The 288,358-nt window shown below is 40.1% G+C and overlaps 6 protein-coding genes and 1 long non-coding RNA gene across 12 annotated transcripts in view; 4 read left to right on the top strand and 3 right to left on the bottom strand.

Annotated features, from left to right (window-relative positions):
- bcas3 (BCAS3 microtubule associated cell migration factor) overlaps positions 1-90,476 on the top strand; it is a 372,855-nt gene extending 282,379 nt beyond the window's left edge. For both annotated transcript variants that reach the window (XM_084350099.1, XM_084350098.1), the window contains 2 exons: positions 52,831-53,007; positions 88,791-90,476. In XM_084350099.1, coding sequence (XP_084206225.1) covers positions 52,831-53,007; positions 88,791-88,939 — 326 coding nt within the window. In that variant the 3' untranslated portion in view covers positions 88,940-90,476. The remainder of the gene's footprint in view (positions 1-52,830; positions 53,008-88,790) is intronic.
- A 9,543-nt stretch (positions 90,477-100,019) lies between these two features.
- Positions 100,020-109,026, top strand: tbx2b (T-box transcription factor 2b). The gene is made up of 7 exons (XM_084350117.1): positions 100,020-100,840; positions 101,642-101,909; positions 103,489-103,635; positions 104,851-104,927; positions 105,280-105,449; positions 106,593-107,176; positions 107,692-109,026. The coding sequence occupies exons 1-7, from the start codon at positions 100,482-100,484 to the stop codon at positions 108,139-108,141; spliced, it is 2,055 nt and encodes a 684-aa protein (XP_084206243.1). The 5' UTR covers positions 100,020-100,481; the 3' UTR covers positions 108,142-109,026.
- A 24,706-nt stretch (positions 109,027-133,732) lies between these two features.
- Positions 133,733-136,145, bottom strand: LOC311255547. Its single transcript, XR_014622382.1, has 2 exons — positions 136,057-136,145; positions 133,733-133,985 (listed from the first exon to the last, which is right to left on the bottom strand). It is a non-coding gene; the product is annotated as an uncharacterized lncRNA (long non-coding RNA).
- On the top strand, positions 136,063-156,939 carry tbx4 (T-box transcription factor 4; the record flags this gene model as incomplete). Its single annotated transcript, XM_084350118.1, has 8 exons — positions 136,063-136,240; positions 136,710-136,804; positions 145,796-145,915; positions 148,138-148,285; positions 154,756-154,908; positions 155,691-155,779; positions 155,957-156,192; positions 156,284-156,939. The coding sequence occupies exons 1-8, from the start codon at positions 136,097-136,099 to the stop codon at positions 156,937-156,939; spliced, it is 1,641 nt and encodes a 546-aa protein (XP_084206244.1). The 5' UTR covers positions 136,063-136,096.
- A 3,937-nt stretch (positions 156,940-160,876) lies between these two features.
- On the bottom strand, positions 160,877-255,318 carry brip1 (BRCA1 interacting helicase 1). Of its 5 annotated transcripts, XM_084351704.1 has the most exons (27): positions 255,071-255,318; positions 254,960-254,991; positions 254,749-254,853; positions 253,827-253,938; positions 252,774-252,983; positions 251,638-251,762; positions 249,731-249,868; positions 240,183-240,455; positions 235,697-235,918; positions 235,367-235,566; positions 235,144-235,276; positions 234,020-234,174; positions 233,720-233,897; positions 233,040-233,180; positions 232,511-232,672; positions 218,034-218,193; positions 217,636-217,757; positions 206,936-207,048; positions 206,772-206,854; positions 206,305-206,622; positions 203,561-204,274; positions 198,469-198,963; positions 196,703-196,770; positions 196,102-196,180; positions 195,760-195,972; positions 195,224-195,366; positions 160,877-161,092 (listed from the first exon to the last, which is right to left on the bottom strand). In XM_084351704.1, the coding sequence occupies exons 3-27, from the start codon at positions 254,839-254,841 to the stop codon at positions 161,030-161,032; spliced, it is 4,713 nt and encodes a 1,570-aa protein (XP_084207830.1). In that variant the 5' UTR covers positions 254,842-254,853; positions 254,960-254,991; positions 255,071-255,318; the 3' UTR covers positions 160,877-161,029. The 5 variants fall into 5 exon arrangements, with proteins under 5 accessions (XP_084207830.1, XP_084207829.1, XP_084207833.1 ...); XM_084351703.1 differs by lacking the exon at positions 254,960-254,991; XM_084351707.1 differs by lacking the exon at positions 254,960-254,991 and having other exon boundaries at positions 195,760-195,918.
- A 1,849-nt stretch (positions 255,319-257,167) lies between these two features.
- Positions 257,168-263,971, bottom strand: LOC311256013 (protein phosphatase 1D-like). The gene is made up of 6 exons (XM_084350747.1): positions 263,320-263,971; positions 262,151-262,379; positions 261,300-261,424; positions 260,587-260,768; positions 260,127-260,351; positions 257,168-259,660 (listed from the first exon to the last, which is right to left on the bottom strand). Exons 1-6 carry the CDS (start codon positions 263,843-263,845, stop codon positions 259,274-259,276), a joined length of 1,674 nt encoding a protein of 557 aa, XP_084206873.1. The 5' UTR covers positions 263,846-263,971; the 3' UTR covers positions 257,168-259,273.
- A 1,141-nt stretch (positions 263,972-265,112) lies between these two features.
- On the top strand, positions 265,113-283,105 carry appbp2 (amyloid beta precursor protein (cytoplasmic tail) binding protein 2). Its single transcript, XM_084351355.1, has 13 exons — positions 265,113-266,394; positions 271,132-271,220; positions 273,632-273,783; positions 274,751-274,874; positions 277,121-277,289; positions 277,460-277,549; positions 277,705-277,772; positions 277,857-277,962; positions 278,073-278,197; positions 278,635-278,720; positions 279,257-279,447; positions 280,351-280,516; positions 282,466-283,105. Exons 1-13 carry the CDS (start codon positions 266,257-266,259, stop codon positions 282,726-282,728), a joined length of 1,767 nt encoding a protein of 588 aa, XP_084207481.1. The 5' UTR covers positions 265,113-266,256; the 3' UTR covers positions 282,729-283,105.
- The last annotated feature ends 5,253 nt before the right edge of the window (positions 283,106-288,358 follow it).

Here is a 288,358-nt window from a genome sequence, read left to right as displayed (position 1 = left end):
AGTTTTAAAGGATAAATTCACCCTAAAATGAAAGTTCAGTCATTAAGGTAGAAGGTAAATTTGTTGTAATTTTTTCAACAAAGTGTTTAAAACATGATAACGTTTGAAGTCCTTTGAGTCCTGCTACATTTTTTTGGCACTGGAATGTTGAGGATGAGTTCAGGAGTCTCACAGCCTGGGGAATTAAGCTGCTCTGTAGTCTGGTGGTACGGCAGTAGATACTGATATATCTGTTGTCAGATGGCAGCAGGGTGAACAGACTGGGGCTGGGTCGGTGTTGTCTTTTAGTGTCTTTTGGGCTCTTTGCAGACATCTCACTTCACTGATATCACTGATGCTCTGTAGATGGTACCAGTGATGTTCTTGGTGGTTTTAATCACCCACTGTAGAGCCTTGTCCTGTCCTGGGCCGTGTATGAACCATGCCAGTTTGTGATGTTTCCAGTCAGGATGCTTTCTATTGCTCCTCTGTAAAAGTTGACCTGGATCTTTAGCCTTCCTAAGTTTCTGTAGGAAGTAGAGCCTTTTCTGTGCTCTATTTAACCAGGGTGGTGATGTGTGATGACGATGAAGATAGGTTCTCAGTGATGTTGGTTTCCAGGAACCTAAAACTGTTGCTCCACCTCAGCTCCACTGATGTAGACAGGGGTGTGTGTATTTGCCTTCTTCTTTCTAAAATCAACAATCAGCTGCTTGGTTTTGCTGATGTTGAACAGTAGATTGTTCTCTGTGCACCACTCTGCAAGTAGGTGATTTCCTCCTGATATGAACTCTCATCATTGTTTATAATACGGCCGATGTTGATGGTGTCATCCACATATGTCACAGTTCTTCTGATGTCTTGGAGTGCAGTCATGGGTGTACAGTGTGAACAGAAGGGGGTTGAACACACAACCCTGGGGGGCTCCGCTGTTGAGCACTAACGTAGAGGAGGTGTGACTGCTTATCTGAATTCTCTGGGGTCTGCTTTTGAGGAAGTCCAATATCCAGTTGCAAATTGTGGTACTCAAGCCCAGAGTGTTCAGTTTTCCAATCAGTGTCATGGGTGAGATTGTGTTAAATGCTGAGCTGAAGTCAACAAACAGTATCCTGATGTAGCTGTTTTTATTCTCCATGTGTGTGAAGACTGAGGGAAGGGCAGTAGATATGGCAACCTCCGTCGAGCTGCACACCAAAACAGCGTTTCAGCATTCTCCTAAGCAACTGAAGAAGCTGGGGACTTGTTTATAAATTTGAAAAAAAAAACTACAGAAAAAGAACAAATATAAAATGTTTCCATGCAGCTTGTCTGGTGTAATCCAAGTGTCTGGAGGCACCAGAGATCCCAGATTTATTTGAATCTTCATGAAGATGAAGATGAAGAAGATGATTTACACCTTCAACGTGTGGTAGAGTTTGGGTAACCACTTTAGAGGGGGTGCACCCTAACACTTTTAGCTTAGCAGCTACAGTGAAGATTTGGTTTAATCTTTAAACTTTTTTTTGTGTATTAAAAAAAGTCCCCAGCTACTTACATTTTTTGGGAGAATGATGCAACACTGTTTTGCTGTGAAGCTCCAGAAATGTTTTGTGGACAAGTAATCTTCCAACTTTCCATCAGCATGGTAGTGAGTATGACTAAATTTTCATTTTTGGGTGAACTGTTCCTTTAATATTTGTACAGCTTCTGTGTTCTGTTCTGTTTTTCTGATCTAACAATCCAACTTTTGAAGGGGTTGATCAAATATTATCTAACTTAAATAGTTTCTTGGTGTAGATCTATTCTCTCTTCTACTCTACTCTGACAGCATGCAGTCACTTAAATGCCTTTTGTTTCTGGATCTGGTGTTCATTTGGTTAAGCAACGGGCCCATGTGGTTTGGTTGCGTGCACTACTGTGCAACTGAGACGATCCCTGTCCCTGCGAGTATGTTAATGTGTCTATGTGCATGGCTGTTTCTGTGTTAAGTGTGTGTGTATGAGTGTGCATGTGTGTGTGTGTGGAGACTGGCTGTCTCCAGTGGAGGAGGCCCAGTGTGTCAGTGTGGAGGTGGAAGGGGAGAGCAGGGCTAGTTTCTATAAATCAGGCCAGATTACAGAGGCAGAGAGACCTGCAACTCCCTTCCACTACCCAGCCTCTTCTGCTTTATGTCACTGACACACACACCGTTAACACCACATGGTTTGGTAGACATTGTAGGCCTTCAATGTAAAGTACAGTAGGCCTTTTCCTACTGCAGTTAACTAAACTTTTAAATCTCTCCTAGCACAGTCCTACTTGATATTATGTACACATTTACACCACAGCTAAATTTGGGTTTGGTAGAAGTTTGTCAAGTTTCTTAAAGTTAATCAGCTGCTTTTTGGAGCTTTCTGAGGCAATTTTTAATCATCATAAAGGGTAACATACCAATTGCTTCACTGACAGTAGCCCGCAGTAGTGGGCTGAATGCAGCCACAAGATGTGGTGTTTTGATTAATGGCTGAAGCCACAATCACAGACATTTCCCAATGTTCATGACTTAGTTTAACTGGCTACAGTATATTTATATTTCCTTGCTTCCAGCTGTAATTGAAAGCAACAAGTTGCTAACAGTGACTCTGAGGCAAGTTAAAACACATCACATCACAAAATATCCTGAGCTAAACACATTAATGTTATTTGATTGTGACTGTATTTGAGTTTAAGCAAACATGAAATAAAGCAACCCAGTGGTTCGGGACTAATGGGTTTGTACGTCTGATATGAACTATATACAGTGCACGTAATATTTGTGCACTAGTTATAATCTAACTCAACGTACTGGCTAAGACTTGTGGTGAGAGCATATGGGCCATTTTCGAGATTCCATTTATCAGATTTGCAAATAATAATTTATGAGATTAATGATACCACTGGGAAGAAGAATCCGTGGGAAAGAAATTGTATATTGACTTTTATTGAATTTTAATGACTAGTATCAATACTTCATAATTGCTGGTCACTTACTATTTTTATGAAATCATAGTGGGTTAAAATTCACGTCGTCTAAATACACTGTAATCCTTTTATACCACATTATAATCACTATTGTAATGTATTATAATGTGATTATAAATTACTGTAAGTGGCCATTAGGTGCTTTAAGTAAAATAATGAAATCCCTGTGTTACATGCAGTTGTAATACATGACAAGCTGCTAATAAATCACAAGGGGTCATTGCTTGCTTTAAGTAAAGGGGGTTGACCAGAGGCTGCGTTAGACTTTCTCATTTCTTATTTTGATGGAGAGTGTCGATTCCGTCATAATCTACTTCAACCCGTCATTTTAATTTTTGTGTGTTTGTTTGGAGACATAGCTTGTTCAATGGTATTTAATTTTTAAAAAGCAACTTGACCATCACAATACCATTTAATATACAGAATGAAAACTTTTGCTGCAGAGGCGATTGTCATTATCGCTTCTTTGCCTCGGACAGGCAACTTCTTGTGGCCATGATAATTTAGTGCTGCTACCACACTGCAGACTGAAATTACCAGAGTGTAATGGGACAGCAAGCTCAAATAGTGGCAGCGGCAAGTCAGTGGCAGATGCCCCAAACAGCTCAGTCAGTGGTTGCTGAGAGTGTTACGTCTAAATTACTAACCTTGCAGTAGATCGCCTTCAGTTTTCTAGTCTGTCAAAATTGAGGTCTCTGGAGAGACAGCCTGCAGATTTTCCGATACAAAAAGAAATATATACATTCAGTTAACGCGACCTCTAGCTTTGTATCTTGCAAGCCTGACTGTTGTGCAGTCACGAGTCAATTTCCCATGATGGCGTCACTGCTGCTGTCTGACTCGTCACTAGTCGCCCTGATATCCCAGAAAATGGAGTAGAAGCTTGTCCTGGCTATGTCTGTTTCTCCTGAGCTTTATTAGACGGAAACTCTCATAACAAGAGACAAAAACAATCCATGTGTAGCGGCAGATTGTCTGTATGCTCAATGTCGCTATTGAGTGTTGTGCTATCACCCTACACTTTGTAAGCTTGTTATTAGCTGTGTTCAGCCTGAAAAAACATTGGACTGGGAAAAACTATTTTCCCAGTCCAAGAGCCTACATGAAAACCCTGATGCTAGCTCCTGACACAAAGAATGAGACGTTTATTCATCATGAATATCTCTATTCTGCTCTAATAATTTGTCTTTGTAGCCACTTTGTGGTCATGACTTTATTTGAAGTTTTCCTAAATCAAGGCTCTCACAGGATCTTGGCTTTTGATCCTTAGATAGGGCTTTTAATGTGTTCATTCTTCATCTCTGACACCAAGAGTGATTATTTGTTATGTTTTCAGTAGCCCTATCGTTTGGGCAGTTCAGATCACCCGTCTATATAATCCCCCTCCAAAACCTTCCAATGCAAAATAATGGTTTTCATGTTTTTCTTTCCTATTTTTGGGCAAGCAAAGCCGGCAATACGATGTTATGGCCATCCTGCACTTTCCCTCTGTTCTCTCTCACCATAGTTTGGAATTTAATTGTGTTTTGACAACTCTTTTCCATGGCTGGCCCAATTATAGCCTCCAGTTGGGCTGGTAATGATAGTTGTTAATGGGGTGAAAAATGGACGTGCATCTCTGACAGAAACCATAAGCAGATCCTTTGAAAGGAGAGGAGGGAGCCAAGGAAAGCACAGGCAGGGATGACCTCTCAGTGCTCCCGTCCTCTGAAGGCCTTTATATAGCATACATGGCTCCCAGCGTCTCCTCCAGAACCTTTACTATCCTATTATGTGTGCATGTCGGCCATTTTGTCACTGTTAAAACATCAGAGCAGTTGGTAGCAGCGTCAGGGCTACTGTATGAGGCCATGGGAATGACTCCGAGCGACCCGTCACACACTCACACATACACACTCATTTCTAAATGTCGTCAAATTTCTCACGCTTTTTTCCTTCCCTTCCGCTTGCTTCTCCTCCTCCTCCTCCACAACCTCCTTTTTTCCCTTGATTCTCTTGTCACAGGGAACGTATTGATCGGCCTCTTCCCAAAGTTATTTTTAATCCAAGATAAACAAGGAATCCACATTTCCTTGGGAGATGTGGGGTTGCCCGAAGTGTCTTGCTCTTTCTTACAGTTTTCTTTATGCTCGAGGGAGGTTGAATGGGAGAGACAAGGCAAGAGATGTGAGCATGACGGCTGTATTGCATAAGGGGGGGTTGGACGGTGGGTGTTTAGAGAATAACACAAGTGCCACCAGCGAGTGGGAGACGTGGGAAGTCCGGCTTTAGTCTCAGTTAGTTGTAGCACATCCTATTATTATCCCCCGGACTGTGCGACAACGCTGACCAGAAGAGACCCTAAACACACACACACTCTCTCAGTCAGAGTTCTCCCCTCTCTCACACAGGCACAGGCCAGGTCATTCCCAAGTCTTATTTCTTCTGGACTTTATGGGAACACTTAAATTTAGCCCTGGCAGGGAGTGCAGGCATAATAATCAAAGCTCTTGTCACCAGGCTCCCAGTGCTAGGTGGTCTGGCTGCTCTAGAGGGAAACTCTCACCCAGTGGAAGACATGTTTCCTTCTCTTTACACTGGCACATTTGGGACCTATAACTCTTTTTCCTGGTATCTTCAGCCCACACCTTTGCAAGCTATTATAATTGATGCCTCTGTAATTAACCTATAAAAGCACAGGAATAGGACTTAACTAGTGAAGAGTTTGTGCTGGGATATTTATAGACTGGGGTCAAATCTGTCCTTACTATGTTTGTAGAGATTCCACATCTAGTCCGAAGAAATATTTCGGAATTAGTAGTGAAGGTGACTATGTGTATCAGCTCATCAAATCTGCTGCTGGTTAGCAGGGATACAGAAGTATCAGCTGCCGTAGCACCAAACTATGAAGCAGCTGATTTTCTCAGGCTCAGGCTGAACTCATCCTCAAAACTCCACCAATAAAATTTTTGTCTTTGGTTGCATAAGGGGACTACAACTTTTATTTAATTGTACAACCCTGTTTTAGAATGACAATTAAATTAACATTAAACCTTGAACCATCAACATTTTGTTTGGTGATGGAACCAATGAGACTTAAGGTTTTCCCACCACGTGTGTTTCCTGTGTGGCTTCAAGTGGCTGAGATTAATTAAACCGGTGATGTTGGATATGGATGGCTTTTGTTTACTTTTAATAAAAGTGTCTTCTACAACATTACACTAAAATGAATATGAACACAACATCAAAAACAGACAAAAGAAACAGCTTGTCAAAAGTTAAAATGTTGGTATTGACGACTCACCAATCGTTGGGTATACTTTAGAGCAGGGTTAGCCACCACGGTGCTCGTGAGTATCTGGTAGCCCACAGTGAGAATTTGAGTCTACTGTCAACCATGCATGCCTGTGTCCTGTTGGCTCTGAACAAGATCCGGAATGTTAGGGGTTAAGCACGTCTCGGTGAAGATGTGGCAAGGTGTGATCAATCTCTGATTGCCCGTTGCTGAGACGCCTGAGTTTCACCTCATCCACTTTATTTTCCTGCGACCGGACATTAGCCAGAAGAAGGTTTGGTAGAGGAACAGCTCTTGGTCCAAGTCAGGTCAGCTTAGCTCTGATGCCAGCTTTCTTCCTCTTTTCTTGGGGCAGTCGCATCGCTTTTGGTGACGTTTTGTCCTGCTGGTCTGGCTGGCTGCTCGGCAGATGCTCTTGCAGTCTGCTGAACTTAATCTAAACCCCACATTTCCTTTTCCAATGTTAATGAGTGCATCTCCATCGCCAGCAAAGCCTGCTTCAGTAGAAGGGGGCATGAAGGCAAAGAAGTAGAGATTATACCAAAAATGTAGCAAAGATTAAAGGAGCTGATGGCCACCACATCTACATGCACTGCCTTTGTCATAGCAAGTCAAAATTTAGCCAGATATTTGCACTATTTAACAATGGTACCAATTCTTTATTGCTTCACTCATCAACATCAAATTGTGTCTATGTATCTATACGGTATAATCCAAGTTGAGTGGCAGCAGGCAGCAAAGTACAACTGAGAACACACGTGACAACAACTTGTAAAGTTGAACTATTGCACTTGTAAACTTAGTCCTCATACTCTACCATAGTACATCTGCGTGTCTATGTGTGTTCACACAATACAATGTAAATGTTATTCACAGCATGAAAGCCCCCAAGAGGTCAAAGGTGATGAGGTGCTAAGGAGGTCTTTGACACTTGACACACACACAGTGGCTGCCGTGGCTCCCCACAGAGTGAAACTGTCACCACCTGGAGTGGAGGACTAATTAACCTATGATTTGTGTAATACACTCCTGTGTTAGTGTGAGTGTGTGTATATGTGTGTCCTGCATGCTGAAGATTTGTTTGGCCAACTGTCCTCTAACCAGTCTGGTTTCTCTTCATCTTTTCCATGTTGTCCATGCGGTGTCATCCAATGGATCCCAACAGGTCAGTTGTTTTTTTGTTTCTCTCTGTCTTCAGTATACCAGCTTTGTAATCTCTTAACATTATATCACAACACATTTTTCCAGTATAGTGCTGTCAAGGCTTAAAGAGTGGAGTCACCTAGCTAGTTCACCCAGCAAAGACCAGTTTCCCCTCTTACACCTAATGCAGTCTCATAATGTAGATAGTTTTGGCTCCATTTGCGGAGGATTTGTTAATTCTGCTGCCACCCTGACAAGAGAAATACATCGAATTTGGTGCTCAAACCACCAAACAGGATTGGTATAGGATAGGTATTACATTTCATAGCTTGTTTTCAATATGTATATTTATCTAAATAAGTCAAGTTTGCCTGAAATTAATCATTGTGTTACCAGACATTTCCCCTATTGACTCCTCATATGGTTTAATTTAAATACTTTTGTTGTATTGCTACTTTGACTTGAGTAAAAGATTGTAATACTTCTTCCACCACTGGGTATTTGTGAGGGAGTTCCTACATGGCATGACCCTCCTGAAGCTCACCAAAGTATAATACATTTCATTTTTAGTTTTGTCAGGTGTTTTGCTTATTGGTCAAATACGGGTTTATAATGGTTTCTTTCTATAAACCTTGCATTGGGTTAGTGACTCAGTTCATTCTCTTGCACTTTGTTCCCACCCTGCCTATTTGAATTATCTTGTATTGATAAGGAGTTACCACAAACTAAGACTAGTTGTGCTAACCTCCTCTAACTTAGCTACTAGCTAAGCCAGTAGCTATTAGCTACAGCCAGTCAAACGATAGCATGGTGTTACACCATTCCTGTTCGGCTCCCGGACTGTGGTCGGGAAGCACAGGGGAGGTGATTTCCTCCAGGGCCGAAGTTTATGTTTACCTTCGGGGTGAACCCCCTTTCACGTGTTAAGCTGGTCAGGAAATAATACCAGGGAGCTTTGCTGTATCTTGAGGAGCCGTCGCCTTTATTCACAGCCAAACTGCAGCCTATATTGGACACTTTATTGCTGTCGCTACTACTGCTACTCCTTTCGCTTCTCCTTCCTCTCCCATTCATTCACTCTCTCGCTCGCCCACTCACACCTTACGCACCTTGTATATGTCCAACTGTTCGGAAAAAGTTTGTTAAGACACTTAATTGTTCAGAGAAGACTATGGACATGGCTGTTTTATTTGTTTGTTTGTTTTGTTGTGAACTTGAATTTGAGAATCTCGATTTGGAGAATCGTGACACCCCTAATTGAAAGGGTCTTGAAAGATATTAAATTTAACTTTAGGATTCCTGCATATACCCTGAAGGAGCAAGCAAACCCGCCTGACATTAGGCTCACTCCTCTTGATGTAATGTTAGCTTGCTGTTTTATGTTAACTAGCTAGTTAACTAGTGTTATGCTATCCTAAGTAGTGACTATATTATGTAAGTATTGCTTTTACAGGTCTCCCAGTAACATATGTTAACCATCTTCTTAACTTGTTTTTCTTTTCAGTGTAGATTAACCTAGCACATAGCACATATGAGTTTAACAGGAACGAAACAGAAACAGAAAGTTTATAGCATGAAAATACAGTTGTGGTCATCATGGCTGTAGCCAGGATTTTAAAAACATACTGAGCTTCTGAAAACAAGCCCCCAGCGCAAGCCTTCCCCTCTGTGTACATTTTTATTGACAAAAATATTTATTAAGGAAAAATACAGTAGATTTGGCTTCAGTAGTAGCTATGGCCCTGCTGCACACAATGTTTGTTTTCAATAGTGCAGTAACCATCTAATAACTATATCGAATTACCATGATCAAAATTAAGATTTTAAATTGTTGCTTCTTGCACCTTTGGTCAAACTGATGTCATAGTAGTAGGTCGACAGGTATATTCACCAGTGCGGATGAAGTCATTTCTGCATAACTTCCCACAACATGAGCAGGGTTGCGTGTTCTGCCGGCCCATATAGCTTTATTGCTCTATTTGTCACTGCCAGCATTTTGGGTTTTTTTCACACTCCCAAGGTGAAGAGGGATGAATGATGGCCGACAAGACTCCGCTTTCTTCATTTTTCCTCTTCTCCCTCTGTTCCGTGAGAAAGTCAGGGAGGATGGAGGGGAGTCAGGCTGCTCATCAATCCTTCCACAGAGAGAGAGAGATGGAGTTCTGAGGAAGTGGAGGTGTAGGAGGCTTGGTTTAGCCAAGGGGAGTCCCAGCAGGAATACGCATACACACACACACAGAGGAAGAATAACACTCATATATCTGGCGCGTCAACAACTGGCCTCTGTTTGCTCAGTGCTGACACCAGTGCAGCCAAGCTGCTACTGGAGTTTCTCATCTCTCTCGTTTTGCTGTTTGTTTGTGCATGTGTGTGTGCACGCGTGCATGTGCATGTGTGTGTCTTTAGGTGCACAAATGGCTGTTTAAAGTCTCTGTGTTTTGGTCTGTATTTGTATTTGTTTAGCATGAGTGCACATGTTGGGGGGTCCCCTAAGATGTACTATAAGTATATGTGTGTGTGTTTGCTATTAGTCAGACTAATTCAGGCTGAGCTATTTTTGACAGACAAACTTTCTGAGCTACTGTCATGTTTCTAGGCATGCTGGTAGCATGGCTTCAGAGTTGGTAAGTCAGTTAGTCCAAAACTTTGGTCCAGACCGAAATATCTCAGCAACCATTGTATGGATTGCTCTGCAATTTTGCACATATATTATTGGTTCTATGTGGATGAATCCTAATGACTTTCGTTACCCTCCGACTTTCCCTTGTCGCACAGGGGCTTGGGTTGCCTTATGGGGTTGAAAGATAAAAGTAAAAATTAAAAAATACATGTTTCTGCCTTTACTGAGATTGGCTATGGTTTTGCTCATCAAGCTTCTAAAGTGATTCAATTAAAACCAATCTGACAAGCAACATCACTCTTTGGTTGCACTGTTCACAACTCTGTATGCAATCTTTGACAAGAGGTGACAAGTAGCTCCATAAAAGTTTTTTGTTTTATTTTCCTGTTGGAATGGAGAGAATATTATTGTTGCAGACCTCAGAACTGTTTTTCCCATCAGTCTCAGCTGCACTTTGTGTACAGCATGTTAACATTGTCATTGTGAACATGTTAGCGTGACAACCACTACCATTTTACATTTACTTCACCACCATTATTAAGCATAAATTTTAAACTTTGGGCCTTAACTTTTATCCATCCTCTGATTTGACTTTAATTTTTAAAGAATATTACAACCTCATAGAGCTGCTAACAAGGCTACAGGCTCCGAAGTCCTGTTTCTGTCTGTGTGTGAAGAGAGATCATCATTGCAAGTAATCCTCCTCTTCTGTCTCTTTTTCTAACTGGACTCGTGCCGACCTCTCCTCTGTGTGGATTTTGCACACTTCAGATCCACAGATTGTAGTTACATGAGTGTATGTAGAGGAGTCAAGATTTCCTTTATGAAATATGAGGTGGAAATGCCAGATAAATTCTTCTACCTGTGAAGTACTGTATCTGGTATGTTTTGTGTACTTTGCACAAAAAGACTTTGGCTCTAGATTGTGAAGCTACTCGTCCTTCTTTTTTGTGCAATGAATAGCTGAGTTTGAGGTCTTGCAAAGTCATCCCCTCCATGGCCGTTAAGGAGCTCCACAAAAAGTTATTGCCCTCAGAAAAAGAAATCACTTAGCTGCGTGTTTGATCTTCCTTATGAAATATGCCGTCAGACAGCGTTTCATATAATCCCATACTGTTCGTAGCCGACGGCGGGCCTTATGACAGCCGTAAATTACAAAATGGCCGACCTAAGCAGAGGATCGAAAAAGGGAAGAAAAGGGAGGGGAGGGATGGCAAAAACACACTTTGGTAACCTAGCATCGCCCCTACTTCTGCTCCAGCTCCCCATGGGATCAAACAAGAGGGAGGATTTGGACAAGTAAATCATTTCCTTCAAGTGGTGAACTCTCAGGGCCGGCAGAATGACTCAGACCTGTGTGTTCATACCGACTGGAGGCATCACAGCAACACTTTGCCAGAAAACCCGACTGCTTTTCTCTTACACTCTTCCTAAAATGCTGGAAAATGTTGGACTTTGAAGTCCTGATAAGGCAAATTCATCACATTCTCTCTGGCTGCTGTTGCTGCTGAAGCTGAATAACACCATTAACTCTGCTGATGTTCAATTTAAGGTGCTGCAAATCGGATGGAGAAAAAAACCCTTTCATCCTATAAAAAAATGTATTAGTTATACATTTACAAGCATTAACAGAGTGATTTTATTAGTTCACATTAAGAGATTCGCTAATGTTTTCTATGAAATGTGAAAGAACAAAATGTCCCAAAAGTGTTCCCTGTCTGTTGATGCTGTCAAGCTAGAGCACTTACTATCCATTATCTAACAAATGTATTATGTTTATATAATTATTTACAAGACCAATCACATGATGTAGCACCAGCTTTCATCCCTTACATTTCAACTGCTTTCATGGCTTAGACATGAACTGACATTTAAGCTGCTTCCCTCTCTGACTTTTCAGCTGACAGTTCAACTACTTTCAGTTCTCACATACAAACTGACCATCCAACAGAGCTAAAAATCTATAACCTATAATAAAGTATCAACTCAACTCAACAATGAGCTTTTAGAGTTGAGTAGATACTTCAGACCCTGTTAGTGCTTCCACATCACCTGACACTTCTATTATTTTAAGAGATTCAACTTAAAACTGCAAATCCTGTGCAATATTTCCAACACGTTCTCACTCCCAACTCATCAAATACAGCAGCTTGGTCAGTGGCCTTGAGCTTTTAGAATAGGTGCTCTACACCTCTAGTGTCAGTTTTGCACATGAATGGCTCTGCGGTCAAGTTAGCAATAATTCACGTACAGTATGAAACATCCGGTTAGACCTTGAAAAATAAAGCTGCTGACACAATTCACATATTATGACATATTATGATTTTTGCACTGTAATTAACATTGTCAAAAGGTCATGGTTTGGTTATGTTTAGGTTAAAAAATACATGGTTAGGCTTAGGAAAAGATCATACTTTGGATTGAAATAAATATATTCAATCTCGCAATTTACGTAACTCATGTAAAGTAACACGAGAGATGTAAGAACGTAACTCACATAATGTGAGTGATGTCATGAAAGTGAAATCATTTACATACTTAGACATACTTGCATAACACAACTTAAACCAGACATCTCATGGGCACAAATGGTGCCACCTGACCAGGCTTGGACTTTCAGAACCCTTTGGTTCAGTAGCATCAAACATGGTCCAAAATGAGCCTTCATGCCATTTTTTAAATTTTTTCTAGTAATATAATAATAATATAATTTATGATAATATTTATGAGGTCATTCCTACTCTGAAAATGTGAGGTTGCTCCCCCGCCCCCCCACCCCCACCGCCCACCTGTGGAGTCTGGCTTTAAGACACCATCACAGAAACATTTTCACCAAAGCAGAAGTGTTGATTCATGACCTCGCTCTAACATTTTACAGAGATTCCCCTCCCCAGTCTGCGATTCACTACAGCTAATATTACCGCCTGCCCCATGTTCTTTTCTCAGAGTGAAAATTGAACTTGTGACATTTATAGCCATGCTCTGATATTATTGTACCAGTGTGTTCAGAGCTACATTCTTTGAAAAAAAAAAAAAAAAAACCCTGTTTTTCTTTTACAGCCTCACCTAGCACTCCTGCCGATCTTATGAAATTCCTACGTGTGAGTGTTTGCGTGTCAGACGTGGGAATGTTTTGTCTTTCCTGAGTTATCCTTCTTCACTTAATGACTATTCCTCTGGACAGCACAGCCAGACGCTGTGTTAAAAGTGAGGTTTCCTCTGAGGTGTAACGCAATCTAACCCTGGTCAAAGAGCCTGAAGGGGTTGGAGACACTAGTGTGTGTGTGTGTGTGTGTGTGTGTGTGTGTGTGTGTGTGTGTGTGTGTGTGTGTGTGTGTGTGTGTGTGTGTGAGTCAGCAAGTAGGACTATTCCCTATCCCTATGTGTGATTGAACACAGTACTGTGTGTGTCAGTTAGTCCGTGTGTGTGTGTCTCTGGTTTGAAGATGTTGTGAGCGCTGGGTGAGAAGAAGCAGAGCCTGGATCTGCTTTCCATCACACTGAGCTGCCCAGACCTGACTTCACACACACACACAAACTCACACACCTATTCATACACAGTGGATTAAACCAGGCAACAGCAAAACAGCAGCACACTTCACAAGAAAGCCAAACATGACTGAAGCTCACAGTGGTGCACATGTAGAACACAAAAGCACAAACAGCACCAAACTAAAAATAGATCTCATGTTATGTTGCTTTGTAATCCGCAATAATCCTCGAACTTTTCATACTAGTTCATGTCTGCCACTGTCACACAGCAGCGAGTCGATGTATAGGCAGCTCATGAAGAGAATGGAGAGAAGTCTACCTTTGTTTAAATGCAAATGAAAATTGGCTGGTTGAAGTTTCTGTTTTTCTTTAGAAATAAAAACAAGGGACAAGTACTTGTGTACAGTATACCTGATTACAATTTTCAGCACTGTTACTGTAAATACACGTGTTTCACCACTGTGACACCTAGTACTGGATTTTTCTCCCTCCCATTTATCTGCAGGCTGTAGGGACTCATGACATCACAAATGATTTCGTGTGGAAAACATGTTGTGAGCTCATTAAATATATTTTTAAACATTATAGTACCAAACAGGGCAACACATAATTAGAAGCGCTGTACATTATGCTAACATAACAGTTGTAACTATGTCATAAAAACTGACGGAAACGTTGAGGCTGTTCATAAACCTAATGAAGTCACATGCAATACAGAACTGCTTTACACATTTCTGTCATGACGACTTGTATCAGCCAGGGGCACAAAGCCTATAATAAACATGTCATGACAGGCTTTATATACTACTCCACATACCGCAGACAGTATGTGGAGTAGTCAGACCAGCCATAATACTAAAAAACTTCTTAAATCTTAAAGCCATGATCACATAATAAGCAGTTTGCTCCTGCTCCAATGTAAGGCAAACATATGAACATCACTTGTAGCACGGACAGTTCAGCGGAGCTCCATGATCTATGCATTTGTATTTGCCATGACGTTTGGTTAAGCTTAGATAAAAGAGCTGTAATAACAGGGCAAATTAAAAGCAACTCATATAGATTAGAAAGGTCCTGTTTTACATATGGCCACACCCAAGGCAGTGTTCTCTTAGCAGGAGTTTTTTTGTCACACGTTTAAGGCAAAACCATTTCAGTGACAATTAAGGTTGAGAGGTTTTCACCCAAAGAAAGAACTGCAGCACTGTTTAGTTTCTCTTTTATTATTGAGTTTACATTAAACATAAACATTAACAATTTAACAAAAAAAGTATGTAAATTACCCCATCCCAGCATCATAATAATAATAATGATAATAATAGATTGATAAATAAATAGATCAATAACAAAAGCAGAGACGAACTGGTAACTAACTGGTCAATTATTAAGGAAAAAGAAAACACAAAATGCCGTGAAACACAAGAAGTGCTTTCAATGTAATCGCTCAACTGACTCAATGAGCTCCAGCACAGCGCGTCAGCCCCCGGTGAGGCTGTCTGACATGATGGAGAGGCTCTGAGTGAGGAGCATTCTGGTCTCTCATAACTTGACTTATTTCCACACTTCAGAACACAGAACTGATGAAGTTACAGGTCTTTGTGAACCTTTGTTGGGAGCGCCTGCCTATCCAGGCTATCTTGACTTTTAGCTCATCCTCCATCTGTGCTTGTGCTTTTCCATGTGTTTAGTCACAGTCAAAATAATGCGTTAATTTTGATTAATTAATAACAGAAAAAAACGTGTTATAAATTACTAATCGTGCTCTATAACCTTGACCTTTTTGTCTTCTGCTCTAGTCCATTCCATTTTAGCAACAGCTTATTTTTTTTAAGTTTAAATTATAAAACATTGACAGAAAAGATTTTAAATAAAAATACCAAATCACACTGGAGTGGTAAAAAATCGCTTTCGGTTGGAACTGTTGACAGGAGCCCCATTTTGTGCATTTCAAGGTATTTTCGTACCATTGGAGTACTACAAGCTTAAAATACCTACACCTACTTTTAAAGTTTAGAATGTCCATTTATTATAAATGCTTACAGCAAATATTGGCATATGTGATTCATTTATGCTAATTAACCTATACTGACATGCGTAACCGGTCAATAATATTGTCAGTGGTTACCCGATTAACAGTTAACACTGAGATTTTTGATGAATAATCTTCAGTAAGGTGGATAGGATAACTAAGTTGGTAAAGGCAAGTATAAAAACAAGTAGAACAGTCTGGTGAGTTTAGAAAATGACATCATTTTACTGTAATGCAGCCTTTAAAACCAAGAAAAAACACTTACATCACCATATACAGTAACTATATTCAACATCTAAGACAATATTTAGTCTCATACCACAATAATAATATAATATTGATTAATTACCCAGCTGTACATCATATATCAGCAATAATAACAATTCTAGTAAATAATAGCAATATTACAAATCTTAAAGAGTACGAGAACCTTCACTCTGAGAACATTTTGAGTGCAGAACTGAACTTTTTAAATCATAGAATATTCCAATATAGTGGTCTTGATGTATCTCACTTTTCCACCTCTGTTAAATATTGCCTGAACACACTACTGTATACACACCCGTGGCAGTGATGGTCAGAGTGTACAGTATATGATTCTGGTGTAAGCATGTAGTAGCTCAGTCTATAGTAGGCAGATGAAGATGCATGGACTGTGTGTGTGTGTGTGTGTGTGTGTGTGTGTGTGTGTGTGTGTGTGTGTGTGTGTGTGTGTGTGTGTGCAGGAAATATAGTCATCAAATGGGTGGAAGGCAGGGTGCTGAGAGCTGAGTGCTGCCCTGTCTCACCAGAATGAGCCTCTGAAATGTGTGTGTGTGTGTGTGTGTGTGTGTGTGTGTGTGTGTGTGTGTGTGTGTGTGTGTGTGTGTATGTTCCCTTGCCAATATTTCAGTATATTTGTTCATGCTGGGTTGCAGTTGAGGGCGTAAAATTGTCAGACCCTTTTCACCCTCATGTGTTATAAGTCCCATTAATAGCATGCTGATCCCTTACCCTGTCCACCCCCCATGTTCTCATTTTAATTTGTCTCACATTAATTTGTTTTAGGGGGTATATCCCTGCATCTTTCTGGAACCACCCCTAGTCCTCATTCCCACCCCTAGTTGCCCCCCAGTTGCCCCCAGCATGCCCGTGCTATCCTGCTGAACTCTTCAGCTCAGCCCAGCACTGCTCTGGGGCAGGAGCACAGGGTCCCAGAGGAAGACTGGACTCTGCTCATCCACCCAGCTTAGGAGGGCAGGGATTGGGTTTAGGCGACAGGTGCCAGAGGGACCGTCCAGTCCCTTCGCAACAACACACACACTAACACACACAGAAATACATACACGCTGAATCTGGCCCTGCCTTAATCCTCAGCCAGCTGTTGCAGTTGCTAGCCCAATCAGTCTAAAGTGTCGAGCGCTGGGGAAGCTTGTCGATGTGTGTGTGTGGGTGTGTGTGTGTGTGTGTGTGTGTGTGTGTGTGTATCTGTGTTTGTGTGTGTCAGCATGGAGGGAAGTGTGTATGGGGGTCAGGTAGCTGCCAAGCAAGCATGCCGGTCATCCTAGCAGTCCGGAGCGCTTGGAACCGGACCCCCGTCCACCCGATGACGGCCCAGGCGCCCAGCCTGATAGATTCATAACACATGTTCCTCTGGCACTGTCAGCTCATACACACACACACACACACACACACACACACATACATACACACATAAGGACTACACCCTCATTCATTATCTTTCCCCTGGCTCAGATAGGCCCAATCCTATCAGAGTCCACCCCAAAGGCCAGTAGAGGTGAGATGGGGCAGACACTCCTCTGTCCTCACAGCCCCCTCCTCGCCTTTGAGCCCATCCCTGTGTGACCCTATGGACATGGGTAATCCATCAGGAGCATGGGACGGGGGTGTTTTGGTAAGGGTTATGGAGGGCGCTGTGTCTGCTGTCAGGGTGTATCGCTGCCAGATCATGGCTCATGTCATCGCTAGGGTTTCTCAACATCCAAGAGATTATTGCTGGATGGTGCTGAGGTTATCCCCAAACACTCACACTGCCAAAAGTAAAACATTATAAATGCCCAGGGCAGTGTGATGCATACAGGCTAATACTGTTATTTGCTTGGATTTATAATCCTTACAATTTTCATCATATAAAATTCCATCTGTGGTACTATTCATGTCAGGAGTTTTTTCAGCAATAGCCGTTAGCTTCATTCTGTAGTAGTTAGTAGTTTATAGTAGTTTACACTGTATCTAACAGAGTGCACATTCCCCTCATCAAAAGCTGGTGCAGGTACATCAGTTCAAAGGCCCAAGCCTCAATATATGTCAGCTGATTTGTAGTTAATGTTTTCATAAAGCTCAGTATCAAGTAAAATCTTCAAGGCAGGCCTTGCATTATCTCAAAAGTAGTTATGTTACCTCAACCATTTTATTTCAATTGTGTTTAACTTGTGCATATTTAAAATTAATTAGCATTTAATTAGATTTCAAAACAATTGGCACAATAGTACTATAGAGGGCCTGGAAGTGTTCCTGGACAGGAGGACTGGTTTACATCTTAGGCTCAACGAAAAACATGTGACGGGTGTTCTGTGTGCATTACACTTAAAGGATACTTGTGTACATTAATGCACTAACACAGTGTCCTAACTGCATTTGAGCTTCTAATGCAATGTAGTGTCGGATGCTTGCTGTCCACACTGAGTCCATTTAACATCATGTAAACAAACCATGTACAGATTGAACAATTAACCACCGAAGTAAGAGATGGCTTTGCTACACGTGCACATTTCAAAGAGATGTTTTATGCTGTGATATGTAGATGTTTCTCTACTGGAAATTTCATACAATATAGCCAACAGCAAGGCAGTGTTGCATTGCACTGCATATTCTGTCCAACAGGATTCAGTGAAATCAAGCTGATTTTGTCACTGACACTTGCTTCGCATGAAGTTAGCACACAGTATAAGTGCTTGATTCCTCTGGGTATGTCTCTGTGGACACAGATACACTGAAGACATAGTTTGTCTAGGAGAAGGAGTCTAACCATTAGTTTTTGAATTAATGCATTAATATGATAATTATTCTCTCAGAATCTGTACTTCCAGTTTGGTATATGCTATGTGGGGCATGTCTTTGCCAAGGTAGCTTTTTAAATGGAAGTGATTCATTTTACATGTTCGGTTTGTTTGAAATAAACAGATTTGGATACTTAGCATGAGCAACCTAGCCACATAAAATCCAAAAAGAAATATCACAGCACTGGACACACTGTTTGACTGACAAGTTGTCAGATATACGTGAATTCAGAAACACCACAGTAATGAGCTGGGTAACAGCACAGATGGAGACAAACATAAACACCAAAGCAGCACCAAAGATGGAGAAGAGAAACGCAAAATCAAGGATCTAGCAGATTACCAGAAGAAGCTGATAACCCACCTAAACTAATTTCATCAGCTGAGCTCTCAGGGGAGACTTTGAGTGTAATCTAAATGTTGTTTGGAAGGCTTTCTCTTCGTGACAAGACCACAGCCTGTATGTGCAGACTGAGGCTGTTTATAGTTAACTACTATGGGTGTCTGTAAAGCAAATGCAAGTCTTATGATGACTCATGTAATGCATTAATTTCATGTCATACATAATCACAAGATGAAAAGCTGTGGCACTTGAAACTATTTACATACACCATGTCCAAAGTGGGTGCTATTTTTATAAAAAAAAGTGCAGTATTTATCTTAGAGGTGCAGACACTGCTCTTATGTTAGTGTAAAGTGAGCTGCCTGAGGTGAATCCATCTGATTTGTTTTGCTTCCCAGGGAAAGCCAACCGCCAATTGGCCCTTTCTGTGTGGGTGTCAGTGAAAAGCAAATGCAAGTCTTATGAGGATGATTCACATAATACGATGATTTCATAATGTCATTAGTCTATTATATGATCACAAGATGAAACTCTGAGCTACATCACCAGTTCATATGGACCATTTCCACACATCATGCTGTGTATGAATATGATATCTATTAAAAGCCACATCAATAAGATGTGTTAATATGATCCACTCTGCAGTCACGGTCTATGCATTATCTGGACCATCCTTTCTCTGTCGATACCACAGCTCTCCATGCTCCCCTGATAGTGTTTGCTATAAAAGAGCCTAGTAAGCTCATGTCAATATTGGAAAAAAAGAGGAAAAAATCATATACTCAAATGGAGTTGTTCAAATTTCACATTGACTTTTTCTGGATGTAGCCAGGGGAATGGTAGTGACTTAACTAGCCCCCTTCAGAAACAAAAGTAGATCCAGTATCAGAGCTTTTAGCCCATATGGCCAGTCTCCACATAATCAATGCAGTTTGACAATCAAAAGCAATTAGCCCAAGAATATTAGGTATAATGACTATAGTATGTTTGTCCTGGGAGTTAATAATTGTTACAGTAGAAAATCCTCTGAAATCACCACTGTGGCCAGCACAGGACAGTAAAACTATATTAATGCCCAGAGTAATTAAATAATACGGCAACTTTCATCGTTTTAGGAACTGAGCAGCCAAATTATCTCCTCACTTTTTTCATAACAGCATTGTTGAATATCAGTTGGCTGACGTTAAGTTTTTTTGAAACACCACTATTTGTCTTATATCCCAGCAAATACACAGGTCTAATCCCAGGGCTGAGTCTTTTTACTGTGTTTAAAACAACATGAACACAAGAGCAAGATGAAGTGGTTCAAGAAGTCCATGAAATGTGGAGGCAAATAACTAAATTTGGTTAGGGTGAGGGTAATTTAGTCAGTAACTGAAACCTTTTCATACAGTGTTAAAGTGGCTGTGATTGGTTGGCATCAGATCACAATGGCCTTTTGAACCTTTGACATTGCCAGACTTAAGCTAGCTGCCTCATTACATTTTCTGATTAGAGCTTTGAATGTGTAATGGATCCTGATGAGAATATCTGCCATGGCTGTATAATGTATGTTGTCTGCACTTCGGTTTTAGTTATGGAGTCTGTGAGGTACAAAAGGAAAGATAAACGTTTAGTTCATACCATGAAAATATGCAGGAGATTTCCAGTATTGTGGAAGGTTGAAGGTCCTTGGCCAAACTTGTAGTCACTCTGCTGCTACTATGCTTGTTGCTACACTGGATAATTACCTCTTCAATTAAGTAACCAAGTATATTTTATCAGCTATACTCAATTCTTTATGTACAGTTTTGAGGTATGATTTAACTACACATCATTTTAGAGGGAAATATTGTCATTTTTACTGCACTACAGTTATTGTACAACTACATTAATAGTTACTTTGCAGGTTAAGAATTTACATAAAATAAACATATGACAACATTATAAAATGTCGCCCATTTTTATAGATTAAACCAGCTGAGAGAATACGAAGTCACAGATACATCTCGACCTCTACCCGCTACACCGATGAAATGCTGCTTACATTACTTTATCAGTGATAATCTATGAATAGGGTCATTTTTCATACTAATCACTTTTATGTGTTTATTCTGAGACTACGACTTCAGATTTTTCAAAAAGGGTAATTTTACATTAAAACTGCGCTTTTTGATTAAATAAATAACACTGTATGTACACTCACCTTATCATACTATCAATTGAATGTGGTCCCAGTCTGTATTTTGTCAGTGGTCAGTCCATATGTATTCTTCTATATCTTCTTAATCATCTCTTAAAATATGACATTTTAGATGAAAACCACCCAAATGTCCAGTAAATTAAAGTTCACACCACATTCAATTTTAACTAAAGCTAAATAAGAAATAGCCATTCTGCAAGCTAGTAGAAAACAAAATGATTTTTTTTCTAACTTTATCTGATACTACAAAAACTGACAAAATAATTTCAACTCAAATTCCACTGACTAACTTTTTTCAAGGCTAAGATTATTTTGTGAAACTACAATTCCTCACTTCAAGAAAGAATTTTCATGTTAAACGTTAACTAAAATTGTAGTTTTATGTAGAACAATTAACATAGGACTTTTTTCTATGTGGTATTTATATTTAACTCTGCCAAGGAAGTCATGTTGTCACCCGTGTCCATTTGTTTGTTGGTTGGTTGGCAGGATTTCACAAAACCTATTGAATGAATTTCACACAAAACCTAGATGGAGGGATGGGTTCAGGACCAGAACAGAACCCATTAACTTTTGGTGTGGATCTGGATAAAGGGACATTTTCAACATTTTTTTCTCACTTCCTCTTACATCGTGAGATGGGGTGTTTTGTGTTTTTTTTATTAATTTAGCAAGGAGTAATGCATGGATCTTGGTGTAATAAAATCTGACATATGTAGGTGGCAGGTATCTAGTTGAATGTGTACATTTTGATGTAGATCCAAGTAAAAATCCAGAACTAGTGGATTTAAATATGTTTTCATAGAGGGTAGTATTTTTTCAGCCACTCTATGTTAACAAATAAGACTAGAAACTACCACCAATGTGCATCTGAGATAATGGGGATTCAGAAATGTATTAATGGGGATTAGGCTTGATTGAATTAAAGGGGACTGTTGGGCTTTGGTTAAGGTATGCACTTTACTCAGTGCCATTCTAATTTAAGTCTAAAATCTATGTACTTCATCTATCGCTTATCCCTCCAATCCACATCATTTGTGGAATAACTTGTCTTGTTAGTGTACACCTGTATGCTGTATAACCTTCCATCCAGTTTTGAGTTCTGACAGGCCAGTGTCCTTGGCCTTCTGAAGAAGTGTTTTGGTGGTGTGGGAGGAAGTTAGATGAGGTATCGGTATTAAATCAGGGAATGGATCCTAGCAGGATGTGGCTTTGTTGGATAGCTAGTGGCGTCAATGCTTGATTTTGATCTCCAATTGAAAGCTGCTGGTTGTATTTTACAGTCGAACACACTCTCTCTATCCATGTGTTGTCTATAGAGCCTGCTGTGGTTATTGGCCTGTACAGAAAAGGGTGTGTGTGTGTGTGTGTGTGTGTGTGTGTGTGTGTGTGTGTGTGTGTGTGTGTGTGTGTGTGTGTGTGTGTGTGTGAACTAGAGAGCCCCTGAGTGCTCTTTGTGCTAATAAAACAGCAGCTCTATGGGACACTGGACACCCTGGATCAAACTCCATCACATTACTGAAATATTACACTTCCCAGAGCCAAGAGCCTGCACCCAGTTGATGCGTCTGCATGTCAGAGGTGTGTGTGAGTGGGTACATTCGTGTGTGCGTATTCATATGCACATGTAAGTGTGTGACAGTGCAGCTGTGAATAGTCCTATGTGTGTTTACCCAAGGTGTTGTCAGTGGCTTGACAGTCCCTTCACAATACACTGTCTGTGTCTGCTCTCTAAGTGCTGGCGTTCTCATCGATCTCCGTCCTGTAGGGAGGATATTGGAATATGTGAAGGCTTGATGCCTCTTTGTCAGACCACCATAGAACGCATCCAGACACTACTGAATGAAAATGTTCATAAACTGTCACGGTAAAGGAAGGGAAATTAAGACCAGTTTCTTGTGAATTTTGATAATTTGCTTTTCTTTATCTAATATCTAATGTGGTTGTCTCTTAAATGGAACCTTCTGAATCCGGCTTGTGAGGACGGTCAATATCAAACTGTTTAGCAATTTTCAATATTTTTAAAGACTTTAGATAATTTTTAAAAATTATTACAATTTACTGCATCATTACATCATTGTATGATACAATCGGATATCAGCACATACTGTTTGTTTTATATGCTGTATATGTGTCAATTTGGTCGATTCTGTAGTGGCTGGATTATTTTTATATAGACAATTTTTGGAAATCAGTTGCATACATTTTTTTTGCATTAAAATGGTCAGATATTAATAGAAAAAATACCAGCTATTAACAGTTGTATCCCCCCAAAGGTTGGTGTCAGCTTTTATTTGTCAAGCCCCTTTGGAAGCATAGTGCCAAAAACAGCGGCAGGGAGCCAAATACAGAGATTATGACTCCTTAGCAGAGGGTGAGGACAGCGAGCTGTTGTTGTGAATCAGTAATGATCCAGATTTGCGTCTCAATCCCACCCAGCACAGATTAGGTCAGGGCCGGTCCTGCCATCACAACATACACGACACAACCAAATTACACAAAATTACACTTATCCTGTGACAGGTACTTAACATAAGAAGGGATAAGATGAAACTTTAATGAATCTCGCAGTGAAATCACCACATGGTGAGACAAAATAGGATTTAAAACACAAGAATAATAACTAGTATTGTGCAAATATTTGTTCAGACAAAACAACCATCTGTTAACAGTGAAGTGGAATATAATAACTAAATTTGGTGATTGGTAGCCAAAATCTTTTGAAATAACATTAAGAGTTTATGGAAATATACAGCTGTATCATCAACATAAAAGTGCAGTTGCTGAAGTTTGGATGGTCCATGTTGAATGCAGGTCATATAGTTTAAACCATAATGACACTAGTCTCACATTGCCAGACCTGTCTCCACAATGCTGTGTCAGCGCTGGAGAAAAGTCTGGCTGCAGCCATTAGCATTCGGTTTATCTGAGTCACCAGGATATAATGTTAGCAGTGAACGTTTCTGCAAACCACCGATATGTCCAAGGTTGACATATGTAGCAAACATGACTTATCACGTTCACTTTAAATGCCTATTAGCCGACTTTCACATCAGGAAGGACAGTGGTGGCATTAATGCAGCCAACGAAGCCGCCAAACAGACGAACGCAGTTCAAGTAACACCAGTGGATTTTTTCAATGACACCTGGGGATATTTCCATCCATTTTAGTCGCATCATAGGCAGGTGTTTTTTTAAGGAGACATTTCCAGCGGTTTTTGTGGTGACCAAAACCAGTCAGACAATCGTCATCGGTGTTGGTAAGCCCAGGGTGCAGCGACGGTGCCCTGCTTGCTTATTTAGGTTTGTACTGTTAGCAACCGGGTTAGTTTTAAGGTAATTTACCATTTTAATTGTGTAGGTTGCTAGCTCAGGTTGTTGTTGTTGTTTTCTCATAACAACAGCGCTTTTGCCGAATGCCTGACTGCAATAGTCGATCAATGGCAGGCTTATACCTACAGTCATCATCTGGTGTGTCAGACTATAATGGTACTAATGGAGCAATGCAGAACTTTACACCAGTCATGGACCATGAGTCATCATACTGTAGGTCATAAACACCACCTAAATTGGTATTGGCTTTCATTTTATGGACTGTAGATTGATGGCTGAAGACCCAAGTCTTCTGTCATTCGGGACATCATTTATGACTCAACAGGACAAAATATGATCTAAAGTCACCCAATTGTACCATGTTACAGCTAGCAGTGTGGGGACATTTTCCAAAAAATATTATTTTTCTAAAAAGCAAGGAAATTTACTGTACAGGTAGCTGACAGCATCACCAGCATCAACATTTTTCAGTTTTTAGCTGAAGTCAGAATGTTTTAACAAGCGTTCTTGTTGAGGACTGTATTACTGCTTTGGCAAACAATATCTGATACATTAAGGCAAAGATAGGGGGCAAAGACTGTGGTCATGGTTAAAAGACACCAACACTGAATGTTGACGCAAACTGGTGTCAGTCAGAGGTTTTACCACAGCATAAATATGTCATGCTACTTCTTGCCTTTGCTACTTTCATTATTGTGACGACAATCAGACAGCAAGAAGTCACATGTCACTTGTTTTCTTTCTCCTCCTGACATTTCCCCTATTCTTAAACTAAGTGGAAATACCAATGGTACATTATATACCTAAACCAGACATTAGACATCTGCACACACAAACAGTTTAGGAAGGAACAGCATATACTGTATGTTCAAATTTGCTACACCTCTGGTTACAATCTAACACTGGCAGGAAGAGTGATTTTCTGCCATGTAAGGTGTATTAATACTAAGGCATTTTTGAGGAGAAAAAATATGAACCTGCTTCCTGAAAATCTACTGTTAACAAGAACTTATTTATTGTCTGACTGAACTGCTTCTTTTCCCATTATGTAATGAGTTCAACTACCCAAGCTGAAAAGTCAAAAATCCAGACCTAGGAGGTATGATTGATTATGCAGTGGAAAATGAAACTCATGTGAGTGTTTTTGCGTCAACATTCAGGGACATTTTGGATTCCCAGTGGCGCCAGGGGAGGTTAGGCGGGTTAAGAATCTTAGCGGGCCAGCTAAAGCCTTTTGGAGCGGGTCCTTATTAATCTCTCCCACACCCCCACCAAGACATTAGCACCAGGTTTAGGCCGATTTACCTCGCCTGATAACGCCCCCGCCAGATCTGTCAAATCACACACATAAACACATACACAAACACGCACACAGCAAACCATTTTCCCTCTCCAGACAGATTCAGATAGAGAGTTCCCATCTATCTTTTCTTTTTCACTGTTCTGTTTTTTCTTTTGAACTTTTTGACCTGTTCTGGAAAAATCTGACTAATAAGAGTTAAGAGTAAGACTTTTTCTTACTGTTAACCAATCCTTCCTCCCTCCTTCTCTGCTTTTCTTTGCTGTTTGTATAGATGTACATTCTTTCCAACCTTCCTCCTTTTTGCTCTCTTCCCCTTCTTAATTCATGTTCCTTTTTGGTTCAAACCACCTTTTTCATCTCCCTTTTTCATTTTCTCACTTTCACTTCCTTTCTATGTTTCTTTCATTTGCTGCCTCTCTGCTTCCCTCTGTTTCTCCTTCCTATGACCACTCCCTCTTAGATCATTAAGCCATTTCCCACTGTCTTCCTTTAGTTTGATTTCTGTAACCTCCATACTCCATAACCACATACATATAATCAACACAACTACACGCAAATATCTACCTCATCAGTCATCTCTGATTTTGACACCCTCCTATTTGTTATATACGGTTTTACATTCATACCTTGGTCCTGCAGCACATTGGACTAAGATAGACCAAGAGAGATTTTGGACTCCATTTCACACCTCCGCCTGCCCACCTCCCACCCTGTGACACCCTGTGTGTTGGAGGGGTGAGTTAAGACCCCCTGGCTATCCTGGATTATCCTCCATATAAGAGCCTTAACCCTGGCCACCGCCACAGGACTACTGTCTGCATCCACATCAACACACATACACACACATTCACACACACACATACAAAATGCAATCATACGCTGACCTCAGAGGAAGGGGCATGGCAACAAGCAAGCAGCTTGTGAGAAGAAACAGACAATATAGGTGCATGCTCGCATGGTTTCAGTTCAAACTGTAGAGTAGTTCAAACTTCAGTGTTTTATACAGATTCTTGTGCATGTAAAAGATCTTGAAAGTTAAAAAGGTAAGTCCGCACCAACAGATGCTCCTTTTGAGCACTAAACCATGGGAATATATTCTAGTAGTAACCCAAAACAAGATTAGGAACCTGAAAATTTGCCTAATATGTCTCCTTTAAAAATTTCTCTTCTTGGGCATTCAGTTGCTTTCTTCTGATTGTAAATCTGGAAATTAAACTGCTGAACCAATGTATAGAGAGTGAAAGTGAAACCAGAACTTCCAGGTTCTGTTGTAGAGGTAAGAAAACCTGATTTAAAATCCCATTGACATTTGTAACTACGCTCATAACCAAACATAAAGCCTTGGAACAGAGCCTTTCTCAACAGCAAAATATTTATATATATTAATATATATATATTATATTATATATATATGTTATATTATATTTATATATATATATATATATATATATATATATATATATATATATATATATATATATATATATATTATATATAAATAAATATAATATATATATATACATTTAAATATTTATGTTCTTTAATGCAGCCATGGAGTGTACAATTTCAGTGTTTCTCCCCAAATTTCCCAAAACACAACTGAATTTTAAAACTTCTCAATTTTGCTCCGTTTGTTAATTCGATCTTTTCTTTGGCATGAGGCCTTCATGGTCAGTCTATTTTTTAACAGCTCTAGCACAATGTACAACCTGGATGTCACAGTGTCATCTTGATGTTTAAAAGTTGGTTTGCACTTGAGGTTGTGTATATTTCTTCGTTTGACAAGTTGCTTTTATGTCAATTTTAATCAATATTTTACGACCTTGTACACCTGGTTGTTACATCCAGTGTGACAATTTGTAGATCTGAACTGTTGTATGACTCTGCAATGTTTTTGCTTTTTGGCACCAAAGTGAAAATCACATGAACAAGAAAAGTGCCTGTTAGATACAGTGGCTTGCCTGTAGGCAACTACAGTTTAGTTATGATGATGCTGAACCCAGAATTACCATTAAAGTGACTTTTGTACTAGTGTTTAGAGTGTTGGAAAGTCAGTCTTAGTCTATCACTACCCACTCATTTAAGGACCTGCTTTATTGCGACAACACCCAAAACAGCCAGTTCACTAGAGGTCACAAAGCATGCATCAGGAGTTAACCTGTGAAAATTATAGCTAGTTATATTTTTTTTAGTGACTCTCTTCTGTGTATACAGTAATTACCACAACTTAATTGTTTACAATTACAAGAAAAAGCAGAAGAATTCCCTCATTCAAATCCTGAGAGTGACCTTACTACCCTTGCTCTGACTGTTCCTATTCCAGATCACCTGCAGATCGTCAACAGTTTGGTTCTTTTAAACAGTGTAACTGCATCCCATAATCATCTTGACTTGGGACTTAATTTCATCTGCCTTTTTTCGTTAATTGGTGTTTTAATTGAACATTTCCAGTTTTCCAAATATTTTTGTGCATGTATGTAAGTACAGTAATTAGGCCTTTTCATTTTGAATTTTGCCACCTACTGTTTTACTCATTTTGTGTGTTGACCTTCTCCACTGTGAAGTCTTTAAAATGCTGTCGTAGTATAGCTTATTTACGAAATACTTCACTATGACTATTTGGGGTGTTGTCAATGCAGATTCTATTATATAATTATTCAACACTATCATAATCATACTAGTATTGGGTGATACTTACTGGAACAGATGTCTTTTTTTTATATATACATGCAGCGGATGTAATTTATCTGTGGCTCTAATAATGTTTTATTCAGAATTTAAGACTGTCATTACTTTTCAGTGTTGTGATTAAGACATGTGTTTGAGAATGAACTTGTCATCCGATTTTGGTGTGTTCACAACAGCCAACTGATAATTTGCTGCCAGAGAGGAGAGCGAAGTGTACAACTTCATTTGGGAAAACATCTTGGTCAGTCCAGAGTATCACTGGGGAGGGTTTTCTCTCTCTCTCTATCCCAGGGTGTCAATTTATTGTCCATGTGTGTCAGAGTATGTGTGTTTGGGTGGAGAAGGCAGAGATTAAAGGGGCGGGCTAGCTGTAGTATTATGGCTAGAGCTTTATGGAGGCTGGCCCTATAAAGCACTGTGGCCGTGAAATGCATTTTATTGTTGCTTAATCCTCACACTGTGGCAGAGCCCCATTTCACACTGGATTCTGGGGGCCTGTGTGTGTGTGTGTGTGTGTGTGTGTGTGTGTGTGTGTGTGTGTGTGTGTGAGTGTGAGTGCTCACACTCCCCGGGGGCCGTAGCTAATTGGACAAATTTGCACAGCAGGGGTGGAGGCACATGCACGGCAGGAGATTTGATTTATGCGTACTGGGGCTGGAGACACACACATACATACACGAAGATGGCACACACATATATAAATAAATATTCAATGCATGTTGTCTACATTTGTTAAGAAATAATTTTATAATAATTATAAATATTATAAATAATTAAATACTTATAAGACATAATATCATACGAACGTTTACCGTCAAATATATTCTCATACACACTCCTGTGGGCAAGAATTTTTGAATCTTACATTCTGAAACAGGGTTATTATAAGTCTCATTTATGTTCACCGCACTGCCACCCAACACACCTCTGTCTAGCCCCTCACACCACAGTCCCCCATTTAACTGAGATAAATACCTAGAGGAGGCTTACCAATCTAAGGATGCAGTAAAGTACGGCGTGACATGCTGTCACTCACAGGAAGATACTTTTTAAAATTTTACAAGACAAGTCAACATTTGGCTGCAGGATGAAACCCCACACAAACTGTCCAAAGAATGAGTTACATGAGTGAATGTTTAAATCTCTTGGTTCATTTGTAGTCGCTTACTTTGTAAAATTTGCTGTGAACACACAACGAACAGCAAGCCCTCTAAATTTAAGTGCAAAATATGTCATTGGTGCATTTCCTTTACAACACATAGAAACCTTTTCTGATCTGATGCCACAATCAACAGGACAACATTGCCGTTTCAAAACTAAATATGTTTTCTGATTTTACACCACTGTGGTTCAGTTTGCTTGTTTCAGGCACCATACAGCCTTGGTTAAATTTAGGTAAACATTGTGGTTTTGGTAAAACTATGACTATGTTAAGGTTAGGGGACTTTTGCTCTCAGTGATAACCATTTGGTCACGGTTAGGGAATGACCACGGTCATGGTTTAAAGAAAACAACATTGACAGTTGGTGGTTTCCGCACGTTGGGGCATTTGTTGAAATATAGTCTGAAAGGTGGAAAATAGGCTTAAAGGGTCAGTACAATGCCTGTAAAAAAGTGAACTTTCTTGGCTTTTCTGGATTAAAAAAATGCAATTCTTAGAGAACATGGTGTTTCCTTTTCATCTAATAGCTGTTTTTTTGTTCAAAATTGTAGTTGGTAGCCATCAGTATTGGTCTTTATAAAAGATAGCATCCCAATAGGAAGCTTTTTGTTCCTGTAGCTGGACCAGTAGTTAAGAATACACAAGACAAATTGCCTAACATCCTCAACCCATCATTCCTGCTTAAATACAAACATAACATGCTACACACTCAGCCCCATGACCCCCCAGTGCAGTGAACTGGTTGGCGGAGTGTATAACTGTGTTTTGGACTGGTGTGAGCTGCCTTGTTGACTGGTTTTTCTCTGCTCTCTCATTACACTGCTTTGATGCTTCTACTGACACTTTGGTCAGAGTTTCCAACACCACAGCCATGTTGTTCAAGGACAACACTGCGTATGTGCATGTATCTGTGTGTGTGTGTGTGTGTGTGTGTGTGTGTGTGTGTGTGTGTGTGTGTGTGTGTGTGTGTATCTGTGTGTGTGTGTGTGTGTGTGTGTGTGTGTGTGTGTGTGTGTGTGTGTGTGTGTGTGTGTGTGTGTGTGTGTGTGGGTGGGTGGGTGGGTGGGTGGGTGTGTGTGTGTGTGTGTGTGTGTGTCATAGTAGGTCGGGACAGTGAACCAAACAACGTAGCGGCCACACCAGCATCTGGGCCCCAGCCTGTGGAGTCATGGTGTCAGGCCGATAAACACACATGCACACGCTCACACACACACGCGCACACACACTACAGAAAATCAGTGTCACATTTAGCTTGGCTCTCTCCCAGTCCTTCCCTGTCATTTACTGTATTAGCTGTGGTCTTGGTGCTGAAATGGCCCATTATGTGGGCTGTGTGAGTGTGTATGTATGTGTGTGTGCGCGAATGTGTATGCGTGTGTCTGTTTGTATGTATGAATGTGACTGATTATACTGTATATGTGTGTTAGCGTGTGTCTGCGACAGTGAGTCAGAGAATCGTGTGAGAGTGTGTGTATGTCTGTGTCTTAGTATGTGTGTGTGTGATGCTGTTGTTGTTTGCCTCCCCACACCGCCACAGTGCTGGAACGGCACTGGCCACACACTCTTTGATGTGTGTGTGTGTGTGTGTGTGTGCCTGTGCCTGTGCCTGTGTCTGTGTGCGTGCATGAGTGTGTCTTGATGTTGGGGCCACAGTGGATGACAAGACGTCCTGCTCTTTCTCCACAGGATCCTTCCTGCAGCTGCCTGCCTACACACACACACACACACACACACACACACACACACACACACAGGGTCCATCTGCACATGGTTACCTCACCCTGCTGGGCTTTTTCATCTTCACTTGTCTCCCCATTCTCTCTTTCTATCCAGCGCTTTCTGTCAGGAAGTGACATCACTCTTTATGATTTCTTTGTCTTAACCTTACAACACAAGTGTCATTGAAGTGGTTCTTAAAGTAAGACATATGCTGTAAACTTCTCTCTCCCTTGGGAACATTTTGTACTAATTTTCAGTATATTAAATATGATTCCTTCACATTAAACCATTACAATACCATCAAAAATTCCAAGTATCCACAGTTTTTCCCCACAAATTGTATTCTCGTCAGGGTGGAAAAGCCCTCTGAACACATTCAGACCACCATGGGACACAGAAAACCATGAAACCCAGACTAGTGACTAATGAGTTCATTGAAACCCAGACTAAATGAAATCTGTCTGCATACACAGCTCTTTAAGGCAAGGTGACCCTGCAGCACCTACGGTGTTCAGTAGGAGGGAGAAAAACAGAAGCACATGTGCATTTTTTTTTTCATTCATACTACAGTACAACATTTTACATGTGCTATCCAGACCAGTTCACAACAAACACTCTTCAACAACTGCAGTATTCAAGTTAAGTTGATTTTGTATCTGTGCCTAAATGCTCCATTTCTTGTGTCTAATGGGCAGTCAGTGGTGGGCTGGCTGTAGCCATCAAGATAAGTCTGGCTGCCAGGGAGCAGAGACTAGAGGTACCTAGAATTAGATTTTTTGCCTGATTTCTTTTCTTCATGTAGCATCCTATTCTTATGACTTTTGTTGTTATGGCCTGCCCTTGTCCTAATCCTGATTACTTTTACTCCTTATCTTATTTCAGACAGGAGTCATGATTAGCCTTGTTGAGTATTACAGTCATTGCATACAAAACCTTTGTGGGTATGGATAGTATATGTATAGGTTTTTTGTATTCCAAACAAATAATCATATATCATACTTGGACCTGAATGCAAAAGCTGCAGATGATTGCGTTGAGGTTTTTCTGGTATACATTATTTATTGTGGGCATGTCTGCGTGGTTAGGTATTTGTGGGCCTAAAGATGATGCTGGTCGCCTCAGAGCAGGGACTAGAAGCCCTGGAAATTAGATTTCCTTCCTGTTGCGTCGGATCCTAGTTTACATCAATGTTCCCTGTCCAGTTTTTGTCTTCCTGGTGTCCCAATCCTGGTTAATGGAGTCATGTGTTGAGTTTTACAACCTAAACAGGCATAGATAGGATAGATAATATGGATGTGACAATTCTTCAAATTCACAATTCCATTTGACTTTAATTTTAAGGTCACATTTGTATTAATCGACAGCTATGCCATTGCTACACTATCGCATATTTTCAGATTTCTAAACATGCCCTGACAAATTCTTCAATAACATCTTGACTTTATCCTGGTGTTTTTTTGCAGGTTAGGGATACACAAGATCATAAAATGTTAACCAAAAATAAAGATTCCAGAGTTCGACAAATAATACCAGCCATGACTAAATTTTACATTCAATTTCTTCATTCAACAATAAACAGCAAAAGACAGACATTCAGTTTCTGTTCGGTTTCTCAAATCTGTCCCAAGTAAACCCTATACCCAAACAGATCAATAAATGATCTCTGAAAAAGAAAATAAACCCTACATCTCTGACAATGTGTCAGTTGATCGTCTACATGTACGCAGGATGTGTGGAAGTGCAGCCGAAGGCTCACTGTGTTGTCTTTGAATTATTGTATTCTTTCTTCAGATGGGCTCAAGTAGGCAGGGATGGACAACCCGAATGCTTTCGAGGCCTCTGGCCTGAGATATGTAGGACAGTATACATTCAATATTTTATTAATTATTGTATGAGGACTTTCTTATTATGATGATTTAAATGCAGCACTTACAGATGATTGTGTTGAGATTTTGAGATGGATATTATCTGTTGTCAATTCAGTATGTCTGATGAGTGTGGTCAGAGATGAGCTGTTGGTATCTGTCAAGGTGAGGCTGGGCACAGACGAGAGGTCTCTACAAAAATATAGGATCTGTTTTTTTAAACTAATTAATTTAATCCTTTTTGATTTAACCAAGTCTAACAATAACCTTGCTTGTGCAATCTGAATATCCTAAAACATCTCATTAGAATCAGTCACGTTCTGTTTATAATCAATGTACTGTATTGATCAGCTCCAAGTTTAATTAAAGTGTCCTGTACCATTTTACAGGTGGACAACACTGACCAGACCAGGTTTTATGTTTGATTAAAAAACACACATAAATCAGTCTCCACCTGGTATTAATTAAGCTTGAGGTTATAAACAACACACACACACACTCACAACACTCACACTCACTGGCGTGTGCACTCACACACACACCACAGTAAGTTTTCACTCTATATAGTGTCTTAGTATCTATGAAGGGAAGTAAATATCATGAATCTGCAGCAAACTGCTTATGTTTGCCAGCCAGCTTCACAGCTCTGTCACAGCCACTGACTTTCCCTCTGATGCCTATAGTGATAGGATGGGTGTGTGTCTGTTTTGTGTGTGCGAGTGTACAGTATGTGTGTGTGTTTCAGTCTCAGGGGAGGCACAGCTCGTTGGTTTTCTCAATGGAGGCTGTCTCCTGCACTTGGCAGTCATGTGTGTGTGAGTGCACACATCAGTGAGTGTGTGTGCATGTGCGTGTGTGTGTGTACGCACTGTGAAAACAACCTGTTGGTGGGTTGCATTATATCTTGGCTTTCAAGTATATGCACTTACCTATCAGCTCAATCTATCTAGTTTCCTTTTCCAGATCACTACACATGCACATGAACAAATATACTCACACGTGTGTGTGTGTGTGTGTGTGTGTGTGTGTGTGTGTGTGTGTGTGTGTGTGTGTGTGTGTGTGTGTGTGTGTGTGTGTGTGTGTGTGTGTGTGTGTGTGTGTGTGTGTGTGCGCGTGTGTGCGCCTGCTGCCCCTCCAGGATTTATTGTTGTTCACCACTGTGGCCCAAAGTAAATGGATGACGTATCAGTCCTGTTTTCTCTCCCTCTATTGTCTGAGGATCATCTGGAAGTGTTTTAGACACTGATGGCTCCTCAGTGCGGGATGCACTGAGGAGCACAGACTCCCCATAACAATATTTCTATTGTTTATTTGTTTGCTCTGTTTTCCCCACGTCTGGTTGGAGGGGAAAAAAAGGAAATCCAGAAGTGCAGAGGATTAGTTTTCACAAGATTTAAACTGTTGGAGAAACTTTCTTTGCTCTCCACTGGTCAGTGGAATATTATAGATTTGGCTTGTTTTATTTATTTATTTAGGGTTAGGGTTATTTTTTTTGTGAATTTATCAGTTTGAATATTAAATGTATTGTTTTCACTCACTTTTTTATATTTTGGGTATCAACTCTTCCATTGGCTTTCTTCTCATATTTCTATTTACTTCGCTATACTGACAAGTTTACTCAGCTGCAGTCCTTGCAAGAGGCCCTAAATAACAGAAAGAACTTGTGGTGCTGGGTGTCCTGTTGCAGCTGGAAACATTGTGAGGAAACTCAATAAATGCTCTCAGGAAATATCAGAATATTACAGAAATATAATCAAATATATTCTATTATGCAACATGTTTTATATTGTGTATGGTCAAACTGCATGTACATTGATAACACACGTTATTTGTGTGTGTGTGTGTGTGTGTGTGTGTGTGTGTGTGTGTGTGTGTGTGTGTGTGTGTGTGTGTGTGTGTGTGTGTGTGTGTGTGTGAGAGAGAGAGACAGAGAGAGAGAGAGACAGAGAGAGAGAGAGAGAGAGCCCCAGGTTGAAGGACACCTTGCATGTGTGTGGGTTCACATGAGTTTGTCAGTCTTCCTGCTGTGTGTGCACATTTGTATGAATTTAAGTGTAGGTGGATATCACACTGTGTGTGTATCTAGTCATTCTTCTGAGTGAGCGTGTATGTCTTTGTGTGCATGTGCCTAAATGTCATCCCACCATGTGTATGACTGTGTGTGTGTGTGTGTGCGTGCGTGAGTGCTTGTGTGTGTGTGTGTGTGTGTGTGTGTGTGTGTGTGTGTGTGTGTGTGTGTGTGTGTGTGTGTGTGTGTGTGTGTGTGTGTGTGTGTGTGTGTTTGTGTTTGTGTTGGCTGTGGCCAGCGGAGATCGATGGTCTGTAAAGTGGATTCCTTATTGGCCTGTTTGCTTTGGCAGCTCTTGAAAGAAGCCCACTGATTACACTCCCAGATGTGTCATACACACACATATGCACACACACCACTGTTCACTGCTGCTTGCTTTCATGTCTGCGTATGTGTATGTTGAGGAGGAGGGGGAACATACATACTTACCATCCTTTAACCTTTTGTGCTTTGGCAGGTTACATCTTCACAAGGACACACTCTCTGTCTGTATCTCTCTCTCTCTCTCTCTCTCTCTCTCTCTCTCTCTTTCTGTCTCTGTCTCTCTCTCTCTCTCACACACACACACACACACACACACACACACACACACACAGTGAAACACATAAAAGGTTTGATATATCTTACTGGTAAATATTGTGACACTGTTTGGTTCATCTCAGGATTTTTGGTGTTTTTGTGGGGGTGACAATCTGAATTCTAAAAGAATCTCTCTCTCACTTGCTTGCTAGCTCTCTCTCCCTCCAGTCAGTTTGATTGAAGAGTGCATCATTGGCAGGATAAATGGTTACTACAGAGGTCTAGAAAGTCTGGAGATGAAAACTGAGATGAAAACAAATGGTTTCTGGATCTTAATGGATTGCACAAATTGTTTGGAAAAGCCTGGGAAAAACTGTAGTTTTTGGTTTTAGCATGATATTAAAGCTGCTTTAACACATCAACTGGATCTCACAAAACTGGATATACCAACATTTTAATTGTCTTTTTCAGTATGTGTTCTTTTTTTTCTTTTTTTTTTACAATATAGTAAAGAAAGAAAACTTATTACCAACCATTACCAAATCCTAAATCTGTTCATTTAGCCTAAGCTAAAGCAATAGGCTTCATAAATGTCATAACTTCCGAACTTTTATTAAATACTTAACTATCCAGAAATTCACCCCAAACAGCCACAATACTGAGCATTTGTTGTAAGTTAGCGAGATAGATTTGAATTCAAGTCAATCTCTCAGTGAACAAAGCACTCACCAGAGAATCTTCCTTCTCCCCTTTCCTCTCTGTAATGTTAGGTTTATAAAATAAAATATAATTTCCCTCCTTCTCCAGTCGATGGTCAACATTACAGAACATAAATACCCCACAATGGAGGTCACCCCTCCAGATCACTGCTGCAGTCAGGTTGATAAACAGGAGTGAAAATAAATCCACCTTTTAATCCCAAAAGTTAAAAAGTAATCTCTGTGCTCCCATTCCGTCAGTACACGGCTCCGGATCAGAGCAGAATCTGACTTGATTCCGGGTGTTTACTCCTCCAGAAGGTCTGGCTCTGGACCCAACTCTGTACTCCTCCTCCTCCTCTTGATAGAGAGACCCCATAAATGTAGAAATTACAGCTTGTGCCTTTAAGTTGATGTAAACTTACCAAAAAAATGGTCACTTCTTGTGGTGTGTGACATTTTTTTGGAAGCATATGTCAACTTGACTATAGACTGAAATAATAATGAACCCAAAGGTCATTTTTGGAATTTAGGTTAATGCCTTTAAATTCTCAGTCTATCATTGGAAGAAATATTGTCAGGAAAAATCCTTCTGATAAAGATGGTATTCCTGACATTAAATGTATAGTTTTGTGTCCACCTTAAACAGCCTTTTCATTTAATATGTATTTAATTTCATCTTTTCTGTATGTTGGGGGGTGGGGGGTGTAAGGAGAGTGGCTGTGACAGGATCTATTTGGCTAATGTTGTTAGCATGGAGTCGCTACCTCCTACTCGCATGTCATGTCAATATCAATGTAGAGCTGCTCAACTGTTATGGAAGATGGCAAGATGGACAGCGAGTAAAAGGCTTTGGTGTATGTGTTTAGGAAAGCAAGGGTGTGTGTATTTAGTGACTTCTAAGTGAGTTCTGTGTGTGTGTGTGTGTGTGTGTGTGTGTGTGTGTGTGTGTGTGTGTGTGTGTGTGTGTGTGGCCCAATAAAAGCTTTGCTCCTGACATTTTTACTGCAGGTAAGTGGAGGGTGAATTTATAGTGCTTGTTTAGAGGCCTGAGGAGGCTTGGCTGGCCACGAGCTGGTCACACACACATGCACACACACTTTTCACACACACCTTTTTTTTAAGTTGACTTTTCCAGCTCTAGTCAGATTCATATTCATGCAGTCTGACAAGTTCTTACACAGAGCTGAATCCACACTCTCATTTCTCCGTTTCTGCTCCACGGTGTCCAAACTGGTTGAGGGATTCAAGCTGATGACTCACAAGCCACACAACAGACTTTAGTTGTTGAGCCAAACAACTTGTAAACTGTACGATGACACTTAACGTCAAAGTGTTCTCAGGCATAAAGCAAGACTTTGGCTTGAAACTCAACAGCAGAAAAGGGACACACAGAGGTCTGAACAGACAGAAGAAGAGCGAGGCCTGGCCTGCAATAGACAGCGCAGACAAATGGCTGTGGAGAGGCAAAAACAAGGAGATGAGAGGAAAGAGGACAGGAGGGCATTCCCAGGTGGCTGCTTGGCTTCCAATACAATTCTCCCAAAAGTTGACGAGGAAATGAAATGGGCTCCCCCCTCCCTTCCATCCAATACGATTAATTCCCTGTAAGATGCTTGCATTTAGACCCAAGAGAGAGACACGATAATGGAGGATTTATTCGCTTAGAATGAAGAGGCTAGTGGAGTAGGGTTGGCTGTTGTATAATGCGTTTCTCTCCACCTCAGCTGGCTGTTTGTTTGTCTCTCTCTCTCTCTCTCTCTCCCTCTCTCTTTCTCTCTCCCTCTCTCTCTCTCTCCATCTCTCTGTCCACCCCCACTTTCCTGCCTCTGATTCATTCTCATTCTCATCTTGCTGCCTATGGTTACGATGCAGGATCAAGCATGTGAAACATCAGATCTTATTGTACAACGGGGCCAAAAGTTGAGATGCTACAGAAGCTGAAGTACACCCTAACCTGCTAGCAATGCCAATGTACAATGTACATCTCTCAGTCTATCCCCTTTGGCTCTCTCTGTGGTGTGATAAGGCCAGCTTAGGGACACATTAGGCGAGGCAGGGCGTTAAGATCCAATAGGATTGTGGAGGATTTCCAGGAACATGAGGCAGTGGCTTTGGGAATCCTCTTCGTTTACCCCCTGAGAGGAATCTAGGCACGGTACAATATTCATCACCACTGTTCACACAGCATGTCACAGAATGCACTACCTTGTATCTGTTCAGCCTGGCAGCCACGGCAGAAGGAAAGAGATTAAAATGAACAGCATTGTCCCCTATGTCAAAGTTAGGTTATGGTATGAAAATGACTTGGTTGGGGTTAGGCAATGTTGAAAGTCAGGAGAAGGACATCAGTATACTTCATCAGAACTGCTTGTCACATGGTCGAATAGCGTCAGTCACCCCTTGCCCCCCACACATATCCAACATTTGAAGCCATTGCTTGCAATGATTGGCCACACGTGTAGAGGTGAAAAAAGGGGCCACAACTTTTTCTGAAACCGTCATGGTTAGAACTGTTTGCAACACTATGAATGATTTCAAGGAGCGACTGCCTGAAAATGTATTATCCTAATATTTAAATGATTATTGAGTTTTGCCCCATTGGCCAGATTTTCACTCTGCCTTTGAGTGTGGCCATTTGTAACACCTGTGGCAACATTTTTGATTTCTGATGTGGTCGGACAATGTGTCATACGAACCAGGTCTTTCACTCTTTCACTATGCAAGTATAACCGGGCCCAAAGGGGTTAGGGTTAGGGGCAGTGTGTTGGATATGAACAGCATCCTCCTGTGTGAAAGGCATGTTCCTTGCTGAACCAATCATCCACCACGACCCTTTCCAAGAGGTTCACCTTTGCTTCTTGGTTATAATTCATGGAAGTCCTTGTCTGGCAAGGCCCTGTTCAGACAGACAAAAGCACTGCTTGACACAGCCCTCTCATTTGTCTGTCATCTTATTGCCATGTGATTGTCCAGAGAAAAGCAAACTTATACAGTAGATTTTCTATTCAAACTGACCCTCCTAGATCCTCTTGTTGTCCACTGGCACCTTAAACAACACACCGCAAGGGTTGTTGTAGTGGAGGGTTGTTTTCTGTCCTCTAAACATCACCATAGTTCATTTCAGGCATTTGAATGAATGACCAGTGCTGATTTTTTTCTTGTAAGGACAGCCTTGTGACATCACAGGATGCCATGCCACGTCACGCTACCACTGCAATGTTAAGTACTATCAACTGACCCCCTCCCTTCACCACTCAATCCTGGCTTTTACGAGGGATGGGGTTTGGGGGCAGCATTGTATATGAATAGGTCTGTTTTGTAAATAACACTAAGGTATTTATTTGTGCTGTGTTGCAACCCCAGTAAACAGTGGACAGCACCAGTTTAGATTTGGATTGGAGCACTTCCCAGAAAAAATAAGAAGTGAAGGAGTGTGGGGGTTAGATTGAGGCAAGAGACAGACAGCGAGTAAGGAAGTGAGCAAATTCTGTGTGATTGATAAGGGCTTCTAACTCTCTAACACACACAGATGACGAGGCATGCACACACTCCGTCTTTCTCACACACATATATATTCACAGGCGGTGACACACACAAACGCTGTAATTGAATATTCTGCAGAAAGCAAACATTCTCCTGTAAACATATCATCTGTCACCTCTATAGCTTAATCCATATCCTTTATGCCAAATGGAGAAACACACGTGCACACACACACCCCTGCAGCCTGTCAAACAAACAAATGAGGCTGGAGTCCCTGTGAAAGTCATCACCATGACCATCCCAGCTTCATCATCACGTTAGCCTGCTCCATTACACAGCAACATGATCTGGCCTGAAATCAATTAGCTGGCCATGCTAGCACCGTGAAGTGTACACTCCCCAATCTTTGTTTTGGTTTGATGGAAAACAATGTCTAGCGCCCAGAAGGGAGTTTTAGCTGTGTGGGCGCCACGTCTCTGACCAGATGAAAGATGCTTTGTACCCGTTCTATGATGACTCTGGGTGTAGGAAAATTATGACGCTGACTTTGGCTGTTTAACTGAGCTGTAGTTTTCAGAATGTATCAAACATTTCAAAAAACAGTTTAACAAATGGATTATATTCATTATGTTGATATAGTGCCTAGTATGATGTCATATCATCCACAGACAAGAATCAAAAATAGATGTTAGGTAGCCATTGAGCTTTCAATGTTGAACCCTGTAGATTCTAGATTTTTATCCTAAATAAAATAAAAGAGGGGCTGAGAGTCATCTTCAGGAAACACAAAAGAATTTCGCTATGCCACTTTCTGGTGTGACCAGGCAATTACACATGATTGGATCACAGTTATATCAAGCAAATGACAGACATCTCCATCTATTTCATAACTTTAAAGAACTAAAGCCACTGCTTAGTTTTTCAGTCAGATGTCAGCCTGCAGCCCCCTTTTAATTTCTCTGCACACCAGACCTAATCACCCATAGACATATGTTCATGTGATTCTCAAACTGTGGCTAGGAGCAGAGGTCTGCTGTGTGGGGCAGTGTTGAACCAACCAAATATGCATATTTTTACTTGAAAAGAATTCGACTTCATGTGAGCGAAAACACACTACACTCTTCAGGATCATACATACGTCATACATAGTTCAAGTACAAATATAGTTCATACATGAAGGCTGTCAGAGCATGCTTGCTCATTTGTCAGCAAACACACCCTTCCAAGGGTCTGCTTAGTGTTAAATCTATGGCTCTCTTGCAATCAGGGTCCCCTTCAGCTCATTATTAATGCCCTCTGGAAACCAACAACAGGACCAGGGAGAGGTCTTTTCCAAGGCAACTTTAATTTCCCTTTTCACCTCCACACCCTCTTTTCCTGTGACATTCATTGGTGCCGCAGCACCATCAAAAGATATCTAGAGCAAGGGACAATACATGCCAGCATACCTGGCTGTCTGCTGATTTGGTCTAAAATGGCTAAGAAGAACTACCACGTGTTTTATTCCATATGTGCCATTGTAAAAAACCAGCACGTTGATACAGTAAGTTCCCTAATTACTGTCAGCTGTTTTCTATCAGCATACTGAATTACTTTCCCTTCTGCTACTGTGTAAATTTGCAGTCAGCTTGAATGAGTGACAGTCTTTCTTACATACCCTAAACTTTTCACCTTTATCCAGGTGATGACCATATTCATGGAAGTTCCTGAATGCGACTCTGATACATGATTAGAATGTTGCATTTGAAGTGCTGATGTTGATACTTGATGCTTGAACTGTATGACCACACTGTTGCTGCTTGTCAATATTAGAAAAGTCTTCGTCTGAGATGTTGTGTGACCAGACAACACGTTCTCTCTCCCAGCTTGTCAAATACAGCAGCTTGGTCAGTGGCCTTAAGCTTCACATTATGACGCTCTACCAATTCCTCAAGCGTCAATTTTGCTTGCGAATGGCTTTTTGGTCGAGATAGCAATAATATATACATGCAACCTCCAATATAAAGCAGACAGACTGTTCAGATATTATGACATATTATGACTTTTGGACTATTGTTAACGTTGCGCTTAAAATCTGTTGTTGTATATGGTTTGATGTGTTGTTGTGTATGTTCGTGCAAGCCCTCTCAGGATTCATCTTCTCTCAGGTGCCCACATCACTGCATGTTTGCACACCACTTGATCTAACAAACCAGCATAATCAGCCCCCAAGAAAACACATGCAGACACACAGTCCATGTGTGTTTACCTGATCTGTGTGTGCAAACATGAGGATGTATGTGCTGCACCATCAGCACTCGGGTCGTGGCACGCAAGCATATGGCACAAGTATTGCTCTGTGGCAATATACTGTAATGAAGGACATGCATATAGGACACATATGTACATTTCATATACTGTATATAACAGCCTTGCCATTGTCATACACTCATTATTCTTCAACCATTTATACATTGTAAGTGCAGAAATCTCCACTGCTGATGTTAATGTTTTTATGAGTTTTAAAAGGTTTATATTTTCCAGTGAAAAATCTATATACACTATTCTTGAGGAATATTATTCCAAGCCATGGGCATTCATTTGCTGCTTTCATCTAGCCACAACAGCATTAGTGAGGTCCAACACTGATGTTGGGCAGTAAGGTCTGGCTTGCAGTCAGTATTCCAGTTAATTCTAAAATATGTTGAATAAGTCTGAGGTCAGGGCTCTGTGCAGGCCAGACATGTTATTCCACACCAAACTGGAAAACGTCTTCTTTATGAATGTGTTAGAAACAGACTAGTATCAAAAATCATCACTGAATGCTGTTGGATCAAGATTTCCAGAATTACAAAAGAAATGTCACTTTATTGGCATTGTGAGAGAACATATTTTGATAGAGAAAAAATGATTAAAAACAAAACGTATGTGTTAATTGGCTTTAAATAGGAATAAAAACGAGGTATAGGCCTAATACATGTGTTTTGCTATGAGTAACCTGCCCAATAATGTAGGTTAATGAGTGAATGGGTCATTCCATGCCAGAACAACCTTTTCCCAGTTCATGTCATTGATTTTCTTCATGTTGAAACATGGAACTTTGCAAGGTCCTACAGCTGTACTCCAAATACTTTTTAACTTATTTTGTTATTCTTTGTGTGTGTATTTGAAGCCTCACCAATCACTACTTCAAAAACGAGTAACTAAGTATTTGGAGTTAAGCTATAGGATTTTGCAAGGTCTCATGATTTTCATCATGATTTTTTTTAAGAAAATCCATGACATGAACTGGGAGGCCCTCATGAGTTGGCATGGAATGACCCAAATGTAATGTGATTCAGTCTCTTAGATCTATATTCAATCCTCTTGCAACATGTTATGGTAGACACAGTAAATCATCATTTTTTACTATTTTTAGAATTATCATTCTATTGTTTTGTATAATTTAGTTATTTATTTTTATTATTAGGTCATATTTTACCTCAGTTTCTGATGAGTGACGACATCAATGTTGTTCCATCATAGGGCCAACAGTAACTTAAGAAATGTTAGTGGATGTGAGAAAACTGCACTTTTCCTAAACACACTAGTCTAGGAATACATGGCAGTCCATTTAAGAGTTTAGGGTTTGAACAGAAATATTAAGGTTAGGCTGAGGCTTTGAGGAAACCATTGTTTGTGTGCATGTCTGTGAGAGTGTGTCTGTGTGTGTGTGTGTGTGTGTGTGTGTGTGTGTGTGTGTGTGTGTGTGTGTGTGTGTGTCTATGTGAATGCGGGATGACATGGTGCTGAGACAGACACATACAAGCCATAGCTTGCTGTTAAAGCATTAAGCCTAATAGTGCTGTCTAATTTGACATGCCTTGAGTTAGCTTAGTGGGCGGTAAGTGTGTGTGTGTGTGTGTGTGTGTGTGTGTGTGTGTGTGTGTGTGTGTGTGTCAGGGTAGTCTGCAGTCGTCTGCAATTAACTGTGTACAGGTTAATGCGTCTTCATATCTGAATGCCATATGTTTTGGTGTGTGAGTGTATATACATGCACATGTGTTGGTGTGTGTGTGGTAGTGAGTAAAGTGCCTTGAGGCAGACCCTGGTATTGATGGGGATTACTAACACTTAGCCGACACCACTGAGACTGCAAAGGGAGTAAATGATTTAGAAGCACTGGCCTTAATGTAATGAAAGAAAGGCCCGGCCTGTCAAGAACACACACACATACACACATACCTACCTATGGGTGCTAATCCTGTGAGCTTACATCTCCATTAACACTAACACTGCACCACAAACCTACTCCGCCAGCTAGCTAGCACTCTCAGTGTTTCCCTGAGGATATCAGAGACACTCTCTCTCGCTCTCTGTCTCTCTGATACACACATAGAGACACACACAGCCTGAAGGGATGTCAGTATGGGTTCACAGCACAGGCACAGAAGTGTGTGTGCAAGTGAAAGTCTATTAAAAGTCTGTTTTTGTGAAGTTATCTATATAACATGTGAATTGTCTCATTGTAGCACAGTATGAATGAATGAATACTCTGCATTAGCACCATGCTGGGATATATTGTACATACAGTATAGGATTAGAAGGATGTACCAAGCACACACTGACCTTTCAATGGCATCTAACATTGATATGATGGAGGTTCTCCCTGTCCACAGCTGCATAAAAAAAGACTAATGGAAAATAGATGTTTTCTTTGTTGATTTAACCCTTTCATGCATGAATTATTAAATCACAAAATTATATTTTTCATTGTTTTCATATTGTATGCTATTGTAAAGGAGGCACATACATGTCAACTGCAGCAGACTCCATGCATCAGCCATATAAAAAGTGATTCAGGAATAACTGTTAAATCATTTTATTGTTAGAAAAAAAGATAGGAAAAAACAATATTTTTCAAGATGTTGGAATTACTTTTAACCACATTTTAATATTATCTTATACAAATTTTTCAGTGACTGAAAATACATCTGTCCATTCCAGTGGACTTTATGCACCAAGGTTATATTCTCCCTATAGGGCCTATATTTAGATAAAATGCACCGATATTTAGTTGAAATCTGAATACTATTTACTATTGCTTTTTAATAAAGTATAAGTGTAAATTAAATCATAATTAAAAAAAAAAAACATCCCAAAAAGCTGAATCTAAATTGGCGGAATAAACCCTTTGGTGCTTTTAACGTCCACTGGAGGTGACAGATGTTTTTTCAGAAAAATTTTGTGAAAATCTGGATCAATGTATTTTTTCTTATTATTACTATAATTATTTAGTTCAAAAATATTTTTTTACCTGTCTGATTCAGGAGAATAGGAGGATTCGAAAGCAATTCCTGAGGTACTTGCTGCATCTCGTCTTCCCTCCACTGTAGTGGACACCATGCATGAATGGGTCAAAGTGTTTGGATCCAATCCTGTCTGTAAAGAATTAATCTACAGTAGCAAATACACTTGGTAGAAAAAATGCAATCTATTACCTCTACCAACTATCAATCAGGTGAATAACCAACACGAGGATGTAAATCACATTTGCAATAAAGAAGGGTCAAAACATCACTCCATTGCACTGAAAGTGGAGAAAAACTCCACAGGTTATCTTTAACCCAGTAGTTCTCAAACTTTCTTTGTCATGCCTGCCTTGAGAAGCCAAAGTAATGGATTATTCATGAGTTTCAAGGTAGCATCTGTTTGTCACCAACTTGTCATTATGGTCATCACTTTTACCTCTGACTTTCATCAAATACCAAATCATAAAGGTGAGGTAGAGTTGTATTGACAGCTCTCTGATGCAGTCTTAACTTACACTAAACATAAGTATTATCCTGTCACAAATACAGGATTTGTTGCAAAGCTGTTGTATTGGATCACAGATTTTAGAGGTGTGCCTAATAAACTCATAATAGTATTTCCCACCTGACCTACCACCTGATTTACGATCTGTTTGTTAGTAACAGACTGTTCCTGTTTTCCCAGTGCCTGACTTCCCAGTAACACCACTCGGGTACACTCTCTTTCACACACACATACACGCCCCATTACATATTATACAGCACCCATAATAAAGGAATTAGTTCGATCAGGCCCCTCGCACTAAAGCCTAATTGAATTAGCATTAACCAGGCATTAGAGTCCCAACTGCATAGGTAACCCAGAAACAGTGGCATGAGGCCTTAGAGCATTATAGCATCACCTGTGTGTGTATGTGTGTGTGGGTGGGTGTGGGTGTGTGTGGATGTGGATGTGGATGTGGATGTGTTGGCAGTGTGAAATTATTGCGGACATAATTTTGTTTTTTCAAGGGCTAGTCTATCTTTGAACAAGCCTTACAGTTAAAGTTGCCATGTGTGGCATTTCTTAGAGACATTGTACAGTCGCTACATAATGGTGCACAGCAGCCACCAGCTCATATTGGGTGGGAAGTATGCTGGATTGCATAAAAGGTTATTTTACCAAAAGGAAAAAAGGAAATTTAGTCAACCATTGGTAAAAAAAAATTAAGGAAATAAGCTAAATCAAGTCTTGGTCAAAGTTTTGGTCGAGTAGGGGCCCTCAAGGACAGCTTTAATGTTCAATGGCCTTCTCTAACATTTTTTGTTTTTGTTTTTACCCTGAATCTCTCTCTTAGGGACCTGCCAAGAAAATATTCCACCGATTTAGCATTGTACACAACATTGCTGGATTCACAGTTTGCATTTTTTCAGTATCAGCGAGAGAGAATCAGAGATATCATCTTTTTATGTTCCATGCATTGGTGTTCCTTTACAAAACATGATGCCTACATTATATATTAAATCATTAGGGGATTAGAAATAGTTAGAAAATATAATAGATCTGGCAGCGATTTGTCAGTTTGACATGAAGTTATAGCTGAGATACTTACCTGGACAGTGTCTTCTTTGATTCCAATACCCAGCGGCAGCTCTTGAAGGAAAAGCATTTTTTTTAACAACTACTGACCTGTCAAAGTTATCGTGCCAAAATATGCTAATAAGATCTAAACAGACAACTCAAAATCGAAAGACAAGACTGCTGTTGAACCTCTCAGTGGATTGACGTGTTATGATAATGATGATATGGTGAACAGAACATTAATTTACTGTAGGAGTGAAGTTTATTTTACGACTCAATTTTTTTTGATTGCTGCGGTTTCATTTGGAACTTTTATCTACTGAAGAAATGGAGGCTCAGTGAACATCAGCCAATTCAATGACCACAGTGTTTTAGTAAAGCATTTATACTAGTAATGTGTGTGTTTGAGAGGTGATTGTGATGTGCATTTGTGGTGTGTGTTCATGTCCAACTGTGCTATCCTAAGCCCCTGTTGCAAAGGTACACACACACACACACACACACATCCCACTGCAGTGTGATTAAATCTTTAAGGAAAGTAGCACTGGCTGGAGGGATAAGTAGGGCCAGTATGTGGGGACTAACAGCTGGGTGGAGAGTGGCTTTTAATCCCGTCGGGTTTTAACATGATGGAGGGGGGAAAAAAACAATCCAGGGCGTGTGTTCTGATTCTCCATCGTCCTCCTGCCAACATCACATCCTCACATTTCCAAAGATTTACAGGAAGAAATTAAAAAGAAAATAAAGTCAGTAAACACATTTGGATGCCAAGGAGAGATAAATGCTCCATCACACCAATGTGATTTCAATGCAAGAGATGGTGGAGAATATACACAGTACGTATTCTGTGCAGCAACACATTTAAAGATAAGTTCACCTAAATTTAAAAATTCAGTCATTAAAAAATTAATGATGGATGAAAGTTTTGGTGTCACTGTGAAAACATGATCGGCAAAACATGAGGTTGTATTTTTTTAAATATTTTTTTTGAACGTGTTGCAAATTCTGAAGCAAAAAACGGACTTGGTGTGAAAAGGCCTTAATATGTGAATAAAAGGAGAAAATGTAAACTGAACAATAATTGTAAGGTAAAAACTTACAGCCTAACCATGAGCTCAAGATCAATATCAAGTAAAGAGAAGGATCAAACGTAAATATAAATGTATAGACAATGGCAGCAGTGTACTGTACTGAACTGTTTTACTCTATTCAACTGTATTATAGTGTGAGGTGTTTCTGTTTTTTTGTCTAGCCTCATTAATATGAATGGGAGGGACAAGATAAAAGTACCACAAAGTACATCCTTAAAAATGACCATATACAGTTGAATCAGCACCTCTCAAAAACATGGGCACTTTCAGTCTACAGCTATCAGTATCAGCCTTCAAATACCCATATTGGTCAAAGCCTGGTCTGATAAACCTAAAGCTCTTCCTAACCTTCTGCTCAGCTGTTATCATCCAGAAAAGCCACCACTGTCAAAACCTTTGATCTGCCTGGCTCACTGGCTATCAGGGAGCAGACTACTGTGTGTGTACGTGTATGTATGTGTGTGTATGAGTCTTCGTGTGTGTGTATGTATCTTTGAGTGTGTGTGTTGTGTGTGTATACCCTGAGGCCTGGACAATCTCAGCTCCGCTGCAGGCCAGTGACAGGTGCTAATGCTGGGGCGAGAAGCTGCACGGGCCTCCATGCTCCCTACTGTGATAACACTGACCGACCTCCAAAGCATACAAACACACACACGCACTCTCTCAAACACAGTGGCTTAGCTTCTTGATAACTTTGCTGCACTTCAGAATCCAGCAGTGTGTGTACTGGATTGATTTTTCAAAGGATTCCCCTTTAGTGCCAGCAGGCCTTCCATCAAAGCCGGCCATGAGAGCCTGTTAGATGTCTGTCTGTCTGTCTGTGTGTGTGTGTGTCTCTGTCTCTGTGTGTGTGTGTGTGTGTGTGTGTGTGTGTGTGTGTGTGTGTGTGTGTGTGTGTGTGTGTGTGTGTGTGTGTGTGTGTGTGTGTGTGTGTGTGTCAAAAATCAACCTTGTGTTTTGTCTGAGAGGTGATATGATGTTATGATGTCCTGCACGGTGGTTGATTTAATGCTGAATAACTGGGATGTGTGGGTGTATATGTGCCTTTGTGAAGGCTGAATTGAATTGTGTAGCTGTAAAGGCCCATCTGGACACAACAGCTTAGTGTTACAGAGTGAAGTGTGGCTCATTGCTTATAAACATGCTTAAACCTCCAGCTGACCATTTGGCAGAGGTATTACATGCTTACATATTTTAAAATTTCATTAAATCAACCTTTTCAAAGCTATCCACACAAGTCCTAGTGTGTGGGTAAAGTTGTAGGATGGTAGGATTGAAGCACATTCTGCTCGGCCTTCATGACAGTTGTTGCAATAATGTGATATGAATTAGATTTTCTCCAGCACCATTAATTGAATGTAGCACATTGCAACATTGTCAAATGAATAGATAAATGATTATATTTATCTTTGATGTTTTGGAAGAGCCAGAAACTACCTCAGCCCTCATTTTACCAATCACCCTCAATATGTGTCCCTTCATGTATCGTGGACCTCCAGGATGCACGGAGATACACACAGAGACACAGATTGTGCACACAGATGCTGTTCTTTCCAGGAAAAGAGGATGTCTTCTATCCTTGTCCTCACTTTTTTCCTTTGATGTCATCCTGCTGCCTTCTAACTGGGGTTTTGCTGATACCCTCAAGACCACAAGAGCGACATTCCTGAGTCAGTCCACTTGACTGAGATAGAGAAAGAACCTGACAGAAGTGTCTACAAAGACACAGAGTCCTTTCAAGTTTTGTTATACAAGTTTGATGATTCTTAAAATGCTGTTGGCAATTATCATTTAGCTTGGGGTAGAGCCGCTGCACCTTCGCAATGAAAGGGGCCAGCTGAGGTGGTTTGGGCATCTGATTAGGATTTCTTCTGGACGCCTTCCTTTGGAGGTTTTCTAGTCACAACCAACTTTGAGGAGACCCCGGGGCAGACCCAGAACTCACTGGAGGGATTACACATATATCTCCCCTGGACTGGGAATGCCTCTGGATCCCTCAGGAGGAGCTGGAAAGCTTTGCTGGACAGAGCCTCTCTGTCTACAGCAGATGCTGTCAGGTGGACTCAGTGATCATAGGTAAAGAGCATTAGCAACATAGCTAACCTGATGTTTCATAGATTACCAGCCAACTACCCACACATGACTACACCACTAAGAGGACTGGACCTCGACAAATTGCTTCAGGGCATTACTGCTATAGCCACAATGGCTCCTTTTACATTTCTGTTTGTAGACATGTAAGTAAGACAGCTATGGAGTTGTTGAAAGCCATATTATTATTTTAGGGAGCTAGGCTAGCGGTTTCCCCTTCTTCTGCTACGCTAGGCTAAATATGTCCCAGTTACACCTGACTGTGTATTTCTCTGGACCTCAGACCCTAACCACCACATCATAGTTTGAAGGCCACTGATTAAGCTGCCATATTTGACAAGCTGGGAATGAATATTTGTTGGAGAATTGAACTGATGATGATGATGATGATGAGAAAGTGAAGCAGTGAGGTCATATTTTTGTTATTTGTTTACCAGAGTGCTGAGTCAAAGGCACATTTAACTAACATCACCATGAAATCATCCCTTTCAGCCTTTATCACCTCAAGTCAAATGAACACACTAATAGAATAAACCAGTTGTTTCAGTGTGTGCATGCCTGCCTGGCTGGCTTGTCACAAACACACACACACACACACACACACACACACACACACACACACACATCACAGGTTGCAGACTCTCTGGCTCCAACGAGCAAGATCTCTGTGATTGCAGAAATTACAGCAGACAGACAGGGGTAAAGATTAAGGTGCAGTGCAGGTCTGTGTGGATTTGGTTTGACAGGCATGAAGATTGTGTTGTGCTCACAAGTTGTTTGTTACATGTGTGTGTTTGTGACTCTAAACCAGCTGATATAGTGTACTTCAGTGGAACTGGTGTGTAGTAAATTAATTTATGTTGTGATGTGGTGTAAATGTAGATACACTGTATATAATACTGAAAAGGCGAGCCAGTGACATAGACTTTTTAGGCAGAATAAGTTGCACCAAATGTACACAACACTGTTGAAAATGGAGTTCAACTTCCAGTGAAGCTGCTGTGAAAATACGGTATCAGCAGATCAGTAATCTACCATGTCAGCTGCTCTGTGACAGTTACTATCACAGATGCGATGGTTACACAACAAAATCTTAGAATTAAATGTTTGCATTTTCTGCAAATGTGCATTTTTGTTGACATATTTGGAATATTTGAATTTCTGAATGTCCTCTCTGCATTATGTTTTCTCCATGCTGACATCACCCAAGATCTCTTTAATCATACTAATGACCTCCTCATCAATGTTGTACACTAGCGCAGATGGCTACTACTGCGTGCTCAGCCAGCAGTCACTGAGAATGCATTGGTGTCACTGTCTGCACTTGTGTTTTAGAAGAAGTGGTTCTAAAGAAATATATAACTTGGCATACATACACACATACACTACTGCTCAAAAGTCTGGGGTCACCAAACAAAAGTGTCAAACACTCCTCCAGCATCTTTTCATTTGTTTTTTCATTGGCCAGATATGGCTCTTTCTTTGCTGTTCTGCCTAGAAGGCCAGCATCGTGGAGTTGCCTCTTTACTGCTGACGACCTGTTAGGCCTCTGTTTCTCAAACCAGAGAATACTTATTGATGAATATAATGACATGATTTTCCTTTACCCTGCTGAAAGAGCAAGAAAGCCAGAGGGGGAACGAGAAGGAGTGAGGGAGAGGATGTAAAGGTGAAAAGGGAAAGAGAGTGCACAGGAAAGAAAGACATGTATCCTCTTCATGTCTGTGACATATTCTACACATACAGACATTAAAACGTAGTGAAATGCTGATGTGGATATGACTATTTACATAGTAATTTTCAGGTTGATTCTTGCGCACATGTTGCGATAGAAATAGGCAAGACTCCGAATCTCCAGATTAGCGACGCAGCACGCGCGCGAGAAGCACGTCTCATGTATCCAGTGTGAACAGTCTAACCTGTTAATATGGACACTGATGTGAAAAGCGAGAGGTAGCGCTACATAGCAGCACTGCACACACATCCTGTGTGTTCAGCCTGTCAGGAAGGACAATTTATTGTTTATTTAATCAGTACAACAATCTCCAGATGTGGTGACATAGTTGCACTCAGTTTTCTAATGATCAATTAGCATTTTTAAGACAATAAACTTGGATTAGCTAAAATGTGCCACTGGACCACAGCAGTGATGGTTGCTGAAAATGGTCCTCTGTCCTCTGTGGAAATTCCATTGAAATGTTGTAATATCAAGCGACAATGTTCATTTACCATTTAGTAATGTCTGGACTGGACTTTTGATCAATTTGATAATATTTTAATTGAAAAGAAAATTGTGCTTTTCAAAACAATAAGGGAATTTCTAACCCAGACCCTAAACCATGTAATGTACATACATCATTATGTAGTGAGAAAGTTTAAACTGCGCTCCTAATTAGTTTACATTTATATTTTTTGTGAATTTAATTGTTTTTTGTTTTACATACTAGAATAGCCCAATAAAACATTAGCCTCCAGTAAAAATACATTAAAATTGGTACATTTAAAGACAGCTGAGTAACTATGTAGTAAGAAAATATAGCCTGTATCAGCGCTTTGCTTTGATGGTTTACTTAACTATTGGGTTGATGTCCTAAAGTGTATTGTATGATATGTTGTGCTGATGCAGGGAGCTTGGAGGATAGTTAGTACAGCATATCTACATCTCCTGTGTGAATAACATATAACCAACACTGTAAGAGTGTGCTTACCTGTGGAATATTTCTCACATACGATTCATACAAAATAGGAGTTTGCATTTACTCAAAGTTGCTTTTATTGTGTGGTCATTTCATATCATAATGGAAATTAAAATATTATTAATACTGAAGCATCCCTCAATCCATTTTATAATTAAAACTCTGTTTTTTTCCTTGTAGGTGCATTTGACGGGCGTGGTGTTACCCTGCTGGAAGTATGTGGTAGCTGGCCGGAAAGCTTTGGCGTGCCACGGCACAACGTTGGCTCAGCAGATGCCACAGACGAAGGCCTCCGGGAGAGACTCGCCGACGCAATGTCTGAGTCGCCCTCCAGGGATATAGTAGGATCTGCTACAGGTTAGTGGAGAATGGACAACGAACAAATACACTCCACAAATAAACATAGACATGCATGCACACATGCAAACACAGAAACACGTGTCCACTTACCTAAAACTTCTATGCTTCAATTCTTAGTTTATTTTTCCCACTGAAAGCCACTGGAGGAAAAATCTCAAGAAGATTTTTAAAAAGCCTCATGTTAGGTGATTTTTCACAATCCAAATGGAATAAAGAGATGTTGCCGCTGTGGCATGTTCCTGCTGTTTTGAATCCAAGCTGGTGTTGGTGATTTTACAGTGTGGTTTTTTAAAAGTGACCAGTGAGTCAAAAAGCAAAACTGCACAGATGAGAAGATTTCTTTGTTGTTGCATCAATGCCAAAAAAATGATAATGCAAAGTAAATCTTATGTAAAAATGTCTTCCAGTCTGAAGCAACAAATGCATCAAAAAATAACTGACGAGACGAATCCACAGAGTTTTACCTGTCTTGGCACACAGTTGTTACAGTCTTTCAATCCATAAAAAACATTCTCATGTCTTGTCAAGAGTCCTGTCTGAGAGTATGTCAACTATTGTTGCTGAGGACATAATTCAGAAACAGAAACCAGACTTAGAAAAAAATGTATAGCCTTAAAAATGTCTGTAAGTATGAATGTAAAGGAAATGACTTGAAAATGTGGCTTTATATCTACTGTAATGCAAAATATTTCCATCAGATGCTTTATGCGTCTGAGTATGGTAACCTTACATGTAATACGAGTAGATCTTGTAGCAGAGCGTGTCCTGAAGCTTCCACACAGACTACACTCATCATAGGTGATCTGGGTCATTGTTTTTTTGTTATACAGCCCATTATAAATGTGTCCAGTGCAGTGTCTTGTTAGGTAGCCGTACTTCCTCACTGTGGCACTAACCAGCATACAGTGCTGCCAGGTCAAGGTCCAGTGATGGATTAGCCCGCCACTAGAAAGATGCTCTGGTTGTCTCTCTTTGTGTGTGTGTGTGTGTGTGTGTGTGTGCGTGCGTGCGTGCGTGCGTGCGTGCGTGCGTGCGTGCGTGCGTGCGTGTGTGCGTGTGTGTGTGTGCTCGGTTTTGGCATGTCTGCGCATACCTTGCTTTACTTTGAGGCTTCCTGCCTGTGTGTGTGTGTGTGTGTGTGTGTGTGTGTGTGTGTGTGTGTGTGTGTGTGTGTGTGTGTGTGTGTGTGTGTGTGTGTGTGTGCGTGCAGCAGACATGCCGTTGGCCCTGACAGTCCAAATGGTTAACTCGTTTAGGAAGCGGCAGTGCTCTCTCTTTCTCTTTTCCCCCTCCTTAAGTGAACAAGAGTTCCTTTGATTTAAATGTGTGTGTGTGTGTGTGTGTGTGTGTGTGTGTGTGTGTGTGTGTGTGTGTGTGTGTGTGTGTGTGTGTGTGTGTGTGTGTGTGTGTGTGTGTGTTGGGGTGGGGGGATGGGAGGGGAGGGGAGCTCCACAGAGGCAACCACAGGGGTGGGGTGTGGTGGGGACGGTGTTGGGGTAGGGGTAGAGTGGGGGGTCACTAGGCCCTAATGGATTTAGCATCGACTATCACCCCCCCAACCATCCCCAGCTCTATCCAGTCCAGTCCCCCTCTGTCTTTTTCTTTCTCTGTGAGGACTTAACCTCATTTGTAGCCTCTCTTTCTCTCTCTTTCTCTCTCTCTCCTCATCACTCTTTTTTACTGCCCGTACCACCACCACCACCACCCTCTCTCTCTGTGTTTCTTCATTAGATTACATGTTGGAGACTCCCGGACACTAGTAGTCAGTCGCCTCTTATTCTTGCCCCCCCCCCCCCATCGCATCGCATCTTGACCGCCATCAACCCCCCCTTCATGCAACACAAAATTCATTACTGATCACATTACATCAAAATACACCCGTGATACATACACACACACACATGCACACACTTTTTGCTGCGCCTTGAGCTGTGGTGAAGACATCATCCACCGGGAATGTGATGGACTTGTTGGTTCCTCCATCCATTCATAAAGACAGAGAGACTTCAGTCTCTGTAGGCTAATCTAATAGCACAGCACTTGTAACATATAGGAAATGTCCCTGTGTCGGCTGTAAGGAGGAGAGTGCCATTGATGGTAGTTTGATAAAAAAAAAAAAAAAACAGTCTTGGCTGGGTCAGTGTTGTCCATTTTGGTTACATTATGATGGATAGATACAGTTTGTTTGATTACCTGTTTATTAAACAACTACTCAATATCAATACTCGTTCTATTGGAAGAGCTTAAAGGGTTGGTTCACCCAATTTTCTCACTTACAAAGTGGTATTCAGCCATGCAGATTTGCCCACATTTAAAGATCTTCCACCCTCTGTCTGACAACCTTCCATCAAAGAAATGGTGCCTACGAAAACATGTGAAAGTGTATTCTATGGATTATTGACAATAATAGGGACACAGGGTTTTTAAATGTCATTTTGTCAGTACCACAAATAAAATTCCTTTCATCTGCAATGTACTAGGGTGGAGGTGGAATAGACATCCTAGGTTTCAGTGTCCCATGATGGTCTGAATGCTCTTTTAGAGAAAATGATTAAGAACTAGAAAAGAAAAAAACAGAGCTTTTTGATGCCATGCAGGGAAAGTGAAATGTCAGTATGAGCATATGTAAAGGGGTTATTCCATGAAAACTGGCATGGAATTCAGAACATTTCCTAGTTTCTGTCTTGGAATTTCTTGAAACACATTTATGTAAACATTTAAATAGTACATTTATTAAATGTATTAAATCCATTGCAAAAATTATAGCTGTACTTCAATTACTCATTAGTTCTTTTTTTAATTTGACCCTTGGAGCTAAATTTAATCATTTTGTGATTCTCTCTATGTGTCTTCCAAGCCTCACCCTATTTTTCATTGGATTGGGTTGAAATTGTCCTGAACATTCAAGAAACCCCAGGTATACTTTGCAACATGTTGCAACAGGACACATTTCTACAGTGAAACATGGTATTGGCTTAAAATAAACAAAATCAGAAAAGTATAACATTTAGGATTAAACTTCAAATATTCATGAGTTCAGGTTATTTGAGTACAGTTATAGGATTTTGCAAGGTCACATGAACATATTGGAAGTTTATATATTACTTTTTCAAGAAAATCCAAGACATCTGGGAGGTTGGTATAGAGTGACACATTGATAAGTAAAATACATAATACATTTTAAAAATCTACCATATAAAATTTAAATATGAAAAATTAGAATGAATAAGGTAATAAAAACTATATACACCAACATAAATAGTAATAATAGTGTATTTTACATGAATTAGGGATGGTAACATAACTCTAGTAAGACAAATAGTAATTAAATGTTAATGTTGAAAGGCACTTTTTTTTTTTATTGCAAAATTGTAAATTTGCCATACAGGAGAGCACATTGTAAAGATTGCTGGTTGTGTGTCTCCACCAGGAAAAGACTGCAGCAGAAAGGAAAGGGTTGGATGGAAAAAACATTTTGACTTTTGAGTCCTACAGCCACACAGACATGAACTCTGTGCATTTCCAGCAGACACGTCTGTCAGGGAACTTTAAAATTTTAGCATAAGAAACACTGGCAGTCAGCATCTGATTCAAGATGAAATCTGAATGCACCAGAGTAACAGGCCGGCTACATTGAAAACATAACATATGCAGACCATTTCGCAGCACTGTTGCTGCAACACTATGCTTCCACTGTAATCAGTGAATTGGGTGAAACCAGTAAAAAATGAAATTTCACTGCACATCAGCTCCATGAATGGTCAGCATGCATTAAGTGTTTAATGTAGCCAGAACATAAGAACTCAGATTGTTAAATATTACTATTGTTAAAGCTAAATCCAATGTGCGCACAAGAGCTCCATCCACACTCACACGTAAGTCCCAAAAACAATTATAGATGAACTATAATGACACTATAATAGATGAACTATAATGGTACTCAGTAGAACACAGACCTCTGCCAAAGGCCCAACAGTGCCCTTTTGTACTCACTCATAGATAGCCGCCACCTTACTTTCGTCATCAAGATCCATGCATTATTCCCTGAGAAATTAACAAAAATACTGAAAAAGTCCCTATCTCCCAATGTTAAAGAAAGTGCGAAAAAAATCCTGTATGCGTCTCTTTATCTGGACCCACAACAAAAATGAATGTGTTTTTTTCTTGGCTGAGACCCATCATCCATCCAAGTTTTGTGGAAATGTGTTAAGATGTTTTTGTATAAACTTGCTGACAGACCAACCAACCAACAAACAAATGGACATGGTTGAAAACATAACCTCCTTGCCTAGGTAATAAATAAACCAAGTGCTGTAGAGCACCAGGCGTTGCACATATGATTGGTTTATTTTTCATTCTTTGTGGTATTCCTACACAGGACTCACAAATGATGTTAAACACTTCTTCTTGGCCCTGACTCCAAAGATCTGATTTCTTGTGACTTTGTGTTGGAACAAGGCAACATTCGACATGTCGTCCCGTCCACATATGATACACCCCCCCCCACCCCCCACCCCCCATTTTTTTGTGGCATACAATTAATTACTTACAGTTGCTGGAATTTCCATGTTAATATATATGCACTTAGTGTTTCCGTTTTGAATTGAGCTGTATATGGCGTGTATAAAGGCTGTGTGTGTGTGTGTGTGTGTGTGTGTGTGTGTGTGTGTGTGTGTGTGTGTGTGTGTGTGTGTGTGTGTGTGTGTGTGTGTGTGCCTTGGCGTGAGACTTAGATGGGCAGAGGCAGATGGTATCTTGCTCAGTGTCTCCATTTGCTGGGAGCTGTGGCCCCAGTGTTCAGAAAACACAGCACAGTGGAGCTGCTAACATAGACCTTGAACCTGATTGTAACCACGCATGCACACACACACTCTCACCTCACCTATACACATTCCCCTCATTTATTTTCTCTGTCATATGTTTCCATGCAACTGTTGAGTGAATTCTCTGCAAACTTGTATACACAATCTGCTTCAACTGCGTCTCATTAGTTATTTATCTGCTATGTATCACATTTTTTCATCTACAAAACCAATTTGCTTCGTGATAATTTACAAAAATAGATTTGGATGAAAACATAACAACAAACAAGACATTTTTCTCTCTTCGTGTCCACTCGCACACTCAGAGGATCTCTGGACTGGAATGCTTGCTGATGTAACAAATCACCGTCTCTCTGACATTCTCCTCCAGCACACATACACACACACACACACACACATACAGACACACTCTCTCGCAGATTCACAGGGAAAACAAAGCCTCCAGTCAGGGTAATGGGGCTCTCACGCTTAGGCCGAGACCCAGCGTCGCCAGCTCGGAGGGCAGGTGACACTCACATAGAGAGATGGACGGATGGACAGAGCGAGAGAGAGAGAACAGAAGATGAAGAAGAGGAGGGGGAGAGAGAGTCACTGACGACTAAAACACACTGGGGATGAAATTAGATTTGGCTCCAATGATATAATGTTGCTAACAAGATTTGGCTTATTGGTGCCTGCCCAACATAAATTCCATTGAAGCCATATGGAGAGTGGACTAGTGCTCAACACGACCTGGTGTATCTCAGCTGAGAGGCACTCAAGCTGAGGAACAATAACCCTTTTATGTCAGCTACTTGCATCATATCATTTCACAATATGCATTTTTAAAGTGGTAGGGTATTTTTATTTTGTCTCCATCTTTGGTGCTGAGTGCTTCTTGCCATAGTATCAATTAGTTTCAATCCCAATACACTCCTTGCCCCTACCACTGAGCCCTACCCCTCTGTTTTGGGCAAAGTGTTAGGGCTACATGGCCCTCCCAATGGAGATTTTTGGAGGACTCTGTTGTTTCAATGTATCATGGTCCTTTTCTTCATAACAAGCATGAAACAATCACTACTAGTATGCTGATATCACGGTAGCCTACTAGCTAGCTAGCTAATGTTACATTGTTTTGATGCAGTTCAATCTTGCATTCCCCCACTTCATGGCATATGACATCTGAAATCTAACCTCTCTTAGCGTCTCTTGTGGCCAGGTAACAAAGCAGTTCTTTTTTATTTGATGACTTGATGGATCGCGTGGTTGCAAGCATCCGTGTTTTTCTGTCGCCATAAGATAAATGACAAATGGCATTGTGATAATATAAGAATTGCCAGGGTAAAGCAAGAGAAATCCCCACAGGATTGGAAAGGTCTGGTCGTGTCTATTTACATAAATATTATCAACCACAACCAACGGCGTATTAAGGTCCTGGGTTGTCCCATTTTATAGGGAGAGATTTCTACTACTTTTTTCTGAGGGACAGGGGGGAACGCGAACATGAGGGGTAAGGGGAAAACTGGAACTGGGACTGAGCCTTTGTCTCCATCTTTGGTGCTGAGTGCTTATTGCCAAAGTGTCGCTAACTGTGTTTCAGGGGAGTTTTCCAAGGAAAGAGACATGAGATACCATGTGTTTTTTGCAGGAAATGTAAACCATTTCATCAGTCAAATCACTTTGGTGTCATGTTAATCAGTCATAAGTAGCAGTTTAATGAGTCATCTCTGATTTATTTTCTTAGGATTTCCACTTTGTACCTATGACTTACAGGGCTGTCTACATCCTTCACCAACATTTCAACAAAATGGGCTAATGGCTGTTGGTATGAATATTTTCTACAAGTAATAAAGGTTGGGGGGTTTGAACGTATTCCAAACATTCAAACCAATGTCATCATAATAGCATGCGCTGCTCTTTATGATTACATTGAAATGTTTTTGCTTTGATTAATCGCAGTTCAGTTTAGAATAGTGTTGACTGATATGGGTGTTTGCAGCTCAGTGCCAGTGGCTTTTGGTTTAGAAACTGTCATTAGTTGATATTTAAACCCAGCACGCACATTTCCATACCACAAAAGTTACAAAAATGCACAAGTTCAGTTTAGTTCAGAATGGATGCATTTGACTGGCAAATAAAAGCCATGTGTAAATTAAGTCTTTTGTGGGATTGTGTGTTGTGGAAATGAACAGAATACAGACACATCAGAGCCAACTTCCATGTAGACAAGCAGCCAATTTCTAAATTCTGATGTCAGTATATGCTGAATGTTTTGGCAAATTAAGATATCCAGGTTATTCACAGGTGCTTTAATAGTGGGCCATGGAAAATTTGCTAACAGGTCTTGAAGACAATACTTCATTTGACAGAATTAAATAAATGATAATTACATAACCAAGCTGTTTAAGGCTTTTTGTGTGGTTATTACCTTGAACAAAGTGGAGTCTGTGTGTCTTGCATACACCCGGTCAAGCCCACAAGTCCCGTCTGTACACGAGGTAATTGGTACGTCATCCCCACTTAGCTACTCCCTCTTTGTGTGCTTTTGAAACTAGCAAAAATATATTTGGAACATTGTTAATGAACACTGTTGCTGCTGAGTTTTTCCTGATGCTGAATGCTTCAAGCACTGCAAATTAATTGTTATGCCTCTGCGCCGGCCATAGACATCATGTTTTCAGGTTGCTGTCCGTCTGTCCTGTTATTGTGAACGCAATATCTCAGGAACGCCTTGAACAAATTTCTTCAAATTTGGCACAAATGTCCATTTTGACTCAGGGATGAGCTGATTAGATTTTGGTCAAAGGTCAAGGTTACTATGACCTCACAAAACACATTTTTGGCCCTAACTCAATCATTCATACACAAATTATGACAAAATTTCAAACAAATGTCTAGTAGGTTAAAATGATGAAGTGATGACACTTTATATTTATGTTGTACTCTTTTTTTATTGGCCTCAGTACAACATTCAGCATACTTTTTGGATTATTTTACACTCTGTGTGAGTGTTATATTTATCATTCCGTGCCGGCGATAGCAACAAACAGAGGCATAGTGCCTTTTAATAAATAAAGTCTTTACTATACAGGCTATATTATATGACTCTGGACAGACATGGATGTAAACTGCAACTTGACTGGTGTGCGGAAGCATACAACTGCAAGGCAGTAATTCTATGTAAGATATAATATTTAACAGATGAAGGAAGGAGTTCAGCATGCCTCAGCCGCTTCACATGGAGCTGGGAGCCTGCCTGGTGCTCTCAGTGCAAGGCACTTTTGTGACAGGAAATAAAAACCTCAAGAAACAAAGTCCAAGGTAGACTTGAGCACATGGATACAAACATTTCGACACCAGAAATGTTAAATATTTCCTGTATATAATTATATATATATATATATATATGTATATATATATATTTATATATATTTATATATAACGTTTTTGCATTAAAAAGTCAACAACAGCTAGAGCAGTGTGTTGCGTTGTGGTGTGTCTGTCGCCATAACTTCTGGAAGAGAGTCGGAGAGTGACGAAGGAAGTTGGTGAACGTGACTAAACATACGTGACATGACTAAAACTTTGTAGCCTTTAAACTCTATTGATTGACTGAACATGGTTAGAAGTACAATAGGCACCCTGTCAACTTTAACTAAAGAGATTGCTGTTGGCCTTTTTCACATTTAATCTATTCATTGTTTTATTTTCAAAGTGTTTGATTTGGAAAAGGATGTTTTTGACAATTGTTTATTTTGGTTCTCTCATGGCTTTTACTGTAAATTACATTTTAGGTAGCAATATAATGTGATAATAATTTAGATCCCATGTTTAGCTTTGTGAAATCTATGCCTAGTCTGGTATTAATGTGTCTCAGAAATCCTTTTCATTCCTCCTCCTCGTCGTGATATGAGTCTAGACCGACGACCTATGACTCACGGTATCGTCACAACTCAGAGTGAAACTGGGTAATGATTTAGGCCAAATATCCTGTAGTCACGGTGCAAACAGTGCTCCGTTTGTTTTTTGTGTTGCTGTTCTGAGCAGTGGGTGTGTTGGTAAAGTTTGGTTGATTGATGAGTTAAGGGTGCTGGCGACCACCCACACCCACTGGATCATAACCAACTCTGTTTGTTGGATCCCAGCTCAAAGAAACTGGGAGTAATGATAATAATAATAATAATAGTAATAATAGTGAGACTGAACAGCAAGGAACTCAGCTGGCTCTCTCAACGCTCGACTCAAGACAAATATTTAGGGGAGTCTTATCAGCACCAAAAGGTTGAGAGCATTTCCCTCTGTGTGTGTGCATTCGTGTGTGCAGCAAGAGTGTGGATGCATGTGTTGGTTTTGTTAACTCCCCCAAATACTTACATATTTTTGTACAGTACGCATGTGTGTGTCTGTGGATGGACATGAATGCTTATTGGTTTGAAACATATGCACACACACACAATCTGTATACTGTTTGATTTTCAAGCAGCTTTGTATCACTACAGTGTTGGTCGTATATGCAATGTGCCGGAGGTCGAATGCTGATGTATCTACTAGCAGATTGTTGTCCCGCATTTTCTATGCGTGCATCCATGGACATATAGAGTTTAGTTGGATCAAGTGAGGGGTGTCTTACCAATATCCAATCAAACTGTCTAAACTAGGCAGTGCTGATAAACTATAAACCACGATTCGGTAGCTACACTGCCTGTTTCTGCCTAAAATGTTTTCTTCTCTGTTTTCTCTGCTCATGTATTACCAATTTCAAAAATATGTGTGTCTTTCTACTGCGTAGACAGCCCAGGACCAATGGCCATCTTTCCAGCAGTGCAGTCTTTCTTTAAGGTTAGGGTGAGGACGAGGTTAGGGTAAGGGGAAGGGTTTCGATTAAGTCTATGACAAGTCCCCAAAAGAGACACGTATCAACATGTGGATGCATACATTTGTGTATTAACTACCCAATTGCATTTGTTGATATTTGAGCTATATATGCAAACGTATGCTTGTGTGTGTATGTGTGCAGCATGTGTGCACTAAATGTATATGCATGTGTGGGCCTGTATTTTATTAGCTATACCCTTCACTTACACATGTCAGCAGGATATGCATGACGCGGAGTCTATACTTGTGTGTGTATGTACAAGTGTTTGCAATTACTTGTCTTTGTGTGTACGCATGTGTGTATGTGTTTCTATCAACTACCTAATATCTACATGTGGCGGAATATATACTGTGTGTGTATGTGTGTGTGTGTGTATTTCCCAAACAGCCATACCATATGAACGGCCCGCACTCGCAAATGTTATTATTTATGAGCTAGCACACAGTGGTCCAAACAGGGACCCAGACTTAATAAAGGGTAGTTTGCCATCAGAGCCTTCTGACTTGGTGGCTGGATGTAGGCTTTAAGAGGGTTACACTACACTTCTGATGTTATCACTTTAAGGAAAACATTAGCTCTGTGGCCATATGCAGCTCTGTGTGTGTGTGTGTGTGTGTGTGTGTGTGTGTGTGTGTGTGTGTGTGTGTGTGTGTGTGTGTGTGTGTGTGTGTGTGTGTGTCTGTGTGTGTGCGCACGCGCTAAATGTATATAGTATAAAGAAGGTTTGAAATCAAAAATATCTGATGATATCATTTCTTGGCGTAGAATCAGGGTTTCCTCTCTAACACATGCCTAGGTAGTGTGAACAGATGTGTGTATTAGCATGTTAGTATTAGCACTTGGTGAAAATCTTGAAGAAGATGTTGCTTATCTCTCTCACCCCATTTACTAATCAATATAACACTAGACAGCATTGTGCTTTAATAGCATGCTATTTTTCCATTTGGACCAAGTGTTCTTTTTCCATTAGATGAATATACACTGTAAATTGCCATAACCTATCAAATATAATGCTTTATTGTTTTAATGCCACTGGCAACTGCTAAGAGCTTGTAATCTACCGTGTGCATCAAACCGGTTTTGGGCTTCTGACTGGAAAAATGTAAAACATTACTCATTACTGTTACTCATTTCTAAAGCACCGTAATTGCTTTAGTTATTAGTCCCTGTGGGCAGTAATTGGTACATCCACTCATTATCTTTCTGTTGAATATCCAGATCTTGGGCTTGTCTTCAAAAAAATAATAGCAGAATTTCTCTCTATATACTTGAAGTCTTTTTCGACTGATTTGAAAGCTTTAACATTAATGATAAGCTTTTCCATTCCTGAAGGTCAACGTCTTGACCATTTTTCATAATAGCAATACCCACGTTTAGAGAGAGTGCCGTTTCTACGATTTCTTTATGACAGTACAAGGAAAATTCATCCAACAAAAAGCCTGTTCTGGACTTCCATGGGAAGAGACTTTTCTGGTGGTATGACTGACTTTGAATGTTAGATGATTTCTGAGGCTTGTTTCTGGTGTATCTAACTTGCACAGATAAAGGGGTGTGAAAGGTACAGCCATACAGTGCGACACAGTCTCGCCATTCTGCACTCAAAACACATAATGATGCTGGTTGAACATCACACTGGTAGGTGATGGTAACGCTATCTTAGGTGTGGGTAATGCTGTTTATGCTGTGCGTCATACTGTTTTAGGTGTGCATAATGCTGTTGTAATGCCTATATATAGTGCACATACAGCACATATGATTGAATGTTTGAAAATAGAAAATGATATGCACCCATTTGCACCTTTGTTTTAATGTTAATGCAGGTCTGTTTTGTATGTATGTACTGTATTTGTATGAAATTATGCCATTCAATCGAACTTGTGCTAGAATAGTTATGTGTATTGTACTATGATTAAAGTCCATACATAACAATGGTCAAGGCCTTGCACATCAATTTAGCCTAAACCTCACAATAAAATAATGTATGACAGAATAATCATCGGTCAGTATGACGCAAAGTGCATTGTATTTCATAACCACATAGATTAGATTTGAGGTGCAGTATGTAAGAACTGACCACCGATTGAAATTTGCACTCCAAACAATTACGGGGCAGTGTATCACCAGAGTTACCGCTAACCACTGCTAATTATAGCTGCCTTTAGTTAGTCAGTTCAGTCAGTTAGCTGTATAGAGAGTGGTCCTGTTTAGATGACTGGAGTATGCCCAGACTAGGGGTTCAGAGCGATGAAGTAGTGTTGGTGTTAACACTGCCAACCAGGGCTAGCTGGTTAGCATGCTAACGTCAGTAGATGTCTTTGCAACACAATACATAGACATCTTTGACATAACATCAAAACTGATACTCTTCACATTCTATTAATGATGTTAACTTATGTTCTGAATGTTTTCAAGTAAAATTCTTACATATTGCACCTTTAAGTATACTACTTATGCTAGCTACTTGCCAGAAACACCAAAGCATTTTGTATTATATTCGGGTAAATACACACTTTAAATGTAGACTTTATGTTGGCAACAACTTTCTTTGAAACTAACATTAGTCTGCTTCTTCAATGAGCAGGAAACCCCAAAGCCTAATAGTCTTGGAGCTTGGATTATTAATTTAAACCAATGTTGACAACACTACATCAGACATGTGGGCATAATCCACACGTTAAAGCCAAACAAAATTAAGTATTTTATGTGGTCATGGTACAAATACATATACTTTATATTCTTGTTGTAGTTAAAACAAAGAAGTGTACACACACATCGTCCATAGATCGAAATGAATCCATTTGTTATACACAATGCTGAGAGCTAGAAAGCTATTAGCATTTTCCAAAGTAAGACAGTTCAACTTTAACCTATAAGTTAATGTTCTTTTATCAAAATAAATAATTCTTATCGAGATGAGAAGATGTAGTCTGATTGTAGACAATATGACTATTCAGACAATAGCTTGATGTATTCTTTGAACATGGTGTCAACATGCTTCATTTGTCACTTTATAATAAGTTGATTCATGTCCATCAGCTCTCTTGTACCCTTAAGCCGTGCAAACAAGCTATATGGGAAAAATGTAAAATGTTTTCTCTCATATAAAATTGAATAGCCTCTTCAAGTTTTGCTGTTATATAAATCATTCCGTAGAAAACCTCATTAATTGCTCTATTAAGGAAACATGGAAACTAGACTGCACGCCTGTTCAGACAGCTGTGTGATTTAATGGTTGTACAATACATCCTGTATTTGAATTGGCCGTGTACCCCATTCACACAAAGCCAGGTTATTATCCTGCCGACTGACTGGTTTCTTTGCTATTCAGCCTTGTTTTAGTACACTGATACCCATCATAAGAGAAACAACACACGGGACAGATGGAGGGGTGGGGGTGGTGTAAAGACTTGGAGGTCCTTCTTCTCCGATCAATCAGCTCAGACGTCTGCTGGCTTCAGTTCTGCACATACACATAATCACACGCACCAGCAAGAGCAACATGCATGCAAGCTTTATAAACTTGTGTGGGTTGCTGGCTGGCTGGCTGGCTGGCTAGCAGACTCTAATGCTCCAGTTCAAAACTTACAGGCTGGACACACTGGATGCATGTGCAGCGCTGCTGCGTAGCATTACCTCTCGCTTTTTATTTCGGTGTCCGAGTTAACAGGTTAGACTGTTCACATTGGATGCATGAGATGCGCTTGTCAAGCGTGGTTGCTGTGTCGCTTATGTAGAGATTCTGAGGCTTGCCTATTTCTACCACGACACGCGGGCAGTTCTCAGCAAAAATTGAGCAGCAGTAATGCAGCTGCCACGCAGTACATAGGTATCCAGTATGTCCAGCCCGTTACTGTAAGCATACAAACCCCTGACAGTTGATATGCTAAGAAAATTGTAACTAGGGGATATGTACAATATTTGGTAAAACTTTATTAAGGTAGCCTTTTCTTGAAGTTTCGTTCGTCATTTAGTGTCTTTGATGTGTCAACAGGTAGTCTGGAATTTCAAGTAGGGCACAGTATGTTTAGAATGTGTTGCTTCAAATACTGATATGGTAGTTTTCGTACACAATATTTGCATGTACTATATAAATGCTCAGGTAGTTTAGAACAAGGTGGTTGTTTTTGCATGCTTTCACAACCTGCATCTCACCTATTGTTTGGTAAAAATAAAAAGGTGAAACATGTCCCAGTACAAAAGTCAGTATTTCCTTATTCAAAACTCTCTCCAAGACGTTAACAAAGTACTTTGAGTTGGTTAAACACAACTATGAAAATATTAAGTTGCCATGAGTGTATATTTTAGGCAAAGAAAAAAAAGACCATTTTGCGGATACACTCATGGTATGATGGTATGTGAAGCAATTAAGGGCAAAATACTTAAACTTACCATGTCTTTGTCGCCTTCCGAGTTACTGTCTCTGGGAATTCGTATTGAAAAACACAGAGATGTCAACATTATGTTGTGTACCATCACCGATCTGCAGCGCTGGCGTGCTGTATGACTTGACACGGCCTTAAGCCGGAGCTGCTTGGTTCTGTGTGAACAAACAAAGGCAGAGAAATAGTGAGCCTTCACTGTGCTGTGTGGAAGGGCTTATATTTCATTAAAAGAAGAGCGAAGAACCACACTGATTGTCTTGATGGAAAAGATGTTTTCTCTTTCTTTGACTAGCTTCAGTAAGAATTTGATTAACCAACCGACTCCACTGGTGGTAGCGCTCCTACTGTTGATCTGATTGGTCAAAGTTAGCCCCTGATAGACAGTGATAGACATATGGTTTGTCCAACTTCCTGCCAAGGATTGTTTTAAATTGCCTGCTCTTTTCCAAACGGTTTCTAGCAGGGCCTTTCCAGATGGTTCTGTGTAACAGACAATTAGGTGCATCAGGTGTGAAGCCCATGTGTACATGAGATTTGGTCTAGTGTTTGTTATATCACAAATGCTGATTTGATTTGTGCCTCCCTCACACAGACACACTTACACAGAGTTTATATGAACTTGGCTACAGTTCCATCATAATGTCACTGACCTGCTGTGACCTGCCAACAGGGACTGGTAGACATGAATTTACACAACATCAATGAGAAAAGCTGGCCAATGGAAGACAAGGAAAAGACATTGGAGAGCTGAATATGTCTGCTTTTGGTTTCCTCAAGCGAACTGAACGTAATAGTTTAGGTTTTCAGCATGCCAGTCTGATTTATCATGATCTCCAAGTCCTTTCAGTCTGTCCAGAAATCTGGCTGGATATATAATGAATCAGACATGCCTTCTCGAAATGTGGCTCCAACCATCCATTAGAGTCATTCACTTTTCACATTTCAATTGGCGCAAGTATGGCCAGTCTTTAGCTACCGGCTTTCTCGCAGCTTCCATGTATGTATGGGTGTATGGGTATTGTACATGGCATAATTGTGACTATGATCTCAATAGCCGGCCTAATGTACAGACTGAAGTACTCACGCAAAGGACCACACACACACACGCGCGCACACCATTTGGATACTTGACTAACTCAAAACTATTAGTTAATCATTTTGTGACATGCCCAGAGGGCCATGTTGTCCCCTCGCTTTAACCAAGAGAGAGAAGAAAGCGAGAGAGAGCAAATGAGTGCACTCTCTCCCTGAAAGCTACTCAGCGCTGCCGTGACAGACAGAAAGAACAAATGCAGGGAGGAAGAGGGGGGGAAAAAAGACGTCAGGGACTGACTGAAAGAACAGAAAAGGGAATGCGAGGCTGGCTGAGGCCGGAGAGTATGGTGCTGAGAGAAGAGACGACGAGTGTGAAAGCAGAGTGTGGTCTTTATATCTGCCCTTCACTGCCCCCCCCCCTCCTCTTTCGCTCTCTTTCTCTATCTATCTATCTATCTATCTCCCTCCCTCTCTCCTCTCTCTCTCTCTACGTTGCCAGGCGAGAGTTTGAGCATAATGTGCGGTGACAGTGTGAGACGATGAAGAATAATTCCTGTATTCAGAGCTGCTACCGCTCGCCCCTCCTTCTCTTCATCCTCCTCCTCCTCATCCTCTCTCTCAACTCCACTGACAAGTCAGGCCTGGATATCATTGTATCATTTATCCCAGCCTCGCCTCTGCCACTCTGCCTCGTTTGCCCAGAGGGAAGTGTGAAAAGTGTGCGTGTGTGCAAGTGTAAGAGAGTGTGTGCCCACATGTGTGATGATCTCAGTGTGTGAATGTAATTGTGTGTATATGTGTCTATGCGTGTTACTGTCACTCTGCACTTGTGTGTATGTTGTGTGTGTGGGGCTTTAGTTGACTGCAAATGGGCTTTTGTGGAGTTTTTTGGAGACTGCACTTAACAGCTCGCTCAAGGGAGACACACACACACACACACACACACACACAGGGCTATAAGGGTTCACAGAAAAGGAGGGCGAGCGAGAGCAGAGTGAGAGAGAGAATTAGGGCGAGAAAGAGAAAGAGAGAGATGGTGAGAGTGGTGGGAAGCGCTTTTTAAAGCCCTGTTACCGCGTCTGTTTTGGCTCAGTCAAACAAGAAGAGGGCCGGAGACACACTTTGTACAGAGCATCAGAAATGGACTTGTGGCTGAGGGCGATCCACTTCACCCAATCTGCTTAACCACCGTCGGCGGCGTCACACAGCAAAACACTTGTTGTCGCTGCTGCTTCTGTCACTCCACTGACGAGAGCGATGAACTCGCCATGATCTGTGACCCATCACTCAAACTGCATCCAGGCCATTTTCTCCAAACTGTCGCTCCAGCTGATACTAGTGACTTCCATTGCGTGATACTTGAGTGGTCTGGAGTTTGGACAATATGGTGTAAAGTTACAAAACACACACGATGATCTTAACATTGTGTGTTATATACGTAATTCATTTCTTAGATGACGTTGAAATTAGCTTATTGCACAAAAGTTTTTGTCTTTCATCACATTTCCTCTAAAATGACAATTAAATATGTTGATAAGCAATGGATTTTAAATGTAAACGGCAAGCAAGAGATTGTGTTTGACAAAAGAGCGGTTAGTTAACATGAGCCAGTTATAATCCATCTTGAACACCTTGACTGTTGGTTGGTTTTTGGTGTCAAGCAGAATCTCATGCTAATGCTGTGTCTTTGTTCCATGAATTTATTAGTATAACATCAGCCTTCACTCTTATTATACAGTACAAGTCCAAGAATATCCACTTCTGCAAGTAAAAATTGCGAGGTCCAGTTCATGTCCTTCCCTCGAACTCAAGCTTTTACCTTCTGAAAAAAGCCTTAGGGCCTCAATGCACTTCAAACGCAGTCCCTGTCGAAGTGTCTAACAGCATCTGAAACCCCCTCCTATGCCAACAATCTGAGTGAGGTGTGCAGAGTTGTGGAAGTAGGAAGGGCTTGAACTCCTCTCACAAAGTCTTTCGTCATTCCTCACACAACTGCTGAGTGCAACACCATGAATGCCTTAAAGGGGAGACTGTCCAAAACTTTGCACCATCGTCCCCATTTGTACAATTCATTGCTTTGAAACTACAAAGACATGCAAACGACACAGAATTCTTGTAGCGAGATCAAGGAAGCAGCGGGATTCAGTGGACGCTATGATGGCTGGCTTATCACTTGTCCTTTGAGTGTGTCTATTCTGAGGTATAAAGGTACAGGTATAAACACTTAGATGTGGTTAAATGAAAGGTCATATGACCTGATTCATTTCGAGCATACTGACCTCTGTTGGATTCCTCAATGTAAGCTAATCCTCTGTAACCAGTTATTTATAATTATGGCAAACAAGTTGTGGAAACACCAAAAGATATTATGTTGTTGGCTGAGTGGCATAAATTTGTATTCCTCTGATGCCTGAGTAGTGAGTACTGATCGTGCCTACAGGCAGACCCAACTGCACATGTGAAACACATCAGTGTACAGCTATTATAGTATAGACAATATGTATTTACATTTGTTTGAGTATATCAAGGACCAAAAATAACAAGAAAATGCATGTGCATTATAATTAATTGATTGGTTTCCAGCAGAAACAGGTATAACCTTTTCATGCAAACCCATAATGAAACAGTATTTAAACTGACATGGGGCATTCTGTTGGTGTTGCACATTATTTTGGTCAGATCATCTATGGTTCAATGGAACACATGAGAGAACTGTGCCTGATTTATTTAACATTCCTAACCATCCACGCCCGGTCAACTTTGAACCTATGTTAGTATTGACATATATTTTTGTTTTGCTGAAATATTCCCTCATTTGCTACAAGGAATGTACAGCATTAAACATGGTACAGTTCACCTGTTCCACCAAAATGACTCTATTGTACCACACACACTGATTTGGCATCACAGCTGGTGCGATCACATCACAAGAATCTAATCTCACCTCACGTCTTATGAGTGTGTGGGAATTATTACCGTGCCAAAGAGGTTGTGTTTTCACCCATGTCCATTTGTTTGATTGTTGTTTGTCAGCAGGGACGGATCTAGGTATTTGTTCTCACTAGGGCATTTTTTGAGGCTTTTATGAATTTTCCAGGGAATAATTCATGGATCTTGACGAAAAAAATCAGGCGTATTTATGTGGCTGGTATCTATGAGTGAGTACAATTGATGTGGTCAAAGGGGACTATTGGGCCTTGGTCAAGGTTTATGCCTACTGAGTTGAAACAGGGATACAGGGTTTGGCAACTTAAAATTCATGTGAGCCAGGGCTGGAAAGTGGGGGGCCGATGGCCCTTCCCTGGTTTTTACCCCCCTACTGCTGTTTTTTTTTTGTTTTGTTTTCTACAAAAGGTGTATCCAGGACCACATTTTGTTCAACACACTCTCAAAGAAAACATTTTTGAGGGAAAACTGAGTTTTGTGTAGTGGCTCTGTTGATCAGTTGTACAGTAACTGTCTAATCCAGCAAACTGTATAACATCTATCATATAACAGACAGATGCACATACTAGAATGTACATCATTTCATCAGATTGCAGCAAACTCAGGCAACACATACAGGGTAGGCAGTGTACTTGTACACACAGTCACACTTTTAACAGATAGTGTGTTTTTGGGAGTGCATACACTCAGCACACATGTATACACACATTCTGCTCACACCCTGTCACATTGACTCTCATGTATACACTTATATTACACACACACAATCTCTCCTAACATGACCCTGCATGTGGGTGTGTGTGTATCAATAAAATATGGTGGCATGAATAAGTGATAGGATACATAATGGAGAGGCAGCTGAGCTGAGCTGAGCCAGGCTAGCTTTCCACAACACTGGAACTTCCTGTCAACAGAATGTCCTCTCAAAGACATGTCAATGTACATGTATGTACATATATACGCTGTACTCTTTTGAAGAAATGGAGTGAGAGAAAGAAGGAGAGAACTTGCTTTCCAAAACTGGTCCATGTGGCTGCCTATCACTGTAAATGTCTGGCAGCTGAAACTTGAGTGTGAGCTAGTCGACAGCATTCCATTTGCAAGCTGTGCTGTCAGAAAATCACATCTAGAAAACAAATAATAAACCATCGTGAATTTTGTGGAAGTCATCGTGTCAATCTGGTATCATCCTTTATTTCATAAAAATGTTAGTTAAGCAGCTGATTTTCATGCTTCATAGGTCAGAGGTTCCCACAGTACATGTACTGTATGCTCCACACCAAGAGATAAACACTCCCAAAGTAGCCCTCTGCTGCTTGTGATTGTGCAACTTTCAATTCATATGTACATGTAGGTTGTTTAAATGTGGGTGGATCAAGCAAAACAGCAGTATGATCCGAGGTTGTTGTGATTAAAGTTACAAGATTTAAGAGAAAGCAATCAGTGTTGTACTACTGTATGAAGGAGACAGATGCTGTGCCCCATACACCAATCAACCAAAACATTAAAACCACTGACAGGTAAAGTATCCTGTTGTTGTCCTGATGTTCTTCTGGGAAACCATGGGTCCTGGCATTCATATGGATGCCAGTTGAGATGCACCACCCATGAATATGCTGTTAGAAAGCAAGGAGACCCCCTCATGGCAATGGCACTCGCTGATGGCAGTGACCCGCCCCAGCAGGATAATGTAGCCTCCAAAACCACAAATACTGCTCAGGAATGGACAAAGACCTCAAGGTATCGCCCTGGCCTGACACCACAGGACACTACCAGTGGTCCCGTGTCCAAGAACAGTCCCAAACAGAAAGAGCGCCCATGGGATGCACTGTAACAAGTATATATAACAATACATGGAGGCCCAACTGTGGATTGGACTCGGCCTCTTGGGATGTCCTGTGCATGTCCCACAAATGCTTGATCTGATTGGGATATGGGGGATTTGGAGGCCATGTCGATGCCCTGAGCTCTTTGTCATGTTCCTCGTATCATTCCTGAGCAGTCCAGTGTCACAGTGTGTATTGTCCTGCTGGAGGGGCAATAGAGGAGAGTGCTATGAGGGAGTGTACTTGGTCTGGGACGGTGTTTGGAAAGGTGGTGCATGTCAAATGGCATCCATATGAATGCCAGCCCCTGAGGTTCCTCTGCGGAAAATGGTATTGTTACAAGATGATCAATGCTATTCACTTCACCTGTCAGTCCTTTTCAATGTTTTGGCTGATTGGTGATTGTTCATATACACTTGTGCTCATGGCTCAGTAAAAGGTGTTGGTCTTGGACCAAGGTTGTTGCTCCATAATTATTTCTCATAAACGGTAAAAGCACACCTGTTGATTTGACAACAGCCCTGCTCACCCCTGGTCTCAAACAATGTTGGTTATTTAGTTGACTCAATTCAGAGGTTCTTGTGGAATTCCACTGATCTTGAAGCAAGAGAAGATGAAGAAGTAGCTATCATTGGCTCATTGGCTATCTTTATTTGCTTTTCCTCTCTTTAATTATCTTTATCTTTTTTCTTAGTGCTTTCCAAGCCTGTTTCCCAACGTTCTACTCATTTCCCTGTTTCCTTCCATTTATCAGATCAGGTTCACAATATTGGATATATTTAGGATACAATTTTACCTGCCGGCACAGCTGACATTACATTTTTAATGTTTGAACGAACAGGTTAAGGACATGCTACAATGACTTCGGGCTGGAATGGAACCGGGAACGCAATGCTTACATTATATGCACGCATCTGTGGAAAATTCACAGCGTCACTAAATTGACCTTGGCTTTATCTCGCTATATGAGGCAGGATGAGACCGTATCCACACATAAGCATGCTTTACAGACTGCTATTCTTCTGAGGCTTTTGAATACAGTCATATCATCCTCTCCATGAGAGGGAGGTGGGCAGCATTTGTCTTATGTTAAAGCCCAACATTGGGAAACAAAGTGTATCAACCAAATGAGATCTGACCGACTGAAACACAGGCAGAGAATGAACGTGATCCCACACAGACTGATATCATAATCAGACTTACTTTACATTGAGAATCTGTGTAGCCACATGTCCAAGATGAAAGCTCATCCCTGATTATGCCACATTAAAACAATTAGAGCTAATGTATGAAAAGCATCTGCTTCATGTTGATGCTACAGACATAATGTTATCGCCCTTTTCCACTCCGTGTTACTCAAATACAAACAAAAGCAATTAAAGGATGTCTAATTCAGTAATTAGGAAGTGATCAACATAATGATGGGCACAATCATTTTCTGGCGCAGACTTACAATAATATGAGAGGAAGATTACACATGATACCAAAAGCTTCCTTTTACATTGTTAGCTATTTCAAGCCTCTGATTAGTTTGTGTATGCTGTGTTTTCCTGTTAAGAGGTCTGAAGAAATGTTCAATGGTGAAATGATTGCAGTGTACAATTTAAACCGATTCTCCTCCCTGGGCCATTAACTGATAACTACAGTTTGTAATAGTGGAGCTCGGTCTTAAAAATATAGTATCTCTGTGCTGCAACATTAACATGTCTGCTTGAGAAGTAATCATTTGTGTCAGTATTTTGGCATGAGCCAGAATTTTTTTTGTGTGCGTGGAATTTATTCAAAATATCACTCAATGCATATATATGTTAACCCATTCTAACTCCTAATGCCTGACTCCGCTTAACACACTACATTACAGAATTATAATGGCTTATAAATGTAACTTATTATAAATTTAATATAAGTAAAATAAAAGGCAACCTATAATATAATAGGATGCTTGCTACATGGTTGTCTAGTATCTTGATGGCACTTCAAACAGCAATTCATTTTTGCATTTGGTGTTCATGTCAAACCCTGTGTGTGTGTGCATCCTTCCAGGTTGCTCACATTCCTTGAATGTAAACCTTCCGACCTCTGCTCTGTTGACCCGTATCTAACCTTTTCAAAGAAAGTGCATTTGCTTCACATTAAGACAGATAAAGGAAATCGTGCTACTTAAAGGTCAAACCCCAGGTTAAAAGCTGACCTTTTTCTACCCAACAACGAACTTAATGTTTATTCAAACTTAAGTATGATCTATTTGTCCCTTCAGAAACAGCTTTTCTACTGTATATAAAGGCAAACCATATGCAATGGAGGTCCCTCTTTGTATTCCGCTTTTCAAAGGAACATTCTCCTTTATACCGACCAACTGAACTTTTCCCCTTTTGACCCTTTGCTGACTGCTTTGCTTACTGGCCTGTGTTTCTGTGTGTGGACAGTATGTGTTTGTGTGTCTCTCAGGCTCAACCTGTACACAAGTACCCACAGTACATTGGTGTTGCGCCTAATGGAGCCTTGTTCTTGTTCTTACCAGCTCTGTAGTCCTACATGAGTTTGCTTTCATTTGCTGCTGATCTGGTTTCACACTTGTTCCAAGAAAAGCATCATGGGGGCCCGTGTTTGTGTGTAAATGTGTGTGTGTTATGTCTGTGTGTTACTAGACTGACTACATTTAGACAGAAAAATAAACTTCGACTTCTGCAGGGATGACTGTTACATAATTTTTTTATAGTATTGCAGAATAATGTACCATCAGACATCAGAAATGCCTAGCCAACACAGGCTGTCACAGATGTCTGGCCTGATTTACACAGATAGGTCAGATCAACGCATTATGAGAAAGGAACATCAAAATTATGATTCAACAAAAAGAGCCCGGTCCAGTGTCACTTAAAGTTTTTAAACCACCCTTAACTGCTTAACCATAATTTAAGACCGCCAGATCTAGGATCCACATCAAATTGTACTCATTCATAGATACCAGCATCAAATACAACAGATTTTTTTCATCACGATCCATGCAGTATATTTCCTGAGAGATTGAAGAAAATGTGGATAAACGTCCGATCTCGCAATGTTAAAGAAAGTGAGGATAAATTCTTGGATCAGTCCCTTTTTTTCCAGATCCGCACCAAAAGTTATTGGGATCTATTCTGGGCTGAGACCCATCCTCCATTCAAGTTTCATAGAAATCTGTTCTGTAGTTTTTGTGAAGTCTTGCTGACAACCAACCAACAAGCAAACAAATGGACACAGATGAAAACATTACCTCCTTGGCAGAGGTAATAATGAAGGAATAGCCCACATCTGTCCATGAAATAGCTTTTGAGTCAATTGTCCAATTACTTCTTTACATTTTGTCCCATGAGAAAGCTGGGGGTATATATTCAGCTTTAATTCCTAAACCCTTCCTCCAAGTTGGATGTGAATACCTTCAAATTAACACCAATGTCAATGAAGTCCATCTTCATTATGTAACTATAACTTGAATCTGTTCTGATAATCAGCTGAAATAACAAAAATTGGGTCTGTGTCCAAACATATATTGACATAGCTGTAGTTGAAACCAAAAATATGGGATTTGGCTTTCTACAACACCTACTCATACTTAATGAACAGCTCTTCATTTTGAGTCAAGAGTAGGCTTCCATTTCTAAGACGCATGGAGTATTTTTACCACTGTTTTGGAAAAGTATTGTCTCTCTCTCTCTCTCTCTCTCTCTCTTTCACACACACACACACACACACACACACAGACAGTGTTCAGCAGCAGCCTTATCTAGCCCTTACCTTGGTTTGGGTGTGGGGCTTGTCTGATATGTGATGTGATGATGAGCGACAGTCTCCTGACGCTGTGCTGTCCATCAGTTTCCTCAGCGGACACCAACACCGGCAGCCTCTTTCAGCTGAGACTAGCCCTCCTGTCCAAAACCATTGACAAGGGTCTCCAAACATGATTGTCAAAGGACATCAACCGTTATATATGTGTGTGTGTGTGTGTGTGTGTGTGTGTGTGTGTGTGTGTGTGTGTGTGCGTGTGCGTGTGTTTAGGTTAGGATATGTCAATGTTCTACAGAGTGTGATCTGTTCTCCACCATCTGCAGTTTGCTCATGAAGTGCTTACAGAAGGAGAACTATTCGAATGTGCTTACTTTTTTAAATGCTTATGTGAGCCTAAAGCCTTTCTTTGATACAGAAGGAGATGGAATTTCCACTGACTTCACCTTACATCAACAGAGATAGCTAATGCATCACTACACACATCACACACACACATGTTCTGCCTGTTATTATGTGATGTTATGATTAGCAGAGCACAATAATACATACAGCCTCATTTCCAACTTTTAAAAAAAACTTTGATAATAAAATGATCGACTGAGGTCAACATTTTCTAATGTGATATAGAGTAGAATTGTGACTGAAATAGCGTCACATTGATGCAATCAAAATGTATAACTAATTTTATCATCACTGTTTTAAATAACCATTTAGAAAAACCCTCATCTGTCTTTGGCTTCAGATTTGAGGTGCTGTGTGATCACATTGCACTGCTTTTCACTATCCATACAGCAATATCATTTCCTGGAGAAACTATTTCTTTATTTGTCAAGCTGTCGTTAACATTTGTCGCTGTGATTGGCACAGCTGTTTCAGAATGATGAGACCAGTAATATGACTCACAGAGAGCATACTTATTTATTAGCACAGCCCCTGATCTATATCCCTCTTCACCTTTTCCTTCTGGACTTTGCGCTGTTGCACAGAAATAGCAGGTGTGTGCGGACTGACCACTTCGTCCTCATCATTGTGCTTGCACAACTAAGGGCATCTATGGCAAGTGGTATAGATCAGAGTTGAAACAGGGAGTCGTTCCATAAATTGTGATAATGTTTAAAACGGACAGTTTGGGTATAAATTTTACTGTTTGGCTTTCATTTCTTCTAAATCCTCTTCTAGGTCAGCGACTTTATCAAGTGAATACTACTAACACTACTTAGCTAACGCTTGTAAAGCCTTGTAAGTGCAGACGGTGCTTCAGTTATGATGATACTTTATTACTAATGCAAGTTCCGCCAAGCCTCAGCTATGGAAATCAATCCAAAGTTGTACTAAATTGTATTTTTCTTTTAACTGTCTGTGTCCTTGCCTTTCTGAAAGTCCTCACATGATCCAATCTGCAGATGAATTTGTTTTTTGTATACAAAAATTAGCTGTACATACCGAATGCGACATTCTTTTCCATATTTTCTGTTTATAGTACTCATTTGATTGACCAGACAGGGTCTGTTGTTGCTTTCTTTTGGCCCATTTATAAGAGCAGCAGTCAGCCTATAAAAGCCGTCCCACACTGTGTCCAGTGGTGAGGCGGCTGTCAGTCTGCTCTGAGTAAGTAGCCAGTCAAATCCTGGGTCACCACTAGGTTTTCATTAGAGGCCTAATTCAAAGCGGCCCACATAGAGTGTCAGGAGTGTCCCGGCCTGTTGTTGGCACCCCTTATAACACACTCTAATGAGCAGCCGCTGGGAAAGTTGTGGTCAGCTGTGTCTATGGATTTGGTGTAGCTTAGAATATACGGTCAGTGAAGACCAAGAGAAAGTCCCCACTCAAGGGCCTGAATTAGCCCCATGAATCACTTACTTTCTTTTTCATTGTTCCTTAATCACACAACCTGTTGACTATCATGATTTATGGGACTAGCTGCTGGCCGTGGTTTTCCCTGTGGAGTTCAAGTGTAAGGCCTTCATGGATTCTCAGTGGACTTGCCAGTATGTGTGCTGGACACTGTTAGTGTGCTTTGAAAGGTGCATTAAGCATCTCTTTGCCTCTGTGCTTGGTCAGTTAATCGGTTAAGACGTTGATGATTTCAGGACGGCAGCATTCAGCAGCCTTAACACCAGTGCCTTCAGTCAAAATGTTCCCTTTTAACTTCCTATATGAATGAAAACAGTAATGAGCGATTCAGTGAACTTGATCATGGATTGTCCAGAGTATTTGAGCAGTGCATAAAAGGATAGAGGTTTCAGCATCCAGCACGTGTCTCTATTCTAACCCAGCACATGCCATCTATCCTGATACACTGTAAGGGGTGTGTGTGTCTCCAGCCGCATTAATGTGCGATGTCCTTTACACAGGAGGGTGTGTTAAGCCTGGCTTTTCACAGTCCATCAGGATGATCTCCGGTAGATGTTAATGAGCTTTCCCACTAATGTGGCCTCAGTCGTCCAACTGAACAGCTTTCTAAGGATTGTGCAGTGCAATGGCTCACATGGTGATGCTGACATGCTTTCATGTGTAAAACATCTGTAAGTCATTATTAATGGCATTTTATATATATTATTGGTTGAACTCTGTGTCTTAAGTTGTAACATGCCTGTGCTATTGATGAATGATGCGGGTAAAAAGCCATATTTGTTACATGACACCGTTTGTGGTTGTAGATATTTTGAAAGTTGTAGCCTTTGAGGAGTAGTTCTTGGAGTTCATTTCCCTCAGAGCCTTTCACAGACCATTATTAAACATTATTTTTATCTTTAGTTCCTGTGCAGGTAGAAACTCACTCGTGACAATTTATTTAACACTCTTAAAGGGGAATACTGGTATTTTTACACCGGGGCCCTATGTTTCCATGTTTGGGTGTGTAAATAGTTCATACTTACCAAAAATGTCAGAATCAGTGCAGTAGATCGCCTCGGCTGGCAGCCGTGACATGGCTGGAATGGCTGCAACGTAATCCTTTGGGGCAAACTCTTATACATTCATTTACACACCAAAACATGTAAACATAGGGCCCAGGCTTAAAGATACCAGCATTTCCCTATAATCTTCCCCTGCCATCTTAGAATTGAGGTTAAAATAGGCAACATTGGGGAATGGCAATCTAGGTATTTGCTTTTATGCCAGTAAAATATATGTAAATGGTAATGATTTTGGAAATTGGAGGAATATAATGACGTGAGGAAGAGGACTCATAAGCACAGTGTTTCTAAATCCAGGCTACACTCTAGGTACAGTAGAAACCATGGAAGGCAAGTGGAAACATCATCTCTCTAGATTAAAATATGATTTCCACAGGTAGAGATGTCATTGCCACGAGCAGAACTATCATCACTGCAGGTAGAGACAAACCCATCTCATGTAGCACCATCACCACAGAAAGAAATGTTTGAGAAGTTGGTTGACGTGGTCACCAAGCATTCTGCTACTGTGATTACACAATATCCATATCCAATTGAAATCATTCTGATTAGAGATTCCAGTTTAACACTAAAGAAAGTGATCCCATAAGTTGTGTGTTTACATGCCACAAAGCATTTATTCGGACCATACTTTTTTGACACGTACAAAGTGGCTCCGCCCCCTCTAAAGGTTTCATCTGCCGGAATTATAACAGCATTAGAATAGAAAGTGTATTTTCCCATTCATTCATTCATACCTTTTAATACAATTTTCAAGATGGTCTGCTACATGTCCTGGGAAAAAATCTGCATTTGTGGCTTTGTTTATCTTTTTAACACAAACACAAGCGATGTCACCTAATGCTACCCACACTTGTAGCAAGAATATAGTTATTCCAACCAGAGAAACAATCAGATGAATTGTTATTGCTGGTTTTGGTTATTGGGCGCTAATAATAACCTATTAAAGGGATTATCAAAGGCCTCTTCATCTTATTGAAAATTCATTCAGCCGGACTGGATGGGCTACTACTCTGATATTTAACGCAGCTATAGAGGAAGGGCCAATTCAGGGCAAAAGAAAGGGGAGATCGGGCTGCACAATGGCACCTGACAGTTACAGCCCACTTTGCTTTGGCTATGTAAAAATAAAGAAAAGACAAAGACAGTGCAGTTAACCAGACCATGTGCACCTCAAAATAGGACACTTTACAAAATTACCATTTGGCATTGCTCAACACTGAATCCCATATTAATCCCATATATGCCTGGGAAAACACATAAGTTGCTTGTATTTTAATTGAGTTTTTTCCTCATAATAAAGGGTCAAAACCTTGCAGGGATTGGATAGCAGTGACTAAATCAACATATGCTCTGCCTAGTAGAGGGTTCATTTTAAAAATACTGGTACCAGCCAGAAGGAAACCACAACACCAATACGTATGTGAATCGTTTCTCACATAGGCAAGTGTGTGTATGCACTTCTGCATAAGTGTAAGTGTGTGTGTGAGACAGTTGGGGGTTGGAATGTGACGTGAGAGCACTAATCAGAGCCAGCTGGGGCCAACGGTGAGATTAAAGTTAAAACACAAAAACAATCAGCTGGGATAAGTATACTATCGCTATGGGTTACTGCCCCCATCCCAGCCTCTCGAGGGAGAGAGGGACAGAGACGGAGGGAGAGAGGATGGATGATAGACTGATGGATGGGACTCTACCCACCCCGGCTGGCACAGACCCTCTGATTAAGAGCTCCTTTGTATTCTCTTTGATCCCTTCCTCTCAGTGGTGAGTCTAGTCTCACCACAACATGCACATGACACACCGACACACTGCCAGTCAGTGCAGTAGGAAGTGCACTGTATATGTAGCTCTGTGTGTGTGTGTGTGTGTGTGTGTGTGTGTGTGTGTGTGTGTGTGTTTGTGTGTATGTACTAAATGTTCTCATGATGAAAGAAATACAAAATGTGTTTGTCCTAACTACTGGATTAGGGTAAGCATGGGGTTAGGGTTAAGATTAAAGACTAGATTATAGTTATGTTGGGGCAGAGGTCTATTCATAGCATTAAGATCGTGCTATGCCAAAAATAAATAAATACATTTTAACTGACGATCCACCCAGTAGCCTTTTCTGAAGACTTCAACAATGTCTCATGGTCCTCCTCAGCGCACGAGTTTGCTTAGTTTTCAGCACTTAAGGGATGACACTTCTGTCAAGTGACAGATGAGGGCAGCACTAAGGTACATTGTGAAACGTAGCTAAAGAAATTTGAATTTGATTTGAAAAGATGTTTATTTACCCCCTCGACACATGGTCGGGCTCCTGCACCCACTTCATATGGGGGGTGTCGTCATGCTTTTAGCTCAGATGATACAGCGAAGATTTCCTTTTAAAGAAGGGTGTAAATAACGTCTTTTTAACTTGTCCTCACTCTGTACTTAGGTTGTCACAGTACCAGAATTTTACAACACTAGTTTAAAAAATGATACTCGATACCTCTATTGAAAGCATGAAAGCAAAAAAAAAAAAAGGTCGGAAATATCAATATTCTTGACAACACTACTCTGTACTAACTTCGGACTACCTCAAAGTCATTGTCATGTTTGCAAAAACAATTTAGATCATCATTCAACATTCTCAAATCACTATCATTACTATTGTGAGTAACCAAACTGATAGTAATGATGGACAGAACTAGAAAAATAAGAAGTAAAAGAGCATTTTCTTGAAGATTAGAAGTATGTTTATATATAAAATGATGATGACAGGGTGTTATATATTGCAAGTTTTTCAGTTACATATTTTTTAACTTGCATTTGAGATTCAGCCTGTGTGTTTGGATGGAAATGAAAGTGTGTATGCTGCAGTCTGTGTGTGTTTGTGTGAGACTATAAGAGGATTAAGGCCTGTTCACAGCTGAGGGTGCAGACGGGACCATTTCTGATCATTCCCTCTGTATGTCCGATTGGCTGATGAGGTATTAACTTGCTGCTGTGTTGTTATATGTGTCTCTGTCAGATTGTGTGAGGACACCTCTCCAAAAACAGCAAAATTTCTTTCCTTATTTAAAGCTGCCAAGAACCCCCCTCCCTCCCTCCCTCCATCCGCCCAACTCCGGCCTGAAAAACCTCCCCCGTTATCTCCAGCTGTGGCATCTGCTGCTATTTTACTGATAGCTTTTTCGACTCTGTATCTTGCGTTGACTTGCACTTTCTTTTGAAGTCTGGCCAATGGTGTCGTCTCAGAACGCAGCTCCCGTCCTAGCGTCCAGACACAGTCAACACCAGCAACAAAGTGACTTCTAAGATTAGGCTATACACGCGCTGATAACTGGAGTCAAAGCGTTCTACTTATAATGGTCAAAATGCTATTTGAGAGGGTTTTCTCCCGGCAAGGAAGCAGCTCTGGAGGAAACATTGCATACTTCATCCAAACAGTCACATTTAAGATGCAGCTGTCCACTTATTTTAAATACATATGATTTTTGGTATTGAAAATGACATTTTAAAGATAAGCCACTACATATTAGCACAAAATATTTATCAGCCTGCTCAGATCAGCCATCCTTTAAAAAGCCCATATCAGTAGTTTCCATTTCTTCATTGGCCTCCCTCCAGAACAGCACTATCTACACGTCACGTCAGACAAAACCATCTTGTAAATAACCATATTACTTTACCTAGTGACATCAGCCCGAGAGGAAAAGATCCCCAACATTAGAGCGCTGGGGGATTGTGTCAGGGGCGTGAGAGGTTAAGACTTGTTGAATAGCTGGTAGGCGTCACACAATGAGGTGGATTAGGCAGCACTAGAAAAGGCCTTTAGAGCTTTACTGGGCTGTTCAGCAGCTTACAGCGCCTACAATAACACTGCAACAGTGCAGATCCAGCCGGGTGAGCTGGGGATGGCAAAAAGGCCAGCTGGGAGGGCAAGTGGCTGGCAGTGACAGCCTGAAGGGAGCTGTGATGTGCGAAAAGGAGTTAATGAGGAGCCAATGTATCAAATTTTACTGAATGACAGGAAGAATAAAGCTAAGGAGTTACTAATCGGCATAGCAGCATTTTGCTAGAGATCTCCTGAGTCCTCCTGAAGGATCCCTGGGTGTCACATTGGCATTGAGGTGAAGAGTTGGCGAAAAGGAGCAGTGCAGGACTGCAGAGGAGAGGTGAGGTTAAGTCTCAGTGGCTCCAGCACTTGTCTCTGCTTGCCTGGAGCTGTGGCTGGAAAAATGATATCATTACAGATGACCCATATTCTTACAGATAAACCCCGAGCACCATGGTGTGTGCTCTGAAACTGTATATAAATGACTGTCTGTATTAGTGCAGATTTAGAAAGACAGTCTGGGCTGTTTTTCTGTGATTGTTATTTTTTATGTTTGTTTGTTTTAAACATTGTTTATTGCATCTACTACATCCTTAAGGCACACTGGGTACATGCAGCAAGGCACAATAATACAGCCATATATCAACATGTACGGTATAGTGTGTTTCCTCACACTGTACAGCCTGCCCCCAGTCTTCTTTCCCCCCCTCTGCCATGGCAACATTTCATACCCTCCTCACCCCTTCATACTCTTAACTAGACTAAAAAGTCAAACACATTGTTTCTGCAGTAGTCACAAGTGTTTATCAGCTCCAGCAGTGATGGAAACCCAACACCCGGATGGACACGTTAATTTCCCCCCCTTGTCAGGTGCTATGCTTTGACGTGTGTTGAAGTTAAAGATGCTGGCTTGTTAATATTTTTTCAGCTTTCAATCTTCAAGCCACACTAGAGACTGAAGTAAAAATATTAAAGAAATAACCAGTTGAGCTCTCAGTTGATCCTTGTCAGCTGTCTGATCAGTACTGCACATGTACACATGTCAACAGAGATGAGAAAGTCTCACTCTTTAGCTACTTCCATTTTCAGCTCCTGAGAAATGTTTTGTTTTTAATTCAGGATATCATTGATTAAGACTTTTTACAACAAGTTTTAACATCTTCTGGAGGTGGTCTGACAGGTAAATCATTTTCTCCAGTGTATTGTTCTGTTTTTCTGACACGTTGGTGTTATCAAACATGACACACAAGGAAAGAAAAACACAAACTCGACCACTGGCAAAAGCAGTCAATAACCTATTTTAGCAGGTGTGGCAGCTTTTAAAAAAACTCTATATGCGCACTAATGCTGGTGTAAAAATGGTTGTAGGGTATCACCTCAAGTTTTTTTGCAAAACAGATTCAATATCAACTCCAAAAGTCTGCACATTGCTGGTCTCTCGAATTTGGATCAGTGTCCATACAAAGAATGTACAGTTATACAGTTGAAATATGATATGTGTGATACATAATTACTTGTATGTAGCAACAATATTATTATCCTGGTTTTCAGTATGAGCGCTGTGGGCTCAAAATGTAAATGATCTTTTATTAGTTTTTAATCTTGACAGATAAAAATAAAGTACCAGTATTGGCCTCATAAGTCCATCCTCTGTCTGAACCAGCAGTCCTCACCTCGGCCTGGGATTACTGCAGCATTTCTGCTCTGTGTACTGTTGGGGAATTAAACAGGAGGGGGGTGGGACGGCGGGGGGCGGGCTGGGATAACACCGCAGAGTGGCACATTGCGTGTTAGCCCGGATAATAACAGTGTGGTTTGTATTAGGCTTCCTGGGCTAAAGTAAGAAGCTCCCACTTCCTGCATGCCCTCTCCGTGACAAAAGACAGCATCCATACTCACTTCTGAACATCTGCAGGACATATTAAACACATGCTGTGGTTTTATGTCACTGCAGTATGAATTTAAAAAGACTATTCGGCTAATTAGACCCCCTGTTCATCTGAAGGTCACTGATGTGTTCTGCAGGTAGTTTTTGACAGCCGACAGGGTGCAATTCAACATCATCTCAACTGCAGAAAGAATTCGTAGCATTATATTCTGGCGCAGTAAAAACTCCAGCAGTGGAAAGTGATAGCAGAGATAGACTGTAGGTCAGACAGCTACAGAGAGCGTCTCAGCTCTTATTATTGTTCAAATTATTGTTCAAATTATTATCATTAATGATATTTTATTTTAGCTTTTTTGTTTTTTGGGGTTTTTTTTGCACATTCATCCACCATCTGTTGTATCAAGCATTGTCTCTTCACCTACAGTGAAGCCTGTTGTATAAGTTAAAATTGAATAAACAACCAAAGTACACTAAGACCAGAAACAGCCATGCACTAAAACAGCACAAGGCCGGTATACCTGGCCGTCGTCGCGACAAAAGATAACATAACTAGAATGTCACTCAGGAGGGCGCATATCTCTGTACAAGGCACAACAAGGTCCCCTTTTGTACTCACTCATAGAAACCAGCTGCTTAAATACACCTGATTATTAAGATCCATGCATTATTCCCTGAGAAATTAGCAAAAATGTTGAAAAATACAATGTTAAAGAAAGTGAAAAACAATCCTGGATCCATCCCTTTATCTGGAGCCGCACCAAAAGTTAATGGGGTCTATTCTGAGCTAAGACCCATCCTCCATCTAAGTTTTCGTGGAAATCCGTGGAAATCAGTAGTTTTAGTGTAATCCTGCTGACAAACCAACTAACCAACCAACAAACAGACAGACATGGGTAAAAACATAACCTCTTTGGCAGAGGTAATCACCATCTTGATAAGCTTCCACAGTTGTACAATTTTGCTCATAGTTTTATAAAACTGATAAATCACTAAACTGATGGATTTTACCTAAAACATCAGGTCCTGTCAGTTATTTAAATGCAGTCCAGACAGCGTCCCATAAACATCTGCATCTCTTGTTTTACTGTAAGACCTTAGAATCGCAGGGTTTTGAAACACTTCATCAGCGTTTTTTTTAAGGAATCGTGATTTGTCCTTTTTCCCAGTAGCAATGCATCAACTCTCAAGAAAAGAACCATCTTATCACATTCACTCCCTAAGTCAGCTCATCCCAACCACCATACATTGCGTACTTCCTCTGTCTGCAGCACATCTGGTGTGTGCTACAGGTGTCAAATGACATGTGTCATATGATGCAGCGCTACGCAACATGGCCAGTGTGTGTTACACATTAAGCTAGAATGATGATTTTGTGAATATCCCATGGGTAACTGCAGGTCAGAGGCCCTGAGAGGAGCTGACGTACAAACCTTTCCAAACTCAACAGGTCATGCAAAGCTGAACATGAAACGAGCTGATTGGTTGATCCAACTCCTGTTGGGAGGCAGAGAAGAAAGAAATGCATAGTTTGGACACTTGAAAGTATGAAAGAAACAGCCACATGAACAACCCCCTGATCTGGGTGTAGCCCAGAAGAGTATGTTCCATGTAGTAGCAGTAACCATGTGCACTTCAGTTCTCACGTAAGAGAATTATCAAACCTTGCTCTCAGTTTGATGACTCTGTCATGGATGCACTCTGCTTCATGTTCTCAGGGAGTTGACAGTGTCAGCAGAGCAGCCGGGCAGCAGCAGCAGATTTAATACTGTCCAGCTAGATTCCTGATGGACGTCACAATACACTACATGCATCACAGTCTTTATACTGTGCTGCCACTTACATGCATGCTATTCTGTCCATACAGTATAGCGATGGATATGGTTTACAGCTTGTAATAACAGGTAATAGGTTCCTTATGGAGACATTCTCACCGGAGCAGCTTGGCTTGTCCACAGTGAGGGATGCTGAAGGGTTGAAGGGCTTGGAGCAACGTGGCATGTCAGAGAATTGCACTGTGTCACTCAGAGAATGTTGGGAGAAGCAGCCAGGTTGGTGATGGTTAATCCCACAGAATTCCTCTTCTTAGGGAGGAGGCAGGTCCATTGTTTTATCATAGGAAATTCATGGTAAAGTGACAAGAAGGGAAACTCCTGGGACCTCCCTTTTTAGTCCTACTGTCTGTTAAATGGTGTAATGGGGCTGTAAAATGTTTATTATTTGCTATCTTATGTCCTTAAACTGCCATGTACACTTTGTATATCTAAAATCGTCTCATATTTCCTGTTATGTTTTAACAACTCAGTCGGCAGAATAAATGCTGACAGGTTGACATGTTGAAACTTTACATTTAACAGTTGATGTTGCAACTTTATGTTTCTTATGGTTCAGTTTTATGTTGAGACACCACTGGTCAGGTTTAGGAACAAAAACCAGTTGGTTCAGAGATAGCACGAAAAAACATGAGATCAGACAGGTTGTTAACAAACCAACAGTTTATCCAGATTATCTGAATTATTATTTATTTGGAGGCAAGAGTAAGTGAGAGCAAGTGCACCTGAAATGTTGGTAAATAATGATTCATCATTCATTATTAGTAATTATCGTACAGCTCACCTTTGGTTTCCCTTCCAGATAACTTCTAACCTGTGGGTTTATTTACAACCTGCCGGATCACGTGACTGCTCGTAGATATTATTAGCGGTAGGATGGCCCAACGTAGACCAATAAGATCCAAGTTGTAATAGAGCGGAATTGTCCTTTAAGAAAATTCTCTTAAACCTTCAGTTTTTACATTTAACAGTTTTGCTTTATACAATTTCTTTAATGTGACACCAGGTTTTAGGGTTGTTTGTTTGTATTGGGTTTTTTACATGCATTTTACTAAATCCTGTTTTCCATCATTTAACTAAACATGCTTAACTGCTCAAACAGTGTTTACAGTCGGGTCAGAAATTCCTCTGATACTGCCTAAAATTCTGGATTGGGTATTGGCAGGTACACGAGTCGAGGCACTGATCTGATACCACATTATTGATTTATTCATTACAAACAGGACCCTGCTACTCCCCTGCAGCGCCCCGTACACCTGCATGAGACTAACAGATTGTATACTGCTCAAGTTGCCAATATATATAAACAGCAAGGGACTTGTTTAACTTCAAGTAAATCCGTAACAGAACATCCACACAGGGTTCGTTGTATACAGCTGTTGAAATATGCAGTTGATCTACTGGTAGTGGATCGGTACTTGGTATTGGCCAATACACAAAGTTTAGGTGTCGGAATTGGTATCAGGAAGGAAACAGAGTTATCAGGATATCTGTAGTTAAAATATGTCTTAACACAAGAAGCCATGCAATAGACATGCAGAAACAAAACAAAAGTGATCCAATCTGATTAAAGAAGACCTGTCAGAGCAGCAGCAGGTCTGTTGTTTGATTAGCTCAGTTTGTTGTGATTTAAAACAGATCACCTGATGGCTCCCACTCAACTCTCTCTCTCTCTCTGTCTGCACCTGTGTCTCTCTCCCTGCAGAGCTGCAGAGGGAGGGCAGCATTGAGACCCTCAGTAACAGCTCGGGTTCCACCAGCGGCAGCATCCCGCGCAACTTTGAGGGCTACCGCTCCCCTCTGCCCACCAACGAGAGCCAGCCACTCAGCCTCTTCCCCACCAACTTCCCCTAGACTCCCACCTCTCCGCCAGGGACAACAACCACCGTCCAGCCCACCTGCTCCACCTGCCTGCCTCCCCCACATCTGTCCACACAGCATCACACTGACACACCGATGTGTTGAACTGACACCAGATCGTGTCCAGGATTTGTGTTCCTCTGTGCAGTGTGTTTTGTGTTTTTCTCTTCTCATACAGCTGGTCACAGATCAGTGTGATACCAGCTACATACAATGTTACTATTTTATTTCTTGGGTTGGATTTGAAGGCTTATATTTTTTTTAGCTGCAAATCGCTGCAGTTAGTGGAGATTTCCAATTTATTTTTAATTTGACCATTTTAATACCTAAATTACTCCAAAAATGAACATAATTGACTTTTTACCCTCAAACTGCATCGATGTTAGGGTGAAGACACCTAGATCAATTTGTTTTAGTCTTTTGAAAACAAATTCCTTGTAAGGCGAAGTGTTGCGAAGCAATTAACCAAATCTAAAGTGCAGTTTCATCACTGCAGAGTATTTTGATACAGCTGAGGTCAGGGAGGAATTTCCCCTATTTTCAATATCACATTTCTAATAAGAGACCAATATCAGCACAACCATCTAACCCTGCTTGTTACCTTGTCGTTGTGTTAAATCAGAAGACCAGCCGTCCTCTCCTCTCTGCAGCTGATGTCTGCTGTTTCCTCAGCACGCCATCGTTGTCTGAGTGTGTTTGAAGTTTTACGGTGTGCCTGTTGTCTGAATGAGCCATAAGAAAAGGGAGCGCAGACAGAGGAAAAATGTTTATTCCAGCCAGTGACGTGTAGCAGCTCCCTTTCCCTCCGTGTGTGTGTGTGTGTGTGTGTGTGTGTGCCCTCATGGCCTCCTGCTAAATGTTTTTGATTAAATTTGGTCCTCTCATGCCTTTGATTTTCGTGTAATTACATTTGACAAAAGATGCAGTAATGAGATGACACTATTACTACGTTGCTGAAGTCATTTAGATGTTTACAGTATAATTGAGATATGCTTCTGACATCATTAGGATATATTCGCCACTCGGCCTTTCCACAGAGTAAATTTTAATTGAGCGCAGTAATAGAAGCATGTGTAGCTGTCATGCTATATTTTTTACATTAGCCTCCTTTGACCAAATCTTTTTTCTTCCTCTAGCTATAGATCTCTAAAATGTATTTTCCTTAAATGTACTAGCTTTGCCTGTAATAGCAGAGAAGATTTGATAATCAGAAATTCCTTAATTAAACACGCTCTGCCTGATGATTTGTCCTAAGCAGAATGTTTGACTGCACTATTTACAGTCACCTTAGGAAAAGACATGAAATGATAGTAGAAGTGAACAATCCCACATGTGTGAGTGCTGTTGGACAGGCTGCATGTCATGTTGGCCTGTTGTTGCTCGGTCAGTGAATGAGGGCATGAATCTACACGTTTTAATTCAGAGCAAATGCTTGTTGTTGATATTAAAATTTGATTTGTAAAACACTCACTTCTTTTCCCAGCATTCATGCAAGAAAAAAAAAAAACATAATAAAAGTCAAGGAAATGAATCTTTTTTTCTCACTCTGATTGCTCCTAATTGTGCCGTTCGTATTTCAACCACGGCGGTGACCATCAGCACATTGTACCGCTGGTAATTAGTACCATATTTTTTAACAGGCAATGAAGTGTTGTTAAAGGGACTTTTTATGGCCGACTCTGGCTCTTTGTTCTGAAGGACGGGAGAAACGAGAGGGCATGTTTGTTTCTCTGCTAATCAGCACGAAACTTCAAGTCCCAGAACTCTCAGACAAAGATCTTTTTTTTTTTAAAGTGAAGTAAAACATTGGACAGGAACCATTTGAACTAATTTGAATTCAATTAGATTAGCGGTAGATTATTCCTTGTATGCTTTATTTCATCTCATCGTTGTGTTCATAAGCTGCTAGTCGTAAAATTTAAAAGGGGTCCTTGCCCAGCTCAAATGGAACAGATCCAAACTTGAAGAGATGGCCAGAAAATGTTTGCACAGACAATTAAATTAATAATATCTTACCACTCCACTGCCTGAAACATTTTTAAATTAAAAACAGTATGCATGTTATTCCACTCAAATATATTTGAAAATAAAATTGGTTACAGTATAATTTGGACAACAGAATGAATGCATAAAAAACAGAACCATTACAAAATATCTATTTAGGTTTATATGCAAGACTCCCTTATGAATAAAGTAGAAATAAGCTCCAGCTGGCAGGATGTGTCTCTGCCACTTCATCTCAAGGAAAGTTCAGCATTATGCAGCAAGTACAAGAGGAAAACTACAGTTCTTACTTAAAATGTTTTATTTGATTCCAACATGTTATTACAAACCTTTTACAATGTTTGATCTTCACAAAATTACCAATTATAAATGTGAATGAAATCAGAGGCATTTTTAAAAATATGTGATAAATAACTATGGTTTGTATTTAGCAAGGATTCCACACACTAAAAACCTGGAAACTGACCCACATCATGTCAGATTAAAATGAATTTGTATGTGTGATTATTTGTAACAAGAAGAAATTGTCATGGCTGTAAAGCCTGAGCACAGTTAGCCATGTGTTCATTCTGCAAAGAAATTCTAAAGTGCAGAAGTTTGAACTTGGCAGCAATGTGTTCTAGCAGTGACTCAAGGTCGTGTGTCCTCCAGAACAACAGTAAACCTCTACTCACTGATTCAAGACACGCTGAATGAAAGAACTCCTCAGATGTACATCCAAACCTCCTGCTAGGAAATGTGCGTGTGGACCTGTTGGTGCGGAGTCCGAACTTGTGAACTTTGAACAAGAGAAACATGGCAGCAAACTGAAACATTATCAATCACCATCTTAAGACCAATGGAGTTATTAAAATGCAGTCACAATAAGCTGACTGTATGTACTGTATACTTTATACAGTACATACAGTACAGTAACATCCATTCTCCTGAATTTAGCATGGGTTCATTACAAAACAGTAGCATTAGCTTGGTTAGCAAACAGAACTTACATTTTTACCATCATATATTTTTTAAACATCACATATCTGACTTGATAAAGCATGCTAACACTTATTGAATACACTGTGATGCTAGCAGCTTAATGTAAACTATGTTGAATGGTAATAGGCTCCAATCAATTTAACATTCACTATGCTAACACGTTATATTGACAGTTTAGCCTTTGTCATGGTAAGTGACAGCAGGTCGGCAGGCTGTCAGTGTACACAGAGACGTCTGATACTGTCACCATGATGAATATTGTGTTTGAATGGGCTGTAGACTGAAACCAGTTATTAACTCAATATAGCCAGTGACCAGGTTCATTTCTGTACACTGTGTAGCTGTCATCCAGTGGCTCCAGTGTAGTGACTTTATTCGACAGGAGAACTTTCCAGATATCCTGCTAGCTTCATTTGTCAAAAGCAAACAGCAGAAAGATCTCCCAGTGATTCTGGACCATCGTTGTTTCAAGTGCCAACAGTTGATGCTGATGTCTGTAACTGTACTGCCAGCTAATTTTATCCAAACTGAAATCTCATTCACAACATGACCACCCTTTTTTCCTGATGAGGCCAGCAGTGCCACCGTAAATACAGCTCAGTGCAAATTAGGCAGCGCTTCTTGTTTTTCTACAAGAAATTGCTGCTTTTGGTTAAATCAGGCGACAACGCACCCACTGCCAAGACAAGTTCAAAACAACATTTTGTTTCATATGTTCTCACTTACTAAACCTGACATGTAATTAGTGATTAATTTGCCATAAAAAAATCATGCCAGAGGCCAGTTATCAGAGCTCATGCAAATTAAAGAAGAAAAATATCATTTAATTTTTACAATTCAATGTAAAGTGCAATTTAAACATATACTTTGGCATTTATTGTATATATTACGGTAGATTGCTCAGCATGTAACATCAGTTGGTTTGAGCATTCACATTAACAGCTATAATATCTCAGAAATGCAGGTCTACACAGATTTTCACTCTTTCACCATTAGAAATGTTGCTGAAACAATGTGATTATGAACTTCAGCAGCATCCAGAGGGGAAACACACACACACGGCTGCAGAAGAGATTACTTGGTATATATGAAATTTGTTTTAGAAGTTGAAATGTAGAACAATTCTCTTTAGATGGATGAGAGATGAAAGCTAAAATACAATATTTAAGGGCAATTAACATTTACTGTATATTTCTGTGAGGAGGTCAAAAAGTGATTCAAAACGCCTGTAAATTCTTAGAAACTTGTGGAAATTAGAGTCTCCAAATTTAGCGACGTTGCAAAAATTCCCAAAACAGAAAAAACACATGGACAAGCGGCTGAAGTAATAACATGGTAACAGAATGCATGTACTCCTCACTTTACAACTGAACTCTGTCCCACGCACTTTGTGTAATACATTTCTCTGCAGTGTGTGAGACTTACCTTGGATGATTCCTGTATGTTTTATCATCACACCGTCTTCACATTGAGCCCTTAAACACCATGCCGTCTGCCTTGTGGGTCTCAGTTTGGTTCATATGACCTGGAGCTCAAATACATTTCATCAGATTTAAAGGTTTCATTTTGAATATTGAAGTGTCTACATGACATGCACACTGTTGGGGTGTGCTGTGAGAAGGTTTCACATCACATCACACATTCTGTGGTTAAGGCCAGGAAATAGATAATACTGATTTTTCTGACAAACCTGTGTTTGCATGTGAGAACCACATCATTTCAAATAATGACAATCTAATGCAGGGAGGTGAGTCATAAAGAGGTTCTGCTCTGCTCATCAGCTGCTGCAGAAAACCTCCACACAGTCATTGATCCTTAAACCTAAATCCTTCGTTAAACTGCAGATAGCTAAAATTATGACTGTAAAGGAAGATTAACCCTTGATTTATTGTTGAATTGTACAACCATTAAAAATCTCAAATTTGGTAAATTTTCAGACTTTACTGAAAATAATATCTGTCAGATAAAATGATGGTGATATGAATCTTAGGCCCTGTTTTCTACACCTCCTGGAAGCAACTCTGGGCCCCTGCAGGTCCTTGAACCACATTTTGAGTGGCACAGACACAGCTCTGTTACCACTAAAACTCACCATCAGTATGTCAAGACCTGTACAGTGTGCGGTGTCCAAGACAAAGGAGGAGATGTGCTCAGAGATCTGGGCTCAGTGTGCTGCTGTCAGGTCGGATGGAGATTAGATGTGAATCAGGAACACGAGCAGGATTTTTCTGGATCAGCTTCAGTTTCATCCGCCATATTTATCCTTCAAGAAACACATGAGTGAGTGTTCTCTCTCAGAGCTGCTTTAACCTGATGTCATATCACAAAGCAGTTAATAAAACACTAACCTGTATACAGGAGGAGCTGAGCTCAGTTCACTACATATGATATGAGGCTCACCTGTATTTAAATTAGGTCAAATTAATTGGTGGAATGAAACTCCATCAAATAGCCTATATATATAAATGTGTGTGTGTGTACATATATATATATATATATATATATATATATATATATATATATATATATATATATATATATATATATATATATATATATGTATATATATAGTAAAGCCATAATTAGCATCATGATGAGGTCGGACTCCTCTCTTCTCCACACTAAAGTCACTTACTACTAACAAACGGCATCATGAGCCAGCATGAGAACACATTTTCAGGTGTTTTCTTTTTTTTTGTTTGCCGCATTTTGAACCCGCAAAAAATTAAATCGTCATGTAAATCTTTTATATTTCAAGTTTCACGTTTATTTCATTTATCCAGCATATCTATGTATATCTATATCTATATATATATATATATATATATATATATATATACATATATATATATATGTATGTATATATACATAATTTGGAAATAATTTCAGGTGCCAGTGGTTGAAATAACAGCTGTTATTCTGATACTGTTGTGACAAGAACACGAGGAACACTAATTGTGGCATTATAAAGCCACTGATGAAATCGACGCTAACACTTTTTCCTGGTTTTGACTTTGTAGTTTTGATGAGAAGTTGTGTACGTTTTCTTGGACTTGGCTGTGTTGTGTTGCAGTGGGCTGTGTGAGAGCTCTTCTCTCTCAGTTAAAAGCCTCTCCCTCCGGCCTGCAGGTAGCCTCTGCTCCTCCGCTGCGCTCCTAATATGATTCAATGTTCCCGGCGCTGCAGCTGCTAATTCAATTTCTCCACGCTGTCAACACATCTGCAAAACACACAAAAGATTATTTTGCTGGTTTAAAAAAATGTGTCCCAACGAACATAAAGTAGTAATAAAATATTGTCAGCTGGATGATATTAAAAAGCCGGTGCTTTAATGTTTCCTTATTAAGACTGAGCCGAGAGCGTCTCCTGAGCTGAGCAGTGAGTGCGATCATTTACTCCGCACATTAAAACTGCGCGAGGAGTTTTTCACTTAAAGACAGAAGTCTCACGTGCGCACAGAAACCTGCAGAAAAGACACAAGAGCCAATCAAAAGGAGGCACGTTCACTGTTCGATCAGATGGCATTAATATCTTTTCAAATTAAAAGCATTTTTGCGAATCAATATTAAATATTTTTTTTAAGAAATACATGTTCAGAGAGGTGGATGAATACAGAAATAATACAACGATGTATTTTTAAAGAAAGAGGCTCGTGCAGCGGCCTTTCTGTTTCTACAGCTCACCTCATTAATACAAGCCGCGTCCTGTCAACACCGGACAGCTGCTGACAGACAATTGTAAGATTATTCGTTATTCAAAATTGAATGTACACACACAAATATACACACACAATAATATAATATCTATGTTGGTGATTTTAAAAAGACAGGCAAGGACCCGACACTGTGGTGTCTTCGTGCTCAAAGGCACAACGGGAAGGTCACCTTCACCCAGCCAGCACCCCGGCGACAGGGAGGTTCCTGTACTGAGGCTGCAGGGGGAACTGAAACAGGAGTGACAGTGACGTCATTGTGCTGAATTTGGGCGCACGCGTCACATCAGTAATGCCTATTATCACTGAATAGCTAAATACATGCACGCGCGCACACTTCTGCGGCGCGTCATACATTCATGAGCTGTGGCCGCGCTGCTCATCCCTGACATCCAGGGACAGCAGCAGCCCTGCCGGCCCGGCCTGGTGCGACCCGGCCACCGAGCAGAGAGCCGGGGCTCTGAGACCACCGCTGACCACTGCGCGCTGTCAGAGTGCGTGGCGACCAAGTGTCGGCTGCTCTAACGCCTGTGGATGTGACAGCTCTGTCGCTCTCCTCTGACTCCCCTGGGTCACTATAGCGCCCCCACCTGGCGGTCTACCTGTCAGTCAGACGCACCCACACAAGACTGGCTGCAGCTCAGATCCATGACTGGGAGAGTATGAAACAGGCTGCAGGGCTGACAGGTTACTGGATGTGAGCGGTTGTAGTTTATGACTGAGTTTGTCATGAAGCCGTGTCCAGTGCGTATGTTCCTCTGGGTTTGTTCTGAAGCAGAGCTGCGGCGCACCAGGTATTACTCTGGTCCCGAAAAGCATCTTATTTGTTCCAAGTAATATGATATGTATGGGTCAGTGTGTGTGTGTGTGTGTGTGTGTGTGTGTGTGTGTGTGTGTGTGTGTGCGTGCGTGCGCGCGCGCGCGCGCGTGTGTGTTGGGAGGGATAGAGGAAAGATTTGCATTTCCTACAAGTGAGAAGTGATATGTTTCATTTAGCAGAGTGAACTGTAGAGGAAGTGGAGGAGATGAAGGAGAGGAGGAGGAGGAGGAGGAGGGCTGCTGGTAGCTGCACGAGGAGGATGAGGGAGGAGAAGGAAAAGAAAAGAGGAGGAGGAGGAGAGGAGGAGGAGAAGAGGAGGAGGAGGAGGAGGAGAGGGCCGCTGGTCGCCGGGTTTCCATGTGACAAGGGGAAATATGAGGGACTTTGACAGGTCTTAAACGGTCTGGCGCCAAGGCCTCAGTCTAGCCGCTAAATATAGCCGGAGAGATGATGCAGGGAGATGGGAGGAGAAGATGGAGAGATAAAAGGAAGAAAGGAACAATGTCGAAGGGAGGAAGAAAATAACAATACTCGATTATAGACGAATATGGCGCAAAACCGTCCCGTTATGTTGTAATTAGAGCGTGTTTGGCCCGGATCGCTGACACAGGGCCCGAATCACCCGGACGGAAGACGCGTCTGCGCTCATTTTCACATCTGCAGCTGTATTATATTGTATTGAGCGGACGGATCAAGGACACAGAAAAGCTTTAGTCAACTTCCTGTAAGGGAAGCGTCATGCAAGCAGTTAATTCACTTTAAATGCAAAGCCAGCTTACAGGGTGACCGACAACTCCTCGCATCAACTATCTCAAACTGAGCCTCTGAACCTGTTCTATCTTATTTGTGGGCAAAAGAAATTGACAATTGTGTCAGTATCATAAATCATGTAAACTACCTATGTGAGAGAAAACTGGGGTCTAAAACTTGTGAATGTGTCTTTATAGATGTTTCCAAACTTTGTCTCGTGATGTCTCACCCTCCATAATGCTGACACCCGGGACACACACATTCCAAAAAACAAGTCTAAGCGGCAAATGTCCTGTCTGCTTTCGTTAATCTCCAACACGCAGAATATGTTAATCTATGAGCACAGTGCCGCTGCTGTGTGGACCTACCATCAGCTCGGAGCAGTCCTCCCTCGACTTAATGACTTTTAAATCGCGCGTAATGGAGATTTCTGTACGGCACAGAACAAATAAATGGTGACTAATTTGCACAAGCATTGTTGATACAATTATCCAGTTGAGTATTCCGGCAGAAAAACCGTTATCCACCTCCATATGTTGCTAATCTTTTTTTTCCTCCCCACTAAAGCTCCTTGCATGCAGCTCCAAAGGTCTGACAAACCGCCGCCGCTCCCACGGCGCTCCTCCATCTCTGTCATTTCATAAATCTGAAGGTGCAGCATTCCAAACAAGTCAGCTGTCTGTCCAAATTACAGCAGATACACACCACACTGTAACTCTGAGGGGAACTGTGAGGTATGTGCAGGACATTCTTGATGATTTTACGTTCTCCTGTGAGGCTGATGCTCACTGGCATTTATTTCCAACACCTGGCTGACTGAAAATAAACTTTTTCACATTGTCACTGGCTGCTGTTGGGGCCCCGCTGTGAAACAATTGATGCCCTTGGGACTTGTGTCCAGTATAATATGTTTCCTGGGCTTGCTTCAGTCAGGTACAGTGCGCTCTGTGCGCTGCGGCTCCTGTCTGGCCTGCTGACGCACGGTTCTATCAATCTGATGGAAGCCGAGCAACAAGTGTGGAGCACAGCGGAGATGTGCACACATTTCATGCTCTTAAATCACATAACATGCTCTGTGTGACATGCCGGGGCTCTCTGCACTGTCTTATAAGGAAATAGAACAATTTTGTTTTGCACCTTTTGTCTCTTTAATCGGCGTGGCTTCCTGTAGCGGCTGATTAGGAGCTGATTTAAGTGAATTTAATGTACGTGTAACAAGGGTTAGTAAATATTATTCATGACATGTTTATGGCCAGTAAGAGTTGTGTATGGCTGTCAGCGGAAGCCACAGAGACGCGGCTATGTTCCAAGGGTTAATAGGAAATGCGCAGTTGTCTCTGACAGTCTCATTCAGAGGGATTATCACTTTTTGTTTCAGTTTTTGTCGAAGTGGCGGTTGTGGCCCACATCATCGTCCTTCCTGCCCGAGAGAGCAGCTGTTTATCCAAAAAGAAAAAAGAAAAAAAAAATCACATCTGACACCAAGTCATGACCGAGGCAGAAAAGTGGAGCGGAGGCGCAGATGAGGCTGCTGCTGAGGGGCCGGAGGGGCTCGCACATGCAGGACTTCAGGGTAAATATAAAGAGACAAGAGACTGTTCTTATTGTGGCGCATCAGCCGACTGGCGCCGAGCGGCTCTTTAACAAACTGAGTCCAAGTTAATCAGGAGCCGCGGCGCTGGGCTGCTCTACAGCAGCTCAGCAGAGCGGAGTGCAGGAGGCTGGCGGGGGCCCCCGTGGCTCCCGGAGCTCCGCACTGTCCCTGCTTTGACAAAATACAACCTGTCGGAGATTACACGCTACCACGGCCTGCCCTCAGCCCTCAGCCCTCAGACTGAGACTGAGACTGAGCTCTAAATCATCTCATCGCTGCGGCTGTTTGATGTGGAAATACAAACGATTCTCCGCACACAGTCGGCGCGACGTAAAACAGCAGGGAAAGCACAACTGCACCGACACTCACAACATTTCAAAATAACAATGTAAATGTCTGCGTCTCCAAGAACTGACTTCATTTGTAACTTCATCCAAACAAGGAAGAGTTTGTGCCGAAGTGATCACTCACCGCTGTCCTCCTCCCTGATTTTTCTCTCAAAAATTCATTCATCACCATTCATCTGGTTTCCTCTCTTTTCCTCCGCGCAGCATCTGGGTTTGTCTTTTCCAGCCTTGTCTCGTTATTACGCTGCTGCCGCTGCGGCTGCTGCCGCCGCCTCCCCGTCAGCTCGATCAGGACAAACGGGCAGATAAATGGCTCTCGCCTGGGGAAGCCAGCCGGGGCTGTATGAGGCTGAAGTCAGTGTACACACAGCTAACATAGCCTGGGCTAGTGTGAGGCAAATCCAGCCTAAGCGTCAAAACAGCCGATAACATGGAATAATTACAAGTCTGTTATTATAGAGAGCGACCGAGAGAGCAGCAGCCCTTTGAAATAAATCTCTCCGGAATGCAGAGCGTGAGCTGCGAGCCGTGGATTTACTGTAGTGAGTTGTTCTAAAAGACAGTGCTAAACGTGGACAACTGGAGCTGTTCCTCCGTATTAAGGTGAGAATTAAGACAGTGAGTCTGTGGACAGGTTGGCTTCTCCGGAGGCGACATTGTAAAAACGCAAGCCGAGAGAGGTGATGCCTCCACCGGCCAAGAACTGAGGGCTGACCCGGTGTTTGGCTTGGAAATGGGGGTGGGATTTCCCGATCTTTCCTGTCATTGGTTAATATTTTATTCTGTTGACATGTTTTCTTACTGCTAATGCTTCCGACACCTTCTTGTCCCCCCCCTCCTCTTCCAGAGTCTGGCCGGAGCTGTCAGAACCACGCCTATAGGGGCCCACAATTGGTCCAGAAAGCGTAAAATCAGCAATCAAAGGGGCTTGGTTCATTAGTGTTGGGGATGGAGGCAGGAAGGACATGTGAGATAGTCACAGATCTGCAGTGAACGGGGCCACATCTCTCCAGTCAGTGTGGGATGACTGAAGCAGGGAAACTGCTTCTTTCTGTGAGAGGTACACAGCGCAGCCGGGCTCTGCCTTCCCAGCGCCGCTTCTGCTGAAGGACTCGGCGGAGGAACCAAAGGAAAAGCACATCAGCAGCAACTCTGGGCTATTTTCTTCACCCTGATAACGCGCTGTTGTTTGACAGGGCGCTGTACTCTTCTGCGCCGCTTTACACACATTAACTGCTCGCGAAGCGCGGACCTACACTGGCTCTAGTTTGGGGGGAAATACCACTAAAAACATCCATTATTTCACTTCGGTTTTTGTGGATGCACCGATGAGAGATCCAGTTTTTACAGGGACTGCAATGGCTTATCACCCTTTCCACGCACACCGGCCGACCGACTTCCCAATGTCCGCCTTTCTAGCGGCCGCGCAGCCTTCCTTCTTCCCGGCGCTCAGCCTGCCTCCCGGGGCGCTCACCAAGCCTATCGCGGACCACGGCCTGGCCGGGGCGGCAGAGGCTGCGCTCCACCCGGCCCTCAGCCACCATCAGGCGGCTCATCTCCGCAGCATGAAGAGCCTGGAGCCCGAGGAGGAAGTCGACGACGACCCCAAAGTTACACTGGAAGCCAAGGATCTTTGGGACCAGTTTCATAAACTCGGGACGGAGATGGTTATTACCAAGTCTGGAAGGTAAGAGTGGCTCAGAACTACAGTCCTCCTCATGGGTTTACCGACTATATTTTATTTTTAATTTTTAAAAAGCAGTCTGTGTGTAAGCAGAGCCACAGCGGCACGTTTACAGCGACCGAAGGCGTTTTTTGACGTTATTGCAGGGCAGTGGTTTCCTCAGGCCTTCACCGGTCCGTTTTTATTTCCCCGCCGATTGTCAGCCTCTCCCACAATTAATACAAATAAGAAGGAAAACTGCGCAATGTTTACCTCCAAATATACACCACATATTTACACTTTAATTGTGTTTACACGTGGACTTAAACTGTCTGAAATAAATTAATCAAACGTGGAATTATTTTTGGGGGAATATATGATTTTTTTCCCAGCCTGATCGAAGCAGAGCTGCATATGTGGGATGTTTGGGGAACTTTGCTCTCGTTTATCTCAAACTGCAGCTTCTGGATTTTATAAACAGGCTGTCACTTCAAAAAGCAGAGACGTGAAGTGGTGTGCTCATAAATATACTGCTCAGCTTTGTAGTGTAAGGCTTGGACAACACATACACACACACGCGGGCGAACAGACATCACAGACACACACACACACACACACACACACACACACACTATGTTCGTGCTGTGCTGCTGCGTGTAATATCTGACAATTACAATATTTCCTCTTGTCACAGCGGCGTGTTTTCTGCGCGTCGCCCCTCAATGCCCCTTTTGTCAGAGCGGTTCAGGTCCAGCGTGATAATGTGAAGTCGTGTTTTGGTTGAATCACGGCGTGTTGACTTCCCTGTGTGTTTTCTCTCCACAGGAGGATGTTCCCTCCTTTCAAAGTGCGAATAAACGGGCTCGATAAAAAAGCCAAATACATCCTGCTGATGGACATCGTGGCGGCGGACGACTGCCGCTACAAGTTCCACAACTCCCGCTGGATGGTGGCGGGCAAGGCCGACCCGGAGATGCCCAAGAGGATGTATATCCACCCGGACAGCCCGGCCACCGGCGAGCAGTGGATGGCCAAGCCTGTTGCTTTCCATAAACTCAAGCTGACCAACAACATCTCGGACAAACACGGATTTGTAAGTACAGACGGGTTCTCTTCTCTCGCCTGAGCAGAGACATTTTTTTTAGATGTACATGCTGTAGGCTGAGAGGTGTTGGCTGCTGGAGCAGACGGGCCAGGGTGTTTGTTAGGTGTGTTTTTAAAATCACGTGAAATTTTTATGAAGCATAGAAAAGTGGGTCGTTGTAGCAGCACAAAATAATAACAGGAAACAGCCAGGAGAGAAAAAAAAAAGGGAAATAAATAAAAACAGTCCAAAGCCAGCGTGAGCAGAGCTGGAGCCTTTAAACACAGAAACGTATTAAAACGCGAGTCTGGAATATAGAACATGCGCTCTGGATGAGAACACGCATGTTGCTGAGCGTCTTTACGTCCAAAGCTGTTGACACTTTGTCGCCACTTGACTTCCCCCCTGCCGCTGACTCACACAGCTTATGTTTCCCTGAAGCTCTGCAGCAGCAGTCTCTCCTCCCGCATGTATACATCGAGCCCAGGCCCGGCTCCGTGCAGCAGCAGAGCCTGCACACCGTGCTCACCCTGTCTTTCTGACCCAGGTTTTACTGGGAATTTTAAAAAAACACATCATATCTGAGCCGGCTGTTTGCAAGGCTGAGGGATTAAGTGTATCATCAAATCGGGTCAGAGAGAAATGACGTGAAATGAGCTGACTGACGTGTCTGATATCCCCCCAGCCTGTAACCTTATAGTATAGTATAGTGTAGTATAGTGTAGTATAGTATAGTATAGTATAGTGTAGTATAGTGTAGTATAGGTTGTGTATTGAGTGTGTAATGTTGTGTGGCCTGGGTGCTGCGGTGTCTCGCCTACAATATTGTCCCATTTTTTAAACATACATTTCATATTATTTTTCTGCTGCTGTAATAATTCGCACCGAGCCTAAAAATAATGGGAGCAAATGATAAATGTGTGATAGTGTCCATGTGTCCGCAGGCACAGTGCCTCCGACTGGAAACAAATTCAGCATTTACATGTCAGTCTAAATTTGCAATCGGTCCCAGGCAGGATCTGTGTGTAACGCAGGCCTGCTTCACTCATGTTGTCAAATTAATATCACTGACTTTTTATCTGGGATTAATTCTCCCTCCGCGCACTCACAGCGCGTGATTTTGTGTCGCCTGTTTCTATATTTTTTAATTGTAGAAAATATATATTTTTATTTTAAAAATAGGAACTTATTCCAGCTCCTCGCTTGTTTGCTGGGACAGATAATTCCAGGCTCACATCTCGCCCAGTGTCTGAGCTCGGTGGCACATCTGAACACGAGTGAAGGAGCGGAGCTGTGCAGCTCTCCTCCCGACAGCAGCGCGATCAAATCACATATTTCTGCTGCGGCTCGGAGCCCTCATGACAACATGTGTGGCCTGGTCAGGTTTTTCCCTTTGCCCCGCACTAATTACAGACGAGTCTGCTCACACAGTAATTATAACAGCATCAACAACAATGCGCCGGATGATCCGCGTCAACATCTTCTGTCTGCTGTCGAGTTTTAACACGGAGAGAGCATCAGAGAGACGAGACAAATCCTACTGCGATATTCACTGCGAAGCTGTGTGTGTTTGTGTGTGTTGGTCCAGACAATCCTGAACTCCATGCACAAGTACCAGCCCCGGTTCCACATAGTGCGGGCCAACGACATCCTGAAGCTCCCCTACAGCACCTTCAGGACGTACGTCTTCCCCGAGACCGAGTTCGTGGCTGTGACAGCGTATCAGAACGACAAGGTGAGTCACGGTTCACACTCAAGCAGCTGCTCTAATATGAATGCTATACTTTGCATAATAAATGTCCTACATGCGCCCCCTCCCCCCGCCACCAACCCCCGAAGACTTAATCTGATTTTGTAGGTCGCCTAATTTCCCTGCAGAGGACTCCCATGTCCCACTTGATTTTTTTAATTGCTGTTTTGCCCGGACTTGTGGCTGTAGCACAACATTTTCGCTATGAATTCAAATTCGCAGCTAGTGTCGTGTGTTATCTGCAATTCATGCGCTATTACCTTGACCAGAAGTGAATAAATTAGGCGTATAAATGCGGAGAGTGTGTTGTGTTTTGTTGTCATGCAGCATTAAAAATGTCAGCCATGTCCTCTCTATTCATTTATTTTTATCTTCTCAAAAAAATGGCGCCAGCAGCTGCCGGGTTTGGGGATTTAAGAGAATAGTTGACAATATAAAAATCCAGCATATTTGAGTAGAGGTTGTGTATGTGTGCGTGTTTGATGGCACTGTTCTCAGCCCCGGCCGCTGACTCTTTATCCTCCTCCATGAAGATAATTGGAGCTTGTGTCCAGGGGGTTCGGGGTGAAGGGGGGAGAGGGGGGAGAGGGGGGTCTTGTTGTAAAAGTTTATGGCAAAGAGTCACCATCGATTAGAGGGCATTTAAAAGGCTGGTCACCCTGCAGCCACACTGGACAGATGCTGCAAGACACTCTCTCTGCTCAAGTAACAAACGCCTGAAGCGTCCTGTCCGAGGGCCACAGAGGGCCTCCAGGAGCCGGGAAGCTCCTGCATGCGTCTCTGTGGCGGCTGCGTGGCCGTGCGTGGAGCCACACCGATCTCTTCCACATCAGGACACATCGCGAGGCAGCAGTGATCCAAACCGCATTATTAATTATTGATATGATAGTCATCTGTTCCAGTATTGCTCCCTCTGCCTTTTTTCTGGGGGAACGGAGGCTTGTGTGGCCCCATTGAGGAATATTTCGTGGCAGAATCTCCCTCCAGGGGCCTATGAGAATAACGCCCCATCATTACGCTTTTATTAATAATGCAAATCCGAGGCCTACCGTGGCTCCGGTCCAATGCACTGGTTTCTGCCTGTGTTAATCCAAACACGTTGCTGTCCCGAATATTGGCCGGGGAGGACGATGGGCTCTAAGATTGTGGACGTTATGTCTTAATTGTGCTTCCATTAATTATAACTTGTATTTTTGACAGATAACGCAGCTGAAGATCGACAACAACCCATTTGCCAAAGGATTCCGAGACACGGGGAACGGAAGGAGAGAGAAAAGGTATGAGACTGCAGCCTCACACCTGCAGAAAGGACTGCGTGTGTGTGTGTGTGTGTGTGTGTGTGTGTGTGTGTGTGTTTGTTTGCGTGTGCGTGTGTTTGCGTGTGCGTGTGTGCTGTCCTCCCGCTTTTCGTTGCAACGTCATGATGTAGGCTAAGCCTACAACGTCAGGATATCTCAAATCAGCATGAATTATTTTATTATTATTGTTGTTATTATTATTATTATTATTATCACCATCGCCATTATTATTTTCATTATTATTATATACCATCATTATCATTATTATTAATATTATTATTAATAATATTATCATTATTATTAATATAATTATTGTTGTTGTTATTGACAGGAAACAGCTGACTATGCCGTCGCTGCGGATGTATGAGGACCAGTGCAAGGCGGACCGGGAGGGAGCGGACTCGGACGCCTCGTCCAGTGATCCTCCGACCGGCAGGGACGCCGCCCACTCCCCGCTGGGAGCCGGTTCCAGCCCGTTGAGGTTCAGCAGGCCCAGTCGAGGTGAGAAATCATCATCATTTTTATTTTGGGGCCAGTAAGGGCCCAGCGATGGTGTTAAAGCCATTAGCAGTTGTTGTAATCGGTCATATAGCCTAGAACTTTAGAATTTAAATGAATCTTAAAGGGGCTCTATGTAGTTTTGGAGGAGAAATTTTAACTCATATTTTTTTTACAATATTAATGAGAAACTCAGAAATATGTATTTTTTCCATAAGTGAATAAACAAGCTGTTCTCAGAGGAAAATACGGTCCCAGAACACTGTTTGAAGCTAGAAAGGTGGCAGGGTCCGCCACATATAAACAAAGTAAAACAGTATAAATTGTGTTGTCCTTTAAGGTCACTTTGTTTATTCAAAAACAAAAAAGAGAATGTCAGTGAAGATCTTTTTTTTCTGATTTAAAGTTCTTCCCGAAAACTACACAGTGCACCTTTAATGGTTTGAATAGTCTGAATATAGGTGTAATTTGGTGGATGAAAATAACCACAACGTGAGGAAAAAAAATCACCGTGGTGCTGGAATAGATTGTATTGTTCTTATTATCTATTTTACGCTGGTCTGTGTGATAACGTAAAATTAGATACATGTATTGTGCAGGATTATATTAAATTCTCTATAGAACAATTAACTGTGTATGTAAACAGCAACATCAGCCTGACGTGACTAATGACTGTAGTGAATTATATACTCCCCTTTAAATTGAAATGTTCTCATTGACTATATACAGTGTGTAAAACTCTTATTGGTGTTATTGAGTTCCATTTATTTCTACAGTAGAATTGACGTCTCTTAATTTCTCAAGCTAATTAATTTTTACAAAGCCGTAGCAGGATTAGCTTTAAAATTTCAACGTGTGGATTTTTTCTAATGTTTGCATATTCAAAAAATGTACACAGTGTTACAAACAATACAAAGGTTATTATTAACAGTGTAAATATACATTTAAAATGTAGGCCGTATGTTAATTTCTTAATGAGTGAACATATGGTGGGAAATGTGCAGGGTGGATTTTGAGAGTTTGGGCTCCCACCAGGCTTATGTTGCCCTTCTAGTGTGTGTGTGTTTTGGGATGGCTGGAGATGAGAAGGCTCAGGGAACAGTTACACTTACAGCTCTTTTTCCCTGTTTGAATTCTATTTTGTAGATGACAAAACATGCACTGACAGTGAGCAGGAGCTGGAGCATCACGACGAGCTCTGCACCGGCTCCAACAGCCCGGGACCTGAACCCGAGTCCCCCTACAGCTCCAGGTGTGAGGAGCGCGTGAGGGACAGGCCGAGCACAGAAAAGAAGGATGACTCCATATTCAGTATAAGGAACCTTGAGAAGGACAAAGCGGAGAGCAGGCACAGGAAGGACACCGTGGACGTGTTGACAAAGGACTCAGACGCTGGAGGCATCAGTGCCAGTAAGGAAGCCTTCTCCCCTCTCATGGTCCAGACCGAGAGCCCCTCGCACTTCAGCCCGGGCCACTTACAAAGCCTGGCTCTGTCTGGCCTGCACAGTCAGCAGTTCTTTAACCCTCTGAACACCGGATCGCCGTTGTTGTTTCACCCCGGGCAGTTTGCCATGGCCCCCGGAGCCTTTTCTGCTATGGGCATGGGGCATCTATTGGCCTCTGTATCCGGAGCAAGTGCTTTGGAAAACGGCAGCCTCTCTGCCCAGGGCACGGGAGGAACCCCCAACCCATTCCCCTTCCATCTGTCCCAGCACATGCTCGCCTCTCAGGTAAGGAAGGTCATCCAGTCAGAAAATGACGTAGTGTGCCTGTACACCTGTAGCACTGAGCTGACGTCAGTAGGACAGGAAGGTCGGAGCTTCTGGTTGAGAGTGTAGACAGGATTAGGTGTCAAGTTTTACCTTCTTAGGGCCACAACTGGCCATGTAACGCTCACCCTGCAGTCCAGTCAGGGTCTGTTTTATTCAGAGCTGATTAGAACTCAATAATTGGGGATTTAATGATAAATACACTCAGTTCAGATTTTAAACATGTTTTCTGGCTTCTGTGGAGTAAGCTGTGTGAAGCAGAATTTTACACACTAAGAAAGAAACTATTTGTTGTTTGTGTCAGGTCTGTCTTGTATTTTCATAAAAATCTCTTTTAAATAACCTAAGAAACCAAATCATTTGGTTGCTGTTTGTGTGTTAGAAAAATATATCACTAATTTAATTATCTGACCACTTGGTTGGAAATAGTGAGGTGTACAGTTTTGACTTCAAGTCTGTCCCTCTTTATATTCCAGGGCATCCCCATGCCTTCCTTTGGAGGTCTTTTCCCGTACCCCTACACCTACATGGCGGCAGCTGCAGCGGCAGCCTCGGCCTCAGCCCTCCCTGCCACCAGCACCTCCAACCCACTCTCCAGGAACCCGTTCCTGACCTCATCCCGGCCCCGGCTCCGCTTCAACCCCTATCAGCTCCCAGTGTCGCTGCCTCAGAGCTCCAGCCTGCTCAACACCAGCCTGCAGGTCAGCCTCAACCCGGGCTCTGAATCCTCCAAACCGGGCAGCAGGGAGACCAGCCCAGCTCCGGAGCATCACAGCAACCATAAGACGGGAGGGTCGAGCAGGAGGACCGCATCTCCCAAAACCTCCGTGAAAGACTCAGTGAATGAGCTGCAGAGCATCCAGAGACTGGTGAGCGGCCTGGAGGGCCAGAGGGAGTCCTCCCCGACTGCAGACTCTCCTAAGTGATGAAGACTCTGTTTGGGATCAAGACTTACCAGAGGACTATAAGTGCATATGTCCTGTACAGCACATTACAGAGACTGGGATGAGGGTTTGACCGATATGGGTAGGTGAAGGCCGATAACTGGTATTTTTGGAACAAAGCTGCAGATAGTCCATATAATTAAATTGAATCTTGTTAAGTCCTGAAGGTTTCCTCCACAGCTCACCTGTTAGGGAGGGTGGAGAAACACATTTTCAACCATCATCAGACACCAAAACTATCCCCTCAATCCCAGTGGTTAAGGGTGAGCAGCTCCTGAAGGCAGAAACTCTGGGATACATTTCTACATTGATGAAATAAAAAATATACAAAAGAACACTGAAGTAAATATTCAAGGAAAATATACACAATTCAGAGAAAGAAGCACTAAAATAATGATTAAATATTAAAAATAAAAACGTGACCACTTGAGTTCCACTACAAAAATATAATCAATCAAATTTAATCATATCCATTACATCAGAGGTGGCGCACACAAGGCCAGTATCGGCTCCATGTATCGGTCTAACCTGCCGGAGGGCCTGCAGCTCCACAGACCGAGCGGCGCACAGCGGAGTGTGTGTGTTGGGTTCGGTTTAACTTGAAGCACCCAGGCCCGGGTTTAAAGACCGAGCCGAGCCCCGAACAGGAGCCTCATCACGATGACAGGCAGGTCTCAAGCTGCATCCAAAAACTTTGTTTATTCCAGGCCTGATTATTTCAAAGAGGCATGGCAGGTGAACGTTCCGTCTGCGAGAGAGAGAAAGGAAGAGCCGCTTATCATTTCATGCCAGAAAAATTGTTTCTGAACTATTTATGTAATTAAAGATAAAAACAAATTCTGTAAATAAAGCTAAGATCCAAGAATATGCAATTGGTATTAATTTATTCAAGGCTGTATATTAAGCGTGTATATATTTCGAATTTAACTCGTTGCTTTTTTTTCCTCCTCCTCCTCCTCCTCCCCATTTTACATGAACATATACTGTACATGAAAGCTATTTAGCGCTTGTTGGTTTGAAAAACTGTGTATGAAGCATTGCTGATTTTTTGAGGACGTGTGTGCCATGTTTTAGTCTGCATCCACCGAAACTGACAGAGGAACAGAGAGAGACAGAGAGAGCTCCACATGGATTCAAAAACACCTCAGGTTATTTCACTCCAGCCAGGAGACATTCAAAGCAATTCCTCCTATGGGCGCATCATTCATATCTATTCATAAATATATTTAAAGATGAAAGTATCTTGTTTATGCTGGTTGTCCGGGTTTTTTTTTTTTTTTTTTTTTGATTGTCTCACAATTTCAATAAAAAAATCGTTGTGCTGAAATCTCGCAAGCGTTTAATTATTATTATTATTATTATTATTATTATTATTATTATTGTTATTGTTATTACTATTATTATAATTATTATTATTATGGTTGTTATTATTATTATAATAATAATTATTATTATTATTATTATTTACTTTTTATTGTTGTTGGAATCATCTTATGAGAGCAACACAGCTGTAGAAATTTGTAGAGCATTTGTAATGAAGTCATCTATGGTTTTGCACACTACAGCTACACGCACACACGCACACACACACGTGTGACAGGAGCGCCCTCTGTCGGGCACATGTTTGAGAGAAAAAGAGCAGGTTCTGCTCATGATGGGCTGAATTTGATAAGAAAATGTTATTCAGTTTGATTGACGTTATTAAAACTACAACCACCACTTTACATAAGACGGGACGTGTGTGGTAAACATTATCCTCCTCTATAAATGTATCAGGAAAGCTCCAGTTGTGAATATTAAATTGTGTTTCTTTTAGACTTGAATTGGCAGATTGAATCGGTCCTGCTCCTCTTGATATCGTGTTGTGTCTGTGTGTCAGGTGTTCAGCAGCAGCAGCAGCAGTAACACCAGCATTCATCGTTACTTGTGTGAAATCTGCTCCGTCTCCTGCGCACCGCCGCCCGGCTCTATTTTGAGCGGCTCCTCCGTCACCGTCAATCAGCATTTCCTTTAGTATTGTGTACCCGGCTGTATTTTTAGAAAGAGTCGAGTAATGTAAGTATTTATAGGAAGAGCTTTCTCCGCTGCGCTCACACATCCTCTGCAGCCGGAGAGACTGACTGCGGCCTGGTTCCCCTGGTCCGCACTGCTCTGGACACATTGTCACATGAAACAGGTTTCTGAGTTGCGGGAATAGATGTAATATTATTGTTTTAATTCAGCTCAATAATCAGCGGCTCAGCTGCTTAAACAAGCGGCCCCAGCTAAATATATTATTACAGTGAGACAGAGTCATTTCTGTCGAAGTCTCTGAAAATCATTTTTCGTATTGTTGCTGTACAGACCTGGTGTTTAAAGCCTTTATCATCTCTTCAGTGTGTGTGTGTGTGTGTGTGTGTGTGTGTGTGTGTGACTGTGTATATGTGTGTCTCGGTTTAAAGGGTTAAGCAGGGGGAGTTTAGGGCAGCAGACAGCCTTTTGTCCGGGACCCGGCGCCTGTCGCCTGCCTGCCGGCCACAGCCTCCACACCGCCCCGCTTCCTAATTAGAGAGCCCCCCACCCCCTCCTCCTGTCCTCCTCCTCCCCTTCTTCTTCATTTTCTTTTCTTTCTGCAGCGATAATCACAAAACTCTCATTCTATTACGGGGGCTATTGTTGCCACTCTGTTATCTTCAATTAACAGAGAGGGCGACTCGACCTCGCACTCTGGGATAAAAAAGTATTTGTCTAAATCAATCAGTCAATGAGTGATCAATAGGCTCCTGTGGAGGCCCTGTGGATCATAACTAATGACTGGTGATGGCGTGGGGTAAAAAGGCCAAGATTATTCACAACTCTGTTCAGTGATCAGTGCAGGCCTGTGTTGTTGTTTAAGCGTTTACAGGGCAGCAGATGAAGTTGCACAGTTCATGTCAACACAGTGACAAACAGCACCTTTCCTGCTTTTTACTGTGTGAAGCCTAAACAACATCACAGGAGGCTGAGCAGCACTCTGTCTCCTCTGCTTATCTGTGGACTGTAGGAGATACTTCAGTGTGTGTACTGCCTCACATCACACACACACACACACACACACACACACACACACACACACACACACACACACACACACAGAAATCTACAGCCTAAAAGTTTGATATTTGTTCTCTTTTTATTTCTAATCATGTGATAAAATAGTCATGAATTGCAGTATATGGTTTGGTAATATGGAAGGAAATTCAGTGGTGGACAGTAACCAAGTACATTTACTTGACTACTACTTAAGCACACCTTATACTGATACTTATACTTTACTTGACTTAATTTTGCTTTTTTTTCTGTCCACCTCACCTCCGCTAAATTGACCTGATAGCTATAATCATTATACAGATTAATATTCCTACAGGAAAAATACAAATACATTGTTATTGAATAAAATAATAAGTGTGATCAATAGTTAAGACTAGAAATAGCTTCATCAGCTACACACGACACATAACTATGTCATATAATATTTAAAAATATAACACTGTGAAGGCCCAGTCTTTCCTGCAGAATGAAAACTTTTACTGTGAATATTCTGCTGATAATACTTCTATAAGTAGTCATTTAAATGTCTTTAAAAAACTTGTATCGAGTATTGTATATTGAGTTATTCCTCCTTTTACCTACATGAAAAACCTACATACGTCTTCCACTACAGATTCAATTACTGGTGTCTAAAGTATTGATATGTAGATGATTTTTAAATATTCAGTCATTTTATTATCATATTTTATAATAAGACCAATTGAAGTGGAAATATAGATGAATATGTGAGTGACAACATTCAATATTTCATGTTCTACATTTTTGTACTGACATACAGTATGCAGTTCACATAAACCTGTTGATTCTCTTGTGATTTGTGAGTTGTCTCACAGATGAGAATGAAGTGATATGATGGGGAAGGAAAAGAATGCACCAGGCTCTCCCTCTGCCCTGCCCTCAGAAACCTCCCTCTGATCCCGTAGACACTTTATATATGAAGTGTGTTTAAATGTGAAGCAGCGAGGAGCTAATATTTTAGATTAACATTATAGAATATTAAAACATCAGTTCTTTTAGCCTAAAGCAGCATTTAGACTGTGGGCCAAATACTGCATCACATTTCATATTATTAAAGTTGCAACAAACTGACTGATGTTCTCTATTTGTCAATGAAAGGCCAGTATCTGTGCCGTATATTGGTGCAGTATCGGTGCAGTATATCAGTGCGATGGTGCTGGGAAGCAGCCCAGAAACCTCTATGTCCTCTACAGGGTGTGTATTGTTATGCTGCAGCTCTGCTCCCTCTGCTACTGACAGCACAGACAGCCTATTGGCTGCTCGGCTCAGGTGCAGCCATCACACTGGTCCAAAGTGGAGCGAGGGGTCCAATCACAGGCCACTTTTCTCAGCAGGGAGGAGGAAGGAGAAAACACACAGCCTCTAATCTCATTGCAATACTTCCACCAGCCAACATCTCACCAGTGGTGGAAAGAGTACTGAAAATCTGTACTGAAGTACGAGTACAGTTACATTACTGAAACATTGCTCAATTAAAAGTAAAACCACTGAAACAATATTTTAGTAAAAGTACAAAGTATTAATGCATTATCAACAGCAGCATTCAAACAAAGAGCTTTGTTTCAGTCTGAATGAACTCCTGCTCTGTGCTGCTCAGTGGTCAGTTTCTGTCTGTGTGTCAGGGTTTCCATCTGTGATCAGATTTATATCAGATGGCCTCATTGGCAGCAAAAATGCAGATGAAAGGTTAAGATATTAATTCAAATTGTACTCAGTACACAATTATGATTTTAAAAATAACCAAGTAGATTACATGATGTAATGCATACTTAAGTAGGAGTAAAATTACAGACTTGAAAAAATACTTAAAAGTACAAGTACCTAAAAAATGACTTAATTACAGTAATTTGAGTATTTGTAATTAGTTACTTCCACCCCTGTATCTCAAACACAAGTGCACATACACATGCAAAGTTTGATTTTGATTCAGCATTTCACCAATAAAGAGACATGTGTTAAAGGGAAACACAGATTGCTTTGAGTTAACTCCAATCGCCGGGGCAAAAGATCCATTAAAAACACCTAATAAACACGCCTGTAAACTGCACTTATAATAGAGCACAGGCAGATCATGGGCCACCAGAGCTGCACATTCAACATGTATGTATGTTTAGAATGAAAGAGGGGAACAAAGTACTACCAACAATAAAAAATCAGGTAAGATGAGTGAAGTTTACCATAAAATACTAAGTGCACAAAGTCTGTCTTTTAAAATATTCTGCTAGTGTTTAAAATATCAGTGAACGGTCACCTGTCAGTCAGATCATCTGGTAGTTCTGTTAAATCAGGCCAAACAACACATGCAACAAGACAGGGTTGAGTGTGCCTGCATGTGTGCATGTGTGTGTGTGTGTGTGTGTGCGTGTGTGTGTGTGTGTGTGTGTGTGTGTGTGTGTGTGTGTGTGTGTGTGCGTGTGTGTGCATGTGTGTGTGTTCATGAGCCATACTTTTTGGATAGTGAGGAGCATGCAGGCCTGTCGCCCCCTCCTGGACACTGAGGACGGAGAGGAGAAGCTGGCATTTCTAATGAAACAAATCCACTGCAAACCTTTCATTTTGATTTATCATTGCTTAAATCAACCTTCAGTCAGTTCCTCTTGCAGACACAGGACCAGTATCTGACAAATAATACTAGCTTGTGAGCTATGACAACATGGCTGACACCTGTGGACTAACACTGGGATAGTGACACAGCCAATAAACATATTATGTTTGTTGTGCAGGCAGTCCTTAGCATTAATAAAGGTTCCCTTAATATAGCTATAATATCATAACTGCCAAATCTACCTTCACAAGGGCCATTTCTCCAAAAAAATCTGGATTATCCGCTTTCCAGGACCTCAGCTTTCTAAAAATCATTGATTTATTCAGTATCTTTGTTTACTTATTCCGGGCCAGGTCCAATAGGGGTCAGATTCTGTCCCAGAATGCACTGTGCAAGGTCCTGGTCAGGTTAACAGCTAATCCTATTGAAATTCATGCTTTTCTTCTATTGTTTTTACATATCCTACCCATATAATAAAGGTAATGGAAAAGGTAAAGGTTCATTTATCATCATTTTACAACAGCAGAGCTGTAAACCGAAACTGAGTTTAGTCCCTTTATGCTACATAATAGAAAGAGCTGGTACATTCAGTGAAGTGCAGAGGATGAACTGAGGAGTCAGTTCACACTAATACACTCAAATCAGAGATATACATATTATTTTCAAGGTTTGGTTTTTTTTTATTCAGTGTTATGTGTCTGTATGTTTCCCAACACTAGCAGATGGTCACATCTCAACCAGTACTTCTCCCAACACAAACAGCCACTAGGTGGCACACTTACTTATTTTACAAGTATCATTTTGGAATCAAACGCTGTATAATGAATTTCTTGGCTACAATATGTATTAAAGGACAACAAACTAAAGCAAACACAACTTCTGACCGACATACACATCTGACTGCAGTTACATAATACTTGTGGTGTTATGAAGGTTTAATTTTGGAATCAATATTTATACTCATGACTTTAGCTCAAGAGTTTAGGAAACACACTCATTGACAATGATCCATACATTAAGTTATGATTACTATCTGTCATATGAAATGTAAAAAGTCAGGAATGGACATTTTCAAATGGAAATCAACAAATTAAATGAATCTAGAATGGAAAACTTTAAAAAGATCAATCACATAACATATGCTAAAAACTTTGATTGATACATTGATATGAGAAATGGCATTGATCCTAAATATGATGTCAATAAGGACATACCTTTATAAAACGAAAATAATGATTGGGCACACGCTTTCAATAACTTGGCAGGACAAAAGTCTAAATCAACAAGTGTTTGTATCCTTCATCAGGTTCTAAGATCATCTGACACTTCTCCTTTAGAACTCATATAAATCACAACCTTTAAAAAACAAAAAAGCTCTGATGAAACTAAAATATATCTGACAGATCTTGTTCAGCACCTCTCAAACCACTGTCACATTACAATCATACTTCATTCAGATTTTACGCCTGATTCTGGCACATTATGAATTGATAAGAACAGATGCTAAGTTTGAATTATTGTTGCCCCTGTTAGCCCCCTGGAGGACTGGACTTTTCTCCTGGTTGTTAGAATGAAATTCATCCAAAATGACATGCAGTTGAAAGTCCAGGATAGAGCTAGCAAATGGATAAAGATATTTTTTTTTGACAAACTAATGTTAAAAGACCTTCAGTCCATTCAGTTTGGGGCTAATCTTTTGTTGTCACAGCAACCATCTATCAACCAAGTTTCAGGGAGCAAATATACATCTAGAGAGAAGCTTACGGCTGGGCATCAAACACAGAAAATAGGAACAACAGACAAAGTGCATAAAATAGGTTGATGCATGATTATGCATGAAACCTACCCTCAAACATGGTGGAAACGTTCAGGTGTGAGGATGTGTTGCCTGTTGTGTGGTTAGTGACTTTTACTGGCTAAATGATACACACACACCAAAGAAAAGCAGGCGTCTGTTCAGCATATGAGTGTAATAGCTTGTAGTTCAGAGTTGAGTGGAAGATGATTCATTTGATCCTAAACACTGTACATCAAAGCTCTGCCAAGTCTGTTCCATTCCAAGAACCAGCAACGAGAGCTGAGCTGCAAGGCTTTCCATTTCAGAGCTCAACCCCAATAAAGCTCTTTATGAAGGGTTGAAAAGGAGGAAAAGAGCTCTGGGATAATGTGGACTAATAGATGCTAAGTGGAGCAAGCAGACAAAACACTTTCAGTGAATATTAACAAACCTTTTTTAACCAAGTCTTAGTCAAAAATGATGTAATCCTGTTAGAGAAAAACCTTTTTACCAAAATATTTTTGCCTTTTCTTCACTTGACATGCTAGATGGCTAAGAGTTTTGAACCCACTGTACAAGTGCCTATTAGCATCCACCCTTGGTTGTTCCCGAGCATATATTACATCTTGATTTGGAATAAATAAAGCATGTGAGAGCTTTATGTAAAGAGTATGTGTCATGGTACATCCTCCTAGGACCTGCTGGTCTGGAGAAAAATTACAAACTGAAACATGTCGAACGGAAAAGCCGTAAATCAGAGCAAAGCCAAACACTGCAGGGCAGCTAATGAAGTGGCTAGAGAGGGCTACACTGGGCGACCTCCATCTTGTCACTCATTACTGCTAAAGGATACAGCATGGAAACAGACGCCTTTCACTATCTTAGATCAAACAGCAGCGAGCGTACACTGCTGCTCTTCAAGTCCAAATCAAAAAACACAGAAGAAGCACATCCAGGCAACCTGTGTGAAAGTGAGCTCTTGATCATGGCCAAGTCCCCGCGGATGTGTTTAAAGAGGACAGAAAGAGGAACTATGTGGGATCTGTGCGCCTGACCCCGGAGAAATCATTTGCTCTGATGGCACTAAGAGGCCTGGCCTCCACACACTGGGCTGACATGGAGATGAACACAGGAGATTAGCAAAGACTAACAGTCGCTGTCATGATGAACGGATGCTGGGGCCAAGTCAAGACGCTGAGACTAAACCCGCCAGCTCTTCTAAAAACATACAACCCCCCAACACTTGTCCAAGCTCAGACGCATGTAAAATACACCCACGCCTGCTTAGATAAACTCTAGAGTCGCTCCATAGACATGCAGTATACTCAGGCTGGAGTTTGACTGATGCTGCTTCTTCTTTAGAAACAAAGACAGTAAACACTATTTCTAAGTGTTGTTTAGCACTAAATGACATGTTGGCCAGTTGCAAACATGCTGATTTAGGAATTACTTTGAGAGGTTTTAGTGTGTGATGTTAGGGAAAAGTAAAAAATCGAAGCCATGTTGTTACTCTGCTTCAGCGCTCTGCTAGTGACCAGTAATGTTGGACTGAAGCTGCTGCATAGCCTGTATTGAAAATGTAAAAAGTCCCATAACACTTAGTGTTAGTACTGACCTTCTTTTAGGTTCTGTTGTTGTTAGCAGCTGTTTAAAGTAGAATGGCATTGCACCAATTTAGTGACACAGGAAATATAGATAGGAGTTGCTTGTCACAATTATTACATTCATTTGAAGTCTGTATCCCTAGATTCCCTTTCAATGTGCAATGGAAGCTTAAAATGTCAGGTAGGAATGGAGTGACGTTACTCTCCCAAAGTGCTTCCTTTCAAAAGATATGGACTTTCAAACTTTCGACAGCCGTCCCCATCACGAGGTTAGGAGCCTGTCCTATAGTCAGAAAGAACAATAGGTTGAAACTGTAAGCAAGATGTGCAGCCCTAAACAAGTAGTTTTCTTGCCTCACCAAGTATTTAATTTATATTTTCATTGTTTTCAAAATTAAAACTCTGGCTCAACTTTTCTATCACAGCCAATGTCTCTAACCACTCCAGGCCTGCAAGGTGGTAACACATTGCCAATATGATGATGTGTGTGTATGGAGCAGTGAGCCTTCAGTGCTGCACAAACGCTCAAAACCTCTCAACCGCTCATTCATGTTTTCCCTGTCTTTGCCATTTGTGATCAATGGTGGCCTGGGGCGAACCTCCTGCAGTGTGCCAAAAGCTGTGATGCATTTTTGATTAAACAGTCCATTTTCTAGCGTGCAGGGCAGCCTATATGGCACTGCATCACATTTTCTCCGCCTACAGGGCACCCTAGAGGACACTCTGTCATGCTTTCTTGCTGGATAGATGACCTTGCTGGCATGGGCAATGCAAAGCCTACATCCTGTATTTCTGTCTGAACAGCCGCTCTTTTCAAAAACCTCTTTTGCATTTCACAGTTAAACACTGGACTATCAAAATTATGAATGGATGCACTGACTGGTGTTGACTTTATTTTTTGACCTCTGATGGTGTGCCAGTTTCCAGCAATAATGTTGAATCTCAAGAAGACTTAAGATCAATGTGTGGGTTTCCCATGTCGCAGACAACTTGTATATACACTGCTTGCACCATCGGGGACTTTGTATGCTCGGCAGCAGTAGTTTATGTGTCTGAGTAACAGTTTTAATACATGTGAAACTACTACAGTGAGAAATAAAATCAAGAATGGTCTGAAAAAAAAATCACATGATTAACACTTTTTAAGCTTTTTTTAATGCAGCATTTTTGTGCTGAGCATGAGTGGTGTGGCTGTTTGGATAAAGAAGAACGTGACATCACTTTTGGCAGGCATGGAGGAGGTTCCATGTGTGGAAATTCTAATCATGTGAAAGAAAAAGCCAATCACAAATGAAAGTAATCCACAATTGAAATTGTTAAAACGCCCACGTTGAAATTTTTAGTTGACATCTGAAAATAGATAAACACATGTGAAAAGGTGTGAAAATGCTGAATTCACATGTAAAGAAGCATATTTCACAAGATTTCATATACCATGTTTTGTTTCCGCATGTGGAAATTCTAATTCGCATGTTTGAATAAGCCAATCACATGTAAATGTATATAAATCACATGTGAAAATGTAAATTCGGTGGCAGGTGTTACCTCTGTAAAAGTATATAGTTATATATAAAGTTACGTTACTTATTACTTTTGTTACCAGGTAATAGGTAAAGTAATTTGATTACCTTATACATAGCAATAAGTAAAGTAACTTATTTCACCTACTGAGTAACTTGCCAAACGCTGACCATGTTTTCTTTTCACATGTAAAATAAAATAATCCTTTATTAGTCCCACAACGGGGAGATTAGCATTATTACAGCAGCAAAGGGTAGAGCAGAAATAGAGATCATGAATTAAAAACAGTAAAAAATAAATACATAGAAACTTTAAAACAACAACAACAATGAAATTAACAACAATAATAAAAGAATATAAAAAGTATAAATATAAAATACTAACTCCAAAGATATTTATAGAGTAGCACATTAACGAAAACATACACTATAGCACATTTAGATCCTGAAATGACCCATCACCATAAGGAGCTAGTAATGTGGAAATTCTAATCCAGAATTTAATGAAGAAAAGTCAAAAGTCACATTTGAATGAATAGATTTGACATGTGAAAATGTACATTTCACAAGTAGAAATTGTCATTTAAATGTGAAAAAACCTGAATCAAAATGGTAAAAGAAAAGAAAAGGGAAAAAAAGAAGGAAATTTCACATGTGATATATCATAAGGGTTCCAGGCAAAACTCAGGGGACAAATGCTCAAAACAATCAACATGAAATCTTTGCAACAGAGTGGTGTAGTAATGAGTTCTAAAACCCAGAAATCAGTTAGAAAGTTTGCACCACCGGTTCCCTCTTCTCAAAGTCAATGAGTTTTTGAATGGGTGGTTACCACAGGCAAAACATATTTACATGTTTTGCTCTCCAACATAAAATCCATCATTAAATGTCTCACAGTCTAATTATAAAGCTCTTCCGTGTGTTAAAAACGGTGAGCGTTTGCTAACAAGTGTCTAAATGAGACTACAGACATTAAACGTCATCACAGAGAACACGGAGACTCATCTACTCACTAGTCCGTCTTTACAGGCCCAATTTAGTTACAAACTATTCTAACTCTGACTTTACAACTTGTACAGTTTATAGAAAACCTGTATAGTAATTGTGTAGTAAGACGCTTAGTGGTGGTGACGTTTAAGTCATGTGACCATGATGTCATCTGTTTATAGCCTTACATTAGCTTTTTACTACTAGAGATTTCATTTACACTTCATCCGTGAAGCCACAGAACTGATTTCAGCAATAATCCAAAATTCAATTGAAAAATCCCATAGGGGTTTTGTCTAGGGAACCAGGGCGATGCTAACTTCCACGTTAGCCTACAAAAATACATCATCCTGACACCACTCTATGCTGATTCTGCTCTTGCTTCATCATTCATACTAAGTCAATACTGGGCAACTAAATGAGTTTAAAATGTTGACACAACTATTTAGAAATCATAGTACAGGGCTGAACAGGATATCATGAGCAGAAACAAAATGCAATATCCATGCAACAATGACTGTCGTTATTTTTTTGTTTGTAATCCATATCAATGCCCAATATTATGCTTTTTGGTGCGCATTCACATGTATGGAAGGTAATGATATTCTATATAGCACAAATTGAAGGCACATACGTAATAACAATTCTGTAGATACGACTGCACACAAGCACATAAAGATCCTTTATTTACATCATCACTGTGGGAAGTTTCCTCCTCCTACTCAATCCTTACAGGGTTTCTCTCCTCCATGAGAACAAAGGCTGAGGACAAGGGAAAAAAATCTTTTGAAACGCATTTTAGATGACTGCTGACAAGTCACTCACACCTAATAAAACCAGAGATATAGTGAAGTGCAGCGAGACAAATGGCTGCCCGGCTTTTACCGCCAGCAGCAGAGCAAAGCTGGCAAAGTACAGCCGAGAGGACAAAAACTAGTCTCTAAAATCCCTGAGTCCCATTTAACTTTAATGACCCCAACCAAACAATGAAAAAGAATTCAGACGAGCTTGTGTTTGTCACAAGCGTCTGTTCTTTATGAGTTTGTCACAGGCGAAGATACACTGCTGTTTTACATTTAGCTCAGAAACAATACAGTGACAAAGTTCCAACGGCAGGGGGAATTATAGGAACACCAGAACAGGAACATGTCGGGAGAGAGACCAGAAAGACAATGATGTGAAACTTGCATGAAAAAACGATAATGTGTTCAAGATCACTTTATTCTCACACTGAGGGCATTCGTACCATCACCTGTTGATCTGAAGTGATGTACACTTCAGTCTTAGGTCTATGATTTCACTTCACTACCAACTGGTTCCATTTCCTCCTGACTTAAGTATTTGGTTTAATAATGAAAAGTCAAATAGGAGCCAGCCATCTCTGAACTACATCTGCTATTAGAAAACCACATAAAAGGCAGCAGGGAAAGTCCAAATGTATCACTTCCACATTCTGTGCACATGGCAAAGCCATTTCTTCACAGAGACACAACTAAAGCACAGACTGAAAATTGCTGTACTGATGATATTGGAAGGTGGAAGACGGCGACAAGGGATTTCAGAGGTTCCATCATGGGAGGTCTGAGCAACAACTTCCACTGTGCTGGGCTCAGGCCTGTGAAGTTGGCAGGATAACCAGGTCCCATGTCTGCTGTGTCACATGTTCAGGGATCAGAGGAACTGGAGGAGCTGGAGTGTGTATGTGAGTGTAAGTAAAACTATGGGTTTGACCAGATCTTGAACCGAGCAGCACATGATGCCTACATACCGCCAGCCAGCCAGCTTCTAAAGTCTAACTGAAATCAGCAATTGACCCTGACACTAATATCATCAAGCTGCGCTCTGAATTAAATGGTCACAGTGCAAACATGGCGCTCATTTCAAAGACTTTAGGAGCTTACCACTGAAAAACAAAGGGCATGACACTGTTTAAATACGAGCACCGGGGAACTAGTCAGACGCCAGAGGTGGAGCAGAGAGAGAGGCCAGATAAACAGGAGCAGTTTTATAGAAGCTGTAACCCTGCTTGTCTGCTTTTGGACAAGTTTAATATAGTTTCACGCTTCAAAAAACACTTTATTTAAATCAATTCAGGGATTAGAAAAAAAAACATCCCAGTTTATTGTTAGCTATAAAATACCAACATAAAATTTAAACTGAGCCTATTTTGGATCAGAGTGCTGCAAACAGGGATCAGCCTCATGGTATGATACGCAGCTAGTCATTCGTGAGGTTGCTAGCATCATTCTTAGTATACATATATATATATATATATATAGTGACAAGAAACTGTGAGAAGAGCCGTAGCCAGGATCACATTTAAAGACTGATCATTTGAAACTGGATTAAAAAATAAAATAAGATGACTAAATCGCATCTATATATATATATATATATATATATATATATATATATATTGCACAGGAGTATTTGCATAGCTTATAAATCTTAAAAAGTCTCCACTGTTGTGGACATGTGGTGCCAACAATCTGGAGCTGCAATTGTTCACTGTTGTCACTAGTAATGTATTGTTTTGTACTTTTTGCCAATTTTGACCAATTTATGTATAATAAATGTAGAACTTATGGTTTCAGCTGTGCCATTAAAAAGATGAGGTAAAATGCTCTTTAAATATGCAGGATCCCTTATTGTTAATTATTTTTCAGAATCTGAGCGTGGTGAGCAGAGTGACACTTTGTGCAAGAAGGGATTCAATTAAGAGAAGGGAACTTTGGATCTGAGTACCTTCATGCATCTTAACAATACAAACAATAGGTGCTTGCTTCTGTTTCAGAGACTACACAGCAGAGCCGTAGCCAGGGTTTGAGTCCAAATCTCACTGGAAAAATTCCACACTTTAGAAAGTTTTGCGTATTAGTCATGAAATAATTTGTTGTGTTGATGGTGTTGTGGTAGTTGGTGCTATTTTAAAGAATATTCCACAGTCACATTCAAAGATTCTGACACTAACAATATCAGAATCAGCCAAAACTTTAATCTAACTGAACATAACAACTGATAAATTGAAACTGGATTAAAAAATAAAATCCAAAAAAACAAAGATCAGATGATGATTAAATCTCGCAAAACGTTCACCTGGCCTGACAACCAGAGGACCATATTTTCACCTACCCACTGCAATAGCTTTAATTTAATACAAACCACTGAAGACTATAAATCTCTTCACCTTTGTCAATGTAACCTGTCTGATTACTATATGTAAATCTCATTTCTAAGTGACACTGAGAATAAAAAGAGGTAAGTCTTATCTCTAATGGTTGTGGAACATTTTTATAAAACTATGAAGTCGTCATTTCACACTTTTTACATCCAAAGACCCCCCAAAACACACACACACAAACAAACACACACACACACACACACACACAACACACAAGAGCTCCTTACTAAGCAAAACTTTGTGATAGTCATAATATGATAAATCAAATGATAGATATTGATAGATATTTGTAATTCAAAAAATTTAGATATCCATAATTGTGCATTTCTAAAAAATAACTTGCTGGTTGTAACTGCAGATATGCAGAATTAATATTTTGGATTGCAGAGATACTGTATGTAGGAAATCCATTTTTACTAGTGATTGCTGAACTATCTGAAAATGTAATTGTTTAGTGACATCTGCAGTAGCTGCATCAGTTCTCACATGCAACAGTGTTTGGGAAAGTGCAGCAGTGTGTCTGTGGCTGTTGATGGAAAGTGGGAGGACGTTGACTCAGTGCGAGCTAGTTCTCCCTCACTGTTTGCTCTGAGCTGTAGGGTAACTGCTCTGCGGTGAATACACTTATTAATGATGTGTATGTAAGCAGAGCTGATCTGTGCTAACACTGAGGATGAAGAGTTTGAACTTTTCGTCAACATTTCACTAGATTTAATGTCCTTATGATGCTGTGCAGGTCATAAATAATAAATATATATTTTCAAATGTTAGAGAAAGCAACCACCAAAGTGTTGACTATCTGTAATATGACTGATTCTACCAGGTAAACTGAGGGGTTTTCACATAGCTGCCACTTGAGGCATAAATGCTTAGTTAGAGAATTCCCCCATGCTTCAGGAGGAAACAGCCAGCCAGCTTCCAAATGTGTCAAACCAACGTTTGTGACTACATTAAAATGCCTTCGCGGAAACTCAACCTGCCACTCCATTAATTGGCCACAAAGGATTTGAGGCTCGATCTAATGTGACTACACAGCTTAATCCTTCTAAGTAATGAAGGACTCAACATATTCAAAACAACACTAGAACACATCATGTGAACCTACGGTCAGAACAAATAAAAGTAATAAAAAATAAAAAGCAATAAAAAGCATTTAAGGTGGTGAGTTTCCTAGAAGTCAAGGCCGGTTCCGGTTGAACTGAATCACCCTTTTTCAGGAATGTCTGGGTTGCTGGTCTGCTAAAAAGTTTCACATAATTATATTCAAACATTACAATTTCTATGAATGCAAAGTTTGGAACCCATCATGTGCATGTAAGACCCCTTTTATGAGAATCTCATTTTTCAAATAAGTGAGCAAACAATAAAAATCAATGGGAGAGTTGAACTGCTGACGCCAGTTGTCAGATCAGCTAAGAAAATGGACAGTTACCAGCTACCCTTACCCTTTTGACAAGCTCTGTCTGAAATCAAGGACCCACCGTCTAAAAATATTACCAAGAATTTCTAGCGATCAATCTGTCACAGTTATAACTGTTAACTGCAGATGTTAAGCACAATAATGGAAAGCTTGACATGCTAATGGGAGCAGGGCTAAGCACAATCAACTGATTTTCTCCCATGTGCATACTTTTCCAATCTTTTTACTGAATCATGTACTGGTCCTGTAGCAACATTAATTAATCTCAGTGTGCCTGACTCCGTCTAACTCCTGGCTAATCCAAAAATGGGCAAAGAGGTGGAGCGTGTGGTGAGTTAAGGCAAGCTGAACGAAGCCTGATTACTGAAACGCGCCCATCTAGCTTGAAAGTGCCAAGCTAGCGAAGGTTCATTAGCTAAGCTGTGAGCGAAGCGAATGAATGACTTTGATCACAGAACAATTTCTGTATATTAGTGTTACGTACGCAAGTTTAACTGCAAATTTATTTGCCCCAAACAGCCAGAATACCTTATGTTAGCTATAAGCTAGCAAGTAACAGCTGGCTTGTGTCAGCACTCACCAGAGACTCTGGCTCCTGTCTGTTATCCTCCAGTGTTGTTTCTTTTTCCATCTCCCCTCTGTATGTTCCTGAAGTAAGGTACATTTAAAGTAAAGTGCATTTCCCCTCTATTCAGCAGTTAAAGATAAATATACGTGGACAAATAGATAAAACAATCGGCAGCACGTTAATGGATCTAAGGCAAACTACTGTAGTGAGTCTGGATTGCTATTTAGCTGGATTCCAACGGAGGGCGGTCTCTACATTTTGATTGGACAATAGGCCTCAAGTTGACTCTTGCTCACTCACCTCAGGCGACAAGTCACAATAGCGACTGTGAAGATGGACACATGATTGAACTTTGATGGTTTTGTAAAGAGAGGTATGTCTTAACTGTTCCCATTAGGCAGAATACATGGGTAGGCACTCATTTTTAATGTTTTCATTCATAAATATCTTACAGTTATGATTCATTCTCATAGGTTAGTTACAGTTACATCTGTCAAACAGAAAAAAGTAACGTGGTCTTATACATGAAGTATAACACCACATGTTTGTACATGAATAGTTCATGTTAGCCTGGTCTTTTCTTTATTCAGTGGTACTGGTACTGGTACTGGTACCGAGAATTAGTTTAACATAAGTCAGCACTATATTTTTAATGTTTCGATTAAATTGCCCAATTTGTGGGCTTCGCTTACATTTAGTAAGCCCTGGGCGTCTCCTTCAGAGCTCCCCAGGTCGCAGCAGCTGTCTGCCAGTGTCTGTCCCACCGCTCCGGTCTGTTAGCACAATTAACCTCACAGCATGCCACAATATTTGTTTGATATTTGTACTAAAACTTCTCCACAAGGCCAACACCACAAACAAGGCTGAGAGGTCAAGATCAGTGACAGGAATTAGCTGAGGTGAAGCCTGGCAGACAGCTTGTGGCTAGTTGTCACTCAAGGCAGCCACATTATGCATAACTTTAAGCTGTTGTAAGCAATATTTCTCTATTGAAATAAGTGTTAAATAGCTCTCTGTTCCAACAGTGATCACTGTTACAGAGTGTTTGGTCAGTAACCCATGTCTCTCCTCCTCCTGCTCATGCAGTAAAAGAGAAAAGACATTTTCTGGTATCCCTGCCCACTTTATCCAATCAGATAGAGACAGACAGAGAACTCCATAAAGAGGCGGTCCTGTCTGCTTGTGAATACGTAAAGAGCAGGATCCTCCTGTTTGTCTGGTGATTACTGCTGTGCGTCATGTGATGACTTAGAGAGAAGGGAGGGGATTGCTATCTGCAAAATGGGACAATGCTTACATTTCAGTAAATTATAAAAAATTCACCCTACATGCAGTTGACATGAGAAATTGGGAAGAAAACATGTTTTGTAGCAGGCTTTAAACATGTTAGTATGGGCTATAACTCTGGGCTTTTTAACATAGAGCCAACGTTGTACTTCCACGTCGGTTTCATTTTTCTGTTTCAGGTTGCCACTTGGGAACAATCAGTAAATATGACACTGACATATCATCACCTAATTTAGTTGTTTTTTGGCTTCCACCAAATCCTGAGGGAAATATCTGGCCCTCTAGCTGCTGAATACTGTACTTTGCACACTGGCTAGCAGCTACCTTTGTTTGTCTGCTGCTTGGTGCTGGAAAGAAACTGCAGAGGATTGTAACAGTCTATTCCTTTTTTGCTGAAAACAGCTACTGCTGGAAACTAAATTGATTAGAGGAGTAAGACAAAAAAAAACTTGCGGAGCATAAAACCAAAACAATAAGCTAAAAGTTGGTGAAATGCTCAGAGCTGTGGGGAAGATTTGGGTCATCGTTTTCTGTGGGTTTGTCACTAGTGATATCTTTCACTGTAAACACTGAAATCTGATGCTATATAAATCTATAAAAAATAATGATTCATGCTGCTAAAGGGACCTTATTTTCCTCTGAGAACAGCTTGTTTATTCACCGATGGAAAAAAAGTTTGTATTATTACCTCATTAATATTAAACCGAATATTAAAAATTCTGAGTTTGAATTTCTTCTACAAAACTACATAGTGCCCCTTTAAACACACACAAATACACATGGAAGTAGCTTTTAAGGCATCCCAAATTTAGGAATCTCCATCTTTAGCTCTTTAGAAGTCAAGAAAGGTGGGTTGATCGTGGAGATATTATATCCAAATACTCATTAAGACCTGATGTTCAGAACAACTCCATCGTAATACGCGCTAAAGCATGCATGTGCAATGTATTGGAGATCAGCCATGAAAAAACATTACACTGGAGGCCTGAGGAGGGGGCCCAGACAGAATTCTCCACCTTGCCTGTGACGCAGCGTGGCCACTTAAAGCTCAACATTGGCCAGGAGTGAAAATGGCCAATCAGTGATTAGAAATGAAGCAGTGTGGAGAATGGGGGTGGGGGAGGGGACTGACACTGTAGCTAACGGGAAAGAGTCTCTGCCTCCACCATTTTGACTGTAGAAGAAACGAGGTCTAGAACAGACAGAGTAAGAAATGTGGTGTCGTTCATTAGTCATTCCTCACCTCCTGCCAATTACACAAGAAAATGTTTTGCCAAGGAGAGAAAAGGCCAAACTCCCACCCCCACCCCCCACCACCACCACCACCATTCCCTCAACCATGACACCAACAGCAGTTAGGCTTCATATGAATGAAATCACAGTAGTTTACCCACTGCTTTAGTGTGAAGATGACCCACGGTTTCAGCTCATCAGTCTCTGAGGTGTCTCACAGACTTGTGGCCTATAAGCACTGATAACACACAAGAAGGTGAAAACAAAAAATATCCAGCAACCAACATTATAACCAGACAAAATCAGAATGCAGGAGTAGCAAAACGACGTCTGATCTCAATGCCCTGAAGCAGGAAAATGACCTGGTTTCCAGCTCTGGATGATATAATAACAACAGCATAGCAACATCACTGAAGGATCAAATAAATCTGTCTAATAGATACCTTCAGAGATAGTATGTGTATAATATCAGGTGACTGCAAACAGCAAAGAGTTTCTCATTAGCTCTGAATAGGGTCCAATATTTTCAGATGCAGTGCTGTGACATCTCGTGTACTTTGATCCACTTTTATTAAAATGCCAGATTTACATATTTATATGTTTGAAAAACATATAGCTCAAATTTAAAAAAATAATTGCTGTCCTTTCATAACAGTGTGTCCACCACAACAGCACTGTTTTTTTTTTGTTTTTTAATTTTTTTTCTACAAAATGGAGTTTTTAAAGTAGGTGACTTCCCTCGGTCGATAAAGGAAGGACAGTCGTTTGAAAACGTATTCTTTTTCACAGGCTGGTGGCGATTTGCAGTGTTGACACAAATAAAATATAACTATACAAAGAGCTATGCTATGCTATTAACATTTAAAAATAAAATACAGTATATAGTATTAAAATAAAATAGAATGTCAGGATTCCGTGGATGACACACTGATGGAATGTTATATGGAAATAAAGTTACAGAGTATAAAACATGGGAGACTGGGTGGAGTCTTGTGGGTACTGGTGTTAGTCTCCCTTCCCAGTGATCACCAAATGTAAGTCATATTTCCCAGTCCAACACTGGTGTCAGACTGACTTCTGCTGTAACCTCCTCCTGCTGCGACCACGTGACATGGGAGTGTGTGGAGGTTCAATTCCCCCCAAGGACCTCAGCTCAATTCTGCTGCTATAAAAAAATTCTAACGTTTTGATTGCAGCAGATGCTTGCAGAGGTGCTGCATGGGTCTGGCACAGTGTGGAGAGGAGACTGAAGGAGCCCAGAGGTCAGGCCGAGCTGAGAGCAAAGCAGGAGGTAAGAACGGACAGAGGACATTAATACTGATCCAAAATGAGCACTCTTTTCTTAGGCAGGATGCTTTTTCATTTGTGAGTAAAACTGTTAATTTTTTCTATAGAGTCTGGTGCATTTCTGACAAGCCAGTCAGTCAAAAATAGAAAATGAAAATAGTCAATTTGGTCAAAATTGAGCATGAAACAGATTTTTTCTGATTCACTACTGCACGTTCAGATGTTTGGACCATCAGACACATTTCTGCGGCGTTCACACTTAAACTCACCTGCAGTAATCCGACAGGTTCTGGCCTTATGGCCGTGCTCTTATGGTTTAAACGCTATGTGAATGCGTTTAAATATATAAGCAATGAACTGCCACTTTCCCTGTTCGAGCTGGGCGCTGTAAGGCCCACAGTTCTCCTGATGAGTGTACCAGACTTTACAGGCTCTGAATCAGCTCAGACTATAGTATAATTGCGTTCTGGCTAATTAGACTGATTGTCTAATTGGCTCTGACGGAAAGGGGGCATTTACTGAGAAAAATACATCCACACCACAGTGAAGGTTTTTACACTGTCTGCGCGCACACACACCTCGTGCGTTCCTTTACAGCTAATAGTTCAGTCAACAAGTACATTAACTGTGCGGCGTGAAAATATTCAATTAATAGGATAGAAATGACTGATGTATGGACTTTAGATGGGAGTAAATTAGGCAGGGGATGTGATGTTTAGAGTGTGGGTGCGACAGGGAGAGAGAGTGTTTGCAGTTAATAGTTGGAGGCTGGAAGATAAAGCACCCCGCGGCAGCTCCGTCTCCACTTTCCAGCAGTTGGAGAAAGTCGGGCCGAGCGTCTGTCAGCAGCGCGATCAGGCTGCGTGCAGAGTCAGCGGAGCAGAGCTGCAAACACACGCACGGCCCAATGACAGGCGGTGGCCGCTCGTTCGCTCATGTCACCAATAGTCATATGTCACACTGGCATCTGATTTATAGACGCGCTGCGGACTTATGCTTCATTTACCGCAAAACCACATGCGCATATTTCACCTGCAAATACAGCGAGGCCTGCGCGTCAGACTGCAGAGTGATGGCTGCTGGTGGGTTAATACCACACACACACACACACACACGCACACGTGCCACAGCACAACATGTTTGAAGTAAATATTTTCTTGGTGTTACCGTCAGGTGTCCGCATGCAGCCTGACTGAAGCATCATGAAGTGATCGAGCCCGTTTTTGGTTGATTTATTTAATTATTCTACACTTCATAACCCACCGATGGTCCACAAATAAAGCTCTTTCAGCAGTTCTGATCCTATACACACCTGCAGTTAGAAAAAGAAGAACACACTAAACTCCGTTATGGTTCTTCAAAGTTTCTTTTTTAAATTCCCAGCAGGAAAACAGCAACTGACAGACGAACAACTGATCAAAGTAAAAAAGTTGAATTGTAACAAATAATCCAGGATCACTAATATTCAAGATTGTCACTGTGTTAAAAAGTGGTGGCGACATAAGAAATATCATATAAAAATAACATTAAAAATGTAAAATACATGGTCACCGTGTAGACAGTGTAATGAGGCCGGAGCAGGTAATCACTCTGACCCTGCATGAAAATGTTAGCACATTTTCAAGCTTTTTAAAAAGCGCTGGGCAGCGTCCCCACAGTAAATGAACCTGGTGTGAGCACCGCTGACACTCCCACATTATCAGTAACATGCTAATAATAATGTACAGACAGGCCAAACAAACCGGACTCTGCAGGCCGCTGTGGAGGTGCGAGGGACGAGAGAAGACCTTCAATCTTTCTGGAAACAAAACGGCGGCCTGACACACACACACACACACACACACACACACACACACACAGGCCGGTGCTGGTGTGACTCTCTGCAGCTCCTGCACCGCTACACCTTTTTTTTTTTTCAAGGTCGACAAGCGTCAATATTTGTGTCGCGATGATTACAACTGTTGGACTTGTTGAGGTGGCTGGACAGAGGCAGACTATTCCTAACGACGGATAACAGATTGTGTTTGAGATATAAAAAAAATGTAGACTTTTAATTTCTAATAAAAGTAATATTAATTGCTATTAAATTCTAACGGTGGTCAGAGGTAAGACGTGTTCCGGTGGTAACAGCTGAGTGCTGCTGGCTCCTGCAGTGAGTACCTGGGTGCTGGCGGACTGTCGCTGGAGGCCGATCAGGATTTCTCGAGGCGAGGAACAATCTCCTTGAGCGAAGTTATTCTGTTGAGCTCAAATATGTATTTGTCAATATTAATTGCTGTAGATGAGTTTGCATTGCATCCACTTATGAACAGTGAGCAGCCTGTCAGCATCGGTCCAGGTGAATGAGGCTTGCTGAGGCGCAGTCCACCCTGATGGATCAGTTCATCTCGTTCCCGCCCGCAAGATACTATGGAAAACTGTTAAACCGCAAACTCATTACAACCGTGCATGCTGGCTGAGTGTTAGAGGGAGAATAAATGTATGTGGTGGTGGTGTTGCTGTCCACTGACTGGATGTTACCGATGCTCAGAGGAAGCACAGTCCGCCCAGAAGGCACTGCTCCCCGGCTGCAGCGTCAGGGCCAGCCCGGTGAGAGACGCAGGGGGACAGATCTCTCTCTCCCTGCTGCTTTCACACATGTAGGGGGCTGAGCAACTGTGTGTGCAACGTAGCAGTGTGTGTGTGTGTGTGTGTGTGTGTGTGTGTGAGTGAGTGTGTGTGATTCCAAGAAAACACCCCACTGAGTTCCCCCCTCAGAGCTCAGAGTGCGCGCTGCACAGGCGCAGAACGCAGCTCGGTGCCGGGGAAGCTGAAGGGCACTAGGGCAGCCGAACCGACCGACTCACCGACACTTTCCAGCGGACAGCCGCCGCTGCAGCCTCCAGAGTCCCGCTCGAGAAGAGGCGTTTTGGAAAGCACGTGCAGCCGCTGTGGGAAGGAAACACCCCGCTGTTTACAGGCTGGAGACTGAGCTGCGGTGCGCGGGGATGGATTTAAGCAGATGATAGCTGAATGCATGAGGTACAGTAGACACCTATGTGCTGCTGATTAGCTGCAGTGTAAATTGATAATCTGCTGATTATCGGCTTGCTTGTAAACAGCGCTGTCTGTTTGAGGCCGGTGTGCTCAGAGCCGGTGTCAGAGGACAGGCGGGCTGTAAAACAGTGTCATCCTCTGTGCTGCGATAATGACAGCAGCAAACTCCCCGCAGACTATCTGATGTGGACGGTGTGGCTGTGACAGATGGAGCTGAGGACTGAAGCTGTCCGTCTATTATTTAATTATTAACACTCAGATTTTGTCTTCGATATTTTTAGAAAATGGTTTGTTATTGTTATGTAATAACATCATAATTAATTCATGCAAAGATTCCAATGTCATTTACAGGCTGTTTTTTATTATTGCAGCCTGATATTACACTACAGAAGGCTATAATATAAGCCGCTAAAGCCTATAATTACACTTTTACAACAATTTAATATAATAACACATTATTGTCAAGGCTGTATTCTTCATCTTATTATTATTATTATTATTATTACTATTATTGTTGTTGTTATTATTATACATAATTAAAATGGTATTCTTTTATGTGGTTGCTTTAATATTGGCCCATACTTGGCAGGTGTTAGCAGATGCCAATTTAAATGTTATAAAATAATGGCGGGAATATTCAGCACATGATTTGAACTTAATTTTGTAAATGAATATGTTAATATTATATTTAAATGTGGAAGATGTTCGAAGAGTTCCTCGTGTTCGTTCCTTAATGATCCTACAGGAGCCCGACAGCACTCTGGGTATTCTTATTACTCTGTGGAGCAGGACTGGAAAGCTCTTGATGGGCACTGAGGTCACTGTGGGAGCGTCTGTGCCACTGGCCAGCGTATTTTATTTATTTACTTACTTATTAATTAATTTAGTGAAAAGTCTACTCTAAATCCAATACTGAATCGTCTTAATATGATTTACCAAAAGGAATTAGTCAAACTGAATACTGTCAAAGCAGTTAATTAAAGACAAATGGAAGACTTACTTTTTAAGCCTAAGAGATTTATTTACATATTCATCATCTGATATTGTTTACTGAACAGCCCTCCCTGTTGATGCCCAGGCCTTATTGTATCAGAGCTTCAGACACAAAATGGCGGCAGATTGAAATTTATTACAACACGTCTCATAGGCCTATCTCAACACACGCATCTCATATATTCAGGCGGTTTCCTGAACTTTGTCATCATGAAAATGCTCAAATTTGTCCTCTGGATTTTTCCAGACTTTCCACATCTGCATAGGAAAATGACTAACAGTGTTTATCACTGCTGCACAGGCATGACCTCCTCTACTTGAAGTGGATTGTAATGTTTTACAAGCAGATTCATTGAAGCAAGAAACATTTCTTACAGGACAAACAGCCGGCACAAACCAGACTCCCTGAGGATTTTACACATTTAAATATGCTATAGCTGCTCAGAATAACATGAGTGGTGCTTTATTTGGAACAGTACTTGTATTTTCATTTATTTACTCTTTTTTTTAATGGTGTTGACAGATATGAAAATGTCATGGCGTGTGTAGGAATCCTGCCCTGAATAGTTTTCAGATTGAGCGTCTAGAGTAACAGAAACAGAAACAGAAACAGGGTTCTGGCTTGTGCTGCTCAGTTAAACAGGACCAGTGAAAGGCCCAGTTTCACACTGTAAAAAAAGGCTCTGTGGCCACTTCCCTGTCAGGCCTTATCTTTATTAGCTTTCACAAATGTCTCCACCAGTTTACTCTGGATGCCGCTTTCCACTTTCATGGCTAAGAGAGTGGCCGCTCTATGTTTACAGGCCTCAGGAATGAACAGCACGAGGCTTTAAGGGGCAGGGAAAGAGAAAGCAACAGGTTTTACATTGATGTACAGTACTTTGGGTGGTTTTTGCCTAATTTATTTAGCGAGATTTGTAGTTAAGATAATTGAGAATACTATAAGGTTATAGAAGAGTGATGAGAACTTGTGGTCAGTGTGACATACAGTAGCTGAAACATGATATGAAAGACAAATTATAGACAGAATATGACGTGACACAAGCTGAAGCGTTGAAATGTTTTTAAATGTATGCAGGCATATTTGAACACACATTTGAATCAACAAAATGTGTCTGAAGCAGAAATAACTGGTTTCAGTTGTTCCATCCTCACAATAGCACTCAGAAAACAGTGTCTGGAGCTGGATGATCCCTCTGAGAATCTGAGGCAGACGTGAAGCTCAGAGCAGCAGCAGCAGGATGAGACACAGACACGGATGGGGGGTTATGAAGCAGTGTGAATGACAATCTGCAGAGGTTCTGTTGGTGTGACAGACAGACAGGAGGACATAATGACACAGATTAATACATTGTCCATTTTTTCTCACATTATAACATTTTCACTGGATTTTTCATTGTTTTGGTCCTTTCCTTTAAAGATACATACCAAACTGCAGTCTTGGTTGCATTTTTTCTCCAGCTATGATCACAGGATGTCAGTTTGATTTGCTGCTAAGGCTTTGATCCAGACTCTCTTCCACAAATCTGAAATAAAACCTGTCTTTTGACTTGCTAACTATCTGTCATGGAGCTGAACAGCTTGAAGTCTGCATGGGCTAAGGTTCACACGAGACACTTATTAGGTGCTGGACTTCTCTGCACGCTGGACGAGACGGTACAGCACGGTGAAATTCAGGCAGGATTTTGTGACCCCTTCATGCCTAAGAGGAGTAGATGCGTACAAAAATGCTGAACGGATGTGTGAAGTTTGCCCCAGTGCATTATGGGAGACAAAGCTGTCCATGATGAAACAGCTTCTGACTTAAGCTGAGCTATGTTGATGCTGGATGACTAAATATTTAATGAAATTATTCCAAAGGACAAATGGATGCAGACTCTAAAATAGGTTAAATCTAAATGGTAGTTTTGTATTGTGAATGCTTATATTGTATCATTGCTGATCTGGTATTGTCTTTGTAGTGCCTATTTTTACATATATCAAATATAGTTGAAATTTGTTTGGTCATTTTATGTGCATATTTTAATTCTGTTCATATTGAATATAACTTTAAAAAATGATAGCATACTGTGTAGTGAGGAGAGTGAGGGACAAATATTGTAAACGGCAATAATTCAATTTTTTTTATGTCTAGGCAATAATGAGGCACTCTATAAACTCCCTGGCTCAAGTTAATGCAAGTTATTTTCCATCATCATGCGGCTTTGTCAGACTTTCACACCAACAGCGCAACTGCTGGCTGAACACCCCGTCCAATCCAAATGAATTACCTTGCTTTAACAGAGGAAACGTACAGTCTTATATTACAAACATATGGTGACGCAGTTTAGCCTTGAAAAAATTATTTGCTGGATTTTTGTTTCCATATCTGACATTCAGAGTATTTTTCATTCTTGATTTTGGCTTATTAATGCAATTCAAATACGCTTTTTTAGCCAAAACAAATGTGGTTTGTGATGGGAAATGGCTTTTATATTAGATCATCTGAGCAGCTGACATTTGCTGAGCAAGACTAAAAGTATTAATTTCAGGGAGGGTAGGGATTAAAAATTAAAAATATGTACTCATAATTTCAATTAACATTTAAATTTTTTTAGAAATGATGTGAGATGATGGCCAACATCTGACAGGCTCCAAAATCGCCATTTTACCTCTGCATTGCTATCACTTACATGAAACAATCTGAAATATTTCTAGCAGGGAAAAGGCAAAATCATCTGCTGGTTTCTAGATTTATTATTAGTGAGCACAATAACACAATAATAAAAATTAGCCAACAGTTTAAATTCACATATTATAAAAATATGTAATATAATATATATAAATATTGAGGGTAATATCAGAGGTATGTAAAGAAAGACTAGCTGTGATTTAGGACTGCAGATCCACGAGTAAAATGGGACTGGAAAGAATATTAAATTATGTCAGCTATCTAATATACAGACACACTAAATATAGAGTAATAATCTAAATAAAATGCAGGTCAACATTATAATCCATTATAACATTGTTTCCTTTTTTACAGTCAGCATTTTTACATAGTTACATATTGAAAAATCGAGCCTATTGTCAGTAAAAGGAACGCAGATTAATGTTGAAATTTTTAACTTAGAGGTTAACACTTCATACTTACCCTCCTGGTACAAAGCTAATAGCATCTCACACTCACTGTAAAGGGCAGTGGCGAACAGACTGCACATACATGTAGCAGTCTATTGAAAATGTGTATTTAAGCAGAACTTGATGGCAGTGTGGTGACCAAATATAATATAATATGTATTATTTGCAGTGGAGAGTCTACATTATGTCAGTGTCACATGCAGGTCTGATGTACAGTGGACGTGTTTCTCTCTACTTTCAACAGCTACTCACTGATAAGTCTGACAGCTGAGTATTTTCTAATCCTGCAGAGATGCTGCAGGAGAAGGTTTCAGCTGTGACGGATGAATGTATGAGCCGGGTCCAGAGCGGCAGGGAGACGGATCTCCTTCCAGACCAGTCACGACTGGGCCTGTCCACAGCTCCCACTATTCCCAACTCCAGTGAGCCCGACCAGGTACACAGAGTCCATGCAGCAGAAACACACAGTTGCTCCTCATGGATGCTGTTTGACTGTCAAAACGAGGATGGGTTATTCTCTGAACTGTTAAAATGTAATCAAATGGACTGAAATGCTGATTGGGATTTTTGAATAAAAAATAATTAAAATTGTGTTTCCTAGTCACATTCAGTGGAGAAAGAAACTGGATTTGGTCACACTAAAGAGTGTATCATGGTAACAGTACCTAACACCGACTGTTCATTAATTGTACTTTGATGAATGAAGTTCAATTGATAGTGTCAAAACAAGTGAACTATTAATAAAAATCGAAAAAATGCAGTAATGCAACATGTAGCTCTGTAGCGTGTTCACATGCAGGTATTTTCTTTACATGGTGTTTTCTTGATTCCCTTTTTCTAGATTATGGTGATGAGATGGTTTGGTCTATGTGTTTAGTGTTGGAGTGATTCCCGCTCTCTTTCAGAACATTGAGAACATCAAGGTCGTTCTTCATGAGAGCGAGCTGTGGAAGAAGTTCCATGAGGCCAGCACAGAGATGATCATTACCAAAGCAGGCAGGTTAGTAAAGCAGTGAACTCACCACCTATCAGTCAGAGTATAGTCCAGTTATTTTGAGGTTAAAAACTGGTCGTAATGGCCTCATTCTACATGAGAAAAAATAGTACTAGAGTAATTATATTTAGTTACTTTCCACAGCTGTTTAAAATGAATCATTAAAGTCCCTCCAGTCCAAAATATGTTTTTCTTCATGCTCCTACAGTTGAATGTTTGAGCTTCACGGTGTAGAATGATGTGTATGCATAGTTTGACTCTAGAAGGCTGTTTTTACATTCATCTACTGAAAGTCTAAATTTTCTCTGTGCTCATTGAAAACCTGAGTTAAGAAAAGGGGCTTATGAGCATTTTTTGTGACATCACAAATAGTCTGGAAGACAATCCTGGTCCGATATTTGGCAGAACCAAACATATGTGACATTGAAGCCTGCAGTGCACAAAAACGAGTTACAAGTGTAAAAAAGAAAAAGATTTACACATTCTTATACTCTGGAATTTTAAATGAGTGAGAAGAATTAGGTAACATTTTAAGGATTTTAATTTGGTAATCATAGCTTCTTCTACAAAAACCATGTTAGACACACATTAAAGCATAAGTTCACCCAAAAACGAAAATTTACATATTTACCCATCCCCCCCCCCCATGCTTTTGAAAAGTGGGGTGAAGTTTTGCAGTTCACAGCTTTGGAGCATTCTCCTAAACAACTGAAGCAGATGAGGACATGTTTTAAAACATATCAAAAAAAAAAAAAAACATAAAACGTCTATAGAGCTCAGAGCCCAGAGATCTCAAAATGATTTGAGTCACAGTCAAGCCCGTGCCCCTGCTTTAGATGGGGTTCATGTTAATGAGGCCTTTAGACAGAATGTGACAACGGCTCCGCTGCGCTCTGAAACATTAATTCTAATGGCTGGCACTGCGCCATGGCGTTTTTTTGCTGCGCTAGTGCAAACTGCATTCTGTCTGAAAGGCCCACGCTTTCAGCTTGGCAGCTACAGTGATGATTTCCGCCTAAAACAAGGGGGTGTAAATAACATCTTCTCAGGGCTTCCACAGCCAGTTTCCCCAACAAGTCCCCATCTACTTCAGCTGTTTAGATGAATGCTACAGTGCTGTTTGACTTTGACACTCCAGAAATGTTTCACTTCATCTGACTTTCCACTGGCATTGGTCTGAGTAGATAATGACTGAATTAAGTTTTTTTTAGTGAACTCTTCCTTTAAGAGTGTTTTGTATGCCTTACTACTTAACACATACAAAGTTTATTCATCACAAATTGTGATGTTGTGGTTTGAAGGCTTTCCTCAATGAAAACACTTTCACTGGATTTTCACCATGATGTTTGGAAAATGTCCTGTATGTTGTTAGTCACATAATATATTAAAAGTTGTTAATTGCCTTCACACAAAAATTTAAAGTTAGGGGAAAATTACAGAAAAATTATATCAAGTGATGGATTTCATACACAAAGCGAGTATCATACCTTTCTGTGACCATCTGGTTAGACAGCTAATAATAACATATAGCAGTTATAATTTTGTCTTTCAGGAAGAGACAGAGAGTTCCTGCAGCAGCGACTACATAATTGAAAACACAAATGACTGCTCAGCTTGTTGGATTTAATGCGACCTGAGGATTAGATAGTGAGGCCTTTGGACATTAACCAGAGAATGAGTACACTCTCAAATCGACCTCCGCCTCTCATTCCTCATGGGATGTTTTTTTTTACAGTAAAAAATGTAAAAGGTCACCACATTTTTTACTTAATGCTGCATAACCATAAGAGATGGGCTTTCCCTTGTCCAACTGATGAAGTGGGCTCTGAATCTTTAAAGCCCTTTGAAGGGCTGTGCAGTCGTTTAACTATGCAGCTGTGCTGGGAAAACCTGTCTGGCTTTACCTACAGTCAGTGTGCAGCAGACATGCTGAAGGTCATCCTTTAGAAGCAACAGCTCTGAAAATGAACTCACACTAAATGACATCAACACCAGGCTGAATTATTCAAGTAGGTTATGAATAGTGCATGTAGAGCTACTCATCGTGTAGAAGACATTCGGTCACATTGAAATCTGTTGTAGCAATGAGGATGTTGTAGTAGCCCAGTAGATCAGTGTGACATTTGAGCTGAATGTCCTATAAGTGCAATCATAGCATGTCTCTGTGTATGTGTGTGTGTGTGTGTGTGTGTGTGTGTGTGTGTGTGTGTGTGTGTGTACACATATATATATACACATACATATATATATACACATACATATATATATATATATATAGTAAGTGAGACTCATTTCCAGTGATTCTCCAATAAGGTTTCAAATGTTAATCATAGAGCAGATAATATAAGAAATAATCAAAACCAGGCTCAGATTATCCTTGAATGCTCTCAATCAAGTAATCACTGCTAACTTCTGTCTGTGACACCACCCTGGACACCAGTGATGTGTTTGTCTAGTAATCAGAGCCCAATGGTTAATTATGAAATAGAGCCCAAATTATATTAGAGACTTGACAGCATCACTAAACCAGTGCAGACAAAACAATGGAAATTAAGAAAAGATGACAATGACAATATATGAGAAAGAAAAATATGTTCAAGTTGCACTTGATAAGAAAGTCTAATATCTGGAAAAAAAGAGCTCATAGTCAGCTAAGCCTAAAATCTTAAATCAAACTGGATGAAGTCTGCAGTCATGACAGCAGCTCTGAGAGCTGACGACATGCTCACACTGACAATGATCACATCGTATAGCAGCATAATGCTTCTTTCTCAATTGAACATGTCAGAACATGAACATTTGCCAATCAGCACTAAACACAAAATGCAGCTGAGACTGATCAGTTTTGTTGTTGTTTGGCCATAAACTAAAGTACTGGACAAAATAACAAATTTGACTAGATGATGCTGCAAGTAATTACAGTTCATCCTGTAGGGTTCATGCATGTCCAGAACAAGTTTTACGGCAATCCATTCAACAGTAGTCGAGACATCTCACTAAAAGCCACAAATGTCAACCTCATGGTGATCATGGTGATGCTGGTGAAAAGGTCAGGAGATCATCAGAGACATTTACAGTAATCTTAGAGGATCATGAAAGTCTGTACAAAATGTCATGGCAATCCATCCAATAATAACATATTTCAGTCTGTACTGAAGTGGTGAAGTAACCATCAGCCATTGCTTGTCTATTCAGAGACCCTAATCAAAGTGAGATGACATAAAACTATTGTCACATCTCACATCATTATAAATGATAATATATGTATAAAATCATAATATATACAGTAATAATCATAATGAATTAACCACATTATTATTTTGTTTTTACATTTGTACACAAACTGTGTCAACCCAACACCTGAGCCCTGGGGAACGCCACACCAACTCAGAGTAGGAAAAGGAGCACAAGTTCAGACTAAATTGTTTTACAGAGGAAACCAGACCATACTTGTGTCCAATAAACCAAGTACTATACTATACTAATTTAATATTTTTGGAAAGTCTGTAGGATGACATCACTGAAAAGTCAAGTAATATGGCATGAAACATTTTTAGAGTGAAATTCCCCCCTTAGCAACTAACAGAACATCTGACCATTAGTGAGTGATCATCCTCTGGACAGAGAACTCCTTCACCCTGTTGATATTTAGCTTTAGGTCGGATTTGTCAACTCCTGTAAATGGCAGAGACATTTTTTGATTCACACCAAAACAATAAGAGCAGCATCAAGTCTACTTTGAGGTCCTCCTGCATGCTGACAGGACGGGTGATGGGGGTGATGGATCTGTGTCAAGAAGTGGGAGTAGTCCAACCTTCTTTATCAGAAATTGCATTCTGCCAAAGCATTAGTTTCATGTATTGGCATGTTGAAATGTTTTCTGACCAGCTGCAGCTGCACAATTATTTCTTGTAGCATGTCTGTTGTGTCTGTTGTGTTGCCATGGTATTGGCTCGCCACCCAACCCGTGTTATTTTAGAATCATACAGATAACATACAGACACCAGGTTTTACACCAAAGATATTTGTCAGCATGGTGATGGACATGTATCCTAATTTCTGGTAGACTCAGGCTGAGTACCAGCTGCATGAAGTGGGGCACCAGTGCGTAAAAAAGTTGTGATGCATTTATATTGAAACCATACATTTTTCTGGCATGTAGGGCACCAATTAGTGCACTGCATCACAATTCCTCCACTGGAGGGGAAAACTTGAGGGAACTTCATCACGTTCTCTTACACTTTTGGCCACAGTAGAGGGCACCTTTGCAGCCCTCGTGGCTCTGTATGATCCCAGCTTTTCTGGCTCGTGACCCTCAAAATATATGCAGTGTTCTCTTGCGACCCTTCACCATAGGCTGAATTTGTCTTTGAGTTGTACGCAGTTCAACTAAAGAGTGATGTATTTACCCTTCTCAGATTGTTTCATTTGAATAACTTTAGCTAGAAGTAAACCTATCTAGTATTTTACAAGAAAAAGCTAAGATTGGAGAAATATCTGAAAAAAATATTGTGTAATTGTTTCTTTCCTATTCTGTCAATAATCTTGAAGCCATTATGACTTAATTTTAACCTTGTGGAGGGTTGTGACTCCTCCTTGGTTTAGATAACATGGTAACATGTATATAGAAACTTTCTGATCCATAGTGGGCACAGATTGTAAAAACAATCAAGAGGGAAGAAGGTGATACAGGGTATCTCTTAAAATGATCGTCTTCAGTGTATGTGCTATTCGATGTGTAACTGAAAAGTCAAAGGTCAAGGAGAAATTGTGAAAACGGCATGGCGATTGTGCGGATGAAGTGGAAGTGTTGATCTGTAGGGTGTTGAGTTTGATGTGAGTAGAAAGCCTGTGTGAGTGAGGGGTTGAAATGGCCACTTCATAGCCATGTCAAAAGGTTAAGTGCTATGTGTATCATTTTAAACATTACATGATGAACTGACTGTCAGTTTAAGCTGCAGTCAGTTTGACTTTTGTTTTATAATGTTTACATGTGTCTGAAAAAATTGGTGGATGTTTGTTTTTGAGGCATTCAACAAATTTTGACAGAAATTTACTTAAAAACAAAACTTAAAAAGTTCTAACAAACAGACTTCTCAGAGATAATTAATGAAATACACTTCCTGTCACACACGGTAGATAAAACAATCAGATGAACACTAGAAATCTGCATGTGTTTGTATATGTATATTAAAAAAGTAGGTGGGACTGTGCTCAAAGAGGGAACCATCAATGAAACCTTTGTTTTGTCGCAACAAACTGATACAGCTAATGAAATCCCAATCGCAGATGATTCTATTTTAAATTATGGTCATCAAGAAACATAAAGCCCTTTATAGCACCATGATGTCTTTGAATGGTACCAATCTAAAGATATTTAAGCTTGATGAAGTTGTGTTTCCATGTCAGAGGAGAGGGAGTGACTATGGGTTCTGAAGATTTGTTCATTTCCAGTAATAAGAAAATCATAATTGCAATTTTTTTGTTTTAGTTTTTATTAAGTTTCACCATATAGTAAGCAAAGTGGCATTAATGTTTACTGCTTTTCTATATTTAATAATAATAATAATAATGATCTAACAATAAATATTTGTATTATGCTATTATTAACACATATATAGTCTTATTAATGTTAATAAGCATATTATTAAGGACTTAGTAGGGCCTTATTACCTTTTAAATAATGCTTATTCCGAGGACCTAACTATAAAGCGTTACCACAAGTAAGGGGCCTACTGCTCTAACATGTGCAGAGGTGGCAGGGGAGGAGACACAGATGCAGAGCAGCCAGGCCGTCATGCAGGGGATCCCACATTTTCCCGACACTCCGAGATGAAACTTGCTCAGTCCACTCCCATGCAGCACCTAGCTGAGTTTGGTAGACTTGTTATTGTGAGTGTCACTGTCCAGGCGTAATCCTCCCTCTTCAAAGCACCCAGCGCAGCTCTTCCCTCACTCTCCCTCTTTGTACACAGCCCGTCAAGAGAGCAGCGGTGGGTTGATAAGAGGAATCCGGCGCCCACAATAGGCTGAGTCTACTCGGTTGTAGCGCTTCATCATCCCCCCTGACGCTCCTTTTGATCTCGCCGTGGTACTGGAGATTCCCAGAGAGGGAATGGATCACTGGAGGGCCTAAACATGTGGGATTGTTAAGAGAAACAGCTGGCTGGGCACAGAAACACACACACACACCCTGACACTGATATCATACACACACTCTCCAACTTCCATTTCTCATGCTCCTCTTAAACTCACTCACTTAGTCACACCAACGTATGTATATGTTGGCCTTCATGTTGTCCGCCTTTGAAAATCAGCTGTCCAGTTGCAATAACTATGGTTTGTTATGGATGTTTTATAGATGCAGCACCAAGATATGACGTGTTTCATCACATGTATCTAAGATTATAGATTATAGACACACACAGGCAGCACAACGACAGGACTGCAACGAGAGCCACTCTGCCTGAGAACAGCTACACATAGACGACAATAAGGGTGTATGTTGTATTCAAACATCAACATATGTTATACCATGGTAAATTAACTGGAAATTCCATTGGGAAACCATTTAAAGAGAAATGAAGCAGTTGTAAGTGCAGGTTTTTGGCTAATCCAGAGAATGAACTCCCTGTAAAACCAAAGTCATTCATCACATTGATGCAAAAATCCTCCTAATCCAATATTGTCATGAAGCAGTCCTGAATAATTTTCAACATTTGGTCAAAAACAAACCACAGTATAAAATGTATAGCAAATGTTAAATGGTTACTGTAAATGGACCGTATTGATATAAAGCTTTTCTAGTCTTACCGACCACTCAAAGCGCTTTACAACACGAGTCAGCATTCACACACTGGTGGCATAGGCTCCCATGTAAAGTGCCACTTGCTCATCAGTCAGGTCAGTCAGCATTCACATACACACATTGGTGTGTACCAATGGAAGAGCTACCGGGAGCAAATTGGGGTTCAGTATTATCCACAAGCACACTTTGACATGTAGTCTGCAGGGGCTGGGAATCAAACCAGCAACCCTCTGAACCAAAAAATATTCAGCCTACAATGATTATTCATATAGTTGGTCTTCTGCACTCCAGTAGGGACATTCCTAAAGGGTTAAGATGTACAGCTTCTAGTCAAGATCAGGCTTTAACTGAGATATTCAAACACCTAATACACTGGGTTGGGTGGAAATTTAAAAGTCTCACTATGCTTCAAACAAAGTGTTTGTTGGTTCATCTAACAGTGTCTGAGAGCTCCTTTCCGACAGCACCACAGGGAGGCTGTGTCCAACCGAAAGTAGGCACGGCTTGACGATCTCTCAATCTCTCCTATTATTTTTCTCACAACTACTCCTGTCACTTTTTATGTGTGCAGCCAAGTGCAACATTGTGATCGCCTTTGAGGAGAGACTGTGCCATTGTGTGTGCCATAAACCCCATTTGTACAATTTATTAGGTCATTCTGAACATTTATAAAAGGTTTTGCCTTTAGACATGGTCAGCCAACATGTCAAGCAACCTAGTTTGTTTGAAGCATCTGTGATTCTAGGACCAAGCCAAGTTAGTATCTAGAGAACCAAGACATATTTTGACCCAACGACACTCACTTGTGTAAAAGATTGTGTTGCATCCACTTGATCTGTCTGGCAGGACAGACATATTTCCACAGTTGAAGCGTGAGCAGCAGCAGAGCCCTTTGCTTGGTAGTTATGGCCACATGTGTTGACACAGGCCTCCATCTGCGCTGTCTGTATAGTGTGAGCGGAGCCAGAGATGAGCAGAGGTCTGTTTTGAATGTTCCTCGAAGATTAACCCGTCTTTCAGTGAGGATGATACCGGGACTGATCTCTCCTACTGATTGGATTTGAAGCCTGGGAGAGAGATGCCCTCAATCCCCCTCCTCTCTCTCTCTCTAACGTGAGGGAGTATTTACAGTAACATGATCAGATGGTGTCAGGTACTATGAGCCTTTGAAGAAGGGCGTTTGCACCAATCAGAACAGTAAGTATGAAAATAGGGGTTTTAATGCTATGCCATCTTTCCAGAAAGCATGCGCGGCTTTCATGAGTCCTCCCATATTTGAACATGATCCCAGTGGCAGCACCCACAGATAAACTGCAGACCTGTTTGACCGCAGTCTCTTGAGCAATGACGGGTCAGTTATCTAAACTGTTGTCCGATCTGGGGTGCCATTAAAAACCACTTAGGGCTTTATAAGGGGGCGCGGAGCCTTTTGCAAAATTTCCTTTGGCGCAGATGGGATGAAAAAGTTTTTGGTTTCCCAGAAGAGGTCAGGAAAGGTAGCTCCCTTCATGTGTTTTATGGCTTTGAGTGCTATATTAGCATATTCTGTCTTTTAGTCTGGAGGCATTTAAAAGATGAAAGATAGAGCGTGTTACCGTACTTTTTATGGCCTTTCAGTATCACAAGTATGAGAGGATTTTTTTCTCCCAAGCAAATGGCTGCAAGCAGACAAATCATTACCAGGCCAGAAAATGTCAGATTTGACAGTGAAAACAATGTTATCCTGGAAAGTTTGGTCTTATTCTGCAGTTTGCTTGGCGGGGTTATCTGTGTCGAAGTAGGTTTCATCCACTTAATGTTCACGTAGAGGTTATTTCAGGATTCCAAGACGGCAGCTTCTCACCCTTCTAGTCTCTTGGTCCCCTGATCTCTGCAGGCCTTGCTTATCCCAATCCCTTAAGAACATCAATGAGCTGCAGTCAGTGAGCTAATCGGATCTTCATCTGCACTATCCGTGACAATACTACACTTATCCTACACACACAACAGTTTTTAACAGCCAACGCAATCCTCAGAAGACCATCAGTACAAAATACAGACCTTTGGTAAAAGCAGAATTTTATTCATCATCCTCCCTAATTTATTTATTAATTACATTTGCAAAGACTTCTGCTTTATGGACAGTGTTGCCTTCCCTTCATGTGAAAGTCAAAGCATTTCTAACCTCTTTTCTTTACATTCTTCAACAGGAGGATGTTTCCCAGCTACAAGGTAAAAGTGACTGGTATGAACCCCAAAACCAAATACATCCTACTTATTGACATTGTCCCAGCTGATGACCACCGCTACAAGTTCTGTGATAACAAGTGGTAAGTTTGCAATTACAAAGCTATAAATTACTCTTGTTGATGGTCCCCAACGGCCTACTGCTACAGCCTTATCCTTGGTCTGGTATGACCAGTAGCTTAGCTAATAGGGTTAGGGACAATACAAAGTCTTCTGACTTAATGATTATTCTTTGCTTTTGCTATGGTTATGTTGTGTTTTCCAATGTCACAACATTTCAATGGTTTTATCACAGAAACAAGCAAAAAACACACTGTCACTTCCTAGTTACATGTTTAAGGTAAGAGGGGAAATTCAGGTGTTTTTTCCTGCTTGTCTTCTCAATTAGGCTGCCTAATGATGTTTCAACTAACTCAAGAAATAAGTTAAATAAAGAGGAATCTTACGTGCCGTTATGCTGCAACTCCCATGCGGGGGTTCTGTTCTGCATTCAATGCAACCATTTTTAAAATGATGCATTCTAAAATATTGGTGCATGGAAACTACAGTGTGGTTAACATCGGATTGTGCTTATGGCAAAAAAACAAAACAAGTAGAGGTCAGCGTAATGTTAGGGTGAGGCAACTTAAACACTTGGTTAACATTGAAGAATGTTCTTGTTTTCATCACCTATAATGAGGACTGGATACACTGTTGGAGATGGAGCCCCATTCATTCCTTCATTAATTCAAAGCGGCTCAGTGGTGCATAAAGCCAAAAAAATGTGACTTCCCATGTATAAAATTACCCCTATCTTCCACATTTTGGGGTCCATAGAGCGTGTGCACGAGTGACTTCAACTGACCAAGCTGGCTAACTTCAGGTTTAGCCCGCCGCTTATTTGAATGGGGATAACATTATTTGTGCGGCTTTTGTGACATTCGAAATGTTATTGAACTGAGTAGAAGAATTTAAGATTTATCCACCATTTAACAGTCCCTTGTTTTACAATGTCAGCGTATGTGAAAAAGTATCTTGTGGCCCCTGTGCATCACGTGAGAGTTTGGCCACTCTTTCAAATTGGCTTCAAAACCTTGCTCTCTTCCTGGGGGCTTGTCTGTGATGTCGTAAAGTCTGACATGCCACACGCCTATCCACCACCCTGACCTTGACATCCTTATTTTCAACCACGGGACATTAACATCACACTACTTTTTTGTATTGGCACTGAACTAAACAGCAACCTCAGAGCCACAGAAGTCCCAGGTTCATCGCACGTCAGTTTGTTGGCAATTTAATGAATTGTGAGATTGTCAGGGAATTTGCAACACAATATGAGTTAAGATGGGTCCTGCGATATTAACTACAGTGATGATGTGGAACTCATTTGTAGTTCAAAGCTAGTTTTAAGACATTCATTATTTTATTGTGTGCAACAGGGACCCAACTGCAATCTTTTGATGCTTGGCCCTAGAACACTTTAATCTGGCACTGGCTATGGCCCTCAGATGTTCTTGTTTCTTCTCTTCGTGTGATGGAACTACGCAGTGTCATTATGGGTACTTCCTGCCTCAGTCATGTCTATGTTGGGTAAATAACAGCCTTTAAAAAAGGCACTTGGCTCCTCAGCTAAACACAATTCACTATGAGGTACACGGCAATTACTAAAGACAAGACCCCGAGAGCAGATTATCTAAGCAAGGCATGGTCTGATAGCTAACTGTTACTGTAGATCATCATTGGCTATAGCTATTTACTGCAGACAAAGAGAAGGAAAAATCTTGAACTGGTCTCAATATTTCCCAGATGACCGTGTATCTGGAGGCAATAACACTGCAGTTCTTCATCAGTATGACATTAGAACCAGCACTGCCTGGTGTCCATGGGGGGAAGAACTGTAGAGAGTTTTGCAAGGAAAGCCTGAAAAGAACGCGAAACCTCCAGCAGAAAGAAGTCATTTTACAACCATTTGTTTCTGATCTGGGGTATGGCCTGTAGTTAGTGGGTTCTGGTGTTCCTCAGCGACACCTTGGAGAAGCATAATTAGTAATGATGTTTTAGCAGAGGCCACCTCCGTCCAGTCTTAGGGATTTAATACTGTGAGGATTGAGAGCAGTGGTGTTCCACACCTCTATACAGCTACATTATAGAGTTGACTTGGTTCATGTGGTGCCACATATAGAGATTTTTAGTGGGCTATGTTAGATTAACTGAGACGCATTCCATATATATATATACACACACACACACACACACAGACAGACACACACACACATATATTCTTTCCCTATTACAGTTTGTTTCAGCACTCTCAATCTGTTTTTAGGATGGTGGCTGGCAAGGCCGAGCCAGCAATGCCAGGCAGACTCTATGTGCACCCTGATTCCCCCGCCACAGGAGCTCACTGGATGAGGCAACTGGTGTCGTTTCAGAAGCTCAAACTAACAAACAATCACCTGGATCCTTTTGGGCATGTGAGTACTTGCAAAGAATATTAGTACTTTCTATGGCTTAAGACCTATTCAAAGAAAAGGTTATTGTTTTCACAAACTGTATCGCATTTCCAATTTTGCCATCATCACAATAGTTAGAGATAACATTTTACTCACAAATTAGATTGTTCAATTTTGAGAACATGGCATCAGTTCTCAACATAGTTATACAGTGTGTCAGTTAAATATGGTTAATATGTGTCAGTTGTCCTAATGGACTCTGCTATCAAACCGTGTTTTTCCATGTTCCCAGACTTAAGCACTTAAATTGTTGGGTAAAATGTCAACCAACTGGAATGATTGATTGAAATGACTTGCTACATCCCTAATATATCCCTCCAATATGTCTGGTGCACATCATCGAGACTAGGAATCATGGAAAAAAACTACTAAAAGAAAGCCTATGTTGTAAAAAAAAAAAGGAAAAAAAAGATGTAGAATATAATTTTCCTTAATGTATTCAGGTACCACATTCAAAGCAGGTCCAGTGGAATCAAGACAATTCCCCAAAAAACAATGTCAATCTCCTGGAGACACAAGAAAAGTCAGGGAATCTGCGCAGCCAGCAGGATTCATACTGTAATGTCTTTAGAAAGTTTCAATCCATCAATCCATTCAATAATTGTTGAGATGTTTTCAGTTTGGACCAAAGTGGTTGACCAACTGGAGGCCATACAATGCCATTCCTAGTCCTAACATGGCTAAAAATACCACTCCAAAGTCAAAGAAGAGACCACAGCATATCAAGTGTTATTCAGGTTTTTACAGTTGTACAAATGATGAGTGAAGTGTTGAAGATCTGCCCTGTAATACACAGTATGAAAACCAGCTTACCAAATAATACATAATTGTCTAAACAGAGTGAAATCCCTTCATATTGTACAACTATAGACACAAAGATAACCTGTGTGAAACATAAATTCCTTTTGCTCCCGACTAGTTATCAATTTCAGCTGTCTGTCTAAAGCATACCTCCAACACTCCAATATATAGCTGAAATTTTGTGACTAGAGTAAACTCTGTTTAGCTAAAAATTCAATCCAGAGTCAAAAATGGAATTGCATGAGAAGAAGGTATTTGTTGACCATTCAGTTTACTGATACGTAAGCAAACAGCAAAATCCTGAAGGTTTGTCACTGGCACATTTCTGAAAGAAGAATGAAAGAAGCTGAGGAGGCAGAGGCTGCAGAGGGAGATGAAGAGTGTGACTGTGGCACTGCTCCCCAGGGGGACTCTGGGATAGCTTGTCTGAAGCCATCCCATCAATGGGCGGGCTCATTAGGTTCATAACCTCTCAGATCAGTGGCGGGGCCTGCTGTCAGATTGAGTTGAGTGCCTGGCCAGTGATAAGGGCGAGTAATGAGGACAGAACAAGTTTGAGGCCAGTCAGAGCCCAGATGACGCCCAGACCAGGAGGTGTGTAGTAGGGCTGTACTTCTCACAGTGGAGTAAAGGAACTCCCATTCAGTACTAATTATGCTCAGTACAGAATGTATAAAAGTGACTAATATAACTGTAGTTCTCACTCTTCTTCTTCTTCTTCATTACTGGTACTGCCCTGTATGACAATGTAAAATTATTTTACACTTCAGTACAAATTAACAAGTACATTTTCCAATTTTTGGAATTCCTCAGATGAAGTCCTTTTCTGAAATGCAGGTCTGTGTCTTCATGAGAAAAGGACAGGCGCCATGTACATTTAGAAAATTGGAGGTCTGCTCAGCATCAGAAATACAACCTGTCTTCTGTTTACTGATAGCAAACAGATGTAAGTGATCTCAAATATATTTGCTACTGTTAGCCAAGAGATGTTACAAGAAAACTTCAATGGAGATGATTTGTTTTACACACTGTTGATGGGGTGGTACCACCACAAAGAACAGTCCAGAGTCATTAATACTATGGTCATTTGGCCCAGCATCCCAAAGAATGACATTCATATTGGACAATACCACCCATGATGATTTATGCCACTGCCAAGGTTCAGCACAAATGCAGTGAATGCAATGAGTATTATGCCTTTTACGTGGCAATGTGGAAGTAAAGATGTGGAGGCATTGAGTAAATGGTAAACAAAATGGACTTGCATTTCTATAGCGCTTTTTCCAGTCTACTGACTGCTCAAAGTGCTTTTTAACACTTGTCACATTCACCCATGCACACACACATTCATACACTGATGGCAGAGGCTGCCATGTAGGGTGCCAACCTGCTCATCAGGAGCAATTTGGGGTTCAGTATCTTGCTCAAGGATACTTTGAAGTGCAGCCAGGGAATCCAGGGAATCAGCGGCCTTCTGATTACTAGACAACCCACTCTACCTTCTGAGCTACAGCTGGTGGATGTGTAGCACATTTGACCTTTATGCAAGAGATTGGAATTAAAATTGATACATTATATGTAACAAATACTTAACATAATCTTTCCCTGACAGTTTGATCATTTCATGCTATGATAGTATAATAATACTTATTGTCCTGTCAGGAACTCATCCCAAGCACGTATCAGTCGAAGAAAATATTCATGTCTGAATGTTTTTATATCAGGAAAGATGAAAGCAAATACCTTCCTTAGCTCCTCACTGATCTGTGTAAGGCCTCCCTGATCACTGCATTCAGACAGTCACCCAAGAGTCTCCAGTATCATACTCAAACAGCAGCCAGACAGCAGAGCAGACAAAGGTCAACAGAGAGCCTCTGGTGAACCAGCCAATAGCTTATCTCTGTCTCCAGCCTGTCTCAGCAACAGGAGCATGTGAGCACAGTGCCATTTGGTGTTCAACCTGAGCCTAGCTCCCTGTGCCCTGTTCAACCTTTGCCTCTCTCTGGGAGCCCCCTGGAGGAGAAGGCTCCTCAGGAGAGTGTCTGGCAAATAAGGAGGTGAGCTGAGGTGCAGAGCTTGATGCTGATCTGCCCTGACAGAGCTGGACTAGTGATGACCCTTCCCTACTGTGGCTAACGCTTCGCTGGGCACAGCACTCGGCTGCGGTGAGCGGACTGATGCTAGTGAGCCGACCTGCAGCCACCCAAACAACCTAAACACTGAACACACTCAACACATGTTGCCTGCTATACCAATATCCACAACATTTAGATTCTGGATCAAGGGTGATGCAGATGAAAGATGCAGAGAATCCGTTCACTGAACTAATTGATTGAATTCACAACTCTTGCCCCTGAAAGGATCAAATTCCATGAAGGATTCAGCAGGGACAGAATGGTACCAAGCATTGTACCCACTGCATGTTTTCTAACAGTGGTAAAATAGATTTTTACTTGACCTTAAAATTTGCCTTATAGAGCTAACTAAATGGCATAAACAAATTATAAACAATCATTATAAATAGTTTGATCTCATGGCATGATTTTAGGTGTCTCAGACTCGCCCTGACTTAAGTGAGTCACGATTCCAAAATAGTGCACAGCTGCCCATAAAATGTCCACAGTGCATAATGCAAAACAAATGCAATTAGCGTCAATGTTCACCATGAGACTCACAGATTGTGATGCCCACTCCCATACCATCAGCGAGTGCTTGAAGGTTCCCTTTCAGCCCTTCATGCAGGCTTGTGAGTCTGCATTGATGCAAACTTTGCATGAGGAAATTAAACCCAGTTTACAGCGTTTTCAGTTAATACCACATTCACATCATTGGGGAGGAAGATGTAAGTGTGATTTCACTCTAAAGGAACTATCATTATTATTGATTTCTATTGCTGTGTAATGGTTCAATGATATATTTAAATGTGCTGAGGGTAAAAATAGTGTTAAAAGAAAACATAGAAATGACATTGAGGAAAATACTTCCAGGTTGTGAGTCCTCGGTTCTCTAATGGAAATGATGTCTTGGAGTTCAGCAGTTGGCTTTATATTGGAGTGAAAGGAGGGCCAAATGAGTTGCTCTGAGTGTCTAATATTGCTTTGGATGGGTTTACTTTGGAGTTGAAAGTCCAGTGCGTCTCAGATGCTGAAGGGTATCAGTGCATCTGTATGAGACGCTGAGGGTAGTGACAAAGCGTCAGTATTTGACGAGCTGGGAATGAGAATGGGTTGAAATTTTGCATAAAATATGGTTACTTTTATTGAGAGAGTTGATCACACATTTAATTAATGTTAGTTTACGTCTGTGAGGGTCTGTGCTTAGGGTGGACTTTGGGAAAGAGTGTCGTACTAATATTTTACGGTTTAAAATATACATTAATCTCCCTAGTTTAGTGTACAAAGGTGTAATATTTTTGCATACTTAACGTATACTTAATCAGTGTAATATGAAATTGCCTCATTTCATGACACACATTTTCTAGTATCATATTAGGGAAAGCACAGGTGCAATTAATCACATGAATGAGGTCTGCATTCTATTTTAAACTGAGGTTGGTAAGATTGTAGAAACCAGTGGGAGCAAGCTCAATTTTGAGTGTCCATCCTCAAAAATCCAACTCCCTCCGTTCAAGCCTTCCTTCAGTGCCACTCCTCTGAAACACATGAAGGCAAACTGCCAGACTACACTGACACCAACCCCCCATAGCTCTCGCTGGCCAGCAAGGAGATGTGTTAGCGGCTAGTTTACTACATTCAACAAACTCTGTTAACTTTTTAGTCTAATCAATACATACATAAATAACCTTGTTAAATGCCACATTAATAAAAACACAAGCAAAACTGTCGTTACAAACATATCTGAGGCTGAAAAGGCTGGCTGGCGCCACAGTTACTCCTTACTGATGTAGGTGTGTTTTGTGCTCACTTGTTCTTTGGCTCGGGACTGTGTGCTTAGTGCTAGTTAGGTGGCTGCTTAACAACAGGCTCAGTGGCTGTGTACTGTAAGCAGACCACAATGTTGTAATTGCTAACCATAGCTTATTACCTCTTGTCTCACTCACATACAAGAAAACACCTAACATTATCATAATGGACGTAAACAACAACCATGACTATTGTTAGTACTCATGGCTGTCAAGCTAGTATGTTATTACTTGGAAAAATTTTGGCTGCACTTGCTCTGCCATTCTTGTACGACTTGTGGCTTGCTAATAGCTCTAGCAATATATCCACCTAGCCCTGTGGAAGACTCCAGTCATGCACGAGTGCACAGAGTACAAAGGGCAGGGTGCGTGCAGGCAGGCAGGTAGCCTCTATTGTATTTCATACAGGGTGAAAAAGATGATTGGATGGGCTTATTAGAAGCCTGCAAAAGCCACAGTTGCTGTTTTTTCCCCTTCTATTTGTTAGAGCATTTGATTTATTGATTGATGTCATGATGGTAAGAGATCTTCTACAGCTAACCCAAATTCTCAAAAAAGTAACCAACCCCAGCTAAAAGTGTTTCAGTGATAGGGCCCTGCTCTTATGCAATATCACTCACTTGGTATGCTTACTGGGATGGAATTTAATCCTGATTAATGTAATCAATTTCACAAATTAACACTGAATACTAATTGATTATTAATACTTAATCTGCTCGATTTCTGGATATATGCTAATGGACACTATTTTCCCACAATTCATTACACAAAGGAAATGGAAGATCTACTCACTTCTGCAAAAACATTAGGTGGAGGTGAAACAGGTTGTTGGGCTGTCTGTTGGCACTTGCCTTATATGATTTCCTAATACAAATGAAAAGAACATAATTTCTTGTACGCTAACAGAAAAAAAGTATTTCGTACATAGTGTACAGTTCAAGAAATTGTGACAAGATAACAGCAAAGGAGACACAGCTGCAACTAATATAACATGGTGCTCATGTTAAGGTGTGCTAGTTTGCTGGCTTTGACATTAATGCTGTCTACTGTCACTGCTTACTCATTAGCTAATCACAGGAAATGGATGTGTTTAACTTGTACCCATTGTGAATTTTACTGGCAGCAGCAGCAGTAGCAGCAGCGTTCTGCATTAAGTGACACTTCCCAGAGTTCCCAGAGGAACACTGTGGCATTCATTTGATGTGACATCATACAAGAGCTGCTTTTTAATTATATCCCTGGACATGAACTCGAACTGGAGTCTCAATGTTCATGTAATCAGTGGCTGTAATCAAATTCACTGTATATTGATCCACTACCTAATAAAAAAGGGGCCAATCAGAAAAACAGCCTTTGTTTCTGAATGGAAACAATATTGATTGGTTACTGTAGACATAGCAAGAACAATATCATATGGAGCGTCCCTATCTTCCAGAGCATACCATAACAGTCTAGTAGATCCTCTCTTATTATCAGTACATTAGGTGATTAGGGTATGTGAAACTTCATCTGTGTGATTTAGTGTTTCTTTACCCTGCAAGCTGGTTAACTGTCATTTTCTTTGCAAGCCAGTGGTGAAAAACAAATAATAGAAAAATGAATGACTAATCCCTGATATCATGACAGCAGCATCACCAATGGGGCTGTTCATAGATTTTGCTGGAACAAGTTTAAAGTGAAATGTTTTATCTTTTCTTACCTTTCCTAGATCATCCTGAACTCTATGCACAAGTACCAGCCCAGACTACACATAGTCAAAGCAGATGAAAACAACGCCTTTGGATCCAAGAACACTGCCTACTGTACTCATGTCTTTCACGAGACGGCCTTTATCTCTGTAACCTCCTATCAAAACCACAAGGTACATCAACTATCAACAATATACACTGTACTACACACATATATACTACATACAGCTGACAAATTAAAGGAAAAACCAACATAAAGTGTCTTAGTAAGGTCTTGGGGTCTTGAGTCACCACAAGACGCCAGAACAGCTTCAATTGCCTTGCCATTGATTCTAAATGTCTCTGCAACTCGGGGATAGAGCACCATTCAACCAAAAAAAATATTCCTTCATTTGGTGTTTTGATGATGGTGGTGGAGAGCGGTGTCCAACAGTTCCTTCCAAAATCTCCCATAGATTAATAAATTAGGCTAGGATCTGAGCCCACAGCATATAGTTCACATGATTATCGTACTCAAACCATTCATTAAGCACTCATGTCCTATGGATTAGGGCATTGTCATTCTCAAAGAGATTAGAAATGTTTCATTATAGGATAAAGGTGATCACTCAGAATAACACTGTATTGATCTGCAGTGACCCATCGCCCCAAGGGGACAAGTGGACCCAAACGATGCTGGCAAAATGCCCACCACAGCATAACAAAGACACAGTTGGTTATGTTTCTTTTTCCTTTAATTTGTCACCCAAGGATAGTATAAAGGGTAACGAGTGTGTCATGATGTAGATTGATTAAATTGAACTATTAAACTATTGGTGGTGTGGGGGTTCCTGTGCACCACAGCAAAGGACCTTGAAAAGGCTGGAAAAAAAGCCTGTGTTCCATAAACTGCTTTACCTATGGTTTGGTTCACATCAAACAGAATAAGATCTTAAATGAACTATCATTTTCCTAGATCACACAGTTGAAGATAGAAAACAATCCATTTGCCAAAGGATTCCGAGGTAGTGAAGAAGGAGATCTGCGTGTTTCAAGACTACAGGGGTATGTTTACGTAAACGAATCATGAAAGTAAAGCTGATCCTCTAACACACTGGAAGTCTCATAAACTTTAGCCTTTTTTGTGTATTGATACAAAAATCTATCTTGTCTCCTTGCCAGAGTGGAACTGTAGGCTTGGCAAACTGATTCCTTTCTTCTTCTGTTCCTGCTGCTGTATAGGAAAGAATATCCAGCAATTTCAAAGAACATGGTTCGCCAGAGGCTCATCTCCTCCCATAGTCATCTAGCAGGGAAGCTCGGAGCAGGAGTTCTCACCGGGCACCCTCAAGTCCTGTCCTCTTATCAGTATGAGACTGGGGTTCCTTTGTCTGGCTCCGACTCCCAAGATCCCATCTCAAACCACTTCCCTCAGAACAGAGATCCCAGCCTTTTGTACCACTGCTTTAAACACAGAGGTATGTTCTCAGCTACTGTTCTGTTAGCCATTTTACAGAATCAGATGTTTCCAGTAAAAGAAACAATGCAGTTAACTATATCACTTTTCAGATAATGCCCGACACCTGGAGCTTGGATGTAAGCGGCCATATCTGGAGTCATCGTCTGGGGTCTCAGAGGAGCATTACTTTCGTTCAGCTCCCTCTTATGAGTCGCCCTTACGGTCTCATCCATACTGCACTGAAGCAATCACCTCTAGAGAAGCTTGCATGTACGGTAGTATGGAAACAGAGTCTGGATCTGGGGCAGGGGACACAGATGACCTAACCAACTCCTCTTCAATCAATTGCAACATGTGGGCTACAATGCAGCCCTACCCTCGCTATAGCGTGGAGGGTGTCCCATACCAGCCCTTCACTGCTCACTTCACCAACACTGCCACGGTCACGCCTGTGGTACCGCACCCTGCATCATCCATGGCATCGCGACCACAGGCTGACTTGGGGGTCTACAACTCAGCTACGGTCCAGAGAGGCCTGCCTGTCATACCTCCCTCATCCTCCTCTTCATCCTGCTCTCCAGCTGTTCTGGGATCCAGAGATAGGTCAGGTCATCCACCTCTGTACCACAAGAAGCCAGGGTCACCACTCCGGCCTCACAGAGAGTTCTCAGCCTATCCCACACAAGGCACTATATCCATCCGGGATCCATCCTATCAGTATCAAGTGGGGCTGAGTAGCACAGGGACTCACTGGACTGACAGCTAATGAGGACAACTGGAGAATCCAGTTTTTGTCTGGTGTACAAGTCTGAAATTAATCAAGGTTCAATACCCCACTGTGGGCTGCTGATGCCAAGTGATGATTATGAACTTCAGCCATGATCATTTCCAAATTGCACTCCAAAGCCCTTTACATCCATGTATTCTCACTGAAGCACTATTACATACAACACTGTATGTGGTGAACAGTGGCTGACCTCCTCTTTACTTATGCAGATGTGTAGCATATGTACTATCCTGTGATCAGATAGGGTTGTTTTTTAACGCTCAAATACAAAGTTTAGGTTTGAGAATTGAAGAGAAGTAGTGCTGAGAAGTAGCAATGAGGATCATTTTTCAGACAACAACATAGATAAGGGAATATCAACAATTGCTGTGCTTGTTCTTGAGGAGAATGAGAGGCCTAGATATGTCAAATATGAGTACATGATCGCCTCCCACTGAGGCTTTTATTATTTCTTGCAGAGCTCCACCCAAGTAGAGCATGCTTAAAGGCTTGTGCTATTCTATATTTTTCTTAGTTGGCAACAAATCCAATGAAAACACCAAAACTAATAGTATGTTATTCCATCTCCCAATTCTTTCTGACTTTCCTACCTTGTCTGTGTCACTTATCCCCAGCCCATTGGTTCCTAATGAAGATAGAAAACTTTAAAAACTACATAAATTTATAGCTCATTATTACTATTGACGCCAAAGATCAAACATGTACGTTTGTGGCAGTAAGACGATGTACTTAGGATTGACTCAAAATAAGTTACAGCAGCTGTGTTTATGGTAATAGATGAAAATGTCAACCTGTGCAACAGTGCGGCTCATTGATGCAAAGGATCAGTACATTGGTAGTTTGGGTCTTTTCATGGGATTTGTTGACAGTAAGAAGTCCTAATTATTCACACGTGCCAAAATGAGATTTGCTACAATTTGATGAATAGGGTAAAAGTGTACTGAGTTCACTGCCAAGTGAGATTGATCATATCAGAATTCGGAGAGAAATTTAAGTTCATTGTTCAAACACTAAGAGTTGTATGAGAAAAGACTTAAATTAGCCTGCTGTTTATGACAGTCCTTCCCAATGATGTACATTCAGAGCAATTAAAAAAAAGTGAAAGATGCAGCAAAAAAACACCTATTATGAGAGTTGTTAGAGTGTGGGTCTTATCCAAATACTATCTACAGGTCTATGCTGTATAATACTAGTACCATGTTGTGAGTTCAAGCATAAGTACTTTGGTTGGTTGTCAAAGCTTGGCTCCGAATTCATGACTCCAAACTAGATTCTAGTGAAACGGGACAGTAAAGAACTCTCAGGCAGAACCAGATGGGAGCTTAAAGAACTGTTGTTAAGCCATGGTGAGTACCGGAAAGGAGAGCTGCACACAAATCCCACTCCCAAATGACTTACTTGGAAAAAATTCTCGCAAGACTGCAAATACAAAACAGCCTGAGCAGGCAGGGAAGCTGAAAGAAAGGTTCTCAGTAGCATTACATACGGGAGAGTTTGAACTTGCATTGACAAGGAAAGATTATTTGTTAGATATGATGGTGATCCCTCATGCATTGTGCATTGTCCCTTTATTTCATGTTGTTGAATTCAATATAACATTTTTGAATATATTGACATTTTTGCACACTTGCCAAATAAACATTTTCATGTCTCTAATTGTTTGCCATATTTAATCCACTAGTAAACTTCATTACATTCACTTTAAATTGTTTTTGTTGAAGAAATTACTATTACTATTAAATATGCTATTTTTTACAGCCCAGTATTCTAATGAATTGCTTTTATTCTGGATGATTATGCAACTCAGGATGTATGTCTAATGCTAGTGAAGGAGGTATTATGCCCTTAATGTAGCATGCAGGAGATCAGAGTCGTGTTCACAGATAAGCAATTATCATTCACTAACCATAACCCTTTTAATTAAGTGTAAGCATGATCTTTTCCTAATCCTTATCATACTGTAGTTGCCATGTGCACATATAGTAGAAAGCAAGAATATGAGAAACACTGGCATTGAATGTAAATAATGGCTTTGCAAAATCATCCAATATGGACATTCTTGGACATGTATGGCAATAGGCTTCATTGAAGTACGAGAGAATTTGTCCAGACATGGTGCAGAAGTCTTAGACCCATGAATTTTTACCGACACAACTTGAACTGATTTCATTGTACAACACTTTGTTTATAAAATATAAACAACACTTCATGGTGCTGTCCACGAATCAAAAAGATCCACTTCCAGTAGAGTATCCACTTGAGTAACAATCAGTAAATGTCAAACGGGTCTGCGACCAAAAGTCAAGGTAAAGCAAAGGTGTTGAAAGGAATGTAGAGAGCAGGATGGGTACATCAGCATACAGTGTACTGCTTTTTCTCACAAAGCTCTCATTAGATCATGAGTTATGCTGATGGCTAGGTCCTGTTTCATGTCAGCACCTCTTTCTCTATCTCTTTCTCAGCTTCATTTCACATGAAGGGAGGCTCTACACAGAGAGCTACCACTCAAATCAACAAATCATCAGCCGGCTATCTTGAAATGCTGAGCTATAACTTACCTGATAATAGTGATCAGCGATTCATTTAGCTGTCAAAGCACAGTTTCAGTCACCAATGTTATTCCATACCTGATTTGCTTAAAGGGCTGTACCGGCTTTTTGTACATTTTTAATTGCAAATAATGTTTAGTCTAATTTGGCTGACCATTTTCAAACAAATACTATGCAGCTTTTGCTGTTTAGGTATATTTTAACTACTGTTCCAGGCTGCTGTTGTCTTCCATTCATTAATTCCACTAAGGAGATTGTGTTTTCACCTATGTCAGTTTGTTGGGTTTTTTGCCAGCAGGAATACACAAATAACTACCAAATGGATTTCAAGGAAATTTAGATGAAGGATGGGTCTTGGCCGAGAATGGACCCCATGAACTTTTGGTGTGGATCCACATAAAGTGACAGGTCCAGGAATTTTTTCTCACTTTCTTTAACATTGCAAGATAGGGTGTTCTTCAACTTTTGTATTGATTTCTCATGGAATAATGCATGGATCTTGATGAAAAAAAAAACAGGTGTATTAAAGTGGCTGGTATCTATGAGTGAGTACAAGCTTATGCAGATCCTAGATCCAGTGATCTTAAATTACGTTTAAGCAGTAATGATTAAGATAGTGGAATAGGCTCGACTGAATTAAGGGGGACCTGTTGGGCCTTGGCAGAAGTATGCGCTCTTCTGAGTGCCATTCTAGTTTCAATGTGGTATAGAATCAAATGACAAACTCTTGAAACTTTTAATTTTTTAATTTGTGTACTCCATTGCAGTGAACGTCAAGTATGCATGACTTCTTGTCAAAATGTGTCAACTCAAAGAGAACAGATATGATACAGAAAAGAAATGGAAACCAGTGGCTGCCTGGAATGACAACTACACCCCCCCAAAAAAACAAACAAAAAAAACAAACAATGTGATTTGCAGTAATTTGAATAAAACATGCAAAACCACTGTTTTGGAAACCCTGTGTCCTAGACATTATGTTCATATACTACAAATACATTTGAGTAAAATATAATTGCCGCCTGGATTATGTTCACTCACAAAGTTTTTCTCAGTGAAGGAAAGTGCTACGCTCTTACACCCACATAATATGGTCAGGGTGGGTGGTGGATGTACTGAGTGCAGGACAACAAAAAAGCTTTGGTTTAGGAAGATTTTGGTTACATGTTTTAAGTATACTGTATATATCCAATGAATTATCAATACATATCCTTAACTTAGGATGAATTTTCTCTATTACATGAGTAGTAGATTAGGATACACTCGAAGAGACTGGGTTGGGCATGCAATATAGCAATTTGCGATAATGTAAGATTAAAATCTCTGTGTAGAATGCAAAATTGTAAAATGATGTTAAGAGTCAATGCAAGATTTTTCTTGGGATCCCATTTATTTGAACATTAGTATGGACACAGTTTCATACATATATATTCTAAATGCCATCTTATAAAAATAATGGCACCAAAATATAAGAATTTATACAATGGCAAAAACACTATTCTGTTGTCTCCTCACTCCTTTCAAGCTTCATCTTTAATATGGATGAGAGAGCAAAAATGGACTGCTGCTGGGGCCAACCATATCTGTAAAAATCACAAAACAGTTTGATAATTTCATTAAAAAATACATATATATTTTACATAAAATAGTCATTGGTTATTGCAATTCTGAAACGCTGTATCCAAAACAACTGCAACATTTTTAAGTGAGGAACTCTGACATTAAAAGGAAAGCAACTTTAGATCGCCAAAGATCCCTGACTTCACTTTAATAGAACAAGTTTTTAGTCAAAGCCTTAATAGTGCATTAAAGGGCAGGGCAGGCATATTGAAATTTATGTTATCTAACTTTCCACATAAAACCCCAGTCAATCTCATTATAAAGAAGCCAAGTTTAAGCCCCTTATGGAGCACAAGTTAACCAAGCTGAGTATGTATCTCCAGTGAGAGAACCTGGGCCTGCAGTCCATCTGGAAGTCATTGGGGAGAGATCTGGCCATTCCCCTCTCCCCTGCGTAGCACTGCCCTTGCCTACTGTCGTCCCATAATCCCATCTAACAGCCGCCTGGGCTGGGCTGGCCCATTCCGACACACTGACGGGCTTAACTTGGCCGTCTTGTAAAAAAGAAAAAGCCCGGTTTTTCGGCAAGCCACTCCAAAAAGACACTTTAAATATCTGAGGGGGATTTAATATCAAGTCCATTAGGGCTTTTCTCGAGCCCTGTAAATAGTCAATTAGTGGATAATTCTGATTTGATCCACATGCAGAAAGATCTGCCATGGAAAGGACGAGGAGAGTCTGGGGGTTTCTCATTTGGCTCTCCATCACATTACCATCCATGTGCCACAAGTACAGGGCAACATTGTGCCTCACTAGAAGTAAAGGACAGTGAACATGCTGAGGTGTTTCATGTCTTCTTTTCCTTACTTCTTCATAAAAATGATTCATTGTGTACAGGAAGCCAGAAGAACACAACACTCAAAGATGGATTACCAAAAGCGGGCATTGCTCAGAAGAGTGGGAGGCTTGAGGACTGGGCCAAAAGGGCACGCTATGGGTTCAAAGCTCTTGTGGAGGGACATTAAACTGTGTTTGTGTCCCTTGATCAAACATACAGCTGGTTGGCAGCAGTATAAACCAAAGCTAAATCTGCTGAATAAAACAGGATCCTTGCATTTCAAAATGGCTTTAGATAAAAGCATCTGTAAAAACTAATAATCATGACAATAAATTCCTGGATTAGACATGCAGACAGGAAAAAGACCCAGATTATTTACTTTGTAAATTGGACAAAAACATTTTACATGGGACAAACACATTTTTTGGAAGAGACATACAATGTTGGCAGAACAGAGACAAACATACAGTACAAACTGTGGCTTTGAAGCTTTCTATGAAACAAATCAAAACCCAAACAACTATCATAATCCATACCAAAGTACGACATGCAGATACTCAAATACTATTGTGGAGAACTACAGTGAAACACTGCAGATTGCACAACAAAGACAGACATGCTCTGCCTCCACCAAGAAGGCTCATAAATTATCAGGAGCTTTGGTGCAAAAATGTTCTTGAACTGCTTGTGAAATAAAAAAATGAAAGGTAATTTCTCTTCCTGATGACCCTTCTTTGCATTTCACCGTTTACATTTCAAATATATATATACATTTTAACCTGTCAACATTATTCAAGCATGGTTGTGAGTGCTTACCCCTTGCTGCCACAGCATTTTTATGGGTGGATTTTTTCATTTAAAAAGAGGATTTTTGTTAAAACCAGCACTGTTTAATATCAGAGTTGCGACACTCTTTGATCTCACCGCCATGCAGTCACATGGTTCTTGGTGCTCTCAATAGTTCCAAACAGAGCCGTTACCCGAAAACATGGGGACAGATTTGAAATACTATTTATTAGTAGACTTTATGTATAAATGAATGTTTTAAATGGTCTGATGGGAATCACAATAAACTTAAAACTCACTATTAATTGTGCCTTGGCCCCCAGATAACAGTTTTTAGCATAACATAACTATGAAAGATGTAGCTCTAATTAGCCGAGGACAGGCCTTTGTTAGGATTTGTAAATTCCAATGAAGAAAACACATGTGAGAACTTAATAAATGACACATTTCTTTACAGAACTCGCAGAAAAAAGCTATCTAGTCAGTGCTTGTGTCAAAAAAGTAAGTTTTGTCCTGAAATTGGTATAGTGGATAAAACTTATATATATAATCCAATGTCCCACTGATTTCTGTTCTGTCTAATTCCAGATGGAAGGGGTGTGTTCCCATAATGCTTAGTACTGTGCAGCAGTGTAAAGTAACTGCACATTTACTTTAGGTCTGTACTTACAGTTTTAAGGTACTTGAGTATTTCCATTTGTGCTCCTTTCAACTCCAGTACATTTCAGAGGCATAAGTGCTATTGCCACATTTTTGATAACTTACTTTGCACATTCAGATTAAAATGTAATCAAATAAAGTAATGATGATGATGTAATATTTGTAATATTATGGATAGGATGATCAGAATGACTGACACATGATTCACAAGACAGTCAGCAGTATATATAGTGAATTGCTCCACCTTTGCCAGCTGCAGCATTAATGTACATATTAGTACATCAATGTTTATAATTCAACAACATACATTATGAAGTCAGCCATGGTACTTTTACTTCTAGTACCGTCAGTATTTTTTGATGGCAATGCTCAGGACTTTTACTTGTAACAGTATTTCTACACTGTAGTATTGTGTGTTGCTAAAAGAAAAGAAAAGTACTTCTTCCACCACTGATTTACAGTATGTATACATTCATGTTTTTCCTGTGCTCCTGTGGTCAGACCTTTGTTCAATAGTGGAAAATAAACAAGAATAGTAACTGCATTCAAAAACAAAAAACAATTTGTAATGGAACATATCCAGGGAGAGTGCAGATATGTTTTTCCATGAATGGGCAGTTTTCAAAGAAACTCATTGGACATCCTACAGGGAGAGACATATGTCAGAGAGCAGGCCAGGAAAGGCACACAAGGATTGAAAACGACCATTGCATACTTCCACCACAACTGGAAGAAGAAAAGCAGATCTGGGGCCTGTTTAACAAACTCTGAGCTTAAAACTAATAACTGAAGATAAACTTTGCATGCCAACCGTATGTCACTAACTGCAATTATTTTAAGGTAAATGTAGTCCAGCATCTTATTATGGTGAAGGTAGCTAATGAAATGTTGTTGACGTTTACTAACTAGCTATCTGAATTATGTTACGACAAACTGTAACTAAAGCTGGCTCTGTAAAATACCATTACTGTGTAGATTCACGACAGTTCAGTTAATGCGTTAAAATGTCAACGAAATGCGTCATTTCATCGTCCTACCTTTCAAATAGAGTAACAGACTTGCACAAGGTTCTTGAAGGTTGGTCATTAGCCAAAGAACAGCTGATTAACTGTTCAGGCCATGTGGCTAAAGGGGGTAAGGCAATGCCAGTGGCCTAAACAAATATGCATAACTTCTGAAACAGATTCATGTAACGTGAATAAACTTTGTAGAAAAACATATACACTCGTGCATGAATGCTGGATGCACATACCTGGTCAGAGCTATATTGCAAATTGGTACTTATTAATCATTGTAAGGGTTAGATAATAAATCATGTGCATCCAATCGAATCAAAGCCTTAAGAAAGAAAGTACTAAGGTGATTCACTCACTGACATATTTGTCTGTCTGACACTGCTTGTGCAACAGCATGTTGGTATAAGTTATCGATATCTTTATATAGACATACAAAAAAACTGAATGCTTATTGACATATTTACAATGAAAAGGGGCTGTATCAATATTATGGTTCATTTAAAAGGGTCAAATGACCCAAAATACCACTTTTCCACCAAAATGAGCAGGCCTACACAGGTTTTTTATACGAGGGTACACCCGCTAAGAATCACCTATTGACCCCATTCCCACTTCCTGCAGGCAAGGAAGCCCGTCTGTGATTTCTATCTGAAGCATCACATAGTATGTCAATGACGTCATGTTTCATGTCACGAATGCACCGGAAACAGTCGTAACAGAAGAGAAAACTCCAACAGGCCCATTGTGAAAGAAGTGTCTGTAAAACTGTGGATAAATTCTTTTGAGCGTCACAACCCACGCGGAATGACTTCTTTCACTATGATAAATTAATCCATTCGGTCAAGAAGAGCTGCACGACTGAATTATAAATTCCAGGTATTTTCATAGCCGGGAAGTCAAGCTTTTTGGCTTCAAAACACCACTGAGCAGCGTTCATAGGAATGAACAGGGCTCCACCTCCAACACCACTTGATGTTGATAACACGTCATAACGCAGAATCAATTGACCCGGGTATAAATACAGAGCTTACACATTCCCATTGCAAACCAAAACTGATCTTAGTGGGTTTAGGTGGGATGTTTGACCAGTGGAAAAGGGGTATAAGGAAAAAACAATGAACAACCAACCAAACCAATGCAGCCTGAAACTCAACTGATAGACATTCAAACATTTGGAAAGATGCTTCTGAGACAGAAGGTCTGTTCAGAGTGTACTTTGCACTGCAGGGGACACAGACCCACTTATTCATAGTAACCAACATTTGACCAGCAACCTAAGTTGGGTCGAGTCAAGATTATATTCAGTCAAATCTGGTCTGAGTATAGACCCATTCTGTAGCAGTGGGTCTTTGTTCCCTGTGTTAATATATCTAAGACAAGGAATGTTAACTATTAATCGTTAATCAATAAATCGCCGTTAAGAATTTAACTGATTAAAAATGCATTTACTAACATTGTGAGATGTGCACAAATACGTCAAAAAGTATTTTGTTACAAATTACATATACTTGATTATCAAATATATTACAACAAAAAACTGGTATGAGAAATGTATTAAATTAAAACACAAGTAATTAGTCTTTTCAAAAATACAAACTGACATTATGTTTAGCAAACTTAGGAGCCTCAATATGGGCTGGATTTTGATAGGCCAGTTGTTAATTGGGAAAAAACAGGAGCTAAGCAATTAAAATCTGTTCTTTTAGCTTCCAATGAAGGTCGCTCTGATTTTACACCAAACATAGATCATGTCAGTGGTTTTCTGATGGAAAAACATCCAAATATTATATATACTATTAATGATTAACCAATAATAAAGCAACTATCAACTATCCGTTGTAGAAATTGCTTGAAATTTGCATCCCTATCTCAGACCCCAGTTGATCCGAGCAGAGTTGCTATCAGCTCTGATCATTTGTTGTCATAATCATGGCTAAGGAATAATGTATCCCTGGGTCCACTGAGGCTGCATCTGACTGACTGTCATCAGGTTCCTTTCAGATCAAGTGTTTTTTTCCCCCCACAGGTCTCACATCTGTTTTTTGGGTACTGAGTGCAGTTAACCAGCCTTGTTGTAATATGCAGGAACTATGCTTTGGCTCTGAATGCACACATAGGAGGCAAGAGGAATCTATGTTATTTACATGATGTGTCTTATGTATTTTATATGAAAAAATAGAAAAGAAGACGACAAAGTTGTGTGTGTTCAAAAAGCAGGAAGCTGACAGATCTACAACTGCTCCATCGAGAGACTACACAGCACATGACAGTTGGATATTTTCATCATGTTTACATGAATATACTTGTAGTCTGTCACAGTGATGAGTCATAATCAATTACAGTATGGTGTCTCCCTTCATTATGCTATAGATGTAACAGCACCTTCGACCCTGACCTATTTGAAGAGTAATAAAGCAATCTAGTGACCCATGCACTGAATGTAATGTTTTAGCATCAGTGACAGCAGCACCATGGGTACAGTACATATTCAAAGAGTAAACTAACAGACTACATTACACTACACAGAAACACAATGACATGTCCTTCTTTGTTAATGTAGGTACATAATAAATGAGGCAAATGGCTTGTTGCTTAGTTTCTACACACTGTTCCAGTGCACCGTTGAAGTGGTGTAGCTTGGTATAATTATCCAGCCCTCTGAGCCAGATGGTTTTATGTATTCATTGTAGTTTTAATCTCCTAACATTCAAATTTCCTCTTTTGTTTCCCTTTAAGTAGCTTTGAGGCTGTTACAAACATCTTATTCAACTCTGTCATTTAATATCAGCTTGTTCCAGCTCGTCATTAAAGATTTATGATCTTTTCACTGAGTGTAAGAAGTACACAAACATTTTTATGGCTGCACTGTTAAACAAATATATGCTAACACATGAAAAAATTACATATTTAGGATCTTTAGAAACTGGAATCTTCACTAGATTGAACTTCTGTGCTGACCCCTGGCATGTGAACTGGTTTTAAGGGGCCCATACTGTACGTATCTCTGAAAACTTAAACTGTTGTTACCACATATAAAGCTGTTCAACACTTAAAACTGAGCTATAAAGTTAAACAGCTGGTTGCCTCCTGACCTCCCTATCTGGCTGTGTTTTCTCTTTGGCTGCTTGAGGAAACACTGTTAAAGGATCCTGTTCTGTACTGTTTGGCATGTTGCAGGCTATTACTTTTATGCAGCAATCAACTTCACCTTTGGAAGTGAGTGAGTAATAAAAGGCTAAATGTCAATGTCAAGTATTATTGTTGAGAAACAACAATAACACTTGAACCATACTGTAATAAAAACGGTAGAACATACCCAAAAATGACTAAAGTTAAGACCGGGGGATTTTATGTGGCCCTATAACTTACCGTTCTATTCATCAGATTTTATACAAATAAAACATTTATAAAAATCATACATGTGCATCAACTATAACTTACATTATGATCCCAAAGTAGATGCTAATTGCAATGTCTTCTTCTTGGCCAAACAATTTACAGTTAAGTCTATTTGGAAAACTGACACAAGGACTTGGATATCCAATCTGCAACTGAATATGAAACATTCATTCCTCTTAAAACTCTAACAGCTTTTGTACATATAAGCAAAGGTACACTTGGCTGAAAATGTTTAATATTTAAAAATTTTCGCTGCAATCTGGCAAGAGATATCGACATACCACCAGACTACGGAGCAGCGTCTTTCCTCTGGCTGTGAGACTACTCAACTAATCCTCTGCATGCAAATATAAAGAAGTAGTTTTATTTTTATGACTTAAAGGTGCTATCCGCCATCAGTGTATGAATGTGTGTGTGAATGGGTGAATGTGGCAAGTATTGTAAAGCGCTTTGAGCTGTCAGTAGACTGGAAAAGGGCTATAGAAATGCAAGACCATTTACCATTTACCATCTAGTTGTACGAAATGTTTTTTTTTTTAGTCTCATTCCCATCAAACCAATGTGTCAGTTTTTGATGAATTGGGATAGAGACTCAAAAATCAATTTTTCTTAAAGTAGCACCTTAAATAATTAATAATCAATTTAAATAGTTTCTGTTTTAATAGCAGCATTTAGTGACAACAAACTACTCATGCGTTGTAAAATAATGTTGTTGTAACTACATACATTTCCTCACTTTAGCTATTCACTTTAACTTTAGTTAGTAATTCCATTGCATCAGAGCGAAAGTAGCACATGATGAAAGTAGCACATTTTTCAGATCTGATAATCTGCCAGGCATACAATGGGTCGATCCATACAGAATATTCATATATGTAAATATATGTATGGTTTTCTCTCTTACTTGCACTTTTGATACTTAAGTACATTTAATATCAGAGACTTTTACTCAAATACTTTTTGTTTGGGTAACAAGTATGACTTTTAGGTACTTTGTACAAATAATGCTAGTTCCAAACTTAGAACATAAGTAGGAGCTGTTTAGCTATTGGTCCGACTCTGAATACAGTCAGTAAGATCTCAATTAGCCATCTACTGGATTCTGCTTCCTTCTGCTCTCCCTTCAAGTCATTATTACCATTTTCAATTACAAGCAACAAGGTTAAGCATAGGGATTTTACATGTAACATGTTATGAATGGAAAACATTTTTTGTCTAATCTTTTGTCTAAGTCTAATTGTGACTAAGGCAGATAACTAGCCACGAGTGAAATGTTTCTTGGTAACACGCCTGTCTCACATTCAACCAAGTGAGCTCTGAGGTGCACCCTTTACATCCCTAATTATTTCCTTTAGCCCGCTCAGCCCTCTTTCACCTCTGGCTGGAGCCTATTTGATGTCTGGCTTTCAAGGCAAGCACCATGACACAAAGACCCAAACCCCTCCACCTCCACCCCAACCAGATTCATCGCGGCTTAGTGGGTCCTTTCAAAGTACATGTGCCTCTTTAACAAACTTACAAAAGTAAAGGAAACTTCCTCAGATTTACTTTCCTTAAAGTTTTCATAATTGCCTTTTAAAGATCTTCTATTGATCTTTATCCACAGGTAGGAGATGGATCTCTCACTTGCAAAGGTTACTTATTTCAACACAGTTACCAATGACCTAGCCCCAGCTGATGAAGAGAGAAAAAACAGAGTGGTGTGCAAAGTGTGACACTGATTCCTGCTGCTCTCGTATGACGTCAGCGCACACACACACACACACACACACACACACACACACACACACACACACACACACACACACACACACACACACACACACACACACACACACACACACACACACACACACACACAGTACAAATAGACAGAGATATGGTGTTGCAGGGTAATGGCATGCAATGAGACAATGAGGCTTGGGAGTAGGAGGATCTCCTCTTGGAGTACTTATACCCTCTACTGGCTGAAATGTGTTATGTCAAATAGGGATCGATTTCAAACTGCGGGGTGAAGCATCTGCATTTGTCTTGTGACATCAAAATATCATAGTATACAGTGTGTTTATTCAGTATTATATGAATAGTAAATTGCAGGTTCAATGAGTTTTTTTTTAAGCATGAATAATTAATTTGCGGTAGAATTAGATAATGTGGTTCAATTACATGAAACACAACCTGGTAGAGTAAAAGCTATTGCCACATATGAATCACAATACAATGCATTGCTTGATGCATGGATGTGATACAAGGCATAGTCTCCTAAAGTTACAGCAAAGAATGACAGCATGCAATGCTTGCAGATCACGCCCGCTGACTGTTAAAGGGTCAGATAAATCACAAAAATAATAAAGAAAATAATAAAACCCTTCATTTTAATGTATTTTATTAAGTAATATTTTCTCACATAAAACTGGTGCTGTCCATGAATATTTTTCGCTATTTTGCTGATAATGACTTTGATTTCTGGCAATTATTTTTTTTTTTTTTTAACAAAAAATCAAGGAACTGGAACAATTGATTCTGTTTGAGGTACCAATTGATGAAACCTTTTCTCTTTGTGGGAATCTTAATCTGTATTTTAAAGTAAGTGAACCTCATATTCTGAAATATATTCTCCTAGGCAGGGTACACACAAAATACTGTTAATGGAAATTTATCATTTCTTAACATATCACTGTATGTTAAGAAAAAACAACAAGACTGAGCTGATTCTGCTTAGCCGCATAGAATACTTTAAGAAGAGCCAGTTAGGCAACAATCCAGAAGGGGTCAGATAAAGGTGGGATTCACAGTGCAGAGCGGTCACATATATCCGACTAAGATGTTTGTCCTCTATTAAGTCTGTAATCACACCGCTCTGAGCTGGCCCCTTAGACCTTCAATCTTTAGCTGCCGGCCTGGTCCGGATCAAGTATTTAGTTTGATAAGTACGGTTTACCGGGGATCACACGCTGCAGACAGGCAGGTTAGCCAAAGGAGGAACTATCCCCCTGAAGGTGATTAAGTGGCTAAAGAAAGGCTGGGTGAGAGGCAGAAGACGCAGGTAGAGCTCATGATGGGATCCGACGAAAAGAACACGATTGGTCCAACTTGTTTCCTTGTCTCTCAGAGTGAACAGGTGTAAAAACGTTAAATACGCTATAGTCAAAATAAATAAATACAATTCCCAGTGAGACCGAGTTGATTTTTTTTTATTTTGAATCCCTTTGCCATCTGTTGTTGCCCCCTGACCAGTCAGTCCATGAGCAGATAGAATGGACAGGAAGACCCTCAGTAGGCCACCACACATTTTGATTTAAATAACTCATAACTGTTTAAGTTCATAACCTGTGAGTCCATATCACGGCAACACAGACATAAATAATAAGCCTCAGAGATGTCAGTGACACATTGACAACAGTTTAGTGTTCCAGTTCAGATAGAGGGCCACAGGGGCATGTCTCATTATCATGTCATGCCAATAAATGCTCACAGGCCAATTACATGATCAGATAGCTCACAGCCAGAGAAGCATTTATATTTCCAGTAAAGGTATTTTGTAAATACCCTCCCTTGAGAAAACAGTTCAAATGAGAAGTGAGAAATTCTGGATCATCAGTATACCACACCATCTAGTGAAATTCAATTGAATTATTAGATTTGACTGTTGAAAGAATTTTTCCAAGTCAAGCCATGTAACAGTGACTCCAATCAACTCCATGGCTATTTGCGTTTGGGATAAAATTTTCAAGAAAGGTTGTGCAAATTTAAAAAAAAATGAATGACTCAAAGGATGCCATTTATAAAACGTGTTATGACAGGACAAAGGCAACTCCCCAAAATTGTTGTACAAACTAATTTTCAACAATGATGTTCATAGAAAATCCTGAGAAAGATGTGCAAGAATACAAAAATTTAGTTGCCCTTCCCCAATAGCTCTTATCTTTGTTCTCAAATGAGAATGCATCAATTATTCAGAGCACCAAGGTGCCAACAACTCTGAGCTAAGCCATGTAATTAATCATAATTGCATGCTACAGCTTAATTAGCATTATACCACAAAACCTTGACTCTTAGGCGAAGCAACTGAGGTGTAAAAACAGGCCTTGCCCTTGCAATGCAATTCCAGAAAATCTGGACACCAGGTGTCCTTACAGCAGGTGTTGGATTACCTGCTCACCTTTTCCAGGACACAGCTTTGTATCCTGCGAAGTGAGTGTACACTAAGAGGACTAAGCACAGGTAAGAAAGGTAAACTTGGGGATTTAGGTCCTCAGCTCTGACTCCAAAGAGACTTAGCAGGTGATTTGTGGCTCATCCCCTCAGGGCTTAGGCTGTGACGATCTGACAAAGCTTGACCATCAAATCAGGTGTCTACTTAACGCAGTGCGGCCAGGTTGATCGGGGAAATGGCTGAAGAACAGGTCGCACATCCAGTTAGTGTAGCTGTTTGAAAGGGTATTTAAAGGGTGATCTCATTATGCTGGATTGAAAACTCCATAATGTGTTCCAAAACAGGTCGAGGAAGGATTCTGACAGCAGCCATTGGCAGGGGACATTTACAGGACATATGCTAACACATACAAGCTTGTTTACGTCATGTAGGTGGGAGTAACCTGAACTTGTGTTAGTCTGACAGAATAATTAACAGATGTCACGGAAGTTTTGTTCCAGACTGTTGTTATGTTGAGGTGGGGACACCCAAACACCTTAAGTGATCTCAGATGAGTTGATCATTCCAGTTGGCATTAACCCACAACAGTTTAGTGGCATCTAGCAGCAAGGTTGCAGACTACAAACATCTGAAAACCCATCATCTCACCTTACCCATGATGGCTGCTAAAAATGTGAAAGGCACTCTCTAGGTCAGTGTGTAGATCTTAAAGTCTCATTCTAGGGTAATGAAAACAGGATTCTTAGTTAAAGGTGTTTATACAATCATTTAGACATAAAGTCCTACACACAAGACCTTTTCCAAAAGAATACAATAAGTTGCTGTGTGACTATTGGTTTGTTCTCTTCCAGCCTTAAATGCTTATAAATCCTTATATGCATGGTAGCATATAAGTGAAATATATAGTTTGGTACCTGAGAAATTTTGAATTGCACAGGTGGTGCCAAAATGTTCCAAAATGGCAAAAATCAATCAGCTAATTTACAGTAAAGTAATCTGGCTGCTGCTTGAGGAACTGTCAAACTCTTTCACTGATGGTGAACACATCATCGAACAACAAATCAATATGACGTGACAAAGGTTCACAAACGAGGTAGTGTTTTAAACTTTTACATGTTACGTTTTACTTAGTCTGGGACTGCCTTCCTTACTCTCTGACTTTCTCCCAGAAGTTATGGCGAGAGGCAACCAAATGAAACGCATTATTACCTTGTGGATTTCTCTGGGTTCTTTACATATTATATCTTTAAAGCCATGGAGTCTGATGAGGGACAGAGTGATATTGTTTTTTGGAGTGTCTGTTGCCTCTGTCCTCCCAGTGCTTACAACTCATCTCTGGTTTCAAGCCAAAGGGATACATTCTGCATCCAAGTGGCCCTAGAGGTTATGTTCCTTTCACTAAACAATTTGGATAGCATCTGTCTGCTAGTGATTCTACTGCAAATTAACAGGATTATTTGAAGATTACATGATTGCTAGAAAAGTAATGAAGAAAGAATGCAGGAAAAGCAAGAGTGTCTCCAGTGTAACAGCCTTTTTAGAGCATGACTGGTCTCACTTGTGTGAACCAGCCGTCTGTCCTTTATCATCTCAAGTGTTTGTTTAGAGTCTTGTCATGTAGCCCTTGGCTTCTATCATGAGGTAGTGAAGGCAAAACAAGCTGAGTGATTATCATCACCAAGGCCAGGAAGGGTGGGCAGCAGCAGTGGAACTTATCACATCCATCTTGCACTCCCTTTTCGTTGTGACCTAAACTCTTTTGCACCTCCTCTTCTCCTGGCCTCAGAGCCTCATGTCTGATGTGAGAGGATGACACCTCCCCTTCCGTTGCCTTCTTGGTACAGGCCCCACTCCTTGTCAAATGAACTCTAAACAAGCACAATTACAGTTAATGGGCTGGATAGGATCTCTGTCCTCTTTCTGCCTCTGAAAAACATCCGTCCACCCTGCAAACACAGTTTCTCCTGAGGTTTCTGCATAGCGGAAACAATGATGTATCAGATTTTAACCGCTTTAACTTTTAGCTTCTCCTTACAACATGCGTCTCAATCAATGAAAACAAGGAGTTGGTCAAAAGGATGTGTTATGCGAAGAAGCCAGAGTGTAGGAACTGATGTCTCTGATGGCTTAGATAGCACAAGCATGGAGCCAAGGATTGTTATCACTGGCGCTCATCTCACACAAACACACACAGCCCAAACAATGACTAGCAACATCTCTGATAGCACAAACAACATCCTGATATAATTACACTATCAGGAAATTAACAAGACAGTGTGTCTGCTGCACCAAGAGCATGTCCCCAGCTCTGTATGTGTGAGGGAGAGGATGACACAGAGGAAGGGTGGGAGAGAGAAGGAGGGATTAAACACCGCTTTGAGCGCAGCGAGTCCACTCTGTGCATCTAAATAGATAACTGTTTGGCTGCATCTGGAGATGATGACGGGGATAGTTGCTAGTGATGGAAGAAATGTTGGTTAGAATAGCAATAGGACAATGTACAGAAAAAAAGTCAAAAGACTTTGATCTTTACAGCTCCTTGATTCATTTAATTGTTAAACATTACAATTTTAGTTATGTGTCATAATATGCCATTAGCATAGCCTACAAATGGCAATGAAAGTTAATTCCATTCAGATCAAGATATTCCCAAACGACTTGCTTCATTGCAGTGAGATCTACTGTGGATGGTCATTGTCTCAAGAGGATATGTGAATTCATGTCTTTAGCTCCATGATCGAGCCTAAATTTTGTGAAAAACAAAAATGCCTAAATTATGGTACAACTGAAACTCAGGTTTAGCATTGTCACACCATAAATTAGAGGACTTGTTGATTTTGAAGAGTATGTCACACATATTACAGACCAGAACAAAAAAACAAAACCAGCAGCTCATAGGCTAAAGTGCACAAATAGAGATGCAGATGCCATCAGCAGTGTGTTAAGGCTTGATGATGAACATTATCAGACTCCACTAGAATTAAGCAGGTGAATTAGTGTCTTGTTTAAATATTCAATAACCTTTGTTACATTTGTATATGAAGACAGTATTGACTGGGTGGAGGAAGACTTAATAGGAGAGTGATCCATGAAAGTCCATTTCTCAAAGTCACTGAATACAAAGGCCTGGCTTCATATTAATGAGTTCTCTCAGATTGCCTCTCCTCCCAAAGCTTATTTTTCCATTAGCACTCAGTGCTGCTGAAAGGCCCAAACTGGATAGGGCTTTAGCTGAGAGACAGCTGTCAAGCAGGCTAAGCGAGCAAACATTACACTTTTATCCATACCTATGAGCAAACATACACATAGACAGGCAAGCAAACACATGTGTGCGCAAACACAATTCAAAAGGTGAGAGGCAGAGCTCTCCCTGACACCCACAGGCTGCGCTGCCTGAGAATTCTTTCAAGGTTTAGGCTCCACTCCCTCATTTGCTCTGCAGCTTATTCTTGTTGTCTCTGCATGTGTTTGCCTCACTGCTGTTTGTGTTAAAGTGTGTACTTACCAGGTGAGAGTGTGCGGTGATGTTTTTGTTGGATGACACAAGCGTTTATTTTGGGGAATCCCTGTGTTTGGTTTGTACACTTCAGGAGCTGACGCCCTTAGTGACATTACCAATCAATTTTAATTAGCTAACACGTGCAGTAAGTTCATCAAAACAAAAATGTCTTTTGCTGGTAGAGTGTACACTTTAAAAGAAGAACAAATTATGTTTGTTTTGGACGACCATAGTAAAAGCTATTCAGTACAGTATGCTAATGAATGCCTAAAGGAACCTGACTTTGGTAGAATGTATATCGTGTATAGTAAGAGGGAGAAAAATAAACTGAGCTACGGAATATTGCACCGGATTCTATTAATGTCTCAGTACTCTGAGACATGTTGACAGCCATGTCTAGAGGCATAAGTGTTTATACCTGATCCCAGACAGCCACATATGCTCGTCCATGTAGCCTCAAGCCAATGAATAGTACAAATTGGGATACTGGCACACACTTGTGGACAGGGTGTCCTTGTCTAATATACATCTCAGTATTTGGAATTCTCCTCAGCACTTCATAAATGCTAGGAGTGGGAGGCAAAATCAAATCTCTTGATATTTTTGACCAAATAACCTTGATATCGATATTATGACAATAATATAGGGATGATTATTGGCACTTTCACAAAATATTTTGTGAAAGTCAGTAATGCGGATGTAACGACCAAATATTCGACAAATATTCGACAAATAGAACTGTATGGTAAGTTCAGAAAATGACAGACCTTTACTGTGCATAATGCAGAGTTTTTAAACCAGGATAGTGGGGTTTTTAAAAAATGGGTATGTATTGTGACTTCATGATGAGGCAGGTGCACTTTAATGTTGTGAATAATTAGGTCGTTCTACACACAGTTAAAGACGTGCATGCATTAACTTATACAATACAGTTAAAAGACAGCTGAATAATGCAGAAGTCATAAAAGGAGAATATAGCAGATGCATTAAATATTGTATTCATTTAGTGGTGAGAGTGATTTCTATTAGGCACATTTTGACATATCTGATTCTGTACAAGTGTCACACAGAGCCACCATACACTCACCAGTTTATCAAATATACCTAGCTGAAAGGTTTCTCATATTTTTTCCACCCAATTCATACCAATGATGGTCAACGTCTTAGTGTAACACATTATATAGCACTAAAAACTACACACTCCAACATATCCATGAATGTGAATCAACACAACTTCAACAAATGATAAACTGGCGACTGAATGAACATAGCAGCTGAATCTGTGCAGAGATAGAGATAGGTCACTGTGGCAACAGTTCACAGTAGAAACAGTCCAAATCAAAGAGGAGAGAATGCCTTAATGACATGATGTTACTGCCAAACTGTACGTGACTGTAAATGTAAGTGATCCCTTTTGTCAACTAAGCAAAGAGGCATAAGGTTCAGATACTAAAAATCAAAGCTAAGCAGTCACAACTTATGCACTCTGCTGATGTCATCTCTGCTGGCATTTTTCAAAATAAACTTCTCATGGCTTCTCTTCACACAGCGGCACTTTGAGCAAAACACAATAGTCTGGCTACAATCTACCTCTGTATGTTTATGTGGTCAGCTAAAGTGGTGCCATAATAGTAAATGGTTTCAGAACAACCAAAGGCTCAGCTGAGGTTCTACACTATAGATCAGCCACACACACAGCAGTGACCAATCTTTTCCTGCTAACTGGTGTTGTTAATGGTTAATCCCCAGGGATACCAGTGTTGGTTTAGGCCCAGAAGTGCCGCTTGTGTCATTATAAATGGTGTCTCTATCCTGGAACTCTTGGCCGTCTCATTAACTTGTTTCAACATTCTTTCATGCACTTAATTTCAGTAACAGTAAATCTGTTTGGACAGATTGGCAAAACAAAAGTGACAAGATGAACTGAACTATGGCGGTGCCTTGTTGTCTCTGGGTAAGCCACTCACTTTAGAGAGGGATGCCAAATGAGCAGAATTAGCTTAAGAAACAGATGTCTCTTTATTGCTGCTGACCCAATAGACATCACGGTAAAACCTAGCAACAAAGCCCAATGGTGAGCCTCTGGAGGCTAGAACAAAAATTCACAGCTTAATCACATGAGTGTTTAGGCAAAGTAGGGAAACAGTGCCCCACTCTGTCCACAATGAGTAAGACAAATGGGATGACTTCATTCTCTGCAGGGCACTGTGTCAAGGGCAATAAGGCTTAAAGACTCAAGCAGGAGGTGGGCGAAGGCAAAGACAGCATGTCTGCAACACCTTTGTGTCACAGAAAAAGGATTATTAGGTTGCCCCGTGATCAGTATACACAGATGCACGCACATGAAAATACAGGCTGCCCTATTAATTGGAGACACAGCTATTATAAGCACAACAGGGGTGCGTGGGGCTTTGTCCCCCCAAAAGTGGGTCATGATTAAAACCTACAAGAAGAGAGAATAAAGGAAACTGCATACAATTGGTGTGGGGGTGGGTCTGCATGTTCTCCAACACTGTCAACTCCCCCCCCTCTTTGCACATGGCGGTGTCTGGTTGAAATTTCACACAGCTGGGATGAGACTACCTTAAACCTCCTTTTGTGTTTCTGTCAATAATCATGTTTGCACTCTCATGATCCAATGGCTTTAGCTCTGGTAAGTTATTTGCTGCTGCACCTCTACCACCTACATGACTGACTGATGTATGGCTTTTCTGGTACACAGGGATCAACATAGCAGTTACTGACATGCTTTCTTTTCTTCGCTGCCTTTCATCTCTTCATTCTGCCTCCCAGTTTTACAGCATTTGTGCAAACAATGTCTATAAAACTGGATGACACAAAAACTGTACCAGTCAAAGTAAAAAAGAAATGTTTGGAAGTTCATATTAGGTTTCACACTGACAAGATAAGCACTTTTAAATTATAATCACATGAGGGAGCGACTGACTTTAGAATACAGAATGATGCTGACATTTGGTTTAAGTTGTGCCACTAAAGCTTTAGCACAATGACAAGGTGGGAAATGGCTGTCTATGCTAAATAAAGATTTTTTTCTCCTGGCTAGGATGGCAAAGTCAGGAAAAGTTAGTTTGCTAATCTATTAGGTCCCTGGGTCTTCAACAGAGGGTCTGTTGTTTGGTGATATTTTTTCAGACACTTAGATGTTTCTAGACATACACATGAACACAAATCCAGCATATTTGTTAGCAAGCTAAATTTGTCAGAAAAAAAAAAAAAAAGAATAAATAAAATAAAAAATAAAAAATAATAGTAATAATAATAATTTACACAACACTGATGATAGTCTACCCATGATTCCTTGTGTAATCATGTGAGCAAGCTAACCTAACTGTATGTGTAATCACTGTGTGGCACCCTATCCATAACAGGGAACTAGTCAGCAAACTATGTACAGTATATTGAAACACATTGGCAAGTCATCTGTATTATCATCTCAAGTGTAGAGACATTCTTGTGAGCCACAAGATTGTTTGGTAACTCATCATGCAAGAGACTCTCACATGGCCTCTACCCGAGAGACCACCGGACACATTGCAGAGGCAGAAGCCAAGGGGCTGCTTCTGAATTGTTTCTACATGTTTGTACCAGTTTAATATGAAACAGAATTTTACACAATTATGTTGTGGAGGTCCCTTTTCCGTCTCTCTGTCAGCTCAGGGGTCTTTGTTCCAGGGGCTGCCCTGCAAGGTGTCAACCTGCTCATCAGGAGCAATCAGGAGTTCAGTATCTTGCTCAATGATACTTCAACATGCAGTTGGGGGAGCCAGGGAATCAAACCAGCGACCCTCCGATTACTCGATGATCCGCAGTACCTCCTGAGCCGCAGTCACCCAAACGCCTACCTACCTTCTGGCAAAGTCAGGTTAGCCTCTGCTAAGTGGGCATATGTACCGACAAAGCATTCTGGTGGTTAAGATGCATGCCATGTGCTATAGCAGAGCTTTTCGGTTCAGAGGCGTTGGTTACATGTCATTCACCCTCTCTCTCTTTCTCCCCTCATTTACGGTCAACTGTATTCTGTCTACTTTCAAAAAATATGATCAAAAAGCTACAAAAAACAAACTGTACTCTGACACTATCATATTATATCCACTAAAAACAAATGCTTCTGCTCATATTTCAGTTTTAACTGACAGTTTCTTTCCAATAACATGAAAGTCAGTACATATATCATATGGGTGTTGTGCAACCTCTGAAAGTCTGAACAAAATAGCCTCATGGATAGGTGGAGTTTGAGACCAGCAGTGAAATTACACAAAAGGTCCTGGGGACCGTTACAGAGACCTAATGACAGCTACATGATGCACTGACACCTCATCTAACCCATGACCCCACGCTCATGGGCACAGGGGGCTGCAAGGGGTCAAGTGATGGCTTAGAGGAATATTACTTCAAGCTTGGCTGTGTGCTGTCCAATTAGCTTTTTCCGCCATCCAAAAACTACATAAATACACGTCAATATCAATTATTTTTACGAGCATCAAAAGATTAAGGAAAGAGGCTGTGCAAAGGAACACCAATCGTTAACCTGAGCAGATCGGATCCAAATTAATGTATTAAAACACCAAAGTCAAATGATAACACAAACAAACTAACCAACTGAGGCAGCGGTAGAACAGCAACTCCTGTGTTTTGCAAGGTAAAATTACTGTTTTTGTCAATGGAGTCTGGAGGCTTTTAAAAGAGCAGTATAACGGCTGTTTCTGGTAAACAGAACATCTATCTCTGTAGGAATCCTTTCCATAAGGTTGTTACACACATTGAATAACAATCTGAGCCTGTCACTGCCAAAAGAAGAACTTTAAGTGGATGTTGCAGCTAAGGTTTACATTACAACCAGTTTCATGGCTGCTGGCTTAAGAAATCTACTTTACCAATTCCAAAAATGTTTGTACATATTAGTTATTTGACACCAAAATATGTCAAATTGGACCCAGGTTTATTAAATGCCAGAATGACCATTTTAAATGGTTACTAATTCCAGCGTACCTTTGTTTAAACGTCTGTAAACTCAGCTACTCTGACCTCAACTTTAACACTTTCACTTATGACTTTAATAGCTGTGAGCTGAAATTGCTATTTACCCTGACACTGCTGCTTTAATAGGATAAGTTGTCAAAGATGGCTACAAACACTCACTGTTGTAGCTCTGAGTAAGTCTCACCTTTTCACAAATGGAGTTCATAAATTACAGAAGTAAAAGGCATATTCTTCTAAGCAATTTAATCATATTAAATGTACATAATATTTACTCAGTAAATTAAGTCCATATTATGCATCATTAAGGGAATGATTCACTACCGTTGGTGCGCCCTCTGTTGTGGACCTGGCTGTGTCTGACCACTTTTGTGTGTTTTTTACAATCACCAGTTTTAATCAGCGGGAGGCCCCTGTGAGAACAGTGAGGAAACGCTACCTAACTTCTGAAGTGGCTGCAAATTTTATCCAGATCTTACAGAGCACTCCTGTCGAAATTCTACCAGCACCCTGCGATTTTATTACTGACAACTTTAACAATAAAATAAAGTCAACACTCGACTCAGTGGCTCCACTTCTTATCAAAACGATTAAAACAAGACCTACACCCCCGTGGAGAATTGAGGAAATTAAAAAACTCAAAAGGGAATGCAGGAGTGCTGAAAGGAGATGGAGAAAATCAAAGTTGACAGTTCACCATGACATACTACGTCAACACCTCAAAATTTACAATAACACAGTCAAACAGGCAAGAATCTCCCACTTCCAAAACCTAATCCATGACCATAAAAACAACCCCAAATTCTTATTCTCCACAATCGATCTTTTAACAAACAAAAATTTTAAAAAATCCTCCAAGACACCAGATAACGCCCTTTGCGAGGATTTTGCAGACCACTTCAGAAGAAAAATCAATGACATCAGATCAAGTCTTTTATCCCAACAGCTTTTAACACCTGGATCATTGCTTTTACCCGAGGAAACACTGGAGAGTTTTGCCCTGGTTGATGCGAGGACACTTGGTCGAGTTTTCACCCAGGTAAAACCCACAACCTGCCTTTTAGATCCCATTCCCACACCGTTTTTTAAAACACTCTATGGATTCTTTGAGGAACAGCTGCTGTATTTGGTGAATTGCTCTCTTCAGACGGGTGTCTTCCCCACCTCCTTTAAAACAGCGGTGGTGAAGCCCCTTCTGAAGAAGAGTGATTTAGACCCCAATGTTTTAAATAACTACCGGCCTGTATCCAACTTAACATTTTTAAGTAAAATTTTAGAAAAACTTGTTTTTAATCAAGTAAACGAATTTTTAAACTCAAAACATATTTTAGAGACTCACCAGTCTGGTTTTAGGATGAACCACAGTACAGAGACAGCACTCTTAAAGATTTTAAATGACATCAGGTATAATTTGGATAACAACAAACTCACCGTCTTGGTACTACTGGATCTAACCGCCGCCTTCGATACAGTAGACCATCACATTTTATTAAATAGACTGAGGAACCTGGTCGGCCTCTCTGGTACTGTTTTTAACTGGTTCACATCCTACCTCACTGATCGAAGTTTCTTTGTAAGTATGGATACATGTTCCTCAGGAACCCATAAGATAAAGTGTGGGGTTCCCCAAGGGTCAATTTTAGGTCCAACTCTTTTTAATCTTTACATGCTGCCCCTTGGGGACGTCATCAGGAGGCACGGCATCAGCTTCCATAGTTACGCTGATGATACGCAACTGTACATCGCCGTGTTGCCTGATGACACAGGGCCAATTGATGTCCTTTTTAACTGTATTTTAGACATTAAGTCATGGATGGCAGCAAACTTCCTACAGCTCAACCAGGACAAAACAGAGGTTTTAGTCATTGGTCCTGAAGGCCAGAGAGAGAAACTTTTACCAAAGTTACAGGATTTTAAACCCTCAAAATCAGTTAAAAATCTCGGCGTGATTTTTGACTCTGAGCTCACTTTTATTCCACACATCAAAAACATAACAAAGATAGGTTTTTACCATCTTAAGAATATAGCCAGAGTCCGCCCGTTTCTCTCTCAGGCCAGCACGGAGGTGCTGATGCATGCTTTTATCTCTTGTCGTTTAGATTATTGTAATGCCCTGCTCTCTGGTCTTCCCAAAAAGAGCATGCATAACTTACAATTATTACAAAACTCAGCTGCACGAGTGCTGACGAGGACCAGAGGGCGGGAGCATATTACACCTGTTTTAAAATCGCTGCATTGGCTCCCTGTGCGCTTCAGGATTGATTTTAAGGTTCTTCTACTAGTTTTTAAGTGTCTTAACGGTCTTGGTCCTTCTTATCTATCTGCATTACTTTTACCCTATCAACCCTCGCGGACCCTGAGGTCCTCTGGTGCTGGCCTTTTAACGATACCACAAGTTAGAACTAGAACACACGGGGAGGCGGCATTCAGTTATTATGGCCCCCGATTGTGGAACAGCCTCCCAGAGAACCTCAGGGCCGCAGAGAATGTTGATGTTTTTAAAAAGAGGCTCAAGACCCATCTTTTTAATCAGGCTTTTAACTAAACTCATTTAACTCTTTCTAAGTTCTTACATTTTTATTACTATCCTTATTTATTTATTATTATTTATTTATTTATTTACATATTTATTTATTATTATTATTATTATTATTATTATATTTTTATTTTTAGCTTAGTTTATCCTGTTTTATTACTTTATTGTTTTACTTCAATGTTTTATTTCAATGTTTTAGTCGTTACTTATGGTCTATTTTATACATTCTATTGTTTTATTCCCTCAGTTTTAGCTCCTATACCTTTTATCTTATTTTACTGTTTTAGCCCCTCGATCTTCCAGTGTTTCCTCCTGGGGGCCTACCACACCGGGAGTTGCTTCTGGTCCACCGATGGGGGTGCTGTCCCGTGGATGGCCCTGGCCCGGGTGGCTAGAGAGCTCTACACCTTGGTGTGGAGCCTCCTGTCTGCCTGGGCTCGGGGGGTCTATGTGGTGGCGCCCCTGCAGTCATGGACCATGATTCCTCTCGGTGTGCATGGCCCCCAAAGGTAGCTTCTTCCTCACCTGTGATTTCGGTGCCCAGCCATGTCTCCTTAGCAACAGCTAGTGTATGTGTGTGGGTGTGTGTATGTTTGTGTGTGGGTGTGTATGTCTGTCCATATGTCTGTGTATGTGTGTGAGTGTGTATGTAAATGTGTATCTGTGTGTATGTTTGTGGGGGTGGGAGGTTTGTGGTCTTCATGGTGTTTTGTATTATTTTGTTCTGTTTTGTTCTGTTTTGTTTTTAACCTCTGTGAGGCACTTTGTGTTACCGTACAGTATGAAAAGTGCCATATAAATAAAATTGATTGATTGATTGATTGACCAACTCCAAAAAAAAAAAAAAGTATTTACAATTATTTCTGAGAACAATATCTAGGTTTGATCATGAATACAAAATAGCAGCCAACACTATACCAAGTCAGCAGACCAGTGGGTTGTATATTGGACTGCAGCGTTTACACCCAAATTAGCACTGCATTGAGTGTGTGTGTGTGTGTGTGTGTGTGTGTGTACTGTGTGAATAACACATCCATGAATTTAAATGATCATCAAATGCTAAAGAAAAAAATAACTTAACTCATGGTCCATCCACTGCTGTGTATGGAGTTTGCTCTGTTGTAATTGAGAGTCTCCATGACCATTAGATGTGGCTGAAGCTTTGAAAAAAAATAAGCTCAGATCTCCAGTTAAGATTTTTTTTTGTCAAACTACCATTTCCAAGGTCTGTGTTGAACTTTCCTGCTCAACATTAAAAAAATATTATATCACATTGAAGTGAATATTTGTCTCATCCACATCACTGAACAAAACAGGGGACCTAGAGATAGAGCAGTGTCATTTCCCACAGGAAGAACCTGTGTCCTCTCATAAAAGTAGTAGCACAAACACAAGCACACACAATTACTAAGCTGTGCTTTCATTGCACCACATAAAATAAAAGGCTGCAGGTTTGTTGAGTACATTTAGAGAAAATCACCTACAAAGTCAGCTAGAAGGGCAAATATGAAAAGAGACGGGCTTTTGGAATAGAAAAAACAATGAATCAGAAAAGCAACTTCAAGTGGCACCTGTTATGGAGCAGGAGGACCAGGGTGGAGGATTGGAAAGGACAAAGGCTGAGTATTATGCTGCTGTTATAAAGAGCGGGTTAGCCTGTTTGCTTTAGAGGTGTTGTCCGGTTGCCCCAGCGGCTATGTATAGCGGGGACGCCCATAGCCTTTGTTTTCTGACACGAACATGGGTTGTTGAGAGTGAGCTGTGGACACTGATGCGTGACTGAATTCCTATTAGACTGGCAACACTGGAAGAGTCTCCAGAAGACACCTGCAGCATCAGCTCTATGCCTTATAGCATGAATTTATGTAATGGAGTTAAACTGATGAGGGTTTCTGAGAATGAGTGATGATATTACAATGTTTGTGGTGAATATGAGCATAATGTTTTGCCTAAAATCTACAAGAACACTTTTTCTTTCCAGACGGAAGGCCAGTCATGCCATTACCAATCAAATGACTTCCAGTTTATTACAACTTTGGTAAAAGTAAAGTTAAATGCTGAGATCTCATAATGCAACATCACTAAAAAATAATAAGAAACAAGAGCAAGGAACATTGAGAACATTGACATGAGAGATGTACCAATCTGCCTTTGTTTTCAGTTCTGATCCAATTCTGATACTTGAATCTGATACCAGGTCTCCCTTTTCGTTTTTTGCTGTCATTTTTGGTTTCGGTTTTGTCTGTGTTTTTATTTTTTTGGTTTGCCATATTTTTCCTTGTTTAAATGTTTTCCGTTGTCATTGTCGTTTTAATTTCTTTGGTGTTGTTTACATCTTCCCCATCATTCAACCCACTATTGTTATTGTTATGTAAAGTTACATAAGACCATAGATGCACAGCATTTTTTTATAAAAGAGCAAAAAATCGACAAAAATGCTTTAAATTTAAATTGTTTAAAATGTTTTCCAAAGCAATTAATTTGACCTTAAAAGTTTAAAGTTCATATCTTCTCTGTTTGGTCTTGTTGTTTTTGTCCGGAAGGCACCTCCGTCATAATACATGGGAGATTGCTGTGCTTTATCAGTTGATAAAGGGCACATTTTGATATACCTGGACATTAATGTAGCTAGATAGATCTATTATCTATCTAGAGAGACCAGTGAACGTTTGCCTTTTCTGTTTGATAACTGAAAGGGTAAATGGTTAACCTGTTAAGAACTAGCCTCTATTTTGTGTCTCTGCTCGATAATTAACAGAGTGCATCTCTGCAACTACAAGGTCTATTTGAATAATCAAGGTACCATAATAAAAGGAACACTTGAAATATTTGATCATATGTGTAAGTATAAGTATATATTTCACTGGTTCTGAGTAAATGAAGTTGGCACACAGCATAAATGAAATATATGAATAATGAAAATACAATTTTAGAATCAATATCCCTTAGGATGATGCAGCTGCAGCTCCAAGTCTCAGGAAAACCACAGCAAAACATCTGAACATTACCTCTGCCAACGTTTATGCAAATAAAGTGAATCGGAAAATTAGAGAGGTTTTAGTAAAGAGTACTCAGGCAGAATCTCCAAATGAGCCATTTTGGCACATTTTGGCACTTTCTGTGCCATTTTAAAATTTCTCTGGTACCAAACTATATATTTCACTTCTATGTTACCATAGGTGCTCATAAAATAGCCTAACTGGGCTCTACTCTGGCTTAATGGGTTAATTTTTAATTAACCATCATTGCAGATGAATTTTCTGTTAATCCACTAATGAAATGTTAATCAACTAATTGTTGCAGTACCAATTAGATATATATACAGTATATATAAATATGTACATGTGTAATTCAAAACAAAATACATGTCATGAGAGGTATTGATTAGTTTCAGCTATTCTCTATACCATCTCACCATAATCAGAGTATGGATGTATTCTTGCAAAAATTAGGCCATACCTTATTGAAATGGATCATTTCAATCTAAATCTGTGTTGACAGTGCTAAGTTGAGGACGAGCAGCAAAACACCCAAATATACATGTAGAATAGAAAACATCTACGGTGAAATTCATAGAGTTCCGCAGCAAGTTTTATTGATGCCTATCTGTCCACACCTCTGAGTCAACCTGCCAGCTCATCAACAATAAAACAGGATTAATACATACTTCAAACGGAGGGGTAGGTGCATTCGTGTACACACTTAGGACTTGTATTCAACACTTATTAACCCTTTTTGAAGTCTGAGCTCGTGCATTCAGCCACTGCTCCATTATAAATCAGAAAAGCTGCTGAATGCCCAACACAGAGCACAGAGAAAGTGGAATCAACCTGTTCAAACAGAGATGGGTTGAGAAGTGTCATTCCCACGGCGAGGTGTGCCAGCAAGCTTTGAAAGTGTGATGAGTCAGGGCAAGCTCTCGGGTATGTTGCCACAGAATTAAACACTGAGTGTGTCCTGTTTGATTTTAAGAGCCCCTGTTCTTAAATGGTCTTGTCTGTCAGCACGTACAGATTTTACTAAGAGGCCAGAACAAAGAACTTTCCCGTCATTACTCCATCGGGATTTTCCTCAGCGCTTCGACTGATTGTGTGTGGTGAGAATAGGTGTGAGATAACTGGAATGGTGAGGATATAATATGTTGTAAGAAATACAGCCATATCCAGTCCCACATATGTCAGGGGTGTCTATTTGCATAAGTCACCAAAGTTACATTTTTCAGGGGCTCTGCATTCCTTAGTTAACCTCTGGAAACTGCAGCATGTTTTGACGCACAATGTCCCAACACTTACAATATTTACACAGGACTGGACCACCAACAGTTTTGTGCTTTCACTCCTCCTATTTCTCAACACATTACCTTGCACATCTGTAAGTCCTGAACTCCAACATAGCTTTTCGACAAGTAGCTTTCTGACAGCTTTTAATACCTCACCTTTCACCTGCACTTTGTCAAAAGAAAGGCAATCCATCATTCCGAGGAATGAAAAGCGAAGCATTTAGCGAGAGATGAGTGAGAAGTAACATGTTTGATCTGTTGAAATATTTGCAGAAGGATTCCCAAATGTAGGAGTGCTTAAGTGTATCTGAGGGAGTTTCCCCACATCTGCCAGTGTGAGGAGCAACAGACTGCAAAAACTCCACCCAGAGATCATAACTGTTCACCAAACATGTATATTATTGGCTTTAGTAAAATCTAATGCAACCCTATTGTAAGACAAAATGTTGATAATTGATGATTATGCAGAAACCTGCATTATTTTCAGTGACCAATACCCGTGTTTTCTACATTTATCACTGTCAACAATATCTTCACATGGCAAGAACGGGATTAGGTGGTCAGATCATGGTTGTGGCAAATAAACTAGGATTAAAGGAACACTTCACCCAAAATGAAAATTTAGTCATTGAATGACATGCCGATGGAAAGTCAGGAGAAGTTTTGTAGTCCACAAAACATTTGTGGAGCTTCACAACAAAACAGCATTGCAGCATTCTCCAACACAACTGAAGCAGATGGGCACTTGTTTTAAGACATGAAAACACAACCTAAGGGGAAAGAAAAATAAAATAAAATGGCTCTATACAGCTTGACTAATGTCATCCATGTCACCAGAAGCTCCGAGATCCAAAATTGATTTGAAAAGCGGCAATCTACAACCTCGACGCACAGTTGAGTTTGTGCACCCTCTTCAGACTGGGTGCTTGCTCACACTTTTGGTTTAGCAGCTAAATATGCTAAGATTTAGGGTTAAAAAGGATGTAAATAATGTCTTTTCAAATCAATGTGGGATTTAGGGACTTCCGGAGTCTTTGATTAAACTGGCTGAGCTGTATGGAGTATTCACATGGTGGTGAGTAGATAATGACTGGATGGTCACTTTTGGGTGAAAAAGTTAGTTTTCTTACCTTAGGGTTAGCTTCTTCAAAGGAAAACTAACTTTTTCACCTAAAATGCCCACACTTGGTTTGGGTTAGAGAAAGATTGTGGTTGTTTAAGCAAAACAAACAGCACTGAAGTCAGATGTGCTACATGCCTATTCAACCCGCCCCCCAGCCTACACACCCTTACTCCCAGCCTCTCTGCATTGCACAGTAGCACCTGCTTTCACACTAAATGAAAATTCAACAAATATTTTGACCTGCAGAATTGTTCAGTATGAACAAATAAATTGCTGTCTAATGCAAGTCTAAGTCTGGGATGAATGCTTAAGTGTGCCATCTACCTGTTGTGTATGTTGCCACCTTCACAGCTGAGCTAGTCCTTAAGGCACATGACAATTTACCATCTAATGGTCACTGTTTTCAGTGATCTGCTAATAATTCAGTACATCCGAGGGAGACAGGCTGCTTTGCTTTTTGTAGCATTCCAGGCTAATGGAGCACTGCTTAAAATAGAGAGGTCATCTCCCAGACCAAAACCTCGACTCAAATCAAGTGCTGTTCCCAAATGAGAAGCAAATGTTTCCCAAGACAGATTTACGAGACACCATCATTTAAGGTAATGCAAACTATGCAGCTAAGTAAAACATGTGGCGACAATGAGAAGGTAGGCAATGAAAATAGGTTTGATGCAATGGTCTTCTAGTCAAGCTGTCAGGGTGTGGAGTTGTCCATGATGGTATGTTTTTATTGCAAGGATCTCATGGTCTTTTGAACAATGTATGATTTTTGTTTTAGAAGTCACATTAACAAGCATGATTGATTGTCTGGTTGATTTACAATATACACTTACATCTTCTACAACATATGATCTCATCCTCAAGATCCTTCTGTGAAGCCCGCACATGTTAAAATCTGAAGAATCTCTTACTCTCAGGACATCATCTTAATTTCATGCTAGCACTGTCTTTAGTAGCTGACACATGTTGCAAGAAGGACTGTCCTCACAAGAAAAACAACACAGCCAAGACCTGACAGCAAAAAACCCCCACAAGAATCTACAACCATGCTAGCTGCTCTGTGAGACTGTCCATTACACAGTGGTGCTTTGAGCAACAGTACATATTTTGACTATAATGTAAAATTAAACATTTGCTAATTAGCACAAGGCTGAGGCTGATGGGAATGTTATCATTTTTGCAGGTGTTTGTGATAAACTATAGTATTGGACAAACTAAAAGTTTTAACTGATGGTGGCGGATAATAGTAAGGGAATATACAAAGTTATTAGCATATATCATCTAGTAACCATGAATGTCTGCACCAAATTGTGTACAATCCATCTGGCAGTTGTTTAGGTATTTCCCAGGATAAGGGAAACTTGACGGCTAGTGGAGTTAGAGGAAGGTCAGTAAATCACCAAAGTCCTAGAGGATTGATCCTCTAGGTACTATGGATATCTGTACAAAATGTCATTGCACTCCCTGTAATATTCCACTAAAGGCCAAAAATGTCAGCTTGCTGGTGGTTCTACAGCCTAAGCCAGGGGATCACCAAAATTAGCAAGATTAGTCCTCTGAGGACTATGAATATCTGTACAAAATGTCTTACTTGACGACCAATCGACATTGCCAGATAAAACATTAGACTAGTGATACAATATACTGTCTAAATAAATGCTATTGGCTTAATAATTTAACGCTTACTTCTGTCTAGAGAAAATCAATCAACACTTTTGACTGGTTTACAGTGTGTGGCATAGTGAAACATCTTATTATATCCCCAATGATGAGACTCTGTTTTGATTAGAAAATGGATAATGACAACTTCTAAAATATCAATGAGGGAAGAAATAAATGGTTCTGAATAATTATTCCTTACTCTTTTATGCTTATAAAAAATCCAGCGTTATTAACAGCAAATGTGTTGAAACTATAATTCATGATGATGTCATGAACTGAGGAAAAATCATACATGAAAGCATGTTCTCTTAAATTAACAAACACACAATTTTTCAGTATGGACGAACAAGGGGAATTAACAAAATGATGTACAACTAGACAACTACAAAATACCTTCAACATGATACTACACAAAGAAGTTAAGTAGTTTAATGGATCAGAGTTTCTTATCTCTGTCAGTGTTCTAACATAAACAGGGTCATGTTAAATAATGGCTAATTGCCAGTCCTTAAAGCTCTCCTGCTGAGACCTTCCTACAATATGCACAACTAAAGGGGGCATCAGGCTTTCAGCTGACAAATGGTTACCACAATCACACTTATAGCATTAACCAGCTTATGGTGTAAGCACACTAAGATGAGCCCAAACAACGGATGTCTATATCAAGATTAGTCAACTTATAAAACCACATAGGCAGATTAGGTGTCTTATTCCACTGACCCTCTGAAACAAATCTGGGTTTATTATCCAAGGAGCTCCAAACCTATGACTCAAGCCAAGTTCTAACAGCTGCTCCAGTAGACAGACTGCTAAAGACCCTCTACTAGCAGATGATCCGGTCAAGCAATCCTTATCAGACTACATACGCTTACAGAAATCAATTTCATTAGCTATTCATCCAATGCACCACAGTGGCCACAGCTGTTTATTTCAATTTAAAATAATTTGCGAATTAAAACGATTCTCACAAAAACACAAAGGTTAGCATGATATTCCTATTGGAAAGCAAACAATGTCAACATTTCAATTAAATTTTGTTCTAATCTTATAACAAACATCATATCCACTTACATGTTTCATTATATGTAAAGGAGAATACAGCAAACATGGTATTTTTGTAGCAAAACCTTGTCTTTTAGATACAATTTGGGAAAGTACAAAAAAAACATGTATATGTTAGCTAGCACCTGAGGCAGGGTATGAACTTTAAGGGGAAGGAGATAGTGTATTAGGTATCATTTGTATTTTCAATTGTATATACTGTACAATTTGACATTATTCTTATTTTTCAAAATCAGATCTCACACTAGTACTGTCTCTAGGCCTGTCTCAAGGAACAGATCACTGAGTCTATGCATTAGCATTTTTACCGTCCCATTTTCACTGGCAGCTTGGGTTTTTTGCATCCAAAAATTCCAGGCTTGGAATATTTTTTCCAATGTTTGTTAGACCATACAAACATTCATTCATACATACATTCTGAAATTCAGAACAGCATGATGCAACATTAATGCAACTGCAGAAAAATTTTAATATTCACCTTTTTATGAAAAGGAGTAATCTGTAAAAAAAAATCTATCTAATCTATCTCTAAAAATCTCTAAAAAATCTAAAAATGTATATATATATATATATATATATATATATATAAACATATATATATACATAAACATATATATATATATACATATATATATATATACATATATATATATATATAAACATACATATATATATAAACATATATATATATATATATATATATATATATATATGATGAAAACGTTTTTTGAAGTATTCCTTTTCTGAACAAATAGAAGTGCAGAACAGAATTTATTTTGTGCAACAAATAAATCAGTCAGATGAAAATAATCATCTTTAATATCCACTGGGGCATGAAGATTGCCTTTTATTAAAGGTCACTATATCAGAGCTTGCAAGCCTCCAACCTCCTCTGTGCTATAACAAAGCACATTAAAACACACACGGTGTCTGCACACCCTCCTATTATCTGAAGATGGACAATTATTAAATGGGAAGGCCTCCTGTAGTAACTATATACGATTATGACGGTCCGATATAAAGAGTTTAAGGCAGGTGTTGGAGGGATGAGGAGTGCCATGTTTTGGCACAGATGACAAAGTGATAAATGAAGGGGAGGGGGAGCTTATGACAACAATGATGAATTGAGATTAACAGGTCAAAATGACAGTGGTCAATGATGCCGGTAAAGTTGTGAGTGCGTCACACCCCTCGCCAAGAGTGTTGGTGTCTGCTAACTGGGTGCATGCAGACTGGAGTTTGGGTGTCTGGTGATTGCACCCAAACAGACTCAAAGCTTTACATGCAATATGGTGTCTGTCAAATTCACAGCTGAACAGCAGGAACTTGAAATGCATCATGCGAACATCCAAAAACAGTGAAGGGTGAACCAAAGTGTGTCCTAACCCCTTCGCAGGCAGAGGGGGGCCGAGACGTGCGTTCGACCGGTGAGCTTAGGCAGATTCACACTGTGATCCAGATGGCCAAAATGTTAAGGCTATTTCACAAATAAGTCCATTATCTAAACATAACGTCAGATGGAAGCATTTACTGAAATCCGTAGTTGCAATGCAAGACAAAGCAGAACATGATAGAGCTTATGATTCTTCTCTGATGCACAAGATCCGACTTAGTGCAATGCACTGTTCGACTATACAGCACATTAATTTTCACTGAAAAAAAGAGAAATGGACATAAAGAAGAATATGAGCAGAGCTAAGAACAGCCATGGAATCTGTGGCTGATGATGACTTAGCTGGGAGCATGCTGCACCACAACACTGTGGACCTTCATAGCCTACAAATTACATATATATATATTTTTTTATTTTTAAAGTTTTAATTATCTCCACCAAGGAGGTTATGTTTTCACTTGTGTCCATTTGTTGGTTGGTTTGTTAGCAAGATTACACAAAAGCTAGTGAACAGATTTCCACTAAACTTGTATGGCGGGTGGGTTTCGGCCCAGAATAGACCCCCCACTTTCAGTGTTGATTCGGATAAAGTGACGGCTCTAGGAAATTTTTCTCACTGTCATTAAAATTGTGAGACATTTTCATTAATTTCTTAGGGAACAAGGCATGGATCTTGATGATAAAAATCAGTTGTATTTAGGTGGCTGGTATCTATGAGTGAGTTCAAAAGGGAACTGTTTACAGACCGCACTCTTCTAAGTGCCATTCAGGTTGGAAATATTTTTAGTTTGTGTGAGGTGACAGTATTTGCTTTATAATGGCTCAGTCACACAACTTCACCACATCATAACTGTTAATTGAATGGCACTGAAATTGTCTAATAGAACAAATACTGTTTAGAATTTAAAATGTTTGTATTTGAATGACTACAATCATGTTTCTGCTTATTTATCAACTTGTTAAATATACACCCAGGATTCAGGTATATTTACACAAGTAAATATATTGTTTGGTTTTTTTTTTAATCCAAAAAGCAAAAAGATTGGCTCAAGATGTCTAGATAACTCAGATTTGAAAGTACCACAGAGTTTGGAAAGTTACAGTTAAAGCTGAATTTACAAGTCAATCAGGGTTAATCTTGTTAATCTGACAGGACACAGTGATAATCTCAACAGTACTACATTTAAAAAAGCTGCTGGAACAAAAAGACCACACGCGTACTACTGGATACCCTGGCAACTGTTTTGATTGGTGCAGAAATTACATTTCAGCGAGACGAGCTCTGACAGTTGACACTTGCAGTCACAGAGGGGGGGAAAAAATCATAAATAATAAATAAAATAAAATTTAACACAAAAATAAATACAAATAAAGTTTTAAATAATAGTGAAATTCTTTTCTGCTCCAAAATAAAAAAATATGAACGTGACACATTTCTTCGATGTAGACATCTTTGTGAAATATTATAAATAATGTCCTGTAATACTATTTATTTTCATTTGATAATTCATAAATTAACTCCTCAATTTCTTTCTTTGACAGCTATGCTGCAGTTATATTTTTACTGCTATACACACATTCCTATTCTATTTAGAAAATATAATAACATTTTCTCATAATAAAATTTGGTCTTAAAAAAACAAAGCAATTAATGCATATACAGTACATTCAATCAAAAATGTTTTCTTACTGACTGAAACATTACCACATGCCTTTAATAGATACAGCGTATCACAGAGGCATCTCATTGCTGTAGAGCAAATCAGTACAAAAAACAAGCAGCTTAAGGATTTACCAATCAATAGAAAACGGTTAAGACATTCCAAGAAGCTGTGACACTTTGGACTGTGTCTCTGTTCTCTTACCACTGTAAATCTGATTATGGAGGGGTGGGGGAGGTTATTGATTAAAACAGCCCCCCTGGCACAACATGTGTCCACTTTTTAGAAGTTAGAGGTACAAGTGACAAACAACAAAAGAAACCAGTAAACGCACCCTGACAAAATTGTAGGATATCTGAACTGTTTACTGCTGAAACTGGCTTGACACGGGTTATTCTTTCTTGGATCACTAAGGATCACTAAGGACAATTACAACAATGTTGAAAAGACAGAACTCAGAATGTCACTTCCATTTGTCAGATTTGCAACACATTCAAATGTAAGTCTCGCTGCTCAGCAACTCCCATCACCTATCTGCAGAAAACAAGCCATGGGTCAAGCTTTGTTTTACCTTTACCCTCACAGCAACTGCTCATTTTTGAACCCTTCTGGGAGATAGGGTAACGTACAGCTGGCTACAACTGGTATTAAGCTGAATTATCTACCCTCACTAGCTTTCTGAGTGACTAAAAAATACCAAAATATCAATAAATATCGATACTGAATATTTGAAACTGTTCTAATACTCATTTTCCACAGAATCATTTCTGATAGCAGCTGCACCACCTCCTCCCACTCTTCTGACTATAATCAAAAGTAAATTACCTTTAATGCTGTTGTGCTTAACACACCCTACACAATCCTTGTTATATTAATGTTTCATAAAAATCAAAAAGCGTATGCCCTCAATGTTGTGCAATCTTTCCCCATGGTATCGAACAAAGTATTAAATATCAATATTTTTCTAGGTATTGAATTAAAGTTTGAAATTCCAGTATCTTGAAAATACTGCATTACAGTATACATCATATGTGCACATTGAACTCATATACATTTTAAAAATGTATTGACATGCATAAAGTTTACCTGATCTTGTGCCATGTCTCGAGGGTAGTGGACCTCTGCTGCAATTACAGGTGCAGACAGACTGGGGCTTTGAGACAAACAGCCTTTGCACTGCAGAAATCTGGTAACAGAGTCGTCCTCACAGTTCCAGATGGCATTATATGCTGCATGAATGAGAAGCAGTCTGAAAGTTTGCAACTTCACCAACTTTGAGGGAAAGATGTGCAATAAGAGGATCAAAATTAAAAGTTAATATGTCTGCATGAATATATAACTTGTTTTTTTCAACAACAGAGATAGGAGAAAAGCCAGTGCATTCATCTTTGCAATTCATCTCTAATCATTTACAGTAATCATAAATTAGCAACAATTAAGTCACTTCTTCTTAAAGTGTGTCAATATATATGTTATTTCTAATTAGTTTTGATGTGTTTGATGTTGTTGCTCAGTTTGACAGAAAACATGTAACTTGAATTGCTTAGCAGCTTTTCTATTATAAGATATCACAATCACTTCTTAATACTGTTCTGGCCTAAATAAACCAACTGTTTACTCACCAGTTAATCTGTTATCACAGTAGGGTTGAAGAGCAGTCCTCAGGGCCTTGAGTGATGTGAGACTTTGGACAACCAGCACTGACCCTGAGTTTTCTGAATCACATGGTTGATGTGGTGCACACTGGCAGCCGTGTGTTGGTACTGCAGGAATGAATCTGTCTTTTCTTAGGAAAGTTAGATGGTCAAATTCACAAGGCACAAGCCTTAATGCATCTGAAATGTTTAACAGTGAAAATTCAATCAATGCTAAAAAAGAAACATAATCACATTAAGTAATGGTTTGACTTATATTATTGAGTTGTGGTAAATACACTGAAACAACAGGGATTTCCCAGAAATTACCGTGTGCTACAGGAAGTAGTTCCTTTTCACAGAGAGAACAGTAGAGTCCCAAAGAGCATGGCTTCTGCTCTCTGACTCTCTGAAATTAGAAAAAAAAAAAAAAAGTTGAAAATTGTTTTAGAAATACTACTTTTCTCTCATGTATGTGTACGTTTAGAGAAGAGGTTATCAAAAGTCTTAAGATAAACTTTTTTCTGTCTTGCATGTCACATACTGTATTGCTTTGACTGATAATGTTCATCAGACAGCTTCTTTCTCTGTGAGACGCTTTGATTTCCACAATGTTCACACAGGATGTGGTGATATGACTCATTACTATTACTATACTGTGTTTCTGTGTGCAGCGCACAGAGAAAGCAGACCTTAAACAAAAGTCATCACCATAGGTGAACTGGAGCAGTGATCTGTGTCAATTTATTGTTTATTTATCTGCCGTGCTTCTGTAATGCATTTCATGTCCTTCTATTTGAAAGGTATGATATAATTCAAAATTAAATATATACAGAAAAGAAAAATATTGTAATATGCAAGGAGAAAGATGCACCATAACAATTAAAACACTGACTTGCTTAAAAATAAAACATGTTAACGTGGCACTTACCTTTCTTTTTGGAGAGGTCTTACCAAGTCTCCTGTGTTTCTGCTTGCAAGATCTCCATACTTTTATCACTCGGTTGAAAAAATTATAGTTACATTTTAATTTACATATATTAAGAAGCTGTAGAAACATCACTGCAGTATGATACAGAAAAAATGTTGAACAGCATTTTCGGGGATATTTCTACATGTTACAGTATGAAATGTATATTTATATATATATAATGTACTATAAATGTCATAGTATGTAAATACATTTTTATGCACCTCTGACATGCTTTCATGATGATCTTTGTTTAGCTTGAATTTGAATGTATTGAATTAATTCATTATTATATGATGTGATGTACTGTAATCCAAGCCCAGAAGAAGTCCCCAACTCTCTCTTGGTCAATGGCTATTATGAACCTATGTACCAAAGCATTTAAATAATTCTTTACAGTTTGACATCAATGACATGATTAACAAATACAGTTGACAATAGTAATATTTAAATTAAATATTTCTTGAGGCATCCAACTAGGGAATCATCTCTGGAGGGAGTTCAGATGGGATTTTCCTTTCAACTCCGTTAGACTCTCCACTAATTCCTTTGAAGCATCACAAATCCTTAAAACATTTGCCAGGCTCCATATTTTCAGGAGGCAGATTTTAATATCAAACATCATTGAGGAACACCTTTACAGCCTGAATTGAATGAATATGTTATATAAGTATGTGAACTACATTCATTATGTAACATGCTGTTAATCAACCTGGTGTCATCAAATAAAAGTTTTCTGCCATGTTTCCGGGTATATGCCACCATGCTCGGCACTGCTACAACTACAACTGTGGGATATCATTCACACTGAAATCAACCACTGACAGTAGATTGTGGAATAAAAACTGTTGCTTTACCAAAAAACACAAGATATCCCACAGTGCTTCTCTAATGGGTGCAGCTGACACAGGGAAAACAAAAAAAAAAAATCAATATTCAAGTGCACACCAGGATAGACACTTTTTCATTAACATTTACATTAAAAACAACAAGGAGTGACTACAATGCATGTTGCTTCATCAGATTTGCACTACACTCTTATTGTTTTTGGTTGATTCACCGATTCTGTTCCATAACTTATTATTTTCTCTGTCTTGCACAATGTGTCTGACCTGTTAGTTACCGCCGCTAAGGAGGTTATGTTTGTTTTCACGTAGTCTGTTTCTTTGGTCATTGGTTGGTTGGTTGGTTTGTCACAACCCTGAATGGAGGATGGGTCACAGCCAAGAATAGACCCCATTAACCTTTGGTGCGGATCCAGATAAAAGGACAGATCCAGGATTTTGTTTTCCTCTTTAACATTGTGAGATAGAGCATTTTGTTTTTTTGTTTTTTATTAAAATTTCGTAAAACTTCTCAGGAAAAAAAATGCATGGATCCTGATGATAAAAATAAAAACAAATCTTATTTAGGTGGCTCGTATCTGAGTGTGTAGAAGTTGGTGCAGATGGTAGATAGATCTGGTGAGTTTAAATTATGTTTCAGCATTTATGGGTGGTTTAAAATTTAGAGAAATACAGGACTTTCGAGTATGATATTGGATTAGACTTGACTGAATTAAAGGGGACTGTTGGGCCTTGTTGGAGGTATGTGTCATTAATGCAATGCTCCTTCCTTAACAAACAGCTCTCTTTTGCAATCTATTGTAAGCTATTGTTCCACTTTCTCAAGAAGTAAATTTGGCAGCATGCCAATCAACCCAGCTAACCCTGTGTAGATCAGTTTACCTTTTTGGCTGCTGTGTGGACTTCCTGGACCAACTACTGCTGGACCCGTAGATCTACATCCTGCTGCTCCAGCTTCTTGCAGAACTCTTATGTCTTCTTTTTTGGGAGTCACAATGTCAAACTCAGTCTTTATGGAACAAACAGGTGTGGTATGCACTTTAAGAGCTCTGAGTTCCCTCACATCCATAGAGGACTTTCCTGACTCAGTCACTGTGTCGTTTACACTTGGATTCAAGATTTGTTCTGTCTGTTGGCAGGTTATCCAGCTATCGTCCTGAATCTCTGGCAAAAGATGTGGCTGATAATTATCTTGAACTCTGTCTTTTTTTGAGCCGTTTAATCTGGTGGAACTGGTTCTGGGTGGTCTTCTCTTTAAATCAAGGATCATTACCTTTGACTCATGATCTGCTCTGGCCTGGTCTGTCCTCTGGCTGCTCCTGGTCTCAATCAGCTGAAGACAGACTCTCCCTACACTCTTGACTTCATCGCCTCCACCTGTCAATGTCACATTTTTGGGGTATAAATTAACTTTGCATTCATGTTTTCCTGAGCTAGAATAAACAGTAATGTTTAGACTAAAACAGCCCTGCACTGACAACATGCTAAGGGCTGTGACGGCAGGCACTGGGGTAGACGATGAAATCAGATCCAAGATGGTCGGTTTGAGCAACATATCTTTAAGTTTGAAGGCTTATCAGACACTAAAACACTGCAAAGCAGTTTATAATATTATGTGGCAGAATTCTGAGATACGATACAATGAGGCAGAACTCCAGAAAACTCCTCTCCTGCGAGATAAACAGTAAAAATACCCCCAAGAAAAAGTACTGGAGATGCACAACAGTATGTTTTTCTGCCAGAGTCACTGAAACAAATTTAAATTCCAAACCTCACTGGAAGGCCTTGCCATGAAAACATGATAAACCATCATTAAAATCATGTTTATCAATGTACCCCTAGCGCCCTCTAAGAAAAGCTCAAGAACCCCAGTGTCGACACCAGTCATAACACAATTGTTTTGGGGCAGCTGAGGCTCAAAAGGCAGAGCGGGTCGTCCAGTATTCAAAGGGTATCGTTGAGCAAGACACTGAACCCAAAATTGCTCCTGATGAACTGGTGGCACCCTGCATGGCAGCCTCTGCCATCAGTGGATGAATGTGTGTGTGAATGTGAGTGTTGTAAAGTGCTTTGAGTGGTCAGTAAACTGAAAAATCTTCATTTATAAATATTCCTAGAATTATTGAGTTAATTAGGGCTTGCCTGTTTCATTTTTTTTTTTTTTTGCAAGTTTGCACTCATATAACTTACACTGCTACCTATTTCGCACATACTTGCAATAGTAGCAGGCAGCAGTCTGTTGTCACAGCAGACAAAGGTAGGTGGGAGGATGTCCAGTACAGTCATTGTATTATAGCTGTTAGTTTATTGGGTACTGTGACAAATAAATAAAACAGCCTTACACACATTTGTAATCCTAGACACAAATATGTGGATATACATATACTACATATTTTGCCAAATAATTTCGAGTTTTTTTCATATGAGCTGATGCCTTTACACAATCTTTCCACGTCCTACTTGTCAACTGCAGATGTACACACTGAGGTAGCCTTGGTTGGGAGTCACTGCTCTAGTTTACCAATGTGGCCGATCTACAATTACATCAGTAGGAACTTTCTCAGACAAAGCACTGAAAAAAGTGCTGATAGAGGCATTTCATTCTAAACTTTTGATTAGTCACTTTATGTATTATGAGTGCTGATCATTCGCAATGCCAGAATTTAATTTGAACAAGCAGCACAAATCTGTGTGATTTCAATTAATGTGGATGTGCCCCTTTTTTCTGTTGTGTCTCCACTTTGTGATTTTGGCTAAATCCAGTCTATCTTTTAAATAAAAATGTTGTCTTAGTGTAACTTATAATGATTTGGGGTTGGGGGAAAGGCGGAATTAGTCTAATGGGAAAAAACACAGTCATTCACAGCCATTACTGCGTCTTTCAGTAATGCGGGCTCCCTATCAAGTGCTTTTAACACACATTCGCTGGCCTCTTCGTGCTGGGTTTTGATGATGTTAACGAGTGGTCATGCATGATTACATATACAAGGGTCTTTGGGAGGCAGTTGATGAGCAAAGAAAGGCTTTAATGGAACACTTGTCTACTCTACTCGTCTGCACAAATCACACATTGGTGAAGTTTGAGCTTTAATGAGACAAATCACATCATCGTAATCATGTTTAATCTCATTTTTCTGTCTCCCTTCAACTTAGCCAGTTTGATGATTGTGCATTATAGCATTGGCATGATTACATAGCCTCGGTTCCTCAGACAATCAAATACAGCCATTAAACTGCTGATTACACATGTTAATGTATTGCACATACATACTGTAGGTCACAAATAATCACTGTTTTTCTCTATGAATAAAGCAGAAAAGAGGAGGTTAAGATCTACATGTCAGTGAATTATACAGGAGGGAAATAACCAGTAAGGACTACAAACATGGAAATTACATGGTAAATGTCTGGCAAGAATAACACTGGCTTAATTGTATGTATTTAGATTAATTACATGAAAGTTATTTATTGATTAACATATTTCACCATTTACTGTAGCAGAAATAGGGCTTCAATAGGTAAATACATACTGTATATTCAGTCTACCTGGCTAAAACTCATGCAGTCTAATCCAACAGTTTTTGTGAATCATGAAGTTTCTTTGTTGAAACTGTTTTAGAAAATGGATGCTTCTCATCTTGGAAGCTGTAGTTTGTGGTGTTGTTGAATGGTATTGCATTGTCCTGGGAAGTCTTTTTAATATTTTAGTCTACCCGTGCTGATATAATAATAATAATAATAATGACAAAATATTAGTTAAAATATTAACTGTTAAGCAAGGGAAATCTGTCTGTCTGTATGTTATTTGCATATCCAGAGAACCATTCATTCGATCTACTTTACACTTGGCAGGTATGTTGCTGAGGAGCCAGGAAGTGTCGTGTCGATGCAATTTGGACATGCAACCATTCAATATTAATATATTTTTAATAAACAGTGAACACCACTCTGTGCAGCAGTGGGGAAGTCGTTTTAGCTAAGTCTAACTACTGAACCATTGTTGTCATTAAACTTAATTGCAAGTGAAGTGGACAGTGAGCAGGAGTTTTTTTTCCTGATTTTGTCGACCCTCAGTCTTCTCCTACAAACCTGTTGATCCTAAGGTGTGCATAAGTTGAACTTTCTATTTAGCTGCAATGGAGAAAGGTCATGAAACGGAATTGGCCACCATATTGCTTTTGTGCTTTAAAAACAGAGGCTGAAAAAAACTCTGATTGAACTGTAAAACAAGGAAGTGCTGATTAAAAATGAGCCACAATCCTGTTTCTATAGAAACATATTTTAGTGTACCGTTTAGCTCTAATATGATATTGTTTGTTACCAGCTGGTCACCTTAGACTCGGAGCCAAAACCAAGCACCGTCCAACTCGCTGCACTTCATGCGTCAGCGGGAGTGTTTATTGGTCCGGTGTGGCGCAGTGCATTCTGGTTGTTGTAGGTTTTCTACCTTTCGAGCAAAAGGGAATATCACAGCCCTTTTTCTCTGTTTCCACTGGTCATATAGCACCAATTTCTAAAATATGTGTGTCTTTCTATTGCATACACAGCCCAGTTTTTTGAAAGGACCACCTTTCCAGCGGTGAAATCCTTCTTTAAATGTCTACCTAACAATATTTTGTCGTCTTTGCAAAGCAAAGTCCAAGCGGGAGCTTGCAGTTGTGAGAACAAAATTGGGCAGTGAGCAAAGTAAGATAGTAAAGTGGTTCACTCAAGTCTGGTACTTGTACTTTACTCAAGTATTTCCATTGTATGTTATTTAAACTTTAATTATGTAACATTTGAGAGGGAAATGTTGTATTAATTGCTCTCATACATTTTTTTGACAGCTACAGTTACAGGTTACTATTCAGATGAAGATCTTACATATGCAGTTAATGTTGGACTTTGAAGAAGATTATCTGTATATATAAATATGGGCACACTGGCTACTTGTCATGTCTTTTTGTACTGTATGTTCCTTTTGTATTTTTCTGTAACACATATATGGTGTTTGTGTTGTAAATTATGCTTTTCCTCTGTTAATGTTAGGAGCTAGGAGCTAGCATGGGTTGTGTCAATGAGTTGCTCATGTTTTTGTGAATTTGTATTTCAAGAAAAAAAAAAACTAATTAAAAAACTTCTGGGGGTTAGGGATATATATATATATATATATATATATATACACACACACATATATAGTATATATATATATATATATATAGTGAAACATGTCAATGTTGTTAAAGAAAAAAAACAGTTCAGGAAAAAGGATGAGAGAATATCAGTGAAATTACGTTTAATTTAATTAACAGAGTTCTTAACAGAATTCATATGGATGCTTGCACTGAAAGACGTGTATCCACACACAACTACCATCATACCAAGTTTACAGCACATAATTACATGATTGGAATTGAAATTTAAAAAATTAATGTCTCTTCCTTAGGGTAAATCAGGCATGTCTAAAGCATGTCCATACCTCACCCCTAACCAACAGACACATCATTAAAACAGAACTGAATGATTACCTTCTTCTACAGAGAACAAATGAGTTTGTGGTTTTGTATTTTAATGATTAGTTAAAATGAACCTTTAATCGGCAGCACTTTCAATCCTGTTGGTTAGTTATTTGTTTTTTAGCTGAGAACAGGCTTAATGGCCTTAATAAGATGTGCTGTCACACTACATAAGCAACTGATTTGAGATGGCTGAGCCTCATCATCTACTGTGTGCATAGTAAGAGTGTGTGGGTTAGTTGTCTGAGGAATCACTTAGAGTCTATAGAACGTAGTGTTTAGGAAATTCGGCATGATGAACCGTGAAGCAGGAAATGAAATAAAAAAGTATGGAGTATGAGCTGAATATGACATTTTACATTGCACTGCAATTGGTTTCAATATCGATCTGCTGCTAATATTTGGTGGAAAAACTCTAGCCAGCATAATGTGCATTAAACATACAACACATTCTGTTTTGTTCCCTGGTTGTTAGTTACCTGTTGGGGTTGAGGGAGCTTTCTGCTTGGACCTGGACAGTCTACGTAGCCTATTGACCGTCTGCCTGCTCTGGTTATCCAACTGCTCCCCCTCCTCACCTTGCTTTTGTCCTCTAATTTCTTCCTTCTGTCCCTGTGACAGCCCTGTGCTCTCCTTACTGACTGAAATGGCACTCTGTCCATCAAAAGCAGACGTTTGTCGCTGGGCCTGCTCAGAGCCAAAAAGTTCCCCTGACAGCAGGTCAGGGCTCTCCACCCTGGGAGGTGACTTGGTCTCTGCCTGTGGGCTGCCTTCGCTCTCGAAAAGTTCTGGAGTATAGAAGACAGTCTGGTCCTCATCCTCTTCGTCTTCATTTGGATTGTCTGCTGAGGGTGGTTCACTTTCACAGCTTGGAGGGGTTGTTACTGTAGAAGGCTCCAGAGCCATATTGAGTGGTTCCACTTGGATCTCACTGAAACTATCTGGGGCCCCTTGTTTAAGACAAGCAGCCTCAGTCTTCTGTGGTGAGGAGATCTGCCGTTTGTCCCTATGCTCAGAATGATTAGATGTTTCCACGTGTTGACTGGAGTTACTGGGTGTTGTTTCTTTAAACATCGGCCTCCTGAAACGGGTGCTGATGGGGCTGGAGGTGAAAATGTGGTACAGAGGCTGCGCTGTTCTTTTTTGATGCGATAAAGGCTCTGCTGGGGGACGGTGCATTGTCTTCAAACATTCTGCATCAAGAAAACAAAACAGGGATATTTATTAACCTAATACCAGCACAGAACTGAAATCTGACAAAGACCATAGAGCAATCATATTAAGAATAACAAAGAAACCTCTAGGTCTCACCATGAAATGAGACTGGTATTCAGAGTGTCAAGGCTGTTTTATAAAAAAGATATAAATGTGGGCTTACGCTCAATATAACCCAAACAAAGGTCAAGGGGATTTAATTAAAAGCAACAGTCCAACATCTGCTCATCAGCTCGCTCCAGCGCCACTCAGGCACGCAAAAGACCTTACAGTAATGAGGCAAGCCACTCAACTGATCCCATGGCCCCCGCCCCCAACGTCCACCCCCAACTATGAGGGGTGGGGGTCTGTGCTACTGCTCCGCTACCATCCCTGTCCACCAAACCGAATTCAACTGGGCTAACAGCTCAACCTTGTCATGACCCCCAAGACAATGGGTGCTCGCCAAGGCGATGTGCAAACACGTCACCTCAACATATTTTCTTGTAGTGATGTCATGCTCATACATCCCTGAGCACAAAAATGAAATAACTTCTGATTACTGTCTTTTAAAAATAGTGTTGCTTAAAATGTCATAATTTATGAAGAAAGAAAAATAAAAGAGTAGGTCCCACACAACGGGAACAGTTTCATTCTATTGGCTAATATCTTGATACACTTATTTAGCAAACCTTTACCCACTTTAGAGTAACAGGGACAACTTTATCACATCACTATCATGAATTAAACAGAATGAAAGCAGATATTAGAATTGACATACTGAAGCAGTACTTTCCATCCTTAGGAATGTAAGCAGTGTCAAATCAGAGCGAGCACAATGTTGCACTGGGTGACATGTTATTTTATTGTCATAAACACAAACACTTTAATTTATTTTGAGGGTCACTCTGCACCATCTCACCTAGACCCTCCAAGTTCATGTTATGAATTTTCTTGGAAATTCATGTAAAAACTTTTCTCTATTAAATAGACCTTGCAAAAACCTATATCTGTAGTCTGCATACAATTTTAGTTAAAGTTAGAATTTTTCACTTTGTTTTTGCTATTCTTTGTATGTGTATTCTGAGTCTCACCAACTACTTATTTCTCACTGTACAGGGCTGAAATTTGACCTGAACATCCAAGAAACCATAAGGATACTTAGCAACATGTATTCATTTAAACTGTTGTCGCAGAATGTTTATAGGAATCAAATCTATAACAATAAATATTTTTTACCCAAGCAAATAATCTTTTTTGTAAAAAAATGCATACCTCAACTAGTTTTCACTTTCTTGCAACCAGAGCCTGATTCTATGTAATATGAATATAGTTCCATCACGCCGAGAGGTTGTTTGGTCCTGCATAAAAGTGCCACATATCTTGCTAAAAATAGTTTCAGAGCAAAAAAAGGATTATTTGAATTGCCTTGAAACTTTTTGAGTCAGATGATAGAATTAATTGCAGACATACATAAAAGATGTTAAATTACTCTTTCATCATTTCATATTTTTTTGAAAATAGCTAATTCTTCATACTTTTCACTGGCTGCAATATTGAATTCAGTGGTGTTATTTCATAGGTAGGTATTTGTACGGTGTTGACTTGAAGGTTTTCTATCTTGCTGTAATTCCTTATGAGCCCATTTTTCATTGGGTTCAAGGAATTCACAGGTTACAGCGTGTACACTCGTGTTACCTCTATCTGAACAAAGTGTTAAATATTATTATAAGCTATTTTATTTTTTACAAAATCATGAAAATACATAGGCACACAATGTAAAAAAAAAAAAGCTTGTCCCAATTATTTTACTATAAAGATAAAGCCTTGTAATATGATTCAAACTTCTTATCACCAATTCAAGAGTAACATTATCAAATAGACCGTAATAGAGGGTAGAGACCAGTTTATAAAATTATTATTTCAAAATATACAACTGTTGTTTTTGGTGGGTCTTGGATAAGACTAGAGAGATATGTTAACCTTGCAGCACAAAAAACTCTTCTTTCAGTACTTCATTCTAGCTCACCTGCTTTTCCATTTTGTTCAGCTTTCAACTGTGTAAGAGAAAAAAACGGGAAGGTCAAGGGGCTTGTGACCGGCTGGGGTTCGGGCAGTTTGACACAGGAGCTGGCCATCTGAGGTTCTGAGGCCTTGGATAGACCCTGTTCCTCTACAGTTACTGGCAAGTGACCGTTGGGGGAGGAGACAGAAGAGCTGGGGCTCTGACTGTCTGCAGGGCGCACCTCCACCTTCTGTTGCACCTGACAGAATGCTACTAGAGACTGCATGGCGTTGCTGAAGGTGTCATGATGCTGGACGAGCTGGCGGACCCACTTAGACAGACCTGAGATTACACACAGACACACACATCAGAGATAAATACTACCAAACACTGTAATAGTTATCTTACAGTGGATAACTATTGCCATCTAGTGTTCAAGGTGAGAGGCTGACAAATGAAGTCAGCCAGTGTTCTCAGACTGTATTCAGTACCTGTGATGTACTTGTTGGGATTATTCCTGTAACGGTCATCTACTAGAATTAGGGCGCCCCAGTCATTCTTGTGGCGGATGCACCTGTAAAATGAAGTTTGAAGGTTTGAGTATAAATGACAAGTGAATCTCACATAACACTCGAGCTGTAGGAGACACATTTACCTCCCCAGGGCCTGGTTTAGAGCTCTGTAGGCCTGGATCTCATACCAACGATGGCCTGGGAGGAGGCCTCTGGACTTGCAGCGCTGGTCATTGTATTTCATCTTCAGTTCCACCTGAAACCACAGGCCAGTTTATTAAAAGAAGATTCAGTGTCTATGGGACAGTGTCTATGGGACAGCATGTCCATTAAAATCAAACTGTTTTCCACTTCAATGTGCTTTATATGCCAAATGTCAGTTATCAGTTATTCAGTTATCTTGTATTCATTGGGTGGTGCCTGTTTCTGGTTCATTTAGTATGTGACTAATAAGCATATAACAGGAATGCTTATTACATAATACAACATTACCATCAATGTTTGAGAATCATGACATTACGAAGGGATGTAGCCAAGATAATGAAAAACATTCAGAGAATAAAACTGATTCAGTGTTTCCCATTAATTACCTAGACTGTAGTGGCCTGCCAGACTAATTTGCCCTGCCATAGTTTCTTAATGAACTGAAACTATTTTTAACTTCTCATAATAGTTTTAAGTTTTTAATTTGCAGTCCGAGGCCCTGCAAATTAAACCGCCTCCTCTCATCTCAAAGAGGGTGTCAATGTTTACGACTTTAAGGCAGTAGGACTATCCTGGTCATGAAAAGAAGAAGAAAAAAAAACAATGGGAAAGACGTGCAGGAACAGCTATCAGTTAAACTTGTGGTCTCAAATAAAACAGTAACGTAAAGTTAATGTGAAAGCTTGCATTCCGTCTGTCTTGCTAACCTAGCTGGACGTTTTACGCCTTGGGCTGTGTTTAATTTGCCGGTCACTTCATGGGTTGTGTACCGTGACTTTGTGCCTGACAAATGCAAGACTGAAATACAACTAATGGGCAACAGTGTTTATGAACTGCAGCTCAGATAAGACAACTGTGTCGCACATGGGTATGTGTATATGTGTGTGACAAAATGACCCACATTTTCCTGCAGCAATCTGTGTGGAACAGTCTGGACAACATATAGGTGTGATGGATGTGTGATGGCACTCCTCACAGGCGTATGTCATTTTAGAGCAAGACAATGATTAACTAGTCTCTCAGTATAGATTTAGTTAAAACTTTGAACTAATGCAAGATGGAAAGCACCCGGTCCCCCCTTGTGGGTCCAAGGTCCACCCACCAGTCTCATGTGGGAAACACTGGATGTAATATATTGAAGGCAAGTTGCACCATGTTTAAATGTTAAGTGTGTGTGTGTGTGTGTGTGTGTGTGTGTGTGTGTGTGTGTGTGTGTGTGTGTGTTCTCAGATTTAGGAGTGAAGGTATTTGAAAGTAGAAATTAAGAGAATTGATGGGAAAAGACTTTGGAGCTGATAAGAAAAAAAGATAATTATTTTCTTTTACTTCTTCTTTGTCTATGTCCCTGTGTCTCTACTGTACACTATTAATAAAAAGGCAAAATGGCTGAAAAGATAGTTAACAAGTTTCTTGTTAGCGTGGAACTACTAAAGATATTGAAATAAATACTTGTTTACTTACTAAATGTGTGCCCTTACAGACAGATTTGTTCTGAAAGGGGAGCATTGAGGCTAAAGAGAGGCCATGACAGAGGAGAGTGGAGATAGGAGGGGGCAGACAAGGTGGTCTAGGTGACATGAAGCATCCCTGCACAAAAATGCCAAGAAAGCACCCATCCATTTGCATCTGTCGCTGCTGATTTTAGCGCTAACCTTTCAGAATTGACAAGTGAAAAGTTCAGCTGGCGTCTGACGGGATGCCATGCAGGGCAGGCAGCTGAACGGGGCTTTAACTGCTTTTGACAGGTACCATGTGTACGCCCTGAGCCACCAAACACGGGGCCGTGGCAGGTACAGCCTGTTCCCTCGCGCGACATCACGCAATGCCGCTGTGGCCTGTCTGGGCTTGTGTACATAAACAAACAAGCGGAGTCACAGGAAATCATAAATGTCGCCCCAAAGTTGGTCTATGACTAATAACACCTTACCTAAGCATGCAAACAACTGAGCAACACCTGCCACCATGAAATAACCTCATCACTTATACTGGAAGACTTTAATAGTTTGTATGATGTAGGCCTAGGCTTGTCAGGAGATTTAAAATCACAGGTTTTATCTGTATAATTACAAGTAGTGCATGCTGTCAGTGGGAAGCAGCTCATATAGTCATGTCACAGAAGGTCCTGTTAATGCTGCTGGCTTCATGGTGAGATGTTTGCCAATGTATGAGACACCAGAGCAGTTAAAGAATCTACTTCTAAACCCACAGCTTGGACAGAAAGGCCAGTAGCCTCGAGCCGACAGTGTCATCTAAATCCAATCACAGTCCATTTCAGCGTTCGAGCCATCACATCCCTGGTCTGTACCATGTCACTGTCCAATCTAACATGACAGGTTGCATATGTGAAAAAGCCAATTCTGGCTGCTAGCAAATCTCGCAAATGTGCAAGAAACCACAAGCTAGAAGGGATTAGTTAAAATGTCAGGAGATCACTCGCTTGCTTTGGCCTTGTCCTCTACAGCTACCTGTTCATCCCTAAAAACATATATTTGACCACTAGGCATGATTCGCAGCTGAGCGCATCGGTTTGAGCTACATTTTACGCAGGGTGTGTGTATGTGCGCGTCAGTGTCAGTGTGCACGCCCCTGGCAGTCTGGGACATCTTGTGCCTGTCACTGAGATTGCTGAGCGCCTCATCTGCCACATAAGGCTGAGCTGACAGCTGAGTGGCGCGTCTTCAAGACAGTGTCCACATGTCTGTGTATATGTGTGCACGCACACTCATAAGGGCATCAGACTATCACACTGCTTTCCAACATGCTCATGGATCAGCTCATACCAAGGCTACACACAGAATCCTACTTATTCTTTGATAGTGTCTTATCTTCCTCTAAAGAGTAAGATTAAAATGGAACATCAGTGAACAGAGAGATCAAGTTAATGAATTTAACCTATATGTTGAGGTTAAGGCCTACTGTTACAAAATGCATACATTACGAGTAGTAATGAATGGTGTCTTAGTCTCAAGAAAAAAATCTCAGACAGTCTCATGGGTGTTTTGACATAAACCTGGAAGGATCATGTGGTGGGATTTTTGACACAAATTTGTCTCAGTATGGCAGGTTTTTGACTAATTCATGGGTAATCTGATTCCGACTTGTCTAAGCCTCAGCAATGTGAACATTGAATGGGAGCAGTTTTGTTTTTTGCTCTTTGTCTTGTGATGGTCTTGAGCCGTTTAAGACTCAGCATTTATTCTGACTTGACCCCCATTTTGGACCCTGCCTTGACTTGATCTGTGAACTGCTTGGACTTTACCTTACAAGGCAGCTGGATTCGGAGATAATATGATCTCGCAAATCCATCTTGTCAGGCTTCAAGGTATGCATATGTGGCCAAACACACAGAAGTTGAACCAATTCATGGACCAATATATTTCAGTGACAGAAGAGCAAAAAATGGCACAAAGGCTTTTCTTGATGGAAAAGACATTTCTGCTCTTCTCCCAACTGATTCTGTAATAGTTTGATTTACCAATTGGCTCTACTGGCAGTAGTGCTCTTCTAGTGTTGATCTAGTTGACTGAAGTTAGCCCGGGATAGACAGTGATAGACAGATGGTTCATCCGATCACCTGCCAAGTATTTTGCCCTTTTCCTCAGAGTTTTACGCAGCTCCTTTACAGATGGTTTTGTGAAACAAACCATTTTGTGAAACAAACCATCTGGCACATCAGGTTAGCTTAGATCGGGACTTATTTCAAACTTGATTTATGTGGTCTTGACTCCAGCTCTGATAACAAACCTCAACGCTTCCTTGGTACCAACCAAAATACTGATTGTGCACAAGGTACTGAAAAGGACAGGAAGCTGGCACTGAATGCCAGGTTAAATTCACAGTCGTATTATTTGATCAGATAGTTTTTTTAGTCTTTTGGCTTCTTTTCTAACCCTAAATGAAAAACAATTAAAAAAACAAAAAAGAAAAAAAAAACACATTAAGTATTGTATTAAGTATCGTTTAAGGGTTGAAGATGCATCAATAAAAAAGAATGACTACTAAGGCGTCTCTCTAAAGCTGGCCTGTGGTGCCAACAAGGATAGTACAAGTGGTGATCATGTATTACATAGCCTTCATTAAGTGGCTGATGATGAAGCCATATGTACAGTGTCTTGAGTTTGCCTAAAGCATCCATCGCCGTTTCTTTTTGATGATTTCCATAAACTCTGCAACATTCCTCTAAAATCCCCTTTATCCAGCCATTTTACGTGCTCACAGGCCTTAGAATTAAAATAGTCTTGTGGTTGTCTTTAATAAAGGGAAGCAGCAAGAGGTTTGCTGAGCCCCTCATTAAACTGAGAGAGATGCCTTATCAGTTGTAAGTGTCTTTTTATTGCTTGTTAAAGCCACTTATTGTTCGACTCACTCACGCAGGACGTGACTGTTCACTGTAAAACATGCCATTGGAAAAACTCAACATAAATGTAATACCACCTTTAGCAGGGCTTTCTCTGCAGAGGACTTTTCAAGTTCAACCTTTGATCTTTGTCACAAACACAACAGGCCAGTAAAATGCCATGCTATGTGCTTAGGCTGTAGCGTCTGAGAGTTATGCCTGTCTGGGAATGCAAGCCATGCAGGCATCTAAAGTGCTGGAGTAGTTTAAATGGAGAGAAGCTGGGCTTACACCTCTTATCCTAGCAATGGGGTGCTGCCGTGTGAGCGTGGCGTAGAATGAATGAATTATTATGTCTAGGTCCATGTGTGCTCTTAAGAAAATGTGTACACGTTAGCACTAGTGCATAGAAGTGACAATGTAAGAAAAAGTCACGTAAATATGATGAATTGTAAGTGAAAAAAAATAACCCCTAATACATTGATACTGTTAAAATAAGAACCAATACAGCTATTGGTGTTCTGGAGAAAAAAAAAAAAAAAAAAAAAAAAAAAAAACACCAAAAAACAACAACTTGGGATTGCATCATAATGTAATGAATGGTGTCGCAGAGGCCCACTGCTTCTGCAGAAATTAAGACCACCACTGCTTCTGAAGAAATTAGGAACTTTAAGCATTGACGGTTGAGGTGTTAGAGAAACGGCCTACTACTGGAGAACGCCTGGTTTGCCGTACCCAGGAGTTAAATGTTATTTAGTGATATCTGTTTCCACTACCACATATGTAATACATGAAACAACCCATGTATTTTATTTCTGATGCAGCTGTTTAGACCACCATGTAGATTGATCATTAGAGCAGATGCATTTGGACCTTTCTGATTCAGCTCAGCAGGTGACAAAGACTGATCAATAATGTGATTGATCAGTACAATCCCTTTGCAGTAATCAATCATAGTGACAATTTCAGGAAAAAGAAAACTTTCAGAAAGTTTACAAGTTAGGGAAGGAAGAGAAGTAGCAGCAGAGGACTTTATTAGTCACAATCAGGATGGAGAGGTGTGAGCAAAAGCTCATTGCACAAAAACAGCAACAAGCCGTTTCAGAAATGATATGACAGTGTAGGTCACAGTGAGCCAAATGAGCAGAGCTGGGTTTTGAAAAAAAGGTTGCTTTGCAGATGTTTCAACATCGTTCCCTTTTGCTGTCTAAAAACACATTTGTTCGTATAACAACCATATAGATCACTGCATTTAAACAGAATCATACAGTAGCATGCATCATTAATCTCTTCCACTGGAAGTGACCATCGCTGGAAGAGACCATGTAACAGTATTGGCTATCCAGTAGTGGATACGCTATTGAATTTGGTTCTGTATGTGTGTATGTGCGTGTGAGAGAGAGAAAGAGTGTGTGTGACCCCTTAAAGAGCCTATTATCTCCCTAACAGAGTACGGCAGCAGTATCTGTGATAGTAAAGTATGCTACAAGGGCTAGCTGTGTGGCTTTGACTGTCATTAGTGTCAGTGTCCCCATCCTCTCAGCAGTGTAATAGGGGTTAGCTCAAAGACCTTTACAGTCCCCCAGGGCTTCTCTGGGGGCCGCACTGCCTCTGCCACCAAACGAGGAGATAACGGGGAGGAAGACAACTAGAGGGAAGAAAGGGGGGAATGAGCAAAGTTGAGGATTAAGATGAAAAAGGGACAGAGAAAAATGTAAAACAAAGAAAATAGAGACCAGAGTCTAAGATAGCACAAGCATGGTCTGTTAGGTCTGACACACAATAACATGACCACCTCTACAGTCAAAAATAAATACCTTTAGGAGGTTTAATCTCCAATAAAAGCCAGACAAACCATATTTAAATCAAATTTAAAAAGGTAGGGTGGAGCAAGTTTTAGAGGACTGATATTTTTACTATCTGTAGCTTGACATCATTACATAGACAACAGCAGTTTAAACTGGCAATAGACAAGTTTGTTGCTTTAACTATCATTATGAAGTAAATGTTGATTAAACACTGTAATAGCTACAGAAAAATGACAGAGTTTAGTTTTGTTCACAGTAAACTCGCCTTCACTGTGCTATTTAGTCTGCCATGGGGCACGAAATCTCCCAGGAAATGAAGACTGACTGGCAATCCAGTCAGGCTGGCAGCCTGGCACCATTTCTATCTGATTTCACGTCTCCATTATAAACTAAATGAATAAATTGTTGGTAGTTGTTACTCTGAGAAAAAACAAAATGATCCAGTTGTCTTTGTGACAGTGGCACCAACAGTAATACACTTAGAAACGCTAGGGGCAGGAAAGCTGTCTGTTTCCACTTTAAGTTGTCTCTGTTATGTTTGCACTCGTTCCCACTTGTCTGCACTAGCCGTCTTTCAAATCTATGTCACTTATTTCACTGGTCAGGGAGCCAGGAGATGACATTTTCATCCATGCCCTGATTGGGTGGATGGTTGGCGAGCCAGGTTACAAAATAAACCTTGACCCATTCAGATGAGAGTAATATGATAGGTGAAGTACAAAATATCTGTCCTTCAGCCCAAACTGTTTGATCTGGAAATCCATTTCTGTTCATCTTCTCACTCATATTTTTATTTAAAGTATGTAGTATTTAATGGTAGTCAAAGAGGGAGCTTCACAAAAAATGAAAGGCTTTGGTGTGACTTTAAAAGCACAACGTCAACGTGTCAGCAGTCACCACCATCAGCTTTGCCTACCTGGTCGAAGATGTACCAAGTACCAAGATGTGGTAAGAGACAGTGAGCTCTCTGATGAACAGAGCACATGTAGTGAATAAACAAAGGCTGTTGATGTAGAGCAAAGAATATGCCATTACAAATGCACAGTCAATTCACGCTTGGTCAGCTCCAACTTAGCCCTAACTAGCTTTGGCTCCCTCAGTGCTCCCCCTGGTATTCTGCTTCATCCACTCATATCCTGTTTTATTTTAGATCAGGCACATTACTTGCTTGATGCTGCAGGGTTACACCAAAACATCTATTTGTATAACAACTTTTAATACGGGCCAATTTATTTATGATGATATGGATTTTCTCCTTTATTAAAGATGCACTATTTAATTTTGGGGAATACATTTTAATTAAGGAGAAAAATAGTCACTCATTCATTATCACACCTTTAAAAAAAAACGGAACAAACACACCATCATCACAGGACAACACAATTTCATACTGTCTTCCTTAGGTAATCCGTAAGCTTCCAAAAAAAATGCAGAAATACAGATAAAATGAACCCAGAGTACGGACAGAAGGCTCCATCCATATCAAGGTCAAGGTCAAATTGTATCATATGTGTATCTAACGCTGAGTAAAAATGAGCCTTTAGCAGTCTCAAGAAAAAGACTGGTTAGCATGAGACGTATTCTCCTGACCTGGAAGTCAATCACTCCGCCTTGCTTTGGCAACAAGACTCTTGTTTGAGAATTTGTGTTTCTTTGCTTTGTCATATTACCCTATGACCATAGGGACTCTGACCTGCCTGGCTACATGAACAGTTGTGGCGTTTAATTCGACCAATGTATTCATGTTTTGTATGTCCTTAATATATTTTATCATTGTAGAATTAAAAGTGTAAATAAAGTAGTAAAAAAACAAACAAACAACAGTACAGTGTATTTACCTGTCTCTTAATACTTTCCGACTTCCCTACCCTGTCTGTGGCACTCACACTCACCCGTTGCTACTGAAAATGGAGATCTTTACAACTAAGATGTAGTTTAATTTTGCAAATAAGAAACGGCTTAGTAACTTCTCCCAGCTGGCTGCTGTAGTTTCAGTCAAACAAGTGGAAATTTGCTGCATTTGTAGAGGACTTTTTTCAGCTGTGGAGTAATAAGATTTCCTTGTGTGTCCCGTTTGTCATCACAAATGTGCCGGAAAAAAGGGGAACAGTAGAAAGCAGCAGATCAAATACCTCATCAGCCTACAACCAGAAGACGTTAATATGGAGCTAGTAACTGAAGTTGCTAAGGAGTGAGACATTGTGCTTCTATCTCATCTCTGTTGAGAGTTGAACATGGCAGTATCATTCAGGGGAGCTGACTAGGCTCAGACCCTCAGACCACACAGAAGTCACAGACAGTGTTTTTCTATATCTTAAACTTCAGCCTTTCTTTCACACTCAGCGCCAACCAAACAATGTTCAAGCACTGCATGACAGAGACGGATGTAAAGATATTAACAAGCAAATGGCACACACATCAGACCCAATCGGAGCTGGAGGCAATAAATATTTGTGACTACTGCAAGGTTAATTGACCTGGGAGTAAATCCTAATAATAGACATTGAACACATGCAGCTTAGGGAGACTTCTAAAGAAAAAAAAACAAAAAAAAAAAACCAAAGAAACAAAACCGGCTTCTCATATGGTCAAACCATACATGGTAAGAACTCTGACAAGACCTTCACTGCAGCAAACATACAAACATACAACATACATACATACACATATGTTTTTGTAATTGAAAATGAAAATGAAATTAAAAAAACAAATAAATCAAAGAAAAAAATAAAACAGAAGAAGCAATGCCCTGAGAGCTGACAGTGGTGAAACTGACAGCTCTGGCTAAGGTGAAAGGGTCTGGGAAGCTTCAATCACCCACACATCTTGCTACACTGACAGAACAGGTTAGTGAAAGCTTCGTCGTGCTCTGACAGGAGGATGTGGAGGAGTAAAGGGGAGGAGAGGTGGGAGGCGGGGAGAGACTCAAACTTAAAGGTCAACTTTATCTGCTAAGGACGGGGCAGACACAGCAACATCGCTTTGGGATTTTTTTTTACGGATCACCAAAAAGAGAGGCTCTTATTTGATGTGGGTTTGTGTGTGTGTGCGTGCGTGAGAATGTCTGCAAAATATATGTTTCTGTTCATGGTATCCAAAATGTTTGATCTTGGCCAAAAAATGAAGAAGTGAACACTAATGTTCTCATGGTAATTCCAGAGCATTTAATTGTTCTGGTCCAGGTAAAACAACTGTGAGCAGAGTCTTCAGAAAGTCATTGCTCCCTGCCATAACCCCTCATAAAACCACAAACTTACCTTTGTATCCCTGGCAACATCTTGAGAACTAAGTACGCTACTGTTTTTCTTATCAGCGTCGGACCGCTAGTGCTATAGCATTTATGTTAGCTGCTCTGTTGTTGGCTGCACAGACCAGCACACATTTAACGAGGGACTATGGCGTTTCAACATTTGTAAGCATGAAACCACAAGATATTTTTAACAAGACGAGGTCAGTACAATGCTAAGCACAAGAGCTGTTCTGTTGTTAGCAGCAAGAATCAACACAAAGGTCTTAATCTACTACTATCTGAGGATGTCAAGACACAGTGGATTGATTATTTTTGATGAAAAACAAAAAATGTCCTCACAAGGACTAGACGACTGTTTGTTTAACTGTGACTGCTACAGTGCTTATCAACAAGGGCCAGTAACTGTACAAGCTGAAGAATAAATCAATATGGGTCTATGACCCAACTTCTAACTTGAAAGCTAGAAGTTTTGCCATGTTTTATGTAATTTTATTGTTTATTCTGTGGTTCAGCCTACTGATTCACACGTTAGCATGTTGCTAGGCTAATGTGGCTACTCCCAGTCTGGGGTGATGTTGGACTAATGTTGTAATATTGAGAGACAATAAAGAGAAATAGTGGGAATGTTAAGCCTCATTTGAAGCCAACTAAAGAAGGAATAGCAGGTTTGATGACGGTAATTGTGATTTTCATGTTGCTTTTTGTGTTTGTACTGCAGCTCAGAGAGTATTAGCTTTGTTGTTATAAGAAGCCTGTTTAGTGTCTCAGACAGAGGGTCAATACAGCCCTGAAGCAATGGACAATATTAGAAAGATAAAGTGCTTTTAGAGCATTATAGCAAGTAAATCTCTTCTAGTAGTAACCCAACATAAAAATATTAACCTGAAAATGAGCATAATATGTCTCCTTTAAGTTAAGCTAACCATCTCCTGGCTATAGCTCCATATTAATAAACTAAACCAATTTATCTTACTTAATGAAAAAAAAAAAAAAAAAAAACTGAATGAAAAAAAAAAAAAAAATCAATATCACTATACTGTTGTTTGAGTTGTGACGTGGAGGTGATGAGTAAAAAATGCAAGAAAGACTGTCTTAACTTCATGGCAATTATCGCAAAATAATATACAACGGGCTACAAAATCATTCTGTTTACTAGTTGCCCAATAGCAAATGTTCCAAGGGGTACTGGTTGGGAACTTCTGATCTAAACCAGTTATTGGGAGTTTGTAAAGTAATTTGTTTTACCTGGAGGTCTTTAATATTCGGGAAGGGAATTCCAATGGTGACCACTGCCCTGGCATTGTCATCTGTGAAGTCTAGTCCTTCACTCACTTTACCCCTACAGACAGCGATCAGCAGTGCACCATCTATAACAAAGAAATCACATACAGTTTATATCAACACAGTAAATGACGAGTAATATAGAAACAACTGTGAGCACCATTCTATAAAAAAATGACAATAATGTCAGGGTCATTCTTGTTACAAATCAATTAATTCATTGAAATTACGAGACTAGACTAGATGAATACTAGATGAAATGTACTTTGGAACTAATTTACAGACATTAAGTCACCAATCAAGCTGCTTCATAGTACTATAGCAAGGCAAGTAGGTGCTCCAAGGTCAGTGTAAAGTCTTACCTCTTTCCTCACAGTATTTGATGGCATCGTAGTAGGTCTGGAGCAGTTCGTCGAAATCCCCCTTTCCTCCCCCGCGGGGCTCTGTGATGACGGTTTTCTGTTGTTCTAGCTTCTCCCAGAGACCAGTGTTGCTCCATCGGTCTCGCAGCTTGTCTAGCATCTGATCAAATCACAGGAGGCATGATGTAAATATAGATGTTTGCCTATAGGTTTTCTTGAAAAAAAAAAAAAAAGAAAAAAGAAATTGATCACGTGGAATCAGAATCATGAGAGTGAACCTACAGCATAGCTAAATAAGAGCAGCAAATTCAGGATCTAGTACAGAAGGCTCTCATGGTGATGAAGAAGATTTGTTATTCATCACACACATTCTAAATTGTACTGAAACTTTCTTTTGCATTTAACCCATCCTCCGTCAGGAGCACTGACTGGAGAATTAACCTAATATACATGTGTTGATGGTGGGGGAAACCGAAAACTGGAGCACCCAAAGTAAACCCATGCAAGCACAGGGAGAACATGCAAATTCCACACAGAAAGGATTCAAACCCAGGACCTTCATGCCGTGAGGAGACAGATCTAACCTCAGCACCACCATGCTGCACATGCTCCCACATGCTACCTACATCTTCAAAAATGTATGAAGTATAATTGTTAACCAGCAATGGGTACTATATAGGGCATGAGTTGGCAAACATGGTAATGATCACTGCATATCTTCATCCAACACGTGCCAGAAAAAACTGAGATTTTTCTTAGCCATGCTAGCAGCACAGCTCTATGGACGGCAATGTCTGTCTGTCAGTCGGTCCAACGCTCTGGCCTAGACTGAAATATTTCATGAATCACTGAATGGATTACCATGAAATTTTGTACACATACTTATGGTAGAGGCAGACCGATTATCAGCCCCAGACAGTTTTGGTTTCTCGATTATCGGGAGCAGTTATTTTTCAGTTAGATTGCCAATAAAATATCCTGTCACATATTGTCTCGCCCACAATTTCTGATTGGTAAGATGTCAAAATCAACAGCCTATAAACAATACAATTATCTGAATTAGCAAAGTAACTAGTAACTAAATAAAATATCGACTAAAAGTAGTGGAGAGGAAGTATGAAGTAGAAGATAATGGAAATACTCAAGTAAAGTACCTCAAAATTGTACTTAAGAACAGTACTTGAGTAAATTGTATTTATGTTTATTTCATCACTGGTTGTTTGAAATCTTGACACAAAAAGATTAATTTTCACGGCAAATGAATATCAGTCTCAAATGTTGGTTTTCAGTCTCCTTGATTTCTAATCATTGGTATCGATATCGGCCTGGAAAAAGCAATATCAGTCAGCCCCTAATTTATGGTCCCCCAGAGGATGAATTCCACTGCCTTTGGTAATCGCCTGACTGTAGGTCTCCCGTGGCCATGCACATTTGAAAATGTGAATGTTTGCCAATGATATGATTCACGTTTAGAAAAACTATATTCAAACAACCTTTTAACACGCCAAAAATAATAACACAAACTAAATAATTGATCGAGACAACGGTATACCAGCAATTCCTGTGTTCTGTAAGGTGAAATGACTGTATTTGTCTATGGAGTCCGGTGGTATTGAAGAGCAGAGATGGATAACCCTAACCCTAACAGTTTCAGTTCCCTGTTGGTAAGGACTGGCTGCTGGCAAGGTAAAGCAGTGAAAATATACTAAATATATATGTATATACAGTTGCAATCAAAATTATTCAACCCCCACTACAAATTGGGTTTATTGGCAAAATGTACAAACTAGCAGCTGTTTGCAAAAAACAAATCAAACAAGAACAATTTAAATAGCTCAACACAACTAATATTACAAGTGGTTTCTCCAAATTCACCACAAAATGCCACTTTTAATGACTACTGCAGTCTCAAAATTATTCAAGTCCTTCATAACAAGCATCTTTGGTACTTAGTAGAGCACCCTTTTGCTGTTATGACCTGCTGCAAACGTGTTGCATTGCCAGAGACCAGCTTCTGGCAGCGTTCCTGAGGAATCTTAGCCCATTCCTCATGGGCAAAGGCCTTCAGTTCACTAATATTCTTGGGTTTGCATGCTGCAACCAACTTTTTCAAATCCCACCAGAGATTTTCAATGGGGTTAAAGTCAGGCGACCAGGATGGCCACTTTAGTATCTTCCAGGACTTCTTCTGAAACCAAGCCTTGGTGGACTTTGAGGTTTGCTTGGGATCATTGTCCTGTTGAAAGGTCCAATGATGCCCAAGCTTCAGCTTCCTCACAGATGGCATGACATTTTCTCCCAGGATTTCCTGATACTTGATTGAATCCATCTTGCCCTCCACACGCTGCAGGTTTCCAGTGCCAGAGGAAGTGAAGCAGCCCCAGAGCATCACTGAGCCACCGCCTCTTCCTCCTCCAGACATACCGCTGATCCATAGGCCCGAGAAGTTTTGTTTCATCGCTCCACAGAACATAATCCCAAAACCTCTTTGACTTATTTATATAGTTTTGAGCAAATTGGAGCCAACTTTTCTTGTGCTTTTGGGTCAGTAGTGGTGTACGTCTTGGAGTTCAGGCACAGAGCCCTTCAGCGTTTAGTATGCGCCTTACTGTGGAAACTGAAACCTCAGTGCCTGCTGCCACCAAGTCTTGCTGCAGGTCTTTTGCAGTCAGTTGAGGGTTTTTGACCACCTGCCTCCTCAGGACTCTGGTGGCAGCCATTGATAGCTTCCTCTTTCTGCCACGTCCAGGTAGTGTAGCCACTGTTCCTTTAATTTTAAACTTGCGAACTATGCTTCCAACTGTATCTCTAGGAACATTCAGTGCCTTTGCTATCTTTTTGTATCCTTTTCCTTGTTTGTGCAAGGCAATGATCTCTTTGAACGTTTTGGACAATTCTCTTGACTCAGCCATATTTCTAACATGCAATGAAATGTCACCATCAACTGTCCCGGTATTTGAGGTGTTCTATCTCAAGCACACCTGATGCAACTGACGAAGCCCTTGATTGGTTGCTTCAGGTGTGCTTGAGACCACATCTGATTTGCAAATGTGTCTCTTATGAGGAATTCTATTCAGGGGTTGAATATTTTTGAGACTGCAGTAGTCATTGAAAGTAGGATTTAGTGTTGAATTTGGATAAAATCCTTGTAATATTAGTTTTATTTAAACTGTTCTTGTGTAATTTGTTTATTGCAAACACCTGAAAAAATTTTAATTTCGCCAATAAACCTAAAATGCAATGGGGGTTGAATAATTTTGATTGCAACTGTATATGATTTTCTTTAGGGGGGCTATGCTAATAACCAGACCACGACATGATTTCGGTGATCATTCAGTACATCAGTATACTGGAAAGACAATAGGTGTGATGGGCTGATGATTGGGTAATGTTGATGCAACCTGGGCCTGAAATGGGTTTCAACAAAGACATATACAACTGATGAACCAGTTTAAGAGAGGAAACGCCACTTTCAGGGAAATACTGTGTGACAGTGGGCCAAAGGAATACAGGCTGTGTGTCAAGAAAGAGCAGCAGGTCTACATTTTCAGATGTAGTAAAACTGTTCACCATGTAGGTAACTAAAAGGCCTGGCAATGTAACACATTATGACACTTTCAATTTCTTTAACAAAAAGCTGGTAACAAAGAACAGGAAGCATTTGACTACCCATGTTTCTTCTGTGTCTTCAAACAGCTTGAATTTCTTTTCTTTACTTGCACTTGGCAGAGAGCTGATGTGTTTAAACCCCCACTGCAATAAAATCACTGTTTCTGTACTATTGTTAGTGCAAAAAGTCAGCAGCCCTCAGGGGAGGCACATTGATCTAAAAGCCCTCATCCTAGCATGGTCCCACTCATGTCTGTGCTGTGCAGATTATATCCTTGAATAAGCATGGCTTCACAATCAAAGAGTAGATTCACTGGATTGGAAATGTGTTAGAGGGGTCAAGTAGAAGTTCTTCCGATAGTCAGCAGAAAACTTCTCAACAGGCGAATAGTGTCAACCTGTAAAGCCTGAGCCAGATGCAGATGGGGCCACAAGATGAAAGGAAGGTGAGGAGTGTTTACTGACAAGTTGTCCCAACACAGTTTACCTGCATGAACAGCTAACTCATGTATTTCTCCAAACACCACACAAAGCTGAACAGAAATTTACTCCACAGGGTTTTTGTGCAGTATGGAGGAAAACAATAAATGCAGACAGAAATGAAACAGCATGAGAGCACTGACAGTTTCTTGCATGCCAGTGTGACTGCCTCATAGTGCTGAAATGAAGCATGGGGAAGATTTCATCAGGTTAGTGCCTCCTAAAGCAAGTGAGGCCAGGACGTTCGCATCAATAAAACATGGCACATTCACTAAATATGCAGTGTTACATCGACAAGGACCCCCCTTACGTGCGTCTTCAACTCAGCAACTGTTTGTCCTGCAATTGCTTTCCAGTGCAATCTTGAGCGAGAGATGAATAATTCATGTTATGTACTTTAGGCAGATCTACCACAAAACAAAACAGCCATTATCTGCCAGGCTGCACATGGAAAGGAGCTGATTCCACAAGGCAATGAGTATGGAGGTGAAATGCTCTCACTGATAAAAGTTTTGTGACAGGATCAGTAAGGACAGAATCAAGGATCAGCCACCATAGAAGAAGACATACTTTATTAATCCCTTGACAGAGAAATTCGCTCTATTGTTATTTCCTTTTTATACAGACAGGCCCGAAAAAACACACATCCACAAAGAGGACCTACTGTATACACATGCATTAATGGAGAGTTGTCACCCCTTGATTCCACTGGGCACGTCTTTGTTACCTGGCGTGTGCGCCGCTGTTTTGTTCTGTGCTTCATGCGACTTCATATCCCAGTGAGAGCGTTTCAAAAGCGTATCGTCATGCCTGTCTGATGTTATTGACTTACTCAGACTGTGTTTATTTCTCCTTGACTTTTATGCTTCTACTGTGGTTGAGTAGGCTACGTAGTTAAATCATTTAGTTATTTGTCTGTTTTATGTGTGTTTATTGTTAATATTTCCAACTTCGTTGTGCTGTAAGGCCCGACTCAGATTCACTACGCTGTGACGCTGCCTGACTTCCTGTCTGGCTCACTCTGACTCAGCTGCAGTCTGCTTTCATCAAAAATTGACTCGGCACATATTCTGGGATGCTGCTGAAACATGCTGAGGCGCAGCCAGTGGAAACACCAGCATTGTCTAAAACAGCCATGATCAGCTCCATTGCGACCATATCATGGGCCCAGTGGAAACTAGGGGTCAATGTGAGGGGGCTGCCCCGTATGGGGCGCCAGGAGCAGGTAGGGGTTCTGTGTCTTGCTCATCATAAATGCAATCATGATGGACAATCTCTAAACAATTTGGGCTTATTAAAGACTAAAGCCTATTTTTAGCCTGGCCCAAAAAAAGTCTAATATAACTCTAATAACTCTAATATTACGTTGGACTGTCTTTAGCTTTGAGTACGTCATGCATTCGCTGTGGCATTGTTTTGATACGCTCCTGCAATATCACAACATTTATTTCCGTCCAGAGTTGCATTATTTTTTTTGCCAAGATCTTGTATTGATGATGGGAGAAAGTCTTCTCCAGCACATCCCAAAGATTCTCAATGGGGTTAACATCTGGACTTTATGGTGGCCAATCTATGTGTGAAAATGATGTCTCATGGTCCCTGAACCACTCTTTCACAGTTGAGCCTGATGAATCGTGGCATTGTCATCTTGGAATATGCCCGTGTCATCAGGGAAGAAAAAATCCATTGATGGAAAAACCTGGTCATTCAGTATATTCAGGTAGTCAGCTGACCTCATTTTTTGGGCACATAATGTTGCTGAACCTAGACCTGACCAACTGAATCAACCCCAGATCATAACACTGCCCCCCACAGGCTTGGTTGGTAGGTACTAGGCATGATGGGTGCATCACTTCATCCGCCTCTCCACTACCCTGATGCCCCCATCACTCTGGGACAGTGTAAATCTGGACTCATCAGACCAATCTTTATGCTGCGGAGCAAATTGAAGTTTTTTTGTTTTTTTTTTAAATTAGCCTCACTGATGAGTGGTTTTCTTAAGGCTACACAGCTGTTTAGTCCCAATCCCTTGAGTTCTCTTCACGTTGTGTGTGTGGAAATACTCTTACTTTCACTATAAAACATAGCCGTGAGTTCTACTGTTGATTTTTAACCATTTGATTTCACCAAAAGTTTAAGTGACCTCTGATCACGATCATTCATTTAATAATTTGTTGGACAGATCTTAACCCAATTTTAGTAGTTTCAGCATCTCCTTAGTTGTTTTATTTGCTTGATATAGGCCAATAATTTGACCCTTCTGAAACAGAGTAACTTATTGTCTGCTGAAACATATTAATCACTGCAGTAATTATCCAATGGAAGGCTCTTACCTATTTAGTTAGTAGAATGTTATTCTCTATTATTTTCCAGCATGACTAAAGCTCATTCTAAAGAGGATTCAAAAGATGGGCATCCAGGAGGGGACCATGTATACATGATCTTTGATCATATATACATGGTACAGAGCTACCTGGTTGCAGGCAAAATTCATCCAGAGAAAGGGGTTGCCATTGTTCTTTGGCTCAGGGTGCTTCGAGACCTACCTGCCAGATGTTTGTTATGAACAGTTCATGACTAGGAAAGAGGTCCAGTAACAAAGCACCACTTGGGTTCAGCTCAGGCAGGCCTATCACACACATAAGCTTTGGAGTCCTCAGGGGTTTCCTCTTCAGCACTACATCTATAGACTCCAAGTATGCCAACTAGTCTAAATTGTCAAAGCAACCACGCAAACAACAATCAGACCTGCATGCCACCTCTTGCTGAGAAATCTGGGGAAAGGAGAGTCCCAGGGCTGCTGCTCTGTGTAGAGGCAGGCTCGACTATGTGTAGTTAGCATGGCAAAGTCACTTTTCTTTGCCAGAGCAAAGCCTGCAGACTTGAATGCCACAACACTGGAAATACATTCGACTTCTTCACATAATCTTGCAGGTAATAGGCACATATGACAGGAGCACCATGTTACTTCTTCAGGGCCCACTGACTTCAGCCCAGGTTAGTAGACTGATGAGCATGCACCCCTCCACAGGCCTTGCTTCATGAAGGTGGCCCAGCTCCTTGATTCAAGCAAGGTTGTTATTTACTATAGTTCTAAAGGCTTTTTTTAAAGCCCCTTTAACCCATCCTGTTCAAGGCGGGTATGGCAAGTCAAGGCAAGTTCATTCATATAGTGCCAATTCACAACAAATTTATACGTTGAAAAGTGGTCGTTCTGTCTGTCCTACCGACTCTTCGTCACACTTGTGCCTGAAAAACAGCGTCTGTCCCCGGCAGCGAGAGCCAGGCAGCTCTCACAGTTGACTGCCGGTGATTATGTGATGCAAATTTGAGCAGAAAATTTAAAGTCACTATGTCTTTGTCGCTTTCCACTACTGTGTTGTTGTTGTTGTTGTTGTTGTTACTGTCTTTGGCAACTTATGTAGAGAAAAAAAAATCACCAAATTTAATCATAAGTCACCATGACAGTCAGCCCCTGAGAGCCAGACAGGGTCAGCTTCTCTTTGTCACTTTCCACGATGCATGGTAGGTCAGGATCTCAATCACAACACTTTATGACAGCATTCATATGATTATAAAAAGTCGGTAGATACATGTTTAGATTCCCAGGTGGAAACTGGAAGGCAACACCAAAAAAAAACCCAAAAAACAAAAACATACACATCTTAACATTATGATTTGTACTGGCGCACCTCTTTTTGTTCAACGCCTTAATGCTGTATGAAATGACACACTGAAACAGCTTTATGTCAGCACTGTTTGGTTCAGTGTGAACAAACAAAGGCGGCGTAAAGGCGAGCCTTCATTGCAGCCATATTGCAGAATCTCTGTGTGAAAAGGGCTTCAGTCAGCTGTTAGCTCTCATGCTGCACAACAGTTCTGAATGTTCATGCAGTGAAGGCTGATAAATGCAATGCATGGATGTAGGCGTGAAGCAAGTGTGTTTCATTGTTCAGTCAAACAGATCTTCAGCACCTTCAGCAAAGGCCATGTGAGTGTTAGGCACTCAACACAGAAATTACAGACACAAAAATTACAGACATGAGCACCTTCATGAATAATTCAGGGGCAACATCTGACAGAGACCTGGTGTTTCGTTGGCAGCTTGGGCTGGGCTATAAAATGTCAATCCACATGGCTAACTACACACCTCTTTGTATAATTTTAAAACAAAACCAGACAATATGAAAATAGCAGCTTTTATTTAAGACCTGCCAATTTAACACTGTGAGAACCACGATGAAAACAAGTATGGTAACTTTTGTATATAACAAATTACATTCCAGTATAAGTCGTGGAAAATATATAATATGCCAAAGAAGGTCATTTCAAAATGTACCACTTATGTACATATATACAAGGCTTGGGGACATTTTATTTTGTGGTCAAGTTACACCAAAACACAAACACCTTTACTTGCCTGAAATGAATGGACATTACACTAAAGCTCTCTTAGCTGTATAAGATTTCAGTGGATCTCAGAAACGCACGCTTTTATTCTAGCTGTCCTGAAAAGACAATGAAATTATCAATTTAAAGGGATTTTTTTTTTTTGCCTACCACCTTACGACTTTAACAAGAATACTTAAAAGAAGCAAAGTTATGATGCCCAGGCGAGATAAATTGGAATGAGCAGTATTTAGCACATAAGAGAGCAAAACAAAGTGTGAATAATTTATTGCCCTTTCTAGGCATGGTAGGTGCAATGCTCAGCCTCTGCCAGTGACACGGTAAAGTGGGCCAGGTCTTTCTGCCAATTGGGACAAGGTGGTGAAACAACTAGATAGAAGCAGTGAACTGTAGTCTTTCTCGCACTTTTACACTTCCCTTTGCTTCCCCCCATAGTATCTCCCCATCTTTCACCTCCTCTGCATCCGGCCTCTCTCCTTCCCCGTGTCCCTGGTGTCAGTGAGCTGTGTGGCGACACATTGCAGCTCCTTCAGTGCCTGCTGAATTATGGAAGGGTTTTGGAGGCGACGGCATTAATGAAACATGCAGCCAGGAGCCACATTTCACAGTGGCGAGGGGAGACGTGTTGTTGCGGTGTAAATTATTCAGCCCCAAAATATCACAGCAACCATCACGCCAAGACTGGTGGCAAGAAGCCACCTGCCACCTCTGGCCTGCCACTCTTCCCATGTCGGCTGCTCTACACATCCCAGCCACACTGGTGGTGACAAAGGAACGCTTCAAAAACACTGCCTGCTGCCCAGAGAAGAAGATAGCGCCTGATAGGACTTTCTTTTGTTCTTTACAAAAATAAATATTAAATTGAGACATTTTCATGTCTCATACCAATTTGATTAGATGTAAGTTGTCCTTATCTTTACATACAGAGAGCAGATTTCAGATCATTATCTATGATCACCAATATATTACATTTTCTACACTGTGAATATTTGTAATTATAGCTTGTCTACAACCAATAGTGTAGCAAGTGATAACCATGAGAGATGAAATGTAATGGAATGTCAATCAAAAGCACTGAAAATAAAGAATGTTAATATTAGTATTGGACACAATATAAAAAAATCTATATTAAATAAAAAAGATAAAATGTGGTTACTAATGATTACATGCGTTACAGACATTAGATTACAAGGAAGAGGATGTTTTTTAAAAAATATTTTTTATGGTCAAGGGTTTTCGCAATATACCAGTCCTGACAATATTTAAAAGATAAAAAATCAATATCATGTTGTTAGTGCACATGATAATACCGTGACACTGTATTGATGGCACATGTTAGGCCTTGTGGCTCTTTTGTTAAGCAGCTGCCTTTTCACTATTTGTTAATGTAAAATAATTAATGGAAATGTAAGTTTCATTTTGTACAATTCTGTACTGTTATGGTTACACAGACTCCACTTGCCTGCACTAGTGTTTTGAGGGTAATTTATTTGCCAAAAAAGGAGTTAAAAGTTAAAACACAAAATCAAGTTAAAGATGAATTTGATAGCATAATTTCCCCCCTAATTTTAAAGATTTCCCAATCATATCACTATTGTGAGTTCCTTTGGCCACCATAACCATGCAGTGAAAATCTGATACCATGACATTGTCTCTCAATTATCTGATTTTGCTCCCCTGTCTGTGGCTCTACACCATAGTTTCATTTAAACAACTATTAATTTCCTCTAGCAGTTGGCTGCTGTGCTGAAGTTTTTAGCAGACGTTACTTAAACAGGAGTAAAGACTATTGTTGATTTGTGGAGCTAATGAACATTTGTGGCACATACACAGGTTATAATAACTAGTTACAAACCAACAACCAATTTATTGATGGTTTTGATCTTTTCATGTGGAGCTACGATTTTTCAATTTTTGTAAGAATGTTTGATTAAATGATTAGATTAAATGATTAAGTGATTAATAACCAACAGATTAGTCATTGCAGCCCTACTTTTGTACGAATATGACCTCTAAAGTTTACTTTAAAATGTTTACTTTGGTGCACAGTATCAGAACAAGAAGATAACTGAAGTTAGATCTGACTGATGATCTTAAAGTCTGAAACTCTAAGCCTCCCAAAAAAGCTCCAGCATCGTCAAACACCAGTAACCCTGAAGTTTCCACTGTAAAAACTCACATAAAACATCACTTCAGCTCTAAAGGAATCAGGAGGGATACGCTACCCTGGGCAAATTGACCCATGAATCCAATATGCTTCCAAACACAGACAGAAACAGCCTCACTTTGAAATAACAGTTCTTCTAGAGCTGTGTGATTGGTGCTTCAGATGCCCCTGAGCTGCTGAGGACAGTGCGTGCGTGCTGGTGGGTGTTCACCCTGCAGTCCGGTTTGACTTTGATTTGACACATGCTCGGCAGAGCCCAGGCGCCAGCGCTGGGTACGTATTCACACAGACAGCGAGGCGACATCACCTAATGGCCCTTATCTCAATCTCCTTTAAAAGCATCTTGTATTCTATTCCCCGCCATCTTTTCACCTCTGCAAAACCCTGTTTTTTTTGTTTTGTTTTTTTATAAACCATCAGTCCCCCTCTCCAGTGGAGCATCAGTCCCTTCTTCTGGCGGCTGGGACCAGACGGCAGGGCCCGCTGTGGTTTTAATGGGCATTAACTTGGGGGCTGTTGAGGCTAAAGTGCTACAAAACCACAGCACTGGTGCAGGCTCTCTGGGAAAGTGTGTGCCTGTGACTATGACTTGAGGCATACTTTGTGTGTCTGTGCATCTTAAAAAAGAAATGTATTGAGCTGTGTACTAATGCCCAACATGCTCTTGAGTTTTCTTTGCACTCGTGTGACTGCAGTGCACCAATGTAACTACTGGGAAGTGACAACCTTAGTTACAGAAATACAAATACAATTAATTTCATCACAACAACACATTATTGTCTGCAAAAATCAGATTTGGATTGATGACTTCTTATGTTGTCCTTAACAGTTAGAAAACTAACTTGAACAATGCCACTGTATCCTGTTGTGCACTTTTGACTTTGTGTTCATGTGTGTGTATGTGAGGGCAGCAAACAGATCCCCGAGGTCCTTGACCCTGCACAGAGCCAGCTGTGTGAGGGGCTGATAGCCATCACCTAGACACACTAAACAGGGATGTCTAGAGATGACCTATCCTTTCTGTTGCCCACACACACAAAAACACACACATCACAGGGCAGACGGGACTCAGCGGCACCAACGAAGCCTCCACGGGCTCCAATTAATACCCCAGCCCTTCATATCCCCTCATCTCCTCATCTTTAAGAGCTGACTGCAGATTAAATATTTATGCATCAGCATAGAGCGAGAGATAGAAGACTCCTGCGTTGCTATCAATAATAAAAAAACATCCCACGGCTCATAGTCGCTCCTTGGCTGGCATCACAGGCTGACAAAAAGTAAGGTAAAGAGTCTAAGAGTCAGAGTCTTAGCTTTCCCTCACAGTTTGGATGGCGGTGTCATCAGCTGTTTGAGAGCGCAATTGGATAGCAAGCGAACAAGTAGTGCAGAGAAATCAAACCAATGATCGCTGAATGTGACATGTTGAAATACAAGTCATGAACCTGGCAAATATGCCAAAGGCAAAAACTAAATTTGCTGGGGGCAAAACTTGATGCAGAGTGATCTGTCCTCAACATGGCATAACTCATCACAGTAAAACATAGTGTGTAAGAGAAGCCTGGGTTCCATGATACAAACTATTTCCAGCTGAAACAGCGTCTGAGTGTAGAACACAACAGTGGAAGAGGAAAAGGAAGTTCAGAAGTTCAAAATGCCTAATATATGAGAAACATATTATACAAGAAAAGCAGATAAGGTTTTTTCTCTGCTGTAACATTTATCAAATTTGTCAATTTTAATAGAAAAAGCAGATGTAACCGATATTCGATGGAAAACTTTGTAGGATTCAAGGCTGGCAAAAGGTGTAGTTAAAGTATTTCTATCTGGTGGACATTATTTACACATTTTTTTGTTGGTGTGTAGAAGCACACACTGCTTCTTTCTTTAAATTAAATGTATTTAAAACTTGTGTTTCGCTCTTTCAACATTGGTCACTCCAATGGAAGTCATAGTTGTAAGACATCGGGGTTAAGGTTAGGTTAAAAGATATAACTAATTTGTAGTAAGAAACAGTGATTCTTCACCATGTGTTTTTTATTACTTAAGACAGGACGGACCAAAGTGGGGCCACAAGCCAAATTCAATATTCAGCAAAAATGCACTTTAAATATGTAGGATCCCTAGTTATTTATTATTTTTCATAATCTGAGCATGGCTGCCAGAGTGACACTTTGCACAGGAAGTCAGTCAATTAAGGGAACCTGGGATCTTTGTACCACTATGCATCTTAACAATACAATAAAATAGGTGTTAAGTTTTGGCCTGTGGCCCACCATTAGGGTTTAGTTTTGGCCCTCCAAAAGAAAAAAAGGCTGGCCACCCTAACTATGGGTTCAAAAAAGAATGCTTCATTTTCAGGTGTTGCCAGCCAAAAAGGTTAGGAACAACTATATTATATTACAAAATGTATGATGTTCCCCCCAGTAAATATATCCATTGACCAAAATTTAATTGACCAAGGGGGCACATAACATGTGCAATGTGGACAAACACTTAATGATAAATGAAATCCGCTTGACCTTTACTAAGCTAATGTGACAAGTGAGCTACAGTGGACCTTAATTATTCATGAACAAAAACGCATAACAAACAAAGGGGGACAAAGTGTCTATGAGTGTGCTCTGGAAGAGGCCTCATTAACTGAAAGAGGATACAGTTCTGTGAGGATGACGCCATTTAACAAGTACTTGACAAGTACCTCTATTGATTAGAAGTGATCTATTGTAACACATGACACCCCCGACAGCTGCTTCTTTTAGCAGTGGGATCTATTGGAATCCAGTCGAGGGTTTGAAGACTGTTTCTTGTTTTGCATTGCACATATTAATAGAAAAACCTCCAAACAACAAAAGCATGGCACACGAGTCCAATTTATGGTCTCTAGCTCCTCCCAGTGGAAAAATGGGGAAATGTTCTAACTGCAAACAATCCACCAACACCTCAATACAATGTACCAGTAATTAATTATTTTGAGTTCACATTTGGATGCATGTTGGGGATGGACACTGCACAGTGTCAAACAGGCAACTCTAAGTATTTTGCATTAATGATACAGTGACTGGATGAATTCCCTGTAGATAAAACTGTAAAACAGACACACCCTCTGCAGTTATATTCATGCAGCACAGTACAAAGGCCCCCCAACACATGATCACTTTACCTAGAATGTTAAGTAATTAGGGAAACTTCGGGAATGTTTTTGTGTTGCCAATTGCATGTAGTTGTTTTATAATGGTCTTATTACATCTCTTTTCATTTATTCTGTACCTGATATGTTTTTTTTGTGTCGTCTCGATCTTGTTTGTCGTATTTGTTTATTTTAATGTGAAACATTAACCTGCCAAGGGACTGCAACAGAACATTTTCCTTCTAGCTAAATTGGACACACTTTCACTGCATTTATGTTAATGAATATGCTCTGTCCTAATCTTTGTGCTTCAGCTGTTGTTACCAACTTTTTCCTTTGCAGGTTGCCTGTAGGTAGAGATGGGCAGAGCGAACCTGATGTCTCTCCCAGGTAGCCTGAGTTGTTAAGGCTTTCTCTCTCTTACCATCATCATCTACCCTTACGGTAACATTTATATGGTCTTTTTCTAAGAGTTAGACAGATTATCATTATTATAGGACTGCCATTGCATTGTTAAATAGCAATGTACATACTTCTAAAAAGTGCCAGAACATGTAGTGGTGAGATGTATAAACAGTATCATGTATACACAGTATCATGTATACACATGTGACAGATTAATACACATCAAACTCTCATAGTTTCCCATATCAGCAGGGTATATTTTAGTAAGATATTTACCTTGTAAGAAGGCAAAAAGCAGAGCACACCCTTGGCCACGACCTGGCAGACATGGAGCAGCAGTGCACCCACCTCGTCCTGGAAGGCATACGTTTCAGAATGTTGAAAGGTGGCACAGAGTTTTCTTCCTTGGGGCCCTGCACCAACAGTGCCCACCCAGACCTGAAAAGAGGGCATTAGTAATATAAAGTTAAAATCACCATCTACTTCATGTAATTAATATATCTGGGCATTATCATGTTGGGCCAAAAACACAGTTTCCAGGAAAGCTTTCAGGAAAATACAGGATTTCACTGAGGCCACTGGAGAAAAATGGTTTAAAATTCAAGTCATGAATAAGAGTCATAATATTAAATTGGGATTACAGACTTCCAGGAATCAAGCAGTATGACACAGCACCTGTAGCCACAGTATTATGTCCAACTCACTAAATATTCCTTTGTACTGTAATGGACTTTCTAAGAACAGCAACAAAATGTCTAAATTGCAGCGTTCCCAGAGGATCAGTGACATGAGTAAATCTACTAACCTGAGACTTGTTGATAACATGGTTGGCCTCCAACTGGATGGTGAACTTCACTCCAAGTTCAGAGGAGAAGGAGCCCATGGGTGACAGGGTTCCTGATGTCAGCACAATGCTTTGCACCGAGCCACTCAAGTCAGAAAAAGCCTTGGACATACAGATACAGACACAATGAACTTCCAAGGGGCATCTGTGGCACAGTGGAGATTGAGGAACTAGAAAAAACTTAAATAGTCTTTAAAATTTTTAATTTCTGTAAAATAATTTACTTACTCTTGGCTGGTAACCTGAATTTCAGCCTCTGTGAGTTCATGATTTGATTGCACTTTATAATTGTATATGGAAAAATGTGTCTTTTATCCTAAAAAATGCACTTTTTCACATAAATAACAAAACACAACATTGAACCAAACAACAAAACAAATACTACAACCTTATAATATTATATAAAATAATGAATGTAATAGCTCACTTTTATATTCAGTGCTTAGTCCACACAGGAAGACTGAGGCCCACAAAGAACCCAAACCCTAATTTAACAGTTTGAAAGACGAAGGAACAAAAGATTTGTGTAGTCTATTCAGTTGAGCCTATGGGACTCTCAATCATATATGCTTTATATTTATAGACTTCAGTATAAACCAGTGTGGCCTACATGGCAGGGTCTGCCACGTCTAACCTCTTACCACAGCGGGGTTGAGGCACCAGAAGCTGAGTGTCAGGACTTCAGTCTTGACTCGGATGCTCTGTCGTTGTCTTTGACGTGGCCGAACAAAAAAGCCCTGGGCATCAGGGACATCAGGTGGGACCTGGTTTGTCCAAGCATAGCTCTTCTGCAGAGCCACCCGGTAGTCTTCAGCAAATCTACAGACATACAGAGAACAACTGAGCAATCGTTCAATTCTATATCCCATACAGCAGTTCATATGAGGCACTGGCATGACTTAATATTTTGGTTTCGCCAAATTCTTTGGTTTATTTCTGACCTGCAGTTGTCCCTGAAGAGGAAGTCCAGCACCATGAAGAGGCTTTTGAGGATAGTCGCGGTAGCTGAGCAGATGGTTGGGACTGGCACCGTATCCTCTTTACCATTAATCAAACCAACACGCTCCTCTTTCTCCAATACAGCTAGCAAATTTTCCTGCCTCACACACACACATACACATAAACACACAGTGGAAAAAAGTTGTGAAAAAGTGCTACTGAATACAACAGAACATCTAACAGCAACTAAGAAATATATCATATATAGATTCTTTTTTAAAATCACATCACATCCTAGTACTTTTACCATGAACTAATGAGATCATAATGGAGCTGATTTACACCAGTGGTGCTGTTAGCATGAGTAAACTACACTTATTATGAACTGCTTTTTTCTCCTGTTCCCATCCATGACAACATGATTTTGCTGAAGATATAAATATATAAAATATATAAAGATATAAAATATCCAGTAAATAAGCAGAATGAGGGCTTTGTTCACATCTTCAAACAGTTTACACCCAACTTCAACACATCTTTTCATCCTTCAATCTTTCTCTCTCATCCTCTCAGAAAATAGTTATTTGCAACGGACTCTTTGGAAAGTCAGTGGACCAAATGTCAATATAACATTTGGTCTCCTCTCCCTGAGTGCTACAGTGCAGTTTGTTTTGTTGTATTGTTGTTCCATTTATAACAATAGCCTGCCAGAACTTCCTGTAATTGTAAGAAAGTCTGAACCATCCTAAAAATGTTTTCACACTAACACTAAAAGAACAAGAGTTTAATTTGATCTGAACCAAGACCACCTCTTTGTGTCTGACCCAAGGTTTGGCTGTATGGTACAGACCATGGTCTAGGGAAGGTTCACACCTATAATTCTGGTTTGGATCAAACTGAGAAGTCCAAATGCCGGGACCAAACGAGGTAGGTGTAAAAGTGCCCTAAGATTGGACATTTTAACCGTACATATGTAGTGAAGCAGCTCCACCCCAAATAATAACAACAACAAAATTCACAGTTTTCAGGCAAAATATGAAAGAGTGATGAAGTCATGGTTGAATGTGTACAAGTGTGGTAAACCTCAAAAGCCATAAGTAAAGTGAAGTAAAGATATTTGGTGCACCTTCAGAAGGCTAAAAGTAGCAGCAGTGATGCCCAGGGTGTGAAAGATGCCCAATACATCCTTCCCACTCCAGACTTTACAGGCGCTCTCATATCCCCGTTCAGACATCAGGCTTTGGCTCTCTTGGATCCAGCTACACCATAGACAAAAGACATCCTCAGTTAATATTTACCAAAATTATGAGAACCACTAATTGGAATCGTAAAGTCACTGAATCACTAACTTTGTCAGACTAAAGCAGAAGTTCCTGAGTGGCTCATGTTTGGATCGTCTGATATTGTTGTTGACCATGCTGTCAAGCTCATCCCTGGATGACAGCAGACTGTCGTAGTTTAAAGTGAAGCTGGCACTCTCCCTTGCACAGTCCTCAATGTTGTGGGCCTCATCAAGCACCAGGATCTGGCCTGCCAAGTCGATATCCATCTAGTGAGATTGAAGGGGGAATCATGTGGGTCTTTGTTAAGAACTACACTCATCTTGTTGCTCCCTTACACTGACTATTTTATTCATTGTTCTACAACCCCACCCAACTCCTCTTCCAAACTCTACTCACACTCTCTCTGATTAATGGGTCCAGCAGGTAGTTATATGGGCAGAAGATGATGGAGGCGTCCTGCAGAAGTTCACGAGCAGCATAGTAGGAGCAGGACCGGAGCCGTTTGCCCAGCCCAACCAGGTCCTCGATGTCCCAGGCTTCATGTAGTCCGTGGACCTGCTGAAGCATGTACTGGTCCCGCATCCTCTGTACACCGTGGTAGAAGCGGCATGACTTGCCCTGTAATGTACGTTTTTTTAAAGATGCAACAAGAAAGGATAGGGTTAGACCAACGTGTAAAAAGCACTAGAAATCAACCACTCAGAGTCATCAACATTCAACATATAACATGTAGTTTGTTTGATCACATAAAGGTCTCTTTCAATGCATGAACATAATGAAATGTAACATACAGTAACATGTAGCCAGTGTCACTGGTTTTAGGACTGCTTCTACGCAATTTGGAGCCAAGTTCTTGGGACTAAATTAGGGCTCAAGAAGTGATATGCTATAAGCTTTCATATAAGATATGAACAAGCTCAAGAATACCATTTAGAGGTAGCAAGTGTCAGCTGCTAGAAACCAAAAGGTGGACCAGAAGATTTCTAAGGGGCTGGCAGAGATACAACACAAAGCTTAACAGTGCAGGAAAAACATAATAATGTAGAAAATGGAAGGATCACAATCGTAACAGTGGAGTAACTGAAAGACGTGATGTGATGTGCTGGCCAACGTTTTGGGTCACTAACTGGCCCCAGAGGTGTCCTGGATTCAGTGAATATCAAAGACAATCAACAACAATATCAGCGTCACTTCCTCAATTGCTGCCTGTCCCATGAGCGCTTACTTCACTCACCTGCCAAACAGACCTGAAAAATGACAGAGTTGGTTGTGCCATAGCCATATCAAATGACATACAATGAAACTGAAACATCCTGGTTTCTGAAATATAGTGGAAACAAATGGAAGAGCCTCAAATCAGAGCCTCACAAGGTTCACAAGTTCAAGTTATGGGATGTCAAAGGTTAAGTTCCTGCAGTGGAAAAGGGCTAATAGAGAACTGACCCAAACTACATACAGTATTCATTATAACTAGCAATAAAAGCAGTTTCTCTAGTGGTGGTGGCATAATTGTATTTAGGGCTGCAAAAAATGATTTTCACTCGCAATTCATCTGTTGTGTATTTTTCTAGATCAAACGATTGGTCAATAAAATATCAGAAAATAGTGAAAAATGCCTCTAACATTTTACCGAAGCCCAAGATGACACTATCAAATGTTTTGATTTGTCCAACAATCAGTCCAAAACACAAACTTATTCAAATTACTATAAAAGAATAAAAAACTAAACATTAATTTTCAACCAGTGATTTTTTTCTTCATTTCTTCTGAAAATGATAAAAAAAACAGACTAAAAATGATTTACTGATTAGTGAAATAGTTGCAGTAAGGTTTTATGTGGACTGACTGATTTATCATTGTAGCTCTAGTTGTAGTTAGGGATGGGAGGATATAAGATTTTATTGCAAATAGTGATAAAAACACTATAAGTTAAGTTGATTGTGATGAATTTCCATTATTGGAATGATCGTAAATAGAGATGATTGTAAATATCTACACATGAGCAACTAAAAAAAAAAAAAGTGGACTAGTTTGCTAACGTACAGTGAAATACTGGTTTCCTTATTTATTTTGAAATGCCACAACATAGGAGCCTGCATCTTTCCTGTCAACCCACAATCCTACGCCTGTCACCACGGCTGAAGGCTTGGCTTGCCCATCGCATCCCCCACAAAAAAACAGTTAAATCAAATGTGTGTAAATACTATGGATTCCAAACTAAAGAAGAACAGGGAGATGAGGCGTCCACAATTTATTTATCCTTTATATATGTTGGGGAAGCAAATTATTTGGTTTGGATGATGATTACCTTATTTAGGATTGTTTGAAAAAAGTTGTGCATCTCATCCATGATAGAGTAAAAAGGTAAAGTTAAAGGTAAAGTGATACCAGTATGTTTAGTGCCATTTTAAGAGTTTTAAGCATATTTTGATGATTATCGGCATAATATCATGATTCTCCATTATTTAGGCCAGGGCAGCTGTGCCTCCTTGTGCCTTGCGTGGTAGCCTCTGCCACTAGTGTATGAATGTGGTGAATGCTGACTCTTGATTTTTTATTTTTCCATATTGTAGTTGTTCAACTACAACTTGGCATATATCATGGTCTTTTTAGTATTAAAATGGCATGAAAACATGTTTGAAACAAATACAAACCATCAACTACTAGTAGCTTTGAGCAAAAGACAATATCTTTGGTACTGCACAATATCTTACAACCTCCTTTTTATCTTTCATGACTAACCCTCTTTAAAGAAGGTTAAGCATGTAACATTACAATTTCTTATATTTCGGAGAAAACTGGACTTTCCAGTTCAACCAGAGGTGAAAAAGTATTTCAGAGGCTGTCTGCGATCAAGTGTTCCAGCTATTGTAGTGCATTTACATGTCCTGTCACTCATTCAGTGAATGTAGATGTGTAAAAAAGCAGCATCTCATGTACCAAGTCCCAATTACTCTTTCAAAAGAGGTGTCTACTTTGGAAGTCCCACCCTGTTCTTTATGAGTTTAACAGCTTGAGGTGACACTGTCACACATATAAACTGTACACCGATGGACTCAGTAACCTGCGGACAAAATAATAATCCCCAGGTGAAATGATCTACTTCCCTGATGTGCTAAGCTTGGACACTTTGCCGACACTGAACCCTGTCTGCTCAGTGAAAGGGGAGTGAGGGGATTAATGGCCACGCAGCCACATTTAGGAAAGTCAGCACAGTTAAAACGGAGGGCAGGTGTTTTGACTGAAGAAGCCACAAGCTGAACGATGTGTGTTTCTGTGAATGAATCTCTGTGTTTCTATACACCATGGAAACCTGACGCTGACTAGACTAGACCCCGAGGTGATGAAGACTCCAGAAAGGGGTTATGACTGGGCCAACTATTTCATATGACAAAGTGAGACAATTGCCAAAACATGAAACACCTCCAGTGACAGCGTGAAGTGTCTTCATTACAGTGGGCGCCTCAACTTCAGCAAAGTATGGGGGGTTACAAGTGTCTCATGTCTCTAAAAAAAGCTCTCTCTACAGTTCTTGACATTTAAGTGTGTCAAAAAGAGCCTGCTGGACCAATTGTGGATATTGTAGCAGCATAATTGCTGCTCTGAGGTTACATTATTGAATGAGTTTTGTCTGGTAGTGGTAGGAGACTATGGGTTTGTGTTACAGAGTGAATGAAAAAGTCTAGTTCAAAGGTCTATTACGACATGATGGTGTGAGGTCAACTGAGTATTTGCAAGTGAGTGAGATAAATCTATTGGGATCAAAAAGTTAATGGCCAGAACAGTTTGTTATGAGGCAAGAGAGTGCAGACAAATGGGGAGTTGAACTGGCCTAAGTTATGGACTGTAACAAATACATATACAGGCTCTGCCCTTCATGGGATAAAAATCACACTGTAACAGTACAGCCTGGCCTGAATTTTTAAGGAAGATACTGGTATTGATGTGTAATTTTTGACATAAGGACATAACAGTTTTGAAAAGCATCCCTAAAATTTGCTTCTTAAAAAATGTGATCAAGTTATGTCATGAGTCAGACATTTTAGAGTCAAAATATGTTTTTCTGGCAGACAAAATAGGTAAAGCAGACACTGTCTCCAAATCTCTCAAACATATCCTTATATTTCTGTCCTGGCATTTGTTATTATTATCGGCAAGAATCTATAGTTATACCAATATGACTTAAAACAGTTTACAGACTTAAAAATTGTGGCAGAAGAAGTATTACAACCCCAATTCCAAAAATGTTGGGCTGCTGTGTAAAACAGATATATGAAATCCAAATAAGACAATTTGCTAATTCTCACTGACATATACTCAACTGAAAACAGTACAAAAACAATATATTTAATATACTGTATAACCTCATCAACTTTATTGATTTATGTAAATATATGCCTATTTTATTGCCAGCAACATGTTTGAAACGTGGGACAGGAGCAACAAAAGACTGGGAAAGTTGTTGAATGCTTCAAGAACACCCGTTTGGAACATTGCACAGGTAAACAGGTTCATTGGTGACAGGTGACAGTATCATAATTGGGTATGAAAGAGGCATCCTCAAAAGGCTCAGACGTTCACAATCATGGATGAGGTGAATTCTGTTTTTACTTATGTTTTACAAAGCTTCCCAACTTTATGGCATTGGGTGTGTACATTATGAACTATTATGACCTATATATGACTTGAATACATATAGATATGTATTCAAGTTGAGCACAGCTGCTGTTCTCTTTGAGGGATCAAACAGCCACCTGTAAAGATTCCATGGAGAGACTAGTTGATATCAAAAACACAGATTTCCATTGGCATGTTACTTGAAAGTTAAAGTTAAAAAGAGGATTTAAGGTCAATGTAGAAGTGTGTCAGCATTCATCCTCACATCTTTGGCTTCCAGCAGTTCCTTGCAGCGTTCATTGCGGTTGGAGTGCGGCGCCACCTCTGGGTTGACACAGGTGTGATCTCTGCTGGATAAGATGGTCATGGGCACCCTGGAGTAGACAGTGCGCTTCAGCTCATGGGTGATCTGAGTTATCTGCTTATGTGTGCGAGTGCCAAAGAAGATCTTAGGAATCCTTTTTTTGCCATCTTTGTCTTTGTCTTTCACACTGTCTTTGGGTGAAGCACATGGGCACCGGGAGCAAGGTTCAGGGGACTGGATGGAGAAAAAAGAAACAAACACTGCAGGTTTGAACACACATCCTGCCTGTAAAGTGCGTGTGCATGGCAGAATGTCTTGCTTTTCATTTCAGCGCCCATGTAAACAAGTTAGAGCAGACACACAGCCGCCGTGAGCAGCACGGCTCATGCATGTGACATGCAATGCTACAGCGGAGCTTCATCTAGAGTCTCACCTACACTCACACTGTTCTTGGCCAAAATAGACTTGAAAACGAGCTGTACATACCATATCAACATCATACTAGCATTCTACCATAGATTTAATGTCAATCTGTAGAATATGTCACAAAAATCAGATGTATTTAGGTGGCTGGTATCTCTGATTTAGCACAATTTGATGTTGATCCTTATAAAAATCCAGATCTAGCAGATTTAAATATGTTTTATTTAATATTAGATTAGGCTTGATTGAATTAAAGGGGACTGTTTAGCCTTAGAGGAGATATGCACTTCTAGTTTAATTTATGATAACACTGGTGAGTGGGACAGCCACTGATGATAAATTATTATTCTTTATCTTTATTTTTATCTTAAATTTAATCAGTGGTTATCAAATACTTTTTCAATTGATCACTACATCTCATGTACACATGAGATATAATCATGTGACATATGCAACATTCAACTCCTACTCATCATTATTATTCACTGCCTGAATAGGCTTACTGACAGACTGTCTTGTATACTCTTTTGAAAAAACATGAAGAAGCATGAAGAATTTGTATCTATACATAAAGTGTACTGTCACTCTTCACCAGGTGACCTTTTGAGTCTGAAAGATGATAGGACACCATTGTGGCGGCTGAGAAAATCTAGCCGCTTCATAATTGCCCATCCTGTGACGTGCTGAATTCTTTCTTTCCCCCCTCACAGGTGAAGTGTAGCTGGCAACCCTTATGAAACTGATCCTGCTTATGTGTTGAGCTCTTTTAAGTGGTGTACTCTTTGACCATTCAGTGGCTCACATACACCACCCAATCACAGGCCTCTCACATATATATAAAATAATTTGAGATTCTGTAAATGTATCATTTTCAATGGCAACAGCAGTGGAAGTAGTAGCAGTAGTTTATCTATACATACATACATACATACATACATACATACATAAGCACTAATATAAAACGATGATTTCCAAAAAGAGGTATAGTAACACATAATTAGGCTTAATGAAGTGCTCTTTTTTATTTAATCAAATGATATGAAAAAAAATCTAAGGTACAATAATCCATGTAAAAACTTCTATTTTAAAATACAAATGCTCATATACTGGTTTCCTTAGTTTAGCCTGTGATTTATCACTCCGTTAACGGAACTTTGGTACCTATGGGTAATTAGCCAGTGGCTTCTCTCATTTGCATTTTATCATTTTTTTACACCTACTTCTTTAGATACTTTTCTTTTTCCATTACTGAAAGCATTTTCTTTGGTATGTTTGTTTAAACAGGCCATATTTCAGTGCAAACGGCAGCAATCAATGCCTCCTTCCAGAATGAAACCACAACTCAAACAAAATTTTTGCTACATGTTAATTGGTTTACAGATCTTGTTAAAAACTACCAACCAATGTTAGACTCAAATTATAACGTCAGTCCTGTATCCATCTGGCTACCAGTGGATAGATGGTACCAATATGGCACAAGGATTTTAATTTGGTAATGGTTAAGATCCTAGCTCCTGCAGGATGAACATTTAAATCAAATACAAAAGACTATGAATCACTTAAGGCTCACTGGGAGCAAGCTGGAGTGTGACTTACTGTTCAGTCAAAGCAGAGGGACTTGTCATAGGTTAAATGGGTTGCGATAAAAATAATCATTAGCAGCAGTGAGAAATCAAAGTTGTTTACCCTTGGTTTGCTATCTTTGCGTTAAAAGACAGACCACTAAATTGGACCACCTGGTTTTAAAGTTACTAAAGGCAAATTGTGTGATTTGTGATACTGGATGAATAAAAATTAACTGACTTGCAGACAAATTTATCAAGTTATCATATGGGCAAAAATGTAATGAAACATTATATGTTCAAACCAAAAGAGGGAGAGCATAGGGGAGAAAAAAGGAAAGGATCTGAAATTGATTACTGAGGAGACTCCACAGGTGGCATAAGCTAAAGAAGAGGAGATATTACCTATTTTTCACTGAAGGCAACAAATGTCAAATATCATCTTGCAGTCACTGGAAACTATTTTGGGGGTACATGCCATTTAAGAGCATTATTTAATTTTACAGGTGTCTTTTGAAATGTTATTTCAGAGATTGAGATAGTCCTGTATTTATGAAAATGCACCACCAACTGGCTAAAAATACAGAAACAAAGTTTGTCACGGAACTCGGTGGAGTCACATTAATACTTGCAACTATACATAATGCTGATTTGAGTGGATGATCTAGAGTCTCCCATTATTTGGTCATCTTAAATGAACTAGGCTCAAAATGAAAAGATTTTATCCACCTGTACACAAAATGACCTGGCCCTATATCACATCACAACAGAACTCGCTCTCTTGTCCATCTCCACTACAGTAATGATGTAAAGATGAGAATAATGAGGCTATCCACTTATCAGTGTCTCTTGATTTAAGCAACAACAGATTGGTGACTTCCTGAAATTAGGCTCGAAAAGGCAGTTTTACTGTTAGGTGAGCCTAGAGAGACAGAGTTGATATTGCAGCACTTTGAATTGTTAAACAGCTAATGGCATCAGACCAAAACGTCAAAAACAATACCGTCCACTGCATGGTGTTATCTTCAAACTTTTGTAAGAAAGTGTCTGACCTCATCACAGATTACTGTAGTCTTGTTAATATTGAATAAACATAATTCACAATCTTGGCAAACATGTTTATCCCTAAATCCTCAACAAATGACCTGAACAGTTCCACGTAAGAATGAATGGTATGTGTTGTGATGCATTGCACCTTATGATGGGGATCAGAAGGTAGCACTTCTGATGACAGACAAGTAGCTCGAGTTACCCGGCAGCTCAGATTTTCCAAGCATGTTTGCCCATCAAATATTACAATGTGTGATGGAGTGTGGGCCAAAGGGAGCTCTCAGAGAGCCGTCTCTCAGAGTTAAGAGGGATAACGAGCCCTGAGCCCATGTGAAAAATAAACAGAGGTGCTGCAGGGCCCCAACACCAGTTCAAGTTACCTTTCTCCTCTGGAACAGTTACGCTCCACAGCCTGGGCCCTGAGCCCGATCACCTTACCTGCTGCTGCCACATTAAATAGAGCCATCCAAATATCCTGCCCCAAGATGGCCAATAATTACTTATTCATTGGCAGGTGGGGGAAGGAGGGGTGGGATGGGGCAGTGTAGAAGGGCTTGCTGATGAATAGAGGCCCTTGTCAAATGCTGCAGCAGGAAACAGCTGACACAAGAGTATCCTTTTACGCGCCTGCCTCCCGAGATGCCAGGACAACAAGGTTTCAAGCCTGGCCCCACAGCCCAGAGCAGACACCCCCTAGAAAGGAATGTAGATAACTGGCAAAAGGGGCAAATGGGACGCTAGTTCTGCTCGCAACAAGAAAATATTGGTTATAAAGGACAATTACTGGTGCTGCTCCTTGGGTGCTGCTAGCAATGACAATGCCCTCACTTGGTCTGCCAAACAACATGTAACAGCATGGAACTGCTTTCTAATTAAAACAGTATTTACAGGGACACTGTATAGGCTTTACTAGGTTTCTTTAGGTTTACTAAGTTTCTTTAGGGTATATTTGGTTTCTTCATGTATACCAGGTTTACTTAGTACAGGTATACTAAGTTTCTAGTACACCGACACGGTGTAAGTGTACGCAGCGGCTAAAGCTGTCTTGAATTGACAGAACAGAGGTCAGTGGTGTTACTGAACACCTCAGAATATTCACAGGTAGGCTTCTGTTGCTATACTCCCTGCCAACACCTGAGAGATGGAAATCTCACACTCCAGGGGGCCAGTCAGAGGGCACTGAGGGGCCGCAGGCAGTGGATCACTTAGGTATCACTGGCGCCTCTCACTGGACGCCAATTTGCTCCTCATTCCACAGCTTTCGAGGGCTTGGAATTCATTCCAATAACGGTGGGCTTCAATAGCCAATACCTCGGAAGACATGACACCAAACACCCCCTCCTCCCGTTTTGACCACACTGTGCAGGTAGGGGCCCTGGCAAATATCTGCCCTCCAAAGCACCTGTTTATCCCTCGGGCGCAGTAACCAGCGGGTGAACCCCATTCAATATTTATCCCCGTGGCTTTCACAGATCAGCGGCCCAGGCGAGGCAAACCCTCTTAATTAAAACTGGAGCTTGCTTCAAAGGGCCCCATTCAGGCCGTCAGTCAGCGCACGCGGGACAAAAGAGCCCGGGTCATGTAGCTGCAGGGAAACTAGAGATGGATGCGCTTTTTCGACTTCACTTTCCCTCCTCCTCTTTTTCCACCTCCCACCATCCAGGGCTCTAAATCCAAGCCACACACCTGTGGCAAGTTAAGATGCAGTTTTGAGAGTTCAACCATTCCTGTGAGATGTGCGACCGCATTCTATGGCTCAGCATGTCTAATGATTACAGCTAACCTTTTGGTCTTTGAGACTTGGAGAGAACTCAGGAACATGGATTCTTCACCAGAAACAGCATCTAGATACCTTTCAGAACATTGTTGATATTTGATGCATCTGGTTTGGTTGGATCTGACTGCTACAATAGATTCACACAAGATCCCAAAAGACAAAAAACATTCAGCTTTCAACCCACAGCAGAACATTATTCATCATAATTGTAATCATTAATTATAATTTTGTAAGAATTTCATCCTGATACTATTACACAGGTACCTTCAAAATACTCTCAGGCATCAGTTCATTAACTCCTCTTGGCTAAAATTAATGCAGTCCAATAGAGAAGCCCGGCAATACAGCTAGAGCTGCAATTACTTATTGATGATTGGTTCTACATACAAATCAGCAACTATTTTGAAAATCAATTAATGGTTTCAGCTATTTCTCAAGTAGAGATGCCAAATATTACAAGCTTCTCAAATGTCAGGACTTGTTGCTTTTCATTGTTATATATGATAGTAAACCGACTACCTTTGGGTGCCAGACAGGTGGTCTGATAAAGCAAGACATGTTAAGATGTCGTGTGAGCTTTTGGAAATTAAAACAACAATTTTTCAGAATGTTCTTACATTTTATAGACAAAAAATGAATGGGTTAATCAAGAAAACAATCGTCAGTTTAGTCAACAATGATTAAACTTTAAATTCAGGGAGGTTATACTCAGATTTGTTATAATATTATATATATATAATTTTTTCTAAAAAAATCTTTATGGGGTGCATATATTAATGATACAATATAAAAACAACCATCTGTCCATAAAAAGAAAGAATAAGTTGCAGATTATTTCACTTTGTGTTAATGAAATGAAAGTGATCACATGAAGAACTACAACGGCCCTCAGTAGAGCACATACCTCCACCAATATCAACAGTCCTCTTAAATTCAATCAAGCCTAATCCAATATCAAACTCAAAAGCCCTGTATCACTCTAAATTTTAAACCATCCACAACTGCTTGTCCAATATTTAAGCTCACCAGATCTAGGATCCACTTCGGATTGTACTAACGCAAGAAAACCAGCCACCTAAATACACCTGATTTTTTCTCACCAAGTTCCATGCATTATTCCCTGAGAAATTAACCAAAAATTCCTTATATCGCAATGTTAAAGACAGTAAGGATAAATTCCTGGATCCGTCTCTTTATCCAGATCCACACCAAAAAGTAATGGGGTCTATTCTGGGCCGAGACACATCATCCATCCAAATATGGTGGAGATCCAATCAGTAGGTTTTGTGTAATCCTGTTGACAAACCAATCAAGCAACAAACAGACATGGGTGAAAACATAAGCTCCTTAGCAGAGGTAATAATAAGTAACATTAAATCAGAACAGCTGTGTGGGTACAAAAAGGCCACGGGCACACACACACACACACACACACACACACACACACACACACCTGGTTTCTTATGAGGATATAGCATAGTATACCATTTATAATAAGCTTCTTTTTATGTACTTTGTTTTGTTAAAATAAATACACCTGTTTGTAAACATAAATTCTCTACAATGTTCAATTTTGTCTTGTTTCAACCCTACACATGCTTGAAAGTTTAACCACAGCCTTGGCCAATTTGGTGGAGTATACCTCCACCCAGTGGTGGTAGTGAATACTGATATTAAAGTCATTGCTGACATAATGAAAGCATAAACGAGTGATCCAAAAGTAGCTATGTCCTTTCTACCTTTCATCCATGGGAGGGTTAACCAGCCTGTGTCATCTGGGGGAGATTTATGACACTGATACAACAGACAGACCTTTTTCACAACAGACATTACTCTTCGTTAAACTGTTGTCAGTAAACACAGTTTGTTTGGAAATGATTGCATTCTGTTTTTATTTACGTATTACACAGCATCACAACTTTTTGCAACTGGGCTTGCAATATTTTTGTAGAGATGAACCGATCGATTGGCTAGAGACCGGAATTGGCTAGATTTAGGCATGACCAGCAACCTGTGTCAGATATATCTGATTCTGTGATGGTCACATTTACACACACAGGCCGCCTGGGGCCGCCAGCCATAACAGAATGACAGAACTGGTAAATGTTATACCCCTTATCCACCGGTCAAAAATCCAACTTAAACCCGCTAAGATCGGGCTTTTTCTTTGCAATGGGAATGTGTAAACTCTGCATTTATACCCGGGTCAATTGACTCTGCAGTAGACACCATTTTTTATCACCTTGGCTCAGCTTTGATCTAAACCTAAGACCTGGGTGAACATGCTAAATTCCACCGCGCAAAGTGATGATGTGTTATCAACATCCAGTGGTGGCGTGTAAATAAAGAAGGAATTTGGGATGCGGTCAATTAAGAAAGGATTTTTACTCAACAGTGTTGGAGGCGGAGCCCTGTTCATTCCTATGAACGCTGCTCAGTGGTGTTTTGAAGCCAAAAAATACCTGGATCACTGACCGAACCAGCTAACTTCCGGTTTAGCGCCTGGCTAACTTGAAGGGGGATAGAATAATTTAATCGTGCGGCTCTTCTAGACTTTCCGAATGTTATTGGACCGAATGGCTCAAATTATCATAGTGAAACGAGTCATTCCGCGGGGGTTGTGACACTCAAAAGAATTTATCCACAGTTTTACAGACGCTTTTTTCGCAATGGGTCTGTTGTTGTTTTCTCTTCTGTTACAACTGTTTCTGCCACATTCGTGACGTGAAACGTGACGTCAGTGACGTACAACATAACGCTTCAGATAAAAATTGCCTGCGGAAAGTGGGAATGGGGTAAATAGTTTAATAGTTTTAAAAACCTGTTTAGACCTGCTAATTTTGGTGGAAAAGCGGTATTATTGAGAGAGACTTTACTGTGGTTTGTAGGGATGTCTCAAGCCGATCTGTGGGATTGGGATCGGGGCCGATATGGGCATTTTTTCACTGATCGGGATCGGCAATTTTGAACGTGAACCAAGCCCGATTATTTTTACGTCAGCTGTCGTCAACGGAGCACAATTTGTGGCAGAATGCAGACGCGCGTAACAGTAGTCTGGAGAACCTGTGGATAAAATGTCTGCAGTGTGGAAATATTTCAAATTAGAAAGTGAAAGCAGTCCAACGGCGACATGTAACATCTGCAATACGACCGTTTCACGAGGGGGTAACAAAAGAGCTGCATTTAGTACTACAAATTTGATACGGCACATAAAAAACAAAAACATGAGTTCACTCAAGCAATACAGGCAAAGGCATCGAAGCAACAAAAACTCATGGATACTTTCAAAAGGAAAGAGAAATATCCTCGAGTCAGCGACATGGGCAAAAATATTACAGAGAAGGTAACTGAATTCATCGCTCTGGATAACCAGCCCATCTCCGTGGTAGAGGATCAGGGTTTAGTTACTGACTTTGTTTACTTGGTTGTTTTTGTTAAAAAAACAAAAAAACTAATGAAAACCAATGTTGCAATAGCATATGCAGAATAAGAAAGAGCCATATGAAAGTATTTACTTTGTTTCAACAAAATAAAAAAACCTATTAAGAACAGCTTGGATGCAGGTGATTTTTTTCTTAATGTAGCTGTATTATCTAGGAAAATATTAAGTAGGGCTAAGTATCGGATCGGGACTCGGTATCGGCAGATACTAAGTATTAAATGACTCAGATCAGGATCGGGGTAAAAAAAACCTGATCGGGACATCCCTAGTGGTTTGCTGCCACTTTTGGACACTTTTTTAGCGCCTTCCTCCTCTCCTCTGCTGCCTGTCTGTGTTTCACCGTGGGACTCCACACAGACACGGAGCAGAGACGGGGACATTCCTCAAGTTGACGACAAGGTGTGTTGTTCATAGATAGATGTGTTGCACCGGTTTTCTTTTGGGAAAATAAAACATTGTAGTCGAGGGTTATAAATGCAAAGTATCATAGAATCTTGGTTGTCAGAACCAGGGCTGCCAACTTTTAACTTCAGCGTATTAGACAGACTGCTTCCATTTTTACCTTTCACAGTAAGAATCCCAGATACCAATATACACTGCGCAAATGCTTATCAGGGAAACTTAAATTCATTTAGACCACTTAATTAACAGGCCACTTATTAAAATATTGTACAACAAAGTGGGGTATACTGTAATTCATTTTCAGTTGGATGTTTCTGTAAATAAAAGCTCTGTCCAGAGGCACTGTATTGTAGAGAGAGGGAGAGGGAGGGAGAGGGAGATTACAGATCTTAAATGCTTTTATGAGTAATGCATAATATTTTCAGATTATTATGAGACTATAGCAGGGAATAGTTTACTATGTTGGATGATTTAATTGAATTTCCAGTGTTTGCACTGAGGTTTTTTATGCACAAATAAAAAATTATCAAAAAAAAACACAGTTAGAAACAACTCTTTAGTAGGAAAAGCACAGATATAACAGAGCCATCTTTATATAACATGAATGATGGCTCTGCTCTATTTAAGTGTCACAGAACATAACATGACAGGGAGCCAGCGCACATAATACCAGGACTCTCAATGAAGCAGCTAGATGGACTTCAGTGATCATCCACATGTGTTTTTCATACTGTTTTATGTCAAAATGTATTGTGAAACATACCAATCCAGATGTATGGATGATATTGCTCCCATGTATCAGTGAAATCATATTACTGGTGTGACTTAGCATCAATGTCTGGAGTGTACTCACACAGCATGATGAGGACAGCCCAGCTGCCTGGCTGTTTGTTTCTGCCATCGAACTCTGACAACCTGGCGGCTTATTTTCCTGCTCCGGCTCATCATCTATGAAAATCACTCCCTGCTCCAGACGTGGCCTTTTACGGCTCTGAGGAACAAACAAAGATATGTAACTTCACTGAGTTGCACATGACTCTTTGGAACTGAAACATTTATTATCACTGCACATTATCTTTTGGTTTGCAGAATAATGTCACTTCATTTTCATAAAGTGTGGTTTCTTAACAGGAGGGCTAATAATTAAAATCATGAAAAGCAATGTACAAGAAGAATTATATTATGCGTTTACTTAATTCATTTTAGGGTATCATTGGTAGGTTTTTGTATATACACGTATGAAAGAGATAACAAGAATGAGACATCTGCTGTGTCACAACCCCCCTTTGTCTCTTAAGTGGAAATCTTGGTGATTGATGTAGCCATGGCAACAAATGGAGCTAGTGTGAAAACTATTGAAAAGGAGAATAGAGTATTGATTCATAATGACTAAAGATGATAACTCTACGGGATAATTTGTCTGAATCCAATGATGAGAGAATGTTTTACATACATTTCTTGCACAATACCCTACCTCTCACATCCCATTAAAAAAGACATTAAAACAGTGCAAATCTCAGTGTAAAAAATTACGTTAGGGAATCAATATGCTGAAACAGTATCGTAAAGAAGTAATACATTTTCATGTTAAATATTGTTATTTCAATGCTATTACATTTGCAGTGCGGCTTGCGAAACAAGGATTTTTAGCCTTTGGATCTGGAAAGTTCTGTGATGCCAATTATTCACTCATTTCAGTCACCCGGTGCTGATGAAGCCTCAGCTGCTGACCAACTTATCTATTTAGCAACATACATAAATTAAAAATAACAATATACACTATTATATTATTATTATTTTGACATAAGAAACATTACCATTAAAATGTTCCTTTGTTTTTTTTCTTCATTTACACTAACATATGATGTGGAGTGCCTATAAAAAGTATTCACCCCCTTTAATTGCTTTTATGAATGGAATCATGGTCAATATCCAAAAAATATACAAAACAAAAAATATATATATTATATATATACGGCACGTATAAATCTGCCAAGAGCAGGCTTCCCTCACAAACTGAGTGACCGTGCAAGAAGGAGACTAGTGAGGGAGGCCACCAAGACACCTATGACTACTCTGAAGGAGTTAAAAGCTTCAGCAGCTGAGATGGGAGAGACTCTGCATACAACAACTGCTGCCAGGGTTCTTCTTCGGGCAGGTGAATACTTTATATAGGCACTGTACACACCTTTGCTGTTGTAGTCCCAAGACTCTGGGACAGCATTCCCCTCCCGATCAGATCTACCCCCTTGACTGACTGTTTCAAGTCCATTCCTTTTATTCACTAGCGTTTCAATCCTCCTGATGTAGCTGAGTTTTGACCTGTGCCTACGAACATGTGTTGTTTAATTGTGCTTATGAGCTTTGTGTTTTCATCTTTATTTCATTTTCTTGTATTTGTGATTGTAGTTAACTGCTGTTACCTGTTGCCTGTTCTGTACAAGATTTTGGTCAACATGAGTTGTTTTTAAATGTACTTTTTTAGATAAACTTGACTGACTTCATATGATCATCTGGCAGACTGTGCATTGCATATTGATTCACCAGTATCTCAGTAACATTGTTATGACAGTAGTGCACTGTGAGTCACCATCAGATTGTAACTTGTGATACTTAAAACTACACAACTATCTCATCAAACCACTGCAGATACAGATTGGTATTCCTTTCTTTTCTGTTGAAGAATGTTCACCCTTTAAATTTAATATAAAGTAAATCCATTATTAATGTAAAACAGTACAACAAAGCACTGACAACTACCTTGTGCTCAGCAGTGCGAATGCGTTTCCTGTCTGGTTGGAAGTCGTTGTCGTCTTCGTCTTTCTCGTGGTCAGGGTTGAGGGACGCCTGGAAGGCTAGAGACTGCTTCTTGGGCTGTGACTCCCCTGGAAACAACACAACAAGTGCAAATAACGAAAGTATTTGGATGTGTGGAAATGGCTTAATGCTGGGTGTGTGTGTGTATATATATATATATATATATATATATATATATATATACACATATATATATATATATATATATATATATATATATATATATATATGTGTATATATATATATATGTGTGTATATATATATATATATATACACACATATATATATATATACATACACATATATATATACATACACACACACATATATATATACACACACACATACACACACACAAATATACATATATATATATATATATATATATATATATATATATATATATATATAGCGCAATACAGAATACTACTTTCGATAAAGGGCATAATTACATGTTGTGGAATTCATGGCTGCTTAAATGTATCTTGGTGGTACAACACCATTGATTCTGCATTGTGATGTGTATTAAAACTCTGCCTCTGTGTTTTATAATGAAGGCAAGACTGAAGGAAGCAGAGAAATATCTTCCTAGATATCTAGGACTACAAGCAGCTGCTTAACACCAAAGACAAAGGAGGGACAGGTCCATCGATGGTGAATCTAGTTTATTTTGGTTGAACTACACAGAAACAAACAATAGTGTGACATTAGCATAAACAGACTAAAAAAACCTTTTCGTTACGTTTTCTCATGTTCTTTTGTCTGTTTGTTTCCCATCACAGAATCACAATGGGTGTAATTAGGATTTAATGTCAAGGTATTAAAAAATCTCCACAAATTGATCAAACAACTAAAAATATAGAACAAAAAAATACTTGAAATTCATATTTGAGATTTATACTCTTGTTTACATGTGAATACTGTGCAGATTCGGTAAAATAAAACCAACACAAAGGAATTCATGTCTCTTTGTTTTGAAATGACTACCATTATGCCAAGTAGAAGGCAGGTTCAGGCAAAAACAACATGAATGTTCCAGATGCTACCACAATTAAAATGAAGGAGTGAGATTTACTTGCCATTTTCAAGTGATGGAGGTGGCAGTGGTGCCGTCTCTTTGCAGGGTAACACAATTTTAGGATTGGCTGAAGTTGTAGCTGTGATCCTATTGGCTCTGCTGTGGCACACACACTGACAGGTGGAGGTTACATCTGAGTTCTTGTAGTCTCCACAGTTTTTGTCTGGCTGGCTCTTGTCATCTGCAGGGCTTCCTCCTTCCTGCAGTTTAGCTGTCAGCAAATATTGAAATACAGATGTAACTATCAGTGAAAGTGACTCTATTAAATAAGAAAATTATGAGATAGAAAAACGTGGATATGATTCACAAACAGTAAAATGCTTTAAGATCATGAAAACAACCATTTAAATTATGCCATCATGCCATTACAACACAAATCCATGTCTTGTAGTCTTACATCACTATATAAATATAGGGTCAGTCCATGCCAACTAATCAGTTCATGTCATGGATTTACTTGAAATATTTATGGAAAACTTATATTAAATGCATGGGTCCTTGCAACAGCTCTACTCCAAATACTTTTTAAAATTATGATTTTTTTTAAGTTTGGGCCTCCAAGTTAAATTTCATTGTTCTTGTGGTTCTTTGTAGATGTATTCTGAGCCGCAATTACTTATTTTTTACTGGATTGGGTTGACATTTGTCCTGAATATCCAAGAAAACTTCAGGATAATTTAAAAAATGTAAACTGCTGCAGAATGTTCACAGTAATTAAATGAGTAACAGTAAATATTTTTTTACCCAAACGAAGAATCTTTCATTTTCAAAAAATCATGTTCCTACTAGTTTTTACTTTGTTGAAACCAAATTTTGATTATGTGTAATATTAAGGTTCTATCACATCTAAACATTATTTGGTACTGAGCCGGAAGGCAAAGCTTTCAATTTACCAGTCAATCTACATTCCAACCTTTACCTATGGCCATGAGCTCTGGGTAGTGAGTGAAAGAATGAGATTGCAGATACAAACACAATCATCTGGCCCGGGAACACCTTTTTGATTTTGTATGAGGATACCAGTAGGCCCTATTTGCCGACACACTTGACTTACCAAACTGAGCCTGCTGCCAGCCCAAAGCAGAGCAGAGCAAGGCCAAGCTCTTTCCACTTCCTGTGGGACTCTCCAGCAGACAGTGCTGCCCAGTTTTCAGCCCTCGTATGATCTGCAGACAATGTACAGACACATTTACACCATCTATGCAATGCCTAGAAATTTTGGAACAAAACACTGTGATTAACTGTTCACAAAATCACTTAATATCAAATCAACATATAGTATCACACAATTTCAGGTGCTGTAGTTTGTATCTGAGTGTATTTGCAATTGTTCTGTGCATTATTCTAAAGACAACACCCCACAGCACAGTTCAAAGCACAAAGTGGTTACACGTACCAATTAACAATCAGATAGACATACAGTATCTACCCACACTGCCCTATATGTTGTGTCGGTCATACAGTTTGTGAACACATAATTTGGGGTTTGACGCAGGTACTGCATCAATTTGTACCATTACACACACATACATGATTTTAGATCTCCTATGACATTAATGATCTGCCAAGGCTGTCTGGGGCATGTCTGAGCAGTGCAAAGACATGTAGGTGAATTGAAAACTCCAAATTGCCTTTAAGTGTGTGTTGTGTCGTGTTGAATGTCTATATTTTTCTACTCTGCGGTAAACAGCAGCCTGTCTTAGGTATCCCTGCCTCTCACCCAATGCAAGATGGGATAACAGACACATGGGTGGATGGATGGTTAAACCGATTGGCACAATGGCTAAAACATCACCCATAACCCATTACTATGTAAATGGATTCCTTACTCCATACTTCTATTTCAGACGTAAAAATGTCTTATTATATCATTAACACTTGTGTGACAATCACATCTTTATAAATTATAATAGGCCAATATGCTATGCTAGTCGTTACGACTGGGTAGTTGATCAGTCGATGAAGACTTTACTCACTGAATTCATCATGGCCAGCTGGGATGGGTACGCCTTGCAGGGGAAGTGGATCTTCACCCCTCCAATGGTGTACTCCACTGCGGATGTAGCCATGTTCCTCTGTCACTGATGCACAGGTGTATTTTTGTTGTAAAAAACAGACATGTCTGTTAAACTTTTCATTAGAAAAATACAGTATTATACAGAAAAAGTGTAATGTGAATATACTCACAAGCTAAGGTATTGTAACACACGACCAAGACACTGACACAAGAATGTACCAACAGTTAGACAAACGATATTTTTCCTGTCTGTGTAAGCCTGAAGATGTCACCTAGCTTACCTGAGACTTGACAGGCAGTCAGTTGTTAACGTTAGCTAGTTCTAACTACGTAGCGAGTTAGTGCTACTGTTAAGTGTTCCGCCGTTACTTTGCCTCAAGGAAGTTTCCATTAATCCAATGGTTAAACCGGTGACACTGGTCAGACATCATAAAAATCTAATTTGTCGAACACGCGCTGTTGAACTCATGTCCCCTTCACTCTCCCCATGACTCTTCCCGCTCTCAAAATCACAGTACCTGACAGGAAGTTGGCGTACACATTGTGGCTTCCTACAAATGCCTCCAAAATAAAATAATTATTGTGAAATATCATGAAATGTGTTGGAATTAAAACGCAGCATTTTCTTTCGAAAAATCCTTTGGCGCAATAAACCTTTGTCCCTGATCGTTTTTTGTGCCTGTTTGACGTAACCAATACTTGTGACAAGCGGTATTTTTGTACGCTTTTATTTCGAAGGCTTCACGTGGCCTACCGATTCCAACAATGTTTGCCAACTTGACGTTTGACAAACCCACAACGGAAGTTGCGTTAGTAAACATCCGAGTATGGCCAACCCAAGTGTTTCCAGCACAAGTCTGTTTCCTGCCAGTTGTACCTTGATATTATAAGTATATCCAGTGTTGGGGAGACTTAAACTACATGTAGTTGAACTACATAGCTTAACTACAATTTGCTGTAACTTGCTGGTAGTTAAGCTACATTCATATTTTGTGCTGCGTCAAGTATTTCAACTACTTTTTGGGTATTTTTTTTTATTTGTAGTTTAACTACTCATTTCACAAACTACAATTTGGGGCAACAACATGAAATATTTTTATATAAAATAAAGACCTATATAATATAATATACATTTTATTTTATTTTTCTTTGAAAAAAGGCTTGAAACATGTCATGACATGCTAAGCCAACGCTGCCTCTGATTGGCTTGCCCTGGCAGCACTCAAATGCTTCACAGAATGGGTGGGTCTTTATGCCAAGGAAGGCAGTGCTCATATGGCCCAGCCCAACCATGGCCATATTTGAGCATGTACATGTTGGATATAGATGGCTTTTTAGTGTTGGTAAAGATGTTTTTAGTGCCAAACGGAACTGGCTGTCTGATAAGATTTTTGAGAGACTGCTCATGTGTCGTGTCAGCAAGCGATTCTGCCCTGGCATCTAGTTCTAGTACAAAAGTGTTAGTGCCTCTGAAGTTCCTGTGATGTTGACCAAAAATGTCAGCTTTTGTTCTTTAAAAAATAAAACTTGAGTTGAGAGGCATATTTCTACTGGCATGTGAATTTTTTGTAGGCCATTATATTTTGTTTCATATACACCATATGTTGAGTTATTTAACGCTGAGTTAAATGAGTATAATGAGTATAAGTAGTTGCTAAAGCTACTTTTTTTAGTAGCTTTAGCAGTAGTTTTACAAACTACTGCCAGGCTGAACTACATGTAGTTTTACAAGCTACACTTGCAAAGTAGCTTCCCCAACACTGAGTATATCAATCTAAAAATTGCATCTTCACCTATAAACAAAGGAATGGGACAGTGATGAGAAGATTTGTAACTGACAAGATATAACTGTTCTTTTACCAATATATGATAATAAAGCAAACAAGCATGTGTTCAAATGAAAAATATCAACATAAAAATATTGTGAAACATAGGAAGAATCAGAATTAAAGCTGCTGTAAACGTTGTTTCAGCTAACTTCGTGTCCATTAAGCAGTTAGCAATCCCCTCCCACCTTTCTATGTCACCAGATTAACTTGCAGCAGTACTGACCAGCAGCAAACAGGAGGATCCTGCTTTCTGCACAGTCACGAGCAGACAGTTCTCTTACCTGATTGGATAAAGTAGACAGGGATACCAGAACATTTCTCAACTCTTTTACTGCATGAGCAGAGGGAGGAGAGACATGGGTCACGGACCAAAAACTCTATAACAGTGATTACTGTTGGAATAGAGAGCTATTTAACACTTGTTTTTTTATTTTTAAAAATATGCCACTTACAGCAGCTTTAAGGAGGAAACATGACAGATGTGAGAACATTTATAGAATAGTTAACAATTAACATTAACAATCAAAAATAAGTCAGTATCTACTTGAACAGTATTGTAATTACTTCACTTTTTATTTAAATAGGTTCATTTCCAGATGTGTTTTTCACATTTACACCGTACACATGCATTTTATGCTGCTAGCACAGCAATCTGAATCTGGGATGTCAACAGAGTAAATGAGTAGACTACTTAAATACTAAATAAAAATCATACAGGGATCTAGAGCCAAGTAACCGACTGTAATCGCTGAGTGAATGTGTCAAACATGAACATTAAAACCCCTCCAACATTGTCAATCAACATTATACAACATTTTTTAACCAATCCATAATGCTACAAATTCCTGTTAGAAATTGCACTTATCTTAATGAAAATACATAATCGCATAACAAGGTTTTACAAAGACTGAGACATCTGTCTTATTGGTGTAATGGTTATTTTGCTCTCCCAATTAATATTTCTCATAGAAAAGAATGTTTCTGTCATGTAACAAAACCATAAGAGACAAAAGAGGGCTCAGACTTGTTCTGCAAACACTACTTGACTCCCGTCTTCATGTTAAAATAATTTTTTGTCACCAAACATATACCATTTGCTGTATTTTCATTTTTGACTCCAATTATATCATCCATTCCTAGCTGCATCATTTTCATTTTCAGGACAAAAAACCAACTCCCTTATCAAAGACAATTTAAGGTCACCACAATAGTGCAAAAATATTTCTCTTAGAAAGTCCATACAGAGTGTATTTACTCGCAAATGAGCCTTGTGCATACATCAGTAACAATACAACTGCAGCTGCAGCATGGAGGGACAATGGCTTGTATAAAAAGAATGCTAAAGAAACCTCTCAGTCAGTCTCAACTGAACAAAGAGAAGTCGCCTTGTTGCAAACAAGATATAACAAGGTAGCAGGTTTGACTGGTGAAGTAGACAGTCCCCTTGTCTGTAGGGACCAACATGCTTGTGATGGAGCATTCCTCTTACTCTCATAAATCAATGGCCAAACAAAGACAATGTGACATCACTGTTACTTCCAGTTCAGCCACATTGAAAGTATGGCATCACAAAATAATCATCAACATTGATTGTAAACATCAAGTTTTGTGTTGGTCCCTCAGAACCAAAGGAAGTCTTTGTTTTACAGCCACCTGGACATTGAACAAACAGGGGGAAAAATCTATCATTGTAAGGACAGACACAACAACCTCTGCAAAAGCTTCAGCACAGCAGAGGGCTGTTGAAAGGCATTCTCGGAATCAGAGAAAATCGCTAGCAGATGTATGAATGTGTGGAAAAGGCTCACAGGAAGTCAAGACACCAGAAAACTAAACTGTAATGCTTCATTACAAATTACAACAATGTAAAATGTTTAAGAGAGTGGATCTGTCCCTTAAGATGCATTGTGCAATTCAAAATTGAAAAACACTCTCCATCCCTTAAAACCACACTGGGGCAGATGTGTTATGGAAAATACAGACTGTCGAAGAATAAAATGCTACCAACACTTATTACATATATTTATATATCAATATACACAATGTAGTAGCTTATGGTTTGTGGCTGTAGCAGCACCTTCAGTTTATATTCAAGACAAATCTCCAGTGATAAAGTACAATGATAAGAATAAAAATACATAAATATGTTTAAACACAGGGTGTGCACACAATAGTATATGGAGAGAGGAGATAGAAGCTGTGCCATAAATGTTCATATTTTATCATCATACAATTTAAGAATGTATAAAAAATATAGATTTGTTTTAAACAAACAGTTACTTTTCAGTACTCACCTATAAAATGCATAATATTTACACCCGCCTCATTAGTTCTAATTTGTTTTTCTTTATAACTGTAACATGAAAGCTGAAGCTAGACACATCAAAAATTGATTCTGAAGATGACAAGAATCAGCATCTCAGGAAGGGATTTTAAAACAAAGACACAAGATGTCTCATGAAAATGAGGACTCTTCCTAAAAACCTAAATGTTTTCAAATGAGTACTGTACTGGTGCTAAACAAGAAGACAGCACCTTCCACAGCCTCTAGATTAAGGTTGGTTTGAACTGCGAGAACGTGCAGGAGAACAGATATGCCACTGGGGAAGAGGTTGACAGTGGGAAGCAGCAGGTTGATATGTCTGTGGGGTTGTTTCAGTACACACACACTGTGGTCTTGTGCTGCTGGAGAATGGGGGAGACATTATTGGACTCTTTCTGTTTCTTCTCTGCGTTGTGTTGGACTAGCGGCGGCCTGTCAGCAGTCCTGCGACGGGCTTTCTTAGCCGACTGGCCTGATGATGTTGATGATGACCCGTCAATAGTTCTTTTGCTGTTGGGGGTCCTAATGCCAACTGTCCTGTCAGTGGGACTGGACTGACTGGGTAGCTCAGCACTACTGTTTGAACACAGAGGAGTCAGAGTCAACGAGTCAGACAGATTCATGTGGTATAGGGTGTTACTTCCTGATAGTCCGTCCCGTCGCTCCAAAGTAGGCAGGAGTTCACACATGGCAGAGGGAGAATCTTCTTCTGGAGGGCGCTGCAGGAGAACAGGTTTAAAAAAAATTTTTTTTTTAAAAGACAGTGAGGACACACATCAACACTTAGAAATAATTCATTCTGAAAGTGTGTCAGTGAAATATCTGGCCAATAATCAAAATTTTCATTAATGTCGCAATCCTTTACTACAGTTTACAAATGATCTGGTCCAGACAGACTGTAATGAAATGATTTATCAAGTAACTTAGGGGGAGATCACTCTCTAAGTGTTGTCTAGGAAAATGAAACCACCTAAAAGATATAGCCATGGTTGTACTGAATATACAGTGCTTCAGTCATGAAGTACGAGGGATTTCAACTCTTTCTCAACGTTCTGTTAAAAATAAAACTGAACGTAAACCTAGTTTAAAATAAAAAAAGGTAAAAAAAGGCCTCAATATCCCACATTGTGGTGGAAGGAGTGTTGTGAAGTTTTTTCAGTGCGTTTGTTGTCATCCTGCCCTCACCTGAAGGAGTGGAGTTTCAGCACGGGATATGGTGGTGGGAGGACACTGGGACATCTTGGCCAAGTCGAGTAGTACCTCCTCATGGTGCAAGGTATCCTGGCAGCTCCCAAACTCCTGCAGGGCGATTACGATGGCGCTGGTGTTGTCAGCCCGCAACATGCGCTGACGCCAGCGCAGCAGAGCGTGGCTGACCAGCTGCCGGGCACTTGATACCCCACATGGTGCCTGCAGCATAGAAGGTTGTTATTACACTGACATGGTTGAGGTGAGGTGGACATTACTCTGTTAGATTATTATTGAAGTCTTACAGGGCCTGTTTTGCTCATGTTTGCTTACCTAACCTTTAGTCTACGACAGACCACAATCCAGGCAGGTGAAAAAGGAAGCTATTGATCTATTGATCCAAAATGATCACTGGTAAAGAGTAACCTGTCCTTTATAGAAACAATTCTCCACTCACCATTGCCTCGTCATTGTTCTGACACATGGAGATAGCTTCTTGAGGTGGCACCATGTTCCATAGACCGTCACTGCCCAGGACGATGTAGCGGTGTTTTTTTGCGTCAAGGGTTACCACACAAGTGTCTGGCTCAGGAGAAACCACAAACTCCCCGCTGTAGAAATCATAGCTCCACAGATCACCTGTTGCAGAGAAGAGAAGCTTAGCTGAAGGCACCACTGACTGACTCTTGATAAACACTGTCCATGATGACTGGCTGAAGGTATTTAGGTAAAGGTAGTCAATTTTTTTAACAAAACTGGAATACGTTGATGTCTTTCGCTTGTCTTAATAGTTCTACACAAGAGCTACAGTCCGAGTTTGGCAAAAAAAAAAATCATTTCAGTTTTTGATCAACTGGACAAAGGAAAGCACTGACCAGATTTATTTTTTGATGGAAACAAATCAAAAGTCAGTAATGAGTAAGACTGATGACCAAAGGCACATGTGGGCCTTAAAACTCTGGAATTATCTACACTTGATTGATAAAACTGCATGGACTCTTACATCTCTGCGGGCATATAGAAGCTCCTGAAAGTATGCCTTCACTATGTTTTACGTTCATACTTTTACATTTTTCAAAGTCAGATACAAGTAATATAATTCCAGTCACTCATCTGTGCTTCCATCTGAACAGATTATTCACTGAGATAACGGATTGTTGCTTTTCCTACCTAGAGCGCGGGCTACTGCCAAGAATGGTATCTGGTCAATGACAGTGCTCCGACGGACCGGGCCGTTGTGACTCAGCCTTGGCCTCTTCCAGACGACCCGGTTCACTCCAGATTTCTTGATCACACTGTTAGGAGAGAGAGGTGAGGGAGTGAAAAGAGAGGCTGCTTCTTACTCAAAGCAAAGTATCCACACATTTCAGGAATCCACTTTTACGCATTATAGGTATAACCCCTGAACAAGGCTTATACTCTAGTCAGTTTATTTAAGGTCCAGTGTGTAGGATTTAGTGGAATCTAGCGACGAGTTGCATACTGCAACCAATAAAAATAGCCCTTGTCTCAGCCTCTGCAATGATTGTGGAGATTACCCTGTCAAGTAAGCATAAAAGTTTGGTTGTTGTCAAGCCACCAGGGGCCAATCACTATCGTAACATCTTATCGGTAGACAAGCCACAGACAGTAGAAGGAACATTATCTCTTGATAAAATTTTCATCTGCTATAGCGCAAGATAAATGCTTCTTGGTTACAATCGCTTCTTTGTCATAGATAGGGGGTGGTGGGGGTGCTGAATCGTGAGAATGAATAAGCTGAAACAACAGTTTTACTCAGTGTGGGTCCCTGTAGCAGCTAAATCAAAACGAGTTTTGACAGGAATCTCCAACTGAAATGTTTTCAGAGAGAGTGAGAGAGAACAAGAGATGGTTATGTGTTCTGAGCATTAACATTTTAGTCACGCTGCAAAAATAATCTATCCAATACAACGAATATGCTACATCCGAGAACCTTACAAAAACAAATATTTTGTTTAATTACAATGCAGAGATAGGGTGTCATGTAGGTTACACCTTACCTCCCTCCCAGACCTTCAATACGCTCCCTCTCTCTCGGTAGTTCGGGTTTGTGGTCTTGTGTGACTTCCACAGCTCTGATGAATGGGTCTGTGGGGTCATCTTGGACCCCTAGAACCACTGCTGAGTCCCCGACGTGGGCCACATACATGCGGTTTCCTCGGATGACCACTACGCTGGCTGTGGTGCCAGATGTGCTCGGAAGGCCTGTAAGGGTCTTTGGCCATTCAGCTGAGAAGATAAATAATATAATTTAATTATCTATAACTATTTAGCGCTTATAAACTGCTTACTGCACATTCCCTGGGTAAGGGTCACAGTACACTGAACTACACATTTAACAGAAAAGCAAAATGATTTGCAGGAAATAAAGACTCCAAAATGTACTGAGACTGATGCCAACATCGTAACCTTAACGGCAGTTCGTCCTAAAGCAGGACCTTCCAATGTAATCAGACATGCGCTTTATAGGCTGCGTGTGCGTGTGCATGTGCATGTGTGTGACCAGCTGTTAAACTCCTAGCATGCCCAGGCATATCCAGGCAGACACCTGGACAGACTGCCGGTGATTGTATGAATAGTTCACTATGCTACTTCACGATACTTTGTGACGGGTGATTACAACGACCTATATAATAAGGCAAATTGCGTAGGTCCAAGACAACAAAATGTTGGCCGACTACTATACAGAAAATAATATCTCAGTATACCGCTGGACTGATTAAGTAAACCGGTTGTCTGTGTCCGCCATGGCAGGCTTTGTTTGGCGTTAACCCGGTGGCTACAGCTAACTTTGTTAGCTCCGTTGCCTTTAGTTGCTAAAACTGTTACCCTCATTCATCAATGTCTATTTAAGTAGCACAATGATAGCAAATATTAAACATGACGCCACATTTAAAGTAACCTCTTTGACAATTTACATTTACTGTATAGCCAAAAGAGCTCGACTTCACCGAATCCATAGAATCTTCTGGTAAATTCGGCTTTCATTTGAGCTAGCAGTGAGCCACGAAGTACAAACTTTTAGGGTGTAGGCCACAGACTACAGTGTTATTTAACGTTAGAGGTTTGATGTAGTGTCCATGCTACTTAAACGGAGATGTGGGGTTAAAGAATGTCCCTGTTAACAGTTGATAATGTTATGTCATCATTAGAGTGTTGGTAAACTTACGGAGCTTTTTCCACATAGCATGATGGCAGGCTACAAATCCTTTGCGTATAGCCGAGCAGACTTCCCGGTCACAGTCTGACCAGAACCCTCGCTGCTTCTTCATGAACTCCCATAAATATTCTCGTGCAAACTGCGCAGCCTCGCGACCCCCGTGCCCGTCAAACACAGCGAAGAACGCGACGGAACGGCGGGAACGACTCGCAGTGCTTGGCTCCGCAAGCGGCTGGCTCTGACCTCCCTGTAAAGATGTTTCGACCGATATACTTTGACCTTCCGTCCGTGCAGCTTCACATGGTGCATCTGGCGCATGCAGGGACCCCACGGTTTCACCAGTCCAGTCTGGATGCGTGTCCCCAGCCAGAGAAGTGACAGTACAGTCTGCCCCACTGCTATCCTCCGGCTCACCCGACGTCGGCTCATCTTCTCCCGGCTCGGGCTCTACTATGACCTCGGTCACATCTTCCATGTATTTCCTGCCTCCTTGGTCGGTAAAAACACTCACTCGCATCAATAATGCGTTTTCCATGGCTCCAGAAATGAGTCGCTGTCCAATTTGTCGGTAATGTTAGCATATAAAATTACAGAAGAACGGAGTTACTAGTGGCGTTGCGTCCTGCCTTTGTTTATGTCCGAGCGTAGTAGGCATGCTCCAACGTGTTGACGTCAGTCTATCTTCTTCTAGCACGTGGACGTGGCAGCGCCAATGCAGCTGTTGCCCTCTAGAGGTTGGCTTAGAACCTCAAGTACCAACTTTGAGGGAAATATGCCACAGAAAGGTGTGTTTAATTATCAGGAAACTTTGTTTACAGTATAGTATAAAGTAATGAAAAGCTCTCCATCACTTTATTTGAAATAAAACAATGACAATGTGAAGTAAAATAAAGCTTGACTTCCAACTTTGATTTGACGATGTCACATCCATAATGGGTGGACAGTGTTGGTATTATAGAGCTCAGCAAAGTGCCTATAGTTGATTCTGGATATAACATTCAAATTTTAACCCCTTAACATGGGGACCAAAGAAGTGTCATTGCCAGTAAAGCAGGCCATGATGAGACTGAATTATCAGAGGAAATCAGTCAGCCAAATTACAGCCAGAGTCTCAACATAACTGTTTGATACGCTGCTAAGAGTTAAGAGGAAAGAATGAAGAACTCCTTGTTTGTCTTGCTAAATGGACATTAATATCGTATATATATACATATATATATGTATATATATATATATATATATATATATATATATATATAGGGCTTTTCTGGTCTTGCTTTGCAACACTTTCCACATTCACCCATTCACACACACATTTATATATTGATAGCAGAAGCTTCCATGTAAGGTGTCAACCTGTTTATCAGGAGTGATACAGCGATCCTAACCATAGCTCCCCATGATATTTCAATCCTCAGACATACACACACACACAATGGAACAGCCATCTGGAGCACATGTCGGGCTTCAGTATCTTGCCCAGTTGTTGGAAATGCAGCAGGAGCCAGCCCACTCTACCTCCTGAGCCACAGCTGCCCATCTTGTTAGGCTTATACTCTTGGGTACGTTTAGAAGCATTGCTCTGCTTGAACAAAAAACATTGTACAATGAGATGTGATGCATTCTCAGTCCTATCAGGCATGATGTTTCTGTTTACATCTACTGCAGGCAACCATTAGTCAATGAAAGACAAAACCTTCCCATAACAAGCAAGATACAAGGCCTATCAAGATACAGTTCCAACAGTCGGGTGATGATTAGGTCTATGCTTTTTTTAAATTTTTTTAAACTTTATTGACTGCAAAGTATTTGTCATCAAAACATTTATCTGGATTTTTGTTTGTGATTGGTTCCTTAAAATTGGGGATTAATATTCACATTTTTTGGGTTCCTGCATAGCTTAACTGATGTGGATGCAAACACACTCACCTGAAAGATGAGAGTCAGCACCTTTTTTTTAAAATTTCAAATCCAAATGAGTGCGAGTGTCTAGCCTTGACAACAAAATGTTTCACTGTTACTTCTTGAACACTAAATATGTTCCCTAAATCCAAGTGGAATGTTTTTCATAAAGACTGTTCAGATTATACTCTACAGTAAAACCAAGTCTACAGTCAAGTTGGTTGCAAATTATGCAAAGATGTAGGATCGCATTGACTTACACGTACCTAAAAGACTATCCTTTGAGAACAACAATGTACACATGTTCGGGGGGAAAAATGGTTTGGAAGTTTAAAATGTGTGTATTCAACTATGTTTTAAGATTTTTCTGTTTGATTTTCTCTGGACTAAAAGCATTAGACAATAATTGCTCATCAGATAAACCATGTAGGAATTTTAACCATTTTACATTGGAACTCCCCATGTTTTGGAAACAAAAGATGTGAACAATATATGTCCCTAAATACAAAATAAAGTCACGCTAAACCAGAAAGGAAAACTTGACATGTGCTTATTTTGTGCCGACGCTTTTGTTTGTGCATGTAGGCTACATGTATTTTTTATCTGCCACCTGAGGAGGTTTTCAGAGTAATGGCATTATTGTTTAATATGAGATACCATTGTTTAAACAAGAATTAGCGAATACACAACATTATACTCGATGTTAGCTCTGACTTCTCTTCTTTGAATATAGAAGAGTTTTTTGCATCGACTGCACAATTACGTCACTGCGTCAGCGCCAGTGAGCGTTTGCGTCGGGACGGGGGCACGGAACTGCTGTAGGGTCGACGAATAATTGGAGATGAAGGAGAGAAATGGAAATGAAACCGCGGGTTTAGGATTGTAGCGCTGACTTTGCGGTAGTACGCTTATTTGTAGCCTCGTTTTAAACTGAATGTTATATGAGGACTCGCGGAGGAAGCGCTTTTATCGCAGTTAGGTAGCGAATGTAGAGAGTTGGGGAGGGCTGTAGCTGCTGGGGTTTTTTTGGAGAGGGAAAACAACATGGCTGCTGTGGAGCTCGAATGGATCCCAGAAACACTGTACAACACCGCTATCTCGGCTGTGGTGGACAACTACAGCCGATCAAGAAGGGACATACGCTCTTTACCAGAAAATATACAGTTCGATGTCTACTATAAGGTAATGCTTATCACCAAAGAGGCTCGGGTATATCTGGCAGCCACAAGACTGTACGAGTTCGTGTAATCAGCTGCTAACACTGCTGCTAACGTTAGCTAAATAACGATACCGTTGTGCTAGCTCTTCAAGATTAAACATGCTCTTTACGGGTCTAGCTAGCTGAAGGTAAACTTACCCCGCTTTACATTTTCATAAAATTCAAGGTTGTTAGCATGTTATATCTGTATAATGAACGCCGGTTGGATAAGAAGTCACAAATGCCATTGATCCCATAGCTAATTACATCAGTGACCGTGTAAATGAATTGTGTCAGTGTTGTCATGTAAACAGTGTTCTGTGGCTTTGTTGTCGTCAATAATCAGTTTTGACTCACTTTATATGAAAACCTGACTGAAACCTTTCTTACACTGGCACACGTACTTGTTACAACAGATCTGAGCAATTTGGAGCAGTCAGCTGTCAGTTAGCCGACACTAAACATCAATATGTTGAAACTGTGGAACACGGAAAACAATAATTTTGTTCCCTACGAAATTCATTTGAATGCTAAATTGAAAACAGTTGTGGTTTTGAGACATAAGTAGATACAAAGACCCTAGAGTCATGAATACAAGTGGTTTTTATAGATTTGGAATTTGTTCCATCAACCACAGAAAACTGTACCTGCCCTGGTGAGGTGATATACACCAGGATCTGCTCACTGGATTAATGCTTACACTGGCAACTGTGGTTGGATAGGCACTCCTCCAATTTTAGTTTCTGAAGGCTCAGTTTAAAATTTCTGTAAATGTTCTTATTAATGTAAAAGCTGAAGTTCACCTTAGAGTTTCCTTACATGTTGGCCTAGTTGTCATGTTGTAAGAACATTTTGAAAGTCTATTTCAGACTTAGTGCGAAATAGTTACATTTAATGTATTAAAACCAAAAATAGCATTTGTAGTCCAAAACGACATAAACCATGAGCAGGATGAGTCATAAATTTGTGTAATAAAGACTTAAGACCTGAATAACATCAGCGCCAGTGAAAGTCACCATCAATCTGAGTGTATGAGAAGTGTAAACATCTCTTTCTTTCAGTAAATGTGATTCATTGAGTAATAAGTTAGGTGACTTCACATCCTAAGTTTGTTGTCATGAAGTCAGTCATTGTCAAGTCGTGTGCAATACATAGATGCTGTGACATCAAACTGTCTTTATGACCCATTGCCATTGGTACAGTACTGTGACCGTACTATTTACTATCATTAGAATTTGGCAGCACCCACCAAACCAAAAAAGATATTCTCCAACAGTTGATTGAATCAAATGTTGCATCTTTCAGATAACTGGATGGCATCATCACATTAACACTTCTACATGCTTATTTACAAAGTTGAAATAGAGGTTCTCTCTTAATTCTATGGACCTGGTTTCACTGGTCCGCTCCATTGCAGAGTAGGCAGAATCTGGACACCTTTTAAAGAGTGTCTATGCACTGGATGCTCGATTCAAGCAGCGTGTACACCTACCTCGAATACATAGCTGATACAAACCTACAAACAAAGGGAGAATGATTAGACAGTGAACTGATGAATGTCTTGTTGGCTTATATAAAATCATATTGTGAACATTACTATCCACGCTGGCAATTATTTGTCAACCAGGAACTCTTCCATGGCTTTTGCCCCACATTGTTGTTTGTTTTGTCAGCTGACAATTACGTGGTTGCTGCCACTGGCTGACAGATTATACTCTGTTTAAATAATTTTCCAGTCTGCGCTGTCACATGTGAAGCAGTGCACTGAGATGGAGCCGACCCACACATAAGTGAAATACAAAAATCAAAAGTTCATGTCTGCCATACCAGTGGATACAGGCCCAGTCAAAGCAATGATGATCTCCTAAAGACAAATGAAAAATAACGTGTAAAGTTATCTCATGATAATAGTAACGAAGCATTTTTTCATAATTTTAAGATTAGTTTTTATATTACACTATGTTGCTGAAATTTTAGGCTTGATTTTTCAATGTTGTGATTAATGGCAACAGTGGGAGATTTAGTTAAAATTAAAAACCTCTTGTTTTCATGTATTCTCCTCTTTTTTGTAAATGCAAATGTTGGTTTAACCATTTTTGCTGTCTTTCCCCTGATATATAATGGACCTAACTACACCAAGAAGTTTAGTTGTTAAGGCAAGACTGGAAAAAACAGTTTGTGGCAATATGGTGGAGTCCATGACAAGCTCTTTTGTTGAGATATTGATGAGACTCTGTCACTCACACAGTACAATTTCATCTCTATACACAGATTTCTGCATATGAATGCTGGAATCTGTGGGCAAGGGACAATATTTTGGTATCAGATGTGTTCTGCTTTCCGTTTGTAGTTCGGGTTGTATTGACCAATAATGTTGGAGAGGGCTTAAGTTGGATGCAGGTAATGCAACTATGGTGTATGTGTGTGGAGCAAAAGAGATGGACACATTGGCCGAAATGCGGTCTCGGCAGCCATTGGCTATTGTCGAAACGAACACTTAGCTTTTATCCATTTAAAAAATAAAAAAAACTGCATTCACATGCAGATATCTGTTTATAAAGATAGTCGTCTTTCAAGCAGACTGTAAACAATGACCGGTCTATGGATATCCATCCGCTGGCTACACCTGAGTGCCAAAACATTGGCTGTTGCTCCCAGAGGCTAAATCGTCACCAGATTATAGCAGATGGGTTCTGAGATTGCATAGTTTTAAATTACGCAAAATAAATCCACCAAAGTTGGGTTCTGTTTACATTCCCAATTTAATATAAACACTGTGTCTTGCTCACCTACTCACAATATCCTCCACTCTCGCTTACTCTCTCTCTGTCTTCATCTTGTACTATTTGTTAGTCTTCTTCAAACTAACAAGGTAGTCAGGCACAAATGTGTACTTAAAATGTCAATAACACTTGACAGAATTACCACATGTGACAAGAACAGCTGTTTGCCACAGCCAAGTACCTTCTGACATGTTTTTCGTCCTGGTTAACAACACCTTGAAACAGGTCGATTTACATTGATTGCCACAGTTACTTTGGCTTGAAACGGGTGTGAGTTTTTGCAAACAGTATGAAGAAGGGATTTGTTTTGTTTTTGGTCAGTATCATGTTATTAATTGGGTGGAATCAAGTTAAAATGTAATAATTATGACTCCAAGATACTGAAGCCCGACATGTGCTCCATTATAACAAATGACTCCAGAATTTACCATCAACTCTACATTTAATAAAACTACTTTCCAAATGAGATTGTTTTCCATTAATGAATAGAAACATTTTCTGTGATGTGTGTTATGACATTTTTGGTGTTATTCTTTTACACAAGGGTATTTGGGAGTGGTGACCCATCTGCCATGTTGTTGGTGCTTCGTTAGTGCCCATAAAGGTCATCAGTGTTGAATTGCAATTACTGTTCAGGGTGTCACTCAAAAATATGTATTTTTTTGTCAGTGCTGGTACATAGCCATGTTGAAGCGGTGTCATCCAATGAAAATGACAGAAGCTCCACATATGCATATTTTATATCACAGAGCCATAAAAAAAGATCCTAAGAGAGGAGCACTGTGTAAATAAATTAATTGTGACACTCCGTCCATCCACATATACCATGGTTACACCAAAATTGACATGCACTATATGTGAGGGTTTTAAAACATGGGTAACCCCACGAAAAATGGGCAATTGACTAATTTCTCTATGTCATGAGACGAGTTTGATATTTCCTTGCAATCTGCAAATGTCAGCCTCATGGTCGCACTTGGAAAAAAAGGTTGGGGTGAGCAAATTCAGTAGACTTCAACAATAATCCTCAACACAGTTCATTACATTAATTTTCATTTCATTGCACCAAACTTAAAAGATAAAGATCTAAGTTAATTTACATCTGATCATAGTCAAAAAGTAAGAGGTAACCGCTTATCTGGGCAGTGCAGGCAGATGACCACATAACAACTGTACTGATAAAATAATCTGCTTGTGAGCTAGAGTGACTTGATTTCATCTTTTGCTTGGACCAAATTAACTCATTTCTCACATAATCACTCAGACATTGAGGTTTCACCCAATAACTGCAGTTGAAGAGACACAGCTGAGACTGGCAGTGTCCCCCATAGACCCTACTATAGAGAGCCACTGAATATAACAACTTCCAGCTCAGTGCATTTTGATGACAGGCTAGACATCAGCAAATTGTCTTTGTTTCAACTCGTCAACGGCAGACAGTATTTTTAAAAAGCATCTCTTAAAACACACCTATAATGGAAATACACAAACAAAACGATATTTTAGTTACAGACAGGACATTCTGTACCCCTCTGCTGAGTCATTGTGTTCCCCTCCTGCACCTTCTCAATCAGATCAGTTATTACCTATAGTCTCAACATTGTGCTCCTAATGGATCAGTATTATTGTCAGTAGCCCCTTTTACACTGCCTTTACAAGGTGGAAATATTGTGCTGTTATTCCTCCCCGCTGTCTGTAAAAAAGTTACAGATGCGGATTAGGGGGCAGTTTTGTTCTGCCTCTGATCTGCTGGTGGAGGTAGCAACAGAGCTGTAATAGACTGGGGCAGCATTATGCTGGTGCTGTTTGGTTTATGTAAAAAAACAATTGGCAGTGTAGAGGCAAGCCTTCATTGAGGAGCTATTGCAGAATTTCTGTGTAAAGAACCTAGTGAGTGTTCATGTTCATCTCATCATTCTACCTCTGTGTGTCTGTCAGCTTTATCAGCAGGGCCGGCTCTGCCAGCTGGGAGGAGAGTTCTGTGAGCTGGAGGTGTTTGCTAAAGTACTGCGGGCTTCAGACAAAAGGTAAGAATACAATGAAGTATAAAGCTGTGCCTGAAACCTCACACCACCCACACTGACCATCAGTTGTCTTAAAAAATAGTTCTTGACACTCTGGTCCCTTAAACAGATGATTATCAGAAAAAGATTTGCTGACAACTGCATTCATTGAATATTAGATATTGTTGGATATTGTTTGTCTTATGCATGGAAGTCAAACTTAGCCACTTTCACCAAATGTATTCAATGTGCACCTCCTTAAAGTATTATATTATAGAGCTGCAACAACCAGTCACTTATTTGATTATAATTTAATAATTACTTAAATGTTATATATGTAAGTATTTTAGTTTAAAACATTAAAAAAATCAACTGAAATTATTCACAGAATGTGAAGAAATAACAGCCCCTCCCCATATAAAAATGAATTTCCTGGGTGTGGAGATTTGGATGGACAGAAACTCGATGTTTTAAGATGTCGCCTTAGACTGTGGGAGATTGTAATGGGCATTCTTCAGCACTTTCTGACATTTCAGAGACAAAATGCCTCATTGAGAAAATAATTAGCAGATTAATCCCTAATATTAAAAAAATCCTGTGTTTCATTCCTACTATATTAATGACAACATCTGGCACAATAAAGTCATAGACATTGAAGTTATTGTCCAGACTGGACTCATGTGACTAATGTGTTGGGTTTGCCTTTGTATTCCATCTCCTCCTGTTGAGTGGTCTTCTCCTTTTCGGTTTCATCAGTTTAAAGCAACACTAGGTAGTTTGGACTCGTTACTACCACCAGCTGGTTGAGAAGCGCAATTATCTGTTACCAGTGTCGTAAATACTGTCACTGTACGAGCATCCCTTGGGAAAATGAATACAGTGAATTTGTTGACGGAGCCGGCGAATCACGATATCGTCTGAAAAAACCTCGCACGAGTGCCAACAACAAGCTAGATTCAGAGATAGCAGTTGGTAGTTTGTTAGCATATAGGCTACACAGCACATTAGCATGCTAGAATTATTCTCATACCGAGTTGGTTATAGTGATTGCACCAACTAAGTTACTTCCAAAACATGACGCTTGGGCGTGAATGTGTTTACTAACGTCTGAAAATATAACTATGTTTTCGGGAGTTACTAAATACAATCGCAAGTTGACATTGTGTTTGGTGTAATAACTACAACCAACTCGGTAGACAACAGTTAGTAGCATGCTAACGTTACCGATAACAACAATAGCCTAACGTTACCTCCTGATGACAGGAGGTAACGTGGAGGCATGAACTAAGGAATCTGCAACTTTACAAGACAAGACGTTCATAGTGTTTTAGTAAGTTAGTCATCGTTTACAGTCACTACATGAAAACATGCAAGCTATCAAAACAGACAGCATTAGATTATCTCCCAGCTTTACTACGGTTATATACTGTGGACAAATAGAGCCCCAATGAACACCACATAACAACAAATCAACTCAAAGTAAAAGTCGGTAAGATAATAAATATGTATATATGTAATATATGACTTACAAATCCAGTAGCATCAAGGCTAGGCTAGGTTGCCATCAGTCTTGAAACCCATTTCTTCTTTCAGCTCAACCGAGTGTTAGCTAGTCCAGTATTTATCCGTGTCCGGGCTCTGTTCTATCACTTTCTCTTTTTCTTTTCTTCGCCTCCTCAGACAATATCTTCTTGGCTTTTTTAGCTGGCTCGGCCATGGCGTTGGTTTACAAAAAATCCAAGTAGCTGCTGGCTAAATCCACCGATGAATAAACGTGTGACGTATGCCGTAAAGCAGGTCGCACTAGACGCCTTTACGTCAGAAAGGTTCCTACCCGCTCTGAGAAGTAACACAGTGCAGTTTCTGCCGGCGTGACCCCCCTCAGGCTGCAGAGACGTCACCATTCATCCTATTAACTGTTTTTCTACCACTTAACTGAGTTTAGAAACATTATTTTAAGGTCGAAAAACTACCTAGTGTTGCTTTAACACAGCCATTTGAAGTTCCATATCACACTCTGCTGCTACTGAAACTTCACTTCAGCAGGAAAAGATACATTTAAAAAGAAGAGTAGGAAAAGGTTTTTGAAAAAGGGATAAATGCAACCCTAGCGTAAAAGAGCTTGGTAAAAGTTAAAGCGTGGTACATGATAAAGTGGTCTTTAGGTAAAGATACATTATTGATCTTTCTATGTTATCTGCGTGGTCTATGTTTTTGTCTTCAACCTACATTGATAGGTTTAATGACAACACAATAGCAGTATCATCAGCATTGTTATTCACTGATTAGCAAGATGTTTGTAATGCCTGTTGGTACTGCTGATGTCGTTTTCTTTAGTTAAGCTTTAAATGCGAAAACAATAGAGAATATTAGTCATTACCCAATCGTTAAGCCTTCTACTGACATGGTTCATTCCTTTGTCTTCCCCACTGCAGACACCTCTTGCACCACTGCTTTCAGGCCCTAATGGACCACGGTGTGAAAGTGGCCTCAGTTCTGGCAAACTCCTTCAGCCGCCGCTGCTCCTACATCGCAGAGTCTGACGCCCATGTCAAAGAGAAGGCCATCCAATTCGGCTTTGTGCTGGGTAAATGATGGGGTAGGGGACGGGAGGTTTCACACAGACACTCTGAGATAGTCTGCGTATAACGGGAGCAGAGTAACAGTGACTGAATAAATGGAGGCCTGAGAACTGATATTATCATTGGTTGATCTCATACGAACAAGACTAGGTTAAAACATAGTACATGTACTGTATGTGGCTGGACCATGTTTGGTCAGTGTGCTCCTCAGGACACAATTGAGGACCATCAGTGCCTCGCTGTAAAGCTTTGTTTAAGCTACACGCAGTGTCCCCGATGTGACATTGCGTGCAGCAAAAGTGACATCATTGCCCCTCTTGCTTAACGCAAGAGGGGCAATGTAGGCTCCACAAGTCTGACTGAATTTTTTACTATAAATATGTCCTAAGGATTTGAAAAAGCCGGCCAAATCGTTTTAAAGTACAAGTTACTCTAGCCCAGGCCTTTTCTCATTGTCTCCAAATGCAGCTGGTTTTGTTTCTTCTTCTTCTTTTTCTTTGAGGTTAATTGGTGGTTGGCAAACAGCTAAGTCCCCTACTAGGTTACTTACTGCAATGTGTCACATAGCCTGTACCACCAACTTCTGATGAAACAACGCTGTGTGTAGCCGTGTTTGATCACTCTATTTTTTTTGAAAGGTTGCTTCTAATTCGCTTGAAAATTGGATGGAACCATGGCAATTTTTGAGCCAGTGGCACATTGTTTAGTGCTGTATTTTATGAAACATGATGTGTTTCTTTTCATAATTTAACCCAGCTTCTAGCTTGCTATTTAAAGTCTGGAGATGAGTTTGTCTCCCATTAATTGTCATTAATGTGTTGCTCCCGCACATAGTATGCACTGTGAGATTTGTTTTGAATAGAGCATATGGATGATATTTTTTATAAAAACACTCACACTTTAGGTAATGCAGAATCTGCCTCCCCCCTAATTTGGTGACAGTTGGATTAATCTGATGTATTTTGATTCTAGGTGGCTTCTTGTCTGATGCGGGCTGGTATGGAGATGCAGAGAAAGTGTTTCTGTCGTGCCTGCAGCTTTGCACGCTCCACAGTGAGGTCCTCCATTGCTTCCGGGCTGTGGAATGCTGTGTCAGGTCAGTCTCAAAATATGTGGACATTAAGTATATGTATTATGTGAAACAAGATATTCTATCAAATACTTTTTTTTCTTGTAGAACATGTCAATGAGTTTAGTTTATCAATCTTCCAAAACTTTTAGTTTTAATTAAACTAAAACTCTCAAGACATGTAACTGCAGTTGCTGCTTTTGGCACAGAAAGGAATCAAGTTTTGGCTGCCAAAGTTGTACAGGTGGCTCAGCTATACTTGTGATTTGAATTACAGATTGATTAACTATATTTAAATTCAACATTAGCAAGTTAATATGTCCAGTAGTAGTGTACTGGTGAGCCATACTTTCTGATTTTAAATGTATTATTCAGTATAATACATTCAATTAAGAATTGAATTTAATCAATTCAATTCTTAACACATGGTGGAAATAATTTTTGGAAACAGGACTAAAGATGCAGATAGATGTTTCTCTTTTATTTTAGTCACAGCATATGTAACAAGAAATTGCCATAACCATTTTCCATAACAGTTTCAACAATTGTTTGAAACATAAAGTTACAAAGTGATGACCTTTTAAAGTGCCCAACAACTCAAAGAAATAAATCAACCTCAAATATTATCAGGGTATTATAAAAAAACACAAATTGATATAAAAGCTTAAACTTAGTGGTAAAACGACATATTTTAGAGCTGGTTCTAATATACAGAGTATTCATTTAATAATGTTCGGGGGGGGCCAATTGGCTCAATAGAGTGTGCGACACTTGTACAGAGACTGTGTTTGATCAGGGCATAAAGAACACAATAAAAACAGCTGCTTTAAATAATGTTCATCAAGTTGTCATGGCAAGGTCACATGACATGTTGATTCTTCCTATTTTCATTTGCATTAAACATCACAGAGAGCAGCAGTACAAGTACAAAAAATATATAAAAGAAATATACTTATAAACAAACTTTCGTGTTAATCTATACCGATTTCATTTTCAATATCATCCATACATCACAGAGAGCAGCAATACAGGTACAAAAAATATGCAAAAGAGATATGCCTCCACTTTATACTACTCTCAATGACAGCAAAATACCACCAAGAGTACCAATATAAGTACAAAGAATATGAACAAATGTACTTATATTAGCTATCACAGGGCATGTTACTTCTACCACTTCATCCCTCGTGCCAGATAAGCAATGTACCACAAAGAACAGCAGGACAGTAACGTACAAAAATATACCTCATGTATCAAATATCTCTCAAGTACAGTGATTAAAAAGGGCAAAAGGTAAAATGCAACATAATCATAAATATAAAGAATGATAAAAAGAATGTAAATAGTAGACAATGTAATTGTGATGTGCACTGATGTGACTGCACAAAACTATAGAGAGAGCCCTGAAAAATCAGTCTCTGACACTATCAAAATAAACTAGCAATTTCTACTGAAGATGTTCAGTGGAGAAAAAAAATAAAACATATTAAACATGTTTTAATCCACCAAAGATTTTTATTTGGGTCCCCATCAAAGTGCACTGCTGACAAACCAACCAACCAACAAATGGAGACGGGCTAATACATAACCTCCTTGGTGGAAGTACTGACCAATTCGAAATGAAGACGACTATGTTTTAAGGTTACAGTGTCTCATGATTTCTCTTGTTTGCATACAAGGAATGTGGGAGCAGTACAGGGCCACAGTCTCACATATGCACAACTACACAGCATGGTAAATGCGTAACATGTTCATGAAATCCTGCTATAAGATGACAGCATAATTACAAAAAATATGATTATAGTCTAACATTTGTTCAAAGTCAAGGCTCCACAAGTTTGCTAAAAGATATTTTCATAGGCTCCTTTTATTTTAAAATCAAACCTTCTAAATTTGAGGCACACTGGTCAGACCAAGGAAAATGTGTAGTCACACTTGTTAGCTTTGTGGGCACATGTGCGACCAAAATAGTCGCACCCTGGAGTCGTGGTAAATTGTAATGGCCTGTGTAATCATTATATCACAACCTCTTTGATCTGGAGATGAAACACGCAAGTTAGGCTGACAAGGTTCTTAATTGTAAGGTTGCAGAAAATGGGATGAAATGTTTTTTATACCACAGTAAATATGACTGTATTCTAACATACAATTAATAATGACTGAATCAGAGGCTTCTCCTTTGTTCTATATTTATGACAACATGCAGTAAATGAATTGGATGGATTCACATGAAATTGTTTTTTGATTGAACTTTTCCTCTCTTGCCTCAACAGGCTGCTTCATGTACGCAATGGCAACTGTAAGTACCACCTGGGGGAGGAGACGTTCAAGCTTGCTCAGTCTTACATGGACAAACTAGCCAAACATGGCCACCAGGCCAACAAGGCAGCGCTGTACGGCGAGCTTTGTGCCTTGCTCTTCGCCAAAAGCCACTATGATGAGGTGTGTATGTCTGACCACAAGTGGCTCAGAAAAAATATCTTTTATATGATATAGATAAAAAAGCAAATGCTTTTGAGTTTTAATTATTAAGTGCATTGCATAGTTGTTGATAAATACTCCAAACAGACCGATTACATCTGAAACACATATCTTGTCCCTGCATTTTCCAGGCATACAGGTGGTGTATAGAGGCTATGAAAGAAATTACTCCAGGGCTGCCTGTCAAAGTAGTGGTTGATGTCCTCCGACAAGCCTCCAAGGTTACCCATGTTCTTTTGAATTACAACATTTTATTTACCTACTATTTACTGGGTGTCTTTGCATGTATCTATAGCACAGCAATATGTTGTGCCTGGTAAGGAAATCCCCTGAGCATATATGATTGTGTGAAATTTGACTTGTCTTTCTGCTGCAGGCCTGTGTGGTGAAGAGAGAGTTCAGAAAAGCAGAGCAGCTGATCAAACATGCAGTGTTTCTAGCAAGGTAACCTGCTGTATCTGAAAAAGAACTTTAAGAACGACTCCTTTTGTTATCATGCATTTTGATTCCATGTTATGTGTCTTACAGAGAACATTTTGGACACAAGCATCCCAAGTACTCTGACACGCTGCTAGATTATGGATTTTACTTATTAAATGTAGACAATATATGCCAATCAGTTGCAATTTACCAGGTAAGTAGAGTGATTGGTAATATACGTTTGTTCATATTTGATAGTTTAATTAAAAACAAATGTGTTCTGTAGATATAATTAAAAGTCCTTTGTTTTTGTACAAACTCCAGACAGCGCTGGATATCCGACAGTCTGTGTTTGGGGGGAAGAACATCCATGTTGCCACAGCCCATGAAGACCTGGCCTACTCCTCATATGTGCACCAGTACAGCTCTGGGAAATTTGACAACGCTCTGTGAGTACAATGAATCTCTCAAACTCAGGACTATTCTAAGACCAACCGGCTAATTATATTAGACATGAGTTCCCTTATAGATGAAGCACAAGACCATGACTCCTCCTGTCTGTTCTGTTACTCACTGTGCTGGTATGTTATGTAGCTGCATGCCTGGGGCGTGTGCCATTCTATACATTAAAAAGCTTGTTTTAGACACAGTAACAGATGCTGGCAAGATAGTAAAGAGCTGAGTTTTTCACTGATACAGAGACAGCTTTTTCCTGTACACAAAGGGCCTGATTCAAAATTGGGTAATGTTCTGACCTCTCTAACTGTGATCTCAGCTTCAAAACAACTTGACTTTCTTGGAAGTGTTTATCCTGCACAGAATAACGTTTCCAGCCAAGTGTGACTTGCATGACATGTTTGGGTCAGCTGCTGTGTTTGTCCCTCAGATTCCATGCAGAACGTGCCATAGACATCATAACTCACATTCTGCCTGAGGACCATCTGCTGCTGGCCTCCTCCAAGAGAGTCAAAGGTAAGATTCAAGGAGATGCATGGCTTCTGCTCACTGTGTGGAGGGTACAATGGGGAAAACTGGGCAGACACTCTTAAAACAAGAATAATGGAATATGTACCCATATGCATCTCTATCTACTGGACTTATTCCAAAATTATGTAAACATAAAATATGTTTGCATTATAATGTAAAATATGTAAAGATAAGTCCCCTTTATTTCCTGAGTTCACTTTTAGGGGAAAAAAAGTTCTCCTGTTAAGAAACATATTTTCTTGACTGGACAAGATCATTTGGTGCGCAGACAGTAAATGTCCACTCAGGTGTGTTGTAGTGATACTTTCTTTTTAGCAAGGCATCAGACTGTAGCTATACAGCATGTCTCCTCTTTAAGGGCTCAAGAAGGTAACAGTGAGGGGAGGTTTATATTTCAGAGAAAGATTGTGACTTCAAGCTTCTGTTGAATTTCACATTTTGTAACAATAAATGACAAGCTGATGTGGCTCAAAGGTTAAATCCTGGGCAGAAGTCTAATATGTGTTTCATCATCCGCTCAGCTCTCATTCTGGAGGAAATTGCCATCGACTGCCACAATAAGGAGACAGAAGAGCGCCTCCTGCAGGAGGCTCATGACCTTCACCTCTCCTCATTGCAGCTGGCCAAGAAGGCCTTTGGAGAGTTCAATGTCCAGACAGCCAAACACTATGGCAATCTAGGACGACTCTACCAGTCCATGAGGAAGTTCAAGGTGGGTGGATCTTTGTGTGTGTGTGTGTGTGTGTGTGTGTGTGTGTGTGTCCATTATGTATCTGTCCACAGCTAATTTCACATACTAATCAGCCTCATATCTTTTGTGCACATTTATGACCATATGCTCAAGGCCCTCTTGTAGTTGTGGTGGATCACACCTTTTGAAAAAAAATTTTTACCAACTGCTCTGTTAAATACTGCCATTGACTGCTGACTGCTCATGCCTCTTAACCAGCTGTTAGGGGCTGCAAGTGATCAAAAACTGCTTCAGTTTGCCCCAGAAACATCTGGCGGAGATCTGCACTCTTCTAGTAATGACATTGTTTTCTGTTGCATCTGCTGTACAAGTGTTGCTCTTTGACTTAGCTTTAGAAATGTATCTGTCCAAAGTGAGCATAACTGCTCTGTTTCACCCCATCAGAGTTTAGGTCCCTGTTTAAAGCTAGAAATAGCTAGAGATGTGTTTTTGCTACCAGAGTCTGATTAGTTTATTGTAACAAGAATGAGAAATACTCTCTTTGCAATCTGGGGATGTAAATATCTGTGAATTATAGATAAATGTGAATGCAGCTCTGCATAGGCCAACATTAAAAAGTATATGTGAGATGAAAAGAAGGTAGAAATAATTAGTTGAAAGAAGCATTAGCACCAGGTTCCTCAGAATCACTGTAAAACATAACCTTGTATTTTAACTTTTACATGCTTTGACCCAAAATCCCATTGCTGTGTTTAAACATAGTCAGTGACTATGGAAAATGAACCACATGTGTTGCACATTGGAAAAGCTCAAGAAACTAAATCAAATGATTTTCTTTTTCTGGTTGCTGGTAAATTTTTGCCTTGATGTGTAATCCATATCTCTGTATCCATCTTGTGTCCTTATGTGTGTCCATGTAACTAGGAGGCAGAGGAGATGCATATCAAAGCCATCCAGATCAAGGAGCAGCTTCTGGGCCACGAGGACTACGAGGTGGCTCTGTCTGTGGGTCATCTGGCCTCTCTCTACAATTACGACATGAACCAGTATGAAGACGCAGAGAGGCTCTACCTGCGCTCCATTGCTATAGGTCAGACACAGGGAAGGGGATGATCGTCCCTTTTAACTTTGTCTGCTTGTTACCAAAAAAGACAGCTCTTACATTGTGTGCTTTATTGTAAATGTAGCACTTTGGTCCATGACAGAATCCTGTACATAAATGATAACTCTTCCAGTGAGCTGCTAAACAAGCAGGCTAGTTACAAAGTTTGATCCAATCATATGAACTTAACCTGCTTCAGAGGAGGTTATCCATTTAGCATAGGCTACCATGGTGACTTACCCTGATAAAAAGCCTGGGTTGAGCCCAAACAAAGCTGAATAGCCCTCTGAACTTGTATAATAATAATACAGGCCTGTGGTCACTCCTCTTTCTCATGGACACACAAAATAGTTCTTCTTCTCCAAAGAGCACTCTTCCAAAACTGAACTGCCTTCTGAGCCCAAGCTGTCGGACTGATTTGATATGCCCCTCTCTGTTGTTAAACTAGCTTCTAAGGGGTCAGACACACCAAACCGACATCAAAGAACCAGCAGCAGTAAAGGCAGACTGTTGCATTGCCTGGCATTGCCTGTGTCTAGGCCAAAAAGCTGCACTTGAACACAGAGCGAAGACCACAGCTGACGTCCACCTAGCTGAACATTGGCCGTTGGCTGACTGTCAGCCTGGCCTGTCAGGGCCCCCCATGCTTAATGTCTGCCTGAGGCTTAATAGCACATGAGGGGGTTGATGGCTGTTAACTCAAACCATGATCTTTTCCTAACCCTAAGCAGGTTTTTTTTTAGCATAGACGTAAGATAACCTTAATCCCAACTCTGTCACATTATAAAACATAATTAGACCAGTACTTTTTTGGGGGGTCAATGCCAAAAAAAAATTCTGATATCAATATATCAGCCGATATTCGCACATCTTTGATCCCTCAAATGTGGCTATCAATCACTTATGACAAAGACATGAAACTGAGGCAGGATATTAGATAGTTTAATTGTATTTTATACCGTTACACAATAAACTTTGTATAAAATGACATCAGTGTACAGAAACAGGAAAACAATAATTGTAAATTATCCAAAGCGTCTTTTTCTGCATTATTATATGTAAAAAGAAAGATTTCATATTGGCGTATGTTCGACCGCCGGTACCAGTATATGTGTGATAAGCCAATATCAGCCGATAATATTGCTTATAGCAAATATATCGGTCTGCTCTAGAAGAAACAACTCGTACAAACTTTGCAAGAGTATTCTACTTAACAGTTAACCTCTAGTATTGACCATGGTGGTGCAATACATTACCCATTAACAGCCTAATTAGTTAGTAATTAATTTGGATAGTATAGAGCCACATCAGATGATTGTCTTCATCATTTATTATCAGCCAATACATTTGTCTTTTATTCTCATGATATTCTAAAGATTCAAATCTTTATTGTTCTAGTGCAATACAATGAAACAGCATGCATCTCCCTGAGCTGCATAGTGCAGAATAAAAGATAAAAGTGGTAATAAGACATTAGAATAAAATGAATTAGTTTCTTGAAGAAGGTACCAAAGATACAATTATTACTCAGATTAAAATGGGCATTTAAAGGATTGTCAACACTTTGTCAACACCTGTTTTCACAAAATAAAGCAAAAAACAAAAACAAAACAAAAATGTCCAGAACTTTTTCCTATAATGTCTTTGTAAAGTAAAAGCATTACATTCTCACAGATTACTACGCAGCATCATCAGCCTGATGACGGCTTCTAGCTCAAACATGTTTGTTTTTGCACACAATAAAAAGGGAAGACGAGTTATCTGTGAGCTCTGGAGTTTTGGTTTGCTCAAAAAATGAAATGTTTGCCGATTTTTCTTAAAAAATTAACCTAAAAAATGTATTTATTATAAAAATAGTTAATGATTAGTTTTGACTAATGGTCAAAGCTCTAGTGTGATTACAAACATGGTACATGATGCTTCTTGTGTCCTCACAGGTAAGAAGCTTTTTGGAGAGGGTTACAGCGGGCTGGAGTACGACTACCGAGGCCTGATCAAACTCTACAACTCAGTGGGAAACTACGAGAAGGTGTTTGAATACCACAACGTACTGTCCAACTGGAACCGGCTGAGGGACAGGCAGTTTGCCGTGGCAGATGCCTTGGAGGACGTCAACACTACACCCCAGCAGACCCAGGAAGTGGTGCAAGCTTTCCTATTGGCTCAGAGTCTGGGCCCCACCCGTCCCTGTTTAGGCTGATTTTATGAGGGAAGAGAGAAAATAAAGACACATGGGTTTCAGCCTGGTGACGACACAGAATAAGCCCAAATGTGATGCTTCAGTTGCACACAGTTAATTAGTAATACACAGTAAATTCAAGCATCACCGGCACGTCAGTGGGCTTTATTGTCACTGCAGCTGCCAGTACACACACAGACATACACACACATTTAGTTGTGGAATAAATAAAGTAGAGAAGACACCGTTTTCAAACCTCATCAACACCCACACAAACCACCAAGATGCAACTCCAGACTGGATGCAGCTTCACACCACAGAGCAGACTGTTGCATTTCTCCAAGAGAAGGAAGACACACAACTGAGGGGGGAAATTAAAACTAAAAAAAAAAAAAAAACCTCAAACGTCCTTTAAGGATGACAAATGACCTCTCCTCTTCTCTTGTCTCGCTCGCCTTTTTCTTTTCAGTTTGGAATCATGGAGGACATTTTTGCTTTTGTATTTGAACCAGTGTAGCTCTGAATGCCATGAGACTCATTGCAGATCCAAACCATGTTCTCCAGGGCTATGTACATGACAGTATCTGGACCCCACACACATCTGTGAAATAGGTGTCTCAACCCACATCCATCAACATCATCACTTGGAGGAACAGAGATGGAAAATGTCAGATATTTTTGACACTTGTACAGTGAAATAATACTGCAGATTGTACACTTAAGTTTCAGTTGAAGGCGTCTTGTTTTTGTTTTACTTTGCAAAGAACTGAAAGTGGACCCTAAGAAAATACATTTTTGAACTGCTTGGTGGAGAGAGATTACAAACAGTGGAATGTGTTGAACCAGTGGGTATATTGTTATACACAGGCTTCACAGGTCTTGTTTTCAATTTATTTGATCTTTTTCCAGCTTAGTACTGACCTAGAATAATTAAAATGCCAATAATTTATATGCAAAAGTGTATGTTTATGTAGCCCTTTGTTTATGCTTTTCTTACTGAGTGAGCCGTGAATTTTCATGAAAAGAAACTGCTTGACACTACGACTTTAAACCAAGGGATATGGATCGGAGTGAGGAGAGGAAGGTTCTACATGTACAGAGGCTTACAAGCCTCCCTATAGTTAATCTTTTAAGGTGTGGCTGCACGTGTGTGTGTGTGTGTGTGTGTGTGTGTGTGTGTGTGTGTGTGTGTGTGTGTGTGTGTGTGTGTGTGTGTGTGTGTGTGTGTGTGTGTGTGTGTGTGTGTGTGTGTGTGTGTGTGTGTGTGTGTGTGTGTGTGTGTGTGTGTGTGTGTGTGTGTGTGTGTGTGTGTGTGTGTGTGTGTGTGTGTGTGTGTGTGTGTGTGTGTGTGTGTGTGTGTGTGTGTGTGTGTGTGTGTGTGTGTGTGTGTGTGTGTGTGTGTGTGTGTGTGTGTGTGTGTGTGTGTGTGTGTGTGTGTGTGTGTGTGTGTGTGTGTGTGTGTGTGTGTGTGTGTGTGTGTGTGTGTGTGTGTGTGTGTGTGTGTGTGTGTGTGTGTGTGTGTGTGTGTGTGTGTGTGTGTGTGTGTGTGTGTGTGTGTGTGTGTGTGTGTGTGTGTGTCAGTATACACAGATAGATCTCTGGGTGCCCAAGTGCTCCACTGATGATTACCAGCCTTACACCAGCTTGCAGTTATCTGTCTGTAGACGGACCCATACTATTAAGTGCTAAAAAACTATTATACCCTTAAGGGCACTACAATGGGGACCAATATTGTATATTTGTGTGTGAGTGTGTGTGCATGTGTTGCCAGCCTGTTTACCTGTGCATCTGGCCCTTCCTCTCCACTCTTTCCTGTCAGATAGTCCATTAAAGCAAAATATCAGATACTTTTTTTTTTTTTTCTCCCACTGGACCTTCTTCTTCCATCAGCCTCCATCCTACTGACTGTTTCTGTCTGAAATCCCATCAGTCACTATAGAGCTTAACGCTTTGCTCGTAAGGCTGCTGGTCTCTAATTTAAATGAACCAATGGGAAAAATAACCCTCAAAGCAACCAGTGACATGTCCGTTTATAATGTCAATGCCATGATGTTCACTATGTTACAACTCATGTCAGTGAAAAGGATCCCAAGCCAAATCTTTCCCAGCAGTCTGATGCTTCATTGAGAGCTGCTGGGGCCTGTTCCATACAGTGCGCTAAGAAAAGTGGGGATTTAAGTCCAATACCTGACCTGAATGATACTAAAAAATCAGTCGGGGTTGAAGCAATTTCATTAAGCTCAATCCAAGTTAACAGACTCATTCTAATTCAACACAGGCTCAAGTAGTTGGTGCTTTTCATGGGTCAAAACCAAATCAAACCAATCCATCCAAGAACTAGTAGCTGGAGTAGTGTTTAGATAGTGCCGTAGATAAAAGAGAATAGAAAAGGCTGGCATGGAAACACTGATCTATTGAATGTGTAGGTTGAAACTAAAACAACTTGGCATCAGGGTAATAAGTACTCACAACAGATGTTCTACTAATGGGATTTCTTTGTTATTATTTCTCTGTCAACTTTTTTGGAAGTTATTTTCTTCCATGATTTTCAATGTACAAATTGGACATTCCGGCTGTTACTTTTCTTAGTAATAACTTTCGCACTATCTGAAAGACTCTGCCTTTTCTGGAAAATTCTCTCTTTTTAAATGAATGGGTGAAATTTTAAAACATCCCATATTTTCACATGTTGATGAAGGTTCTCAGTCATCCAGGTCATGGTAATTCTAATATTTTCACAGTTTTTCATGCATTTTCAGCTCTTTTGTACTCATTCATGCTTTCAGTTTGAAACTCCATTCAACCTTTTAAATGTCCCACATCGCTTCTAGATTTTAGGTTTTATTCAACTTTCAAATCCCATCTATAATTTTTCAAAATATTCCGTTTTCTTTGAAGCATAGTTCCAATGGATGTCTATAAGAAAACTCTTCAAACCCACCTACTCACCTACAGCCTTTTCCTTTCCATTCATATATTCAGTCTCCAACAATTCATACTTCTTTAGTTGCTACTTCAAAAAAAAGCAACTCTCCAGCTTTGCTTTAGCTTCAGATTTTCAGCAAGCCTAAAAATATTGCACATCTTTCATACATGATTTGTATTATTCAGCGTTTACAGCCAGCAATGCAGTTCATGTCGGCTTTTAGTTGATTTTCTATAAACTTGAATTTTATGAGTAATTGTGGTTAATGAAGTCAAATAATGGCAGCACACGCCAGAAATCCAATGCCAAAATCATCACTTTTCTGTTGGGTCGGTGTTAGAGAAAATTTACTGAAGCAACACCTCAAGCTTAGCCCAACAGCTGACCTGCCCCGGACCAGGTTAGTTTCCCAGCTTAAGTTGACAGTTACTTGAACTATGTTGATTATGCTTTATGGAACTGAATCACTTGGAAAATGAGTCAGACTAACTGAAATAAGCCTGGCTTCATTAGTAAACTTTCCGTATGGAACAGGCCCCAGCTCTACATTCAGAACTGGGATTACATCACTTGTCATCAACTTGTGATCAAGTCACAAACCATTGTGGGTTCCAGACCCACAGGTTGGGCACCACTGCAGGCGTGGTATCTATCCTTGCAGATAGTTTTGGTTTAATCAGTTCTATTGAAACACAAATGGTCACTAGGAAAACTGGAATGACAGCTGCTCTGGGAAGCAAATGTCGCAGTTCTGCCTTTTGTCCTCTTTGTCCCTGTTTTAGTGAGGAGGCAGACATGTCACAGATGGTTATCTCTGAAGTTGCATAAATCAAATCTAAATGATCTGCATGCCTAAATAGCATTAAATGAGTTTTGTTTGTTTTCACATTAAGGTGAACTGAAGCCTTAAGTTGTTGCAGAGTGAATTGTCCTAGCTGTATGCTCACGGATGAATTGAGACCAGCATGATGTCTGTAGCTCTAAAATGTTGTCACTGATGGAAATGTGAAGAGTCCAGCTTCAAAATTTATTTCAGCATTAATATCTGCAGTGTTACTGAAAATCTGATGCCTTCGATAAGCACCCCACTGTTTTTTTCAAGTGAATGAAGAATCCGAGCTTTGCCTTGCTTTAGTGCTGTCGGACGTCTCCCTCTCTAGCAGTGATGGGAGTGGCTCTAGCTGAGGAGGTCCAGCCTTAGCCCCCTTAAAAGGACGCTCAGCTACACTCTCGGTGCTTTGGCTTCAACAGGCGCCCCCACCCTCCCAACACACACACACACCATCCCTCTGGGAGACAGAGAACATTTTTCCAGGGCAGATGTGGAAATGAATGTTACCTATGGTCCTAGTTCGTTACATAGATCAGATAGCAGAAAACAGTTGGCCTCATGACAAAAGGACTCTACATAAAATACTTGTCCTACAAACTGAATTATTGCAAACATTTAATGGAAAACTCTACCATCACACTCCTACACTGTTAGATATCATCATGAATTTATTTTGTTCTCTCCTTCAGCTACACCGACTGCATTTAATCAAAGTTAGAATGCATCCTGTTTTTTTTAGGCATACTGTTTTGGAGCCGCTGGCAAGCAATTTCTGTAATGGATTGTTCTCTGTACCACCCATGAAAATTTAAGAGAAGGCTCTTTTTTTATTTTATGTGAAGTATTTTCTGTCCTAGCCCCAGCTGAATTGTCAGTATCTCGATTGAAGTCCAATTCTGTTTGGCCAACAGGAAAAACAAAAAACAGGGTGTTTGCCTTTAACAATAACCCTGAGAAACCAGCTGACTGATGGAATGTAAGACACAAGGTTTCATTACGCTTACTGGTCATCCTTGTAATCTGCTGATATCTGAAAGGGAATACCGTAGATTCAGCGCAGGAGGGGGTGGAGGGTTAAAGGGCGTGGGGTAGCTGGGGAATATGGAGAAAGTTAAAGATGTTCAATAAAGCTGTGATCTCTCCAACAGCCCTGTTTCAGAGTTCAGATGATTGACACCAAATGTGATGAGGGGATGTTTCACTGTTGTCCTGTTACTGCTTCACTGTTAGCTGCAAAAACATTAAAACTTATATCATTGGTCACAAACGCCACATGCAGTTTTCTCTTGTGTTCATGTTTTAATCTTCAATTTATCAAACACTAAACACAAGAACAGTTGACAGAACTACATAATGGATGAGTTTATATTCACAGTTTCAGTTCTTGGTTGGTGGATCTTAAAGGAAAAGTTCAGTCAAAAATTTAAATTCTGTTATTATCTAGTCATTATCTAGTAACTGTTTTGCTGTGTAGCTCCAGAAATGTTTTGTGGACTAAGAATTGGCATGTTGGTGACAGATAATGACTGAACTTTCATTTTTGAGTGAACTTTTCCTTTATGTGACCTATTTATGCCCTTTGTCACCAACACAGAACTGGTACCAATCTGGTTCCTAATTGAAGTGGGCGTGTCATATTGTACAGCTCGTTGTGCATTGTGCACCGCCTTCTGTTGATGATTGATCGATCCTTGATCACAATAGTATCACTGAAAACTGGTGGAAATGCGGGCTGGTTCAGTAAATAGCTTACCTTGCAAGGCAGCTGGATGTGTGAAATCACAGGTCATCTCGCAAATCCATCTCGGTCAAAAATTATTTGACCAGTCAGCATCCTTTGAGGATGCTATGGGCTTGGTTTGGATGTGAGAAGCGACTCTAAGCTTGTAAACA

This window comes from Pagrus pagrus (genome assembly GCF_965226575.1).
Source record: "Pagrus pagrus genome assembly, chromosome: 4".
In the NCBI taxonomy this organism is placed as follows: Eukaryota; Metazoa; Chordata; class Actinopteri; order Spariformes; family Sparidae; genus Pagrus; species Pagrus pagrus.
Note: the sequence above shows the minus strand (reverse complement) of the source record. Positions and strands in the feature narration are given on the sequence as shown.

Coding starts and splice junctions, on each gene's coding strand:
- tbx2b (XM_084350117.1), top strand. CDS start 100,482: ATGAGAGATCCAGTTTTTACAGGGACTGCAATGGCTTATCACCCTTTC. Junction 100,841..101,641: donor GTTATTACCAAGTCTGGAAG/GTAAGAGTGGCT, acceptor TTCTCTCCACAG/GAGGATGTTCCCTCCTTTCA. Junction 104,928..105,279: donor AACGGAAGGAGAGAGAAAAG/GTATGAGACTGC, acceptor TGTTATTGACAG/GAAACAGCTGACTATGCCGT.
- brip1 (XM_084351704.1), bottom strand. CDS start 254,841: ATGGCTACATCCGCAGTGGAGTACACCATTGGAGGGGTGAAGATCCAC. Junction 253,939..254,748: donor AGCTGGCCATGATGAATTCA/GTGAGTAAAGTC, acceptor CATTGTCTGCAG/ATCATACGAGGGCTGAAAAC. Junction 161,093..195,223: donor GAGACATGGCACAAGATCAG/GTAAACTTTATG, acceptor TGATTTTTACAG/ATATGGTTGGCCCCAGCAGC.
- LOC311256013 (XM_084350747.1), bottom strand. CDS start 263,845: ATGGAAAACGCATTATTGATGCGAGTGAGTGTTTTTACCGACCAAGGA. Junction 260,352..260,586: donor AGAACAATGACGAGGCAATG/GTGAGTGGAGAA, acceptor TCTATGCTGCAG/GCACCATGTGGGGTATCAAG. Junction 259,661..260,126: donor CTGAAACTCCACTCCTTCAG/GTGAGGGCAGGA, acceptor GTTCTCCTGCAG/CGCCCTCCAGAAGAAGATTC.
- appbp2 (XM_084351355.1), top strand. CDS start 266,257: ATGGCTGCTGTGGAGCTCGAATGGATCCCAGAAACACTGTACAACACC. Junction 271,221..273,631: donor CTGCGGGCTTCAGACAAAAG/GTAAGAATACAA, acceptor TCCCCACTGCAG/ACACCTCTTGCACCACTGCT. Junction 273,784..274,750: donor CCAATTCGGCTTTGTGCTGG/GTAAATGATGGG, acceptor TTTTGATTCTAG/GTGGCTTCTTGTCTGATGCG.